The sequence below is a fragment of the Dermochelys coriacea genome, chromosome 5, assembly GCF_009764565.3.
Source record: "Dermochelys coriacea isolate rDerCor1 chromosome 5, rDerCor1.pri.v4, whole genome shotgun sequence".
NCBI lineage: Eukaryota > Metazoa > Chordata > Testudines > Dermochelyidae > Dermochelys > Dermochelys coriacea.
This window is the reverse complement of record NC_050072.1, coordinates 57,714,404-58,002,761: the sequence shown is the minus strand read 5'-3', so window position 1 is coordinate 58,002,761 and position 288,358 is coordinate 57,714,404. Positions and strand designations below refer to the sequence as shown.

Below are 288,358 nucleotides of genomic sequence, written 5' to 3'. Positions count from 1 at the left end.
ATGTTTCCGTTGATTTCAATGGGAGTCAGAAATATTCAGAATTTCACAGGATCAGGCCATAAGTTCAAGCAAGGCATACAATATACAGTTATAGCCAAGCCCTGGGATCTAGCCAAGGATTCTGGCTTATCAGCCAAAACATTGAACCAAGCTATTAGAACTTAAGTGAAAAGCTTCTTGTGATCATGAGGAAATTATGGCATTTTTGGAAACTGAGCCAGCAACTTATTCTGAGATCAGTTTTAACCTTCATCTTACATACTTTTAATTCTTTAAGATGGGTTAAAGGATTATAACAAATGTAATTAATATGTATGGGACAAATCCTGAGACTTTTACTTATTACCTATCATCAGTATATCATTGGTTCACAATGAAGCAAGTGACAAAGAAAAGAGTCTGTGCCCCTAGACCCTCCATGCCCTTTGCAATATTTTTTAAAAGGTAAGTCAACTTTTGGTCCTACAACCTTTCCATTTTACATTCAAAGAAATATAGAAAACTTTTTCTCCAGAGAAAGTGTTTAACTTTTGTGTTTAACCAAATTTTCAAAGAGGCCTCAAACTAGCCACTAAACAGATCTACTATCTTGCATTCACAGTCCACAAGATCTGTGAACAATAACAGCATCTATGCATGAATTCAATCACCTATGGTCAAATCCTGCTCTCAGTTACACTGCAAATCCTGTTGAAATCAATGAGAGCTGCAGGTGCTCTTTGCCTCTTAAAAATCATGCCCTTTACTTATTAGGTGCTTAATTGTAGGTAGTCAAATATCCTCTTATGAGTTATGTTAACAGTCAGTGTGAAAAAGAACAATATGATTGAAACTAATTCAGAGTCTTACCACTTTTAAGACCCTTCTTTTTGATTATCTAATGTACTGTAACCAGAATGATATGTTTAAAAATATTAATATCCCAAGTCGATCTTGCTTCACCAGGAAAACAGAAGACTCCATGGGGTCCACTACCAACCTTGCTGTGTTGCTCTAATTTGTATGGGAAGAATTACAGTGACAGGAACTACAGAAAACCCTGAGGTACGTAGATAGAACACTGCCTCTCAAAATTGTTTTGAGACTTAGCTTATTGATGTTGGCAAAGCACTTTGAGATCCTTGGATGGAAGACCTATAGGATGCAAGAATTATTATTTCAGATATGGATAACATCAACAACATTGAACAAGTGTGACACAAAAGGTTTGGTGGTTTTTTTCTTGCCCCCTCTCTAACAAAACATTAATTTGGGGCACATTTACTTTGTTCTGACTAAGGGTATGTCTACACTACGAAATTAGGTCGAATGTATAGAAGTCGAATTTTTAGAAAGTGATTTTATACAGTCGATTGTGTGTGTCCCCACTTAAGACCATTAAGACCATTAAGACCATTAAGTCGGCAGAGTGCATCCACAGTACTGAGGCTAGCGTCGACTTCCAGAGGGTTGCACTATGGGTAGCAATCCCAGAGTTCCCGCAGTCTCCGCCGCCCATTGGAATTCTGGGTTGAGATCCCAATGCCTGATGGGGCAAAAAATATTGTTGTGGGTGGTTCTGGGTACATATCGTCAGGCCCCCTTCCCTCTCTCCCTCCCTCCATGAAAGCAATGGCAGACAATCATTTGGCACCTTTTTTCATGCGTTACCTGTGCAGACGCCATACCACGGCAAGCATGGAGCCCGCTCAGCTCACCTTCACCGTATGTCTCCTGGGTGCTGGCAGACGTGGGACTGCATTGCTACACAGCAGCAGCTCATTGCCTTGTTTACGACTAGTAGCCATCCTTGTCGTCTCCTGGGTGCTCTTAGCCGGTCTTGGTCAGGTCGGTCAGGGTGCCTGGGCAGACATGGCTGCTCCTGGCAGATCTCGGTGAGGTCTGTCAGGGGCGCCTGGGAGGACATGAGTGCTCCTGGCAGATCTCGGTAAAGTCTGTCAGGAGTGCCTGCACATAAAAGGGAGTGACTCAGGTCATTCTCTTCTTTAAGTTTTGTCTAATGGAGATTCAGTCCTGCCTGAAATATTGGCAGAGGGATAGCTCAGTGGTTTGAGCATTGGCCTGCTAAACCCACGGTTGTGAGTTCAGTCCTTGAGGGGGCCAGGTTACTCTCCCAGCCAGCAGCACTGTCTGCTGCCAGCCTACCCCTCCATGAAAGCAACGGCTGACAATTATTTCGCGCCTTTTTCCATGCAGGCACCATATTGCTGTCAGCATCGTCATCCACCCGCCGCTTCCGCTGCCACTCTACTGTCCTGCTCATACCATACCATGGCAAGCATGGAGCCCACTCAGATGACCATGGCAGTTGTGACCACTCTAAACACCACTCGCATTATCATGCAGTTTATGCAGGACCAGAACCTGCAAAAGCAGGCTAGTAGGCGATGGCAGCGTGGTGAAGAGAGGACATGGACACAGACTTGTCTCAAAGTACAGGCCCTGCCAATTTGGCCATCCTGGTGGCAATGGGGCAGGCTCATGCTGTGGAACGCCGATTCTGGGCCTAGGAAACAAGCACAGAGTGGTGGGACTGCATAGTGGTGCAGGTCTGGGATGATTCCCAATGGCTGCGAAACTTTCGTATGCATAATGGCACTTTCATGGAACTTTGTGACTTGCTTTCCCCTGCCCTGAAGTGCCAGAATACCAAGATGAGAGCAACCCTCATAGTTCACAAACAAGTGGAGATAGCCCTCTGGAAGCTTGCAAAGCCATACAGCTACCGGTCAGTCAGGAATCAATTTGGAGTGGGCAAATCTACTGTGGGGGCTGCTGTGATGCAAGTAGCCAACGTGATCACTGAGCTACTGCTATCAAGGGTAGTGACTCTGGGAAATGTGCAGATCATAGTGGATGGCTCTGCTGCAATGGGATTCCCTAACTGTGGTGGAGCGACAGAAGAAACGCATATCCCTATCTTGGGACCGGACCACCAAGGCAGCCAGTTCATAAACCGAAAGGGGTACTTTTCAATGGTGCTGCAAGCACTGGTGGATCACATGAGACGTTTCACCAACATCAGCGTGGCATGGCTGGGAAAGGTACATGACACTCACATCTTTAGGAACTCTGGTCTGTGGGAATGGCTGCAGCAAGGGACTTAATTTCCAGACCAGAAAATAACCATTGGGGATGTTGAAATGCCTATAGTTATTCTTGGGGACCCAGCCTACCCCTTAATGCCATGGCTCATGAAGCCATACACAGGCACTCTGGACAGTAGTCAGGAGCTGTTCAACTATAAGCTGAGCAAGTGCAGAATGGTGGTAAAATGTGCATTTGGACATTTAAAAGTGCACTGGTGCAGTTTACTGACTCAGTTAGAACTCAGCGAAACCAATATACCCATCATTATGACTGCTTGTTGTGTGCTCCACAATATCTGTGAGAGTAAGAGGGAGACGTTTATGGCAGGCTGGGAGGTTGAGGCAAATCACCTGACCACTGATTAAAGTGCAGCCAGACACCAGGGTGGTTAGAAGAGCACAGCAAGGCATGCTGTGCATCAGAGAAGCTTTGAAAACCAGTTTCATGACTGGCCAGGCTATGGTGTAAAAGTTCTGTTTGTTTCTTGATGAAAACCTGCCCCCTTGGTTCACTCTACTTTCCTGTAAGCCAACCACCCTCCTCTCCCCCCTTTGATCACCGCTTGCAGAAGCAATAAAGTCATTGTTGTTTCAAATTCATGTATTCTTTATTACATTTGTCACACAAATGGGGGGATAACTGCCAAGATAGCCCAGGAGGGGTGGGAGAGGAGGGAAGCACAGAGAAGGGTGGGGGAGGAGGGGAGGATGGAAGGACAAGGCCACACTGCACTTCAAAACTTATTGAATGCCAGTTTTCTGTTGCTTGGGCAGTGCTCTGGGGTGAAGTGGTTGGGTGCTTGGAAGCCCCCACTCTGCATTCTTGGGCATCTGAGTGGGGAGACTATGGAACTAGGGGAGCAGGGCTGTTAGTTACACAGGGGCTGCAGAGGTGGTCTGTGCTCCTGCTGCTTTTCCTGCACCTCAACCATATGCTGTAGCATATCAGTTTGATCCTCCAGTAGCCTCAGCATTGCATCCTGCCTCCTCTCATCACGCTGATGCCACCTCTGCTCTCGCTTATCCCTCCTGTCCTCGTGTTCATTTTGTGCTTTCCTGGACTCTGACATTGTCTCCCTCAACGCATTGTGCTGGGCTCTTTCAGTGTCGGAGGCCTGCATGAGCTCAGAGAACATTTCATCGTGAGTGCATTTTTTTCGGCTTCTAATCTTTGATAGCCTCTGGGACAGAGATGATAGGGGAAGCATTGAAACATTTGCAGCTGTGGGAGGGAAAAAAGGGAGATTAGTCTTTAAAAAGATACATTTTAGAGAACAATGGGTAGAATCTTCCATGGTGAACCAAGCTGTTAACATTACATAGCACGTGTGCTTTCTTTACAAGGTTGCATTTTGCCTCTTATATCGAGGGCCTGCCAGTATGGTGTGAGAGATCACACATGCAGGGCTGGCGGCAATAGAATTCAGCTTGCAGGCAGCCATGGTAAGCCACAGTCTTTTGGCTTCTTTAACCTTCCTAAGATGTGGGAATGGTTTCAAACAGTAGCACCCTCATTTCACATACCAGGCACCCGTTGGGTTGGCCCTTTAAAATGGGTTGGCCATTTAAAAGGACGGGCTGCGGTTTTAGGGTTAATGTGCAGTGCAAACCCAACTAATCCCCCCCACCCCTCCTCCACACAATTCTCTGGGATGATCGCTTCACCCCTTCCCCCACCGCATGGCTAACAGTGGGTATGATTTCTGTTCAGCCACAGGCAAACAGCCCAACAGGAACGGCCACCTCTGAATGTCCCCTTAATAAAATTCCCCTATTTCAACCAGGTGACCATGAATGATCTTACTCTCCTGAGGATAACACAGAGAGATAAAAAACAGATGTTGCTTGAATGCCAGCAAACATTGGGACCATATGCTGCCATGCTTTGTTATGCAATGATTCCAGACTACGTGCTGCTGGCCTGCTGTGGTAAAGTGTCGTACCATGGAGGATGGAATAAGGCTGCTCTCCCCAGAAATCTTTCGCAAAGGCTTTGGGAGTACATCCAGGAAAGCTTCATTGAGATGTCCCTGGAGGATTTCCGCTTCATCCCCATACACGTTAATAGACTTTTCCAGTAGCTGTACTGGCCGTGAATGCATCCCAAGTCTTCAGGGCAAATTAATCATTAAACTCACTTGCTTTTAACCCGTGTATTATATTTACTAAGGTACACTCACCAGAGCTGCCTTCTCCACCTTCAAGGTCCAGGAGCCCAGGGTGGGAGGGTTGGGAGGGTGTTGGATCCAAGTGATAAACAGTTCCTGGTTGTCGGGGAGAATGGTTTCTCTGCTTGCCTGGTGTGCACTATCTTCAACCTCCCTCTCCTCATCATCTTCCTCATCCCCAAAATCCTCATCCCTGTTGCGTGAGACTACCCCCTTGCAGGAGTCCATGTACAGGGGTGGGGCAGTGGTAGGGGCACCCACTAGAATTGCATGCAGCTCATCATAGAAGCGGTATGTCTGGGGCATTTGCCTCTTGGATTTTTTGGTAGGCTTGCCTAAACTCCTTAAGTTTCATTCGGCACTGCTGCGAGTCCCTGTCATAGCCTCTGTCCTTCATGCCCATGGAGATTTTTTCAAATATTTTGGCATTTCGTCTTTTGGAATGGAGTTCTGATAGCACAGATTCGTCTCCCCATACAGCGATCAGATCCAGTACCTACCGTTAGGTCCACCCTGGAGCTCTTTTGTGATTCTGGGACTCCATGGTCACCTCTGCTGATGAGCTCTGAGTGGTCACCTGTGCTGAAGAGCTCATCACACTGGCCAAACAGGAAATGAAATTCAACAGTTCGTGGGGCTTTTCCTGTCTACCTGGCCAGTGCATCTGAGTTGAGAGTGCTGTCCAAAGTGGTCACAATGGAACACTCTGGGATAGCTCCCGGAGGCCAATACTGTCGAATTGCATCCGCACTACCCCAAATTCGACCCAGCGAGGTTGATTTCAGCTCTAATCCACTCATCGGGGAGGAGTATGGAAACCGGTAAGAGCCCTTAAAATCGGAAAAAATGGCTTCGTAGTGTGGATGGGTGCAGGGCTAAACGGATCTAATGCTGCTATATCTGACCTAAACTTGTAGTGTAGACCAGGGCTAAGAAGCACGCAGTGGCCTCTTTCAACATTGTTCAATGGAAATCTAAAAGATTCCACAGTCATTGGTTTCACCTAGCATGCATGTGTTGAGAGACAGCCTGAATCTACTTTATGCTAAATTTGTGTCTTTATTACCCCAGCTGTGGTGCATGAATCCTTTATCACAGGCTTTTTGAGAAGTACATACAGAATCTGAGATACATCTCAAAAAACTAGAGGTATACTATGGACAAATGCAGCTGCTTTTAGAGCCTCTTCTGAGCTGCATGTGAAGCCCATAAAGCAACCACCTCTTACTTCTTGAAAATTACAATGATAATTAAAAACTGCAATGATGTTTTGTTGTGCTAACAAACCATTCAGACATTCTTCCATTCAAACAGCCTCAGAACGATGGCATCTATAGAACAACCTGCACAACAGGGGCCAGATAGCAGACTCTGAAGTTAGTCTTTCTTTGCAATTCTTCTTTGTTGTTAGTTCCAAGATTTTCTTTACAGTTCAGGCAACTTCTGAATCTTCTCAGCAGTTTTTTAAAGATTGTCAGCCAGTCATGCTGTATCCTGTGTTAAAACTGATGATTGATAGATAGATGAGAAGTGACTCAGGTAGGACATCTGGCCAACATATCATATATTCAAAGGAAATAAGCACTCCAAATTTAGTAAAATGGTTTTGCTTTATGAAACCCTATACCCATGTTAGAAAACTAGCAACAAATTCTGTGTACCTATAGTTTTGTATCTGTATCATCGGAAATTTCCAAATATAGATTTTCCAAATAGAGAATTATTCCATCTAGCACTCACCAACTTTTGGCAAAAGAGCAAAATTCCTGTACCAGGCACCACATTCTTTGAGAATGGCATCTTGGCATGTTATGTCAACTCCCTCCCACATTCTTCTTCTCTCTAAGAGTATATCTATGGTGCAATCAGTGGTGTGACTGCAGCACATGTAGACATACCTGAGCTAGCTTAGATCTAGCTAACTTGAAAGACTATAACTGTCACGGTGAAGCCATGACAGCATGGACATTGTTGTGGGCTAGTGGACCATGTAAGTACTCTGGGTCCTAGGAGGACTTGTATAGCCCATGCTGAAGCCCATGCTGCCATGGCTTCACCGCTACTGGCACCTGTGCTACTAGATAAAGCTAGCTCAAGTACATCTACACATGTTGCTGTCACACTTTTCATTGCAGCATAGACATATCCTAAGTTACCACACACACCAGAGTTTGCTTGAGTCATTACTCTCTTGTAACGAGGCCCAAAATATATCCCACCAGGGGAAAACACATGCTTTTGGATGCAATCTGATGCACCGCAAAACATGTTTGCTCTTTACAACCAGGCCCAAGATTTTCTAAAGTGACTAGTCACCTCGATTGCCTCTGCCTTTGGATGTCCAACTAGAGGCACCTTAAAGGTAAGCCTTTAACGTGTCTCAAGTTGAACATCCAAAAAAGGACGCATCTGAAATCATAAGTCCCTTTTTTTTAAATTTTGTTCTAGGTTATACATGAGCAGGGAAGTATTAGTTGTCTTCTACAAGCGAGAAAAATCCTCCATCATCTTTTATCACCTATAACCTCCAGTTGGAAAACTGCTTTGCTCCCTTCTTCTCCCCATACTCTGCCTCCTTTTCTCTCTAGCCTGACTGGAGGTAGAAGCATTTTTGCCTGTATCCCCCTGAGACACTGAGAGGGTTTCTTCTCCCTAGTCCAGCTGCTGGAAGGAGGTGAATATGGAGCTCTTCCACCATCCCCAAAGGCTGCTAGGAGGAGGTCTTCTACTCCTGCTCCATTTCTTTCCCTCTACTGAGAAAATGTGGGGGTTCTTCCATACGAAGCCATACGAAGAAGCATCATAGGGGAAGGCAACATGTGGCTTATTTTATTGCATTTTTCAAAATGGAAAGTGACTATAGTAATTAGAATCAAATTGAAAGAGAAAGCTGCCTCTGGGCTGAGCCCTGGTACTCTACGGTTTTTTTCTAGGATATGAAGTAAATGATTGACTTTTTTTAAAAAAAATACCATCCCTGAAAAAGGGCATTAATGGTATAAAGGAATATATATGTCAACAGATCCTTAACTGCAGCAACACTAAACACATCACTACGCTAACACCAGAGGCACAGCTAAAATACTTGTTAAAAACTATTTTTGTTCTCACCAATACTATTTGAAATACTGTAAAAGTTGAAATAATTTAATAAATGAATTCAGGCTATTTCGCCCCCCCTCGCTGCAAAAAAACAACAACACCGGTTTTGATTCTCATATCCTTCTCATATCTGGTTTAATAGCTTCTCACTAACCAAGCAGCTGCAATTACTTCAGTGGTACAACTCATGATGTAAAGTACTGTTCAGTATCTGGTCCAGAGATATTTGCATTCCAAATAATTCTGGCACTTCGATGTTACTGGCAACAATTCTGGCTAGTATGGTGCCTAACAGTTTAGGGCTGCTGATACTGAGCACTGGAGTTTGATCTCAGTGCTATAGGCTGAGTGGAAAGAGCATATTTCATGAATGTGAAGTTTCTTGACCTCGATACATTTGGCCTGAAGGTTATTCTTTTCAATACTCAAGCCTGGAAAGGGAAAGAAAATCCAGAGAGAGGATATTGGAGCTACTTTGCTTTGTTAGTTGGCATGACTTTGTTTCTTGACTTTAGCAAAGCTTGTTTCTTGACTTTAGCAAAGCTTTTGACACGGTCTCCCACAGCATTCTTGTCAGCAAGTTAAGGAAGTATGGGCTGGATGAATGCACTATAAGGTGGGTAGAAAGCTGGCTAGATTGTCGGGCTCAACGGGTAGTGATCAATGGCTCCATGTCTAGTTGGCAGCCGGTGTCAAGTGGAGTGCCCCAGGGGTCGGTCCTGGGGCCCGTTTTGTTCAATATCTTCATAAATGATCTGGAGGATGGTGTGGATTGCACTCTCAGCAAATTTGCGGATGATACTAAACTGGGAGGAGTGGTAGATACGCTGGAGGGGAGGGATAGGATACAGAAGGACCTAGACAAATTGGAGGATTGGGCCAAAAGAAATCTAATGAGGTTCAATAAGGATAAGTGCAGGGTCCTGCACTTAGGATGGAAGAATCCAATGCACCGCTACAGACTAGGGACCGAATGGCTCGGCAGCAGTTCTGCGGAAAAGGACCTAGGGGTGACAGTGGACGAGAAGCTGGATATGAGTCAGCAGTGTGCCCTTGTTGCCAAGAAGGCCAATGGCATTTTGGGTTGTATAAGTAGGGGCATAGCGAGCAGATCGAGGGACGTGATCGTTCCCCTCTATTCGACACTGGTGAGGCCTCATCTGGAGTACTGTGTCCAGTTTTGGGCCCCACACTACAGGAAGGATGTGGATAAATTGGAAAGAGTACAACGAAGGGCAACAAAAATGATTAGGGGTCTAGAGCACATGACTTATGAGGAGAGGCTGAGGGAGCTGGGATTGTTTAGTCTGCAGAAGAGAAGAATGAGGGGGGATTTGATAGCTGCTTTCAACTACCTGAAAGGGGGTTTCAAAGAGGATGGCTCTAGACTGTTCTCAATGGTAGCAGATGACAGAACGAGGAGTAATGGTCTCAAGTTGCAATGGGGGAGGTTTAGATTGGATATTAGGAAAAACTTTTTCACTAAGAGGGTGGTGAAACACTGGAATGCGTTACCTAGGGAGGTGGTAGAATCTCCTTCCTTAGAGGTTTTTAAGGTCAGGCTTGACAAAGCCCTGGCTGGGATGATTTAACTGGGACTTGGTCCTGCTTTGAGCAGGGGGTTGGACTAGATGACCTTCTGGGGTCCCTTCCAACCCTGATATTCTATGATTCTATGATTCTATGAAAGTTGGCAAGGACTGAAAATATTCTAGTGTGAAGAGAAAATAAGGGAAGTTATAAATACATTTTTTTTAAAATAAGGAAGAAAATCTCAAGCATGGAAATGAAAGGTCTGAATTTTGAAGGCTGCACACTGAGTTCAAACAATTTTTTTTCCCCAGAGACATAGTTATTGTTCTTTGATACTCTAGGCAAGGACCAAAGAGTCTTTCTACAAAATAGAAAGGCTGAAGTTACTTTTGTACTGAAGATTTAATGAGTCAAGATCTTTCCATCACAAACAAGTGTCTATTTGCAGTACCTGCTGGAATGCAAAGGAATAATACAGGTGATGTCTTTGAAACTGAAATGTGCTTATTAACATGGCTGCAAAAAGCCACTGAATGTTGTTAGTATGAAATGACAGTAAATGGCTCAAGTGTACATATTCCATTGCTATCAAATTACCCAGGGTAAATATATCAGGTAAAATAGGCATTCTTCTTAGGAAATTCTTTGTGACATATTTTCATTGTTGTGATTATAGTCTTACAGCATGATCCAAAACACATTAAAGTAAATGAAAACACTCTCTTGATTTGGATCAAGCCCCATCAGCCAATGGAAATTAAAAGGACCCAGCATCTCCCAGGATTGGGCCCTCAGTATAGTATACTGTAATACCCTATTTGGATTTCACCATGCCATGCCTTTGAATTCTCCTACTTAATATGGTATTCTCGCTAAAAGAGGCAGACAATTTGATTGTTCATGTACTTATAAGGTGAATCTTCAATACAGCTGGTCAGGCATTTTTTGGACAAAATGTTTTTTGTCAGAAAATGCCAATATGTAAAAACCAAAACTTTTCATGGAAAATGTATTGGTTTCAATGAAAATTTCTTCAGGAAAGCTTCTCTGATACAGAATGGGATTCGTGTCCACAACTAGAAGAGCCAAAATAGCCTGTGTTTAGGACACTCACATGGGATGCAGAGGACCCAGATTCCAGTCCCTGATCCAAATTAGGCACAGCAGGGTTCTCCCACATCTCTGGTAAGTACCCTAACCACATGGTTATTCTTGTGGGGGACAGAAGTGGCAGTGGGGTGGGGGGTGTCTCTTTTATTCAAGTTTTTTTGAAAGCTCTAGGTTTTGTTCCAATGCAGAATGAAAGCAAATATTAAAACCTTAAATTTAGTGAAATCACAATCCCTAATTGCCATCACTGGACCCAGTCCTGCTCCCACTAATTAGTTTTGCCACTGACTAATGAGAGTAGGAATACAGCCATTTTTGGGAAGGGGCTACTGAATCATTTTATTGTCTGTAGGAACTTTCACTACTACTACAATGGCTACCATTCAGCAGAAGTAGAGAGCAGAAAAAGCTTGAAAGAACAATAAAAGAACAATTTGTAAGTATTGTTTTGAAACATATAAATAGTGCTGTCAGTCGGTGGTTTTTAGGGTTTTTTTTCCATTTTGTACATTTACATTTTCTGACTGCAGTTTAAGAACATTTCACTGCATGCTACTATCAATCATCCTTAACCTAGAAATGTACTGTACATTACTAATGCTTAATTGGCATATCTAAAGTAAATAGCTACTTAGTTTTGCTATAAATTCTTTGGGAACAAGTCTATGATACCACACAACATTGTTTGTTCCAAGAGCAAGTATTCAAGTCTGGAATACTATCTCTGATAGGAGGCAATTAGAGGTGTATTAAAATACCCGGCAACTGAAAAAATAAAGTGTCTGGTGTCCTAAACCTAAAAAAAATGATCTGGAAAATGACAACCTAAGGATCAAAAATTGTTTTGTCAGTCTTCAACATGACCACCACAGCATAAGAGCTAAAATCAGAAAGACAAGCAAAGTAGAAGAGACCAAAAGGAAGGGAGTGAGAATAACATACTAAAGGGAGGAGGAGAAACTTGCCATGAGGCCTGATTCTGCACTCAGTTCCAGCCATGCAGCCTCACAGACAGGGATTGCATAGGAATAACTGAGAGCAGGATTTGGCTCATGACCTGCTGCATGTTAATACCAGCTTTCTTCCTGGGATCTATTTTCGCATTAGGTGTCAGCATTGATCTATTCAGATATACTTTCAGTATTTCTGCATACCTTTTGTGCAGTCACTGGTGAGTGAGTTTATGATAAACAAGTAAGGCGGAAGGTATTTTCAGGGCACACAGTCAGCCCACCATTTTCTACTAGAGAGATATTGGCCTCCTTCTCCAAAAAGATGTTTTGGAACTGTGTTATGGACTTTCTGTCTCTAACAGATTTTCCCAAAACGCTCTTCCCCCATTCTAAAATAGGGAAGCAGACATAAAGCACATGCTACAGTGTGCACTGGCAGTCAGACCACTGTACAAGCAGTGCAATGTGGACTGGCACTTACTGTACTGTGTAAATGGTACATGGTGTTTCATTTATATTTGCCAGCTGGCTAATGGTAGCCAAAATGTTTGTTGCAAAGACAGAATGAGAAAGAAAAATGGCCATACCCTTTGGCACACATAATAATAATAATAATAATAACAATAATAATAATAATAATCCTCCTCCAGAACAGGCTGGTGATGCTCGAGCCAGAGCCACTGTTCCTTCCATCTTTTCGACTTTGAGGCATTATTAGCCACCCTTTTCCTCAAAATTCTGTAGCAGATTGTTTGGGCTAGAGATAGATGGAGACAAGAGGTCCCATCTGGTGCCAGTTCTTTATAGCTTTGTAGCTCTATAGTAGTTCTAGGTCTTTTTGCAGCTCATTCAGTAGAGGAGGCAAAGGCAGAAGTGAAAGTAAGCCTGGGGACAATGTCCCCTCATGCTGTTCAGCCCCATCATTTCTTTTTTTTCTTTTAGAGATTGACAGCCACTAACAGACAGCTGCTCTGCTTACATGCATGGTTCTTTAATGCTGATCTGTCAGTAGTTTCTAGGCTTGTTGAGATTAGTTTATTGCAAAGTCACTAAATGGCACTGGAGATAACTCACACGATAAATACATTCCATAGGTTGATGCAAACTTTTAAGTGATTTTTCCCCCCATGATGAAATGCAAACAATTCTTTTTCATAAGACCAAGCACAAACTTTACTATCCTTATACCATTTTTAAAGTCTCATTTTTCAACTGCTTTCTTCCTCAAAGGGCTAAACAACATTTTTCTAGCATCTCATTTTCAGACTCAGGCTCTTGGACATGTTATGTGGATTTGCACTGTGACAAAGGACTTCTGCCTTTCTTCTGCATGAAATACACTTCCCATTCTTTGGCAATAGTGATGCAGTAGATCCCACAGGATGCTGATTTAAATAAGATGAAAGTCAGTTTGGGTAAGTTTACTTATCCAGCATAAACAAGCCCTTTGGATCCTTGTCTGTTCTACCATTGAAAATTGGAGCATCTCTTGTTCTTGAGCTATGGAGTGTCAATAACATGGAAGTTCCAGACTGACAACTGCCCCACCCCCAACCAGGTGCCACTAAAGGAAGAGAATCTTCCCAAAAAAGTCCTACATAAATGGAATAAGGCTACAAGCTTTCAGCCTCTCCTTGAAGGAGATGCTTACCAAAGGTATGAGAGCCAGCACCTGTTGCAGAAGCAGTGACACAAAGAATTAAATGTGGACCTTGTTGTGGAAGACATGGGGTTGTCTTTGAAAGCTGGCAAGCTTCATTACATCTTGGACAAACTTTTGCCCTCTGGTAAACATTTTTCCAGTTTTTGCAATGTGTCAGCACTGCCCTGTAAACCATATGGGTCACAGCAATACAAATCATTCCCTCCCATGAGGGGCTGAGCACCTGACATTGCACGTTCCCAGCTAGGCCAGAGAGTGAGCAATTGAACTCAGCCTCATGATAGTATAGCACCTTAACTACAGGGCCACAAAGTCCAGATGAAAAGGGAAAATACTTGAGAAGGGTTTTTCCCCTTAAAAACAAAATAGAAAGAAGCCATGAGGATTCCTTCCTAGAGAATCCAAAATGGCAGTTCTCATATGACTGATCAAGTGGTAGCAGCAAAATGCTATAGTTGGTCATTTACATCCATTATACTTTTAAATGTACAGCACTATATACAATAGTAAATCAACAGCTCAGTGACAGAGAAGGAAGGGAAGGCAGAGGAGGCAGTACATAAGAACATAAGAATGGCCATACTGGATCAAACCAAAGGTCCATCAAGCTCAGTATCCTGTCCTCTGACAGTGGCCAATGTCAGGTGCCCCAAAGGGAATGAACAGACAGGTTATCATCAAGTGATCCATGCCCTGTCACCCAATCCAAGCTTCTGGCAAACAGAGGCTAGGGACACCATTCCTGCCCATCCTGGCTAATAGCCATTGATGGACCTATCTTCCATGAATCTATCTAGCTCCCTTTTGAACCCCGTTATAGTATTGGCCTTCACAACACCCTCTGACAAGGAGTTCCAGAGGTTGACAGTGTGTTGCTTGAAAAAATACTTTCTTGTGTTTGTTTTAAACCTGCTACCTATTAATTTCATTTGGTGGCCCCTTGTTCTTGTATTATGAGAAGGAGTAAATAACACTTCCTTATTTACTTTCTCTATACCACTCATGATTTTATAGACCTCTATCATATCCCTGCTTAGTCGCCTCTTTTCCAAGCTGAAAAGTCCCAGTCTTATTAATCTCTCTTCATATGGAAACTGTTCTATACCCCTAATCATTTTTGTTGCCCTTTTTTGAACCTTTTCCAATTCCAATATATCTTTTTTGAGATGGGGTGACCACATCTGCACACAGTTTTCAAGGTGTGGGCATACCATGGATTTATAAAGGGGCAATATGATATTTTCTGTCTATCTATCCCTTTCTTGATGATTCCCAACATTCTTTTCGCTTTTTTGACTGCCGGTGCACATTGAGTGGATGATTTCAGAGAACTATCCACAATGACTCCAAGATCTCTTTCTTGAGTGGTAACAGCTAATTTAGACCCAATTATTGTATATGTATACTTAGAATTATGTTTTCCAATTTGCATTACTTTGCATTTATCAACATTAAATTTCATCTGCCATTTTGTTGCCCAGTTAAGGAGTTTTGTGAGATCCACTCTTCACAGTCTGCCTGGGACTTAACTATTTTGAATAGTTTTGTATCATCAGCAAATATTGCCACCTCACTGTTTACCCCTTTTTTCAGATTGTTAATGAATATGTTAAATAGGATGGGACCCAGTACAGATCCTGGAGGACATCACTATGTACCTCTCTCCATTCTGAAAACTGACCATTTATTCCTACCCTTTGTTTCCTATCTTTTAACCAGTTACCAATCCATGAAAGAACCTTCCCTCTTATCCCATGACTGCTTATTTTTCTTAAGAGCCTTTGGTGAGGGACCTTGTCAAAGGCTTTCTGAATATCTAAATACACTATATTCACTGGATATCCTTTGTCGCATGCTTGTTGACCACCTCAAAGAATTCTAGTAGATTGGTGAGGCATGATTTCCCTTAACAAAAGCCATGTTGACTATTTCCCAAAAAATTATGTTCATCTATGTGTCTGACAATTTTGTTCTTTACGATAGTTTCAACCAGTTTGCCCGTTACTGAAATGAGGCTTACTGGCCTGTAGTTGCCAGGGTCGCCTCTGGAGCACTTTTTAAAAATTGGCATCACATTAGCTATCCTCCAGTCATTTGTTATAGAAGCTGATTTAAATGATAGGTTATAGATGACAGTTAGTAGTCCTGCAATTTCATATTTGAGTTCCTTCAGAACTCTTGGGTGAATACCATCAGGTCCTGGAGACTTATTACTGTTTTGTTTATCAATTTGTTCCAAAACCTCCTTTAATGACACCTCAATTTGGGACAGTTCCTCAGATCTGTCACCCAGAAAGAATGGCTCAGGTTTGGGAATCTCCCTCACATCCTCAACAGTGAAGACAGTGAAGACCGATGCAAAGTTTCTCCGCAATGGCCTTATCGTCTTTGAGTGCTGCTTTAGCATGTCGATCGTCCAGTGGCCCCCTGGTTGTTTAGCAGGCTTTCTGATTCTGATGTATTTTTAAAAAATAGCTTCCAGAGCTGCTGTTGGCACAGTTTAATGTCGTATTAACTATGTTTCTCTGACTATGTACCAGAACAGGCATTATGCAGTTTTTAATGGTCTCCTGATCAGGGACGGCCAAAGGACAAGATCAGGGCAGAGGTGGCATTGGAACCTCTCAATTTCAGGTTTAGTGTCTGAATCTGATAAACCTTTTATTTATACACCCCTAACTGTGCCAAACTTTCTCTTCTGTCATTTTGTCTTTTCCATGATTTCTGACAGCTTGGAAATATCCACCTATGGGCATGAGCAGGGAAATCAGACTCACTGAGATACAGAGCACACATGCACACCCCAGAAAATAGTTGAAAAATAGAAATGATATAAGCTAGCATCATCTCTCTGCGATCCATGCATGGAAAGGACCATCTGTGGGTGGGAGGAGTGTCTGTGCCACCAGCTTCCCCATTCCCCCCTTTTTCCCCTCATCCACCGCCACCTCCAGGAACGCACTACATGGATCCTAAGAGAGCAGGTAGATACTGAGCAGGCAGGAGGCAGTAGGCAAGGTTGAGAAAGGTGGGGGGAAGGGAAGGTATGAACAAGGCAGCTCAAAATCTGGTTTAACTGACCAACAGAGGATCCATTTCCCCCTGTGGAAAGAAATCACTGCATGGAGTAGAGTCACTGTAGCAGCTCTTATGCCACCCCAGTTCATGGCCCCTGGATCAGTGGGTGTGGATAGGTGAAAAGGACGAAGGGTTGCAGTACCCCTGTGCTCTGGCTCTCCCCAGCTGCTGGAGCAGAAAGAAATCCTGAACTTCAGCCATGCGAGTGTTTCTGATCAAACCTGTTTTGTCCAGTATAAAAGTCTTGTCAGAGCCCATTTAGTGGTACAGCCATTGTTGAAATTTTTTGGCACCATTTAATTACAGCAAAGTAAAGTTTCATCTGTAGTTCCTCTGTCAATTAACTACTGTGCACTAATTATTCATAAAAGGCCTAAGACATCATTTACACATAAAGATGAAAGCCTGGAGACATGCAACTTGAACATGACATCTAAAACTTCATTTTTTCTCTTGCAACTTTATCCTTTAGAACACAGCAGGTGCAATTCTTTACAGCATATATACCCAACTGTTTGAAAACTACAGCCATTGCTGCAGTCAGAAGGGAAGCAAAGCAAACTAAATATGATTATAAATCTCAGTTACAGCTGGGAGGTCTGTTCCTAAAAGGTGCTATGTGCATCCTGAACAATTCTGAGTTCCCTAAACATTCACTGGTTTCAGTGGGATGCAAGGTTGTTCAGCACATTGAAAGATTGTTACATTTTTGGGGCCCAAGCACTGAATTTTCCTGATCCTGACTTGGCAAAGGTTATTCATAAAACCCATAATAGCTTCCTTTAATCAAGTGTTTGACCACATTTATGATTTATATAAGATTACCTGGAAGGGAAATGGAGTGGGGATGGTCAAAATTCTAATACGTTCTCTATTTCCATGGAGTACTGTTTTCTTGGACATGAATGATGTGTGAGAAATGAGCCTTTTATTGTGCTGTTAAATTTCAACATGCAGGGGATTATGCCTTATCAAAACCTCAGTGGGAAAAATAATGAATCTATTGACAAATTTAGGACAATTTTTATGCCTTTTGATTCACAGCTAGACTCTTGACTTGTCAGTGGACTAAGTGTAAACATTTAATTCTGAATTTTAGCTTCAATTTAAATAACACTGCCAATCTTCTCGGGATATTTTGATCATTAAAGTGAAAAAACAAGATAAATACTGAAAAGTCAGACTGCATGTGAAATGTGTAAACCAAAAAGGAGAATAAACTTCAATTTGTCTTCTAGATACAATTTAAAATCCAAAACAATTCCTTCTGATATTTAGACACTTTTTCAATATGTCTAATATTCCATCAAATAACCCAATATATCACAGGAGATTTTAGATGTGAGAATGCTAGCTATTGATTATTATGCTGCTGTAACCCATTGAGACAAAACATTGATGGGAAGAAATAAGACCTGGAGGGCATCTAGTTTTGAAAGAAGAGGCAAGCAAGGTGAAGCAATATGATTTCATATGACCATTTAAAAGCCATATTTTGCCGGTGTTTTATTGGGAGGGAAGAGTAAAAGAGCTCCCAGGAAAGTCAGTAAGGCCCAGAAAGAGAAATGTGTCTTGCAGTATCCAGAGGGAGAAATAAAAGAATGAGATTAATCAAAAGTGTGTTCATATAAATGGTACTACAGAAAGATTCTTTGCCTAACAATCATCAATTGGAACACTGTTATTCAAATAGCTGAAAAATTTGGACACCTTTTTTTGGAAAAGAAATCCTTCATGTAATGGTATGTTCAATGGACTGTTCCACTGTCCTTGCTGGGAGGAGCTCTTTTTCTTTACACTTAAAAATGAAAATCTTACACATGCTTTATAATATCGATTCAGATTCCAGGGCTATGTCTTTCTGGTGCAATAGAGTGTTTCCACTCAGTGAGTCATGTGCTCCTCTATGTTGTGGGGGAAAACAAATCTTGCTATAGGGAACACTGAGAGGTATACTTAGTTTCCTCCAAATCCTTTAATCTAGGACTTCACTAACATGGGGTCAACACCGTAGACCACATGTGTCAAGTGGAAAATTCACCCCTGTGTTGAACTGACATGGATCTTGGACCACCCACTCTCAGAGAGCAGGAGACTTGGCAAAACTCTTCCAATTTCTCCCGTTCCAATAATAATAATTATTCCTCCCAGGAAGTAAGTGGTCCGAGCTCTATGTCTGCATTTGGGGTGAGATGTTGTAGCCACAGAAGGGAGTTACAGATAGTTCAACTAATATTAAATTGGATGCAAATTTCCAGTCAGAAATCTGTCCAGACTCAAGTAGAAGATGACTCAGACATTAGCTATTCCCTAATTTCTTCTCTGTCTGGCTTTATCAGTCCCTCAATACACGTGGAAAGGCTTCCAAAGTGCTTAGAGGCAGAAGGCAACAGAGCCTTTGTCCTACCACAATACGCCACTGGTTTCAGGCCTCTCAGCAGAGGTTATTATGTGATCCAGTATTTACAAGATACCAAGAAATGCTTAACTCTGGATTATCATGTAGAGTCCATACAATTCTCAAAATACCAGAAAGATACGTAAGAACAGCCATAGTGGGTCAGACCAAAGGTCCATCTAGCCCAGTATCCTGTCTTCTGACAGTGGTCAGTTCCAGGTGCTTCAGCAGGATTGAATAGAACAGGTAATCACCAAGTGATCATCCCCTGTCACCCATTCCAGCTTCTGACAAACAGAGGCTAAGGACACCATCCCTGCCCATCCAGGCTAATAGCCATTGATGGACCGATCCTCCATGAATTCATCTAGTCCTTTTTATAATCCTGTAATAGTTATAAACAAGTTAGGATGCTCCTCTAACTATGTAATGTAGCTCTTCTAAATATAAATATATATTTCTCCATAAAAAATTACTGTGGAACCAAATACTGCATAATTAAAACATATTTAGACAAGAATCATATATTCATTTTATATACAAAATCATGATAAAATAGATTCAACTGGGACTTTGGGCGTAAACTTAAGACATTCTGAAACCCCCCACACACACACACACACACACATCTCAAGAATATGAGGAAAAGATTAGAAAATATTTGATATTACTTGTTTTCTTTATGCAACACTTGTTCTATTCCACATTACACATCTTATATTCTGGACTCAAGTGTTCATTTTTTGTGTATATATACATAGACACACACGCACACACACACACACACACACACATAATCTAAAGATTAAAAACACTTCCACAATCTCTGAAATGAAACATTTTGAAGTGACTGTTTAAAGTTTTCTAGAACTATTAGCTTGGTACAAGTTGTGGGATGTTCAGCTGAAAAAGCAGTATATATAACATTGGTTCTAGCATCAGAGCCATGTTGTCATGAAGCAGCTGCTGTAAACAATATTGGAAACTGCAATCATTACTGCTTTATTTTTTTGCCTGCTCATACAAGTCCCAGAAATACAAGGCGCTGAGCAGGCTCAACTCCCACTGAAGTCACTGAGAAAACTCCCATTGACTAACTGTGCAGGATCAGGAAAAACAGAAGCAGAGAGCACTCACAGGAGGTACAGAACATCCCCATACATTTTTAAACTACACGTATTCTTAATTATTCAGAAGATAGGTAGAAACTATCTTTATACCTATGCAAAAAAAATTAGCTCTGAAGAATCTGATTTCTTCATGCCTCCAGCCTCTGTCAGGAAGGCTTGCTAACTATACCCCACGGGAAAAGTCGCATGGTTTGATAGCCTCCAGCATTGACAATTGGGAATCCCTGCAATCACAACTGCTGTACAGTCCAGCACTAGAGCACTGTGTTCTCCTCTGGAAAAATTCACATCTTGCAGGAGACATTTGAAATGTGCTGACTGATTAGGTCTGATTAAGAGCAACAATTAAGAGCCAGTAGCCATGGATCATAATTACCTTTTCTGAACATTATTCAATGCATTTATTTTTTTTGAAATATAAAATGTGTATATTGACAATTTCCTCTCAGGTGCAACTAAACTGGAATCTGTCAAGTTACATGAGGGTATATGTGATTTTTTGTCAGAAGGTGATGCACTGTTAAATGAAAACATAATACTATTTAGAGTGTTGTTATTTAGCTGTGACCTTCTGGTCCTTTTCCTGAAGAAGAACTGTGTGAAGCTTGAAAGCTTGTCTTTTCCATTAAAAGAGGCTGGTCCAATAAAAGATATTATCTCACCCACCTTGTCTCTAACATAATACTATGTGCTTTTGCCCAGATACACAAAGGTATTTAGGGGGCTGTGACCCTAGGCACCTCTGTATTCACACCCTAGACACTACTGCAATAATATTTGTAGAATATGCCTTGTGAAGTATAATATAAATGCTAACAACACTGGTTATTAATATCACTATTAAATGCATGTGTTAACATTATAAGTGAAGTTATGAATTCCCTCTGTAGGATGTTACTAGAAGATGTTTAAGACCAGACAGCCTAGCCCAGGTAAAGATCTGTCCTAATCAAAAGCATGTGTTTACCACAATTTACATTAAACGTAGCAGTAAACAAAGCCATTGAACTAAACCAGTGAGGGTTATCCTGCATCTGAACTTGAAAGACACAATTGGCGCCGCTCCCATGCCCCAGAGAGATACAGGAGACTGAATCCCAGGAAGCTTTGTTACCAGATTTGCCCATTACTTTGGGGTCTGCTCATTTATTAGGACTATTCCTCTGGGGGGGATGGGGGGGTGTTCTGTAATTCTGTCAATGTACTGCTTGTGTCACTTGTGTTCTCATATGGAGCTCTACTTCTCTCTTTTGCAGTGGAGCTATTCTGCAGGACCTAGGTTCTCCAGGGCTGGATTCTTCCAGCCCCAGAATCAGATGAATACACACACACACACACACACACACACATGCTCACAAACACTAACAAAGCACAGCTGAGTAGATTGGGTCAATCAGCAGTCCCAAGCTGACCCCTTAAATGTCCCTGTACTCAGCAGGCTGAGTCAAGCAGCACCTCCAAGCGGTCACCCTCATAGGCCCTTGGACTCAGCAGACTGGGTTGAGCAGCACTTCCAAGTTGCCACCCTCTTATGCCACAGGTTCAGCATGTCTCTATCCCCACTTTCACGTTACAATTGTTCTGGTAGTAACCCACTTGAGCAAACCCCACAAGATTTTTGAGCGTTACAGGAATCTTTAGCTGAGGTAAGAGGAGTGTTGTTGCAGAGCAAATGGAGAAGCCAAAAACACAAAAGGGGGAGGGGAAGCAACCAACTTAACCATAAACGTTATTTATTGCTAGGTAATAACCATAAAAAGAGAGCCAAGCAAACGAAACAGTTACAATATTAAATCTAGCTTAAATGTAATTACAAAAGTCAGGTTTAGAAAACTATAACTGATCATACAAGTCAGGGTCAGAAGGCTATACCTAGAGAGAGAGAGAACTGGGTTCTCACAACTCGTGAAGGTTGAACCAGTTGGGGTTCCCAGGAGATGGTGGCAGCTGAAGGTCTGGAGTGCTGGAGACAGGCAGAGCCCCCAGCACGATCAGTCAGGAGGAGATGAAGTCCCAATGGAACTGATGCAGATTTTTTCCAGGCATCAGAACACTTTAGCGTGGGTAGGGGTTTCTAAAGGGAAACAACAATGGTTCAAGGGAGAACACTATATTTGTTTATGGGTAAACTGATGGCTTGAGGGAGTATACCAAAGTTGTTTTCTTCAGGCTAGACAATAGGAACTGATCATTCCTGGCTATGGGCGGTATTCTTTCAAGGGAGCTCACAATGCAATTAGACAGCTTCAGTATTTTGGATACCAATAAAGGATTTATTACTAGAATTGGTCTGATAACTACTGAGCTGGGTGTGCAGTCATGGGTTCATTAACATCTGGAGCAGAGATCCCACATCATGCAGTGCTTCCCGGTTTTTCTGGTCCCAGAGTTCAGTGCAGTTCTTGCCTTGGAATCTCTGTTCTTCATTCTATATACTAATGGAGATGCCTCCTTGTCCTATCTTCGATGCAAATGAGGCTAGGGGAGTTGCCTTAATCCTGTCATCCTTGTCCGGAGCGGTTTAGGTATGTCTCCCACTGCCTTTTTATTGCTTTTTGTAAGTCTTTCTTCTGATTGGTTTTGGTTCAAGCAGAGGCTGGGGGTAGGGGTGCCCTTCTTGAGTCAGACAGGCTGGATACTGAGCCCTGGTTCCCCAAGAACACAGAGCTTGACAGGTAATAGCCTTTCTGATTAGTAAAACTAGTAAGGGGATATAAGGAACAGAGAAAGACTCCATCTTTAGCCTTTAAGTTAGGAGTCAAAGAAACCAAGGGATTTGATCCCTGTAATGGGTCCTGACCATCTCTACTTTCTATCTTTTACTTAGTATCAGTTAATCCATGTTCTTTTGTTAATAAGCTTGTTTTGCTTTCATTATAAATCATCAATTCTGTGTAAATTCAGGAAAGTGTGTGCTTATAGAAAGCTAACAAGTTGGAGTATTTTACTGTCTCTGTAAAGATAGCAAACCTAACACTTTCTCTTGGAGACTCCAGTGAGAGGGACTGCTCCCTGCAGTAGGATGATTTTGGGGTGAATTCAGGACTGGAAGGTACTAAGGTAAGCCTGCAAGGGGTAACTAGCATGGGCAAAGCAAGCCTGAGGCTTGTGGGCTGGTGGCAGTCTGTTGGGGTCAAAGCTCTGGACCTAAGCTGCATAGACACCAGGGATTACAAGGCAGACAGTGACTGAACCCCTTACTGGCTAGGGTGAACCCCAAAACATCACCATGCCTAAACCCCAGATTTAGGCACCACTATGCTTCACAATACCCCCATTTGGCTGCTGCCTAACCCTCCAGGTGCTTAAAATTTCAGAGTAAAAGTTCCTTAGATGCCTACGGTGCTGCCTCTGGCCACGCACACTGATGCCTCAGTCTAAGCATCCAGATGCCTACGTCCCACCTAAGACCCAGGGAAATCCACAAACCAAGAGAAGATGCATTCTTCCATCTAACCCATCTTTGGGGCCTCATCAGGAAGGTGTGCTTAGAGGCTACCTACTGAATCAGACCCCAGGGAAGGTAGTTTCCAGCAGGGTCAGTAGTTGTGGTTTCTTTTATGTCAAGTCTCTTCAACAAACAAGAATCAACCAACTTGCCCAGGTCTGTCCCTCAGCCACCATAAATTCCTCAACCCAAAGTTCCTAGCTCTTACCTAAGAGCCTGTTGATAGTCTCCTAAGTCTTCCTTCTGTCCATTTTTGTTTCTGGGAGCAATATCTCCGGTGATGTTGCACTCCATATGATTTCATAAAAATATGCTAATGAGTGTGAATATAATGTAACTGGAATATGCTTCATGCAAAAGATCTCTTTTAAGGTATCATTACAAAGCTTATAATCTATTGAGTGTGGTCATCCTATTTGTATAAATGTATCATTCTTGTATCTGAAACTAGAAATATGAAATATAACTCTGAGGTCCTATTGTAATTATGCAAAGTGTGGGCCATTAATGGTGGTTTGGAATCTTGATGGCTCCCATCAACTAGGACAATTGGTTGTAAATGGCTCTGATTACTTGCAAGCCTTCCTGTGAGTCAGGCCAGGAAGAAGGAAGGCTTGGGGTCTCACAGGACATGTGACCATGTCACCTGGTACTGGAATCCATCTTAAACTTGGTGCTTTTCCATTTACAAGGAGGGATGGGGACCCAGAGAGACAAAAGATTCCTGCCTTGTGCCAAAGCTATATAAGGGGGTGGAACAGAACAAAGGGGGTTCCAGTCATGAGAAATCCCCTAGTTATCATATGAGCTGGAGCTAGCAAGAACTGTACCAGGGAAAGGATTGGGCCCAGACTAGGAAGGAGTCCAGTCTGTGAAAGAAGCTTATTGGAAAATCTCTAAGGGTGAGATTTTATCTGTAATCGGTTTCTTAATGTATTAGGCTTAGATTTGCATGTTTTGTTTCATTTTGGTTAGTAACTTACTTTGTTCTGTCTGTTATTACTTGGAACCACTTAAATTATACTTAATAAAATCACTTGTGCTTATTAACTAACCCAGAGTAATTAATACCTGGGGGAGCAAACAACTGTGCATATCTCTCTATCAGTGTTATAGAGGGTAATCAATTTATGAGTTTACCCTGTATAAGCTTTATACAGAGTAAAATGGATTCATTTGGAGTTTGGATCCCATTGGGAGTCTGGGTGCTGGAGACAGGAGCACTTCTTAATCTGGTTTCAGTTAAGTCTATAGCATTGGGGCATGTGGTTCAGACCATGGGTCTGTGTTGGAGAAGACTGGCATGTCTGGCTCAACAAGGCAGGGTTCTGGAGGCCCAAACTGGCAGAGAAAATGGGCTCAGAGATAGTCTCAGCACATCAGGTGACCGTCTCAAGGGGGTCTCTGTGACTGAACTCATCACACCTCCCACTTGTAGCTGCAGTCTCTGGCAGATATTGCAGCTCCTCCTCTCCATTTTATGAGAATCAGCCAGTTAAGAGGCAAGTCTTTCCCCAGGTGCAACAATCAGGGCTAATCAGCCAGCCAGCTGCTAACCTCTGACCTCAGTCGAATGCAATCTCTTAGACCTTCACAGGGGGACACAGGTTAAATTCTCTCCTCTGCCTTAGGGGCAAAAGGATTTGAACAGGGCTCTCCTACAGCTCAGGGAAATGCTTTAACACTGGCCTATGGGATATTCTGATATGGGGCTCCCTGTTCCACTTTAAAGAAATACTTAAGGAGTCATTGGAGTAGAGAAAGAAAATGAGAATGACTCAATAGCCTGGCAGTTAGGCTACTGATGTGGGAGACCCAGAGTCCAGTTAGGTGCCTAATTTAGGCTTCATGGATCCCTGTATTGTTCCAGTGACTTTCTAGGCACCTAAAAGTTAGGCATTGTGACACTGAGTGCCGCAACAGCTGAGTCCCTTTGCGGATCTGTGCCTTTGTTCTTTTGGGGTGAAATTAACTTCACTTGTAGAAATCCAGAGGTTTGGGCTTTGGGTAGGTAGTGGAGAGGTGACATCCACCCTGGGATCAGAGAGCAGGACTGTAATCCAGCACTCATGGGGCCGCTATTGCAGCTCATGGGATAGTATAGCAGCCCTCCACAGCACTTGTACAGTCTCCTGGCCCCTTTGAAGGCCTCCTCCCATGATTGTCCTTTATGCTGGCCTACGTGGGGCTGGCACAGAGACCTGTGTGGCACAAATGGGGGTGCAGAAGCAGTCTATTGATGGCTTCCTTGGCAGCCTTGGCCTGGGGCTTAAGTAATACAGAAAACTTTGTTCTGACCTTCATAGGAGGGTGAATTTCATCCCCTGCATTTCATTCTTCCTCTCGGACTGCCATGAGTTGCCTTGTATGAAATTTCATATTTTCATTGCTTCTTCTTAAACATCTTGTAAAATAAATAGCACTTTTTCAGTTCCTTCAAATGCACCTTTCATTGTATATATTTTTTGTTTTTACTTAATTAAACTGAACCAGAGAGCTTCTGCAAGAGTATAATAGTTGATATTATACTTTCCTTGGCTACATCAGGACCCTTCCATTTCTACAGTGCTTCAGCTCCTGATCTTGTCTTATACATAGTCTTTTCAATCATTTGTGGCTGTGCAGCATCATTCCAAAAGTGACACCATTGTAGTGCGTCTGATGCAGCTGCTAGGATGATTGGGATTTCAAATATCCTGCCATATTAAGGTGCGTGCGGGGGGGGGGGGGGGGGGGGGGACACGAAGGAGGTTAGGAAAAGAAACCTGGCCTAATTAAGAAGAGTGAACTAGATTTAATGATGAACAATTTATTGGCAGTTAATAGAGCTCATACACGGTAGCCAGGAGCTAGAAAATTTATCATTAAAAAGAATCTCTATTACATGCAAAATCCCTTTTCTCTTGATATGGTTAGCAACTGCACTTCACAATTACCATTTTTATAAGCTTGATTTACTGGCAAAGGGAGCTGTATTTTATAGAGTCACAATGCAACTCATAGAGGCAGTAACTATTTAAATACGCAGAATTTAAGTTTTTTCTCAAAGTTTGTATACTCTTCTACATTTGATCTTACTGTGTAATCATGACCTTGATTTTACTTAGCTTCAAACTTGATTCAGCGTTAGCCTCCAGTAACTTTTTCAGCCACCTGAAAATCTCCTTAAAATGCTTTTGGTTAATATTGTCAATAAAGCTCACAGTAGGAAAGAACCAAGTGGCTACATAAGTGTACCAAAACTGTTTCAGTATGCGGTGTTTGCACAAGAGGCCAAATTCGGTCCCCACAAACACAGAAGAATTGTCTTTGAAGATAGTGGGAATTGAGAATATAATACCCAGGGCAGGCTTCTATGAATTATTTTTACTTTTGTAAGAAAGAATTGTAGGGACCTATTCCTAGAAAGTTAAGTGCTGTCAAAGCGTACAAACAACTCTGCCAATGCACCTAAATCCCATCCTGGAAGTAAGTCTGTAGCAACCTTGCATATCCAGATGTGAGATTTATTTTTGGCAACCAAGACTTGGGGTTGTGATTTCAGTCCACTGAAGAAAACAGAGGGTGCTGCATGAAGTTGTTTTGGTGATTCATCAGATGGCACTCTTCCCAATGAGTCAGTACTGACCTAATGCCCGAGCAAGGTGTTTTGGCCATAGTATATTTAAATTCTGCTTGCAGTTCATCCTTCACTTTGTTATCATGCAATGTTGTTTGCTGAATTTAACAGCTGCCCTGTTCCACCTCAGAGGTGGCTGCATTGCAATGGTTTTTGAAAGAATTCTTGTTTTTTGTGTTTAGTTTATGAAGAGTGTTGGGCTCTTCCAGCTCCTCTTCAGGTCTGGAAAAGGTAACCAGAGTGTCATAGCTAAATATAAGGTGGAACTGATTGTCTCACATAAGGAATTAACACATGTTGCAAGAAACCATTCAAAATGAAGTGGGCAATTAACACCTCATCAGTCATAGGACAAAGGAGAGTTAGTAGGCTACCAGTTGTTGTAATTAGACAAAACCAGTTATTTTATTCTTTAAAACTAACAGTTGTGTTGATTTGTGATAAGCTGTGTGGTAGTTTTGTGATTGTGGCCGTAGGACAGGGACTTATCTGTGATTACTAAACTCCTTTTTGCTTCTGACTTAAGAGGATTGAAGGCCTAGTTCAGAGTGGACATTAACTCAGTTGTCCCATTTATCACCCCCTGAATGGTAGCAAAACACATGAAGGGCAGTTTTCCTCTAAGGAAAACAGGATGAAAATAATTCCTGCTATTGAAGAAAGTAGCTCATTCTCCTCCTTGGACAACAGGAGCCTAAGTGAAGCTATTCATTGGGTCCCATTATATTGTCCCTGTCAAACAGTGACAATTTGAGGAATAAGGAATAATAGACATGTCATCCCTTATCCAGGAAACACCCTCGCAGGGAACAGGAACTGCCATGAGTTCCGATTTAGGGAGTTTCTGATACTTTGTTCTGTTGGGCAAAGGGCCAGGGTGAGTCCCTCCACAGAAATAACAAGGGACTTAACTCCCTAAACCTGAAAAACCTCTGAGATCAGATGAGGCCAGAGAAACCCACATGAAACCCCTATACCGCCACTCTGCTTCTCAACATGGCTTCTCCAGGTGCCCGTCCTCCATACCACAACCCCTGCCCTATGGAGGATGACAGTGGGGAGAGAACAGGGAGTTTGCATTGTGTGAGACAATGCTGAGGAAAGCAGCTGACTCCCATGACCCCGCGTCCTCCCTACCTGTGGAATTTTGCCCTACTTAGGGAAGGGCTTCTATGGGGTTGGGAGAAGGTAGGGAAGACGATGTGTTCCTTTTGGGCTGCCAAAACACAACATAATAAAAACTGCTCACAAAATAACTTCTGCTGGCCTTTCTTCAGAGATGTATTTCTATAATTTCTTGAGAGGTCCTTTCACCATGCTCTCTCAATGAAAGTTTGACCATAGATTTCATGCTCTAGTAGGCAGCAGCATGAAGGCCATTCTAGGGCAGTGAACTGCAAGACATGACACCTTGGGGTCTATCAACCATCTCTGCACTGACTTTCTATGTTACTTTGAGCAAGTCACTTTGTTACTCTGTGCCTCAATTTCCCCATTGTATGTCTTATAATGATATTTACACACTGATGTAAAGCTCTTTGAGGCCTTGGAATGAAAAAGCCCCATACCCCATTTGGCCCGATTACTCCATACGGTGAGGGATAGCAAAAGACCTTACATTATAAAATCTAGAATCATATCTTAGTAGCAGATTGTGTGACTAATTTGAAGAGAAGAAATAAAATGTTAAAGTAGCCAGAAAATCATTTAAAATCCCTCTGCTGCTAGAAGGCTTTCTGTTTGACCAGAGAGGACTGCATCCAGTAGTTCCAGCCAGGAAGGAGCTTCCTTTGACAAAGACAACATTTAGTAAAACAATGGCAACTTGCAAAGAATTACACCAAGAAGTCTGCCAGAGGACAGAAAAAAGTGTCCAGTACAGAGAGAAAGAGCTTGCTAAAGGTGACTTTAGCAAATCCCTTTCAGTCCCTGTGGAAGAAAGAGTGAAACACCCTCTCAGAGCAGCTTTCTGAGTCCAAATATAACTGGAGAGACAAAGGATCAGACATGTCCTCTTTTTGTAGTTCTCATGGTTAGGAATGTCTGCACTGCCCTCTCTTTCCAGAGAACAAGATACAAAAAGATTTAACATTCCCATGGATTTTCCTCACAAAATAAAATGGGCCACTTTAGCATACAGAGAAACTCACTAAGTGACATTCTCTTGACTTGTTTTCTAACCCAGGTTTGGTGTTTACAAAATGAACACTGTTACTGATAGAGGTCTCAGTGACCCACACTCTCAGATGGAATATCTCTGATCCATCCAATTAAAATCACACAATCATCTTCTGAATGTACTCTTTCCAGTTATGATATTTCTTTATGCTCATAGACATAATTTGTGCTATTTGCTACTTCAGCTATATCAGTATGTTGAACTTCTATACCAGTAGAAGCTTACCAATAATAATAATGATCAGCACTTATATAGGACTATTACTAGTACATCTTCAATCCACTTTAAGATCCACTAACTCCTCCTTCTCACGCCCCAGTGAATTATTATCATCCTTATTTCACAAAAGAAGTAATGAAGGCATATAGGCAAAAATGATTTGCTCCTGGATGCGAAGTTGTTAGAGCTTGGATGAGACCATAGGAGTTCCAGGCTCCCTGTCCTGTGCTCAGCCTTGTAAATCACACATTTCTGTCAACTCTGTAAATGATTAAAAGTATGTTTCTAATTGTGACAAATGCTGTATGGAGACAAATGCTATCATTCTTCAATTACAAACTTAGCTGTTCTTCATCATACAATGGTTACTTTTAAAAGTCAATATTTGACAACACTTCCCAAGGTTCATTCTTTAAATGGCAATCATTGTGCTCTCTACTTCTTATAATTCCCCTTTGTCATACTACAGTGGAGGAGAAATAGCAAGTTTTTACTATAAAGTGATGAGCAAAAATTAATCTTATCATGGAAATAATGAGACAGGTGGTTCTATTGATCCAATGTAGAGACAACTGATGCAATTGACTAGGTGATCATTGGTTCACCACAAAAAATGTTCATTGAGATCTTTTCAGTAGACCATTAAAATCCAGTTCAAATTACTGGAAACCTTAACTGAATCCAAACTTCCAAACCAACTGCATTTTCCATTTCCCCTGCATTTAAGGATCTTTGTCTTAATATATATCTTAATATATACACAAAGTTTTATGACAATAGAAAGCAATGCAATATGCAATCATTCATGTTTCTGACTGGAAACCTAGAAATAGCAATGATGTTCTACTACTCCCTGAGGAACTACAGCCACCATTGTGTTCGTCCTGCCATCCTGATAAACTTTTTGCCTCATTAGCAATGAAAATGAGCTTTTTTATCACAATATCTTTAATTGCAGGTTTCACCCATGATAGAAGGGCAAATATATTATCTGTAAATATTACATGTAAGTTATTTTTTCCCCTTCTGTGATCATGAGACATGGGCACTACCTGGTCACCATCAAGTAATGGGTTAACGCCAACTCAGCACTCCACTCCCCCAGCACCAGCAGCAGATAAGGGGGCAGGACTGAAGGCAACAAACCAATCAAATTCCATAGGAGGAAGGCCAGAAACTCTATTAAAGTATTTAGGCCAAAAGAAAGGATTGAAGAGAATCCTTCATTTGCAGGGAGAGATTCAACCATGGGAATGATGACCTTGGGAAATGTCAAGACCATGTTAATGGAGAAGGAAGGTGTCAACACTGAAAGCAGCCCATATTGTTTAACTGGTGATTGTATGGGATGACATGGACTAAAAGAACCAGGCAGAGGAAAAGACGAGCTAGTGAAGGAGAAATAGAGCTTAGGAATAGGTTTGCAGAGTTGGAAAATGAAGAAGGGGCTCAGCAGGTACTAGTTGAAGGTGGAAGGGTAAGGAAGAAGAGAAGAGAGGCTAGTCCTATAGGAAAAGCGGAAGAGTCAAGGGAGACTAGACCAAATATGAGCCCCAGGAGGATACAGGATGGGTTGAAGAGGATTATAAGGGAAAATAGGAATGGAAAGAACTTGCAGCCAGAGGGAACAGGGGAGAGACTGGAGAATAGCACTGTCACCAGGAAAAGGCAGGTCTATGTGATAGGGGACTCTTTATTGAGAAGAATAGACAGGCCTGTAACTAGAGCTGATCCAGAGAATAGAAGAGTGTGCTGTCTTCCGGGTGCTAAGATAAGGGATGTAGACCTGAGGTTGAAAAGGATCCTGAAGGGAGCAGGAAAGAATCCCCTAATTATCCTTCATGTGGGAACAAATGATACGGCTAGATTCTCGCTGGAAAGTATTAAGGGAGACTATGCTAGGCTGGGGAAGACGCTTAAGGAAATTGAGGCTCAGGTGATCTTTAGCGGGATCCTTCCTGTTCCTAGAGAAGGGCAACAAAGGTGTGACAAGATAATAACTGTCAACAGATGGCTTAGGCAGTGGTGCTATAAGGAGGGCTTTGGGATGTATGGCCACTGGGAGGCATTCACGGACAGAGGACAGTTCTCTCGGGATGGACTTCATCTGAGTAGGGAAGGAAATAGACTTCTAGGATCGAGGCTGGCACAACTGATAAAGAGAGCTTTAAACTAGGAATTAGAGGGAGATGGTTGGGAGATGTCCAGGAAATCTCCACGCCAGATTTTAGCATTGAAAGGGAAGAAGACGAAGTAAGAAAGGATACAGCCGTGGGTAGGAGAATGTATATAAGGAGCGAGGGCGGTGTGGATACTAGTCTAATAGGTTATACTGGCTGTAGAATGACTGTGCCCAATAGGGTACAAAATGTGAGCGAGGCCAAACAGCAAAAATTAAGATGTTCATACACCAATGCGAGGAGCCTAGGTAACAAAATGGAGGAACTAGAGCTACTGGTGCAGGAAGTGAAACCAGATATTATAGGGATAACAGAAACATGGTGGAATAGTAGTCATGACTGGACTACAGGTATTGAAGTGTATGTGCTGTTTAGGAAAGACAGAAACAAAGGTAAAGGTGGTGGAGTTGCATTGTATATCAATGATGAGTTAGAATGTAAAGAAATAAGAAGCGATGCAATGGATAAGACAGAGTCCGTCTGGGCAAAAATTACATTGGGGAAGAAAACTAGTAAAGCCTCTCCTACAATAGAGCTTGGGGTGTGTTATAGACCTCCGGGATCTAATTTGGATATGGATAGAGCCCTTTTTAATGTCTTGAATCAAGTAAATACTAATGGAAACTGCATGATCATGGGAGACTTTAACTTTCCAGATATAGACTGGAGGACCAGTGCTAGTAATAATAATAGGGCTCAGATTTTCCTAGATGTGATAGCTGATGGATTCCTTCATCAAGTAGTTGCTGAACCGACTAGAGGGGATGCCATTTTAGATTTAATTTTGGTGAGTAGCGAGGACCTCATAGAAGAAATGGTTGTAGGGGACAATCTTGGCTCAAGTGATCATGAGCTAATTCAGTTCAAACTAAATGGAAGGATTAACAAAAATAAATCTGCAACTAGAGTTTTTGATTTCAAAAGGGCTGACTTTCAAAAATTAAGGAAATTAGTTAGGGAAGTGGATTGGACTAAAGAATTTATGGATCTAAAGGTAGAGGAGGCCTGGGATTACTTTAAATCAAAGCTGCAGAAGCTATCGGAAGCCTGTATCCCAAGAAAGGGGAAAAAATTCATAGGAAGGAGTTGTAGACCAAGCTGGATGAGCAAGCAAGAGGGGATTAAGAAGAAGCAGAAAGCATACAGGGAGTGGAAGATGGGAGGGATCAGCAAGGAAAGCTACCTAATTGAGGTCAGAACATGTAGGGATAAAGTGAGACAGGCTAAAAGTCGAGTAGAGTTGGACCTTGCAAAGGGAATTAAAACCAATAGTAAAAGGTTCTATAGCCATATAAATAAGAAGAAAACTAAGAAAGAAGAAGTGGGGCCACTTAACACTGAGGATGGAGTGGAGGTTAAAGATAATCTAGGCATGGCCCAATATCTAAACAAATACTTTGCCTCAGTCTTTAATAAGGCTAAAGAGGATCTTAGGGATAATGGTAGCATGACAAATGGGAATGAGGATATGGAGGTAGATATTACCATATCTGAGGTAGAAGCGAAACTCAAACAGCTTAATGGGACTAAATCGGGGGGGCCCAGATAATCTTCATCCAAGAATATTAAAGGAATTGGCACCTGAAATTGCAAGCCCATTAGCAAGAATTTTTAATGAATCTGTAAACTCAGGAGTAGTACCGAATGATTGGAGAATTGCTAATATAGTTCCTATTTTTAAGAAAGGAAAAAAAGTGATCCGGGTAACTACAGGCCAGTTAGTTTGACATCTGTAGTATGCAAGGTCCTGGAAAAAATTTTGAAGGAGAAATTAGATAAGAACATTGAAGTCAATGGTAAATGGGACAAAATACAACATGGTTTTACAAAAGGTAGATCGTGCCAAACCAACGTAATCTCCTTTTTTGAAAAAGTAACAGATTTTTTAGATAAAGGAAATGCAGTGGATCTCATTTACCTAGATTTCAGTAAGGCATTTGATACCGTGCCACATGGGGAATTATTAGTTAAATTGGAGAAGATGGGGATCAATATGAACATCAAAAGGTGGATAAGGAATTGGTTAAAGGGGAGACTGCAACGGGTCCTACTGAAAGGCGAACTGTCAGGCTGGAGGGAGGTTACCAGTGGAGTTCCTCAGGGATCAGTTTTGGGACCAATCTTATTTAATCTTTTTATTACTGACCTTGGCACAAAAAGTGGGAGTGTGCTAATAAAGTTTGCAGATGATACAAAGCTGGGAGGTATTGCCAATTCGGAGAAGGATCGGGATATTATACAGGAGGATCTGGATGACCTTGTAAACTGGAGTAACAGTAATAGGATGAAATTTAATAGTGAGAAGTGTAAGGTTATGCATTTAGGGATTAATAACAAAATTTTAGTTATAAGTTGGGGACGCATCAATTAGAAGTAACGGAAGAGGAGAAGGACCTTGGAGTATTGGTTGATCATAGGATGACTATGAGCTGCCAATGTGATATGGCTGTGAAAAAAGCTAATGCGGTTTTGGGATGCATCAGGAGAGGCATTTCCAGTAGGGATAAGGAGGTTTTAGTACCATTATACAAGGCACTGGTGAGACCTCACCTAGAATACTGTGTGCAGTTTTGGTTCCCATGTTCAAAAAGGATGAATTCATACTGGAGCAGGTACAGAGAAGGGCTACTAGGATGATCCGAGGAATGGAAAACTTGTCTTATGAAAGGAGACTTAAGGAGCTTGGCTTGTTTAGCCTAACTAAAAGAAGGTTGAGGGGAGATATGATTGCTCTCTCTAAATATATCAGAGGGATAAATACAGGAGAGGGAGAGGAATTATTTCAGCTCAGCACCAATGTGGACACAAGAACAAATGGGTATAAACTGGCCACCAGGAAGTTTAGACTTGAAATCAGACAAAGGTTTTTAACCATCAGAGGAGTGAAGTTTTGGAATAGCCTTCCAAGGGAAGCAGTGGTGGCAAAAGATCTATCTGGTTTTAAGATTCTACTGGATAAGTTTATGGAGGAGATGGTATGATGGGATAATGGGATTTTGGTAAGTAATTGATCTTTAAATATTCAGGGTAAATAGGACTAATCCCCTGAGATGGGATATTAGATGGATGGGATCTGAGTTACCCAGGAAAGAATTTTCTGTAGTATCTGGCTGGTGAATCTTGCCCATATGCTCAGGGTTTAGCTGATTGCCATATTTGGGGTCGGGAAGGAATTTTCCTCCAGGGCAGATTGGAGAGGCCCTGGAGGTTTTTCGCCTTCCTCTGTAGCATGGGGCATGGTTGACTTGAGGGAGGCTTCTCTGCTCCTTGAAGTCTTTAAACCATGATTTAAGGACTTCAATAGCTCAGACATAGGTGAGGTTTTTCATAGGAGTGGGTGGGTGAGATTCTGTGGCCTGCGCTGTGCAGGAGGTCGGACTACATGATCAGAATGGTCCCTTCTGACCTTAGTATCTATGAATCTATGAATCTATAAGAGACACAGCTATCAAGTTCAGTTTTGCCTCTAAAACTGAGCAGATCAGATTCTGCCTGGCCCTTGCATTGGTGTACAGTGTAGAGGAGCACAAGAGCAGAGTCGCAGTCTGTGTGATTTGACAAATACAGGGGCTGTTGCCTCTTCACTCTCCTGCAGTTGCATGATATCTCAAAGGTGTCAGGGAGAGATGGAGAGGAGGCAGGACCATGGCTTTTCTCCTTATGCATTGCCTATGGAGCAGGATAAAGGAATGTAGGTGTATGATGTGCCCAGGAGCTGTGGGAGCAAAGTGGCTCTGTACTGTCTCTTATTATGTGCTGTGGGCCTGATCCAAAGCCCACTGAAGCCAGTGGAAAGACTTTAATGGGTATTGGATTAGGACCTGTGTGTAAAAGGCAAAATTAAGCCCTTAGTTGTTGTTACAAAGGAAAAAACAATCTGTCTAAATAGTGGTGCATTACCATTTTGAGAAATGCCTTAAATTATTTTCAAATTTACTTAGATTCAATCTAATCAATTTTACTTACGAAAACCTACATTCAGATAAATGGCAAGATTTTAAGAAAAGGTTTTTGTTTTGTATTACTTCATATTGCTATTGATCCTTTTTGTTCACAATTTTCAAATCTTTTTATCCCAAGTAAATTGCTTTGAACAGATTAAATTTTCTGATCTTTCTTTTATTCTAAGAGATTTGTCATATCAGTTCTTCATAAGAATGGTATCTTGCCCTAACTGATTTTTACCTCTCTACATTAAATTAGTGAATTCCTAAAAATAAACATTCACAAAGCCATATTCTGTTGATGGTCCTGGTTTGGAAGGTGAATGGGATGAAGTGGATGTAATGCAGACTCCAATCTGCCCAATATATCAAAGTAAGGAATCACATCAATGCTTTTTGTGAATGTTACAATGGTGATATAGACAGAAAACGTGATTACTTTGCCGCAGTCATTACATAGTTTCTTGCAGTGTTAGTGAATGGAGAAAAAAGGAAAATTAATATTGTATGAATGCAAATACAGTAAATATTAGTCCACAGTTACCTCACACTGGTATATGAGATACCAAGTATGAAAATTTTCCATCAAAACTTCTTTCTTTGGAAATTGGGTCTTCAACAACTTGAACATTTTAACAAAAAGTGTCTGCTTTCCTCTCCAATTTTCAAGTTTTCATCAGAAAAATGAAAACCTCCAAAATGAAAAATCTTGTCAAATACTACATTCTTTTCAATTTTTAGCAGTTTTTGTCCAAAAAGCTTTGGGTTTTATCAGTTTTTGGCTAATTCCTTTTTTTAGTTTTCAATTAAAATTTTGAGTTTTCAATTTTGTGACAAGTTAAAATTTTCCACAATAGCAATGCACTGGCTAATTATGTTGACTTTTTAACAGTGACTACCACCGTTCAGAAAAGAAAACCCAAATTTTATATAAAAAAGAGGAACATTTTTGTGATATTTTTTGGGGAAAAAAGAGTCCCTTTTATTTTGTCAAATAATTTCAGGATTCAACATTTTCAACCAACTTTATTCAGGTCCTTTGCTCATGTGCCAGAGGAGATGTGTTTATCCCCTGTTCTTAGCCGTGTGTTGCTCTTTAGCAGCCCCCTTAAACATACACATTAATTGGCTCTGGGGAAAGATGCATTTTGGGATGATCATCATGATGACTTTGAGAAGGTGATGGTGTAAAATGGCACAAGATAAAGAGTATATTCTGAGGATCTAAGTGAGGCTTGGAGGCCCTCTCCCCTCCTCCCCCCACTACATCCCATCCCAAGAGAGAACTGATCAGAATTGCAAAGACAGGAAGATTTGATGTGATAGCTTACTGCATGAGGATAGAGTCCACTTCCTTGAAGACTTTTGTGAAAGCAAGGAACTCCAACATGTTGCAGAGACAACGAAAACCACCTATTCTCTGAGCTAGTCCAAGGAAAGCTGAAATCTTTCAGCAAATGTAAGAATAATGAACAGAGCAAAGACTGAACTGCTGGATAAATGATTCAAATACTTGATGCACATCACACAAATGAAGTTTCATTATGTACATTTTCATTTTACTTCACTACTCCTGATCTTTGGTCTACTGCATAGCATGAGTTATAGGAAAAGCTTCTGATCTGAATCATTTATTCTTTATAGAAGTTTGTCTAAACCAGCCATTTGCTACCTAAAAAGGGATTTATCAAGATACTAGTGCCTTTACATGGGTAAAGTAAATTGACATTAATGATAAATTACAAAGCTATCAGATGCAACATCTATTGTTTTGTGTTTAAAACATATAGGATACTATGCAGGTGTACTGAAAGTCATATTGATTTTTTATTCAGCAACAGCTAGCTTTTTTTTTATAAAAGGAAAATGTTCTAATAAATTTACATACTGAGATCAATTTATTATGACAACCTTTATCAGATTGTTCATGTTCAGCACTTCATTTAAAGGGTTAAAATAAACGGGGAGGTGAAGTTAGTAAAAACTGCACACTTGAGGTGTGCAAAATCTGAGGTTTGATCCAGGTTGGGATGTGGGCATTTCCACTAGGAAACAAAGCTTTTCAGGGGGAAGATAAAAACCATTTTTCTAAATGAGAAAAAAACATAGATTTCCACAGGCAACAAAGTCACATTTAAATAAAAAAGCTGCAATTTTCAGAGCTGAGTGGTTTGTTGATGTGGGAAGTCACCAGTCTGAGGCAAACCCTGAAATGTTACACTTTTTTGAGACACCACAAAATCAAGGTTTCTTCCAATAGGGAGAATTTTTGGACAGTCTTAGAAAATATTTCTCATTTTCAGTCATTATGGAATCACATAACGAAGCTTGTTTTCAAAATGCACCAAGGGCAGATTTTTTAGAGAAGGAAAATGGTGATGGACTTGGTATTTCTACTAGCATGTTTCAAGGTGATTTGCTAGCACATTGTTATTGACTTGACAGTGAAGCATTGTGCATATATACACCTTTAAGTTTTGTACAAATCCACTGTCCAGGCAACACCAGGAAAAATAAATGACCCTGACCTTGCAAATGATCCAATTCCCTTGCAATCACATAGCAAACATTTTAAAAAAAACCCACCACCCAAACCAAAACCCTTCTAAAACAAAACACTATAGTGCACACAGTGCTTTCCTTGGGGAGATGAAGAAGAAAATGAACCACTTTAACAGACATTAGTCACGTAACTTAATGAACTGTTGGAAGGTGCTCAGATACTACAGTGATGGGGGAAATATAAGGACCTATACAGAAAAGAAAGGAGCCTTCAAAAGAAGTTAAGAACACTGAGGCTTTTTGAGATGACATTTTAGAGCTACTTTATATGTTGTTCTTCATTGTACTTTGTTACTAAGTACTGTAGACAAATGTACTAAATATGGAAAAACTGATGAGTTGATTAATCCATGCACTATGTTCTACCTAAGTCACAGAAAAAATGTACATTTACTGAATTTTGTACTTTATGGGTGAAGTTCTTTCAACAAGAAGTTTTCACAACTGCATATGTTCACACATATTTTAATTGCACATGTAAAGCAGTTGATTTTGAGCATAAATGTTTAGTGAATTGCCTAATTAACTATTTGTGTGAATAATTATAATGACTGTTCATTCAAATGCAAGTGCACACTTACATACAAAATCTTGTGTACGCAAGATGGCTTCCCTTTTTAAATAATTTGATTCTATATTTTCAAAATTTGTAGACATTAACAGATTACTTACAACACCCATGTGACATCTAGAAGCATAAATATCCTCATTGAAAAGATTTGATAGCTAAGGGAGAAAACACAAATTATTTGCCCAAGGCCTCAGACTGAGTCAGAGAGACAATTAGAATGGAGATATAGAACTGAGTGACTACAAGCATACAGAAAACTCAAGCATACAGAAAACTCTCTCAAGGGTATCATATACAGCCTGAACAGGAAGAATGACAGTAGGGACCCACGTGGAACTCCACACTGGAGCCCCCATGGCCAAATAAGCAACTGTCCCACACTACTTTCAGGAATGGTGCCATTCAACTCTAGATAATCCTGCAAGGGTCTGCAGATTTGTCAATGGTATCAAAGACAGATCTAAAAGAATCTTCATGAATGCTGTATCATTATCCATCACCAGAAGGAGGTGATCAACAAATAAAACCAGTACAATCCCTGTCCCACACCCAGGCCTATGCTAAAATAGCTGAGGTGGGACAAAGGGATGTCCTGAGGAACATGGCTATTACTGAAGCTGCCTTGCCACAAGCTTCTTAGTAATCTTTCTTAAATATGAGTAATTCAAAACAATAACTGGAGGATTTTTCAGTGTCAAGAGATAATTTCAAGAGCAAGGTACCAATAATTGCTTCCTTAAGGAAAGCCATCATCAAGCTCTCCCTAGGGAAGGCATTAACATTCAATTCCAATAATGGCCTCAGCAATCCCCTGTTGGATGTAACTCATTAGTGGTAAATCACAGCTCCACCATCATCTCTACAATCTCAGCAGGCAACACCAGGTAGCATTCAAGCTGAAAACTCTGTATTTGTCACAAGCAGACAGTTCCCAAGGGCATGGAGCTCAGTCTGAATTTTGACTCCTAGATCCAAATTTGAGAGAGCTTGTCCTCAAAGTATTTCAACAACTCACAGAGAACATTATTAACTTTTGTTTACCTGTTTGACAAGCTGGTTACTGTATAATATGTTTATAACAATTTTTTCTCAGAATTGTGGTCACTTTATTTTTAGAGTTAGAGGAGAGTGCTCTGGAGTAACACTCTCCCTTTATGAAGCAGTCCATTTTTATGGGCCATTTGTCAATCAAACCATTGGACTCCATTCCAACTTAATCTAGTCCTTTTAGTGTTTGACTCTCATATTGTTAGTTGTGGATCAACCCCATGATTGGAGAAGTCTATCTTTCAGTATTTATACAATACAAATTCAGCATTTCACCATCTCTTTATGTGAACACTATCAATTTCCTGCAGATCCCAAGAAAGTTTTCATACTTCTCATTCATTATAAGCACCAGATAACCAACACATAAAATGTGGTTTTGTCTTCCTTTCAATCTTGTAGAAACTACAGATCTTCAGAACAAGGCTGAAGCATCTAATAGTCTTTCAATAAAATTCAGTAAGCCCCTGTTCCCACAGAGACAAAAGCCATGTCACCTAGATATGACTCTTCTTTTCAGCCTGATAGCCATTTAACAGTATTCTGATTGTCCTTTTAATACACCTGCTGTATCAGAAGATTGTGGAGAGACAATGCAGACAATTCCTGAACTAGTCTGTCATTTGATTTGCAGTTTAGACCTCTAACTACTGTCTGTTTTACTGTATCTGAAATTATCCATCTAAGCATGCAAAACAACCCTAACTCTGACACGACATTTCACATCTGCTTCTGTTAGAATGAAACTCTCTCTAGGAATCAAAGAAGTGCATGTAGAAGGTCTAATTAAATCCCTAATCCATTTCCTTTAAAACAGCCAAACTGCAATTGTTATCTTGCATTCATTCACCCCCAATGGTGGTGTGGTAATTTCAGAAGTGGGTGTAGTTAAGCAAAAAGACAGGATAGCATACTTGGATTGTGCCACACCTGGGTTGTGAGGTTGGAAACTGAAGGCCAAGTAGTGCGATCACTCAAGAAGATGTTGTAAATGTTTGAGACACACTGAGGTATCTTGCTGAGATTTTAAAAAGCCCTGCAGCTTTTGAATAACTTGTAGGATAACATATTTTACATCGTAAAATAGTTGGAAATTAAAGTGATGTTGTCATAAATATAAAGGTAAGGGTAAACACCTTTAAATCCCTCCTGGTCAGAGGAAAAACCCTTTCACCTGTAAAGGGTTAAGAAGCTAGGATAATCTCACTGGCACCTGATCAAAATGACCAATGAGGAGACAAGATACTTTCAAAGCTGGAGTGGGGGGAGAAACAAAGATTCTCTCTGTCTGTGTGTTGCTTTTGCCAGGACCAGAGCAGGAATGCAGGTTAGAACTCCTGTAAAGGGCTAATAAGCAATCTAGCTAGTTATGCATTAGAGTCTGTTTTGTTTAAATGGCTGATAAAATAAGTTGTGCTAAATGGAATGTATATTCCTGTTTTTGTGTCTTTTTGTAACTTAAGGTTTTGCCTAGAGGGATTCTCTATGTTTTGAATCTGATTACCCTGTAAGGTATTTACCATCCTGATTTTACAGAGGTGATTCTTTTACTTTTTCTTCAATTAAAATTCTTCTTTTAAGAACTTGATTGCTTTTTCATTGTCCTTAAGATCCAAGGGTTTGGGCCTGTGTTCATCTATGCAAACTGGTGAGGATTTATATCAAGCCTTCCCCAAGAAAGGGGGTGTAGGGAGGATTTTGGGGGGAAAGATGTTTCCAAGAGGGCTCTTTCCCTGTTATATATTTGTTAGACGCTTGGTGGTGGCAGCAATAAAGTCCAAGGACAAAAGGTAAAATAGTTTGTACCTTGGGGAAGTTTTAACCTAACCTGGTAAAAATAAGCTTAGGGGATTTTTCATGCAGGTCCCCACATCTGTACCCTAGAGTTCAGAGTGGAGAAGGAACCTTGACAGATGTAAACAAACATGCAGTGAAATATTTTAGGTTTATTGACAGTAATTTTTTTAATTTGTTTTCTCTTCTTTTCCAAGTTCCCTGGTATATGACTTCTTCATACCCTTTCCATGCTTCTCCTTCTCCATCACCTACCAATTCCCGCTCCTTCACTGCCTTCTCTCAGTTGTTTTCCCCTCCTTCCTGGGAGACTTTTTGGTCTCAAATCCATTCTGCATCCCATGCATCTAACATATATGGTTCTAAACATTTCCTCTGAGCGTAAGAAAAAAGCAAATCCAAAATTGTAAGATAATTCAGAATATTTTAACTTAGAAAAGGAGCAGAGCATTTCATGTTCTTTACTCCAATTGAAGCACTACTGGGAGCTGTTCTGAGCAACTGAGAATCACTATGCTGAGTGTCATTCAGTGCATTTCCTGCCACAATAAAAAATCTTGTTCCACTACCATGTCATTTTTTTTATTTACAAGGCTACAGCTAATCTTTAGAGTTACAGAACATGTGGTAATATTTGGTTCCCCCCCCCCGCTGCTTTTCAGCAGATTAGCATCTTCACTAGCTAGCTGAAGGTCCAGAATAGTCTCTACTGTATTTTACAAGAGCATGCATTAGTACCAGAAGCAGAGAATATGGAGCTGACCAGTTTTTTGCAGCATTAGGAGCATCAGCCCATTGTGCTGAGACAGTTTTTCTCTCGTGAAACCAGGCAGTTCTTGCGCATTCCACACTAGTGGTAGCTGCCTTGTTGATGGTGGGGAAGGAGGGATACACTTCTGCAAAACAAATAATTACATAAAATTGTGAACGATTTCTTTATCAGTTCAAAATAAGGGGAATGCCAATGAACTGTATATACCAGTAAACCAAACCTCAGTTAAAGGCTAGTGTCCAATCTTGTATTTTGAATGCTCTTTGAGTAGCATATTATGCACCCAATAACCTATCCAATCATATATATAGTCTGTAAATAAAATAAAGTAGAAGAGGGAACTGTTCATTGTCAAAATAAAATGTAAACTTAACACATTCCAAATTAATCATGGAACACGGAGTCAGGAATCTTAGTTCTATTACTTGTTTGCTATGTGGCCTTGTGTTGGTCACTTAACTTTCAGTGCTTCAGTTTTCCCGTCCGTAAAATTCAGATAACCTTTTTTTACCCAACTGATAGGAATGTTGTGTGGATTCTTTTAATATATATACCTGCTTTGAAATGTGAAGTGCTATATACAACTAAACAAATATTTATTTGCTTTCATGCAATTTTGGTGGAAAATATCAATAGACATGAGTGCAAATGCTGTCATAACCCAGGAAAAACTCTCAGGAATTTTAATAGCAAGATGTCCCATTTATTATCTTGAAAAACATTTTACACATGCAGGGTGGGATTTTCAAACTGCTTCTATTCTGCTTCCATTGAAGTTAATGGCTGATTTCAATAATAGCTGGTAGGCCAACAGTACTTTTGAAAATTTTATCTAAAGAGGAATCTAATGGAAACCCACGCTCGTAGGAAATAATAACTGTACAGTTGTACAATAATCCTGCATAGGAATCCATTACTGTGGTTCACTGTGCCATGTGGACTCCCACTGAAGTTAATGGGACTCCAATACAGCTGCAGAGGATTTTATAAATAGATTCCAATGTAGGATTGGGCATAGGTGATTTAGTTTTTCTTACATATATTTTGATATTAGAGAAGATTCATTTATAAATGCAGCACCAGAAACACTGGTACACTTAGGCTGCTTTGAACCACTCCAGTGATAGCAAAGATCCAGATTGTATCAGCTTCTCTGGCCAACAATATTATTAACGTCTTAAGAACAAATGATCCAGCTACAGTGTAAGCAGATTAATTATGAAAAATAATTAGTAATGCAATTAATCTCTGTCCAGATGAGATGCATGAAGACTAAATGCAGGTCTAGGCCTTTTAAGATTAGGGAACACCTGATTTACCTAGAGAGAGAAAAATAATGCAAATGTGTTAAGAGCTCTGTTCTTTTAATTAGAGTCGTGTGCAGTACTGAGAGAGTTTGTTATTTTACTTCTGGTTGAAAAACACATGATTCTTACTGATTTCTTGGCCTTCTAAATTCCCAAATACTGGATTAGCAAATACTTGACATTAATATCATTGTGTGTGACTGAACCCAATTTCAGCAAAATATATAAAACAATTCAGTGATAGTTATTTTCAGATTTGGAATATTAACAAAGCAACAGCATTCCTGGGCATGTACTGTATGTATCAGAGCATATTTCTAGAAGCTGTGAGAGGGTCTATATTTATAGAAACCTGAAACCTACATCAAAAATATTCAGAACTGATGAAATGCCAGTTTCAACAAATAATTTTAGTAATTGTCAATTGAACTACTTGGCACAATTTCAGAAGGCCAATTATTATATGTGCACAGCTCCCTCTGATTCTAATGTGAGCTGTGAGACTCTGAAGGAAGATTTTGATCGAAAGGATAATGATAAGAATTCCAGATAGTCATCCAGTTAAACATACATAAAATAAATACTTTTTAAAAGAAAGATAAAATAAAATCCACCTACTATAAGTTTGATCAGCTTGTCCAATATAAACCTCACTCCTAACAAAATATCTCCCCATCCCTAAGTTTTGAGTAATTGTATTAAACAGTAAAAAGCCCTATTGTTATTTCAGACATTTTGCAAAGTACCATGTTCAAAAAAAGGTAAGGCCATGCTCGGTAGGAACCCTGAGTTTGGTTCCAAATCCAGGAAATGTCACCCTCTGCTCTTCCCAGCCCCATTCTGGTGTCAGACAGAGGAGCAGGGACTTCTCTGAAGGCAGGCTGCTCAAGACCTGGAAGTTAGGAAGTACTTCATAAAATTCAACAGCAACCTCTTGGGACAAATAAGCAATATTTTTTAAATGTCCCTTCATTGGAAGGACTGTCATAGTGAGGTAGGACCATGAAGACAGTTGGGTAAAAGTGAGGACAAATGTTGAGTGGGATCCTTTAGGATCAATCAGGAATATGAACAACCTGGGTTGGATAGGTGTGTGAAATAGTTTCTCAGATTACTACGGGGCCATATCGAGCCATCAAGTTTTTTAATACAAGACTTCACATTGAAATCAATGGTGAGCCAGGTTTAAAAACTGATGGCACAATATGGACATATTTGCTTACCGATTTCTGTAGGGAAATTTACTAATTCAGTATGGGTTAGCTTCTACAAGAAAAATCAACTCCCATTGATGACCATGGGAAATGAGGGTGTTCAGCACCTCAAAACAGTACCCAGAACCCTAAGCCTATCTTTTCATGGCAATTGTATGTTGGATCACTGTAAACTATTCAAGGCCTAAACCTCTGTGAGCTGTGACTCCTAATCATATATACGTAGGAAAGAATACTTTCCAAGATTTTAGTCAACAACAACACAGAGAACATGGGAGTGGCTCTGCTCTTTGTTACACTGATTTTACAATTGTGTAACTCTGCTGACTTTACCCTGGGTTAAATGACATCAGAGGCAATATATTCAATATGTGGCTGTGAGTATTCAAACTATCGATATCTTTTCCCTCATAGGACAACAACTATTTTTCCTAGTTATATTACACAAGAAACACATCTCTCTGTTATTTTATGAAATCAATATGAAATACTACCTTTCAAACCAAAGCAATTTCTAAGTCCTGTAGCTGTCATTAGTGAGTTACAATTCAAACCTCGTCTCCTAACATTCTACATACACACTCTCATTTTCACTTCAGCTCTAAAGAATTAGTACATGCTCTGTTCCTAAGACATAAGTACATATATGTCTTTCTAAGGTGGGATATTTATCTTAATTTTCAAACAGCTGAGTAACTGCTTCACTCACTCTGTCATTTGTCAATAATGCTATAATGCTATAATTTTGAGAAAGAAAGCATGCACATTCTTCAAAGCAATACATATATATATACATTAATAAGACTATAAATGAAGTGTAGGTCACCAGACTTGATGACCTGGACTCCATGACAAATGATTAACATCTAGCCCATGTCATGTAATCCAACTGTCCAAATGTAAAGTTTGACTTTTACTGCTTCACATACCTTTTCACCCTAACCCAGAAGATCTTTGTACACTTTCCTTTGCTTCAAAAACAGATTGAAAGAACAATGGTGCTGGATTTTAGATGTCTGGAGTAAATATTGCACGCATGGCATCGTTCCCTCTGGGAATTTAAAACAAACATTTGCATACTGTTAATGGTGTGTTCCTCCATGCCTTAGACGCTACACACTGAAAGCAAGAACATGTTCCAACTTTTAGGGAAAACATAAAACTTACATCTCCACAGAATGTTATCAGTTTAAGAGATTAACTTTAAGGGAGGAAAAAACAAATGGTAGAATTGTCAAGGAGGCAAACATAATGTAGTGAAAACAGATTTTGTTACATGCCCTCCATAAATAGAGCTTGCCTGTTCAAGAAGCAGAGAGCCACATCTGAAAGAAAATAAGACTTACGCCTTTGTAAAACAACATAAGAAAGAAAGAATGTTAAGAAACAACACTGCATTTTCCCCCCTAGAAATGTTCAAACTGTCACTCTGAAATTTTTGAGGTGTTTATCCATTGGAGAAAAAAAAAACATATCTCGAACAGCAGTTTGTTGTCAGATGTCCTCGGTTGGAGGGCTGGAGTTTTGTCACAAGCTGACACACAAAGTTCCATGCAGAACACAAAAGCCACTGCTGTGCACTGCAACAGCTGGGCTGCAACATCTGCCTTGCCTCACTGCAATAACTCTTCATTAAAAACCATAGAAAATGCTCACAATATTTCCATGCCTCACATTCTGTATCTGGTAAACTGATTAGAAAATTAAATGATCTGTTTTCTTCGGGTTTATACATCATAAAGTGTGCAAGAATCACTTGAGTGACATTCACATCTCTAATTCAGCACAGGAAGCAAAATTAAGTGTGATAGTTATAAGCAGTGATACTGCTGCATGTTAGAGTTTGCATGTGAACAGATAAGAAATAAAAAGAAAAATATGGCTTTTGTATTTCCTCTTTTAAAGATAAGTGACAACACACTACACAACAACAGAAGCTGTGTGATGATATTCAGCATCATATAGTCATCTTCCATGCTCACAAGATGATCATTCACTCCTCATGAAGTGTAAAAATCATCTCACCACCAGCTGGATAAAATGGACTACAGCAGTGGCTCTCAAACTTTTTTTTTTGTGGACAACTTGAAAATTGATGAGGGTCTTGGCGGACCCCTTAATGATCTTTCCAAATGTTGTTTGTACCATTAGCTAACTATTGTAAAGCACTTTGGATAAAAGCGCTATATAAAAAACCCTTAATAATAATTAATTTTTTTTATTCTACAAATAAAAGCACACAACTCATATTTTAATATCAGTTGTCTGACCTTTCTAATGTGATGGATGTACCCTCTCTCCCCCACCGCAGCAACACCCGGGCTGGGGTTGGGAAAAAGGCGGGGTCTCTCCGCCACCACTGCAGCCACAGAGCTGAGGCTGGAAGGAGGGCCATCTCTCTCCGGCAGCCACAGCCCTGGAGCTGGGGAAAGTCGCCTCTTTCTCTGGCTGCCGCAGCCCTGCACATCCCAAATCCCCCCCACTCCCTCTTCTCATCTCACTGCCCCCTCCCACCTACCCTCTATTGCCCCCCACAGTGCCACCACCTCATCTTACATGTGCGTCTTCTCCAGGGTACAGGCACCTAATCTGTGGAGCCATGCCTGTGTGCACCTTAGAGGGAACTATCCGCAGACCACCTGAATGGAGATTGCAGACCATAGTTTGAGAACCTCTGGACTACAGGGTTAAAGTCTAAAGATCAACTCGTACCAATATATTGGGTGAAATTCTGGCCCTGTTGAAGTCAATGGCAAAACTTCTATTGACTTCAGTGGGGCCAGGTTTTGACCCATTCTTTCTAATAAGCAACTTGCTTGGACTGGGCATTTGCTCCACTTTCCTCCATTGTAATGGTTCTTAGAATTGTTTATTTTAAGTTTTTCTTTACTGCAAAGGATTGGAGTGTATAAATGTATTCTTTCGGCTAATTTCCCCAAACCGTTTAAAATATCATTTCTACAATGGTGTTCTCAAAACTATTTAATTTATTTAGAATTTTATCTAAATAACATATAAAAACAACTGCATTTTTAACTTACTCTCATGGAGTGAACAAAATATTACGAGGGAGATGGGTCTCCTAAACGTGACTTCAACATGCAGTTCAGCTTGTCCAGTTCAGCTAGCTGATCTTTCTAATTTAAACCAGAAAGCCGTCTCTTGGTTTTTGCTGAGGTCTGTATATAAAAGACGTGCAGTTTTCTGAAGGAAAAGAGATGTGTGTACCTAAAGGTTGAAATAGTGACAGCCTTGCAAATCCTCTGTTTATCCAAAGGCTAGGTACAGTGCAGACAGCTACCGTATAAGCATAGAGTACCTCCCTTACTCTGCCAATGACAATATTTCAGGCTGACTAGTAATGCAGTTCCCATGTCAGCTCGACACACAAATATAGCCTGCTGACTGAGTCAAACTGGGTGAGACAGACAACCATCAGTGAGGAACCTTCTCTATCTAAAAAAAATGAGGAGTACTTGTGGCACCTTAGAGACTAACAAATTTATTTGGGCATAAGCTTTCATGGGCATAAGCCTTAATTGGATGCATGCAGTGGAAACTACAGTAGGAAGATATATATACACAGAGAACATGAAAAAATGGGTGTTGCCAAACACACTGTAACGAGACTAATCAATTAAGGTGGGCTATTATCAGCAGGAGAAAAAAAATTTTGCAGTGATAATCAGGATGGCCCATTTCAAACAGTTGACAAGAAGGTGTGAGTAACAGTAGGGGGAAAATTAGCATGGGGAAATAGTTTTTACTTTGTGTAATGACCCATGCTAATTTTCCCCCTTCAGTTACTCACACTTTCTTGTCAACTGTTTGAAATGGGTCATCCTGATTATCACTGCAAAATTTTTTTTTCTCCTGCTGATAATAGCCCACCTTAATTGATTAGTCTCGTTACAATATGTTTCGCAACACCCATTTTTTCATGTTCTCTGTGTATATATATCTTCCTACTATAATTTCCACTGCATGCATCCAAAGAAGTGGGTTTTAGCCCATGAAAGCTTATGCCCAAATAAATTTTAGTCTCTAAGGTGCCACAAGTATTCCCCGTTTTTGTTTTTGTTTGCTGATACAGACTAACACAGCTACCACTCTGAAACTTCTCTCTTTAAGAAATCAGTTCCCTAGAGGATTGCTAATTTTATACCTCCAATCCTCCTTTTTTTCCTAAAGAGAGCTGTGTAAACTATCCAAAATAAAATAAAGTTTCTGTCAGGAGTATGAGTTTGATTTCTTTTACTTAGATGAAAACAGAGGTTCTAATGCCGCTTTTCCCCTGTAAAATGTTGCTACTTTGATATAGAGTCTGGGGAAGAAGAGCATCTTCAAGGAATCTTGGAGCAGATTCTCTGCCCCTGTTTCAGTGGGAAGAAGCTGGAATCTGGCTGCAGCTGCCAGTCTGAGGGAAACTCTCCAATGGCATAAAGCCAGCAAAGCTGGCTCTTCTCCAACTGTACACCCTGACAAAGGGGTGTTCTGGGAGAGGGAAGAAGTGGACTGGTATATGGTCCATCTCAGCTGTTCTACCTTATGTTGGGGCCAAAGCAGCTTCAGAATCATGGAGTCAAAACTGGGTCCCAGACAGCCCTCTTCCCTGAGCCAAGAATCTGGCCCTGCATAGTCTGGGATAGCTGTACTACTCCTTTCCAGTTATCAGGGGATTTCACATGCCGGGCTGGAAGGTATTAATAGATATCTCCCTAATTTGAAGAGGTCCTAAAAAAGGATGGCTAGATTTCAGACAGTTGTATTTTTGAGCCTCACAAGTCTACAGAGACACAGCCCATAGCTTTAGATCATAACATTCTCTGAAAAAAACTCCTTCCAAAACAACTGTCTTATTTTAAGTATCATACTCAGCATATGACCAAAATACTCTGAGCCTGATTCTGATCTCACTTGAATAGCTTTTACACTGGTGTAAAATAACTTACTATAGTGGAGTTACACCTGATTGACACTGGCGTGAGTGCAGAATTAGATCCTCCATTATATCCGTGCTATTTATGCTATATCTGGATTACATGCAAATTGGCACATGTACAGGGAAATATGAATATCTCAGCATCCTTCAATGCCAACTACAAAAATGATGCAAGATAGTCATTTTCCCAATGCAACATATCATATAATATGACATTCCCCATTATACTATAGTAACTGAAATGTACTTTAGCCCAATGGAAAATATTCCTAAAAATAGCTCTGCCGTTTCTGGGCAAAAGGAGTAGTATTCCACATTTCCTTGAAAATGTTCCCACCTGGCCCTGCTGGAACAGCAGCACAAGGGTTCAGTGCCAGGAAGCTCCCTGGTAAGGAACTTTCTCTTCAATATTACCCTGCTTTCCCAAAACCACTGTGAACAGGGCTTGCAACGATTCTTTAAAATACTGGACATGAAAGTTATATTAAATTGTTTAAGTGCTCCATTGTGTAGCACTATATTAGGAGCTTTCTGCTGCTCAAGCAACTTTATATTGTGAAGTATTTTAATAGTATGCTATTCTAGTAGTGATCATTTTGGAAATACAACACAAAAGATTGTCACATGAGACCCACCTAAATCACATCACTGAAAATAAACACCACTTCTGATTTTGCTAAGACATTTTATAGCATATTAACATAGAAATACTACCACTGCCTTTCAGGTTCACCCATAGCACTGCTTTTGAGCTTAAGAGCACTGGATGTGTTACAGTTACAAATGACTTTGGCAGCATGCTAATTTGTAAATGCATATTTGCAAACTTCAAGTGCTCTTAGTCGGCCCTGACATACACCCTCAATAACTCATAGAATTTTGCATAATTGAAAGACAGAAGGATGGGGGGAGGCCTAGATAGCTCTTCCCTTGAATGTGTGTGGAAATTCCACTCAGCCACCTGTCACATAAGATAGGGGTGAATCCTGCCTGCACATCCACCCAGTGGCTTCAGAAGATCCTGAACTTAGAAGAACCAATGTGGCCCTGCTTGCAGGGGGCCCCTGGGAGGTACTATGTGGAAAAGATAATACTGCTGAGGTTGTTTGATATATTCTGACTGATTTCCACAGGCCTGGAAAGAATATAATATGCAGGTTCTACTCTCTCTTTCCCTACTGTGCCCATTATCTACACATGGTCCCCATTACCACATTATCCGAGCACCTCAAAATTTTCAATGCATCCATCCACACGACAGCTCTGTAAGGTACGGTCTCAGTCTGTTACTCCTTCATGGAAATGGAGCCCCTCAGCCCACCTACTTACCCCCAGGTCTATGCTGATCCCCAAGACACCCCAGTAACATAAACACACCCTATCCCAGAATCCCACTGAAGGTGTGAGACTTCTGGATTACTCTCTCAGGGGCTACACGGTAAGAGTGGTATATAGCTAGGTCCCTACCAAATTCACGGTCCATTTGGTAAATTTCATGGTCATAGGATTTTAAAAATCTTAAATTTCACGGTTTCAGATATTTAAATCTGAAATTTCACGCTGAGGAAATTGGGGGGATGGGGTCACAAGGATATTGAGTGATGGGGTCACAATATTGCTACCCTTACTTCTGCGCTGCTGCTGGTGGCAACACTGCCTTCAGAGCTGGTCTCCCAGCCAGCAGACCCAGAGCTTCCTACAGCTGGGAGAGGTTCACTGAGATGGGTCTGACCCAGCTCCAGGAGCAGCCCATGTTGGAAAGAGGAAGTCCTGTACCTGCCTGGCTGCTGGAGCCTGCTGCAAGATAGGAACCACCAGCCAGGGCAACCCCAGCCCTGTCCCTCCCTGACTGTGGGCCCAGCACTCAGGGTTAAAGGGGCCTTGGGATGGCTCTGTGGGGGGATGACCATGGCTCCCCCCCGGCCATGACGCTCTGGGTGGTCACCCACAGCACCCACCCATAAGGACAGCCCTGCTCCCCCCAAAAGTGACAACTTCCCGCCCATACCATGCCATTCTTACTTCTGCTTTACTGCTGGCGGTGGTTCTACCTTCAAAGCTGGGCACCTGCACAGCAGCTGCCACTCTCTGATCATTTATCTCTGAAGGCCACGCAGAAGTAAGAGTGGCAATAGCGGGACAATAGCCAGATTTCACTGGAGAGACTAGATTTCATGGTCTGTGGTGCATTTTTCATGGCTGTGAATTTTGTAGGGCCCTATATATAACACAAAAACACTTGGCACGGGATTTGCACTGTGATCTTTTACTTAACAGATAAAGAACAAGAAAGTACAGTGTCACGCTGTCTGGAGTGGCTCATGACCAGGAGTGCCTGCCTCAGGGCAGATTGTCAGAAAACAGGGCAGACACCCTAAGCTGGTGGTGTGATCTATAATTAGATTTCACCAAGCTAGTAACAAATGTGAACTCCTTGATCAGTGCACCAGTCTTATCATGGAGTCACAGACAGTCCCCTTAGACTCTCCAATCTATTTTACCACCCAGACAAACTGGACTTTGTGATAAAAAAAATCACTTAAACCAAAAATCACAACAACATCACATTGCTCCCAGTCCCAAGAGACCAGTCACTTACCGCAGATCAATTGACACTTTAGATCTTACAAAGACAACGCTGGCAGCCAATTCAATAGTAAACTAACTAAAGGTTTATTAGCTAAGAAAATGAAGCGAGAGTTATTGAGAGGTTAAAGCAGGTAAAATATATGTACAGGTGAATCACAGTTTGTAGTCCCAAATAACGTCAGTGATTTAATAAACTGCCAGTTTCCCAAAAGTATTTTCAGGGTTCCCAGATTGTCTGTCTCCACTTTGCATCTGGTACACTTCCATGTAAGAGTCCAAGGTGCTCCATTTGAATGGATGATCGTTCAAGTTTAACAACCGTCTACTGTCAGCCCTGTACCCACTGGAATTTCAGTCTAACCTGGAGGTAAAAAGACACCAGGAAGTTGGGTTACCGAAGGTCCAGATTTTATAAGGACAGTCCTGCAATTTGGGGCTTGTGCTGATTCCTTTTCCAGTTCTGATAGCTGGAATATAAGATATGAAATTATTTGCATGGGATTAATGCTACAAGTCTCAATTTTTATGATACACAATATTTTTAGATAATATTATATTTCCAGCTCACAATGCTGCAGACACAAGAAGAATTACAAAATGTTAATCTTAAAATATATTTCTTGTTGTATACAAATCCCTAGTATTGTACATTAACTTAGGGAGAACTGGAAACACAACAATATACATTTATACAGAATTTCACTTTATTCTTTAAAAACAAGTTTGTCTGCTTGGTTCTAGACAATAATGCATCAAAGAAACTTAATGACTATAGAATGCATAGTTAGGCCCAATGGAAAACTGCAGACCCATATAAATCAAAGATCTACTACACAGCTTAGCTGAAAACCAGTTACACAAAAGTGTGAGGTATTCCTCCACTTTATGCCTTTGCATATATACAATATGGAGGGACAATTCCCCTTTATAGAGCCTAACCCCTTATTTACCTGGAAAATTTGAAAATATTCATGGAAAATCTTTGTTTTAAACCGGTTTTCCACATTGTTTTCTTACAACCACATCTTTCCCAAGTTCCTATGTATTCAAAATCTTTTAATAAGAAATTGGATCAAGAACTAGAAATCACACTTTTTCTTATTGCAAAACCAGCCATTTCTGTTTAATAGACAGAAGCATAACTAGGCAGGAAGGGCTACATACAAAACATTTAGTGAAAGGAGAGAGAGACCAGGTACTCACTTCTTCACACTGCACTTAGAATTTTTGCGGAATTCTCTTTAAAACACTGATATGAAATCAAATAATTAGCTGAAACTGCTGTTAACACTTCATGACCATTCATGAATTTGAAAAACTAAAATACTGTACAGATTTGCTGAATCATAATAAAATAAGTTGGCTAAGGAATTCTGACATGTTATAGTACCATGTGTTGCCCACTGTTATGCATTTGTGGACCATGTTTCGTTAAATTATTATTTACAGTACATTAGTGGCCAATGGCCTCTGTCATGTTCAGACTCCCTTTGTGCTAGATGCTGTACAAAGAGAGTTAGACACATTCCCTGCCCTGAAGAGCTCTTCAAGGCAACAGTTCTGCACACTCTTAGGGGGCATAATTCTATAAGTCCCATTGACCTCAGTGGGGATCCATACAAATGCCAGGGTCCATCTGTATAGAAGACTTTGAGAATCTGAGCCTAAATCTCCTAAATCATACAATTGATGTCAAAGCTAAACATCACTTTGCACTAAATATATGATTGTTTTTACCCATCTTTTGTCCATAGTCTTACACTTAGATTGTGAGCTCTCTGAGCAGGGACTCTTTATGTTTGTACAGTACTTAGGGCCCATAATAGGTTCCTTGCCTCTAGGTGCTAGGTAATAATAATAATAATATAATAATATCCCTTCTGTATTTCACCCTCCAAGCATATGAAGGTTCTTCTACAAAACACCAATGAAATAAAGTCAAACAAAAATGTCTGGATTCCAAGAACAGAAATAATTCATGAAAAAAAATTACTTTAGCAGGCAAAATTCAAACAGTAATATGTTGGATGATTATAATTTCTATTAACTGGGCAAGGAACTGAACTAATGAAAGCCCATATGAGCTAATTCAATAAAATTTTTATGTGATTATTTTTTAAATTCCTTGCTTCAAAGATAAGGAAAATTCATGCTGATTTGGAAAGATCCACCAGCACAATTTTCACATTATTACTATTTACAAAATCAAGAACGTAGGTTGGTTTTACATTTTTTAATGAAGGGTTTATAATTAGGTTGAAGATGGGTGCATTTTCCCAAGCAGATTGACCCCCTTCTTTCTATCAAAAGGCATTTCCTGTTGAGGAAATTCTTTAAGCAGCACTATCTGGTTTCTTGGTGAACATGACAGAACAGCGTTAGCAACTTTGGAGTTACCTCTGGTTTGTTCTGTGGTTAAGATGTTGATGGACTGTCTGGGTTTAGGTTGGCCACCCATCTAGTTTTGGACCTGAATACCCAGTTTTGTGGGGGACTTTCTGTCCTAGTATTTTTGAAGCTAAGCTATTTTCACTGCCCTCCTGTCATGCTGATCTCTGAAGTTAAAAAGTCAGCTCCACCTCTCATGTGCAGTTTATGATGGTATAAAAGCAAATCAAGTATAGGGAAGAAAAGGGAAAGCTTTTAGATTTTTAGAGGACAGTGTAAACTGACTGTCAGGAAAAAAGAAAGTGTACAAATGCATTAGAAGCCTCACTAGGACACAAAATATAAAAATACCAAGACAGGCAGTCGACCCCCACTCATGATTTTTGGTTTTTAAGAAACACCATTTCAGTGTTCATTTTGAAATGAAACCCAAACACTGCTCCTACATACACGACAATATCAATTTGCACAACAGGATCAGTCTGTACAGTTGGTTAATTTTTTTTTTAATTCTACAAAATAAAATGACTTTAATCAATTTATTTTGTGGATACTCACAGATTGCATTCTTTATATAGGGATATTTGTCTGGGTATTAACTTTTTCTTATATAATTTCTTACATTACAAGTACCTATATTTCCTTAACTCAGATTTAGGAGAAATCTAACTACAGTAGAATCTCAGAGTTATGAACACCAGAGTTACAGACTGATCAGTCAATCACATACCTCCTTTGGAACTGGAAGTACGCAATCAAGCAGCAGCAGAGACAAAAAAAGCGGGGGGGGGGGGGAATACAGTACAGCACTGTGTTAAAAGTAAACTACTAAAAAATAAAGGAAAAACAGCATTTTTCTTCTTCATAGTAAAGTTTTAAAGCTGTATTCAGTCAATGTTCATTTGTAAACTTTTGAAAGAACAACTATAATATTTTGTTTAGAGTTACAAACATTTCAGAGTTACGAACAACTTCCATTCTTGGGGAGGTGTTTTAACTCTGAGGTTCTACTGTAAACACAATTTGGGAAAAACATTTAGGTATGTCTGATTTTTTCATTATTATTCCACTCCTAATTCCATCTCCTGGGTTTTTTTTAATGTAGAAGACAACAAGAAGAAAAACTTATTTTTTAAATTAAATAAGGGGCCAAAAACTTCAGCTAGTGTAAGTTTCTGATTGTAAAGTCTGCACACCCCCATTGTAAATACTTTGAATGTTCAAAGTGTTTACAATGGGGGTGTGCAGACTTTACAATGCCTGCCAATAGCAGTAAGGCCCGAAACCTGCAAATTTATGTACATGCTTTATTTTACGGTCTGAGTTTTTTTATGAGTATTTTTATGGTCTGAGTAATCCCCACTGAGGGTAATGGAATTATTCACACGGGCACTCTCCACTCTGTCTGGAAGCAGCTTTGATGAAGTGGAAAGAGGGGCTGCAGAGAGTCCATTACAGCTCCCTGATTCAAGGCTGCTGGCCTTGACACAAGCAGAGGATCAGGTATACCTGACCATGTCACGCCATGCCCGACGGACACCCTGTCACACTGCTTCTCTCCTTTACCCCAAGGGTGTGGAGGGCTGATGGGGACAGTAGTTGGTAGGAATGTCTCTGCCATCTTTACACCAGTGGAGGATTCTCCTGCACAGAGGGAAATATCCACTGGGCTTACCTGGATGATTTAAAGCCACTTTGTGATGTTTATGTGGCATAAAACAGCCTCAGTGGACCAGAGAATCCAGCCAACAGTGGTAAAATCAACTTAGCATGTGCCTAAATCCTTAAAAGACTGGTGCATTGGTTTGAACTGTTTCTTTAATCTGTTTAGGGCCAGAATCTGGTATACTCAGGTACAGGTAATAATATCTTACTCTAGTGGGTTGCTCCTAGGATAAGGTACCCTTCGACATGAGTAACAGTATCAGAATCTAATTATTATACAGACTAGTGAAACAGAGAGTCCAGCTGGTAGGCAGAAGCAGCCAACGCAGGGACTGCTGCACTGGGGAAGAGGGTAAAATGGGAACCAGCCAGGCCACCCCTCCCCACATTTGGGTCGGGGGGGCAGGCTAGGATCCCTTTCTCACCCTGCCACAGGTCATATAGCCTTGGGGGTAAACTTCAGAGAGGAATCAGCCAGAGACTCCAGCTGGTAGGAGCAGAAGCAGCCAAAGTAGGGGCCTTTGGACATTCAGAGAACTTTCTACAGTTTTGGCTGGACTTTCTCTGTCCTCTGACTGGCTGTTTACTCCAGCTCTCCCTTCTCTCCTCTGAAGAGTGAAGGTCTTTTCACCTCAGTTTCACTCCACATTTGCCCCTCTTTTCCCTTGCCCTGATCCCCCCTCATCCCACATTTGTTTTCCATGAAGCTTATCTCCTCCTAATTAAACTCACCCTCCTGCTCCCACAAAAACCTGTGGTGCTAACATGCCCTTTGCTGCCATCACATTGTTCCCTCGACTCATGTGCTCTACCCCTTCCCCGGACCCTGAGTCTGTGGTCTTGGCTATTCAGACTGTAAGGTCTTCAGGGCAGGGATCATCAACTACCGTGTTCGTACGGTGCCAACTACCATGTTTGTACAGTGCTTAGCACAATGGAACATGATTATTACGATTAATAATAAATTCATGGACTAATTTGGAGAGATTTCTTCATGAGAAGAAAAGCTGCTTCTGCTTGCTAGCCAGCTTTCTCTTACAGAACCGTCAGACTGTTCTCAAATCCAAACAATTGCCTGTGAACTTTTGGATTTTTATAAATAACCACGGTATGTGTGAAAGTACTGAATAATGGAATAAGTTGCTTTGCACTGGTAAGCATTACCCTAGAACCCGCTGACACCACCTCATGATTTATATAGCACCTACAGTCCTTAGCAAACAGGCGCTGATTTACAAAATTCGAACAAGAATAAAAACAACCCTGCACAGACAACCCACAAAGAGTGACCCATAAAATGACCACTCTGGCTGCCAAGGATATGTTAAATATCCTTATTAAGGGAATTGAGTTAACCAACCCAAAACAAGTCAAACAAAATTAACCACACATTAAACTAAATAGCTATATCTTGCATTCACCTTCCAGATCACTGAACTCTAACTTTAATTAATCCCCAAAACAGGGGCCTGTACCTGCCAATGGTTCCGCTGAGTTCTGTCCCAGGAATCAGTCCCAGCAACAGTATTCCAGTTATCTCTGTGTGGTTTTCATTTTGCTCCGGAAGGCAAATATTAGTAATAGAGTATAACAGATTTACATTAGCAGTACATGTGATCAGTAGGTAAATAGCAAAAAATGAAACAAAACATTTTTATCACTTAATTTTTGGTGCTGATATTTAGGGAGTTGACAATGCCCCTTTAAGAAATATAATATAGTTGATCAAACCAATTTTAATTTTGAATCTGACAAAATTCAATCTCTTCACTTTTAAACCAGCTCCATTCAGGCCTGATTGCACACACTTTGAGGTTAGTGTCAAAGCTCCCACTTTTCAGAGTAGCAGCCGTGTTAGTCTGTATTCGCAAAAAGAAAAGGAGTACTTGTGGCACCTTAGAGACTAACAAATTTATTAGAGCATAAGCTTTCGTGAGCTACAGCTCACTTCATCGGATGCTTCAAAAACCTTCGTTCACGAAAGCTTATGCTCTAATAAATTTGTTAGTCTCTAAGGTGCCACAAGTACTCCTTTTCTTTTTGCGAAAGCTCCCACTGACTTCAGTGATATAGGATCCGGGCTATCATACATAAATGGTTTGGATTACAAGTCCCAGTGGCCTGTCTCTCTTCTAGTATAGTTTGACTTGAATTCTGAAGTTTCTAGCTATGGTTTTCTGGGCTCATTTTCACTTTTGAACACTGTTTGCACTCCAGCCTTGTCGTGGCTGTATTGATTTTACTCACAGAGATTACCAGTGACATCCTGTGTAAGCATATGTCTACACTTAAACTGCTACAAAAGCTGCAGCACTGCACCTGCGCCGCTGTAGTGCTTCTGTGTAGACACTACCTATGCCAACAAGAGTTCTCCTGTCAGCATAGGTAATCCACCTCCCCAAGAGAAGGAAGAATTCTTCTGTTGACCTAGTGCTGTTTACACTGGGGGTTAGGTTGTTATAGCTACATTTCTATGGGGTTATAGCTACATTTCTAAGGGATCATAGCTATATTTCTAATCTCTCACAACCCTGAGAGATTTAGCTATGCTGACATAAATTCCCAGTGTAGACCAGCCCTCAGTCCTAGTCTGGCTTTCCCCTTTCCTCTGAAGTTGTGACCACATTTATCAGTGTCCTGAATGAGCTCCTGCTAGATCAATCAGCTGACCGTTTTGATCATGGTGGATCCCTCAGTGGCTACTCATATGATTGACTTTAGGAATGTCATTGGTGTGAAGGTGATATTCAGTGGTTCGTCATCCCTAGGAGATATGGTTCAGTCCATAATAATGGGCAATTGTGTGTCATCACTAAGGGAATTGAATCAAACCAATCCCTTCCCCCCCATCCCCCCATTTGTTTAAATGTCTGCATTCTTATTGTTTTATAGTATCCACTTGTTTTACGGTTTTTTACTCTGTTGTGGTGCATGCTGAGTGCCTTGGTAGGGGATGGAAGCTGTAGGGGGTGGGGGCATAGGTCATACTGAGCAAAGGTAGAGCCCAGATCTGACACCCTTACTCATGGTGATTTTAAAGGGACTTCTGATAGGGTAAAGTGCTTCTCAAAATAAGACTGGCAGAATAGGGCCCTAAATTGTCACTATTGTAGAATTTCAAACTGACAAATTGAAGTTCTCAGCGGTTTCCTAGATTTCAAAATTCCAGAATTAAGCTTATGCTAACCAGGAGAAAAACTGTCTACTCACACTATCCTGAGAGTTGCTTGTAGGATAGACTAATAATAAACAGGAAGAGACAAATAGGAGCACTACCACAAAAATACCATTCAAATTATATAGGAACATTGCAATGATAGATTCTATTATTTGTACCTAAGTATTGGCCTGGAATGCCTTTTTCCTTGAAAACTAAGAAGGAGGCAAACTTGGTACAGTACTGAATTGTTGTTTGGGAACCTTAACACATTCCCATGATCTCAGCAGTATCTTGATATATCCTTTGCATCTCACATAATGCTGTATCATCATCAGTCTTCCAGACTCGGTAACTGTGCTGGGAAGACACTGATTCTTGTGTGGTCTTGTCCCACCTATCAAATGGTATCTAGACATTATTCAAAGTGACAGCAGACTATGATTACAGATCTTTCTAATGTCATGGATCACATCACCTTGAAAGTAGGGGAGGTTCAGGATGACAGACTAAATGTAGCTTGCCACTATCAGCTCTAAGGAATCAAATATCAACTTTTTTACTAAAGAAAAACAAACAGCATCTGTTCTGAAAAACAAGAAAAGAAGGAGAAAAACCACAGGCTGAAAGATTGATTTAGAGAGATAAAAGACCTACCTATCACCTTTACTATCTACATTACTGTTGCTTTACTATAGTACTTTGCATGTGTATCACACTTCTTCCTAGGAGATCTCAAAGCACTTAACAAACTTTAATTAATTAAACCTTGCAACACCTTTGTGAAATATTATTGCACCCATTTTACAAAGGGGTAAACCTCAGTGGCAGAACTCAGAACAAAATCTGGGCATTCTGACTGCTTTAACTATTAGACACACACTACCACAGTTACATCAGCAAAATGAACTGAACTGCTCTCAGAAAGTGTCAAAAATCCGGAGCTAAAATAACTAAGCAAAAAGCTTTGCTAGGCCAGGTGTTACAAGTATTCTGAGTCATACAGAACTTGAAAGATGAATGTTTAATATTGGCAACAAAGTCTGGGATACCATGGCCTCACCGCTAGCCATATTAGGTGACTTTAATTGGAAAAAGTTGCAGATGAGAAGATGTAGAACTAGTTTTCAAATAACTGATACATTTTATTAAAATTGTGTTTGTGATAATCTAGACTGAAAATTGAAATAAATGCTTTTCTTTTGTCAATTCCAACATGCATAAATTACACACTACATCTGCTCTAACAATCTTTGTTTCTATATTACATGTGTGTGATCACTAGTGACTGCTATTGCTGACTCTTAATCAAGACCAGTGGATTTAGTTTTCACAATACAAACAGTTACTTGTTCTCAACTTCTTAAAGTTCATAATTCAGTTTTACTGTAATTTCTTTCCTCCTCGTCCCTGTATTTTCATGAAAGGTAAACCTGAATAGAAAGAAACAAAGTTATTAGCTATTGGAAACTTAAATATGCTACTAAACCAGAATTAAAAGTGATAATGAAATTTCCACTGCTGAAAGCACACTTTGCTAACTGATGTATGTAGTGAGAAAGGTGGTCACATAACCAATAAAAATAAAAAACATGCTCATTTTTAATGTGCCTCATTCATTTTTGTTTGACTTGGCAGCACACCAAATTAATGTTTACATTAAGATGTTCTTTTTAATTTTTGGTAATTAAAATTAATAGACATTTAACCATTTCTTTTAGAGTTTTCTAAAATCTGTATTTCTGATCAAGAGGTCTGTTGACAAATCATCTCAGTTGTTTTAAAACAACGCTTACCAAAATATATAAGTATTATTAAAACATCTTAGAAGAATAAAATTAATCATACATCGAAATCCAGGTTCCGATCCTACCAAAAAATAAAAAGAAATAAATTCACTGTGGTGCATAACCTTACTCCAGAGAATAGTACAGATCTTAATAGGTGAGATTTAGAAATGTTCCTCAGTGACCTAGGAGAACAACTCACACTGAAAGAAATTTTGAAAAGCCTGCCCAGTGGGCCTAATACTGCAGCTACTGAATCAACAGGAGTTTTGTAATGGACTTCAGTGGAAGCAGGATTTGACTCAATGGGACTTTCACACAAATGAATTTACATCAAGTATCTAAATAGTCTGATTAAGCAGTAGAGCTTGTCCAAATTTCCTGTCACGACTTTTTTCTGACAGAAAACACCTTTTGTACCAAAATGAAAATTTTCATTTTCATTGATGTTTTTCTCTTTCAACAATAATAAAAACAAAAATCAAAACAAAAATTGGTTTATTTCAGTGGGGAAAAGAGTGAGAGTGTGTGTTTTTCTTTCTATCACAACAAAATGAAAATTTTCATGCAATCCCCCCTACCCTAAATTAACTTAAAATTTCAAATGAAACATATATATATATATATATATATAAACAATATTTTTGGTTCATTTGAAATTTTAAGTTAATTGTGGAGGGAGGGTTGCATGAATATATATAAATATATAATATTTAGACCAAGTGGTACATGAAGCAGCAGCTTCCTTCTGAGCTTTGACTTTTTTGCAAGATTTTATCTGACAATATTGTGTTCTATTTTTGCTTATTTATTCTGTAAGAAGCTGTAAGCTATATATCTTTACTTAAAAAAAATCATAGGGTCAATTTCTCTTGGGGAAAAAATGTGGGCTGTCCATTGCAGTTAATGCATGTGATTAATGCAAAACAAATTAACAAGATTAAATGTTTATGCTCTCTTTATATTATTATTTTTCATTACAAATATTTGCACTGTACACTTTGTATTGTGTGTTGTAATTGAAATGAATATATTTGAAAATGCAGAAAAACATTCACAAATATTTACAATACATTGAAATTGGTATTGTATTATTGTTTAACAGTGTGATTAAAACTGTGATTATTTTTTTAATCCGGCAATTAATTGCAATTTTTAAAATCATTTGACAGCCCTAAAATAAATGTTTTATTTTAAAAAAGGTCTGAAGTATTTTTCACAATACATTTAGAGGTTCTAAAAGGCTTTGTGAAAATCATCAATTCTACAGGTTTTCCTAACTCTGATCAAGAGTGAAAGGACGAATCATTGTGGGAAAGATTCTGGTATGCTTAATAAATTTCAATAGTACTTTATTCCGGAACTATTGAATTCATTGGGGATAGTCAGATGGTAAGAAACTATTCAATATGAGTAGGGGAATCAGGATCTGGACCAGAGTGTATTGTGGTACTGATTAGATAAGATTGTTTTTTAATAATGATTTTCTAAATATCATAATGTTGACAAAGTTCTATAGTTGATGTTTTGACTATGCTCTTCTTTTCATCGCTGCCAGCTTCAACAAAATGTTGGACATTTCATTTTACCTCTATAATTAAAAAAAAACTCCTGTAATTTTCACAGTACCTCCACAAACACAGGCTGTATATGATCTAAGCTTTAAGTGTACAGTGAGGTTGGCTAGTTCAGCTGTCAGCTGTGTAGAATTTAGACTGAATGGTACATGAAGCAGCAGCTTCTTTCTGAGCTTTGACTTTTCTGCAAGATTTTATCTTGCAATATTTTCCCTCACCCGCTCCTTCCTCTATAGCCTAAAAGTAAAAAGAGGAAGCATAGGTATTACAACAAATACATTTCATATAATCTAAGCAAAATTTTGGCAGGTCACAGAATCTGTAAGTACTTTAAGATGAAACCTTGTTAAAGTTTTCAGAGCAATCAGCCTCTCTCTCTCATTTTTTAATGTTGACTAGGCTTTGGCCAAGCTGTTTGAAACTGCCACAGGTGTTTTCTTGTGTCTTTATTTTGGCTACTCAAAATTATGAATCTATTATCCCAGTTAACCCATATTTATCTCACAGAATAATTCCATTGGCATAGCAAAACCCTTAATTTGAGGTGGCTGTAAGATTTTCGACAGCAAGAGATACAATGCACATCTATTATTTTGCCTCTTATTTCAGTGGCAAGCCCACTTTCCTATTGCTACAAAGCATACAGGTGACTTTAACCATACAACTTTAACACAGTGCACAGAGTTAGCTTATTATGTCTAGATGAATGCTAAAATGCAATTCCCCTTCTTCCTTCTCCCCATTCCCCCCCACCCCCATGCTGGGACAGAAGCCCAAACAGAGCTGAACCACTATAGTTTCTCTGAACTCAGGATAGGAGGTCATGAAGAGCCTCTTCAGGGAAGCTCTGAACTCCTGCTTACTCTTCTTTCCACAGCAGAGGGGCTGGTCTTGGGGAAAGGTTGATATGACATGGTGTGGCTAGTGGTTCTGTGACTATGTGGGTCTTCAAACCTCACACCAACACTCCCAGAAAACTATGCGTGCAGTGTGTCCTAATAAATCCTTTTTGTAGAAAGCCTGTTTACTTGTGCATTGAATGTGGGGAGCAGCATTTGCTCCATAAATAAATACTAGCCTTTTAACGGTAGTTAAATTTCTGTACTATCCTAAAAGTAGAAAGTCCAACTGTACTCATGCAATACCAGCCAGCTGACAGACTGAGTGGGGTTTCCTAAGTCTCAAAAGCACTCAGATTAATGTCCTGATACTTTGGGGTTTTACCACTTCCTCTCCAAAAATCAGAATAGATACTTACCATCTTAAGAGTCACAATAGCATAATAAGTGAAGGGGAAAGCAGTTAAATGATATAAACATATCTCATAACTATTGGCAACCTCTCCCTATATGTAATATACATGTCTGAGCTAACATACACAAACAGGAAACACTTGTTCGGTTGTAAGAGGGAAGAGTTGGGGAACAATCTGTTCCCCATTCAGAGCCGTGTAACTTACTCCTAAGAGAGAAATGTAAATGAACATACATGTAAATTAATGCTATTTGGAACACTGATGGGGTGCCAGGGAATCAATGGCCAAGAAACATATGCTATCATTGCTTTAGAGAGAGAGGCTAGAAAGTGTGCATTGGGGGTACTTACTCAATTCAATTGGACAGATATCTGACAGATGTGAGGTATCTCTCCCCAGATCTCTGGCCTGGGCAGTGGTTAGAATCTTCCCTTCCTGCCTGTTCCAGACTCCTGTGAGTCCCACCCCAGAGGAAATCATGTTGCATGTATCATTAGCCCCACAGTCATAGATATATTCAGGCAAAATCTCCTCTTCCTCAAAATTTTACCTGCAGCATATAAAATATTAATCACACTAGGTGAAGGTGGAGAAAAGCTACAGTATTAGGAAATCTAGTCCATTCACATACCAGTACAGGATTGCTCCTTAATCTTTACCTAGAGAACAGGTATCCTCTTTTAACCCCAGTTGATAAATTGCATTAAACTACAGAACAGCAGGTAATTCTTCTCAAAATGGCAAATTAGAGACCCAGTAAGACTAGGGCACAGTATGATTTTACATAATCTGTGTTTTCTGTGGAACACGTAAGGGAAAAAGTTATATCCTCTCCTGAGATCTGCTAAGAGGGTGGGAGATATGTGGCAGATAACTCACCGTACCTTATTGCAATAAGGAATGTGGCTTTACCGAGCATTCCCATTAATAGATTTTGGCAGTCTTTGTGCAACATATCCTCTTTTCATCTAAAGAGGGGTTGTGATGAATATGTGGATGCTCAGTAATGAATATTGACCTGTACCCCAAAATTAGTTGTATGAATAATATTTATGAGGTGGTGTGTTAGAATGTCTGGGGATCAGTTTAATCACACTCCCCCACAGCAACAAGGCCTGTGATCGCAAGCCAGTGAGGCTGAATGGGTCTACCTGTCAAAGAATGGAGCAACCATCATGGGGCATTCTCTTAGATGGCCTGTCTGGCCAACTGGGGAAAAACCCACTGTGGCAAAAGGAAAACTTCACCCTTAGGCCTTGTAATGCTTAGGCCATAACTGCTGTGAGCAATATGATAATTGGGCTCAGGCATACAGAGGCAAGGTAAGCTTAGAGAAGAGGCAACTTCCCTGAGACAGGGGAAGCAGACTGGGGGACACACTCTTTGGAAGGAAAACTGAGAGCAAACTGGGTTCCAGGCGCCACATAGTTTCCTAAAAGAATGCTAGTTGGATCTGTTCTTCTCCTGTAACCCAAGCGGGAAGCCCATCTCATTTAGCTTGTAGTAAAGCCTAAGATTAGATGAGATTAAATATGTATGTGGGTTGTTTGTTGTTTTGAAATAATTTTCACTAATGCTGTTTCATATCCTAATAATGTTTAAAGAAGGCTGTTGACCACTCTTTAGCACTGGTCACGGGCACCCTGTAGGATCTGGACAGTAACAAGTGGTGGGTATAGAAGCCTGTTGAACTCAGGTTTTGGTCTAAGAGTGGGAGAATTGCAAAATTCCATCCCAGAAAGGTAAAGGCAAAAGGCCTAGCACCTGAGACGATGCATTAGGAGACACCAAAAAGGGGCCAGATGTGCAAGCAGTCCTGTAACCATGACGTGAGTTCTCTTCAGCTTGCTGCAAACAATGTGAGACCAGAGTGAAAAGTGAATCAGGTCCCTTGAAATATATGAAAACAAAGGTCATATATGAAATATATGAAAACAAAGGCTCCTCCTCAACCTAAAAAGCTTTAACTGCTGTTCAGCAGCCACTGCAGAGCCTCTATATAGAATCAAAAATCTCTACTAATACTAAAGTCACAAAAACCACCTTAGGAAACAAGAATTCCAAGTAGATTGTGGATACTTGCAGGAGATACATGCAAAATTGCTCTGAGGAAAGAGGAGTCCCTACATATCTGATTACAAAAGTCGTAGGGAAAATTGCCTATGCTCTTCATGACAGTACTCAGAAATGTCCAAAGATTCATTTCTTCCAGCATGATGAAACACAGGTGAAACACCAGTGAGAACTGACTATGCATCACCACTGAAATATTCACAGCTCATTGAGGAGCTAAATGGGGACAGTAGGCTGACTACTGTAACAATGTAGAACATAGTTTGTAAGGGAACCCTATCAAATACACTAACAATACAGGTCTTTTGCTTCAATTGGGGTATGTGACAAACTTCATCTATGTCCTCTCCCACATGCATGTATTCAGTCACGTACCTGAAAAGCTTTTTGTAGCTTGAAAGCTTTTCTCTTTTACCAACAGAAGTTGGTCCATTAAAAGATATTACCTCACCAACCTGGTCTCTATACAGTCAGAGACATTTTTCTTCTGCAGTGCTTGATGTTACTCTAAGTGGATACAAGGTTCCTTTATTTAGAAGAGGTGTGATATATTGTGCCCCATTTCTGTGTATCCCAATTTTGTTCTAATAAAGCTGACACATGCTACATGGTCATTACAGACTCACTGCATGACTCTGGGATATCTATTACTGTCACTGAACCATATTTAGTTTGCCCTTCTGCAAAATGCATATTAGAATAGTTCTTAACTACGTTACTAGGCTGCTGTGGGGAAATGCAGTTTAGTTGAGTGGAATAAAGGGAAGATTCTAAGCTAGGAACTCCTGAGTTCTCATATTGACTCTGATATTCAGTTGTGTGACCTGGGCTAGAATTCAGCTCTTGTATTTCATTTTTCCCATCTGCAAAGTAAACATAACATTTACTGTATGTAGATGAGTATTTTGAGGCTTCATTCATTAATAAAGTTTATAAAGTGCTTTGAGGTCCTCAGACAGAAGACATTATAGAAGTGCAAAGCATTATTTATAAGTGTAAAGTATCACTAATATTTTGTGTTATTTTGTTTCCTGTATTCGGTTTATACTGTTTGTGTTGATTATCCATACCACATGGATAATCCTATACTGTTGTTACATTCCATATTTTGGGATCTTATTAGGTTATGTCTTTTTCTTAACAACAATACCTTGCACTTATATAGATCAATACATCTGAGGATCTCAAAGTGCTGTACAAAAATTGGTATATATTTTCATCTCCCTACAGGACATCTCACAGAGTGTAAATGGCAGAGTTAGGAACAAATTTCAGGTCTCCTTCCTCTCAATGTCTTTGTCTAACCACCAGACTACATGTGCAGTAACATGGTTGTCAGGTGGTTGGCCTTTTCTTCTCTCTCTACAGTTTAGCCCTAGCTAATCTCATACGGGCTCATGGTTTCAACTCTACACTAATAACTCTCAAATTTGTCTCTTGACCCATGACCTCTCCTACTCTGTTCTATTTTATATCTGATATTATTTCTTACATAACACTTCCTGGATGTCCCTCCATTAGCAAATTCAACATAGCAAAACCAAACTCCCTATTTTCTTCTCTTATGCTCACCCCATTCTCTTTTTTTATCATGGTAAATAATTTCATTATTCTTCCTTTGGTCTGCAACATCAGCGTCATCTCTGACACTTTTTAGCCCTAAATCCTGCTGATTTTTCCTTTACAACAAATCCAGAATCCATACCTTCTTATTATTCATCCATACCTTCATTCTTACTGTTAAAATTCTTGTCCTTTCTTTCATAATCTCCTCCTGCCTGCTCTACTGGAATCTCCTTCTCTTTGGCTTTCTGACATTTACTTCAATTCCTAAGGATCTGTCCAAAAGACTGTCTCCAACTCATCTTCTTGGCACATATCCATCAGTTTCACTGGCTCTGCAGCCATTAGTTTCAAATGCCTCACAATCACTTCCAAGGCTCTGCACAGCCCTGCCTCTGTCTACATCTCGTCACTCGGCACCCACCATTTTCCTGATGAAACTCAATGGTCTGCCATTTCTACCTTCTTCACTCTCCCTTTATTCTCACCTCCCACAAGTGCATCCATGTTCCTTCTGTGCTGCCCCATATATCTGGAATGTTCTCCTTGATCTTATATGCCATACAAGCTGCCTCCCCTCCTTCCAAATCCCTTCTCAAAATTCACCTTTTCCTATAAGAATAACTGTAGGGACGGGGTCACGGATAGTCATGCCTAATTGTTTGAGTCAGAAGTCTGGAACCAGAGCCAGGGTCAGAGTCAGGAGTTAAGCCACAAGTCAGAGCCGGAGTCAGGTGCCAAGCCAAGGGTCAGAACTGAGTTCACATGTTAGGGGTAGGGTGTAAGAGCAAGATCCTGGAGTAAGGCAGGAATTGGGAACAGATGGGAGTGTCTGGAATCTGGAGAGCAGGAACCAGGAACAGGCTGGGAAGCAGGGCTCAGGAAGAAGGGACAGCAACAGCCAGACAGATATTCATCTAGTTGCTCAGACAACTTAGTCTGCCTCTTTCTGATGTAAGTAGTGCATCCCAGCCAATCGGTGGGGCTGAATATTTCCCCCAGTCTAAAGTTTTGTGAGTGGGGCCCTTTGTGGGTTAGAGCTTTGCTGGCCACTTTCTCCACCAGTTTGGGTGAGCTGCTGCGTGGTGGCCACAGTCTGAATAGTTCCTAGGGACCCTGGTTTTCTGCCGCTGATCACTCACAACAATGATCTAATCAATTTTCTTTAAACCATGCAAAAAGTGTGCTTTTAAAGAACAACAGACAATTAAGAACATGCATAATAGCACCCCAGCAACTCTATAATCATATCCTGTTTATGTCCTCCTCCATCCATTCCCTCTGCCTTAGATTCTTCTTGATAGGCATCATGTCCATATATGCAAATACTAATCAATTAATGTAATAATGAATAATAATAATAACAGGGCTTCATAATGATGCTGGATATCAGATGCTCCTTGACACTGCTATTTAACTACACAAATAGCTATCTATGTCACAAAGCTGGTTTGTGCTAGATAGGGTGGTAACTGGTGAACTAAGGTGAGGCAGGGTGTAATCTCAGATGAGAGCTCTTAGTTTGCTTTTTGAGTCCCACGATTTTGAATCAGCAATGAACACACAAATTTAGCTCTTCATAGCAGACTAGATTCTGGTTAACTCCTGACAAGAAGGAATGTGGCACTGGAAAGCCAGGCTAGTGTCATAGCCATAACCATCAGACCCTGCCTAACAGACAGATGATGTAGTAGGCTGCCATGAAGAAGTGGGGTTTTTTACCCATAAAAGCTTATGCCCAAATAAATCTGCTAGTCTTTAAGGTGCCACTGGACTCCTCGTTGTTTTTGTGGCTACAGGCTAACACGGCTACACCTCTGATACTTATTACCCTGTTGGTATACATTGATTATCTAAGTTCAGAGTCGCATGTGGATTTCCGTCACATAAGGATAAAGGGTTTGATTGTTCTTCCTTTGAAGTCAATGGCAATTTTCCCATTAACTACAGTGGGATTTGATTGAGCCCATAGTCCATAAGTCTCATGTCAGATGTATATATTGCATGTACCAGTTCTGATCTATGTGGCCTCTCAGAGTCAGAACCTTGGCCCTGACCCAGTCCAACACACCTCCACCCACAACTCCTTCAAGCCCTTTATTAATTAAAACACACTTCTTCTAGGAAAGTATAAATTCTAGTTCTCCTTTCAAATAAGAGTCAACAAAATTGGAAAAGGTCAAGCAAAGAAAAACCATGGAACTAATAAAATAAGTACTCAATCACTTACCTTTTCCGTTCTGCCCACCTACTATCATTTATATATATGTTGACTGTTTGGTTTGCATGCTCTTGGTGGCAGAGGCCTTGTTTTAGCACATTATATGTACTATATGTTTTTAAAATAGAGACCCTATACAAAAAAAATATGTAGTCTGGGGTATAGGAAATCATTGTTAAACACACGTGCAGCACTTTACTGTTCACAGGTCTAGTTAGTAATCCCTTTAGCATAAACATCAAGCTTATTCTCATGATAAGATGAAAAAGTACATCTGAAAATCATGAAAGATTATGAGTTAACATTTTATTTGCATAAAATATGTTTTCAGCACAAGCTCACTCAGGTGTAGCACTGTTCACTACCAGAAATGCAATTCAGTGTGAGCTGTTTCCTAAAGGAAAAGTACATGTGAGAATTTAGATTATTTTGTCTAGCACAGCTGCTGCCTGTACTGCAAAATGAGAACTGCAGCTGATGACAAGGTAGTATGGAACTTGACACCTCTTTTGGCATTCATCCAAGAACACAGAATGTTTTAGCCAGTCTGGGGCATGTGATACATTTCTTAATTGTTGATAACATATAATTAGGTCAATTTAAGCCTAGTTTAATGAATGCAATAAGTTAAACTGAAGCGCTTGACTATACTTGGATAGACTTTTGTTAGTCTTGGAGCATGAATCTGCAGAATCACATTTTATAAACAGTACAAAATGGAATCTTCCCTTTACAAACTATCAGCCTAGAATTATGGCTGACACCCTAAGCCACAGGATAAATTCTGTGCACAGTATAAACTGTCAGCTGACCTTCATGGCGAAGGTACCTAAAATAAACTTCTCTCCTTAAAGATTATAAATACAAATTTTATATGAAGATTTCTGGCACATAAAAGGGTGATTGTCTAATACTTCAGTTAAATGTGCTCTATTTATTTTCATAACCTCCAGTCATTTGTCCAGAAGGTAGATAATCCATTCTACTGTACCTCAGCAATGGGCAGTTGGATGGGGGAGAATGCAAATCACAGGGGGTTATAAAAATCATAAAATGATTAATAACATTTTATTAATATTTTCATTCCTGAGCTTTTCACATTCCATAACTGTCAATTTTGTAAACACTTAATGCATTCAGGAACTTAAATACCTGTATATCATCTCTACCTTTACCATGAATCTTTTCAACATGAGTTTTACAAAAGCTTTTGGAAGAAGAATAAAGAGCTGGTAGACAATCCAGCCTGGGAAGTAAAGTACTGGTATTTCAGTTAAATAAAAAATTACACAGGGAGTAAAGATCTCCCCATTTATTCATCACATGCTTTCTGAGGCTTTTTGCTCTTTACATTTGTTCTAATATTATCAGAATTGATTTTTAGTCTCTGTGATCCCAGAGGAAATGTCTTCAGCAACCCGCTCAATGGGTAACTGTAATGAAGAATCAGCGTGTAGAACTGTTACTATAGTGCTCTCAGTTCTAGAGCTCTGAAAATTTTTATTTAGCTGACAAAAAAGCTCTGAATTCCAAAGCTCTAAATTGAGAAGTATTTCCTTTCCCAATTTTTAGCATAAAATTAATTTAACTATGTATTTTTTATAATATTCTACCAATAATATATTTAAAATGAACTTTCATGGGCTTTTAAATAAATACTGAACCTAATTAAAAGCATGGATACAAAACTCATAATAACACTAGAAACAAAATCTATCCACATTTTCACTTTTTTGACATTGTGGGACAAAAATCTATTAGGCTTTACTAGAAAATATCTATGTATGAAGAGCTCTGCTTGAATGTTTACTTCTACTATGCATTTAAGAAAGGCATTTTAACAGGGGTACTACTTTCTGGCTCTCTTGGGCAAAGAGCCCAGCTCTATTTTTAGATGTCAACGTCCTAAATTGTATACTATATCACACAGGGCAATGAAAGCAAAAATGGCAATTCAGCTTCCTATTATTTTTGAGAGAGCGCCAACTCTGCCCCTTTCTGCTGAAAAGTTTGTCTTTAAGCTGTACATAATCTCCAATAAAATCACTATAAAGAATATAGGCTTCATACACACACACAATTTAATTTTACATATAAAGTACATATTAGGTGGAGAAGAGTGAAGCCATAGTAGCTGAAAATAACATCAACATATACATATTTTATTTTCTATATTGTTGTTATGACTAAGTTTACAACAACTTTCATTTGCATCATTTTTATTAAAAATGAAATCCTTCTTTACAGTATTCAGAACTGAATCGCCCACCAGTGCGCAATTAATTTCCTCAAAATCTGTTCAACTATACACTTAATTATGAAACCCTTACTTCTCTGAGTAGTCTTTACAGTAGTAGTCCCACTTTGTGGGAGTAAAACTTGAAGTACTGGGCCCTATAATAGTTCTCTTGTACCACTTATAAATAAGGCAAATGCTTGATAATGACACTTTTTTAGGTTTCAGAGTAGCAGCCGTGTTAGTCTGTATTCGCAAAAAGAAAAGGAGTACTTGTGGCACCTTAGAGACTAACAAATTTATTATGCATCCAATGAAGTGAGCTGTAGCTCACGAAAGCTTATGCTCTAATAAATTTGTTAGTCTCTAAGGTGCCACAAGTACTCCTTTACTTTTTTAGGTGTTGGCCACCTGCTCTTGTCTACAACCACTGGAAACTCTACCCACACCTCTGACAGTCAAATTCCATCCTACAGATGTTTCCTAGATAACCAACACACAGACACAGAAATGGACTGCATGCAGTGGGAGGACGTGAACAAAAACTTAAGCACTTCTGATAATTAGACAAAGATAACATTGAAAAATGCTGTAGCATAAGCACTAGGCAATGCAATGTGTGGCAGTAATTTTACCCTCTCTGATTCCAAAGCAAGAGGAAAGATTATAATGAGAGGACAATGAAATAATAATAACATTTTGCACTTACAAGAGCACTTTATGCTTTCAAAGATCTGTGGAAACAAAAACTAATTCAGACTTTTAGCACTCAAGTGAGGTAAGCAAGTATTAACTATGAGGCAGGAATGTATTGTATATAACTCCTAAGAGGTTCCTGAGGGATGTTTGTATCATAGTCCCTTCACCAATTTGTCAGTGGGTGGGGATGATAATATTGCACTATCATTTTAAACAGCATATTCTCTGAGGTGAAATTTCCCCTTTCCCCCAGAAAGCACCATTACTGAGGCTGAGGAATGGAATTCACCACACACATACCATTTGCAGGCAGGACTCAGGGCTGCAACACAGCACCTGTGTGTCCTCTGTTTCATCCTACTAGTTAGAATGGTACCCCCCTCCACTACTGGAAGCTCCTTGGTATGACCCCTATGCCCCAGCAAATATGGATACAGTGGTACTCCTGTGGTGTAGAGTATTGCATGGGGGCAGAGGGACTAGTGCAGTCCATCTATGGGTGAGCTTCCCACTCACTCTGCAGAGAAGCCTGTCAGCTCTAAAGGCTGTAGACTGCTTATACTGCTTTGTTCCACTCTCACATTGTAAACACATTCAGGATAATAAGCACTATGCCCAGTTATAAGAGTTTGCAGGATTAAGCCTTCTGAAAGCATGGTTTGTTTACTAGCCGACTGCTTTGTGTGTCCAAATTCTATTTGCTTTACTCGTGTGAGTAGTCCCATTGAAGTTAACAGAATTACTCACTTGAGTATGGGCAGCAGAATGCAGCCCCAGATGCAATTAGGTTTATGAAGAGCTTTTAAAAACAATGTTTCTTGTCTATTATATTTGTGGAATTTAATAATTTTACAACATACTGTTTGCATTTATTTGTAACACGAGAGTACGGAAAGGTGCGTGATCCAGGTCTCAATCTCATGAAGACTTATAACACATGTTTACCTTTACTCAGTGTGAGTAGTGCCACTGAATTCATTGGAATTACTCAAAATGCATAATGTTAAGCATGAGTGGATGTCTTTACATCCTTTAAAAAAAGGAGTACTTGTGGCACCTTAGAGACTAACAAATTTAGGTGCCACAAGTACTCCTTTTCTTTTTGCAAATACAGACTAACACAGCTGCTACTCTGAAACTTTTCATCCTTTAGAATCAGGGCCCTTGTGGTTAATGCACAGGACTGGGAATCAGAAACCCTGAAATCTGTTGTTGGCTCTGCCTCTTAATTGCTGTTTGACTTTGGATAAGTCATTTCACCTCTCTGTGTCTCTAGTTCCCCATCTGTAAAATAGGATAACAACACTAACTATCTCACAGGGATGTCTGAAAATTAAAGTTTTTAAGTACTTTGAGATCCCCAAATGAAAGGCAGCACATACTTTCAAAGTGTTTTTGTGGTTGTTATTATTATTACAATGTGTCAGACACTCAACAATTCAATCTGTTTAATTAAGAAACATTTTCCTCTTGCTATTTTTGCACAATGTTTAGTTATTGTAGGGTTGCTCATCATTGCTGAGCTGCAGGCATCAGAAGCTGCTCCTAAAATATGTGAAATAGTGCTTTAAAGGAAAAATCCAGAAGCAATGACATGTGTCTACAGAGTAAGTCTTCCAGGAAGTTTAGACATGTACACTGTAGATGCAGTCTTTTGTTTCCTGGGACATACTTCTTGCTGGGGCAGGAAAAATAAAGAAACAAGACAGGTAGTGGCAGACTGCAGCTACATCGAGGGGTAGAAAATTTTGTTAATTCATTGCTGTACATAGTCCTGTTCACAATAAAGAGTTTAGCTTGATACCAGTCTGCTTGTCAGTAACATATTACAACATGGTCTTTTCAAAGATACGGAGAAAATTTATGAGGTCAAATTTAGGTTCGATCAACTGTAACTTTTTTCCTTTAGAGGAAAGAACTCTTTGTGACAGGTATATCTATGTCCATATTGTTATTCATTCTTCTGATATCTATGGAGTAGAAGACAGTGGGTTGCTGGAAATAAATGTTCAGCATTTTCATGAAGAGATTTTCCATCCATTCACCGATCCAGCCAAATAAATCTTTCCACCATGACTAGGAAGGCTGACAATTCAGCTATGTGTAAAAAGCTCCAGTTGAGACGTGGAAGATGACTTCTTCCTTGGCTGGGTTAGAGGGATTCAGGCTTTTTTTTAAAAAAGACATTTTTAGACTAGGCCTAATTTCAATGGTTGAATAGGAGTCGGTTTCTGGTTTTGTTTTTCTCTCTCTCTCTTTGCCGTGTGCACCTGATTTGTGAGAGGCCTGGAGAGGGATGGAATATTCCATACAATTTGAAAGGATTGCCACTACCAATGGAGCATGGCAATTTAAAAAATGTTATTTAAAATGCATCCTACCTCAGAAATGTGCTGTTTTTGCATGAAGCTTGATGACAGTGCACGTTACCAAGCTGTTTGATCAACTACTATTGTATAAATACGTATGTATATGGTCTACTCAGTACAGTTGATTCTCTCATCAACAATGTGCAGAACTTGCATTTATGCTAATGCATGTTATGTATACTTAGAGAAAGGAGAATAGATTCCCATGTGTATAAATTCATTGTCTGCCTCCTCTTTGAAATATTACATTTTTAGAATCCTGGTTTTAAAAATGCACTATAAATCTGACAGAGAGTGTTACTGAAGTCTCAACTCTAAATAGTTTAAAATAAAAGTTGTATAAATATCCATCTGTGCCAACGATGCGATTTGAAAGGGAGTGCTGTAAACACAAAGTAAATTAAATGGGATCGACTTTTGTGGGGTAAATGGCTACTTAGACTAGTTATTATAGAGGAGATGTTGTTGTGTGGTGCGACAGCACGTACCCATGTGGTTAACCTACAACTGGTAGAAGAAACGAGCCCCACCCATACCTAGGAGCAGTGCCATAGCCAGACCACAATTCCTGTGAGGCAGAAACTTAATTTGCTGAAAATGAAGCCCAGGCACTGTCACAGCTCATTAGCTGGTTACAGACATATTGCAAGGGAAGAAAGTGGAATTTGGTGGCTGGTCCAACTTCCACATGTGCTGTGAATAAAACAGACTATTGTTTTTTGATAAAGAAGTATTGTTTTGAATATGCCGAGTAACTAAGTCAAGCCAGTAGAATTTTTTTGCCAAATATAGTCTCTTGCTCACTGCTAAAAATCCTAGCTTTTAAATTAGGAGCTGAAGTCATTGAAAAAAAAAAAGAGTTTACATTCCTGCAGCCTGCTGCAGCAAAGCCAAACAAATGTTTGGCTTAATAGTCATCTCTTTCATGAGTCTCACTTAAACATCTAAGTGAGAAAATGCTATTTCTATTATCAAGTAATTTAATGCTGAAAGCATTTTTTTCACATGTTCAGAAAGATGCAATGGAGACACTGCTGTGGTATTCGACTATGAAACATTTTTTAACTTAGAGAAACTATGGTTTCAGCTTCTGGCATTAACTATAAGTGTAGATCACCAACACTGGCAGTGTGGTTTTTTTTATATGCCCAAACCACTGAAATAGAGGAAAAGTGTCACAGTAGTCAACTTCAGTGATATGTGCCTGAAGAGCTGGTGATATATCTAGGATTCAGGGCCCAACTAGGAAAAACAATTTTTAAATTCCATTGCCTTAAGTCAATTCTGTGTGGACACCCTGTCACAATCTATAAAAGGAGATACTGTAGCTGCTGGCAGACTGAATTTTCTTCCATAGACTGAAGCATGTATTTTGTGCTTTCTGCATTTATGCTCTCCACTAGGAGAAGCAGTTTTTCCAGGACCATTCATGACTTAGTTTTGGACTCCTGTGACAGACGGCCAGATTCAATATCACATCTGCACAAGCTCCAATGCAGAGACAGAGGGGAAGTGGCCTGTGCCTACCTATTCAGGAGCTTCTGGGGCTTACTGGCTCCTGGAGCATATTGGGGCAGCCATGAGATTTTTAATCACACTGGAAACCAGCCACAAGTTGAGATGAATTAACAACTCAACCAGGTAGGTACTAAAAGCATTCCTACTTAACCCTCTGTGGCTTGACGATGGTGTGAGGAAGGCAGAAATCTCCCTGGTCCTCTGCCAATTTGTCCATGAGAAAAAAAAAATTCTTCCTGACCCCCAAACAGGCGATCAGCCAGACCTACAGTCTTGAGATCAGGACTGCCCCAGCCACTGTCTTTCTCACTATTTCCTCCCTTCTATCCCTATGTTGGGGATATTACCCAGTGGAAAGGGAGTTGCAGTGCATGTGTGAATTCTCTTTTTATACCCTAATAAACACTGCTGCTATCTGTAAATAAATATCAAATGATCAGTAGTAAAATGGCATTTTCATATGGAAGCATCCTTTGTTGTGGGGTGCATGCTCTACCCAGTTGGGTTCATACATGAAATAGTGAGGGGGAGGAACTCAAAATATTCAGAGGTCAGTTCAAACATTTGGATGTTTAAGGGAAACTCATACACATTAGCTAAACCTTTGCTCTAAAGTAGAGAAAGAAGCCTTGCTATATATCAATTCATTAGCAACACTCTTTTCTTTTTCAGAAGTGTACGAAGTGCTCTTGAGGCAATGCACAGACTGCCATATTGACCCCCAACAAAGACCATTATGTGGGTGGAAGCGTGTCTGTTGACTACATTTTTCTTTGTGCTTTCTCTGTTTTAATGCTGCTAACCAAGTTTTATTTTGCAGTTTCTCAGTCTCTTTCTCGCAGCACTACGGGCTGGTGGTTTGTCTGTGTTCTGGACTTATTTGACAGATGGCAGACTAGACACTGAAGGATAGATAGGAGCACAGTGGGATTGTGCTGGGACAAAAAATTGTACCACCGCAGCAGCAACATTTGTATTTCCTGTGCACAGCAAATAGGCAGAGTGAGCAGCTGTAGGTTGCAGGAGAGTGCTTAAGCCTTGCTCACACCAACTGCAGTCACAGGGTGGTGTTAACACCTGTGCATGGTAGTAAGCTATTTTGTGAGGACATGAGATATTTTACAGGCATGCTGAGGGGTTGCCATGGTGGCTGCAACATCAAAATACTCTACTGCAGCCAGGGCTCCGAACACACCATTTCACCTCACTTTCTTTGATTCCCCATCTGTAAAAGGGAGATAATGTCAAGATCACACGGTTATTATTAATTAGTGTTGGTATAGTGCTTTAAAATCCTTGAATGAAAGGTGCTATAGAAGTGCAAAGTGTTAATAAGTGGTAATAAGAATGCTATAATTCAAGAAGGATACTGACAAATTGGAGAGGGTTCAGAGGAGAGCCACAAGAATGATTAAAGGATTACAAAATACAGCGATAGAGTCAAGGCACTCAATCTATGTAGCTTAACACAAAGGAGGTTAAGAGGTGAATTGATCCCAGTCTATAAGTACTTACATGAGGAACAAATGTTTGACAATAGATTGTTCAATCTAGCAGAGAAAGGGCCACAAGATGAAGCTCAACAAATTAAGACTGGAAATTAGGCACACATTTTTAACAGTGAGGGTGATTAACCATTGGAACAATTTACCAAGGATTTTGGTAGCTTCTCCACCACTGGTAATTTTTAAAACAAGATTGGATGTGTTTTAAAAGATATGATATAGTTCAAAGGGAATTATCCGAGGGAAGTTCTATGGCCTATTATATGTGTCAGACTAGATGATCAGAATGGTCCCTTCTGGCCTATGAATCTATGAATAATAAATATTTTTGTAACGTATGTTTTTACATTCATGATTGCTGTGGGTTCGCTTAACCAGACAGCTTATTCCTATCACACAGGGAAATCCCTGTATGGTGTAAGGATGGGGTAGACAGTATTGGGGATCAGGCTTTACCTATACTTGCACTCAAGAAGTGTGCACTCAAGTGAATTTCATTCCCCCCACCTTATTTTCCCCTTTTAAAATTTGGAAGCTAAATACAAAATTATGATTTTATATATAAAAATCATAATAAATATATAATAATAATAATAATAAATCATAATAAATATATAATCATAATCATTGTGCATATATATGGGCTGTCAATTAATCACAGTTAACTCACGCAATTAACCCCAAAAAATTAATCACATTTAAAAAAATTAATCTTGATGAATTGCAGTTTTTACTGCACTGTTAAACAATAGAATACCAATTGAAATTTATTAAATATTTTGGATGTTTTTTTACATTGTCATATATATTGTATTCTGTATTGTAATTAAAACTCAAAGTGTATATTATTTTTATTACAAATATTTGCATTGTAAAAATGATAAACAAAAGAAATAGTATTTTTCAATTCACCTCCTACAAGTACTGTAGTACAATCTCTTGGTCGTGAAAGTCCAACTTACAAATGTAGATTATTTTTTGTTTCATAACTTCACTAAAACACAAAACAGTGTAAAACTTCAGAGCCTACAAGTCCACTCAGTCCTACTTCTTGTTCAGCCAATTCTAAGACAAACAAGTTTGTTTACATTTACAGTAGATAATGCTGCGCTCTTCTTATTTACAATGTCACCAGAAAGTGAGAACAGGCAGTTGCATGTTACGTTTGTAGCTGGCACTGCAAGATAGTTACTTGCCAGATATGCTAAACATTTGTGTGCTTCTTCATGCTTCGGCCACCATTTCAGAGGAATGCTTCCATGCTGATGATGCTTATAAAAAAATAATGCGTAATTAAATTTGTGACTGAACTCCTTGGGGGAGAACTGTATGTCCCCTGCTCTGTTTTACCCACATTCTGCCATATATTTCATGTTATAGCACTCTCAGATGATGACCCAGAAAATGCTGTTCATTTTAAGAACACTTTCACTGCAGATTTGACAAAACGCAAAGAAGGTACCACTGTGAGATTTCTAAAGATAGCTACAGCACTCAACCCAAGGTTTAAGAATCTGAAGTGTCTTCCAAAATCTGAGAGAGTCGAGGTGTAGACGATGCTTTCAGAAGTCTTAAAAGAGCAACACTTCGATGCAGAAACTACAGACCCTGAATCACCAATAAAGAAAATCAACCTTCTGCTGATGGCATCTGACTCAGATAATGAAAATGAACATGCGTCGGTCTGCACTTCTTTGGATTGTTATCAAGCAGAACCCGTCATCAGCGTGGACACATGTCTCCTCTGGTTGAAGCATGAAAGGACATATGAATCTTTGGAGCATCTGGCACGTAAATATCTTGCAACAGTGCCATGAGAACTCCTGTTCTCACTTTCAGGTGACATTGTAAACAAGAAGCGGGCAGCATTATCTCCTGCAAATGTTAACAAACTTGTTTGTCTGAGCGACTGTCTGAACAAGAAGTAGGACAGAGTGGACTTGTAGGCTCTACAATTTTACATTGTTTTATTTTTGAATGCAGTTTTTTTTGTACGTAATTCTACATTTGTAAGTTCAACGTTCATGGTAAAGAGATTGCATTACAGTACTTGTATTAGGTGAACTGAAAAATAGTATTTTTGTTTTTTTACAGTGCAAATACTTGTAATCAAAAATAAATATAAGGTGAAAACTGTACACTTTGTATTCTGTATTGTTAACTGAAATCAATATATTTGAAAATGTAGAAAACATCCAAAAATATTTAAATAAATTGTATTCAATTATTAACAGTGTGATTAATCGCTATTAATATTTTTCATATATATATGAAAGGGCTGTCAGGACCTCAAGTTAGACAGTAAAAAAAAAAAGCATGCATTACAATAATTACATATCTGCAATATGGCTGAGTAAAAGTCACCTTAGAAGAGTTCACTTTTAAAGTTTATGTGATATATATATATATATATATATGGACTATCAAGTGATTAAAAGTTGCCTTAGGGGGAGATATATATATATATGATATATAATATAAACTTTAAAAGTGAACTCTTCTAAGGCAACTTTTACTCAGCCATATTGCAGATATGTAATTATGTAATTTGTGCTTTTTTTAAACTGTCTAACTTGAGGTCCTGATGCTCCATTTTTTGCACACAGGCCTCAATATACTAATGTTTATGTGACTTCAATGGTACTACCCAGGGTGTGTAAAGTTAAGGCCTCAATATACTAATGTTTATGTGACTTCAATGGTACTACCCAGGGTGTGATAAAAAGACTTGCAAAAAAACAAACAAATTGAAAGTGACAGCTCACTCATGTTGAGTTAATAGCCTGTAGTTCTTCAGGGTGGGTTAATTTAACATGAGAACATAAGAATGGGCATACTGGGTCAGAGCAATGGTCCATCTAACCCAGTATTCTGTCTTCTGACAGTGGCTGGTGCCAGATGCTTCAGAGGGAATGAAGAGAAAAGGGTAATTTATTGAGTGATCCATCATCTGTTGTCCAGTCCCAGCTTCTGGCAGTCAGACACCTGACCATCTTGCCCAATAGCCATTGATGGACCTGTCCTCCCTGAACTTATCTAATTCTCTTTTGAACCCAGTTATACTTTTGACTTCACAACATCCCCTGGCAATGAGTTCCATAGGTTGACTGTGCATTGTGAAGAAGTACTTCTTGCTGCCTTTTAATTTCATTACATGACCCCTGATTCCTGTGTTATTTGAAGAGGTAAATAACACCTCTATATTCATTCCACACCATTCACGATTTTATAGACCGCTATTATATTTCCCATTAGTCTTTTCCAACCTGAACAGTCCCAGTCTTTTTAATCTGTCCTCATATAGAAGCTGTTCCATACCCCTAGTCACTTTTGTTGCCCTTCTCTTTACTTTTTCTAATTCTAATATATCTTTTTTGAGATGGGGTGACCAGAACTACATGTAGTATTCAAGATCTGGGAGCACAATGGATTTATATAGAGGCATTATGATATTTACTTTTATTATCTCTACCTTTCTGAATGATTCCTAATATTTGGTTAACTTTTTTGACTGCATTGAGCAGATGTTTTCAGAGAACTATCCACAATGACTCTAAGATCTCTTTCTTGAGTGATAACAGCTAATTTAGACCCCATCATTTTATACGTACAGTTGTGATTATGTTTTCCAATATGCATTATTTTGCATTTATCAACATTGAATTTCATCTGCCATTTTGTTGCCCAGTCGCCCAGTTTTGAGAGATCCTTTTGTAGCTCTTCGCAGTCTTCCTGGGACTGAACTATCTTGAGTAGTTTTGTATCATCTGCAAATCATCTGCCACCTCACTGTTTACCCCTTTTTCCAGATCATTCAGTATGTTAAATAGGACTGGGCCCAGTACAGACCCCTGGGGGACACCACTATTTACCTCTCTCCATTCTGAAAACTGACCATTTATTCCTATCCTTTGTTTTCTTTTAACCAGTTATTAATCCATGAGAGGACCTTCCCTCTTATCCCATGACTACCTACTTTGCTTAAGAGCCTTTGGTGAGGGATCTTGTCAAAAGTTTTCTGAAAGTCCAAATATTCTATATCCACTAGATCACGGTTGTCCACAAGTTCATTGACCCCCTCAAAGAATTCTAATAGATTTAGTGAGGCATGATTTCCCTTTACAAAAACCACATTGACTCTTCCCAAACATATCATGTTCATGTAGGTGTCTGATAATTCTGTTTCTATTATAGCTTCCATCAATTTGCCTGGTACTAAAGTTAGGCTTGTTGGCCTGTAATTGCCAGAATTGTCTTTGGAGACTTTTTAAAAATCGGTGTTACATTAGCTATCCACCTGAGTTCTGGTACAGAAGCTAATTTATGCAATAGGTTACATGCCACATTAGTAGTTCTGCACTTTCATAGTTGAGTTTCTTTACAACTCTTGAGTGAATAACATCTGATCCTGGTGACTTATTACTGTTTATCAATTTGTTCTCAATCTGGGAGAGCTCCTCAACTTTGTCACCTAAAAAGTATGGCTCATGGGTAGGAATCTCCCTCACATCCTCTGCACTGAAGACCGAAGCAAAGAATTCATTTAGCTTCTCTGCAACAGCCTGGCCTTCCTTGAGTACTCCCTAAGCACCTTGAGCGTCCAGGGGGCCCACTGATTGTTTGGCAGTATTCCTGCTTCTGATGTACTTAAAAAAAATATGGCCACTCTTTTGCCAGCTTAACTATTACTGATCATGCTGCCATGCCAGCACCAATGTTTTGAGCAAAGTAGTAGTTCAGAAGGAAGTGTGGTGGAAATTTCCAAAATATAAACAGTCTCTTTGTATAAAGACAGGCTTTTATATTTAATTGCTAGGCCTGGACCGCTTGGCTACTATGATTACTGGCTCTGTATGAGTATACTTTGGTGAATTTATGTCGGTGCAATCCCTCAGTGAATGAAGCATTCCCTTCCCCCACTGCCATTTACTTTTGGCATATCGCTATGGGGAGGGGTAATTAAACAGGAAGGAAATTGTCAACAACTTTGTAGTTAACATACTACACTGACTGGGAGTGTGCTTAGTTTAGGGTATAGAATGGTTGTATTGTCTTCTGCCATAGTTAGAGCAAGGGGAGAGGGTAGGGATAAAATTGTTCTTAAAATGATGCTACTGTTAGGAGAGCAGTTTTCTCTAACATAGTGGTTCTCAACCAGGGGTACATGTACCCCTGGGAGTACAATAGAGGTCTTCCAGGGAGTACAACAACTCATCTAGATATTTGCCTGATTTATAGCAGGCTACAGAAAAAGCATTAGCAAAGTCAGTACAAACTAAAATTTCATACAGACAAAATGAGAAAGTAAGCAATTTGTCAGTAATAGAGTGCTGTGACATTTTTATATTTCTATGTCTGATTTTGTAAGCAAGTAGTTTTTAAGTGAGGTGGAACTTGGGGGTATACAAGACAAATCAGACTCCTGAAAGGGATACAGTAGCCTGGAAAGGTTGAGAACCACTGCTCTAGCACACAGAACTCTGTGCCAAGCAACATCACATAGTAAAGTATGAAATTGAGGTTTGACACAAAGACCACTGAAGTCAATGGAAAGCCAATTTTAATGGATGCAGGACATGGTCCTCATATCAGACATCTACATCCTTTATGTATGTATGTAAAGTATGATACTGGAGTCAAAGGTATCCCAACTACCCACAAATACAGAGTACCTTGCGGATGTCTCATTGATTATTTAACATGAGGATGTTATATTTTAAAATTTAAATAACAAAGTTCTTTTAAATGTGTCCTGTTTGAAAACAGAAAAACAGATCCCATGTTTTAAAAAAGGTTAAGCTTAAAGGTTCTTCAGAGGGAGGGAAAGGAACCTTCACCCCTATCAATTCCGATGGAAGCCAACAGTCAGACTCTTAAAATCTATGGCATGTTCACATTTAAAGAAGGTTTTTAAAATGTTTCAAAATAAAACGTACAGCATACTTGTTTATGCTTTTTCCATGAATGCAAGTTTATCAGAGTGGGTAATGTGGCTTATAAATTCCCAACCTCTATAATTCCAGGAGATCCAACACTTAGAGCCAGATTCTGATTTCAGTTATACTGATGTAAGTCAGGAGTGACTCCACTAATTACAGTGTAGTTGCTCTGGATTTATATATGTGTCACAGATTAAAACTGGCCACCAGTTTATATTAAATAAAAATCTCTTAGTCTGTAAAAACGAAACCTCTAATAATACGTACGATTGGAAATGTCCACAATACAGACTAACACGGCTGCTACTCTGAAAACTATTTCACTGTAACTGTTACCTAATGAGAGTCCTAAGCTTCTCTGGTACAAAAAGCCTGTCAGTTTTTTTTACTACCAGTCTACTTTAATACCAGTCTGTGGATTGGGACAGCTGAAATAGCAGTCATTGAGAACATTTTCAAGCCATGATTTTGGAACTCACCTTACTTATCACCATGTCAGAATATTTTCCTCAGCACATTAGAAACTGACTTTTCCTTGACGTTCTTTTCAAAGATTCCAAAGGTTCATTCACAATGTCAAGGTACTATACAATTCAGCATAATGTGAACCACTTTCTGATACTGCCTTTCCCTACTGCCTTTCAGTTGCAGAGTTCTAAATGCAATAAAAAAATAAGTTATTTTGAATGGAAGTGATACAGAAATTAGTAGCACTCCCTGAGTTTAAAAGTCATATAATGTTGCTAATAGATAAGGAAAGTATTTCCCAAGTTGGATGTTGGCTACATATGTTTGGATATCTGCGCATGTATTTTTAAATAAGATGATTTCAAATGCTGAAAAGGGATACAATAATGGATAATATTACCTTGTTAGCACTCTTAATATAGCATATATTAATCCATCCCCCCTTTTGTCTAACACTCATGCTGAAATGAATATAGTTCTGAACGGCAAACCCAAGCAGCAATGTGGTCATGGGAAACTGGAACAAATGACCACTTGCTCGGGAAAGCAGCACATTGTGAGTTTGAAGTCGTTCTTGTTTACATAGTGGCTTGACTCTCAGCAACAGGTCATACCCACGGAAACAAGAGATGCCTGAAATATCATGTAGGGCCAGTAAACTCAGGAATGCTCTCTGAGCTGCCTGGAGTGCCCCCAAATGATCTCAAGAAGTCTGCCTTCTTGAAAGTTTGGTGAATTTCAGACTTTGCTGACTGGTCCAAGATGAGCTTTAACAGACGATAACAGAGCTGGTACACAATGTTGCCTGTTTTTTCTTCTTTCAGCTGCTAAGCATCATAATGGCTCTACAGCACAGATTTTGATTACTACTGGGGATTAATAGTATTGCCAATGTAAGAGTCCATTTAAAAATTTAGCTAATACAAATGTTACTTTGATGTCTTTTTCAAGAGGCAAAAGAATCCACTTGAAAAAAAAAACTAAGCTGGTCCTGTAAATAACTAAAGAAACAAATCTGTTTTTTTCTCCCTAAATGAAAGTAAATGTAAAAAGTCAAGATTTTGTTTAATGAGTTATTGTGTTCACATTTGAACTAAAGATAAAGGTTTCCATTACTAGCTCACACTTCAGGATAGATTCTCCATACTTTGCGTCAGGAGTTACACAGAGTTTTCCATCTAACAACTCCCTGTGCATCGGGCTTAAAATGAACCCCTTCATTCCTGCTCTGAGAAACAAAACAACAAAAAGCTACTGTATTCTGCAGCAGTAAAATTATCCCCTGTAATAAACTGCCACCTCTCCAGACTACTGCAAAGTTTTTTACCACTGTGATGAGTGCCTCAGCTCAGTCCACGCTGCTGCTCCCACATCTCCCCACCCCAAATCTTTCCACTGAAATCTTAACCAAGTCTGTGGGGCCTAATATGACTTGCAAAGCAGCATCCCTTTTAGCTTTATAAAATTCATTGTCACCTCACTTTGGGTAAATGTTCCCACCTCCGTATCTCAAACACCACATCTGTGCCTTGTTATGGTTTTCTGTCTAGTGGTATTTCCAAAAACACCCATTCCCATAATCAGTAGTCAAGGATGGAAGGAAACCTATTCTTTAAGGCAAACTAGTCAAACTGTTCTAATAGTGAGAAATACAGAGCTGGCACCGACTAATAGCAAAGAACTATTCAGAGGCACATTTCTAAGAACGTTTAGTCTCTACGTTCTCAGACTGGCTGCAAACTTTTTGAGTTGCAGAAGCTAAGTTGGGATGTAATTGAACAACAAGGCTGTTGTTTAAATTATAATGAACCTTTTGAGGATTTTGTTTAAAAGGATGGATGTGGTGGTTTTTAAACAACTTAACTGGCAATAGTTTGCATGGTTTCATTTTAAAACTCTGTTTTTACATGAGTAGAGATTGGAGGAACACTGTCACTATCACTGTCACTGTCAATTTTTCTGCTAGGTGAAGACCTTCCAATCTCATTTTTATTATAAAATCTTTAAAAGAGACAAACAAACTAAATTGATTTGCAGGGCCCAATACCAAAAATGCTTATACAGTTCAGTAAATTTAATCAATCAGGAAGTGCTCTTGAGCAAATGAAGAACATTTGCAGGATCGGGTTGTCACCACTAGGTTGTCATTTTCTGACCTTTCAAAAGTGTGCCTGATTTATACAGAGATTTAACAAAAGTACATTGACCTGGTTCTTCCTATAATCAGCCCTCTGTCGCAGATTTATCTAACTTAAATTAAATGTACCCTTATATGTAAAATGTACACAAGGTTTGTTGGTGTTGCTTTTTTTTAATCAGGTCTTTACCATTGCATATCTATATGAATATTTATCTTAACAATAGGCATTTTAATTTGCACTGTGATCAATAGAATATATTAGAATGTGCTAATAAAATACAATACACCATGCTTATAAAGCTTCTATTAAAGCTAAAGGATAGGTTACACTATGGAGCTGTAATATATCCTTTCTGCACAGGATTCTTATTAACCAAAACCCAGTGAAGTCAATGGAAGTCCTTCCATAGACTTCTGTGGGACGTGCATCAAGTATTAAGACAGTAAATATATTCATTCCTCTTAAAGGTTACAAAGAAAAGAAAACAATAGTTTTATGATGTATACAGATGGCCTGCAACGCGTTGTCTAAGTTAAAAAAAACAATAGTGAGGGGCAATGAGTTCTTCTGTTTATTTATTTATCTTACACATATTGGGAATGTCATGTCTGGTTTTCCCTAATTTTGCTAGAGGATCTATTGGAGGTTTCAGGCATGTGGGCTAAGAGCTCTTCCAGACCTTAACTGAAGGGCAAGTTGAAATCTCTAAAGAAGACACTTTTTTCACATGAGTTTGTAGGGTGCTAATGCTAGCAAAAAATAACCAACAGCCACGCATTTTAAACTGCCCAAACACAAATCCCATCCCATCTCAATCAGATTTTATTTCTTTGGTGTATGTGATTTAGTAATCCTACCAGTTCCTAGTAGTTCATAGAGTGTTCTAGGGCACACAAGACATTTTACTGAGTTCCACCAAGTATGGGGCAGGTTTTAACCTAACCTCAAAGTGAAGCTTTGGTCCAGCTCATCAGGATCAAAACAAAAACAACAATCATGGCAAAACAAAACAATCACATTTTGCAGAATGCTTATCCTACACAGCAAAACACATCCAAACCCATAAAAATATAGACAGGGCTGGACATATAAATAAGTGTTTACTACTACCTGCTGGCTCTAGAAATAAAAAGCAGTTAAACATGTATGCAATCTCTCAGAGATCACAGTCAGGTGGTTAAGCATAGCATGTTAAGTTCTACAATAATCCTTATAATACCTATTACCCACACCTCTATTAACTCATAAAAAGCACCCACATTATTATTAATATTTCAGGCATTTACAATGCAGTTAACCCTTTTGTGTTGAAGCTCACTTTGAATAGATTAAAAAAAAGGAGTACTTTTCTTTTTGCAAATACAGACGAATAAGGCTGCTACTCTGAAACCTTTAAATAGATTAAGAAAGTACCAAACAACTTTGCATGAGTGGGCAGAACATATGCTCCATGACTATGTGCAGCCGCTGACTCAACTTCCTTTAGAGGACCAGAGAGAGTTGATAGCATCCAGTAGACTTAATGTCAAGGGATTCAGTATCAGAGCATTCCAGAACCTGCTATTAGCTAGTAGCCTGAATGAGGAGTTGTGTCTTGCCTCCTGCCCTAAATATGGCTAGATTCAGGCATGGATATATTTCCAGCAGGCTGAGCTCCAGAGGTGAGAGACTGCCACTAAGAATGTCCTACCCTAGGCAACCATGAATCCTGTCCTGTGGCAGACTGATGAAACATTCCTTCCTAGACCAACAGATGTAGCAGGGCATAGACAGAGAGATGGTTTCTGAAATAAAACACATGGGGTTAGACCAGGGCTGGCCTGCGGAACATGCAAGAGGCATTCTGTCACCTTCAGGACCTACTCAGAAGCCAGCCACAACCTAGGTACCGGACTGCTCAAGGCTAGTATCACAGAGGGAGCCTGCAGAGAAGGATAGGACCAAAGCTGGGCTGGTGCTGGAGGAATACACAGTATACCTCCCAAACAATGGAGGACCTGCCTCCACAAGCTAGTGCATCCTTAAATCCCAAGAAGGTGGCAGTCAGAATTCCTACTTGGGCCCCCATTTCAGTGTAACCCTGCCTCTCACACATAAACATCATAGAACAGACAATAAGGCATGTCGTACAGTATTTTATAGTTATTGCCCACAGAAGCTACCTCATTTTACTCTTCAAAGGTATGAAGTACTCTGCTTATCACAAATACAGCTGCCTCTCACAGTCTGAAATGTAGCTGTCTTTTCACCCCTTCCAGGAGATATTTTGCCAGGTAAACACACAGTTAGCTTCAGCTCCAGCATTCTCTGTCATTCTTTAATTGGAGAAAAGCAGTGTCTTCTCTTTAATAATACCTGAGTGCAAACACGATATATGGACCTGGCACTAGCAAGTTCAAGCTTATCCGTTGTATTATACTATGCAATTGTTTTGGAATGGTTTTATAAATTTGGAGAGCAGAACAAGAAAAGAGGGATATTTGAGGGGGGGGGAATCTTGTAAAGACATTTTTGTGAGTAACCTCACTATTTCAAGCAGAATTAGGTCTTGAGGCAGCAAAGAGGCAACCACGAGCCAAAGAAATCATGCCTCTATTAAGTTAAAACAAACATGTTCACACACAATTTAATGAATTCAATTTGCTCTGGAATACTGAAAATTCCCAATTCCCTAATCCTGGCCTTGTTTTCAGATTATTCCATTCTTGCTTGAAGAACTTAATCCTTCACTGCAGCTGTAAACATCTCCATGTTGCCTGTAGATATACTTTCAAGACCTGCAACAGTGGTTTTACAGAGCATAAAATTTTCAGATATTAATCCCCATTATCTCTCTTAAGTAGTTAATAAAGTTTTAAGTAGGGACGGACGAACCAATACAGAAAGAGCAAGATAAACCCTAGAACTTGGCCCAAAGCTCAAACCCCAGACAAACCTCTTTTGAGCTTCTGAAAAATTTGGGAGAGTGACCCTTATCTCCACCTCCCACCCAAAGAAAACTGAGGGGATTTCAAACGGTCTCCACATCTCCTTACTTCAACCAGCAACAGACACACACACGCTATTTATTTGGAGACAGATATTGGGAGAAAATACTCTGCTACACCTTTGCAGCATCTGGTCTTCAGTCTGACAGGGAGTCCTTGGGCTGCTTCTTCTGGTCCTCTAAAGAACATCCTAAAAGCTTTCTGCCTTTTCCTTAATTTAAGACAAATGGATGATTAGTCAATTGCTCCTCAAATTCACATAATAGTGAGCCAGTGATCAGTTGTTCTTCATGGCAGTGATCTACCAGCCAGTCTTCAGGAGGGCATGTAAATGCTTTGTACAATGTTGATGCTTACCAGTGAACTAGTCCTTCAATATTTAAAGCATTCAGCCATGAAACACCTCAGCATGCTGTGGGTCAGTCTCAAATTTCCTTTCTTGTCTTGGAAAATCCTACTATTAAATAACCCTAAAACTCCCGTCTTCTAAATTTTCCAGTTTTAAAAATTATTTTCAACAACATGCATCAATATCCCACTCCCATTATGAAATGGCTTGAAAAACTTGTTTCAGCCCTCTTGCTCCTTTAAGAAGCCTGTATTATGCAAATATATATGTATATGTGGATCTACTCATGAGGAGGTGTTCGTTCTGGCTGCATTTTGTTTAAATATACTTTTTTTCCCCATGAATGGATGCTGTTGAATGGCAACATTTCAAGAACAAATTATACTGGGAATAGATTTACCAATATACCCAGAAGAACTTGTATGAGATATATAACAGATATTCTGTCTGATAGAATATCAGAGAGGCTGGTTGTCTTACATATTTGTAATAGTTAAAACACTGTTACTGCAGAAGAGGAGGCCTTCCTTAACCTCATCATTAGCAGCAGGCTGGAATGTCTGCAGCTCTTGGAAGAGTAGTTTATTTAAAATCTTGCTCACTGGGATAGAAACACACATTTTGCTTGTATGAGGGGAAAAATAATAAAATGTACCCCCAACAATCTGATCTGGCAGATTTTGGGTGCTTGCAAGTAGGTATGGCAATAAAGATGTGCACTGAAGGCAAAGTGCAACCCACTGTAGAAGGCACACACAAGGCCTTGTGTGACATGGTGCACTGCTGTAGTGGTGGCCTCCACACCAGCTCCAAATAGGCAAACAAAGAGAGAAGTACTGGGGACAGGCTGGGGAGAGATCACTATTTCAGTTGATAGAGTGAATCTGCAACCCCAGGGAACTATGTGGCAGCCCTAGTCTGGGGGTGGATTATCCTCTCCCCGCATCCTCCCGACCCTGCTTACTCCTCTGCATAACATTCCTTAGGGAGACGAGCCATTAAACAGAACCCAGATGAATTAATCACAGAATCAAATAAGTTAAGAGTAAATGACACCAACTAATCCACATTCCTGCCAATGCAGGATTATTCTGGTTTTAAATGTCCCAAACAAAGGACTTCCCTTTGGGTGACTATAATCAAGGTTTCCCTCTTACTGGCCCCTAAGCATTGTCTACACTAGATTCTGGAAAATTCTTCACTGTTCCTATTACAGGTCCAGGTCCACTGGTGATGGCAGTGTTTAGACAAGGTGAAACTGGTCATCAGCATATTTTCTGCTGCTTGTGGAAAGTTTAGAGAATATAGTGCTTAACATGGCAGCAGTTGTCTGGAGTCATTTCTACTCTAACAATCCCACTCTTGCTATCACCAATGGTCTTGTATCTGTGTTAGCAGTGGTGGAACTTTTCTCATAAAACAAGCCTCGGGCAGACAGATCCCAGGAATCTGCTTTTGACTGTTTTATGTTGCAGAGTAATGATCCTATCTAGGACTAAGAGCTATGTCCCGAGGATGAGACAAACCCAGACCAACCAACAGATAGTATGTATAAAATTAAAGAGGAGTTTGGGTCTTTTGGTTATCAATTATGGATGCGTATTCTTGAATGTTTTGTCTTCAGTACCATCACCCAAGTTAAGAAAATAAGATCATTTCCCTCCTTTTATCACAGTATTTCCCTGTAGGAAATGTTATCAATATTATGTCTGTTAGCTACAGCCTGTTAGTTATAGCCATGCCTGTTAGCCTTGAATATTTAGAAAGTTAAAACCAATGCCAATCTGTTATTACTACAAAGAGGCTCTGCAAGAGTAGAGATCTACCTGTGCAAAGCAGCTTGCAAGATCAGGGCCTTTTTTATATCTATAATTACTATATTTTGCTCTTCCATATTCACACTTCCTTATGCTTTCTAGGTACCATGTTGTGAATGAGGTACTTGATCAGAGAGCAAATCTAGGGTCTGATCCAAAGCCCATTGAAGACACTGGAAGGATGCCAATTCAGCTGTGTGGACTTGATGTCAAATGTTTTGAAACTAGTTTTCGCTCTTCAGGAAAATATTCTAGTTTGGCAAGAATTTTTGTATAGAACTTCAGTTCCTTAACATGCTTAATTGACAATAGAAAGGAGACACAGCATTTAAAGGTTATTGTAATTACATCTACTTACATTTTCTTTCCATTAGCAACATTTTGTTATCTTTCCAAATTATGCAGTGTTGCTTTGACTTTTTTTATTAGATGCCTGAGAGGATAATAAAGGATCTGAAAGGCAGTAATTTTGGACTTAAAGTTCGAACTTTGAATGCTTGTATTTTTGGTACATAATCTAAAACATGCTCATAGAAGGAAAAAAGTAGATCTAGGTCAGAAAAGTAAGAGAATTGTTTTGGGAAAGGCAATAGCCCTTTATGGTTTTGGGGATTTTGTTTTCCATTCATCTTTTATTTTTCCAAATACACTATTCCTTTTTTAATTAATAAGTATGCAATATCACTTACAGACCAAGAAAAGCTATTATTAGTATAAGCATCAGTAGGGTTTTATAGTCTCTTCAGATCTTGTGAATATTTCAAATGTAACTATGAACATACATGTACAGTAAAGGCACCAAACTAACATAAAATGATATAATGTCTTGTTCAGAGATGGATTCTAATTTGCTTCTTGGAGATTCCCAATCCTAAGACTATCTGGTTATATGTTAGTCTCTTAAGAAATATTTGGGATTCAGAAATCACAAGACATGCTAAAGTTCTTGGAAACTATGCGTCAGCCTTCGTGGCTGATGCCTTCTCTAAATGGAAGAAAGGGCCACAGAGATATTTGACCAACACGAAGCAACTGTTCTAAAGAATGTGGCTTAAGATTTTCAAAGTAATGCACACAGCTGTATTAAGAGAACAGAGAAAGCAGAGAATAGAACAGTGGAGTAACAAACACTCCCATTTCATCAATTCTGCATGAATGATTTGCTCTGATAACACATCCTGATTGAAAATGTTCTTGAGTTAATTGGCCTTAAAAATAATCACTGATATAAAGATTTACTAGCTGATAATCACAACTCTCAGGCTTATCCTTATGAGATTTAGAGTTTCAAAGAGGGAGAATGTGAGTTTCAAAGAATGTGAATGAGAGGACAATTCTCAGAATTCAAGAGCATCTTGAGTGAGTATGTTTGCTTCTTAGCTTGAAGAAGTTTATTTCACAAGGTGTTATGTAAATGAACATGTCTTCTCTTTTTAATTTATTTTGCATTATAGGGCCTGATTTACTCCATCAAAGCCCAATGGAAAACTAATATTGGCTTCTGTAGGGCCAGGAGAGGGTCCTACTTGTAATACATGACATAGCTTGTAACATGTAACATGGCTTATAGGTACCACCTATAGTTAAGGTTGTCTGATACTTCCCTGCATAATATCCTGTTTTCTGTTGCCTAAAACTTTGCCAAATTTTAACACTTTGATCTGAATTTTTCCATGCCAGGTGTCTATCTAAAGCTGATTTTTTTTGTGGGACGTAATGGGTAAGGGGTAAAATTACAGCAAAAGTTTCAGCCAGTTTCAAAACAAGATTAGTAAAAAATACATTGTTTTGCTCATGTTAAAAAAATTCTTACAACCATTTAGTTGAGATTCTCTACTGCCTCTGTCTTTTGGAGCAAAGGGGTGTCCAGAGGTCAAGGATGTAGTTTTTAGTATCCCCAGGAAAAAATGCCCAAATTTGGCCAAGTTCTGAGCCTTTGAAAAATTGCAGTTGACACATGCTCAATAGAGATTTGTTAGAGTTTATCAGCTAAATTCTCTGAAGAGTCCATCTGTGCTGAGCAGGTTTATCCTGTCATAGCTATCATTGCTATCCAAACTGTGAATGTGCCATCCCCACAGAACAACTGAACATACTCCATGCTGCGTCTTTAGGGGCTGAGCAGGACTTTCTCTGCTGTGGAGTTCTGTGGAGCCGGGCATGGGAACTGAAACAGAGAGATTGTCTTTCCTTGGCTCTCAATGCTTCCCCCGCTGGTGCCCAGGCAGTAAGGAGAAGGAAGCAGATGAATCAAATGCAATTGGGACATGAACCGGATCTGGGGGTATGGCAAAGGAGTGAATAAACTGGACTAGGAGTCAGAGAGGTGAGAGGAGGGAAAGCACTGTTGAGGAGCCTGGGAGTGGGCAGACTGGGACAAGGAGCCTAGAGGGAGACAGGGACTCAAATTGGAAGCCTGGGAGTGCAGAATGGCACTGGGTTGAGGATCCCTTAGGGTGGAAAATGGGACTGGCTGGGCAAGGAGACTGGAGATGAGAAACTAGGGGGGAGGGATAGAGCCAGGACTGGGACAGGGATAGATTGGAGGGGACAGGGCTAGAAGGGTATGTGACCACTTGAGCACACTCCCCTCCAGAACCTGGACTGGAACCCAAGATTCCTGAGCCTCAATATTTCTCTGCTGTCCACAGATATCTATGAAACACACTGGCAGAGTGTGTGTCTCATCCCTTTCCAGTCCCTAAGCTGCATATAAGATGACTGCTTCCATTTGCTATATTAATTCCACTTATGGAAGGCTGCACTTTGGATCTAAAGGCTCTGATCCGGCTGATGACCCATTACACGTGGGTGTCAATATGATTTCACACGATGAAATATCTGGTTTTTTATGACTGTGTTTTTAAAAAAAAACTAGGAAAATCCACCCAAAAACCCTACCATAATCTGCCTATCTCTCCCTATTTGTATGCATTCTGATGCACCTCTTAATTACATACAATTTTTTCCACAGGACCTCTGCCTCATTCAGTTCACAAGGGTGGCTCATGCTCCGGGGATGAATCAAGACTGGGTAGTGAAGGAGGCTGTCTGTAGGATCTGTCTCATTTGTTGCAGAAGTTGGAAGGTATGTAGTGAGTGTGGCAGGGGACTGCAGGAAGAGAAAGTGGGGGTCTCCTAGTTATGACAGCTGAATGCTGTCCTGGAGAACTGGATTCTATTCCTGCCTCTGCCACAGAGATCCTATGTGATGCTGGACAAGTCACTTCAACCAGACTTTTCAAAGGTGGTCACTAATGTGTGGACAACTTGAGATCAGGGGTCTGATTTGCAGAAGCTATGTATTCTCAGCTTCAATTGAAGAAAATGAGAGCTGTGTTTTGAAGATATAAAATGTTATATAATGCTAAGTACTTTGAAAAACCAGGCCCAGGGTATCTCAAGGCATTCAAAATGAGTGTAGACTTTTGTCCTTCATTTCTCTATGCTTCAGTTGCTTATCTGTAAAATGGAGATAATACCATCCCTTCATCTCAAAGGGGTATTATGAAAATAAATTAATAATTTTTGGAAGCACTTGGCTAATATAGTAATGAGTGCAATAGAAAAGCCTATGAGGAAATTAATAGTTCTTTATTCAGAGCAGGGTTTAATTGGTGTACAGTATATAGAGCCCACACATTGAACAATACAGATAAACCAAAATACAGACCAGCATGGACTGCTCATCCTGTGTACTGAATGAGACTAGGGTCCAGTGGCAAAAATAACATTCTTTTAAGGTAATGTTTGTGTGTAACATTTAATTACATAGATAGTTTATTAGTTGCTCAGATTAATTTCTAGAATCCAAGTAGGCAGTGTTAAAGTGCCCTATTAAAAGTGCACTCAAGCATATAATTCTCCTGACTCATCAAAATCCCAGTGGGCCAAATCATGCCCACCAGCACGCTAGTCCCTGTGCTCTGTGTGCAAAAAATACACAGATGGATTACAGCGAGTGATGGGAAACCATTGACTTTAATGGGAGCAGAGTTAGGATGGCATTGAACACTTCTGAAAGTCCAGCCTACAGTGAATTTCAATCGACCGTTCCTTCCAAGTCATGATGTCCCGAGACCTGCAGTACCATGCCCAGGATTCAGGACATTTGTGGTATGTCAATACAAATGCCTCATATCTCCATGTTACTTCCCAGACCTTGTCCCTCATTCATTCCCCGGAGGCTGAGACAACTCAAAAATCATCCTCACAGATCCAAAAGCCTTCCAGTGGAGTTTAAGAGACACAGAGTGGAAGTCTGTGTAAATTGGTACTGACAGAGGTTGTATTAACTTACATAAGAAAATCCCTGTGGGTTTGTTAGGAGATGATGCTGTGGAAATTGGCTTGCTCTCTCTCCTTTCACACCCAGTTGTGACAGCAAAACTGCTGAGCCCCATAGGCTCATTGACATCATGCACAGGGTCACAGGGATAGAGGCTGTTGCTGCATTAGCTCAGCCCCTTTTCCTCTGACAAAATTCTGGCTAAAGTAGCAGGTTTTTCACTCCTTTCATCTGCTCTGTGAGGGAAAAAATGGAAGGGATAATCAATGCCCTAAGTAGAAACAGATGCAGGAGTAATTTCCTTAGCTTTGTTTTTCAAGCATCGGCATGAAATATTCTCAGGTTAAAAGACTACATAAATTGTTTGTGGAAATTAAATTCAACATATGGTGGGCAGAAACTACAAGCATAGGCTGGGGCTGGAGGAATGGTTAGAATGTATATAAAAGTATATAGTATGTTTAGTCTCATCCAGATAAATCTCCTTTTACAAAGACACCTCACTATTCCCCTAGGAAATGTGTCATCAGTATTGACCAATACCAATGAGAACAACAAATATGAACTTTCTTATCCAGAACGTTAGGTCAGCAGCAGATGCCGGTAAATTCCTACAGAATGCATGTCCAGAGCAAAGGATATTTTTAAAAAATGGCAGAAATCTACTATCTATTCTTGCCCTATCTGCAACAGCTGAGCAATCTTTTGGTGCCACAAGGAGATTGAAAACTTGGCTCATATCTAGCATGGACAAGCTTGCCTTAATCACACTGCTCTTTTACATGTGCACAAGGACATCAACATTGACAGTACTACAGTGAAGCAACCATTTGCTGAAAACAACTGTTAACGTTGTCAAGTTTTTGGAACCTTTAATAACGTGATTTGTGTGACAAAGCTGGTATCGTTCTGTTTATCAGCTATAGTAACAAATTTCCATAAATGGGGAAATATGCAGAAATGTGCTGGAACTGCATTTTATGTTACCTGTTTCTGCCTGACATACAAAAGAAAAATGAATGAATTACAAAAAATACATAAATTAATGAATTACAGCAGTGTGGGTTTCAAACACTCAGCTGGAGTCATTTCAAGAGTTCTAACAGATTTGTTACAAAAAATAGAAGTCCAAAGATTTTCCCTTTCCCTGACCTTTTCCTTTTACATTAACCCTCCCATGGTACCTGTGAGGAAATGATTCAGAAAACCTTTCAGAATTCAACCTCCGTGTAGTCATAATTAGAAGGTTGGATTTCCAAATGCCAACACTAAGGGTTCAGTTCTGCTATCTGATATCCTAGCAAATCAGCTTCAGCACTTGTATAGTAAGCACATGTCTTCCAAATACATGGGGATGTGTATCAGAGGGTGGGACTGAATCCTTGCTATGGATTAGTAGCTCACGCCTAACCTACAGCTCCCCCTGCAAATCCTGAGCCCCACACAGTTCTGCCAATGCACCTCAAATCTGATCTCTTAGCTCCTCCTACTATTCAAATCATAGGATCTCTCACACAGGTCTGCGAATGCCCCCCAGTCCTGAAATACAATACTCCCAGCAATTCTCCTTCTCATCCTTTCCTAGATAGATTAAAAACAAATAAACAAACAAGCAAAAAACCCTTTTGTCATATTCCCACTGCTATTTTGGCTGTTTATTGATTCTATATACATGAAGTATAGATATTTTCTTCATAATAATATGATAGTATGTGAGGTTTTGTCTGTCTGTCTATCTATCCTACTTTCTTATACCATGCCTATCAACGCTGTATCTGGTCACATAATATCTCATCGCACCACCCCTCAACCTTGGCTTTCAAAAAAAATGTCTTCCTCTTCTTTATTCCTCCCTTCTTTTAATAGTGATCTGTAAAAGAATTTGTGAAGCTGAAGCAAAATGTTAAGCCACCTCTCTAAGGGTATCCCATCTCACACACTGGATGCAATAGCAAGAGAGCTTTGAATTTGCTTCAGCCATTCACTTCAATCTGTAAATTAATACTGCAGACCCTTCAGGAGTCACTGGGCACATAACTTGTGTACAGTTCCGGAGGAATACTAATAAGTTATGATCAGTGCACTAAATGAGGCATTTAAGAAGGAACTTTCTCTATATCATCTTAATCACAAATTCTAAAGATTGTTTCTACATATCAGCTGCAGCCCTGCTATCTCAGCTATTCCGATTGATTTTTCTAACACATACTTGCAATGTCTGTGAGATATCACAGTACATGATGTACAATTATTGGTATTCATCTTGAGCTAAAGAGAGAGAAAGAACTATGTGTTGCACACATCTGGTTCAGAGAGTTTCGTATCTCCCAAGAGAATCTTGCACTCACTGTCAAACTGAACGGTGTCTTTCAGTTAATTTGTTTAGTGGCCAGGGGCTACAAATAATTCTCTTGTCCATAGCCAAGGTTACTCAGCTGTATAATAAGGACTAAAGCTTTTGCTTCTACATAGAGTCAGATACATGGACATAATTTTGCTACAGATAATAGGAAAAGTACACTTTATAGAAGCTTGAATAGGTATTCACTCTCAGCTTACAATACATGAATTTCTAATTGTTTCTGAAGTTTAGGAAGAATAAAATGGTTAATCTTTGCAATGACAAAAGGAAGCAGAAAATAAAGTGACACACTTGAATGAACTGTGAGGAAATAAAGTGCACAACATGTGATAATGCCATGACTCTGTGTTATTGCGCATTTCTGGGCTGAAAAGATATGGCTTGATGGGTAATTTGTCATGCTGTGCAATAGAGAACAACAGTAAAGAGATTTCAGACAGAAGAAAATTACACAAATAGTAGGGTGGAAAGGTATAATTGAAGATGGCAAAAGATTGAAAGAAAGACATTTAAAATTACTGTACTGACCTACTAAATGCACTTGGGCGTGGAATCCTGGCCTCAGAAGAAGTGGCATTAAATGACTGCAGGCTGTGACACTACTACAGGATAATGCCAATCTTATGGAGCTTGTAGAGGAGAAAAATACATTACACATTGTAACTGAACAAAATCAGACCTCGTTTTTTGCATGCATACATATGTGTAGGAGCTGAAGCTCTTGATGAATTTTCAGTAAGTGAAAGTTTGAAGAGCCAGACTCTGATACTTTTACTCCCATTGTGCCCCATGAACTCCAGTAAAGTATAATCCAGCATGAGGGCATCAGAATCTGGTTTAGAAACTGTAAATCAATTGATTTCTTTTTAACTTTTCTCTACTGTCCCAAATATATTTATCTCTAAAACTCAGCAAACGAGGTAATGGTATTTAGATATATGGAACCAAAATCTTACTTCCTTTTTTGTCCACCTCCTCTTATTTGCATTTCACCTGCATTATAAGTGTGGGAAACTGTAGCTTCCTCTTCATTTTTTTGTTGGAGAAATGGAATGCACCCTCCTGCCAGGGAAGAGGCAGATATCCTAAACCCAATGATATCACAAAATCCACATTGATCTCCTGGGCCTATAGCAGCAAGGCTGCCAAACAGAAACCCCTTTCCCATGCACTTTTACTTTCTTAGACTATTGGCTCCCTCTGCATAGCTCCTTATCAGCTAACTGTGGCTGCCCTCAGAGTTTCCCTTAAGGATAGGGTGGGGTTTCATGACATAGAGGGTGAACTTGCACAAATTACATCAGACTCTGTCTGCAGTGAATTGCTTGAGTTTCTCCTTCAGGGTTGTGGGGACGGAAGAATCCAGTGAGGTGAAGCCACCTCTCAGCCCTGCCCCATTACATGGATCCAGATCCCCACAGACCACCTCCACTCCTGATGGACTTCCCAGTTCTTTCCCCTACTGTGCCTCCCATGGCCAGATCTCTCTTCTGGTCCCACTACCCATGCTGATGGAAGCAGAAGGGAGACCTTAAGACAGTCATTTAATTTTGCTATGCTTCAGTTTATCATCTTTGAGGATAATAACAATATCAATGAGGATAAGGATAACACCTACCCTATGTTACAAGGGTGCTGTGGGATAAATGCATTAATAACTGAGCCCCTCATAAATATTACGGTGATGACAGCCACTATATAAGTAGCTAAACAGATGTTCAACATGTACTGAAATGAATGTAAATGCTTTGTATCATTTGCTATTTTTTCAGCCTATTCATTGATATATTGCAGAATAACACATAAAAAAAATCCACTGTCTGCACATTGATGGGGGACATAGGTGTCCCTTTCAATTTAAAGAGATTTTAATTAGGCAGCTTTTCACTGTCACTGTCAACAGAGATTACTCTGCACTCCCCCCTCAGATCCATTTGGCCCATACTGGCGGTTGTTCCAAAAATGAGCTTTCACAGGTTTGTTGCTGTGGGGACAGTACATTGGAACAACCAAGAAACCACTTCTGGCTAGCAGAAGAGTGGTTTTAAAGTTTGCCAGTTTCCTAAAGCAACCCACCCTGCATGAAGCCTAAACTAAAGAAAGCCAAAGCAGCTGCAATATGAGGCACTGTTCTACTGCAGAGATATGCTAAACCATTTTGCTACTGTACAAACATTTAAACCATAAAAATAAATGATCTAAACTGTGAAGCTGTAGCTACCCTATTGTCAAGTTAAATAAATATTGAAGAAAAGCAGGCATCCAAACAGTAATTGCTGTATCATGATCTATGCTTTCCAAAAGGCCACTTCCAGTACATTTAAGCACTAACTAAAGAAAATATGTTAATAAAACAAGTTTTTGTGTTTATCAACCAATTTGGCAATGGCCAGGGGCCTGTGGCAACAGAATTTGCTAAAGAATCCACCCACCACTGCAGAATTGTGCTGCAGGATCTCAGCTTTCATTATTAAAAATAAAATGCTTTTTTAGCCTTATAGTTGCAAAGAAAACCTTCCAAATATGAACTGAATGTAAACTTATGAGGTGAAAAGAAAAGGAGTACTTGTGGCATCTTAGAGACTAACAAATTTATTAGAGCATAAGCTTTCGTGAGCTACAGCTCACTTTGAAGTGATACAGACTAACACGGCTGCTACTCTGAAACCTGTCATGAGGTGATGTGTGCCTGAGTTTGCAGGCAAACTGACGAAAATAGCTCTTGTAGGTGTGAACTGCCCCATTGATTTCACCTGCTGAATTATCTCTGGAACATAATAATGATAATTTAAATGGTCAATGCTGTCAACTACTTCACAGCTGCTTATTTTTGCAGAAACATCCAGTTTATCCTGCCTTAACTGCCTCTCATACCTTCCCAGGTATTAAAAGCCCCAGCTTTCCTTTACCTAGCTGCCAAAACCTCAATCTTTTCCTCCAAGTTTCAATACCAAAGTCTGCTGCACGATCAATAATGAAAATGTATGGGTAGTGTAAAATCAGTGGAATGCAATATTAAAATAAATAGCACAGGAATACTATGCTGCTCATGTTATTTGTTTTCCATACTTAATTTAGTAAAAACCTCCATTTTTTTTATTTGCCTGAAGCTACTGTAGAACTTCCAGCCTGCTGCAACAGAAAACTGGGAATGCTGCAGCATAATTTAGGTCAAGCTAGCCACAGAGTACACAGGGTCTTGAAGAGAGTGCATCATAGCAGACCAGCAACAGATAACATTTTTTATTCAAGTTCCTGGGCAAAATTACTGCACGTTATAGTGTGCGTATATGATCTTATCTATTTCAAAAACAGTGATCTTGATTGAAGTTTCAAAGACTATTGTATAGGTGTATGAAGGTAACAGAGTATAAGATCCAGTTCCTTTGCTGTAAATTGGTGTCACTCCGTTGTGGAGTAATGTCAATTTATAGTTGCTAAGGGTCGGAGTGTAGAGGAAAACTAGGAAAATTTACAGGGAATCATATAAAATGTTTCCTATAAGTAACCTCATACACAAATAGAGCTGAGGAAGTGATGGGTGTCTTCTGTATCCCTGAGAATTGATCCTCTTCCATCAACCACAGGAATCACTACTGCCTAATTGGCAGGCAGTCATAACCACAGCACTCCTAACTCCTGTAGCAAATTACTACCCCACTCCACCCACTGAGCAATCAGAGAAGGAATTGTGCCTCAGCAGGATTTCTCTCAGGTGCACACAGGTACACTCTAGCCCTAATTTATATAACCGTATCCTTAGAAATAAGCCAAAAATTGAAGTGATGCATTATTATCAAATGAGAGAATTTGACCTTCAATATTTTTTCCTCAATGTTTAAGTGTGAAAAATCTGCTACACATTAGAGAAGATTCTTTCATGTTTATTTTACAACTGGGAGTAAAATTTTTACCACGTTTAGAACTAGCAAAATAACAACACTTCATGAAACGCTTGGGCTCTCCTTCTCCCATCACCCCACCAAGATTTTTTTCTTTTTTCGTACAAGATAGCTTTTACTTGGGGAAAGAGTGTCATTTTCCTTCAAAAAGTTGTTTTAAAATGAAAATACTCTCTATGTATTTGGCAAAAATCCATTCAGGGCTAATTAAAAAAATAAATCAGGATTTTGGCCTGTATTACTGTTTTGACTATATTCACTGGCCAAATGGCGATGACATTTTGCCCTTAACAGAACTGTTGAATTTGCATGAATCTATCATTTTTCAATTGAAGAGAGACAAAAATGCCTCCATCTAGTTGGTAATAAACTGACCTCATGGCTTTATATTTTAAGTAGGGTGGTTTAAAGTGGCAGAATAACTCAATTGGAAAATTGTTGCAGTCTGCAAGGACTTTTTCTCAAGGGACAGAGTTTATAATGTAAAATAAGTAGAATGTAAACAGAAATTTCCCCAGCTTGAGGTTCAGCTCAGTCCTACCATACTGGATACAGAGCCCTATCTTCCCAACAGCATATCCCCACCCCTTTCTCGGGTAGCCACTCTTAAAGCTTTGGCTATAAGTGCAAGGGTGGGAGGAAGCTGAGCTGAAGTTAACTCTTTGGTCACTGAGTACCAGGTATCATGCCAATCACAGTTAGTACCCTATAATATGAATAGGGAGTTTACTCGGCCATGGTGAACACCTGTGACTGAAGACCTTTGGAGACTTAGTCTATTTGGACTAAATTTATTTGTCTGTATGTGCAAAGAAGGATCACTTATTCAGGGTTTGAAATTACATAGTTCTGGGCTTTCTGACAACTAGTTTAGGAAGGACAGTGAGCAGTAGAGAGCTGAGAGTGAAGGATATACTTTCCAGACCAAAATGTAGTGTCTGCGCCCACCTGCTGTTTTCAGGTGCTGGCTTGGCAGCAGTAGTGAAAAAACCTGTGTTAGTGACCGCAGAGGAACATCAAAACATCTGAGAAAAAATGTCTGTATTTTTATACCACAGTCATTACCATGGTATCTGATTGTGGACTTTGGCCCAGATCAACAAAGGGACTTAGGCACTTAAAGCCTAGATTCAGAATCCTACGGCCCAGATTTGCTCAGCATTGCAATGCCTAAAATTCCTTTGTGGATCTGGGCCTTTGTGCCTCTGAAGAATCCAGACACAAAGAATGTCTAAAGCCATCATGAAGAATAACTCTATAAGGCATATAAAGCTAGCTGGAAATGCAGTAATGCAAGCCACGGTGCTAGTTAGCCAGCCTAGCAGACACTGGATGAATAAAATCATAGAAGATGGCCTATTTATAGGGCATTCTTATGACTTTTATATGAAAAATTAGATCTCCCAACTTAATATATATTTAAAACATGTACCACAAGTGACAACTAAAGAGGGGTAGGGTACACAAAGAGGGTTACAAAATAATCTGAAGCCCTCCACCATGTCAGAACAAGCAAGAAAGACAGAGAGGTGCTTACAAGACCACACTAGTGAAAAATAAATGTAGCTTTATTTCTCATGTTATAAACTAGATTTTCCTATAATGAATAAAACAAACAATATTAATAATACTTTTCACAAGTATTTTATCCTTTACCTGAGGATTGCTATGCACTTAACTAACATTACTTAATCATAATATTATCCTGGTGAGTCAAGATATGAAAACTGTTCATTGGGACATTTGGCGGGAAGGGGCAGGATAGTTCTGCCACCTTTATAATCAGGCAGCCCATCACACTTCTCAGTAGAACAGCTTAGAGAAGTGGTTCTCAACCCGGGGTACACATACGCCTGGGAGTATGCAGAGATCTTCTGGGGGGGGGGGTACATCAACTCCTCTAGATACTTGCCTAGTTTTACAACAGATTACATAAAAAGCACTAGCTAAATCAGTACAAACTAAAATTTCACACCAACAATGACTTGTTTATACTGCTGTATATACCACTGAAATGTAAGTACAATATTTATATTCCAATTGAATGTTTAAAATAAATATATGGTAAAAATGAGAAAGTAAGCATTTTTCAGTAATAGTGTGCTATGACACTTTTGTATTTTTGCCTGATTTTGTAAGATATTAGTTTTTAAGGGAGGTGAAACTTCGGGTATGCAAGACAAATCAGCCTCCTGAAAGAGGTTCAGTAGTCTGGAAAGGTTGAGAACCACTGGCTTAGATAGCCCCAGCGTATTCTCAAGCATTTCGGTATGCAGTCAGCCCCCCCAATACATTATGAAAAGAAGGAATCTGCACTTTAGCATGTTTCTATTAATATAGAAGATTTTTTAGAATCAGATTCCTGTTTGAATTTTGCTCACACTTTTTCATGTAACAATATTAATACTACATTGCCAGACAATGACAACAATAAACATGGGCTATGTAAAAAGGAAGAAACAATACAGTCATCCAATGCTGTGTTGGCAAAAAAAGCAGCTCTCACTTTATTATATATTGTTCTTCCTACTGGGATGTCTGATGTACTCTGAAAGTACTGGGATGTCTGATGTACTAATCAGGGCAGATCAATGTATACTTACCTCTTTAGAAGGCTAAAAGGTGTGTAGTGCCTGGATATCATTAAAAATTTACTTGACCACAGGCATCAAATGGCCATGATTAGATGACCCTGGTAAGCACTCTATCTTTCCATTTTACACATGTCATATTTAATATATATAAACTGTTGTATATACTGTTACAATCACTCCAGCTTCATGGCAGCTGATGTCTTATACATGTTTGGGAGGGAGGTATCAATTAACTACGTTATCTATAAAACTATGCCTGCAATTACTAGTACTTCACAACTTATCATTAGTGCATCTGACAGGATTTTCCCAAAGTAACATTTATTTAGAGGTTAATCAAAATTCTTAAGGCTGTCATTTATTATAATCTGATTTTGGATAATTGTCCAAATCAGAGGCTCTTAAAGGAAACACTCTTGTTTCAATCTCAATGAATATGTGCATTAATGAAAAAACACCACACAATCCTCAGAGAAATGGAATTACATGCTATAAATAAATGGTCATTGAACGTCTCAATATTTCAAAATACAACAATTCAATCTGAGATTTTTCTGAGATGTGATTTAGGGGCACATTGTCCCTCGAGCCTGCAGGGGTGTAAGGAGGTATATGGGGGACAGTAAGATGAAATACACCTTCCTACCTGTAGGAAGATTCAGGGAAAATGCGCAGGGACTGCTTCCTTGTACCAGCCCGAGAGGTACATGTAGTGGGGGAAAATGGAGACAAAGACAGTGCAGCCTATGTATTCATTCCTTTGCACTGGGAATCTGGGACATGTAGAGTGGGAGTAGGCTGGCTGCTGAGGCACAACCCTTCTACCAGATCCCACTTGGAGCAGCCAGCTCAACCCCACTCCCAAAACCACTACAGTAAAGGAATGCTAAGGTTGCAAAGTAAAACACTCAAATGTTAGAAAATGCCAGAAAAGTAGCCACCTTAATTTGGCCCCCTTGTGCATATGCATTACAATACAGTCTTTATCACTTCCTCCTTCTCTTAGCTGCCTGGGTGTCAAACCAGTCTCTACTGAGTAGGTGCGATAGCTAGAGGTTTATTGATTGGCCAAATTTGGGTAAATTTTCACAGAGACAATAAAAGGCACAATCCTGACACCAGGATGACAGCCTCACTCCTGGCAAACATCAAGTCCCTGCTCCAAACCATGGAGGTGCTGGGCCTTCTCGGTGAAACAACTGTAAGAATTTTTTTTTTAACATGGGCAAAATATAGTATTTTTTCTCTAATATCGATCTTGGGAATGGCTGGACCATTTTAGCTAAAGCTTTAAAAAAAAAAACAGCCTGATGCAGACACCCAGCATGGAAAATTTCAGCTTGAACAGTTAAAGTTAGGCATATAGGATCTTATAATGGGAAGTGTCAAGCAACCTTAAGTACAGGCTGTGCTACCAGCTCCATCTATAATTATATTTTTCAACTCAGCTTTTCACATAGCATGAAAAATCATATATTAAGACAAGCAGGAGGTCCATTTACTAGTTCATTAGTAAGCACCATTAGTTCAAGTTACAGGGCAGACCCAAAACAAGTCCCTAGTACTCTGAACAGGGCATATTTATAAAACTGGACCTTGTAGCAACTTAGGAGAAAAAAAATAAATATGGGCGACTTTTAACAAGTATAGGAAGTAATTAACTTTGCCTGTAAATGGGAATTTTAGTGGAATCCTTTATTCACCACTTACATAAAAATGGGGCCTCTACAATGTTTGTTCTAAATATTCCTATTTCAAATTCTGAAGTAAACCTAAATAATGAATCTGTCAATACACCAAGTTAATAACTTGGTTAATAATAATCACAGTAAAATTCTTTAGTTTTTGAAGCACCTAAGTGTGTGTGTGTATAATTTCTTTTTAAAATATGTCCCAATTAGTAATCACTTACTTTCACATCTATGTTTTATCTCTTGGTCAGTTAGACAATTCATAAATGAAACAAACAATATAACACAGCAAAAGGACCTTGCAGTTCACAGTGTTTTGCAAGAGAGGGTTAATACTAAATTAATTATTGTAAAATGTCTTATATTCAACTTATTTTGAGGGGCTTGAATAAAATTAGGCCTCAGGCATTCCAAAAGAAGTTTCCTCTTTTCTCTCCAGCAACAGTATAGTGGAGATTTTCAAACTAGTCTATGGGATTTTGACACATTAATTTAAATTATTGGAAGATATGCATCCCATACACCATTTTGGAAAATTCTGTCTATAGCCCTAATGATGTTTTCATTTCTTCAGTACTGTGGTACACAGGTATTAGCCAATCCAGGACAATCTTTGTATTTTTACCCATAAAGAATCTAATCCTGCATGGGGGTTTGCAGAGCTACACCTTTTATTTCCTCTTGAGCAAACCACTTGTGCACCACTTACTGAGCCAGATCTTCAGTGTAAAATGGTGTAAAATGGTGTCCCTTTATCAGGCCCGCTATGTGGACCCACTGTAACTGAAGCTACTCTGACTGTTGCACTGGATTGTGCAGACCCTGCTGAGCCATAAAAGGATGCATATTGGGGCTTGCCATGTCACCTCTCCTCAAGGTCATATAGTTTGCATGCTGCACATTTACAATGACTGTCTAGTATTCCTGTATGTGTCTGAAGTTACTTCATCCCCCCGACCAGGAGTAACTGTTCTATGCATTTTCTTTTAATGATGGTCTAAAGTTGGGGAATGTAATGTACTTGTACAGATATATTACTGCTGCAGACCTGGAAACCTGTCCCAATTCCCTCTATAATATATGGTCAAATTCCACTCTCTGATATGTACATCCTCTTCTCCTATTTTTGGTGTCCTGCTGTTCCTCCCCTTTTCTTTCTATTCTAACTCTCTCCTAGATCTTACATCCTTCCATACCTTCAACTGCCACAGCTTTTATGCCAGTGGTTTGCAAGTCTATCTCTTTATCTTTGACCATTCCCTGTCCAGTATTGCATTGCTAGCCACATCTCCTCTTGGCTATGCAGCCACCATCTCAAACTGAAGCCCTTCAACTTAAATTTCTTTTCTTCCTAAGACTTTTCCTCTACCTCCCACCTTAGTCTGCATTGACAATTCCACTCTCCTTCCTGTCTCAGGTTTCGCAAAAAGAAAAGGAGTACTTGTGGCACCTTAGAGACTAACAAATTTGTTAGTCTCTAAGGTGCCACAAGTACTCCTTTTCTTTTTGCGAATACAGACTAACACGGCTGCTACTCTGAAACCTGTCTCAGGTTTGTAATATTTGTGTAGCTTTGACTGTTCTTTGCCCTTCCTCCTTCACATCCAGTCTCCTTTGAAGTCCTGTCTCTTCTTTCTTTCTGAATGTCTAAAATCCACCATTTCCTCTCTGTGCCATTGCTGAAATTCTTGTTGATTAACAGGCCATCTTACCTTAACTACTGTAACTTTCCCTTATCTGGCTATACTGATAGTCAACACTTTCTCCTCAAGACTGTTCAAAATGCTACTACTAATGTAATTTCCCTGTCTGACCACATCCCCTCCTGATACCTTTATATCTCTCTATTGATCTTATCTTGTTGCATAAAATTCAAGTTCCTCATCTGTACCTATGAGGCCCTACATAATCCTGTCTCCACCTACATATCTACTCTCATTTCCTCTTACTCTTCTCCTCTTTGCTTATACTCTTCCCAGACCTCTGCTTTAGGCCCCAATTTGGGAAAGCACTTCAGCCCGTGCATAACTTTAAGCATACTGATAGTCTCATTGACTTTATGGGACCCACTCACATGCTTAAAGTTAGTCACATGCTAAAGTGCTTTGCTAAGGGTTGCTTTTCCCAATATTTTGTCTTCTGTCTTTCTGCTTCCTATACCTGTGTAGCCCCCTTCTGGAAAACTCCTTATCTCCAAGAGTGGAAGAGCCAGCTTCTTTCTCCCACCTCTCTGGAGTGGCTCTCCTTAGGAGCCATGGGCTCTCTGTGCACCTTCCATTCAAAAGCAAGAGAAGGATTGTGTCTCCTCCTATTGATGGCAGTGGACTCCATGCAGTCAACACCCTCCCGCAAACACTATGTGTCTCTGGGCACAATTCACTCTGGGCTGTCCCAGCAATGTGCAAGCTACCCAGGACTTGCAGGTAATTGTCTAGCACGTCAGTCTGACTTCTTGTCTAGCCCTGGTAGCTGTTCCAAGTTTCAGGCACCTGAATAGGCAGACCTTTGGGATCCTTCTCCTTTCTGGAGCCTCCGCAATATCAGATTCAGGAGGCTCTGCTTCCAACACTCTCCCTGCTCTCATCCATCTGAACCCTCCTTATGTCTGTCCTCCTTAAAAACTACCTCTTCAAGCAGTCCCTCCTGCTTGCCTCTTCTCATGAATAATCCCCAGACTCTTCCCATCTCCTGAACAGCAGTCGTGTTTTCCCTTTCATGTTAGTGTAACCCTTCTGCCAGGTGGAGCCAGCAACAAGGGCTGGGTTCTGTATCTAGGGGTTCCTTTTCAACAATACAACACAAAATCAGCTCGAACCACCACCCAGTGACCTGGGACAATTACACACCTCTAAGGCCTGGTCCACACTGTGAGTTTATGTCGGATTTAGCAGCGTTAAATCTGAATTAACCCTGCACCCATCCACACAACAAAGCCATTTTTTCAACATAAAGTGCTCTTAAAACCGATTTCTGTACTCCTCCCCAACGAGGTGATTAGTGCTGAAATCAACATCACCGTTTCGAATTAGGGTTAGTATAGACGCAATTCGAAGGTTTGGCCTCTGGGAGCTATCCCACAGTGCACCATTGTGACCGCTCTGGACAGCACTCTGAACTCGGATGCACTGGCCAGGTGTACAGGAAAAGCCCCGGGAACTTTTGAATCTCATTTCCTGTTTGGCCCAGGCGAGCTCATCAACACAGGTGACCATGAAGAGCTCATCAGCAGAGGTAACCATGCAGTCCCAGAATCGAAAAAGAGCTCCAGCATGGACCTAACGGGAGATACTGGATCTGATCGCTGTATGGGGAGAGGAATCCATGCTATCAGAACTACGTTCCAAAAGATGAAATACCAAAACATTTCAAAAAATCTCTGAGACCATGAGGGACAGAGGCTACATCAGGGACGCAACAGAGTGCCGCATGAAACTTAAGGAGCTCAGACAAGCGTACCAGAAAACCAAAGAATCAAACGGACACTCCAGAACAGAGCCCCAGACATGCCGCTCCTATGCTGAGCTGCATGCAATTCTAAGGGGGGGCTGCCATTACCCCACCCCTGTCCGTGTACTCCGATGATGGGGTACTCTCCACCATGCCTGAGGATTTTGCAGACGGGGAGGATGAGCAGGAGGAGGACGAGTTTGAGGAGAGCACACAGCACACCGTTCTCCCCGACAGGCAGGATCTTTTTCTGACCCTGACTGAAATACCCTCCCAACCCAATGAAGCCAGAGAAGGGACCTCTGATGAGTGTACCTTTTTAAATATAATACACATTATAAAAGCAAGCGTTTTTTAATGATTAAGTAGCCCTGAGGACTTGGGATGCATTCATGGCCAGTATAGGTACTGAAAAAGTCTGTTAACGTGTCTGGGGATGGAGCGGAAATCCTCCAGGGACATCTCTATGAAGCTCTCTTGGAGGTACTCTAAAAGCTTTTGCAGAAGGCTTCTAGGGAGAGCAGCCTTATTCCGGCCTCCATGGTAGGACACTTTACCACGCCATGCTAGTAGCAAGTAATCTGGTATCATTGCATGACAAAGTCTGGCAGCGTATGGTCCCAGTGTTTGCTGGTATTCAAGTAACATCTGTTCTTTATCTCTCTGTGTTATCCTCAGGAGAGTGATATCGTTCATGGTAACCTGGTTGAAATAGGGGAATTTAATTAAGGGGACATTCAGAGGTGCCCATTCCTACTGGGCTGTTTGCCTGTGGCTGAAAAGAAATCCTCTCCGCAGTTAGCCACGCGGTGTTGGGGGGGGAGGGGGCATTGGCACTGAGCTGTTCGCATTTGGCTAGCAGGGATCTTCTCTGATACCAGCCAGGTGGTGGGGGGAGGGCAAAAGCGATCATCCCAGAGAACTGGATGGGGGGAGGAGGTTAGTTTGGTTTCTGCTGCTGCACGTTAATAGGAAAACCGCAGCACTAAATGGCCAACTCAATGGGCTTTGCTTGGTATGGGAAAGGAGGGGGCTGCTGTTATGAAGGTTGCAGAAGCCGAAAGACTATGGCTTACCATGGCCACCTGCAAGCCGAATTCTGTTGCCCGGCACTGTGAGTGTGATCTCTAACACCAAAGCCGCAGGCACTCAATATAAGATGCAAAGTGCGACCTTGTACCTAAATCACATGTGCTATGTAATGTGAATAGTTTTGTTCACCATGAAAGAGTATAGCCATTGTTCTGTAAAATGTATCTTTTTAAATACTTCACTCCCTTTTTTTCCTCCAGCAGCTGCAAATGTTTCAAGCCTCCCTCCTCCATCCCAAAGGCTATCTCAGATAAGGCGGTGAAAAAAACGCATGCACAATGAAATGTTCTCTGCGCTCATGCAGTCGTCCGGCACCGACAGAGCTGTGTGGAGGGACACAATAGCAGAGTACAGGACGGTGGCCGATGAACGTGAGGAGAGGTGGCAGCAGGAAGATCAGAGGAAGCATGAGGCAATGCTAGGGCTACTGCGGGATCAAACGGACATGCTCCGGCTTCTGGTGGAGGTTCATGAATGGCAGCAGGATCACAGACTGCCGCTGCAGCCCCTGCTTAACCACCTTCCCTCCTCCCCAAGTTCCACAGCCTCCTAGACGCCCAAGAACGTGGGGTGGGGCAGCTCCGGGCACCCAACCACTCCACCCCAGTGGACAACCCAAGCAAGAGAAGGCTGGCATTCAACAAGTTTTAAAGTGGCCTTTCCCTTCCCTCCTACCCTCCTCCCACACCTCACCCGGCTACCTTGTGAGTTATCTCCCTGTTTTTATAATCAATTAATAAAGAATACATGTTTTTTAAATGACAGTGATTTTATTTCCTTTGCAAGCAAGCTGTGATCGAAGGGGGGGGGGGGCAGGTGGCTTACAGGGAATTTAGAGGCAACCAAGGGGGCGGGTTTTCATCAAACAGAAACAAACAGAAGTGTCACACAGTACCCTGGCCAGTCATGAAACTGTTTTTCAAAGCTTCTCTGATGCGCAGTGCTTCCTGCTGTGCTCTTCTAATTGCCCTGGTGTCTGGCTGCGCATATTCAGCAGCCAGGCGATTTGCATCAACCTCCCACCCCGCCATAAACATCTCCCCCTTACTCTCACAGAGATTGTGGAGCACTCAGCAAGCAGCAATAACAATGGGAATATTGGTTTCGCTGAGGTCTGAGCGAGTCAGTAAACTGTGCCAGCAACCCTTTAAATGTCCAAATGCACACTCTACCACCATTCTGCACTTGCTCAGCCTATAGTTGAACAGCTCTTTACTACTGTCCAGAGTGCCTGTGTACTTCATGGGCCATGGTATTAAGGGGTAGGCTAGGTCCCCAAGGATAACTATAGACATTTCAACATCCCCAACAGTTATTTTCTGGTTTGGGAAGTAAATCCCTTCCTGCAGCCGTCTAAACAGACCAGAGTTCCTGAAGACGTGAGCGTCATGAACCTTTCCCAGTCATCCCATGTTGATGTTGGTGAAACGTCCCTTGTGATCCACCAGTGCTTGCAGCACCATTGAAAAGTATTCCTTGCGGTTTATGTACTGGCTGCCCTGGTGGTCCGGTCCCAAGATAGGGATATGCGTTCCGTCTATAGCCCCACCAGAGTTAGGGAATCCCATTGCAGCAAAGCCATCTAGTATGACCTGCACATTTCCCAGAGTCACTACCTTTGATAGAAGCATCTTAATGATTGCATTGGCTACTTGCATCACAGCAACCCCCACAGTAGATTTGCCCACTCCAAATTGATTACCGACTGACTGGTAGCTGGCGTTGCAAGCTTCCACAGAGCTACTGTCACTCGCTTGTGAAGTGTGAGGGTTGCTCTCATCTTGATATTCTTGCACTTCAGGGCAGGGGAAAGCAAGTCACAAAGTTCCATGAAAGTGCCCTTACGCATGCGAAAGTTTCAGAGCCTCTGGGAATCATCCCAGACCTGCAACACTATGAGGTCCCATCTCTCTGTGCTTGTTTCCCAGGCCCAGAATCGGCGTTCCACGGCATGAGCCTGCCCCATTAACACCATGATCTCCAAATTGTGAGGGAACGCAGTTTTAGAGAAAAGTGTGTTCATGTCCTCATCACCGTGCTTCCATCACCTCCTCGCCTGGCTTTTCAGGTGCTGGTTCTGCATAAACTGCACGATAATGTGCGAGGTGTTTACAATGGTCATAACTGCTGTGGTGAATTGAACGGGCTCCATGCTTGCTGTGCTATGGCGTCTGCTCCTGCTCAGGCAATCCAGGGAAAAGGGCTCAAAACGATTGTTTGCCGTTGATCTGACGGAGGGAGGGGCAACCGACAACATGGCTTAAAGGGTTGGTTTACAGGGAATTAAAATCAACAAAGGGGGTGGCTTTGTGAGAAACAGAATGTCCCCCTCAAGGACAGAACTCAAAATTGGGTTAGCAGGCCATTGATTTCGTGGAGGGAGGGAGGAGAAAATGAATACAAAACAAATCTGGTCTATTTCTTGTTTTGATCCACTTCATCTATCTTTATATATCTTGCTGGCAGCAGACTGTGCAGTACGACCGCTAGCCATCGTCATCTCCTGGATGCTCGGCAGAAGATGGTGCAGTATGACTGCTGACTATCGTCATCTCCTGGCTGCTCATTAAAAGACAGAGCAGTAGGACTGCTGGTAGGACTGAATCACCATGAGACGAAACTTAAAAGGGTAATGACCTGGCTGAGTCGCTCCCATGTTTGCCCAGGTGCCCCTGATCTCATTGAGGTCGGTTAAAAGAGCACCCAGGAATACATTGACGATGGCTGCCAGTCATACTGCACTGTCTGCTGCCGAAAGGCAATAAGCTGCTGCAGTGTACCAATGCAGTACCGCGTCTGCCACCACCCAGGAGACATACGGTGACGGTTAGCTAAGCGGGCTCCATGCTTGCCGTGGTATGGAGTCTGCACAGGTAACCCAGGATAAAAAGCGTGAAATGATTGTCTGCCGTTGCTTTCACGGAGAGAGGGAGGGAAGGGGAGGCCTGACGATATGTACCCAGAACCACCGGTGACAATGTTTTAGCCCCATCAGGCATTGGGATTTCTACCCAGAATTCAAAATGGTGGCGGAGACTGTGGGAACTGCGGGATAGCTACCCACAGTGCAATGCTAGGGAAGTCGACGGTTGCCTCAATACTGTGGATGCACTCCGCCGACTACATGCACTTAAAACATTTGTGCAGGGACACACACAATCGACTGTATAAAAACGCTTTCTACAAAACCGACTTCTATAAATTCGACCTAATTTCGTAGTGTAGACAAGCTCTAAGAGGCAATACTTCCCCTTTCACAAACACAGCGTCTTGAGTGTAGCAAAAACTTTTAATAAAAGGAGGGAATAACTCAGCATTCATTTGCGAAAACATCGCAGTTAGGGTTCATAAACATAAACCGTTGTGATGGGGCAAGGCCAGATGGCTATAGAAAAGTAGTGGGAGATAGATATATTAGCTCCAGGCTAAACAAATCCCTGGTACCAGGTTAAGTGAAATGGAAGCTGCTCCAGGTCAATTAAGACACCTGGGGCCAATTAAGAACTTTCCAGAAGGCAGGGAGAATGCTACATTGATTGGGACACCTGAAGCCAGTCAGGGGCTGGCTGAAACTAGTTAAAAGCCTCCCAGTCAGTCAGGTGGGTGTGCATGTCAGGAGCTGTGGGAAGAAGTTGCGCTGTTGGAGAGGCTGAGTAGTACACACCATATCAGGCACAAGGAAGGAGGCCCTGAGATAAGGGTGAGGAAGTGAGGGCTGCTGTGGGGGAAGTAGCCCAAGTAATTGTACATGTCATGTTTCTAAAAGGTCAGCTACCATAGCTGATACTATTAGGGTCCCTGGGCTGGAGCCCGGAGTAGAGGGTGGCCCGAGCTCCCCCCCACGCACCTTTGCCCCCTGATTAATCACTGAGACTGGGAGACAACAGACACTGTGCAAGGAAGGATAACTTTTCCTCACCTCCCTCGCTGGCTTATGATGAAAATGGGTCAGTAGACTGTGACCCTTGTCTCTAGAGAAAGAAGGGTTACGTGGAGGGTCACAGTGAGTCTCTGAGGCTAGCGAAATCTGCTAGGAAACGCGGGACCCATGGAGGCAAGGACAGAGCTTTGTCACACCATGAGCAAAAGACCCATCCCCAAGTAAGTTGGGCAATGTCTTTTTCCCCTCAGGTTCTTAAATCCAGCAACCCCAAAGTCCCTTTAATGTGCCCATCCCTTCTCTGCACCCCACTCACAGTTGCTGTCCTTGGCCAGTGCAACCCTAAAGTTCAGAGGTTCATCCACAGAATTCACCTTCCACCCTGTTGAAGGGGGGTGGGCAAGGAGGCACCTTTCATGCTCCGCAGCTTGGGCACTCACTTATCACCCCAACAGCTAATTGCCACAACTTCTGCAGGGCTCTGCTCTGGCCCTCTCCGCCAGCCACCCTGCTGTCCACCTGCCAAGATGTCTTCCATGTCCCCTACTTAACACTGCTCTCAGTGATTTCAGCTATTAGTGGGGTAGCCTTACTGCTGGTACACACTAGGCACACACTAGGCAATCTCTTGCAACAGAGACAGTGTCCTAAAGTAGGTCTAATATTTAGACCTAGGTATCAGTGATTTCAGCTCTGCAGCATGTAACAAGACTCAATTGAGTCTAAATTAGCTCTTTTATTATACTGTGGAGAGAAGAAGGATCAAATGGTGTCTAGGACTCTTAAACAGGGCCCACAACACCAGGTACAAGTACCTGTCCCCAAGCTCTTTCAATTCATTGGGCTTTGGAACCCATGTCCCCTGCCTAGCGAGTGCTTGTTCAGTTGAGGGTGAGTCTCTCCATCGGGGTATGCCCAGTACAGTTCTGCTGCCCTCAGTTCACATAACAAGGATAACAACCCTTTATTACTCCTTTCCAAATAACAAAGAGACTGGGGATCCAACACCAGCCACAAGTGATCATTTGGGCAAGCAATTCCATCATGCTGAGCACCTAGGAAGAGTGGGTGTGTCCATGCAAATGAAATCAGTTCCTGAAGTCTTTTTCCACAGCTCACCACTAGATGTCAGGGGAGATCTCATTCAGACTCTGTTTACATCCTCCTCCCAGCTGAGAATTTGTCGTCCCAACAAATCACACTCCATATTATACCAAATTCATTAGTTCTCCTCAAAAAGCCTCAGGAAACCCACTATGGCTTCCACAAGCCTGTGAACTAAGTGTATTAGTTCTTCACTAGCCACCCCAGGTGCATCATAAGTTAACTGGCTAACTGGTGTTATAACCCTGTCCCACTTATTGAGAGTGGGCATTGCAGGGGTGGGGGGACATCTTCTTGGGCAAGGGATGATGAGGGTTCCTTTAAGGATCCCTCGGCTACTGGCATAGGTCTCTGCATCTCTGATTCTAATAGTGGAAGACCCAAGGCATCCGGGACACCTTTCACATGTATGTCTCCACTATCCAATAACCTAGATGTGTCATCATAGGATGGTCTCATTGGTGGCATGGGTGTGCCAGCGATGGGCCTAAATACTTCCACCATGAGGTTTAGGGCAAGAAGTGGTGCTCTCTCTTGGTTCAGCTGATCGAAATCTCGTCTCCATTCTAGGATACACTATGGTAATGTCTTCCTCCTCAGACTCACTCTCAGATGTGCTGAGTAGGGGTAGGTTTGCCGCAGTGGGCCCACTGTCCATGTCGGATGGTAGCTTTGGTCTAGCACATTTGTTCTGCCCAGTTGCCATGTTGTGATCCATTTCGTAAGGGACGCCTACCAACTCCCCCACAAGGATTTGGCTTATGTGCACTGTAAAGTGTTCAGGGCTTTATCTGTGGTTATAAAGTGTCAGATAAACTGATGGTGCTATCAAAATGATGTATAAAAACAATAAAATTGTAATAATTGGACATATGCTGATGATCTAGCCTCCAGAGTTTTATACTGTATCCATTATCATGCTATCTGAGCACTTTTGCCATAGTTTCTGAGCATCTGAAGGCTGAAATTTGGGCCAAAGGTTTTATCTCTATTTTGCAGGATAGAGAAGAGCGGACTACAATATGCTTCAAGGTGCCTTTCTAGCATTTGGAAACAATTCTCTATCAAAAGCTAGATAAAAGGTATCCTGGAATTAATGACTAAAAATCAAAGATCTGAAAACTATACCATTTAGATAAAGCTTTACGTGCCTAAACAATCCCCTTACCCACCCAAGATCTGGGACTGAGGAGATGCATACTTTACTCTATTAAATAGGGATAAAAGAACTGATTTTGCTCCCATTCAGTCAATGGTAAAATTCCCATTGATTTCAAATTCACAGGATCAAGCCCAATATGTATCACATGCACATCTTGGTCTACCTGGAAAACCTTCCCACATCCAATGGCATTTTCATAGTTCAAAATGGGGAGTAAGGTTAAGGTTTCATGTATATGTAGGCTGAATTCACAAAGTGTTGGAGTGGCGCTACCACCTCATTCCACTTCCCAGTTGTGTACCCCAACAACCTGGACCTTTGGAGAGGGACAGGCACATGATGTAGAGGAAAGGTACAAAACTGTTGTATGTCCTGCATCCTTCCCAGAGGTGGAGAGTTTCACCTCTCTGATATGCCTAGCTGGCTCAAAGAGTGAGAGTTCCTGAGAGCAATCACAATCCTAAATGTCATGTGGCAGTCCACAGTATTATCTGTTAAGTGAATGGGCCAGCCCACACACAGATTTCCTACCAAAGCAATAATAGAAAGTCTAACAAGTTCATAAGTTAGAATCATACTATTTAAATAAAACTGTCACACTTCTATAAAGTGCATGTACATACATAGATGTACAGACTAATCCAGAGATCTTGTTTTAGGTATGTGATAAAGTAACAATTTTCATTACAGTGAGTGGAGTTTAACATGGAGTGTCTGCAAATGTCGTTCTGGCTTAATCAGTGGAGAGATCATTTGTGCCATCCGCACTCAGCACGGACTTGGTTCCTGAGACAAGGTAACAAATAAAATAAATAATGGGAGTAAATGAAAATAATTTGAAGAGCTATAAAACTAAGCAAACCAGGACTCTAAACCAGTTGGCTTTCAACGACAACTACTGGATCTTTCTAGAGAGAAATGTGTTTTCTGATAACTGTTGTAATTAACAGAACATTTTAGAACTACAGGCTGGCTCACGTGGGGGAAATACACTTTCTATTTACATTATTGAGTTAGCACTTTTAAAAATACTTATCAAATTTTGATTATACCCAATGGATGACAATCAAATTATACTTGAGTAAAATCAAAACTGTACTGAGAAATGTGTTTATCTTAAGTCAGATATACTGACTTGCTAAACAATTCTGAAATTGTGCTGAGGCAACTCTGAAGTAATCTGTTCCCTTTATTTTGGATCTAGGTCTTCTGCAGGATAATAGGTTTGGAAATAAATTTAGTTAATGTCTACAATATTTTCTCTGTATGGAAATATGAATATGCAAAATTACTTATTTATACTACACTAAGTCCTTTAGCTCTGTACTTTTAACTAAGTACTGCAGTAAGCAAGCATTAATAGAAAAATCATTCTTTTACTCAGAGATACTTCTAAACTTAATCATCTTTATTACTTTGTTGCTAAGATGCTAACTTTGGTGACCTAGCAAACAGCCATATAAATGGTTATAACTATTTACAAAAACAAAAAAGTATTTTTATTAATGATTTTCCCCTGTATTAAGTTAGAAAAACAATTAGGGTTACTGCAATTAGAGTAGTACTCTAACGTGAGAGGATCAAGAACTATGAACATTATTTTTCAGACACGAATGGGTCTTCAAAAAGTTCTGAATTCCCATTCATTACAACATTGAGAAGGTTGTTTTGTATTTAAGAACGAGATCCGATGGAGGGCTTGAAATGAAACACGTGATTTTATTAAATATAGTGAAAACATAAGAGCTTTATTATGACACACACAAAAAAACAAGAATCTGTTTCTCGTTAGCAAGCTTCTAAAAAGTACCTCCTGTATAATTATTAAATAAAACACTCACTTATTCAGTACTCAGCTTTTGAACCCTGAATAAGAGGAGTGCACACTGAGAGAAGTACTTACCAGGGTTTCCATGGATACTGGATGATGCCAATCAAGTCCATGTTTTTATCTGAAAGTGGTGCCCCTGCAGAGAAATACAGTTTGGTGAGTGGTTGTTTATACATAGCAAGTAAACAGGGACTTGTTTATTTTACAAAAAGCTCCTGACCCAGACTTTTGCTCATCACCCCTTTATTTTGCCCCCTTTTAAATGGCAATACTGTAAAACAGATATTTTGGCAATTTTCTTTTTATTTGTTTAAGTGCTTTACATAATTTTTCAATCAGAAGCTGCGTACCTAGGTATACGACTGCTAATGCCGCTATACCTATGTTGACAACTTTTAAAAACTCTACGATAGGCATGTTAATGTAAATTACCTCTTTCTATTTCATTCTCCAAAAGCTATCTCAGGTGGGGAGGGCAGGGGAGAAGAAGAGAAAAAAAAAAGTAAAGGATGCATATAAATGATGAATACCCTTACCATAATCCAATAAGAACAAGACTGCCAAATTCTCCAAAAGCCATCTCCAGGAGGAGGAGGAGGAAGAAGGAAGTAAAGGGTGCATATAAATGATGAATACCCTCAACATAATCCAATAAGAACAAGGCTGCCAAATTTAGAATGCTTCAAAATCTAATGGCCTTCTGTGTATACTAGTTACCATTTTAAAAGTGGTTGGTTTCTAGATTCTCAAAGCATAAGTGTTATGAACATGTAATTTTGACATCCAGTCTCTCAACACTACATGCTTTCTAATTTTGGGAGTGAGATTAATACCTCCTATTTGAGAAGTTTTAGCCATCTAGTATTTCTTTGGATAAAAAAGCACAATGAGTTAGTGAAAAGAAAGGCAATCAATTTTAATACTTAACACAGTTTAATAGCCTGAATTGAAATATATGTGTGCTGTATTTCCATTAAAAAAGTTTCCTTCCAGCCACAATTATTAGAACAAAAACTTGTCTTGTTCTGAGATTATTCTTGGAAATGTAATTTTAACGTCTATGTAAAAGAGGAAACTTCTTTGCCATATGAAAGCAATTTCATTTTTTCCTCAAAGGAGTGATTTTTGGATGAAATGACTGATTTTGATATTTTCCATTTGAACTTGCAGCATACTTTGTGGGGACAGTAATTTTGTGTTCTTTTGCCAGCGCTGACAAAGGTCTGGTTGTCAGTGATACCTTTTACAGCTAAATTTACTCTAGAGTGACAGGAGCAGGTGCACCTAGGCCTGCCAGACACTTGTGCACAGGGATCACACATCTTACAGGTCAACAACTAAAAGGGAAAAAGCTTCTGTCTTCATAGTAGAGGGTGAGTGAGGCAAACACAGCCCAAACTGGGGGGTTTCTCTTCAAAGCCAGCTGGTCTGGCTTTATTCTACAGGAATTTTTTTACCTGTCAGTTTGGTCAACGAAGCCCTCAGCAGGTGCTGACGGGTACAACTTCCTGGAGAAGCAGAAGAAGGGCACTGGTGAGTTTTAATAGACAAAACAATGAAAAAATAATTTAAGTCTTTAAAGCTGATCCGCTCTCTACAAAGAGCTAATACCTGTCTTCCAGAATCATAGCTCAGACGTCAAAATTTTTTTGACTGAAAATAGATAAGCTCTGTAGCATGCTTCACATTCTGTTTCATGTGGTACTTTACTGTAATTTCTTTGTCCGGGAAAGGTTTCTTGAAAGTGAAGGATTTAGTTGATTTCTTTTAAACTGTTTCTTCTAAATCTGAACGCAAAGGACCTTTAGGATTACATACAGAACAACTTAGGAACATTTGCAGCCAGCAAACATGGCTGATCATACTCTTTTCTCTAAATGCAAATTGTTTCTTAAAAAATCATTACCCTTTTCATTTCTAATGAGATAAGATGACTTTTGTTTGTAGAATTCTCTCTGTATTAGTAGCTTAATTTGACATTCAAATGCCTTAAAAACTCCATATGAACACCATGATGGGTTAACTATACAATAAAAAGAGAGTGAATTAAAAAAAAACTTGAAATAATTTTAAAAAATAGTTTACATTCAAAGGGTAACCATATGAAACAGTTGTTGATTTCATTGGAGTAAGAAGTCAGATCATGAAGCAAAGGCTTTGTGGAAGTATTTTCTTTGCACGGAGCTTTTTAAATGTACAGTTAGTTTGCACAATGTTTAGATTTATGAGTGTATGTGGGGGGCAATGGGGAAGGGAACTGGGAGGAAAGGGGATGGAATAGGGATATTTTTCCAAGACAATAAGATTTTAATTAAAGTGAAAACATGGGGGAAATTAGTCCACATGTTAAAACATATTTTTAAATGTTTTTATTATGAATTTCTATTTCAAGAACTCATCCTTTTAACTTTGCTTCACAGCAATTCTTACAAACTGTTGTATTAAATGGAAAACATTTATTTTAACAAGTAAGCAAACAGAAAACTTGAAGATGAAGATTATACATAGTGAACATATGAAACCATTTATCCAACCAAATTCCATATTCACAAGTCACATGCACATAAAAGGCACAAAAGTAAAACAAAAGCACCGGGGGCATGCTTAAATAAACAATTATATAACTTCTATATTGGAGATTACTTGAGTGTGAAAATATGAATGATTTACCAGGACAGGGGAGCTGAAGCTGGGATGGAACACTAAAATTTAAAGATTCCACATTAGTGAATTTTCTCAGACATAGGGTGACCAAATGCCCCATTTTTAAAGGGTCAGTCCCATTTTTTGGGACTTTTTCTTATATAGGCGCCTATTACTCCCCACTCTCATCCCGTTTTTTCACAGTTGCTATCTGGTCACCCTACTCAGACACAAAGCCTGATCCTGAACTGTTACATTCAATGAGAGTTTTGATCCGAATGGAGCTGGATCAGGCCCTTAATCTTTGTCTGTCTTATTCACTTTGGAACACAAGCCAACGCAACTTTATGGACCATGCTGTGTTAAAACCAATTAATTGTTCTTATGACAAGAATATTCTGTGGTTTGTTAGATGGACACAGAAGGGCTGTAGAATGTACAATACTTGATTAAAAATAAATAGTAACACCATAAATGTAAATAATATTTTTTTCAAATTAATATTGATAATGAAACAACTTATGAGATGCAAAAGAAACTTTTGCTGAATACCAAAGCTCTGGGGTTCCTCTGAAATAAGAATAAATCTGTAGAGCATTGCTTTTTCATATACCATATTTTTAAAATACAAAAATCTCACTATCAAATGCCTTATACGTCCATTAAATTCCAGCACTGTTAAATTATAAAAAGGTAAATATGTAATACATGTAATTCCTAGAGTAAATCTGAAATAAGTACATATTATATTAGCTAAGCACTGGGCACAACCTTTGGTTTAAAACTTATTTTGATAGGCTATCGTTTCCTCAGCACTACACTGTATTGATCCTAGAGCCCTGGTTACAGCAATTAATGTGACTAAGTCCGAGATAATTTCATTAAACTCGTAACAGAGTTTAATAGAGTTGGTCTGTAACTCAATTCATTTAAAAAAAAATCTTTTATTTAGTCCCTTTTGTTAAATACAACTTCACTAGAGAACAGTTCGCTTTTTGGAATGATGATTAGGCTGTACACGATGCAAAGTAGAGATTTCAGATTAGATACAATTCATACAATCAAATTCAGGATAATTAATTATCCTTATTTGGTCATTGTGCTTGTAATTTCTCCAATCAACAAATTTAAACACAGTAAGAATACTAAATGAAATTCTGAAATATTTCTATTAAATGTAATTTGGTGATTAAATGCTGAGTGATAAAAATCCTGTTCTCATTGAAGTCAATAAAAGTTTTTCTATTGTCTTCAAAGGAACAGAATCAGGCCCTACAATCTGGAATATTGAATACATTCATTTATTACTGCCCCACCTATTTCTTAAGAACTAAGTACCCAACACTCACCTTGACCTGAGTTATATGCTTTGTAAAATATTGTTGTTTATTCTGCAGCTATTTTTTAAAATCTTTCCACAAACTACAAACTACTTCAGCTTTCAACCACATGTTTGTCTTTTCCAATAAATCCAAAACTTTAGTGTCAGGAAGACAATTATATTTGTTATTCCATAGTGCATGTAAATATAAATGTGTTCTAAACATAAAGCTTTTGCAAAAAGTACAACAGAGTGAATATATGTTGTGTTCTTCAAAAGTTAATGTAAAGCTTTTCAAATCAGAGCTGAATGGTATTTTGTGCCTTGTTCTCCTCTCATTTGAACAGATGTAAATCAGAACTCCACTATAGTTAATGCAATTATACTGGTTTAAAACTGGTGCAATTGAAAAAAGAATTAAACCCAGTAGCTTTATATTTTGTCTAATTAGCTTTTTTATTAATGCACATTTAACTTATCCTCATGTAAAATTTCAATTATCTCTGAAATAATACATTTACATAGCATTTTTTTCTTTATATTGTGAAAAAGTACCTTCTTAGCCCCCTAAATGGATATTAAAATGTTTTCTATGTAAACCTATAGAGCCCAATCCTCCAGTTTTTTTCTTAGTAAAAATTCCCACTGAGTTCATAGGACACTGGACCAAATCCTGCTCCTCCACTTAAAGCCGCAGTAAAAGAGCTTTACTCATAGGACCATATGGATGTTAGAGGGTGGTAGAGTATGGAATCCTCCTGCCTGTAAGCCTATTGGCTGCACATGGAGCAGCTGCTTAGCTTGGGTGCTTTTACTCCAGGACTAGAGTAGTGGCTATGGACTACTGTGCAATTGAAGTCACACTGACCATGCCCCTACCTCCCCCTTGACCTACCCACAATTTCCTGATACAATCCCATCACAAAGCTGCCATAGTGCTTGGCTCCACTGTGCAAAATGGGACACTAGAGCCCCCTGGGTGGCCTCTCTGCTGACTGCCCCGTCCCCATACTGAGCAGAAATACAGCATTTCTGTTGTTCACTGGGTCTTCTTCTCCTGAATATATACTGCAAAATGCAATCCATGTATACTAATATTCATTCCAAGAGAAGCAGCTAGCACGACGAGGCCAATACCAAAAATTCCATTTATGATAAGACAAACAACAGAAACTTTTAGAAAAGAAAACAACTTCTAAAAAGTGCAATGTGCTCAATGTTTAAATCTAAAAGCAGCAGATTCTAAACTCAAGTTCAATATATACAGCTTGGGAAGGATAAGTGCATATATTCAAAGGTGAGTACACAGTTGCAGTTCACTGGAATCACCCTAAGTAACTTTACAGATTGAATAAAATAGTCAATGGCCATTTTGTTCAGGCATACGTAGATACAATCTTTCTCTATTTATACATATACAAGGTGTGCATATTGTGCAATTGATAAATGAAGCTGACCCCAGCATTGATATGGTTGATATACTGACAGCATCAGCCAACGAAAAATAAAATAAAATTCAACCAAGATGTCTAACCACTGATAAACAAACCTTTATGAATCTTTGCTCTCTTAAAAACTCAGTTTTTCCCTCATTAATTCTTCTCCTTGAGTCTTTAATGACTGAAGAAAAAAGGCATTAAAGAATATGACAATCATATAAATGTCTAGCTTTATTATGTCTGCACTATTTGTTCTTTCTGCTTGATTCTATCAAATGATGGCAGGACATTGTAATACCCAATAGCAACATCCATTGGCAGCTCTTGCTCTAATAACCATCAACCTGTCCCAATTTGAAATCATTAGAGAAAATATTACCAATAGACGTTATATCCTTGAAGTCTAGTACTAGCATCAGTATCATCCAATAATAATACTAAAAATCAAGAAAGAACCTACAAGTCACAGCAAAAGCCTTGAGTATTAAAATAATCAATCAACGAGCCTTCAGTCCTTCCAATGCTTCCAGTGTTCAGGAGGCACCTGAATCTTTTGAAAGTTATTAGTAGTATCTGGCCTGATTCTGCAGTCTCACTTAGACAAAACTTGTGTTCAGTTCAATGGGGAATTTTGCCTGAATAAGGACTGCAACATTATGTCCATACTAATTCCATTTTTATAATGTGTCCTTTTCATTCTATCTCAACCAGTTAATTATTTGGAACTCTACCACTAAACTTTTGATAACATTTTAGGGCCCAGTCCTGTGGTCCACATATATGCATAACTCTCACCAATGTAAGAGGTTGTTTTGTAATCTTTGCTGTGGAACACATGGAAGTTATAATAGGTGTGCATCCTGCTTAAGGCAAAGAGACTCTTCCTACCTCTAGTGTGGCAACCACAAAAGAGCTCCCAATCCGTCACCTCTGTGAAGAGAAAACCTGGTCCTTAACCAAAACCCCTTTAATCCAGCAATACTCCTCACAGATCCCTTCACCGAGCCAGGGTCCCTTCTCCCATCCATAGTCATTTGACTCCCTCCTCAATCTACCTTCAACCCAAACATGAATATCTAGTATCCAATAGGTCCTCCCCATAGAACCACAGCCAACAAATCATACAGCTTCCTTCCACTCCAGTCGCTGTTCTCCATTCCTCACTCTTCCATCCCACTCATGGCTAAAAAGGTCAGCCAAGTGTCCCCCATAGATATTGAAGGACAAGGAACTGGCAAGCCATTGCTCTCTCAGCCCTTTGAAGATATTTAAAGGTAAAGCTGGAGCTTGTTAGGGAGAGGGGAATCCCAGAGGGTGAGGCATAAAACTCATCCAGAGATCATACTGTTTGGAGTATCGTGATAAATTTGAAGTTCATAATGAAACCCAAACTTTTGGGGCCAGCTCTTTAGCTGATGTAACTCAGTATAGCTCCATCAAAGTCAATGGTGCTACACTGAGTTACACAAGCTAAGAATCTGACCTGTGGTTATTATTAATTCTTATTATTATTATTATTATTTTATAGCATCCAAAAGGCTTCTACGTGTTTCACACAAGAAACAGAAAAACATGGCCCCTGCCCCAAAGAGCATCTAATCTACATTTTAGAGGAGACACGAGTTTGGGTGATTAATAGAGAGAGAGGCAAAGAGGGAAAGTCTTACAGCAGTAATCATGTAGTTGTTACTCAGTTTGGGAATGTATACATCTTGGTTGTTTTGTAAAGATCTGTTTGTTTTTAATAACATAATAAAGATAAAGATAGAAGTTAGTGAATAGTAACTCACTTCTTGTGGTAATGGTGGAAAAAGTGAAGTTTTAGGAAGAGTTTAAATGTGATTAGGGTGATGTCTTGGTAGACCAGTTAATCTAACAACTTTCAATTTATATTTAAAAGATTCATTTGAGATAAAGAAAAAGAATCAAAGCCTTCTGTCACATGTTCCTCACTTAAGACACAATTTCAACAGTCTTCTTTATCAAAAACTGAATTTCCAATGATTTCTATCATACTAGAGAACCGGATTAGTTTTCTTTGATTGGCTTATACAGACATTCACAATGTTGTATCTCAAACATTTCTGAAGGTCATATGTCATCTGCCCAGCTTTGTGTTTCCTTATGAAAGATTTTCAGACCTATAGCAAGATGTGGACCAAAACTCCTATGTGGATCCTTGAATCTGAACCCCTTCAAATTTCAGATAAGTCAAACTAGAATATCCAGATCCAAATTCAATACAAGTTTTGGCTCGAAGCTGGATCCAAAATTTGAAGAGGCCTATTTTCAAGTTCCAGTTTTGATGCAACCAGATTCTCACAGGACAACTTGTTCCCATGAGATTTCCACTATTTGAGATGGAAAATATTTTCCATGACTATCTGATCTCATGATATTCCCATCACTATGGATCTCATGAGAACAAATTGTGAATTTTTGAACCAAAGAACTGAATCTATTCTTGCCATAGTTTATACAGCAGCACAGTCCAGCTTCAAGTGCAAAAAATTAACCTAAACCCATATCCAAACACAATCTCTTCTTCCTCTCTTTCCTTGTAATCTCAATAAGCACAATCTTTAAAAGGGCCTCCACAGAAGAGTTATAATGAATGACAGCACAGCAGAGGCTTCATGAATGTTTTAACATACGTTAGCATAAGTAGCATGAGCACAACATCTGAAAGATACCTTATAATGAAGTTGAATGTTGTGTTCATAGGGGTTACAGGCTCCTACGAACATATCTAACAGAGTTTTCAACTTTCAGAAACCCTCTATAAAAAGACTAAGGAAATGTCCATACCACCAAAAAAAATTATCATATTCATTATGATTAGTAGTAGTATTGTGGTAGTGCCTGGAGGCTAGATCCACAAAGAGGACTAAGACTCAGCACTGTGGCACATACATTTAGTTGCCACATCACCCAATGGAATCCTAAGCCATGAGTTAGATATCCAGCCTCCCTATACAAAGCATGGGGAGAGCTAAGAGCCTAAGAAAGGGATTCGAAAACCACGCACATTGAGTAGGGAGCCATACAATCTAGCCAATAAGAAATGCTGAGGAGAGGAGTGGGGCCTAAACCTTCAAAGGGAGTTAGATGCTTAAGCCAGGTCAGCCCTTTCTCAAGAGAAAGGGGGATGGCGGTAGTGCTCTTTTCCCCAGTAGTAAGAGTACTCTAACCCCTGGGCTACTGGGTAAAAGGGCAACACCACCACCTCTCCATTGTTTTGTGCAGGGCTTGATCCTATAGGTGTACTCTCAGGCAGCCTCTGAACACCTCTACCAGATTAGGCCCTGCCAACAAGATAGGTAAGGGAATACCTAGTTTGTGAATCCCATTGTGTCTTACGCATGAACTGGGCAATGGGTGTCAGGACTTAAGCGCCTTTGCACATGCACACTGGCAGAATGTCAGGCATCTAGGGGCCCTTTCACACCTGTCCAGTTCCTCTGTACTCTGTGTACACACTCAGTATATACACAAGACACCATACTCCACACCCTGTTTGTAACCTGGTGAGTGTTCACCCTTCTAAAATAGCATTTCATTTACTCCAAATTTGATTCAAGCAAGTGGTGAGCAAATTGCAACAGATGCAAAGGTCAGAGAAACATCCAAAAGTCTAGATGCTTATCTAAAGCGTATCCTAAAGTTTGGTCTGGAAAACTCATGAGAACTGGGTTTCTCACAAAACCTCTGGTATTTCCTTTCTAGCTAGAAATACAGCAGCAGCACCCTTTCTTGTGATATTTGGAATTTTCACTTGTAGCCAAAGCCAGGAAATATAATGGCCTTCAGAAATGGGGGAATAAGTTAACCAAGGTTTTTCTCACCTTAAAATGCGTTCCATTTCTGTTTGAAATTATGTTTGAGCTGTGGCTAAGGTCTATCCAAAACAATCCCCTACATTTCTTGGCCCTCAGAAGTTTCATGGACCTCATTGTCTCCACAGTTGTGGAAGCTCCTCCTATCTGCAGTAGCTGCAGAATGGTTCATTAGGCATTTTCTGGCCACCTCAGGCTACATACTTCCCTAGTGTTTCACCAGAAATGGCGATCAAGTGCTCGGAGTATCAAGGTATTAACAAGGAGACGCTAACAGTTGGTTTTTCACCAAAAAACTCTTGAGTGTGAAGACAGTCAAACCATGGCCAACAATTCCATGTCAGGAAAAGAGAAGAGATGTTTAGCCTGAAAAATAACCAAACCTTCCCAAAAAGAAATGGAGATCAAGGAGAAGGAAAAGAAGGGAGGAGGCTTCTGCCTCCCATATGTAAGGGGACTGCTGCCCTCTCACTAACATTCAGTGGGGATGCTTTGGTTGGCTAGTTCCCAGTACTAAAAGGTGAAGGGTCTATGGGAAACCAGGACCCTGAGACTGATAGTCCCCAGGAACAGCGGGGAGAGGCCAATGCTCCAGGTCAGCCTGAATGACAGGGCAAGCAGGCTAATCAGGGAGTCAGGAGGCCAGGGAGGTCCCATCCTCCATGTGAGCGGGATTTGGCTGGGTCAGACAGAATGGGGCCGAGCTAAGGAGAAAGCAGGGGCCCAAGCTAAGCTGGGGAGCAGAGCTGTGCCAGATCCAGAGGGACCAGAAAAGCAGCCCAGAGAGAGCAGACCCTGTCCTGGGAGCAGAGCTGCACCCCAAAGCCAGAGGCACAGCCCAGAGAGAGCAGACTTGCCCTGGGAGGAGAGCTGCAGCAACCAGAGCCAGAGGAGCCAGAAAAGCAGCCCAGGTCAGTGCTGGGAGCAGAGTCACAGAAGCAGCCTGCAGAGCAGACCTGTCCTGGAAGCAGAGCGGCAGCAACCAGAGCCAGAGGGGCCAAAGAAGCAGCCCAGGGAGCTGGAGGCAGAGCAGCAGCAGTGCAGAGACAGAGTGGTGCAGCTGGGGCTGGAGCAGTCTGGAGCTGGGTGCAGTGAGCAGCTGGGGAGACCGAGGGGGACCCTGCCCTGATATTCCAGAGACGCTGTTTGTGACATTCCCTGCCACAGAGCGGGTTGATGTGTTTCCTTTAACCTTTCCCATTTTTTCTTATTTTTTTTTAAATTAATTGTTGATTAAATAACTTGCATTTGCTTTAACTTGTGTGTAATGGTCAGTGGGTCAGAGAAGTGCCCAATGCAGAGAGAGTACCCTGGAGGGGACACCCTAGCCCCTGTCCTAGGTGACCACAGCAGGGTTGGAGGTCGAGCCCCACAGGAATCCTGGGCCCAGCCTTGTTGGGATTACGAGGACTCTGCCAGGAGAGTGGAAGGGGAGTCCTCAAGGGCAGGGAGGCCACTGAGTAAAGGAAGTGGGAGCGAGGACTCAGATCCTTTCTCTACCCCACTTCTGGGGTAGTGCAGAAGCCATGAAAGTTCCCCACAATAGCGGGACTATTCCCCCGCTTACACATACTGTAGCCAATTGCATGGGCTGCAGGAATCAAATGTGAGGAGTCATATGGATTTGTAGCAGGATGATGTAGAGGGCAAGTTATTTTATATGAGAGTTCCTCCCCCTGTCAGCTGTGCAGCTTACTTCACAGGAGGCTGTTCTGTTGTTTGGTTCTCTTTGAGCCTTCTGCAGCAAACTGAACCTTCTCCTGGAAAGGCCAACCTGCTGTGAAGAAGCCTTGTCCTTCTGAAATTGGCATGATCCAGAAAGCCAGTTATTTTCTGCTGGGTCAAGCCTACAGGTTATGAAAGACACTGAAAAATAAATATGAAAATCATTTATAAGACAGACATTTTGCAAAGAGGCTCTAAGCTATCTTCACACTCCCTGTATTCTGGGGAAGGCAGGAGTCTAGCTAGCCTAGAGCAGACAAACTGCTCTAGTTTTTGCTGTTTTGTATGGGCCATAAAAAGCAGAAATAGCCAGAGCACAGCACACACTGGTCACATGCCCTCTGACCTCTCACCAACTCCCTTGCCAGTATGTTCCTTCCAGTCCCCAACATGACCTTTGCACTGGTGACTCGGAGAAAAAGGCCAGTGCAGAAATGTTATGCCAGATATATGACACCTTCCAATAGAAGTATTTTACATGGACTGTCTCTGAGAGCTTTCCATCCCGTCCATGCCATTCAGGGGTCAGGTCTAGGATGACCAGACAGCAAATGTGAAAAATCGGGACAGGATGAGGGGCAATAGGAGCCTATATAAGAAAAAGACCCAAAAATCGGGACTGTCCCTATAAAATCGGGACAACTGGTCACCCTAGTCAGATCACAACAGAGAACAGGGCTGCCTCCTTTTGTTAGTTAAAAAAACAGAACACAATAGCATGAGTTAAGGGCAGAATGCCAGACTTAGGTCTGAATCTCCTGCCTCTTGTTAATTTATAAGATGAAACAAATTATTTACAGGGAGAACATAATGTATGTAGGTGGGTTGTTGCTGTTTTTTTAATCTATTTATAAAATGCACTACTTATTTGAGAGATTGAAATTGTTTATTACTACACTACATATATTTTGTTAAAACTCTTGTTATTTAATAATAAGCTCATTGTATTTCTGATGTTCACTTAACCAAGTAGATTTTAGCAGTCATGAAACTGACAGACAGATTACAGTGCATCATGGATTTATTCCCTGCCAAATTTTTTGCTTTAAAAAATTGAATTATTTTTGAATTATATGAACACAAAAATAATTAGACTGGTGAATAATTTTTTCACTAATTCAAATGAAAAAAAATCAGCTTTTAAAAAAATATTTTGAAATATATATACTTTGTCCTGAGACATTAGTGACGTGTAAACAAATTGATTTCAAGTTTCTATTCTAGGCCAAGTTTTAACCTGCTTCTTTATCTTTTGCTAAAGAAAATCTATGCAACCTGAAATTTCATGTATTTATACTTACAGAAGCTGTCTGAGTTATGTTTCTGAGACAAAACTAGCAGATGTTTGCTTAAAGATTGTTGTTTAAAGCCTAGGAACTTCAAAACTGTTCATACGTTTCTCCTCCATAGAAAATTAGCATAGAGGCACAGATGTACATTTTTGGAGTCCATAAATCTTAAGGAATTATTTTGTGATTTTAGGTTAAATTTTGCCCTCAGTTACACCCATGCAAACCCAGTGACTTCAATGGTTGCCCTCTTTTTAAAAACAGACATAATAAACATCATAATGGCTGTAAAGGATAATGTGGATATTTAAATATGGTAGGGAGAGAAAGGGTCTGGTACAGGAGATGGGGTCCTGGTGCTGGGAGAGCAGGGTTGGATGATCTTTGATGTAGGTACAGTATTATAAGAGTCTGAACTGCCATTTTAGGGCCTGATCTAAAACCCACTGAAGTCAATGTAAAGACTTCAACTGATTTGAATGGGCTTTCAATCAAGCCCATGAGCCCCACAGAAATCCATGAAGATTTTGTATGGATGGTATGTCAACTCTGCAGCTTTCAGAGATGATAATTCATACAATGGCCCCAATTCAGCAAGGTATTAAAACACATGCCCCCTTGAAGTCAATGGGACTATACACATGCTTAAAATAAGGAAATTAAGTGTCTTCCTGAATTGGGTCCATAGACAAAAATGTTTTCTAACATTACACCTATAAAAGATCAAGAATCAGGTGGAGTTCGCAAATTCTTCCAAGATCACAACAGGTTTAAAAGCTTTCCTGATCTCTGGTTTGTAAACTCCATTAGTGGAACCACCCCTGGGATAGGAAGCTTCAGTATTTGATTCTAATATTTTGTTCTGTTTCACTAAACAACAAATATTGCTTTTTACATTTTACGATGATTTTAGAAAAAAGTCTAGGCTCTTTATCAAAAGAAAACATCTATCTACAAATGTTTTCACATTTCACTGGTTTATTTACAAATACTCTTTGGGTGAAAAAAAGGTTAGAAAATATTAAAAGGGGGACAGCATCAACTTGGAGATCAATTTCAGAATGTTTTCTGCTATAACAATGTAACACCTAAGATTACTATAAATGAAAGACATTAGCAAAAAAAATCCCTTTTTTTTTTCAGTTTGTTCGGTGGCACTTTGTGTATAGACATTTTCATTGTTTTGCCTATAAAGTCAGTTAGTCTATATCTGTTGCAAAGACTCTTGAAAACATCAATATGGGAAAAGCAAGACCCATCTATGGGGGGAGGGGGGAACTTTTGAAAGTCTGGAAAATAAGAGATGCTATAAACAACCCTACCACTGCTCCCTCTCTCTATCTCATAGAGAAACACACTCAATATATCTTTACATATATTTATAAATATGAGCGACATACCCCTGCTACAACAACCCATACAAATTACATTCTTACAACACAGGAACCACACACCTATAGTCAAATTCCCCTTGGCAGAATAAGCCATCTCCCACATTATATCTCAGACACACTAGCTGCACCAAACAACTTTACCAAGCCTCTTCCCCATTAACAATATAGTTTTCTATTACAAATTCACATATTTCCCTCAACCACTCATGACTATCTCCCATTCCATTAAATGTGCTATATAGAGAACTATACCTATTCTTCCTCCCAATGTGGTCTAAGACATGAACACTCACATGCAAACAGATTTCCACTATAAACCTATTTATACTGTACAAATACTAGTTGTAGCCACCAAGGACGGAGAGGCAGACAAAAAAATGTAAAGGGCTTGACAGGTTTAGCACGGGAGCCACATCTCTGTCACGTGGGTTCATGCACAGCTCAGCTCACTAGGTAGTGGAGTCCAGAGCAGAGTTAAGATTGCTGATGGATTTTCAAGACTTTCACAGATGCAACCCTGAGTTAGAATTTCCTGTCATTCGCATCTCTCTCTCTTTCTGTTATTTTAAATCACAACAAAGTTGTAATAAAAGTTTTTTAGCCCAAATAATTGACGCAGCTCTACAATCACCACTGCTGGGGGGGGGGGGGAGGAGGAAGGTGTCTGAGAATATTTCAGTAGCCAGTGAATTTGCCCAGCTGAGTTATAATAAACTCCTGAAACAAGTGACATCTAATGTAAATGCTTGAGAAACTCCTGAAGCAAAAGAAGGGGCGTTATCCCATTTATTCTTCTGAGTTTGCACCTAGCAAACACTGCAAATATAATTCCACGAAGATTCAAGATGCTGCCAAAACAAACAAACAAACCCTCACATCCTTATCAGTCTGAATCCACTACCACAGCCAACCAGACCAAGTATTCTGTTTTTAAAGCATATGTGTGCTTTCAAAACCCCCCAAAGCCTGCTCGTTTGCATGAGCGCTGCAGCTGCTCTGCAAACAGAAAGAGGGATGGATCTCCGCGTCGGGCAGGACTCACCGACTGCAGCAAACCTCTTTGCGCGGTGAGATGTAAGTGGGTAGGTGGGATCCATGTTGGTATGTTTTAATAGCGCGTTTTAAAAATGCACAGCTTATTCCCCCTCCCCATCCACCTTTCCATATGATCCCCGTGGAGGAATAGCAGGGGATTTAGCAGCACTCCCTTGCCAGCAGCCCCTGCTGAGCCTGCTCCAGCCGAGGCGCGGATGGGACTGGGGGAAGCGGTAGCGGAGGATCTGGGAGCGCTGCTGGCTCCGCTATGAGGACAGCAAGGCAGGCAGCCCCCACGTGTTCCTGCTCCTTCCTTCCCGCCCAAGCCCTGTGGGCTGCTGAGTCCAGACGGGCAAACCAGGGGCGCTGGCGGGGGGAGCGGGAGGCGAGGAAGACTGGGCAGTGGTGCCGAGCCTGGCTGAGTGACTGATAACGCAGGGCATAACGCGCACTGTGTGACTCTTGGGCATCCAGACTGTGTCCCGCATGTAAGTGCATTTCTGCTTTATTTTGGGGTTTGGTCCTCCTTAGTGCGCCTCTCCTCTGCCTCCTCTGGGCTTTTCCAGTCGGAGCGGGGCAGGGAAAGAAGTCACGGTTACCGGGCTGCCCCAGAGCAAAGGGATTCGGCAACCCCTCCCCCCTCCCATTTCAGTGCGCACACGAAAAGCCCTTCCCTCCCTCTCACCCTACGCCACGCCACTCTCCCTCCAGTGCGCGCGCGCACCTACGCACTCGGCACCCGTCCCTGCCCCAGTGCGCGCACGCACGTGGCATTCTCACCTCCTTCCTAAAGCACACATGCCTGCAGCCGGGCTCGCCTCTGCGGCGCAGGCGCGCGGGGGCCTCCACATGGTGCACCCACCGCATCGCTCCCCTATTGCGCGCGCGCGCGCGCGCGCGCCCGCCCACGTCAGCGGCTCTCCACAACCTGTCCGTTACACAGCTGATGCTCTTCTGTCTCGCAGCTCAGAGACACACACCGCGTAGGACCTCGTCCCCCGCCCCCGCCCCCCACATCTTCCACCCCAGACGCGTAGGTCACACTCCTTGTACTCCTCCGGCTCCATCGTGCCTTCCACGGGTACGCCCAACACAACAGCAGTCTCTGCCAACGTCCAGGGCACATTAACCCCCCCCCGCACCCCACCCCGTGCTCGGGGCCCATGCACCAGGAATCTGCCTCTCGCCTCCTAATGTGTGTCCATGCACACATACACCCACACACCACCTTCCACGTTCACGGATGTCACTTGCTGCCCTGTCTTCAGTGCGCACGCACATTTGTCCCTCTCTTCCCAATTCATGTCCATGAATGACATCCCCTGTGCACACACAAGACGTATTGCCCGAGGGCACACAAACGGCATTTGCCCCTCTCCTCTCTTTCTCCGAAGCACACACTGTACGCGCACACCCGCTCGTTGCAACTGTGAGTTACAAATCCGAGAGAAGGGAGAGATCTTGGAGCTAAGCCCGATGCCGGGTGTAGTGTCAAAAGCCGCTCCGGACACATTTTGCTACCAGTACCAACACGTAACACGTGTTGGCTGTTCTTTCTCTGACACTACACCGGCTGCAGCCTGAAGCGGGAAGAGAGGAGGGGAAATCAAACGGGTACTGCGCGGCTGTTGCTTTACTGTACTTTTGATTGGTCTGTAATCTGTGCAGTGTCAGTGGATTGAGTGGCCATAAGAATCATCTGCTGGGGTTTGGGCTGTTTGGACTCAAAAGCAGCCCTTGGCTGTGGGCTTGTAGATGTTTGGAAAGGCTGGCCAGAGTCCAAACTTCCTGAGAGGCTCAGAAGTATCCCCCCTTTCTCCCCCCACCCCTTATTGACCCTCTTTGGAATCTAGCCCACCCCAAGTATAAAGAGTTTAAAGAAAGGGACCCACTGTAGGTGGGAGGTGAAACCAGGTGTACTGTGCCTGTGAGGGAGATTTTGCAGGACCAATCCTGTGTAAATCTGAGTGTTTTGTGAATGACCTCAAGAGATACACTAACTTCCTGGTTATGAACAATAATAAGCTTCTCCTAAAACTCAAACACTGTCTTGTGCAGTAATTCTCAAGCCATTTCAAATATGCAAATAAAAATGAAACTTTTTTTTAAAGTAGGCAAGATATTATCAGGAAACTATCAGATAAGAAATGGTCCAAATGATATTCAAATAGTCTACAGCTATAAACCTGGCCATTTACTTGATTACTTTGCTGGGTGGCACATTATAGTTTGGGTGAAGACACCATTTTCACAAGCAGCTAGTGTACAGAAGGCCGGACAGACAATACAAGAAGAAAAGTGTTCTGATTACAGGCAGTTTTGCAATCTAAAAGGTAGGCCTTTATGGAACCTTCCTCAGATAGTTGTTGTGTAAAAAACAATAGTTCTTAAAAGAAGAAAATAAATTGATGAATACAAAATTTGCCATAAAATTCCAGTATCTGACACAATAATTTTAATTGTTACATCTGTACAGTATTCATTAAGCAGTGAGTGAACTGTTTAAAAAAAACCAGTTAATGCAACCATAAATGTATTATTTTATATAATACCTACTTGGAAAATTATTACAATCTGAGATCAATAGTTTTATTACAATTCACAATTGTATTGATATTTCAGTATCCCCAAAGTAGGATTCAGATGGATTTTACTGCAGTTGTTTAATACATAAAGGTATTTGATCATATATAGTTAAAAGTGATATGATCGTGAGATGTAAGTTCAGAACAATAAAGCCTCAGTTTTTTTCAGAAGCTGTTTCTTTCATACATTTCTTTAAATGTATTTGCATCACTACCACAGACCTACATTTACTAATATGCTACTTTTGTGCTTTTAAATATCTAAGGTGCCGAATAAGAATTGTAAACTGTGAAGTAACTACTATGGAACAGATTAAGTAAAGCATTGGAGGCGGATGATTTTGACAATAAAGAGGGTGTATGTGGTGAGTGTTTAATATTTATAGTATTTAATATTATTAAGTAGTATTTATAATTTCAAATTTTAGGCTCAGAGCAAAGCCTTAACAGCAAACTCTGCTGTATTGTGTACTTACAGGTATACCATTGACAAAGGCTTTCTGTAATCATTGCTTGCTATGCATTATCCCATTTTAGTAATGGCATATCATTTTATTTAAAGTTCATGTCTCAGCTATGCCTTGTGAATGTCTTTTATAATTAATTCATTTGACAAGAAATTATATACATTCCAGTTCTTTTCTATGGTTTATAAAATATTTAAATTCTGCTCCTGGAATTCATATCCTATTATCTTTGAGATTTTCCGAATGTATACATTATGTTCAATTATAAAGGCATATGGATTGAAGGAATATTCTGAATGACTGTAGAACAAATACAGTACTGTTGAATAATCTTGTGGGGTAGATTAATCTATAGCCTTGATTCCTCTCAGGGTGGGTTGCTGTGGCAACCGCCCCAGCTCACTTTAAAATAATTTTTTAAAGCTCACTTCAAAAGCTACACCCAGCATGGGCCAAGTTAAAAAGCAGACAGACATAGGAAGAAGTGCTTTAGTACACTGCTGTTATGAGATAGAGAGGTGGTTATAAGAACAAGGGGTGGAGTGGGGTGTGGCAGAACTCTGCACAGAAAATAGAAACTATACCACCCCAGGGTTAGGATGCAAAGTCTGTGGATCATTTTGCCCTAATCTCAGTCTTCTTCTGTTAAAATGTCACTTAATGATGTAAATTGGTAGCCTCATTTCTTTTAAGAAAATTAAAAATGGACTTTACTAAGATCCTTTATAGGGGTGCTCACTAAGATAACCATGAGATAATCACACTCTAAGAAAAAGAGACACTTGGCTATATCTCATTCTGATAAGGCTTTGAGGATCTGAACTTCTAATGATCCCACCTCATGTTATGCTTTAGTGTTTAATTCAGATATGGCAGGTGGTGCGTTGGAAAAAGGTGCAACATTGTTCATAGTAAAGGTTGTCAACAGGCCTATGAATGACCAATTTACAACAGGAACCATAACTTAGATTAGACCATTTTGGAAGAAATCCAGTGGGGATTCTCCCCAAAAATATTTGCTATTTATGATGCATGTTTTTAAAACTTGGTGCAGATAACAAAGCAAAGTATTTTTGTTGTTTAAAATTATTCCAGATTCTAAAATTAACCCAGGTAGAAAGCTTCTGCACATATTTAAAAAGATATTGCATATTTGTGCACTAATACATGCTTTATTGAATCCTGGGATTGATGAGGAAGCATGCCCTCTACTGTAGATCTGTCCATCTATCTATTTTTCCACTTAATGTTTGAACTCTGTTTTAAGATGGAGGTGTCCTCTACATTGTTTTGATGAATTGTGCTCTGACAAAAACTTGGCACAGTTTACAGATACTCTAATATATGAAGGTCACAACTATTTAAAGATTAGGCCCTCAGAGCCTAAAAATGTGGAAGGCATAGTAGACATATTAAGCAGCTGTACATATTACTTTGTTGTGGTAATTGCTATCTGATTTCTTGATGTTGAATTGAAGTACCATCCAAGTTTTACCCTGCCAACTGAATGGTCTGCTCGAGCAACTAGACAAAAGCCTGAAAGATGCATTTAGCTTGCACAAAATGCAGCAGAGTACAGCCATTTTCATCTACAGCACAAAGATGTGAGCCTGGAAATTAGATGTCCCAAAGCATTTTTTTAAACTAAGAAAATATTAATGTTATTGCTGTTGGAAAGACTGGTGCTATACTGACGCCTGGGAGAATGAAACTCTAGCTACAGAATAGGCACAGCAGGGATAGGATCAGCGTGCCTCACACCAAACCTGGTGAGACCACTAAGGCTGAAAGAGTAGTTCAGACTTCATGTTCTCCCAGGTTTTGGCCCCTCTGCTGAAACTGCTAACGTGTGCCAACTACTGTCATTTATTATGTGTCTGTACGGTGCCTACCTGGCTGAGGCCTCGAGATGCTACTGCAATATAAATATTTATGTTTATTATTAATTATGAGTATTGTTGTTGTTGTGTTTTATGGGATGTGGATATCTGTCCAGTAAGAATTGGCCACCCACTATTATCAAATCTGATCATGATGGAGAAGAGGGTTATGGGACTTGTAGTGAGTTAAGGCACCACCTAAGTATCAAAACTGAGAACAGTCATGGGCAATATTTTATAACTCCATCAGTTTCATTCAGATCTGGTCATGCTTTGAGCATTCCTGCTTTAGAATATACAGTAAAGTAAGTAGACATTTATTAATTCCCTAAACTGAAATTTTGGAAGTCAGTCAGTGGCGCAATGGGATATTTACATGCAAAAAATGTGTAGGATTAGGCCCTTGAAATAAAAATAAAGTAAACCAAAATAAATCTCACTGTTGTTTTATTCACTGCTTTGATTTTATATATATTCTTCAGGTTTCATTTACTCCTGTCTGTTATGGCTTATACCTTTATAAAGTCTCCTGTTGCTCTCAATGCATTATAAAAGCTGGCTATCTACATAAAAGTTAAAACAAGAATCAGCAAAATAGCTTTACTCACAAATTTTTAAATATGCTTAATTTTGTCTTTAATTTGTATACAGAAGAGTCCTTTCAGTACGGGTTGTAAAGGTAAATGAGCATATGAAGAAGGTTCTGTCCTATTATATAGTGTGTTGGAAATACTACATTTCTGTGGAAAAGTCTGCAGAAAGACCATCTCATGCAGTAGGGTCTGATTTGGACATGTGCAATGAGGCAAACAGTACTTTATCTAACCAGCAACCCTGTTTACTGAGGGAGTATGTTTATTTGCATTCCCCCAAACGTTAGCATCACGATCGTTTCTCTCCTAGCCCCGTGTCTGCTTCCTGTACAGCTGAAGCAGCCCAGGGTAAGTGAAGTCACCAGCAATTGGATACGGAAGTCTAATGCTTTTGGGAAGTTGGGTTGGTTTACAGACCGAAGGCTCCGAAGAAAGAGGCCAATAAAGGTGCAGGGAGACTGGGTAGGAAATGTCATGCGGGCTAAAAATACACACGCCTGCTGCACAGATATGTTTGGATATGTTTCGAAACTGATTAAAAAGTTGCTGGCCTGACAGCCCTCAGTTGCTGGGCTGATGATGATAGTGGATCTTCTCTGCCGCTTGCACAGACTTTGCATTTCAGCGCCCCTTTCAGTTTACTCTCCTTTAATAATTGCCGGCATACTCTGTTTCAGCTGGGTACCTATCTCCGCTTTCTTGTACATAGACAGTGGAATGTATCGATGCCCAGATCTTTTCCTCTCGAACACATATGGGGATGATCACGGGCATATTAGGGTAGCAGCATTTAAAATATATTTGTAAACCCCTTTCCCCTGTAACTCCTCGCATTCAGGCAGCGATTGTTTTGTGTAAGTGCTGCCACTGAAGGACATTGGGCGCCCTTTATTAGCCGCAATTCCAGCGTGCGCAGCATTTGCCGTGGCTGTTTCTGAGCTGGCCCAGAGTGTCTCTCTCCCAGAGCCTGCAGTGGTCTTGTGTCCTATTGCTGCTGTACCTCACCAGAAAGGGGGGAAAGATGCACCAGCTCGCCGTGTTTTCTTAATTTTGTATTATAAAGGATTGTCATTAGGTTTGCCTGTGGCATATGCCATTACCCCCACCGCAAAACTAAAATTAGCAAAATGTCAGGAATGGAGAGATTGATTCACCCAAGATGCAATTATCATTTAAAAAGTGCTTGATTGAGGTGCTGATGTTCGGTGATTTATTCTGCATACCATATACATAATTAAAGTAGTGTAGTGGAGTAATTTATCAATCTAGTTTAGACTAGAGGGGCAAGGAAAGGAGCTGCTGCTGCTCTATGTTTGTTTTATTAAAACGCTTTCGGGATCTGATCCCGCCCTCTTTTTGCAAGAGTGAAACTGATTATTTCTCCAGCTTGGGAGGAGAGAGTCATTCGTTTGGGATTGTGGGAGAGAGAGCGAGAGAGAGAGACAGAGAGAAGGGAGGAAGGGGGAGAAACGCAGAAAAGGACACCTCATCAAGCGTGTAGTTTTGAATCCCTTCCTTGCCTCTTCCTTCCCCCCTCCGCGATGTTACAAAGGCTGTGAGCTGCTCTCTTTTTCCCATTCGCCTTCTGTCACTTCCTTCCTGGACGCCTTCAGGACGAGTCCGGTTACTTTTAATCCAGCCAGCAGCGCAGCTACTTTCTCCTCCTCCACGCTGTGCACTCACACACACACACATACACACACACACATCCCAGACATCTTCTGGCTGCTATTGGATTGACTTTAAGGCTTGTGTGTGGTTCAAGGAGGCTGCATGTTGAACCAGGTGGTGAACACTTAAAAGGCTGGAAGAAGTAAAGGGGTTTTTTTTTTGTTTTTTTTTATTTTTTTTCCTAAGAAAGGGAAATATCTCAAGGACTAGTCTGCTCATCTAAATGTTTGCAATGTAAGTACATATGAAATTCAGAATGGAAATAAAATAGAGTGGGGATTGTATATGAGCCCCATATACATATCCTCTTGCATTTTTAAGAATGTATGTGTACTGGGATTGAGGTTAGCTGTATACTTTTAAATAGATGATTCCACTATCGATTGCCTTAAAGTAACTTTTTAGTCAAGCAACTTAGTTAAATCACCAGCTATTCAAATTACTCATCCCCATCAGTCTCTTGAGTGTTTAAAGTTTCATGAAGTTAGTTCGCGTTAGTGTGCTTGATATCATGAAGTGTGTGCAGTTTGGTTTTAATATTTCATCAAATGCTATGACCTTGTAGTACTTGCCCCCTGATTTATCAAACAGTTCCCTGAAGAAAGTCTGGCATGGGAGCAAAACACTCTTAAACGTCATATGCCACTGCTCTTTTCAATTCTTGCGTTCAGTTTTAGATAAAGCATTCCTGTAAGTGCATACCTTTTTTGCATCTCCTTTTTTCACTCTTAAGTTTGAGATGCAGAGGCAGCTTGCATTATGGCATTTGGTATTTACTTCTGTTAGAATGCAAGTTCTGGTATTCGCATAATACTTGAATTAATCTTTATATTAACAATGAGTAAGGTTAGATCTCCTTTACAAAACTAGCTATTTTTTACTTCTGATTAAAGTTACGTAAGGTCTAAGATAAAGTTTGGTGTAAAGGGGGAATTTAGAGAGACTGTTGGTGCATTATGGAACTGGAATACTTATATTTTCTAGATAATTTAGTATGGTGTTCTGTCATCTTGGAAAACCGAACAAGAATAAAACTATATTACTAATTCTTTTACTCCAAAAGTACATGAAAAGGGTAAATAGCACAGGGCAAAACTTTATATCTGAATAATTTCTGTCACTTCAGGGCCCTGTGGTTATATGTTTTTAAATAAAGTTTTTATTCTCATTGGTTGTATGTGGTGGTTATGATTAGTAAATACCTGTCTTTTAAAATAAAATATCTTAATATGTACCTTAATATTAAGATGTAAGAATTAAGCAGAGAAAGGCACTTTGCCAATATTTTACTGGAGGTCTGTAGAGAATTGCCTAGTCACAAAATGCATTTTCCTACTACATATCCAATGATAAATTTAATGGCAATTGACTTAAATTATATTCTGATTTCATAGATTTATTTTAAAAGGGGTAAAGGTGGCCAGCAGGCCAATTATGTTAGACAAAAAAATGTGACTAGCTTTCTTTTTATTGACACTTTGCAGGGGTATTGTGGTTGCAGAGGAAAGATGTTTATATGGAGTATAATAACTCTAATCCCTAGAGGCTTGGCAGGGCATGGAAATATAACCACCTGTGAACCAGTTTGAACCTCTGTATTACCGGCTGATTTCAGTTTCAAACACTCATGCAATTGGCCACTTTGGAAATATGTCATTTTCTAAATTATTATTGTTAGACGATGCTTAGAACATTGTGCTGAGGCAAAAATCAACCAACCAACCAGAAATCCCACAGTGTTTCTTATTTTAACCATTTTATTTAAATAAATATAGAACTATGATATAATATATGTATTTTCCTCTGTGTTTTGGTGATACGTAATGCATATTGGGTCAAATACTAACTCTTGTTGAAGACACTGGAAGACTTGACTAAGTAAGAACTTCAGGTTTGGGCCCTAAATCCAGAGTGTCTGTATTCCTGCAGTGCAGGTCATTTGGTTTTAAAAATCTGACATGCATTTTTTACCGTTTATCTTATTGACAATATCTGAAGGATAAATCTAGGGCCTGATCATGCAAACCTACATTCATGCAAGTAGTCCTTAAACAAGTCCTATTGATGATGGTAGGACTACCTGTATAAAGATAGACAATTCATGTGAGTAGCAGTTTTCAGGAACAGGCCCACAGAGAGAAGATACTAAATCAGATATCTGTCTGGTAGTTGTCATAAGATGAGTAGAGTCCCATGTTAAATTTCCTTATGAAAGAGTACAGTCGTAACCTACTATCCCATGTTCTCAGAGTTTTTCTCTTAAGCCTGTCTGACGAAGAAAAAGTCAGTTTAAGTTTAAACATGCCTTTCAGTGTTGATGCTACAATAAATGATGAACAGTATGTGAGATTAAAATCTTTCCAAATGATGTGTCTGGATTGCCAATTTAGGAGTACCTTACAGTGATCAGACAAGCACTTTTAACTTTTTAAGCTTCGTCCAATTTCATGGTAGTCTGAAGATTCTTCTTAAAACTTTTTTTTAGTGCATATATAATTTTTCTTGATAAAGTCCTTTTATTTGTGTGTATGTAAATTATGCACAGAAAAGAGCGAGGGAGAGAGAGAGATGATCACGTAAACAGTTTTATCTTGTGAATTTCAAACATTTTAGTGCCTTGTGGACAAACAGAAATTAACCTTTCCAGACTTTTTCCAGAAGTTCATCTTTAGAAGTGTTTGATTGTGAATGTTTTTAACTTCTTTGTATACCTCTGTAATAGGAAGGAATAATTGAATAACTATGTAGAAACTTAACAGTTGCGTAGAAGTTTCAAAAATTTTTTTTGCCATTTTAAGGTTTTCTTTCTTTTACTCTTTTTTGTAACAGGTTAATTTTTCAGCTGATCAGTAAAGTAGTACAGTGCATCCATAAGAGTATTTCTGTATCTTGTTGAGCAAAAAGTCATTCCCTGATCTTGAATGCATAAAATAATGTTTTATGATTCTCAACTACCTTTTCACCTGTTGGACCAAGCTTCTAAATTACACATTAATTTACCAAAAATTCAAAAAAGATGGTTTGGTGTTGTTTTAAGTACACTGATTGTGGAAATAACATAAATAAGATACTCTATAATAAAATAAAAGTTTTATTGTATTCATTGATGCAACATTTTGGAGTATAATTTGTGTAATGCACTTCGGGCTTCTTAAATCCCACAGTATAATATAAACACATTTTTCTACATCTACATTTTAGTCTATTTGGTGATTTAGAGACAAACCTCTAAAATTAAAACCAGGTTTATTTGTAATTTGAGGTAGAAAACATTAGCACTAAGATTAACGATATCGGTTAGTCTATGAAAGGGTTAACAATATACCTTTGCACCTTATTTAAAAAATAAAACATATATAGAAGAACTCTGGTCAGCATCCATGATTTAACTTGTAAGTGAAAAATTGAAATATTTTAAATACTCTTTTTTTTCATTTTATAAATATAGTAATTGCCTGGCTGCTCTGAAAGGATTTAAGCTAATCTTCTGAGAGCTGATGGTCAATATGTTGCATGTGGACAGGTGATTAAAAGCTAGTGTCTTCAGTACTGTACCTTAATCTCACAGTCGCATTGACTGCAGTGCAGTAGAGCTTGGTTGTTCACTGGGATCTGTCATCTTTAGGAAATCAGACCAGCATATAGAGGCGATTCACAAAACCAACAGTGACAACAAAGTCTTATGTGCCTTACAAAAGAAGGATTAGGCAGTTCTCATGTCATTTTGATCGGACAGAGATAAAAGCTGATTGCTGCAGCATGGCAAGGCACACGTCAATTTCAATTGATTACTATATAAGGATACTATAACCCTGTTGCTTAGTCATTGTTAAATACAATTGAAAGCAGGGAAAATTCAATTTTGAAATGATTGGTTTTATATGATGTGATAAAAAATTATCCACATGGAGCATTGTTGCACGTTTTTCAAAAAATCACTGTTTATTCAACACTTGTTGAAAATAGACTTAACATTTAGAGTATGTGAGTTTTTGGAGGCTTTTTTTTTTTTTAATGGTTAGGTGACACATCCTTCAACCGTAATTAGTTCATCCTTGAAACTGCCTGACTATACTAAATTCATAGCACTTATCCTACTAGGAACATATGCAGATAGCATCTGCATTTTACAATTTAGCAAAAGTGTGGCACTAAGCATCAAGTAAATTATCTTAGTTCCAGGTCTATTCCATTATATTTTAAAATATAATATTCAGCTGTACTTTGTGTTACATCTGTAGACATCACGGTATGTTTTTTAAAAAAAATTAGCAAATCAAATGTGGGCCTTTTTTCTTTCACTACAATCTAATGTGGCAATATAATATAAAGTGTTGGCTGTTTTTGCAGGGAATAAGGTTATGACATATATACTATACCAACATTTGGAAGTATCAGACTTTCATAGATGAGTTCTGGTAATGTCTTACCTTTTTTGAAACTGAACTTCTTTTTTTACCCAACTGATGCCTCCTAGTGTTTCACATAATAAAACACTAATGAGTCACCCATAAATGTAAACATTGCTTTTTCATTGCCTACATCTGATGTGATACATAAAATTAACATTTATGTGTTCACTTTTGTGTGATATTAAAATCAGACAGGAAATTCCTGTAAATGAAATGTTTCATCTCAATGGATACTATGCACACATTTACAGTTTTTCTTTAACATTGTTTAACTGTATTTTGAAAAGTTTGTATCCCAGATAGAGAGCATTTTCTGTCTCTTTTACTTCCCATGTACATTATATGAACTTTTGAAAGTATTATAGGGCTCAAATGGGGTTTAAAAAAGATGCTGATAGTTTAGCATTTCCATTTTTAAGGCCTTGAAAATATCGCTGCAGAAGAGTTTGAAATATCCTGGAGTGCCTCACAGCCAAATAAAATTAAAAAAGAGAAAGAATGTTGCGAGACATGCCGTCTTACTTCAAACCCTAAAGCAGCATAAAATAATTAAGTTTTGTCACATTCTGTAATTATTCCTGTGTATTTTATACCTGAATAAGTAAGAGAACAGTATTAATCTAATTTTTAAAGGTTTGGAGCATCCACAGCACTCTGACTTCAATGAAAGCTGCAGGTGACCAGCACCTTTGAAAATCAAGTCTTTTATATAGAGATGAATAGAGTACGTAGTGATGAAAACTGAAATACAGATTTAGATTTCCACAAGTTTGGCTATAACATGACTCATCAATACTTGAACAAAAATATGATTTTATTAGGTTAATACCATCTGACAGTGGAGGATTTTTTTTGGAGGGGAGAGGGGTCTTATGTTCGAAAAAGTTGTATAGCACCAAGGTTTTTGTGGCTCCAACAAACTACTGTGATGAAGTATAACTTACTGGACTCCATTTGAACTGTCAGGTGCAATTTTATAAGGATGAAGAAGAAAATAGGATTTGTAGCAGGTCTGCAAATTTGTCACAAGATTTTCAGTAAGGTATGAGAATAGCATAACTGTGACATCAGAAATATAACCTGTTGTTCTAACACTTTGAGGAAAAACACTGGATTTCATAAATATTTGGCTTACCATGTAAGTTACAAATAGATATAAAGAGAGTGAGACTCCTTACACTTTCACAAATCTGAACTTTCCCAATTAAAAAACCTCATAAAAGTTAATGTCTTTTTCACGATGCATATATAACATGTGTGGGTGTATATTTACATATAAATATATATTTTCAAATATTAAATAGTTATGGTCATATCCATGTATGCAACTCCCACTGAAATAAATAGGAGTTTGGCTTTAGGTCAAGTGCAACATTTGGTCTTGATTTAGTTGGGGACTGGTCCTGGTCTGAGCAGGGGGTTGGACTAGATGACCTCCTGAGGTTCTTTCCAACCCTGATATTCTAGGATTCTATGATTCTTTAGGTTGTATTCTGCCTCATTCACATATCTGTCGGATTTATGAATAATTTAAACTAGGGCTCAACAGTATTGGGATCTGCCATTTATTTAAGCTACTTGTAATCGGACAGTATCCTGGATCTTTAAACTTGTTTGAATCTTGGAAACACTTTAAAGTATGAAAGAGGGTTCATCCTTCAACCAGGAAAACAAATTGCAAGAAGGGATGTAAGTCTCCCACAAGAACTACTGTAGTTACATTGCTTCTTCCCTTGAAAAGAGAAAGTAAATTTGAAAGATTGAAGTGGAGAGGAGCACGGAGAGGAATTTTTTAGGGCAGCTCAAGTGTGGGGAGGGTATGTCTAGGAGTATTAGGCTGAAATTAAGCTAAACTGAGTGTCAGTAAACATTTCCTTACAGTGACACATATTTAGGTTGTGGAATAATGTCCTCAGGGAAATGGTAGAAGCCCTATCATCTGAGTTATTTAAAACTGGATTGGATGTAGTACTTGAGAATTTTTGAGACTCTGCTGTAGTGAACAGTCCTGAATGGCAATGGGGTAGACTAGATGACCCAATGGGCTAGATCCTTGACACTTTGTGCCGTTGCAGTATCATACAGGGGACTTAAAGCTGTGCTAGGGCTCAGCATGTTGGCTATGGGGGCATAGCAGGGTTGGGGCTAGAGAAGGAAGAGATTCAGAGATCTTGACCAGTGAGCTCCTTGGGAGCTCAGGTTGAGGCAGCACTGAGGAAGCCCCCAGGATCAGGGGTGTTATTGTCTTGGTGACATAAAGTCCCCCAATCCCCCGTGCTCCTTGTTTCCTCATGCATCTCGAGTTGCTTGAGTGAAACTGGAGCCCTAGCCTATCAGGTCTTTTCTGATTCTAATTTCTTTGATTGTATGATTTAGAAGGCAAAGTTAACTATAGGCATGATTATTAAAATATATGCTGTTCCTGGAACCCAGCCATATTTATCATGTATCTCTAATGTCTTGTTCCAGAGATGTACAGTTAGAGATCAAATTAGAGATAACACTATTTGTGTTGTTTCCATAAATATAGGAAAGATATCTGTTATTTGTGGAACCAATACATAGTATTTGCAGTATTTGCTTTTAAACAGTCAACCAATACCAGTTAACAAAATCTGTATAAAGGACATGGCAGAGGACTGTGAAAATTGCTTGGAAAACAAATCTACAAAGTAAACTTAATGCAGCATGTTGTCCATTGGAAACATTACTTTATAATGACAGAAAAATGCAAATACTAAGGAAGCTTTATTGATTTTAATTCATAATAAATGATATTATTCTTAATAACAAATGAATAGCTATTGGCTATATGTAAAATAATAGTGCATTAGTCTAACCTAAATAACATTAAAACATTTCAAAGATCAGCACAAAAATTAAAATGGTCCAGATTGTCTATAGCGTAAAAAACCACAGAAGGGCACTTTTTACTGGGGAGTCTGTAAAAAAGTGAATAAAGCTTGGGTATGTTCCAAAAGGGTAGAGGGGAACAATGTGTCTGGTTCACACCTTCACAGGCCTGCCACAGCTCCATCCCCATCTCTTGCATGTCACATCCATGTAAGGGTGAAATATGTGGAGTGGGGTGGATTCCCATGAAGATCTTAAGGGTGTGACATGATCTGGATCAATGTGTGGGACAGTATTCAAATGCACCATAGTGGGCACAGTTGCCAACTTTAACACGGTAAATAAGCACCCTGACTTTCACAATAAGCCAAAAATCAAGCTAATCCCATTTCAAAACAAGGCCAAAACAAGCCAATCCCTAAGAACCCCAACACTCTATGTGACTAGATCCCCCTGGGACTGGATCTGGGAATGTACTGGGTCTGCTGTGCACCCTGACTCTCTCCCCCCTTGCCCGTGCTTGCCCCTTCCCGTATTTGCAAGGAGCCAATAAAAAAAAAGAAGCAACAACCTACAAGCCAAAAACTAGCCAACAAGCAACTCACAAGCCAATTAAGCCAATAACAAACCCAATTTCTGCATTTTTTTGCGGGTTTGGCATGTCTGATAGTGGATCACAGCCTTTAGTCCTTATATAAAGTCTTATCCTTCAGTCCTTACCAGAACAAAATTTCCATTGATGTCCACAGGATTTGGCCTGCTATGAACAGTCAATAATCATGTAGAATAAATTGGGCAACAGTTTCAACAGTATCTTTAACCACAATAATTTAAAAGTGTTTTCATCAATATGAGGAACTGATCTTTGAAGCCGATTTTGTTGAGATCCTGCATTACCTACAGACTGTTCTGGGAGAGTGGTCTGATTTTCTTTTTTTATCTTGTTCTTATGTATAAGATGCAGATGAAGAATTGATATAAATTATGCACGTGGGTTTGACTAAAAAATAGGATTATTGCCCCTCCACAACACATGAAACAAGTGTTAAATTGCACATGTACCCAAACTTCTATACAACATATTTGATATGTTGGAATACTGGGCTGGAGAATACATCCTTGCAACAGCATACAAGATATATAGCCTCATCTAAAATATACATGCATAAATGCCAGAGATCAGAAATATAACTCTTACTGTTAATGAGGTACTACAGAGTGGTAGATTCATTTAAAGCTAAATAGAGTGAATCAATATATTATTAAATTACTTAAGAGTAAACATTTTAAACTTTCTATAACCTGGGGCTGTTGGATCACGGTAGTATTATTAAATGCACTGCAGCTGCAGTACTAGCTATTGGAACTAATTTAAAATTATATTTTTAAAGAAAATTCATTAATTAGAAAGTAGGGATTCAGGGATTTTTCAAAAAAAAAGTATGATTGGCTGGCTCCTTAATTTCAACAGAGCTGCTTCGTGTTATATATATTGAAAATGTAGGGCTAGATCCTCAGGTGGTGAAAATCTGCATAGCCCCGCTGAGATAACAGTGCAGCTGATGATCTGGGCCTGAATTTTTTATCCTGATTTTAGCAATAATGATGTGCAGTATAGAATCAGAATGAATAGTATGATGTGCAGTATAGAATCAGAAGAATAAACCTTTTTAATTTCTGATAACATCCTTTGTGTCTTTGGTGAATATCGTGGTGTATTTTTGTGCTTTTGAATACTAGAGTTTGGTGCAGCAAAATGAGAGCTTTGTCCCATCTGCACATCCAGATATAGTACTGGATATCCCATCATAGATGTCATTTTCTATTTCCAACAGTTCTTTCAGCACTGAGCTCAGATATTACACAGTTTGGTGATCAGTAGCACAGTTCATTTTCCACTCTAGCATACTCACTGATATCGTTCTGGAAGTTTACTTTTTAAAAAAAAAAAATTTAGCGGAAGGATATGGGTGTGGCAACGGGTGTGATAGATATTCCTAAGATAGGGAAGAATAGAGATAAAAGTAAATTTATTATTTTATCATGGCGTTTTTAATGCCTGTGATTTTATGCTCTGCTTCTGTACCTATGGGAAAGAACATCACTGATATCATCTCACTGGACACTCAGAGTGCATTCCTTACTTAGCATCATTCTGCGTTACTTAATAACAATGTAAAGTGATACGTGATACGGCAGTTAGGTGTGACACAAATGAAATATTCTGTGGTCTGTTTCAGAAGAGCAGCACTTTTCATTATTCTGGCCTCTTCTTGACAGATCCTATCCACCATATTTGAGACAAGTGGTGATTTTATGATTCTGACTATTGCTACAAGTCACTGTATTCCATTCTGTAAAGCATTAGCACTCTGTTCTACCACATTTTTTAACACATACTGTTCACCAAGGACTAAGGTTACGTCAATAGTGAGACCATTCTAGTCTATGACTATCACAGATAGGAACTGAAATAATGTCATTCCAGATTGCTGAGGAAACGTAATTGTGTGGGCATTGGGGGAGAGAATGTTTTCCTTCTCCTTTCCTGGTGACTGTAAGCAATATAGGCCTTTGATCATCACCTTTCCTTTGCTGGATCAGAAGACTGGCTTGTAATTTAAATGTTATCCTAAAAAATGGCACTTCCATATTTGATTGGTATCACTTGAAAACGAAATGTAAATATTTCAAATAGGACACTTTAAACTCAACCATGCTTCTCCTAGGTAAGTACAAGTTTGTGAAGATCTCCCTACTGCCACATTTACAAAGCAAGGAAATGTGGCATTCTATTTTAATACATAGGTCCAAATCTTAATCTTCGGTGTATGAAACAGTTAAATGAGTAGCCGATATTGTGTATATACCCATAGTCGCAGATATTTTGAGCTATGCATCATTTCAAGCTAGATATCTCAGAAACTGGCTCTTCCACTGAAAATGTGAACCAACATATATTAATTTGAATTCTGAAACACAATGCATATTTAATACTTGTTTCTTTTATTTGGCAAAATCATCCATATCTAGAAAAGAGAGTCTCCGAGAGTCACATGTAACCCATTCTCATTTATTTCAATAGCAGTTGATAACAGGTCCTGAAACTATCATTCCTAATCAGAATTTCTGACACTTCATGCTTTGGGGGACAATACTACTTTCTAATACAGACATCTTCTAAACTTTCTTTTACATATTAATTCAATAAACATGATTCCTAAAAAAGTGCATATATAATTGATTTCTTTTGAGGTAATAAAAGGTATTATTTAGAAGATATACTGCCTGTAGGTTAAGAAAGATGGTCTAGTGGATAGGCTGTTGGACTAGAACTCAAAAGACCAACATTTAATTTCAACTCAGCTACAGACCCACTTTGGCCAATTCTCCTAATCTGCTCTGTGTCTCAATTCCGCATCTGTAAAATGGGTATAAAAATTCTGTACCTCAGAAGGAACGTGGGGAAGCTAATCCATTAATGATGGTGCGAAGTTCAGATACTATGGTGATGATGGCCATATATGTTCTGATCTAGATTAGACATGTAGAGCTGCTAGATTCAACGTAGTCTAAAAATTTAATTTCCCAAACACAATTTCCCTTCTACTTATATTATCTGAAAAGTATGTTTCTTGTTCCATTTGTCTGTCAAGTGCAATGGACAAGAAAGAAAATGCCTTTGGTTTTGGTTTTGAGACTTCACTTAGGGACCCTCTCATGTATATGCAACTGCTTATTTTACCAGTAGTCAATGGGAGTTGATGGTGCCCAGCACCTTGTGGGATCAGGCCCTACAGAAGTACTGTTGTCTCATTCTAATTTTTTTTCTTGACTTGAGACGTGTCATGCCATAGCTAGCAGAACTCGATATAGGAATTACAAATTCACATAGGTGATTAGATACCATGACAATGAGTGTGCTATAAATGACAAATAGATAGATAGATTATATATTCTTTGAGACAGGAAGTGCCACTTCAGGTGAGGAAAAAATTGCTTAAAGAAAACTTCCTTGAGTAAGAATGTTAAATAAACCTTCTGATGAACAAAATGTGAGAACAAATAACTCAAAACTAGTCATTACATGCCTGATTTCAATCCTCTTCAATGGAGGCCTGGGTGGTCCGTTAGGAAAGATCTTGTGGCCTAGCAAGTATGCCTCCTCAGCCAGTTTCTGAGACAGTTATCATTACTGTGCTGCATACATAGGTGTAAATCCAAACCTGACTTCCTGAATGGATTATTATGCTTGAATAAATGAAGAAGAATAACAAATCTAGTTAAAAAATTGTGCAGATATTCATTCTTAACCAGTATTTATCTAAGAACTGTTTAAAATTGAAACAGATTATGAGGTAGGAATATTGTGTTGCCATGGTGAGATTTTTTCACTTTTTTCTACAGTTGAGAAATTCTGTCCCATTTCACAAATATGGAAAGGACCAGCATTCACAGATATTGATATCTGTATTTGAAAGAGTATATAGAATGTAATTGAATGTAAATTGGTATAGCTCCATTGACTTGAGCTCCAGCTGAGGATCTGTCCCATCATATCCTGCTAAGAAACTCTTTTGTATACAGAATAGTCATTTAATTCTTTTAATTAACATCCTCCTGCTTTCCCCACCTCCACCCTGACTCTACCTCCAAATTTGGTAGAAACAGCAGTACCACTGGAATGCAACATTTCAGAACAGGATGACCCTTGCTTTCTCTGCCAGATCCTGCTTCTGGTATGAAACACTGTGGGAGCATGTGTTGGTATCCGTTGTGACTGCCAATCAGTGGTCAGACATTCCAAACAGACTTTTAGACAGTTAGCAGAGTCCCTATCCTGTGACTACACTTGCTGTGTGTGTGTCATTCATATCCCTTGAGGTGGGATGGATCCTTATGGTGCCCAGTCAGTGTGAGCTATAGTAGAGCATCTTGCTAGCTGAGGCAGTAGAAGTATGTATATGTTTATCTAAGCTGAATGTTAATGGTCCTATGTTATGATACACATACATTTTATAAACATCAAACCAAGATTTACTGTGATATTTCATAATTCCATTTTGCTAAATGAGGTAAAATTATGTTGTTGTGATTGTGAAATACAAATAAAGTCTCTAAGGTGCCACAAGTCCTCCTTTTCTTTTTACAAATAAAGATGTAAGGCATGTGGTATGCACACACCCCAGCAGTGGAGACTGAAATTGGGTCCCCTTTAGTCCTCATCACTTTTCCAGATGCTCTAAAGAGAAGACTTTCGCTGTCGAGGCCAGTACATACTGTACAATCTTTAATCAGCTGGAAGTTGCTCCTTTTTGTGCCTGCAGAATTAAGCAAGACTGGATGTTAGTGTGAGAGTCAGAAGAGTTTCCGTGTTCTCTCATTAGGGGTACTGCTTTCCTCTTTTTTTTTTTTAAATGTCATATTAATTTCCATGTATATCTTGTCTATCTGTGACCTCATCTTTGTATCATACTTCAGAGAATGACAGTTGCATGAATTAATTTTGTTACTTGCACCCAGAATGAGAGACTTTCATTTTAGAAGACCCAGCAAGATTCCTAAATCCACTCCTGAACATGGAGTACAACAACCCTGTTGCCACGATGGGCCATTCTCTGGGATTGCTATTTAAACAGCATTGGAGGCCAGATAATACCTTTGTATGTGTACACGCTGTCATAAACATTAGTGCAAGCCCTGGCTGCATCCACTCCAGTGCAGAATTTGATTCTTGGAAGAAATATTGTATCATAGTGTGCAGTAGGGCAACAAGTATCCCAGTGGCACATGACCTACAAAACTGGACACTATTAAAATTGCTGTCTAGGTGGATTGCTTGCCATTTCTTGATAGGCAAATACATAAAATATCCCATTAAAAACTACATGAAGAGAACATTACGATTGCATTGTTAAACACTTAATCCCCACAGTTAGGGTTGCAAACCAATGAGCCCTCCAGAGCAATCCTGACAGTAATGCTGGAATCTTTGCAGGCTTGGATACACATCCTCAGCTCTAGAATGTCAGAGGTAATGAGGTTGTAACAAAATCAACTTACCAGTTTTGAATGTAAAGATATGTCCGTTCAAACTGTCAGTCTAAACCTTCATTAGTTTACTATTGTTAGATTGATAGCAGGGTATTTGCTTAATGTCAGTTTAATAATACAAGAAAGTTTTTGACAGAGAGCATACCAAAGCAGAGGAGGGATGGTGCGGTGTTTAGCGTGTTAGCCTGGGACTTGGATGAAGTGGGGTTAATTTTCTGTTCCCCCACAGAATTTCTTTGTCACTTTGGCAAGTCACTTGGCTTTTGTCCATTAGTTCCCCATCTGGAAAATTGTAATACTAGTAATTCCCTACCCTTAAAGGGTGTTTTGAGCTTTTCAGAACTAGGGTAAAAGAAATCATGTACATACAATAGAGAGCAGACATGACAATATTTAGCATACAGTTTCTGTTAGGAAATTATTTTATGAAGTAAAGCATACAGTCTGCAATTATATATCTCTGCCCGAAAAACTCTAGTCTTTTAATTAAAGTTGAGAACTTTCTGTTTCTTCAAGTCTATTTTTTTCTATTTCTTCTTTAGTTGTTGTGCCAAGGTATCCATGTGTGTTTCTTCCACTGTCATCTGGCTCATTCCCAGCAGATGCACACAATCTGTTTTGCTGTCACTAACAGGGTTCAGTTTATGGAGAGAATGTGTCAGAACATGCCGCCATAGTCATTTATACAAGATTCTTTTTTCTAAAGAGTAACTGAGAGTATTACCTAGCTTATTCTTATTGTACTGTCATAGGGCTTTATCATGCATCTTGAATACTAGCCAATGCTGGGAGCAATGCAGAGCCACATTATCCCAGTGGGAGATGAAGGAGGCAGACTCAATCCCTGAGATCCCTAAGTGTACATGCTCATTGCCTCACCTCTTCATGGAGTTCACCATACTCACACTGCTGTTGCATGGGTTGGTACAGAGGGAGTGGGGCCATGATCCTCACTCCTTTGGAGTTACCTGCACTCTCAAGGCTGCACAGAGGGGGTCATCACTGCATTCCTTGGAATACAGCACTGCAATCCTGACAGGCCCTCAGAGGGCAAAGGGGGGTCGGGGGACACAACTCCTTGAACACCTCTCCATCCTGTACACCCTCATGAGGCATCAAAATCGGGCCCATATACAGATTTCTCAGAAAGTTCAGTAGACCAGAAATATGCCCCATTTGTTAGTTTATTTTACTGTTTTGTCTGTTAATTTCCTTCTTAAATGGAAGTATTGGGAATCCTTAGAAATTCTAATCCTTAGAAATATGTTAAAATTGATGTAAGAGAACCTAAACCTACATATCTGGATAAATTGTAAACACATCTTCTTTCTTATAGTTCCTAATATTTCTGTCAAAAATAATCATTTACAGTATATGTGCTTTACCAGGTAGACGGTCACAACTCCTTTGTTATGACATTCTCAGGCACTGTTTTAAAGGACGGATTTTTTTAGAAAATGTTAGACACTATACACTTACCTTGTGCAAATCATTCTTAGTTTGTGGATTATGGACCTGATAATAACTAGTAAAGAAATTCATCATCATTTTATACAAAGAGAACATTTAAAGAAACCTCTTGGATTTTAGTCATGCTGGCTACCATAGGCTATTCTTGAATAAATGTCACAGTATTCCCTGGATAAGGAAATATTTATTCACAGGTCATTGTACTATCTTTTTTTTTTTCTATTTACCAATTTAGAAATGTCATCCATAACCTAAAAACCTGGGTTCCTTACATTAAATAAAATATAAACGTAAAATTTATGAAATATGGGTCTAAAAGGATGCTGTGTATATTTTCCCCCTAAAATAGACCATAGGCCCAATAAAAGACTGACCAGTTATACCTAAAAGCCTGAACTTTGGCAGACTCAGAAAAATCTTTTTTTTCAATTATTATTATTATTATTGTATTTGTTTTATGATAGTGCTAGAAGTCCCAACTTAGATAAAGGCCCTATTGTGCATGGCACTGTACAGACACATAGTAACATATAGTCCCTACTCCAAAGAGTTGACAGCTAAAGAGTGAGAGGAAAGAGAAGCATAGGTAGGTTCTAAAAGTGAAGGCACTTCATTAAGAATGCCTTGCCACTGGTCCCACTGTTCAACTCCAACAACAGAGCATCATTATGTCAACAAGTCATAAAGAGAGACAGCAATCTTTGAGGCCCTGATTCAGCAGGGTACTTAAGCTCGTGTGTAACTTTAAGCACAAGTTGTTCCATACTGGTACAGCTTTATAGACTGTCACTAACGAACACCTTGTAACTAGGTAGCCAGAGCAGAACAGGAAGCACTAACATAATGCCTTGCCCGATTTGGAATTAATCAACAGCTAAAACTTACAGATGTTTTGCAGGCATAACTGCGTTGAGCACAATGGTGTCATCTAGCTTTGCTATTATAAAGGAGCCAGTTACAGTGGTGTAGTCCACATTGGACAGGAAGGGTCACAGCCTCCAGCTGTTAAAAAAAGTTAACATTAAAAAATGTATAGACACAATAGATGTTTATTAAAGAATCAGATTTGTTTTACAAGTTAATGTTCCCCAGAATCCTATTATTCTCATTCTTAATGATCCAACTTCAATCTTTGAATTGCCCTTTGTTCTGAGGAGTTGATTTCTCTGGGCTTTTTTGATAGCTAAAAAATTAATTCTTCAACAGTGGAAATCTCCATTAATTCCCAAAATCAAAGACTTACTTAATGAGCTTAGTGACTTGGCTGCATTTGAAGTAGCTTGCATATATATATATATATATATATATATATATATATATATATATATATATATATATATATATATTTACATAAATTAAAGAATTGTAAAGAAATTTGATCTCTATTTTACAGGGATTTTAAAAATATTATTTTACTTTGAGTAGGGGGTCTTTATAAATTTAAAACTCAAAATTACTCATGCTATAAAGATAAACATTACTGTGTAGTTCCTAATACAAGTTCAGATTTTATATTCATGACAGGGTGTATATGTTAAAAAAAGCTACTAGATAATATTGGAATGCTACATTAGTAAGGCTTGCTCTGGCCTCTCTCTAAAATCAGAGCTCATGCATCCATTCATAGGAATGATTTTATGAGATATGCGGAGATAAATGCTTGCATGCCTCAATTCATGGTAGAGTGTTTGTAAATATAACTTTCTACATGTTGACTCTCCACAATTAAACAGTGTAAAATATAATTAATCCATAAACACTGTGATGCTGTTTATACATGTGTATTGAGATGCTATATGAGAGTGCTGTGCTTGTGATCTGGACCTGTCATCCTAATGTATCGTGCAGTAGAAATATAATTAATGATTTGTAGATTCTTTTTATTTTCAATGTATGTACTTGTCTGTTTGTATGCATGGACACCATAAAAATAAGCATCCCAATGTATAATTTTGCTTTATTCTAGATCTTCAGGTTGGGTAACTTGCTCTGTTGTCTCCTGCTATGGGCTTTTTAGATAAGTTGGACTAGAGAAACAGTAGAAACTAGTTCCAGTATGATTTTTTTGACAATAGTTTTTATTGTTTTTGTCTACAGGCCAGAATACTGCATGAAGTTTTAGTCATTCCTGAACTTTCATGCAAATGATTTTGACCTTATTGAATTAGTCCAGAAATTCATTTTTTTTTGGAGTTATGAACATGATTTCCCCTTATAAAGGTTAAATAGTTGCAGCATGCTCACTTGTTAGTACACATATAGTAAAAGGAGAGTTGTTAGGAAATTGCTGGTTCAGAGGATTTGTGATGGTACTGTTCTCCCTTTATTGCTAGGTAGTCAGTTCAAATCCTACAAGGTTGGTAGTGACCAAAAACTATTTTATCTGTTCTTTATACATGCATTTATAAGATCCTCATGTAAGAGTAGGAGCTCTCATACTCCAGCCTGTTAGCAGTTTGACCTATGTGAAATAAGTCAGAGATCTTAATTCAGTTCCCAATGGACAGTGATTACATCATAAAAAAAATGCCACCATGTCTGGGTACTAATTGGCACTCTTTTTGACAGTCTAAAGAGGCAAAAGTCTGAAACTGCTTTCCTCATCTGACCATATTTTTATTTTGATTTCTTTCAGCCTCTCTCCTTGGTTCTAGGCACATAAATTAAACTATACCATGCAAAATTAAAACCTACAAATTGACCTGCTGTAGAACAAAGCAATATCACATTTCAATCACAATAACGAAAAGCACAGGAACCTTACATCTGCCTCTGTCTCTCAGCCCACTCCTTTCCCAAATGTCTGAGAACAAAAATAACCTTTACAACATGTGCAGAAGCTTAGTAGATTCAAATGGACCAAAGCGGGTAACCGAGTCCAAGCTGAAGATACCTCATGGAAAATGCCCTGCTAGCAGCTTCCTAACCCAGAGAGCCTCTACCTCAAGTACATCAAAGACATAGTGACATGACAATGTGGAGAGAATTGTGCTCAGGCTTCCCATGGTATATTTGTTTTGTAGATAAACTGAGGACCTTAGTTTCAATTGCTATCTGTAGAGGAAGGATGGGCCATGGTTAGGACATTTGCATAGGCCTCCAGGTCAATTCCTAACTCTGCCACGGTCTCCTTGTGCGATCTTGAGCCAACTCCCTTAGTACCTTGCCTGCAATATTAGCACTATCTTACCTGATAGGAATACTGTGGGGATAAGTATATTAAAAATTGTGAGGTGATGAGTGGGGTTCTATAAGTACCTGAAGCAGATATACAGAACTTGCATCTTTATAAGTGACAATATCTAATGATTACTTAGGTCAGTGCAAAGCTTTTGTAACACTTTTTTTTAAAAATGAGACAAAATAGAACTATTTTCTTTCATGCTTTCTGTGCAGTTAACTGTAACGTCATAAAATCTGAAGAGATTTGTGAAAGAGATTAGCTTTTTCTATTATTAGGCTTTGGAAACTTAAGGGAAAGGCAAAACTGAAAAATACAGTTTTCTTGGTGTCCACAGGATATGAACAGTGTGGACATTTTCATTTAAAAATACTTTTCAATGGCTTGCCAGTAGCCTCAATTTCCGATGTGGAGGGACCACCCTCGTTAGTGGTAAGAGGCAATTCTTTCACTGTGCTAGTTAGTCATGGGCCTTTCTTGGGCAGAGACAGCTTATTTTTGTGAAGCTGTCCCAAAATATGTATTATCCATGGACTAGAACCCATCAAAGAGACTTGTTACACTTGTAATAATAGGTTGGACTTTTACAGCCAGTACAGGATCTACTAAGGGCTCTATTTGGGTTTCTTTTTTAAAAATTAAATATGCACTTATCGTTTTTTCTCTCTCTGCATCGACATGTGTTAGCGGCACAGTATTTGCCAAGAAGAACCTATGAAACACACACCCATGTTCTTTCCGCGGGTAGTGGTGGCAGTTGGAGATATGCTTACAGGGATTTCTGCTGTTATATACTACCCTGGGTCCTTCTCTGGCATCAGTGGAAGTCATTTGCATTAGTATAATGTAATACTTGGCCGTGAAGGAGTTGATTTTGGTCCTGATCTAATGCTATACACAGTATTCAGTAAAGTCAGAGTGGTACCCTCCCTTGTTAGTACTGTTGGAATTTCTTTTCTGTGACTTTTTTTTCCAAGTAAAAATACAGATGGCATTTTAATGATTATGTTTGAGGGGGATGGCCTTTTGAAAAAAAAATGAATTTTATTTTTGGAAAATATTTGCAATGTTAGTGGTAGAAATATAGTTGCTCAGAAAAGGTAATTCCTTAGTAGTAGCAGTTCTAGGCTTCTTAAAAACTGAGCTGACCTGATATGGTAGATTTCTTAAGATACTGAATGTCATTTTAACATTTTTAGAAATTAAAATATTTTTAAGCTTTGAAATACACTGACTAGCTGTTCCCATTCCCAACTTCTGCTGTCTAAAAAAATTTGTAACATGGTAACAGGTAGGTATGGTTGGTGTCTCCAAAGTCATAGCAATCCAGTTTTGATTGTGAAAAAAGTTAACTGTTAAAATAGATCATGAAATATAAGCAGTAAAAAACATTATACAATGCATTCAATAAATACAGCTCCCTCTATGCATGGAAGACTTCTATTGAATAGAAAAGGCTCCTTTGACAGAGTAACATAATTTTTTTAGCATTTTGTTCACAGAATTGTTAACAAAATGCTAAATAGAATTGTAGGTCCCATGACAATCTGCTTTCTTTATGTTTCCACACACCACTGGGTAACAAATCAGGTACTCAATCCCACAATAGTTGTACAGATAAGTAACTTTCCTCAAATGAGTCATTCACTTGAAGTATTGGCTCCCAAAAGTGTATCCCAACTAAAACCACGCTTAGACAAGACTTGATGGGCATCTCAAGTCTTAGAGGACCATGACATCATGATAAATAAAGAGCTTGGTCATTCCTGTCCAAATAATGGGATTGATAATAGATACAGTTCACCACAAAGTATTCATCTCCCAGGAGAAAAAAACAGATGCTAAAGAAACCTCATTACTTGTGTCTTATCACTTGGCAGTAAAAAGGAAAAGGTCTTCATATCTTCCATATCTGCTTGGATCACTTGGCATATATCCAAGGCACACAAGGCAAAGAACTTGTTTCCTTCTTCTGAAGCAGGAAGCAGCCTCACGGGCAGAGAGATTATAATGGTCTTTATAGATATTTGCAAGGCAGCAAGCTGATCCTTAATGTTTTCCATCACAAAAGACATGCAAGCTTCATCCAATGCTGCGTTCAGCCAAAGGTGTTGCACATAGTAATCCCTTAGTAAATCAGGAAACAGCATACATGCATCATTATTTCAGTTTCAGTTGTATATTAGACTAATATTTTCCTTCCTCAGCTATCCACTATAATATAATGCCATTGAAGGATCTCTGGCACTACTGAGCTAAAGAATAAGGTAACTATATATCCATGCTTACCCCAAAATTCCCTCTCTTAAAGCAATAAAGTCCACTAGCTGTGGAATTTATCTCAACTGCCAGCCTCTTCAGCAGGAGAGATTTCTCTCTGAACCAATGACCAATAGGTTTGAGTTTTGCCCCCAAACTGAAGACTCACTGTGAGATCTTTTGATCTCTCCTACTTGACATAAAGACAAATTTGAATAAGCATATATACATTTTCCTGTTCCAGTATGTTCTGGTCTGAGAAGGCCATGTCCTCTGCTCAACTGGATTATTTACAAAGGCTTCTGAAGAACTATCACTGTTGTAGTTTAAGAATTACAGCTTTCAATCTACTGAGACCTGGAGGGTTTGGGGCACACTTTCAATATGTTAAGTTACTCGTGCAGTTTCTGCCATAGTTAACAGAAGTTCATTATCTAATTCTCTCTACTCCATTCTGAACTTTTCCCCCAGTCAATATTACCACTCCACTCTGGCCACAGAAATACAAGGAGTTGTTTTTAGTATTTATGACACTCAATAATGCCAAAGAATTTGTTTGTCACATACAGTTGCATTTTTAAGAAAGTAGTTTATTTTTCATTATGGAGACAATAAATGTTAAAATTCAAATACTGTAAATCACTGATAAAGTGAATAATTAAAATGTTTTCGGGATCAGACTCTGACCTTATATGATGTAGTATAAACTTCAAATAATATGTTTTATTTACTATAATTCAATTTGGTGAATTGTAAACCCATTTTTAGTCATCAAGAGAAACGCAAGGCCTTAATGTAATGCATGACCACAATTAGTTTTTGTGTATGTCATGTAAATACTACTTGCAGTACATTTTGCAGTTTATAGTCCAGCTAAATACACACACATGCATGGAAATCTCTGTTTGCACATACGTGGGGAAATCAAGTGGTTTATATTACCAAATGCTAAGCTTTATGCCTGAATTAGCCAACGATTTTATTGTGCTGAATATCAAATTAATAATAACAGGACTTTATTGAGCTTCAGAGTGGTGCTGAAATTCAAGGTTTGCTTGGCAGACAGAAGAGTCACGTCACATAGTTTATGTGCTTACAGTGGATAATGTAAAAGTGCTAAGTAGCAAAGCCATTGGCAGAACACTAATGATATGCAACTGTATATCTCTTGCCCATGGATTCTGCAAGTACAATCTCCATGCTGGAGGTATGCTTGGATGATATTGTCAGCTGACTCTTCCTCAATCCAGAGAAGACAAAAGTTTTGCCAATGGCTACAGATCATCTTTATGAGGATGTTTTTCTTCATGTATGTCCCTGCTTATTTAAGGGATTTCAACACAAGTAGGTTAAGAATCTTGGTATTCCATTCATCTACATCTTCTTTGTGGAAATCTGTGTGCTGAACGAGATAGAAAAGTTTCTTTTTTAGTGTATAGTTCCTGTAGATTGCACCCTTATTTATCCTTTGATTACCTTATAACAGCAACATATGCCCTCGTGATGGGAGAGGATTATTGTAATTCCCTCCTAGAAAGGCTTTCAGCAGTGCAGCTCTGTCATTTGCAACCTCTTCAGACTGCAGCAGCACATTCACTCCTTGTTTTGAGCAAATGTGATAGTCTTTCCTCCCCATTGACGCATTTACATTGTCTGCTATGAAGAAGCAGTTTGATTTTAAGTTGGTCCTGATGGTTTTTAAAGAACTTAATGGTGAAGATACTGACTGTTTTCAAGATTTCTTTCTTGTGCATCATCTTGACAGATATCACCACTCAGATACCACACAACTTTTAGGAATCTTATCATCCCATCTTGATTGGCAAGTTACGTTTTTTGATGTGGTGGGCTTTAGGCTGTCAAGCTCCCTCACAAAATCTGTTTTACATTTATTCCCACAAAGATGTTTTTCAGAATGATTCGTATAATCTCCATAGTTATTACCTTCATCCTCAATAGTTTCTTTTGGGTTGTAAGAAGAAGGATTTGATTACTTTTTATTATGGTATCTCAGAATTGTTTTTATGATGCTGTGCCACACTCTGAGGATCTTGGGGGCAGAAAGTGGGAGGATTTTAAAAGTAACGTGATTATTATAGACAACTGTAATGGCATATTAATTAATTAATTGATACCTAATTAATTGTATAGTAGTTTTAGAAGCCAGATGCTGTTTACCTTTTATTATGTGAGCATACCCAGTAAATGGGACTACTAACTGAAGCAGGGACATGCAGGATTTAGGCCTCCCTGTGTAAATTTAGTATAATAATACCTAGGAAAGACAACTTGTAAAATCACTCTTATTGAGGCTTTATTCCTTTCTTTATAAGGATAAATCTTGTTCCCAGTGCACAGCCCAAGTCACTGAGATTTGTTTTGTGCAGTAGTAGGGGTATTTACTCCAATCTTCTGGCTAAATTTCTGATCAACTATTTACATTTTGCCTACCTACATCCCCCCTGAACTTTCAGCTGGAACATTCTTCACCGTTTCCTGTCCTAAACAATTACACAGTGTGCATTGATAAACAGCAGTCATTTTTTATCCCAGAGGGGCCTACATTTCAAATGTGTATAACTTGATGCCTACCAGTAGTTTGTAAAACATGTTAAATGTCTGGTCCTGCATTTCTTATGCAACCATTGATTTCAAATTTTCAGTGCACAAAGAGTGCAGGAAAAAGCTCTGTGATCCCTGTCCTACAAACCCTTATGCATGTGCTTAACTTTAAGCACAAGAGTAGTCCCACTGTCTTCAGTGAACACTTAAGTACTTACAGTTAAGCATATGCATAAATGTTTTTTATGTTTGGAGCCTATCCTGCAAAGACTTACCCGTGTGCTTAACTTTACACACTGTGAGAAGTTCCTTGACTTGAATAGAATGAATTACAGTGCGGAAAACTAAGGACATGCATACGTTTTTGCAGGTTTGAGGCCTATGTTTATAAAGTATTTTGGAATCCTTTGAGATGAAAGGTACTACATAAATGTGACTTGTCTTAATAACACGATGATAGCATTCAAACATCTGATCACATTTTCTAACCTGTCTATATTATTACATGGTGCACTCTGCTCTGTAGAGAGAAAACACCCTGGTTTTTAATCAAGTTTTTCAAATGAGCTATTTAAAGCAAAAAGAAGAAATTGGAGAAAGCTGACATTGATACCTGAAGCTGTATTCCACTGTATTTAGCTCTTTCCAGGGGTGAAAGTAAGTTGAGTGACTTACCGGTACTCTGGGGCCAGCTCTGGCCCCCAGAAGGGGCGGGGCCTAGGGCGGAAGGGGCAGGGTTGAGGGGGTCACAGCCAGCCCCAGCCCACCCTGTAAGGTCAGTGCCCCCCCCCCACCAGGGTGGCAGCAGCAGCCTGGGGCTCTGGGGGCTATTTAAAGGGCCTGGGGCTCCCCACTTCTACTTCCCTGGCCCTTTAAATAGCCGCAGGAGCCCTGGCGAAGCGGTGGGGCTCCAGTGGCTATTTAAAGGGCCCAGGCGGTAGAAGCAGGGGAGCCCAAGGCCCTTTAAATAGCTGCCGGAGCTCTGCAGCCGCTACCCTAGGGCTCCAGCATCGGGGCTCTGGAGGCAATTTAAAGGGCCTGGGGCTCCAGCCACTGCTGGGAGCCCCAGGTCCTTTAAATTGCCCCTTGGGGAAGCTGGGCTGCCCCAGTATGGTGCACCGGCTCTTGCCGGTACACCGTACCAGGGCGTACCGGCTTACTTTCACCTCTGGCTCTTTCTAAATGTAGGTTTAATATATTCTTCTTGTCTGGCCAGCTGAGATGGTGGAGATTATAGTTACTTTTTCACATGTCTTTAATTATATTATTTTCAGTAATGTTTTGATGGATTAAAATAAATTTTAAAAAAACAGAATATCATACTCCACTGAAGCAATGGTGTTATAGCAGGGATGGATTTGACCCATTGTTTTAATGTTAAATAGGGAATTTGTAAAGTCTTATTCCCTGGAGAGTCTTCAGTATGCTATATTCTTAATGTTTAGATGGTAAACCTGCATCCAGATAGAATATGGTACATTTTTAATAGCAATGACTCCTATGAGTAAGTTTTATTGTAGCATCCTGGAACATCATTTATTCTTTTGCTTTATGATTTATTCGTTCTAGATACAAACTGTAAAGGAGGTATGTTAATCTGTTTTTATTCAAAAGTACAAACAATAGCTCTGCTACAGTTTAGGGACTGAATAACCAATATGGACATGCTACTCATTATTACTTATGATATATCTTATGTTAACAATGAAGGATATTGATAAAGTAACAGATCTTCTGCAGAACTTAAAACATTGATGAGCAGTAAATTATTCCATCCCATATGATATGTTCCAAAGGATTGCTATAAATAAAAAGCATGAGTCCTGTTTTTTATTTAAAAAGATGATGTGCTTTAATGCAATATATGCTAATATACTTGAAAAATGTTCACAATGAACTGTCTCAGAATTATCCATAAGAATTACAATACTGTATATGATTTTTTCCCCTTGATTGAATACTTAGGACACAGTTCTGCGGGGATTTCTGCCCTACATATGTCTGAATTTATACAATTAAAATAGAAGTGTGTCAGAATGCAACTCTCCTATCTAAATTGTGGGAAATTGTTATTCGCCCACCTGGATTTCTCAGCATGCAATTAGGAATGGGCCATTATGAAGTGGGGGAAGGGAATCGAAGGCAGCTTTAACTTGGGTGTCTGGCACTTTCGGTACATGGCTGATAACTCAGGCAGACCCTGACCTTGGCAACATTACATGAGCAATCTTTGTATACGAATGAACTGTTCTTGAACAATTTCTCTAATATATTTGACACAAAAAGGTTTTCCTTTTAACAGGCATGCATGTTTTCTTGTTCCCCTTTCTTTTTAATCTTGAACAAATGTATTCAAAGAAGCCACTGCAAGGAACCTCCTGTTTTCTATTTCTCTTTTCAGTCTCCCTAGATCCCTTTCATAGTACACTGGTGTTTGGTAGAGGGACTGGGTAGAGATTGTTTCCACAGTTGTTGTTGTTGTTTTTTGGTCACATTCATGTGGTATCATTAATCTGGAATACTTAAACTTGTATGAAGTAGAAGGAATTGATGGTTATTTTCCATGTTCTAGTATATGCAAAGCTAAAGTGTGAACTTTGCCTCATCACCAGAGGCTGCACTGTACTACAAACAGAGAAGGTGGAGGTAAACGTAGTGACATTGTGACCATTGTCATGAGTTCAAATACCAAGATGGTAGACACCTTACAAATTCATAAGTAAGCTGACTGAGTCAAGGCTCATCCTGTATTATCAGAACAACTAATTCCTATGTTTTAGATTCTAATAGAGGCTGTACCTGTTGTATGATACTGTGTATAACATTTGTGTCTATATCAGGATTTGCTCTGATCCTCCATATGCACAAATTGGTAGCACGTTTTCCATGTGATATGGTGTTTTATGGAGGGAGGTGTTGTTTTTCTTTTTCTTACTTTCCTTTTGTTGTTGTTGTTTGGTATTGTGGGGTTTTTGGTTTTGGTTTTTTACTGCTGAGTATAGTGTAGCTAATGCATTTATGTGCCTGCATACAACTGCAAGGGGGAAACAAGATACACATGTCTGGATGCAAAAAGTCAGAACACAGCCCTACGGCTATAATCTAATCAAGGGAATCTGCTGCTATCATAATCTCAGGCTGAGTGGTTGATAATCAGTATTTGAGCCTGAGAATGCACTGCAGTTCTAGCATATTTACTGAAGGGTTATACTGAAGAAGATATTTAAAATGTATGTTAGATTTAGTGACGAGGACAGTGGCAGGATGTATGCTGTTTTGGTACTATATTACTTATTCAACATGTTGCAAGTAACCCTGAAAAAACTCCTGTACTGTCAAACAAAGGTGGTACTCACTCACCCTTGAGTAAAGTAGATTATTTTTTACTATTCCAGGGTTGGGGGAGTTAATTTGGAACTATATTTCTTGTTGTTATTCCCAGAACAGGTGGGAGTTCTAAGGAATCATATCACAACACAGCAAGTATATGGCATTGTTGAGGGGAGCTTGTGTTAAAGCCACCATTTCTATATGGTATGCACATGTCTCCTGCCCACCTCTTGATTTCACAGTGTGATTGAGGTGTAAGCCTGTTGTAGAAGACCCAGCGCAGTAACAGTGGGCTCATTTTCTGTAACAAACAACACAAGGTACATAATTAATAGACAGCTGTTTGATTGTTTAAAGTTAATATTCATTCAGTAGAATGTAAAGGATGAACATTCATAGTGCTTTTAGAAAAACAGAACAAAGTTCAGGATACAAAGTGTGAGAAAAGTAAAGTACTCCTAATTAAGTGACTACTAATCTTAATGTACAGAATTCAGAATATTACATTTAACTAAATCTGTCTCTCTACCCAAGATAAAATTACACCATGGCAGAGGGCCCCACAGTAAGATGTTTACTGTGCACTGAAGTGATTTTCTCACTAAGAGCTTAGTGATCTTCAGTGAGAAGAAGATTGGGAAACCTGATTGGGTTCTGTTAAAAAAAAAACCCTAAAATCATTGCAACATAGCAAATATTTCTAATACATTGTCATATTCATCTGGATTTAACACCATTGCAAACTTTAGAATTCAAAGTAGCCTTCCACAAGGTCATGCTAGCATATTTCTTATCAGTGAAGATTGCAGTCTGTTATTGTAGTATATCTTGGAATTCTTAAGATGAAGTTGTTTAATTAAAAGTTTATGGTGTCAGTTAAAAAAAAGTTATCATTGGCAGTAAACTTTAAATGATCGAGTTCAAGTCAAGTTGGCAATTGACAACAGTTGTTTGAAATTCAGCCTTAAAAAAGTGGATTTGCTCTTGAAATTGTAGAGTACAAAGAAGTACAAGCTTGTGATCAAGTCCCATCTTTATTTTGTTTAAACACTTTTCTGTCGTTTGTAGTTAGAGGCCAACTAAGAGTCTGACCAATATTCAGAAGATAAAGTGAAAAACATGCTACCAAAATACAGTCTGATTCAAACTTTGAAGTTCATTTTGTGCAGTTATCAGGAAACTAAACTGACTGAGTATGCTTTAAAGTGCAAATGTTACCCTTCAGATTATTTTAACTTCTTTTTGTATGATTCTTTTACACAACAGTTAATATTTCTGACTTTTCTGACGGTCCCAGAATCAGGAAGCTACGATTGCGGCATAAAGACAGTTTTGCACTTCTTCCACTCCTTGGTTCTTGTGCCAAACAAACACAACTCAAGAGTCAAACTCCATAGATGGTACTGTTATGTGTCAGATTGTGATATTTAAATTTCAGTGAAGCTTTTTGACATTTTGTAAAATGTGATCAGAGTACTTCAGTAAATTCAAGATGCACATTGCTACGTTATGGAATGGTCCTTTGACTTGGCTTGCAGATAAAGGATTGTCTAGACAGATGTTTGGGGAAGTGTTGGGCATTGTGAACAGCTATAGTTCTCAAAAAGAAAAGGAATACTTGTGGCACCTTAGAGACTAACAAATTTATTTGAGTATAAGCTTTTGTGAGCTACAGCTCACTAAGTTGTAGCTCACGAAAGCTTATGCTCAAATAAATTTGTTAGTCTCTAAGGTGCCACAAGTACTCCTTTTCTTTTTGCGAATACAGACTAACACGGCTGCTACTCTGAAAGCTATAGTTCTGATTTATTTCCTCTCAATTTCTGCTCTTTTTATCTCATATCTGTAGCACTCCTACTTACCTTTTCAGCATCCCAGGTGTGGGATTCTACATTGCGAACTGTAATAAGAATGAGCAATAATCCTTCCATTGCTGTATCTTAATCCATGATGCCCTAATTCTGCAAAACTAGAAAGTATCATCTTCGACACTACTTGTATTGAACCTCTCCAGGAAAGTTTTCATCTAGTGTATTGTGTTGATTTTGAACCTTATATTTACTTTTATTTACTTTTGCTCATAACTCTTGTGTGCTCTAGAGCTTACTCCATTAACTCTGAAGAAGCAGTTGATTCTGATGAAATGGAAAAATCCACGGGTGGAAGCAAAGAAGGAAAAAAATTCCATCGACTCTCCTCCCTATAACTCCTTCCTATGGAATAGCCTGGACCCTACCAGCAAACCACACAGATCTCTAGCAAACTGCTGTCTTTATCTACAGTCAGACTTTGAGGGCCACCTCCCTCCTCAGTGGCAATAGATTAACATCGCTGTGGCAACTATAGCTGTGTAGCATACATGACAAATTAATATTAGGGAATATTACTAATTAATAATAACTAATTATGCATTTTAGCTCTCGTTCAGTGCAGTGCAGTAGATGGAAACAAGGAAGAACATAAAATCTGAATAGCCAGCTCTTTACTGACCACTAAAATAGCTCTATGGATCATTAATCGTTCAAAGACTACAGTTTGAGAACCTCTGTTCTAAGACGTTGTTGCAAACAGTGGCCGGTAAGAGTAATTTCTCACCTGTGTATGTGGTTTCTCTATGTCCTAAAGAAATTGGATTTCATGTACCAGACATATAGCTGGGTTGTATTACCAAGAAATTACGGCTTCTAGCATTCCTCTTTCTCAGAATGCCTATGCAAGATATGGGGAGATGCCCAAGGAAAAGGGAGGCTTCCCCTTCTCGGCTGCATATCTGAATGGAGAAGTTTCTTCTCTGCCCTGTGTATGGGTGTCAAAACCAACTAGATAGAGTGAATTTTCACTTCCACTTCTTTAGCAGGGTCTGTGTATGTCTCTTGTTGATGCATTCCTGTGCCAATGAGAATTTGTTCTCCTGGAGACTGTCTTCTCTTGCTTGTGACTTCTTAACAGAACAAATAATTGATCTGACCTTCTAGTCAAAAATGTTCTTTTCTGATAAATCCCAGTAGTCCTGCTTAACAGTCACACAATAGAGTCTCCCTTCCTGTTGTTAGAAAGTGGGCAATGATGCCTTCTGGTTCAAATGAAATTGAAATCCTAATTTGGGTTAAAAGTAAGTAACATGTTTTAAGTGAAACATGTTTGGATGGAAAACTAGATAAGGAAACCCTGCTGCACAAAAAAAGGGCTTTCAACTTTTCTATCTGTCTGGCTGAAAACACTGAACCAGTAACACATTGTTAAGGAACCTTTTTGAGATACCCATAAAAGGCTTTGAAGGAGATTTCTGAAAATGCCGAGTATTAGAATAAATTCACAAGGAGGAAATGGTGACCTGACATGAAAAATACCATTTGCTAAAAGTTATCAGGCATCTGACTACTTCAGGGACCAACGTCACAGTTACTTCTCAGGTTATTGAAGGTTTTAGCCTCTGCTGTCAAAGTAACAACATTGAGACCCTATCTAGCACATTCTGAATAATAAAACAACTGATATTTCTGAATGTTGAGACTTTCCACAAGGTCCAGTTTGTGGATATGTTTTATTGAAAGAAACAATATGAACACAAAGGAGAATATAAAAGGGCAGTAATAACATCGGGCATTTCAGATGTGCATTTTCAATAGCCATGTTATGAGACACAGATAATTGGGATTGCTATGCAACATTTGTCCATGATAATAGTAAACCATCTCACAGGAGCAATCAGCAGGGAAGAAGTATGGAACTCACAGTGAGCTTGGGCTACCATGACCTCCTGGGCCAGTCATGAACTATCAGACTCTATTTGCTGGACAGCTTCCCTATACTGCCTAAACTAAGAAAGAAAGGATGTATATATGAAGGGCTGACTGTTCAAGCGGTAAAGACAGAATCTTCTCTTAGGCACTTAGGCTGTTTACACTTTCTAGTCTAGTTCATACTCATGTCATGAAGTGCCCCTGCTGTGATCCTCTCTCCCCTGACTTAATAACAGAAATTATATAGGACATAACTCCCCTTGCCTCAGATTTGTGCAGCTGAGTTTGTTGGTATGGCAACTCAACACTTCAGTTGCTGGAATGGATTGCCATAATCCCTAGGAGATTGATCTTTGCCTGGATCAGGAACCTCTGCACCTCCTTTGCTATTCTTTTTTCCCTCTCTGATTGGTGGAGGCTTTGTCCATCTATCTCAGGACTACTCGCCTGACCAGGAATGTACTGAAATGGGAAAGGGCATTTTGCCTTCCCTTGGTCTGCAAGCAGTGGATTTATAACCTCTTTTGAGTGGACAATGATAATTTTACTCATGTGTTAGCCCACTTGAGACACCCACAGAACTCTGAGAATATACAAATGATTGTTGCCTGGGCACCAATGTGAATGCTAAGAAAAATTCTGAGAGAATGTCCAGGATCCATAGGTCTGTGATAGTATGTGTGAAGGCCAAAAGCTCAGATAGAAGTATATGCCATGACACCTTCATACAGGAACGTTCCTTGGTCTGGAATTGGTCTCTGTTTTGACCAAAACCACTGGACTGAATGAAATGAGATTGTATCTTTTCTGGACTATAGGTCTTGTCTTTTCAGAATATAACACTATTGTATCACTTGATATTAGAATTATGAGTTAACTTAGACTTCTCCTGAGGAATTGCAATTGACAGGTTAACTGTGAGGGATAAGCCAGGGTACTTTCATTATGCTTTTACCAAAACTTATCCAAAGAGGGAGTTCTAGGACATCATAAGTGGTGTCACAATGAAAAATAAGCTCTCATTTTTGAAAGAGAATCTGAAGTAGGCATGACCCCTTGTCTTTTTGTGGAATCTTGGTTCTGTATTGTAACTGAAGCAGCGCTGAAATGGAGTAGAACATTGTACACATACAGTCCTGAGTTAGCTACCTGCATTCTCAAAGGCTTTTTTTCATAGTGTTTGATGGCATCATGGGGTCTATGGCTCCCTCCCCAATATGATGGTACTACAAAAAACTCCCAAAGTTACAGCCAGTAAGTTGGAGGAGGAAGAGGAGGAAATGTGAATGTTTTTCTCTGAGTTAAGCATTCATTTCTGAAATACACTTGAAAAGGAGTCCTGTCTGTATTTGCTCTTTCTATGTTCTTTTCCTGAAAAGAATGATGAAAGAGAAAGACCTTGCTGACCTTAGAAATTGCTATTCTGCTATTAGTAAAAATGCTTTCTAATTGTATAGTATGTACTGAGCTCAAAACACTTTATTAATATTAATTAATTAAGCCTCCAAGCTATCTGTGAGATAAGCAATGGGTATATAATGATCAGTGCACCTGGCTCTAAAAATGCAACCACCTTTAGGGTGGAACATTGCAGTTGCTTAATAGCACACAGCGACACAACATTTGTCAAGGTCAGGAAGCAAAGAGTGTCTTATACAATTGCATGAGAATTTAGGTGAGCAGAATATAGTAACTCAAGTTGGAATTCAGCCAGGACACCAGAGTTAACATCCATAACCTTTTGGTTTTAGATTTCATTTGAAGCACTGTCTTCTATATCAGTATAGTGTCCTCTAACACCATTGATTCATAGATTCATAGATACTAAGGTCAGAAGGGACCATTCTGATCATCTAGTCCGACCTCCTGCACAGCGCAGGCCACAGAATCTCACCCACCCACTCCTATGAAAAACCTCACCCATGTCTGAGCTATTGAAGTCCTTAAATCGTGGTTCAAAGACTTCAAGGAGCAGAGAAACCTCCCTCAAGTCAACCATGCCCCATGCTACAGAGGAAGGCGAAAAACCTCCAGGGCCTCTCCAATCTGCCCTGGAGGAAAATTCCTTCCCGACCCCAAATATGGCGATCAGCTAAACCCTGAGCATATGGGCAAGATTCACCAGCCAGATACCCAGGAAACAATTTTCTATAGTAACTCAGATCCCATCCATCTAATATCCCATCTCAGGGGATTTGGCCTATTTACCCTGAATATTTAAAGATCAATTACTTACCAAAATCCCATTATCCCATCATACCATCTCCTCCATAAACTTATCGAGTAGAATCTTAAAACCAGATAGATCTTTTGCCCCCACTGCTTCCCTTGGAAGGTTATTCCAAAACTTCACTCCTCTGATGGTTAAAAACCTTCGTCTGATTTCAAGTCTAAACTTCCTGATGGCCAGTTTATACCCATTTGTTCTTGTGTCCACATTGGTGCTGAGCTTAAATAATTCCTCTCCCTCTCCTATATTTATCCCTCTGATATATTTATAGAGGGCAATCATATCTCCCCTCAACCTTCTTTTAGTTAGGCTAAACAAGCCAAGCTCCTTAAGTCTCCTTTCATAAGACAAGTTTTCCATTCCTCGGATCATCCTAGTAGCCCTTCTCTGTACCTGCTCCAGTATGAATTCATCCTTTTTAAACATGGGAGACCAGAACTGCACACAGTATTCTAGGTGAGGTCTCACCAGTGCCTTGTATAACGGTACTAAAACCTCCTTATCCCTACTGGAAATGCCTCTCCTGATGCATCCCAAAACCGCATTAGCTTTTTTCACAGCCATATCACATTGGCAGCTCATAGTCATCCTATGATCAACCAATACTCCAAGGTCCTTCTCCTCTTCCGTTACTTCTAATTGATGCGTCCCCAACTTATAACTAAAATTCTTGTTATTAATCCCTAAATGCATAACCTTACACTTCTCACTATTAAATTTCATCCTATTACTATTACTCCAGTTTACAAGGTCATCCAGATCCTCCTGTATAATATCCTGATCTTTCTCCGAATTGGCAATACCTCCCAGCTTTGTATCATCTGCAAACTTTATTAGCACACTCCCACTTTTTGTGCCAAGGTCAGTAATAAAAAGATTAAATAAGATTGGTCCCAAAACCGATCCCTGAGGAACTCCACTGGTAACCTCCCTCCAACCTGACAGTTCGCCTTTCAGTAGGACCCGTTGCAGTCTCCCCTTTAACCAATTCCTTATCCACCTTTTGATGTTCATATTGATCCCCATCTTCTCCAATTTAACTAATAATTTAACTAATAATTCCCCATGTGGCACGGTATCAAATGCCTTACTGAAATCTAGGTAAATTAGATCCACTGCATTTCCTTTATCTAAAAAATCTGTTACTTTTTCAAAAAAGGAGATTAGGTTGGTTTGGCACGATCTACCTTTTGTAAAACCATGTTGTATTTTGTCCCATTTACCATTGACTTCAATGTCCTTAACTAATTTCTCCTTCAAAATTTTTTCCAGGACCTTGCATACTACAGATGTCAAACTAACTGGCCTGTAGTTACCCGGATCACTTTTTTTCCTTTCTTAAAAATAGGAACTATATTAGCAATTCTCCAATCATTCGGTACTATTCCTGAGTTTACAGATTCATTAAAAATTCTTGCTAATGGGCTTGCAATTTCAGGTGCCAATTCCTTTAATATTCTTGGATGAAGATTATCTGGGCCCCCCGATTTAGTCCCATTAAGCTGTTTCAGTTTCGCTTCTACCTCTGATATGGTAATATCTACCTCTATATCCTCCTTCCCATTTGTCATGCTACCATTATCCCCAAGATCCTCTTTAGCCTTATTAAAGACTGAGGCAAAGTATTTGTTTAGATATTGGGCCATGCCTAGATTATCTTTAACCTCCACTCCATCCTCAGTGTTAAGCGGCCCCACTTCTTCTTTCTTAGTTTTCTTCTGACTTATATGGCTATAGAACCTTTTACTATTGGTTTTAATTCCCTTTGCAAGGTCCAACTCTACTCGACTTTTAGCCTGTCTCACTTTATCCCTACATGTTCTGACCTCAATTAGGTAGCTTTCCTTGCTGATCCCTCCCATCTTCCACTCCCTGTATGCTTTCTGCTTCTTCTTAATCACCTCTCTAAGATGCTTGCTCATCCAGCTTGGTCTACAACTCCTTCCTATGAATTTTTTCCCCTTCAATCTTGATTCAAGATTGTATCAGATGGGAATGCAACTCACCACTTCCTATATTACCTACTTGTTTTTTTTTGGAGGTCTCTCATTCAAATACAATTAATTAATTAAATTGAGTAATGGCCAGAGGCCATGGGGGCCCACTGCGCTAGGTGCTATATAAACACATAGAAAGAAACAGTCCCACCTCTGAAGAACTTACATTCTTCAAATTTGACCCAGCCTGACCCTGATTGGCTTGTGAGAGCTTGTGACAAGATCATAACATATGGTATAACTGCAGGGAGTCAGGAAAGTGTCTCTTGCATTAGCCAGGGCTGGCCATATATCACTCAGATTAAGAATAATTGACACCTGTTTAATTGAGGCTGACAGGTCATGAAAAAGATAAGCACCTAATCTTGCGGTTTTACCTGGGAGAGGAGTTCCTTACTGAAATAGGGCTGAAGAAATAGAGGCAAATATACTATTCTTCTATATCTAATTCTCTCTTGACATGGAGCATGATTTGTTTCTGGTAAGTTAAAAGTCTGTTTCCTTTTGACAGAACCCAGCCCTTTTTCCAGACACAGTTGGAGCAACAATATTGGAACTCCTGGGGCATTGGCTAAACACCCTTATTCAGATCCTTTGCTCCTGCTCTGGAATGACAAAGCCGGGAGGTGGGTTTGGACTGCACCTTCCAAACTAAAAGAGCCTCAGAATCTGCTTTTCTTTTCTTTTCTTTTCTTTTCTTTTCTTTTCTTTTCTTTTCTTTTCTTTTCTTTTCTTTTCTTTTCTTTTCTTTTCTTTCTGTTTTGTGGGATCAGTCAGCTTCTACACATCTGAAGCACAAAGAGATCTCTGGCACATTAGTTTGCAGAAATATTTCTGCATATTCCATGACATTGAAACTGAAATTCCATCTTGTCTAACTTGTCTGCTATGGATGGGATGCTGCATTTCCTCTCCGTCATTTTTTCAGTCAGGCAGCTGAAATACCACATTGGCTAGGACCATCAAATGACAGGTCCCTGCTCTTCTACCCCCAGTGCTTCTTACCTGCAGAACAGAATGTCATAAGGCTGCAAGAATCAATTTATGTGGGCTTGCATCCAGACCACCAATCTTTAGTTCCCTTTCTTCTTATTGAGAGTTATCTCTGTAGGATAAGACTGCAATGAGGCTCCCAAAGACAAACTATTGTGGCATGCAACCAGGCCATCCACCCTCTTAACTTTTTGTGCTAAATGTGAGAAGTTTCAGCAGGAGTCACTGACTTACTGGTTAGTGTCTCTCTTCTGAAGAAGCTGCTACATGAACTGGAACAAATTATTTAGGAATCTAACATCAAAGTCAAAACAGACAATAAATATAATAATAAAGATTCTGGCCTATAAACAGCCCCAAAACCACACTAAATGGGAAAAAACAACAAGAGAATTGCTTCCATCTACTGGAGCCAAAAACCAACTGACGAGTGAGCTCCTAATAAAAGGAGAGTGATATCATTTTTGATCAGATTATGCTTCTCTCCAGCAGCTGGTATGGAAAACTAAATCTCTGGGCTGGTATAGAATGATGCTGGATAATTCAAAATGACTTAAAAGTATCCTTTTAGGCTTTCAAGGGCTTGGGATTTCTACCTGAGAAAGTGCAAAGTAGCTCTAGTTAGTTACTATAGAACATTTGCAGCCAATTCTGTAGCTGTTCCATGGAAAGTCTATAGAATTGAGCCCTTAATTCCTAACTATCCATCCTGAGTAGATACAATATATTTTGTTTTTACTGGTGTTAACATTTGTATGTTAGGCTGTTAGAGAAGCAGTATTTTTTTAATCATAAAAGGACAATAGTAGACCACTCCTTTCATCTTTGTAATTCCTTGTTACCATACAGGCTTTATCCAGTTGTGATGATCTGTGGCTTTCCATGACATGGTTAATCAGGTTCTTGGCTCAGAGCTGCCCAACCTATTTTTCAGAAAGGCTGGCCAGCAACAGAAGCTATTTCCTTTGCTGAAGCAGGATGATGCTGCAAAGATCTGCAGAGGGAATTATAAGCTATCCATCCTCTTGTCTGCTTTTCTCCTGCAAAACTCCCAAACCACCTCCTCCATAAAAAAAAAAATCAACCTTATAAACCCTCAGTACTCTGGAGAAACTACAAGAATCTACATAAGGGTGCTTTTGGACATTCAAATTGGACCTTCAGCACCCAAATGTCTATTTAGTTTCAGAATCTAAGACCTTGAGCCTACTCCCATTGAAGTCACTGGTAAAATTGTCATTGACTTGCATAAGTACAACATTAGGCAAATGGCACAGCATTGGACACCTTAACTTAGGGACCCTGTTTTCAAACTTGAGAAACTGGTTATTAAAATAATTGGAAAAAGAGCTATAAACTCCTTCCTGAATTAGGTTACAATGTGCCATAAGTGGCACTCATTAGCAGAGATCATCGCTGAATGATCTGAATTGTCACTGAATTAGGCCCTAAGATAAGGCCTAAAACAAGAATAGATAGGAAAATGAACATGTTTAAAGTACTTGCTTTTATAGAATTTATTAAATCTGAAGTAAAAAAGACCATAGTGTAGATTTCTCAACATGCAATATTACAATAACTAAACAACACATAAGATCTGATTATCTGCATGCTTGGAAAACATGTTCCTTAAAGGCAATGGATTGAAATTTACTTTTACTTTTTCTTCGTCTAATTGTAAATTTCTCTGACTATAGCTACACAGAAAGAAAAGTTAACTTTACAGAATAGGAAATCACTCTGTGAGACAGTATTTCCTTGGTATGGGTAACACTTGCTTTTTGATACTGTGTTCTTAGGGTTGGCAGCAATTTTATTAAGCAATTTTATTTTCAAGAATAAAGAGCCAATTTAAAGCTGGGTTCTCTAAACCTTGTAGTGTGGTTGCACAAGAAATTGTCGGAGGAAATATAAGGGAAAAACCAAACCTGTAGTATTTGTCTGTCTTTTGTTTATTTTACCGTTTATAAAGCACTACTTGAACTGCACCTTGAATTTTATTATTTCTGTTTAAAAAAACTCTAGGGGCAGAATTGTGTTTTCGTTATTAGCTGTAACAATGCTGTTAGTATTAACGTGTTCTGTCCGGTCTTTTTGTCTATTCATTCCAGAATGAAAATTAATCTATTTAGCTAGAGGCTACATAGTTTACTGTCATTAGTTGGGGACAGTCAAAGATATGTGACTGTTTCAACTGCAGAGGAGCTTTGGGATTTTCATCTATTGCTGAGATCTTAATCAAATATGTTACTGAGAGTCTGTGAACACACCCTTGAGGGGGGAAAAACAGCATAACCCAAGATTATTCAAGCTATTCTAATAAAAAATATATGTGTAATATTTCATTTCTGCCTAAGTTTAATGTAATAAAGCACTGTAGAGGATGTTAGTAAATTTTACACTTATAAATGGGATTAGAACTTGGCTAGTGCAAGAAAAGGCAGAAATGTTGAGCAATTTTAGTCCTTCTCTCAAAAAAATGTACACACGTGCTTTGCTTTAAACACTGACTTCTCAGAAGCCTAAGGGACCTAAGAAGCCATGGCTTAGTTGTAACAGATGGTTGAGCCCAACCGCAGTAAGCAATGTTTTAAGAATCTGATCTTCCCATGATGAGTGAAGAACACATGCACACACACTACACGCTCTAGCATTAATGGATGCTACATTGATGAATCTTCAGTGTTTCAGTGGGAAAATAGACCACTTTCAAGCCTATTCTATTTTTGTGGACAGCACTGGATTTCCATTCTATCAATTTTACTGTTTTAATCAACGTGAGATTTTTTGTTTGTTTTATTGAATATTAATTAAAACCACATTTTAAAATGAATTAACTAAAAACTTTGTCGTTACTGGTTTCAGAGTAGCAGCCGTGTTAATCTGTATTCGCAAAAAAGAAAAGGAGTACTTGTGGCACCTTAGAGACTAACAAATTTATTTGAGCATAAGCTTTCATGAGCTACAGCTCGCGTCATTGATGCATCTTCATCCGATGAAGTGAGCTGTAGCTCACGAAAGCTTATGCTCTAATAAATTTGTTAGTCTCTAAGGTGCCACAAGTACTCCTCTTCTTTTTGTCTTTACTGGGTTTCTTTCAGAAAGAAAGCGAGGAAACATTTCCTTTTACAATACTATATCTTCACACACACATGGTAAAATAGATTATTTTAAAATTACTGAGGCTACTGATTGGTACATAATGATCTAAACATTATAAAAGAAAAAATATCTTAAAAAAACAAACAAACCCATCCTAATCACTCAGTGTAAGCACAAAATTCAGCCTGACACCTGCAGAGGTCTGGCAAGGTTCCCCACCCCATCTCCCTAGTGTCTTCTGGTGGGTTTTTTGGGTTTTTTTTCACATCTGCTTCCTCTGAAGCATCAGGGATGGCCATAGCTGGCGGTGGGACATTGGATAGAGAGAGCCAGGGCTCTGAGGTGGCACCAAGCATTCTCACTTTGAGGTGCTTGGCTGGCTAGTCCTTGCTCACATGCTCAGGGTCTGACTGATCACCATATATGGGGTCAGGAAGGAGTACTCCCCCAGATCAGATTGGCAGTGACCTGTGGGGAGGGGTTGCCTTCCTCCACAGCATTGGGTGTATATCACTTGCCAGGATTATCTGGGTATCTCTTATTTAATCATATCCCTGTCATTGCAGGGACCTCAGGCACTTGTCCACCTCAGTCCCTCCTATTCTGTGCCCGCGGCCTATAATAGTCTAATCTACAGTGGGCTGTAATATTTTGGCCTAATTTGGGTTGTTGGGTTTAGTTTGTGGGTGCTGGGTGTTGTTGGTGCCTGTGATATGCAAGAGGTCAGACTGGATGATCTGGTGGTCCCGTCTGTCCATAAAAGTTTATCCATGCAAAGGACCTTATCTAAAGGTTTATCCATGCAAAGGACCTAGAATGGAGATTTATCAAGAAGCGGTTTAGAAAACATAGGGGTCAGTTACATCACAGTCAGCGTAAAAAGTGTTAGCAAAGCACTAAGCTCCATTTCCCACACATATACACACATTCAAAACACACATTTTGTTTTATGTTGTGCATATCTTTATTTTAACGATAACTGAGGACCAGATTCTTATCTCATTTTCATCAGTGTAACTACAGAATAACTTAATCTGTTGAGTAGAGTTACTCTGGAGTTACTGCAGTGTAACTGAGATCACCATCCTGGCCCTGAGGCAGCAATGCAGTTTCACAGAACTGTATTTTTGTAAAGATAAAGAACAGGCTGTGTTTTCAGAGGAATGTCTTGACAACAAAGTGCATCACTGAAGGCCACCTCACTCACAATGAAGGTCTGTATTTTAAAATAGCACTAAAACAAAATAACTGCTGTGTTTTGGCAAAGGTCTTAACTATTTACAGCACTACGTAAGAATAGTAAATAGTGCTTCAGTACCCAGATTGCCCTAGCTGTAACCCCAAACCTGGAAGAAATACTATAATTATGTTTTTACATATTTGTAAAACATAGTAGCCATTATCAGTTTAATATTCTGAAGCCCAGCCTGATACTGCTTTTTAAAAATGCAGAATTTTGATTTCTGACAGCTGCATTGGGTCTTAAATCATATATTATCTTTATGGAGCTTTTTGCTAACATATGTTAATTGGCTGTTTTCTGTTACAAATTATGAACTCTTACTTTGATGAGGTTCAATTGCAATCATGTTGAAGTCGAATACGTAGAGTTTCCAGCCCCCGCTGGCTCCTCAAACCACTACAAACATCTGCACGTCACTGCCGTGCTGAGTAATGGCAGGATTTGGGTTGGTCTGATTTCTCTACAGATTTTTTTCCACAGGATATTTTCAGCTCTTTGCACTAAATCTGTTTCTGGGTTTGCCCTTTTTAGCAGAAGTATGTTCTAAAATTAACATCATGTCTTATATAAGATCATCAAAATACAATGAGAAATAATTTACAGCACAATACATTCAGAATCTGTTTGATTGTACTGAAACTTGAGTGCAGTTGGTTGAAATGAAGGATCAATCATTATTCATGCTCCATGTTACAGTTAACGTTTGTTGGGGTCATGTAGAATTTGTGGGAGCATAAGTGGTAACTATGTTTAAAAGTCAGTATGTTTTATTTTCTGATCAATTGCATTAGTAGATCAAGTTTTTGAGATTAGTTTTATTTTTAGAAAACTGGGAAGTACTGTATCTATTTTGTGATTTTTTTTTTCACTAAGAAAATTGTGTTTCCCTTCTGGAGAGGAAACATATGTCTGATTATGTTTTGCATAACCTTTGCACATCTTCCTACCAGTAAACGAAAGATTGTATTGCAATTTCAATGTCTTTGTATCTCCTTCATGTCTAAGTACTATTGTGATTACATTTGTTAAGCATGTAATGAAAAGAATAACAAATAGAAAACACATTTTCCAGTATGGTTAATGAGTTAAAAGATATGGAACCAGTCTTTCTCTGAGCGTTTTTTAGTTTTTACATACTACTGTGATGGCACAATGTGACAATACTATTAGTTTTTTATAACTCATTCATTACAAGCATTGCAACATACATCATTTGTTGCATGTTGATAAGTTATCATCCACAGTATGTTACATGTAGAGAAATACAAGAATACATGTATTTAAATAGAGGGAAAGAAATCTAGTCATTAAGTGATTTGAACATCATCCTTTTAAAAACTGTGTCAAACAATGTCAATTGCATTGCAATTAATTTAGCGGAACATCACATGGTTCAGCCTTGACCTAAAGCAAATGGCTATAGATAAATCTGTCCTATTTCTTCTTCAAAGCAAAAGATGGAGGTTAAATTTCGAGGCAGGTGTTAGAGTTTAGAATAAGGAGAGCCAGATGTGAATAGAAGCTACTTCAGTCTCATGAGGCTGGTTATAATTCAGCCCTTTCCCTGCGGTGGCACACAATCAATGAGTTCCAAATCCTGGGGCTACCTGCATTTATGTGAAGGCATGGGAACATTGCTTTACAACTTACTACTGAACATATGTGAAAAAATTAGAGCAGAAATTAAGGGTAAAAAAGGTTAATTTCAGCAGTTACTCATGAGCACCATGTTCCTTTGAAGCTGTGGAATTAAGATGATTTTTGAGAGGAAAATATTGAAATGAGGAAAGTGTTTTTGTAAGACCATTGTAAACAATCTAAAAATTATGCTATGGCTATTAAATAGTTTCCTCTAATCACTGTTGTTTAAACATATACTGTGTTTTAAAGGAAGCACAAAGTAGGTCATATGCAGCACAAGAGACAACATTTAAGGATTTCTCTTTGCTAGAATCTAAGTGAATTGAAACAGGGAAGACTTAGAAGGGGATGACTTCAGAATTGTTGTCAATACTTTAGTGTGTCTGCACTGTAAATTGATCATTGTGTCTTGAGTTAGTCTACACAATAGTATTCAGTTCCACTTGATAAGACTAGCTTAATTGGCTTTAAGAAAATAAAGTAAGGTAAAGAAAGATGTACACATGAAAGAGAGGACTTGGCATTTTATTTGATTTTGAGGCCTGTGAGCCATGTGTCTTAATTGGGGCCAGTTGGGATCAGTTAATAATTGCTGTCAGAAGATCAAATTTAATTCTCTTTATAAAAAGACCACAGTGGGATAGAGTTAAACAAATTGTCGTCTGAGGTTTCAAATGAACAAAGCTTTAATTAGGTTGATAAGGATGCTGTAAGAGAGAGGAAAAAAAAACAGGAAATTGATGAATGTGCTATGTACCATATTGGGCCATGTATGACAGTACTATCAAATATCTTTATTTTGAGAGGATACATATAGGGTTATTTTGCTAGTATATGTATCTAAATGCTTTTGACAAATAATATAATTCAAAACTTTTTGATCTTAAACAATTGGGACTCGAGATTGTGACTGTTAAACTTTTGCTATCTGCTTTAGCTTAGGGAGCAGCTTCATATATTTGTGTACTTTCTCATTATCTGTGCCAGATGAAAATTGCAGAACCTATTTATTAATTATATTCAGCATATCTGTAGCTTATGACAAATATTCAAATGAACTAATTAGTCCTCAGAACACTTGTATAAGGTAGGTAGGTATTATCCCCATTTTATGGATGGGGAAACTGAAAGCAAATTCCCAGATGACTTAATTTATTAGTGGCAGATGCGAGATTAGAAGTCTGGGGTCGCTGTCTTTCAGCCTTGGGCATGCTCTTCTATACTGTGCTGCCTTTCAGCTTTACTGCAGTTTTCTGTTTCTAAGACTATCTTATCAAATATTACTTTGTATATCAATACATTTATAAAAGTGCTTTTTCTGATTAAACATAATGTACATTCAAGGCCACAAAAAAGATTAGCTAATGTATCTTTTTATTGATTTTGTTTTGTTGTTGTTCAGCTTACTCCTATGATGATAATAAAATGAGCAATGTTAACAATGATCCATTAAGAAAAAAAATACTCTTTCCAGATGGAATGGAGATTAGTAACCAAGTGTAGTTTGTTTGCCAAGGATGAAATCCACAAAGGTACTTAGGTGTCTATATCCCATTTTTAGGCACCTCTGTGATCCACAAAACTCCTGCTTGGATGCAACCTAACCTCATAGGCCCCTAACCTTGCTTGGCACCCAAGTTTTTGCCTCCCATCATGCATGCTGCCGCTTCATTCTAGGCTCCTGGGTACCTATTTCCCTCCTGAGCCTGTGCACTGCTGCCTCGCGCTAGATATTCACCTAAGCCCCAGAGCAATTCTCAAACCAGGAATAGGTGTTCAGCTGCCTTAATTTCATATGGGGACCTGATCCATTAGGTGAGCTCAAAGGCTGCCTATTGGGTCAGGTCCCTCCGGTGAGTTTACACAAAGCGGGGGGGGGTGATGATTTCCCATATAATCTTTAGCACAATGGTTACTGTACTCACCTAGGATCTGGTTCAAGTCCCCGGCCCCTCTCTCTCTCCGTGCTGGAGGGGTAGAATGAATTTAAACAGGGATTAGGTGATTCTCTGATGTGTGCTTTACACACTGGGCTATGGGCTATTCTCATGTTGGGTTTCCCTCAGTCTTTCCACTATAATTAAATAATTGAATATTAATTGGGCAAGTGAAGGAATTAGAATGGCTCTGAGAGGCAGCGGATCTCTCTTCAAATCCATTTTTCCCCTTGGGAGGAAGGGGGACTTGAACTGAATTTCTCACACATCCTAGGTAAGTACTAAGCTACAGGTTATAAGGGAGGTTCTCCCTCCCTCTCTCGCCTTTTGTTTTTTGGGTGGGAGGGCCCTAAACATGACTTAGGTGTCTGAACACTCTCTTCCCCCCAATTCATGGATTATGAGCAGAGATAAGTGCCTAAATCCAGGGTACAGGGAGGCACCTGTCTCCGAGAAAGGGATAGGGCTTAGCACAGATATCCTTCATTGGTGGGTCCCATTGGCTAGCTTAGGTGTCTTCCTGTCTAGTGGGCTGGCTTTGTGAATTGCGGTCTAAGGTGCCTCTCTCTCCCCTTTTGTTATATATAAGCCTAGGTGCCTAACTCAGGCTTTGTGGATCACAGTGTTGTTCCTGTGATTTTCTAGGTGTTGCAACGCCTAAGTCCCTTTGTAGGTCTGGGCCTAAAACCAGTAACAACAAAGCAGCAAGATTTCCTTGTACAAATGAAGTGTATTTTGTATATCAATCTTCAGGTGATATTTGTCAGGGATGTTGACTTTTTGCATTAGATGTTGCCAAACATGCTTTGGGGATGGGGGGGATGAGGGGGTGGAGGTTAAAAAAAGTAACCAGCTGCCTGTGCAATGGAGTGGTTACAGCTGGGGATCTGTAGACAGGCTGTGATGCTAGATAGTGGCTTTTATACTTGCAGACAATGTTGGCTTTACCTTTGTGGTAAACACCTTCTGAACCAGTAAAAATTTGCTTCTTCAACCCTTGAGGTGAAAACTGCTAGACATAAGTTCTGTGAAGAATTAGAAGAACAAATCATCATATGGAAAGTATGAATTAGTTACCTAATGTAATTCTCAAAGACTAAATAAGAACTATGATGTGCTTGAGCAGTATGCTAAATTAGGTGTTTGTTTGATGCCTTTTTAACTGATTCAAGATGGATCTTAGGTATCTAGAGTGTCTTTCTTTCAACCCTTTAGAATACTGAAGTGTAATAATCAATGTTCTGGATTGAGTTACTGAAGACAAATACAAATGTCTTAAGCTTTTCCACCTCTGCCTCTCACCCACAGAGCTGCTGCTTGCTCCCTTCCTCCCCTCCAAAATACCCATAGCCCACACTTCCAATGCAAAGCACCAAAAGATGTCCCCACCCCAAAGCAGGCCAACATTCTCAGGCTCCTTGCCGACTCCTTCTTAGTTTCTTAGATCCATGTCTCTGCTTTCCCCCACTGCCAACACCACACTATTTTTCCCCCTCTTCTGGCATGATCTTTTCATGCATCTCTTCTTTGCTGGTACCCACACAGAGGGAGATATCAGGAGCTGCTGAAGGGGGAGGTAAGTCATGTCAGGAGGTCAGTCATGTGGAGGAGCTAGGTAGCTTTGGAAGGTAAGGGATGGTGCAGGACTCACTCCACCAAGTATATCTATTTATCCTTCCTCTCAGTAGCCAAAACCCTTCTTCCTTCTGGAACAGTACCCTGTTGGAACCTAAAAACCCAGGAGTAGAGGCAGAGCCTGAATAACATACACATGGAGAATAGCTCATGTCCTGAGGCTTAAATGGGATATCAAAAAATCCTCTATTATTACATGGTTATATTGGTGTCACTGCATGAATTTGGCTTTTTGTTTTTTAAAGGAACAGACACATTCTGACTTCAGATGTTATTAAAATTGTGTATATTTCACCTGTTGAAAAGAAGTGTTCTATCCTAAATTCTGAGCTGCATAGTAAAAAGAACCTGTTTCACAGACAAAAGCAGATTTCTCACCCCTATTTAACTAAGAGCTGGTGTTTTCAGAGCAGTATTTTGTATTAGCTTTATTAAATACCTGACATACTTTTCATCTCCTTTTGTCCTTGGAAAAAAAATGTTAAAATGGGAATGGAAGTCTTAATGTAGAATTTTCAGCTATTGTGGTTATTGGGAAGAGGGAGATAGTTGCCCTGTCATTTCTGCATTTTAATCCTCAGCTGTCTCCAGGCAGATAGTTGAGTTTGGAAAGCTTCATAGTTTTTATACCCCTGCTACGTTTGTCAAATTAACGCTTCTGTAGAATAAACTATCAGGGCTGCATACCATCTGCAATTTATGATTTGCCTTGTTAATGACAATGATGATAGAATAAATGAACAGTTAGCATCTCAGCACACTATCCACCGTATTATGCAGACTACCTTATATGTCAGGAAGACCACAGTTTAATACCTGACATTAATAGTGGGATCAGGTACTATGGTCACCTCACCTTTGTCACCTTTGTCTGTCTTGTCCTCGTATGTTTCTTCATGAACACAAGTCAACAGCACCCCAAGGTACTATGGTAAAAGACAAGTTTCTGGAGTTGAATACAAAGAAAAAATGGGACAGTCTTCTGTTTGATTGTTCTCTGCTAAGAAAGGAAGTGCCACATATAAGATATGCCAGCTATCTTAGGTTGTAGGAACAAAATAACAAAAATATCTGGATGAAAGTTATGTCTTTTAGGTCTGTGCTGTAGGAAAACATTCCTTTTTTCTATGAACAATCGTAGTTCTGGGTCTGATTCTTCTCTCACTTACACTAGTATAAATGAGAAGTAACTCCACTAATTTCTGTGGAGTTATGTTGGTGTAAAACTAAAGTTGGTGAAGAATCAGGCCCTGGAAGATTACTCAAAGATATAGAAGATTCTATGTCTCTATGTGGGAGTGGGGGGTGGAGGAGCCATCTAAAAAAGATTTGTATTTGGTGCAAAAAATGATCTAATATGGCACCAAAATATGTTCATTAAGAGTCAGGCTTCTCTGGAATGAGATAACTACAAGTTATTATACAATATATATAATATACAGGAACCATATTGTGCCCTTCTGGAGAAATACCAATGGAGGGGCAAGGAAACTGTGCAGTGACTCTTGAGGACCCTATTGTGGGTGCAGGATTTGCCCTTCCATGGAAGAAAGCAGTGGTTCTTGCTCTTGAACCCCCTGGATCTCCCAAGGTTTGCTCAGATTTTGAGGATCCTCTCAGGTACCAGGTCTCTGCCATCTCCCCATTTCTCTAGCAGCACAGTTTCAGTGCAGCCACTGTGATAGAAACTCCCCAGACAGTGCCGAGCCTGAGAGACCTCCTTAGGGGGTTCATCAGTACAGTGCATGTGCATCAGTAATGTTAATACAGTCCTAGACTGTCTCGCCTCTACCCTACCATTCCAGCACATGTCCTGTTCATCCCATCTCTCTCCAGTTGCAGATTATTGGATTCACACAGAGCCCCTGCACAGGATCTAGGGGAAAGGAACATAATTGCTACAGAGATTACTTCAGCTGAACCCCCTGATCTCTTTCTGCACAGAGAAGAGAGAGCCACAATTTGAGGGTCACATGCTCATGCCAATCCTTAGAACACAATCTGTGCCTAAATTTAGAAAGTTGCTGCGCTACCTATAGGCTGGGCTCGTTAGGCGGTGTATCAACATGGATTAAGTTTAGGCCAGATTCAAGATTTAATATTACCTGCAACCTGTTTTCAGCCCCAAATGGCAGCAGTTTCACAGTACCTGTACTAGTTCCTCTCATGCTGTTTCCATCATTTTGGACTCAAATCCTATCAGAGTGGGATGAAAATAACATCTAATCTCATATGATTTCAGCAACACCCACACTGGAACCTGAAAATAGACCCCTTCCAGTTTGGCATCTGACTTGGAACGAAATCATGGGGAGCAGTTTAGATCCCGGGATCAAAAAGTACCCCAAACATTTGAAAGGGTCAGAGTCAAGGTTCTGGCTTTGCCCTTCTCTAGTTTCCAGGTAGCTTGGTGGTGATGTGTTCCATCATTTTTAGAACTTGGGAAGTGAGATTGTGTTATAAACTCTTGACTAGGCAAGCTCTAAAACAGTATTGATTAGGAAGAAAGCAGCTCAGCTTCCATTTCAGCTAGAGGAATAATGCAACAAAAATATAAGGGATAAGGAATCCAAAGTGAAATGGAGGGATTTTCCAGGCAACATGGCTATATTCAGGAACACATCAGACATGCAGTCAGACATCAATAAGAATAATAACTAGGCTATTTCTTTTGAATTGGAGACTATTGAAAATAAAGTAGACATGTTCTGCTCCCCCTTAAAATAAATAAATAAATAGAGAAAATATTAATTAGGTAAGAAATCTTATAAATTCAGCAGGTACCTTCAAAGTCAGTAAAATTAGTAAAATCAGCATATCTAGATAAATGATTAAAGTTTTCTCTTAAAATGATAATGAATCATCTAAATATGAGAGAGAATTGATTTTGCAGCTGGTGACCCTGTAGCTATTTTGCCATTTACTGAATGCACAGCTAGCATTCTGTAGTTTAGTTTTTGTTAAAAATTATGCCAGCTTTTAGAAAAACAATGTGTAAAGGATATGTTAAAACTGGTTAAGTTTTACTTTACAAAAGATATTTTACCTCAGATAAGATAAACAAATGAAAGGATCAATAAAATTGTTGCACTCTTGAGTCCATGCATCATGTTTAATGTTTTTTCAGTATTACATATGCTAGCTTCAGTAGTCTATATTTGTATGTTATGACTCTTTTACGATTTAAATGTTTGTCTTATGCTACCTGTAGAAAAAAGGCACGCTCTCCTGAGATAAATTTAGCAGATTAGAATGAATTCCCTCCCACAACTTTTAATGTGGTATTCTGACCATAAGATCAAAACACATAAATGTAGGTTATGTTCAATTTCAAAATCAGAGTGTTGTGGACAGCTGTTTGAAATCTTAAAATGACTCATTCATTTGTTGCATGGCTTCTTGCCCAAATGAACCATACAGTAGAGTGCACTATTTCTGTATCACAGTTATATTGCAATGATGATGACATGAAATATGTAAATCTGTTATAAAAAGTTGCTGTTAATCAGCCAAATTCTGCCCTCAGTTACACTCACACAATCACATATAATCTTAAGGGCCAGATTTACCACTGGTGATATCTCTGTTGACCTCGGTAGAATTATATCAGAGACAAATTTGACCGAATGAAATTTCTCAGTGCATAATTTGGCCCAGTGACTTTTGCCCTTGTTCTATATTTATTGCAATACTAAACAGTACAGGGTGGGGGGTTCAAAACCATCTTTATTTGATCCAATGTATCTCTTTTTAAAATGGTATAGCTCTTTTTATCTGTACATTGTGCCTGATCATCCAGTCCCTGTTCAGGTAAAATTTCAGTGGGAGTTTTGTTTGAATAAGGACTGGGGATTAACTGTTGGGTGTTTTTTTGTTGTTTTGTTGTTTTTTGGGGGGCTCATTATTTTAATTAAAGAAGACAGAATTTTCTCTGACACATCATTTTCAGCATTATCAGTATATTTAGCTCTTCCTTTAGGGCCTGTGGAAAGCTTATAAATTATGTCAATGTAAAGACTCCGATTGATTGTAGTGGACTTTGGATCAGGCCTTTATCTGTTAAGATAAAGGATTTTTTTACAGCATTTCTCATTTCTTTACATTTTTTGATAATATACAGGCTGTTCTGGGGGTTTTTTTAATTTTAAATCTACTAAAGAAGCCTGCTGCCTAGCAAAAGAGAAAAATCTTTGTCAAGTCTGTTTCTTTTGTAATGAAACCATGAAAATTTAATCGGTGACACATTTTAGCTAAGTTTTTCTGGGGTCACCTTCTTGTTTATAAATTAACTATTTTGATTCTCTTATTTAGATACTCCTTACTATCCTTTCTGTGACTTGTTCAAAGAATTCTGTCTGGGATGTTGCAGCAGTTCAGATTCAGACAGTACTGTTCGGAGAAGGAAGTGGAGAGTTTTGGTTCCCATTTTGCACTTCTGGAACAGTTTAGGGAAGGAAGCACCTTTACACCTTTTATTGTTCGTGGTTGCTGACATCATATCCTTCCCTGACCACTCTGTGCGTGTTTCCTGCCATTCTATCAAGATTCTTCTGTGTTGCAGGGAGAGAAGGGGAGTGTGTGTGTGTGTGTGTGTGTGTGTGTGAGAGAGAGAGAGAGAGAGAGACAGACAGACAGACAGACAGACAGACAGAATGAGAGGGGGGAGTGGTTGAATGATCTGCAGCATTTGTCCTTTACAACTTATTCCTTTTTTTGAGGCTCAAATCACTCTTCCATGAGCTATCGCTGCCTGTGCTAAATCATAAAGTGAACAGAAGCCCGCCAAAATGAAGTTCCTCTTTTTAGTAAGCAGTCTGATTTTTTTATGTTTGGGTTTGCAAAAAAGAGAGAAAAAATGCTGAAGACTGTAACTTCACAGGATTTAACTATGACATTTTTTTAAAAATGCAGATTGTTTACATGTAACTATGTCATTACGTTGGAAGTTTTCTTTAAGGTGGAAAGTTATTTCAGCGAGGTTTCTGGAATTATTTTAAGTCCCTTTGGGTAATGAAAGCCTTCAGGACTAGCTTGAGTTTTGTACTACTTGCAAGTTTTCTACTTAGTGTGCTTTATTTGCATTTGGAAAATATAATTTGATCAGTTAACAGGAACTTTAAAAATTTAATACCATAAACTGTATTCCTGCAGGAATATCCAAAAAGTATCATGAGCATTACTGAAATTCCTAGAGCAGGTGAAGGGATAATATCCATAATTCTTTGCATTCTGGTTGACACAAAAGTTGTCAGTACTTTGAAAGTTATGACCCATGAATCAGATGTACTGATTTACTCATCTCAAGATATATTATATTTCATCCATATAGTTGCTTTTATATATGGTTGGTGTGTGGGGGGGAGGGGGGTGTACAGACACTCATATGTGAAATATACAGTTTAGAACTATATATGTGTATGTGGCTATATATTTATATGTATGTATATAAATATAGAGACAGATGCACAAAATACCATATATCACAATTTATTTGTATTTATAATAAAAATAACAAATTATAGAAAGGCAAGAAATTCACTAAACAAGATCAATAATTTTTATTTGTCATTCGGTGAGTAAACAAAAAGCAATCAGGAGAGTAAACAAAAAGCACCTTCAGATGAATTCAGTAAAAGGTAACCTGTTGCCTTCTTGCATTTCTGTGTAATTTTGAGATAGATATCTATATATGGGATACCATTAATTTCTTCTCCCTCCGACCTCCTGTAAATAATGCGCTACCTTCCGCATTTGTTTTTTCTTGCTAATATATTGTTTCTTCAAACAATGAGTTTGCTCTGAGTTACACTAATGTAAATTTGGTGTAGTCAGTGAATTTGACATCCATGTAACTGAGGGCAGAATTTGGCCCCAAAAGCATTGTGTGACTATTTTAAGAATAGTTTGTTGTGCCATTGAGTATTAAGAGTTCCTTAGTCTGAGCTATCTATAAAAGTTTTTGTTATTTGAAAGATTGGTGTGAAATGTGGAACTGATAACTGTGTGGGAGAGGGGCTCACCATATTGTTATTTCACCAGGAGCTGGCTGTGCTCTTCCTAGTAGATTTTCAACATTCACTGATTTTTCTGCACTCATTCAGCTTCAGAATCTTGATCTGTAAAGCAGCTCTCATCCTTGCTAACCCTGTCACCACTTTTCTAATCTGTCCACCCTGACCTTCCACCTTGAAGTGACTAAGAGCTTAGGCAGGCGTAGTGCTGTAAGCCGATAGTGCCACCAGCTTCAGTTGAATGAAAGGAAAGGAAATTGTTCCATATGCATTTGCTATGGATTAGTGTATTGGCTTACTGTTACAGAGAAAGCCTGTTAGACTCCTTTGGGCCCTGCATGTGCATGGGAAACACCACTTTAACCTGCTCTTTGTATTGGAGGTAAGACTATAGGAAAAACAGGAAAGAAACCCAGTCCAAGGAAATTTAAGACCGTTTCTAAAAATAGCCTGAGTTTGTTTGTCAACAGTCAATATCAGATGGAACTATGGCTCCTAGATTTGTTTAGAAAAAAGTTTGTATAAATACATTTTAAATAACTTGTTTTAATTCACTGTTTGGCACATCTAGTTTTTTTTTGGTTAATATGGTCTGGTGACTGTCATTTTAAGTAGTAAAAAGATTGCTGAACTGTTTCCAATGGGCAAAAAGCTGCAGAAATACTTGTGCACTTTACTTTGATGGCATCACAAATTACTCCATCTTGTATGCCATATACTGTAAAATAATATCGATTAGCGATATACAAAGGCATTCAGGTATAGACAATATTAGGATCTAAACCTTGTTTAATCCAGCAGAATTGATTATATCATAATAGCTAGTTAAAAAATTATAATCAGCTGATTATCTTTTACCTATAATCTCAACTCTTCTTAAGGTGATAAAATACTGAACAGCTTCAAATTAAATAAATACAAAGAAAATCAAGAGAGAACTGAAGATCAGACAGAGTGATGTCCGGCTTTTCTACCTCAGTAGCTTTGAATCAGAGCCAAATAATGGATTTAATGGCCAGGACATCGGCTTAGTATTACATAACATATTGTGGGAATTTATCAAGTTGGCTGTTAGAGCACCAGCTTAAAAGAAACAAGAAAACTCCAATTTGTTGTAAAATTGGTAAATTTGGACGAATGAAGGAATACTTTTAGTATAACGGAACTGAGGTAAAAGTGGTGATGCACTGATCATTTTTTATTGAATCCTTCTTAGATTGCAGGATTTTTTTTGGAGTGTTTACAAATACTCTGTGCTGTCAAGTCAGCTGATAATTATGGTAAATCTTAAGGGTGATAAGAGACAAAAGGAATATTTATATTATATGAATTTTATTGCCAGATTTAACATAATTTGTGTATGAACTTTTCCAAAAGTTTTTCTTGTCTTTTGTTTTGTTCGGTTAAATAATGTTTTGCAAGCTTTTAGAATTACTCCTGAAGTTTATAGCATTTTGTGGCATTTTATGGAATATTTTCTGTTATGTTGTCATGTATTTATATATTTACTCTAACAGTTTTTAATTGTATAATGCAACTAGTTTTTGTAAAGTGCAGAGGACTAATATGTGGGCTTGTTGTCAGAGATGTGAAAATACTAATTCAAAACATTCTTTACTTAGCAACTCTTCCTATTATTCCGTTCTGCACAGATGAAATATCTTATGCAAATATTCTCAAATGGAAAAATTCACGTTAGCTAGTTACATACCTGTGGTATAGATAATTTAGAACATACTTTGAAATGTAGTGGGATAAAGAAGTACTACTTTTCTCTTAAAGTCTTTTAAGTAGTACTTGAATTAACTGCATGTTTTTTTAAAGAATGAGATTAAAGGATTTAGATTTAAACTAGTGACATTCTCATATATCAAATAGCACTTTAATAATGGTCCATCCTATTTGCATAATGAGGGGCGTTATCACCTCTGCTGTCAAAACACAAGATTCGCAAAAAGAAAAGGAGTACTTGTGGCACCTTAGAGACTAACAAATTTATTAGAGCATAAGCTTTCGTGAGCTACAGCTCACTTCATCGGATGCATAGAGCTGTAGCTCATGGAAGCTTATGCTCTAATAAATGTGTTAGTCTCTAAGGTGCCACAAGTACTCCTTTTCTTTTTGCGAATACAGACTAACACGGCTGCTACTCTAAAACACAAGATTGTTTTCCCTTCAGGAATGAATTAGCTGGCCTACTTAGCATATACAGATACAGAAAGGTTCGTTAACTCTCTTATTTAGGTAATTTTTCATATTGGCACAATGAATGATATTTTTAAAATAGAGATACCTAAATCCATGAAAATTATGGAGACATGCATTTCAGTCATCTTAATCATTTCTTGAAAGATTTGTGGGGTCATGTATAACTATGAAAATAAACTTTCAGGTTACTACTATTAAAATTGTCTTATTTACTTTATAATTGCAAAATAATTTGCTTGTACACTAGATTATAATTAAGGCACTTGGTAAACTCCCTGTGGTAACTTTTATCTATTTAGCTGGCAGTTTTTATCAGTTTTATAGTAAGAGTTTGTTTCTTTTGTGTGCTTAGCAGGAACGGATGCAGGGGTCTGTGAACTGAGTAGTGCAAGTGCTGAAGAGGGAGATTTGTTTTGAGGAAACGGGAAAGAGGAAGAAAAGAGAAGGAAAAAATACATAATTTCAGGGACGAGAGAGAGAAGAAAAACGGGGACTATGGGGAGAAAAAAGATTCAGATCACAAGGATTATGGATGAACGTAACAGACAGGTGAGTAGCAAAAATTACTGCTTGTATTGGAGCTTCATGTTATAGTATATTGCTGGTGTGGCTTTATTATTATTATGTGGCACCACATAATAAGGCTTTATTACACATAATAAAGAACATAAAGATTTTTAGAAATATTTTTATCTTGTGTTACACAATATATGAATAAATGAATATCTAAGGTGCTTTTGGAAACATCAAGATGTCTGACTTGTATATTTTTAAAGTTTATTAATATGTTACAGTTTGGGGTTTGGAGACATAGGCTCTGATCCTGCAAAGACTTATGTGCATGCTTAACTGTACACACACTAGGAGCAATCCCATTGACTTATGCACAAGGCAGAAAGTTAAGCATGACTGCAAATCTTTGAAGGATCCGGGCCATAGCACCTAATCCTGCAAACCCTTATACACATGAACAACTTTAATTGCATGAGGAGTCACACTGAACTTAGTGAAACACCTCACATGTGTAAAATGATTCATGTATGTGCATTTTGGCACAGCTGAGTTCTTATCTATGGTACAGGAAAGTACTTGTTCATATATGTTGAAGTCTTTCCTGCTTGTGTGTTGGACATGGATTTTGAAAGGGATCTGTACATCATAACGTGGCTTAATAATCAAGACCTAATAATGCTTGTATGTTGTGTGCACCATGAAACAAAGAATATATACTGATATTGGCTGGAAATAAGTCTGCCAGGGTCAGTCACCTCTTTTTTTTTTTTAAAATGTGCTGGACACTCTGATACCAAATATTAACAGCAGTACATCCACTGGTTAAATGTGATCATAAGCCAAAATTAATGTTTCTCTGTTTTAAGAAAAATAAAAGTCTCACTATTCAGTGTCCTGAATTAAAATATTTCAATGTATACTTAATTTGTACCTGAGATATTGTACTAAGATTTGAGGCACACAAATAGAGAAATAAGATACATAACATTATTGAACAGTATGACTAGTTGCCTATTAAGAGTGTGGCTACAATTTAGGATTACCCTACTGTAATAATTTTCTATACCTCAAAAAGCATTTAGTACTCAGTTAATGTTAATACACTAATTACATGTACTTGATGTATTATTTTCTTTGTATATGCAAATTTGTATTATAGGAAATTATTATGTTGTCTTTAGGGTTTAAAGTCTCATAATACCATCCAGAAGCAACCCAGTAGAGGAATGATCTAAACTTTTTGTTTTCAAGCGTGTCTTCCATTGAATTTGTAAGCGCCGTAGTATGAGCATGCCTTGTACTCTCCGTGGCAGAAAATCGAGTTTAAAAAGCAAACAATGCTAGGATTTATGATGGATACAGTCTGTGTTTTCCCTACAGGTTGCTTATTGCTGTGGGCCAAGCCAGAAAGCAATAATTCTGTCAATATAAAACCACCATATTTGTTTTAATTGGTCTGTAGCGTGAAATTGAAATTAAAGTTGAAATATTGAACTGGATATGTCATTAACCATTTAGACACTGGCTGTTCTGGGCAGTACCATATTACCACAATTTCTTCCAAAGCATGTCTGAATTAATATGTTGTAAATAAAGCTACATAATTTTGCCATTAGTAACATTAATTTATACTGTAGCTTTAGTATCCACTTTCATGTGTTAATAGAAGAAGCCAATAGAGGACTTCATTCTCCAGTGCTGTCAATCTTGCACCTTTCATGAGGAGTAAATTTACTTAAAAAAATAAATAATACAGAACTTTAAATCATTTACTGTAGTACTCCAAGATTTTTAACACCAGTTCTCAAAATTAGTAATATCTAAAAGCCTTTCTTTGATTCATATACTGTATATTTCATCAGCAATCTTGCAACCACTCTTAGTCATAACATTGGAAAACTAATAGCTATAGCATTACTACGTTACTATAGAAAGGGTTTATTTTTCAAGTGTTGGGTAATTTTTGTAATTTTGGTAAACCAGACTTAATAACAAATCTGGAAGGATAATTGTACCATCCTTTAGCTGCCACACACTATAAGTGGCTTCATGCTGTTGCCTCATTTCTAATAACATTTTGAAAACTCCATTAGTAAACTGTTTCTATTGGTTTTTCTCCTTTGTACATGTAGGGCCTGATCCAGAGCCCAGGTAAGTCAGTGAAAAGATTTCAGTTGACTTCAGTGGGCTTTGGATCAAGCAGCTGAAGTGCAGCTGTACTCCTAGCAATTCAATATGACTGGATTTTCATTGGCTTTGCTGATTGTTCTTTTAAAAATTTGAACAGGAAGTAGTACTTCACAAACATGGGTATTTGTTAAAATATTTCACATCCTGTCAGCTGTTGCTCCTTCTGAGCACAGTTTCATCACTGAATTTGTTTTCTAATGTATACATTTGTGCATTGTTTTTTTAAAAGTCTTCTATATATTGATTTCTACTATTACATTATATTTGTGAAAACAGAGGAACCAAATTAATTTGGATGCACAGAACAGGGAATTCATAAATTGTAAGAAGTTTTTTAATATTCACTTTTTTAAAGTCCCAGTTAGAGCCCATTTTTATAAACCTCACTCCTGCAAGTAGTCCCATATTCTAATCTAATGAGACTACTGCATGAGTGAGGACGGTTCACCTATGGGTTTGGGCTCTTAGCCTGTTCCCAACATAAGAAAAGGTTTTCACAAGGGACACAGAACAAAACCAAATCTGTTTATCTGAACCTGTCATATAGTCATTCGTATTGCAATTTTCAGTGTAGATCTTCTGAGCAAGGAGGGTTGGATGCAGAGGGTGGGTGAGTGTGCTGCAGGTGGAGTGTTCATCCCATGTGCCGATCATGATGTGCCTGAATTCTCTGCAGGGCAGCACATAATGCATGGAAAGGTATGAGGCATGTATCAGGGTCAGAAGACCCAGTGATATACAGATCTTCCAATCCTCTCCCCACAGCGGGGATGCTCCACAAGGGCTCACTGAGTCTTCTTCAGCCATTTGGTTGGAATATCTTCAACAGAAGGACACTGCAGTTGGTCCATGGCCTGGAGAAAGTAATTCCTCTCCATTGTCCCCCACACATTTACCCTGCCTGATTAATCAGGTGGAACACTGAGCAGTGGATTTACGCAACTGGGATAGAGATGGCAATTGTTTGTTTAACAGATTACTATTCGCTGTAATAGAAGTCTCTTGTGCTGTGAAGAACGCTTGTATGAGCAGCGTGCAAGAGGCAAAAATAGTGGTGTCTTCTAGCAGTAAAGACATATCTCTTTCTAAACAGGGTTATCTCAATGGATATATTTGGGTACTTGGTTGCTAATCTGACATTAAATGGAGAAATAAACCTTCAAATTAAAATGGGTGCAAAAGAATCATGTTATAAGCAGCCAGTGTGATCAGCACCTTTCTTCATTAAATGTTTGATAACAAATTCTAGATAAATATTGAGGGAACGAGAAATGCTCAGGAGTGCTGTTAACAGACATATGTTTCCAGCTGCAAATGCGGAGAGAGGTGTAACATGGGTATATGATCTGTGCTTTTCTTGAAACAATGAAATCTTTGAATAGTTAAAGAAAAATGAATACAAATTACTCAGAGGCCTGAACTTGAACTATTGCAGTCAATGGGAGTTTTGCCATTGACTTCAATGAAGGCCAGCTCAAGTCCTGTAATCATGGGGAAGAATTCATGGAATTTTGTTTGATGGATGCTGGCAGGGGGCCAGGTTCTGCTTGGTCCTCACATTGGTGCACGGTGAGAGAAGGAGAGTACAACAAGTCTTCTCCTTTCCTGGGTGGCCCCAGATCCATCCATCCCAGTTAGAGAACCCATTGCATTTGGCCCAAGCCATTTCTCATAAGGTTTTCACTGCACTTTAGACCAGAGAGAGGAAGAATAAAAATACCTTGCAGCCTCATGTTAATGGCAGATGGTTGAAACTCTGCCATGGACTTGCTGCTATAGCAATCCTAGTAACTGGGAGGCCAATTAAGAGTTATCTGCATGCTCAGATTCTGTAGCACCATCAATTGAGGTGGTAGCCAGCAATATCAGCCTTGTCCTCTGACCTTGGACCATAAGTTCCAACAGAGACTAGCCAGCAAATCAGCTTGTTGAGGGTTGTCAAGGTGAGGGCTAGAAAAGTGGGGGGAGGGGTAATTTGCAAAAACATAGACTTTTTTTCAGTTTTAATGTTTGTTTATTTCAAAGTTAAAAAAAATTAATCAGCTCTACAGTTGATTGTAAAATGGGAGGCAAGAGGTATTTTCCCAAAATTTTGTTTAAATTTCCCCCCATTTATTTTTCAAATTTTGAAATTTGAAACATTTCAACCAGTCCTAGTGAGGGCCATTTCCAATTGCACTGGCGTCCCATAGAGAAAGGTGAAATTTTGGGGATGGGGCGGAGGAAGAGCTCCAGAAATTCCCTTTACACTACCCAGACAAGGCAGGCCAGGCTTAAAGGGATGGCTTTAGTACCATAATTGTTATACTACTGTTATAATAGGACATTTTGCGATACCTAATCTGAGTGTACATTGATTCAAAAATACTCTGGTGTCAGATTTTGAACAGCTTCCAAGACCTTGCTGTCTATCTCCATCATTTATTCTTATTATTAAGAGTCTAACTATGCTGGACTTCACTGTGACAACTTGTGTGACTGGGACAAAAAGGATTTGGCCTTAAATGTGGTGTGATGATTTTCATGCCTGCATTCTTTTTTCTGATGTTTTACATTTCTTTGTTTTCCTATTTGTGAAGCATGCTCTTATCCACATTCCTAATTTAAATTGTGCTCTGCTTAGCTAATAACTCTGCACGTTTTGCTTGAAACATCTTCAGTTTTGTTATGAGCTGGGGGGGGTAGGTAGACGACCGTCAAATACTGTAGGAAATACGTACTCAGATATTAGATACTCTAAGTAGCATGGCTCTGTAGCTGGTTTGAAAACGATATTAGAGGCACTTGGAAAACACATTCAGAGCAACTTTTGCATGTGTACGATTTGATAATTCTTTGCTCCCAGCACATGTGTGAAATTAGGTAAAATAAGACTTGCTACAGTTATCAACCGAACAGAGAACAAATTAAATCAGATAAGCAAAGTGAGGTTACAGGGCAGGGAAGAGTATCCTGGAGGGAAATGTCCGTTTGCAGGAAGACCTAGATTTGTTCTACTGACAATATCTATGAGACAATATCTCATGCGGCTAGTTTCAAAACTAGTTTCAGATTTAGGGGCATCTATTTTTATCTGCATTAGGTCTGTTGAAAAGAACAGACTACAAGATCGTCATCTCAATCAGAACGTCATCTGTAGAAGCAGAAAAGGGAGCCTGATGATTTAGTGCACAGATCAGCTCAATTTTAGGAAGACATTTTGTGAGATTTCCCCCCACCACCACCACCTCTACCAAAAAAAAAATTCAGTCTGCTCTCACAAGTTAGCTTGGTTTTAGTCTAGTTTTGAGATTTTAGGAGGTTGGTGGGTTGCCCCCCAATTACAGTGCTTTATGAAGGGAATATCTCAATAACATCTAATTGTGCAGCTCTACACCACTCTTTTCAGTGAGATGCACCTTAAAACCATAATGTAACCCTAAATTTCTACAAGCCTGATTTGCCATCCTTACTCATATTAAGTAGTAATTTACATCATGAGTAATGGCACTGGAATAGATTGTCCCTGTTAGGCACAACACCTAGTTTTATCAGAGAGGCTACCTCAATATTTCTCTCTCTTTAACTAACAGAAGATGTACACTACATTTTAGTGACCAGGTTCCCAAATTTTAATGGCCTAATTGGCCCTGATTCCATTTTAATCTAAAATCATTTCATATTGTACTAATCTAATTGAGATTCCATACATGGTAGAGAAAATGTTTTAAAGGAGATGCTAACCTAATAATGAATTTCATGGCTGTATTATATTTAAGATTAGGTATGTTTGTATTTCCAATATATGCCAGAGTATAATTTAAAATTAATTAGCTTTAGGTAAATATTTAGGCCGAATTACTTTTAATTTGAAGTATGAATGAGCAGCCTAAGTAAGGATAGTCCAATAGGATTATGGTATCATTAAACATAGCTGTGTAGAAAATTAGAGCAGATACGGCCACTGCCTTTCTGTCTTGTAAGGATTGATTTGGAAGGCCCTGAGGGAGAAAGAGCTGGAGGTGGGAAGCAGAACTGAAGCCATTGTGGAGAGGAAGAAGTTACACTCTTCCTGTTATGACAGGAAATGCAGACAAATGTGCTTCCTGACCATTTGCTCAGCAGGGAATGAAATATTCTTTGACCTTTACCTTACGAACATTTTAGTTTTGTTCAGCTAGTAAACATGTTTTTTATCCAAAACATTTATTTGTACCTGCCAGACCTAGTGAATGTGGTATAGATAAAAAGTTAGTTTTATTGTACTTTATATTATCTAGAGTATGTGTATGGATGGAAAGGATATATTTTCTCACAAATAAGATGCCCATGTCTATACATCTAGATATAAGTGAGTTAATTCAATCTGTCCTAATGAGTGAAGAGGAACAGTATAACTGAGATTAACCATCATTATGCATATCATTCAAAAGAGAAAAAAAATAATATCCAATCATTCTTCAAGTCTGAATATGATACAGGTTATGTTTTGGAGAATTAGAATTGTTTAGAATATATGGGAATAAAATACTGTGAATATTGCCTACCCTAATAATTTGTGAGTTGCTATACCATCCATTAACTAACAAAACTCTGAGTTATCCCTCTCCTCTTTATTCATGAAGACAAATGTCATAACAGAGATCAGTGATTATGTACTAAAAAATTTAGGACTTGTGAAAGAGTGAATAATCTCACAGTTTTGTTTAATTTTCTGCTCCATTATTTGTGTGCTGATACACTAACAATACAATGAAAAAGTACAGCACCTTCGTTTTTGTGAAGCTTAATCATGAGATGCTGAAAGAACCCTGTTTTATAAGATAGGGCCATTTAATATATTACAGTCATAATTTTAGGTCATTCTGCTTAGAGCTCCTCTTTAGTAATGCTGTTCAGCAAGTCATGGTTCAGTATGCTTGAGGCTGTCAAGCACAATAGTTCTTTTTGCAGCATAACTCACTGCTGTGTCATCCCTGTAAGTTATGCTGGAGGGTTACAAGAACATAGAGCAGACTGCTAAGAGTCCCTTACTGCTCTTTAAAAGGCCTTTCATTTAATATAGCATTCCTAGTCGTTGTTGCATAAAGGAGGGTTTGTCTAGAGGGAATCCTGCAGTGGAGCTGCTTCCCACTACCACCACCACTGAACGTAGTCATAAAGTTTGTTGCAGGAGAGCCTTTTAAAATGACAAACTGAGCTAAGCAGAATAAAATAGACGGGAGAGTCGGGGGTGAGAATAGAAAGGGGGTTGCAGCTTTTGAAGAGCTGTCGGGGTTTGGCTATAAGATAAGTAGAGATAAGTGTCTGCCCCTGGAACTTTAGTCAAAAGTCACATGGCTCATACCTGGCCATCTTGATTTTATGATGATGAGGGTACTTCATTTGATGCTTCCTGTTTGCCAGATACCCCATATCAGCTGACCCCACTCTGAATGAGGAGGGACAACCAGCACAACACTCCCCAATAGCCAGGTAGAAGATATTCATCAAATATTGGATGCATGAGCCACCTCCAGTTTCCCCAGGCCCTCACATTAACATATACATAATGTCAGGAAATGTATGGGGGGGGGAGTGTTTCAGACTCCCGGCTCTTCTCCTCCTTTCAGTGTCAGCAACTGCACAGCCTTATGTCAGGACAGGAAGAGGTGAGGGAAGACCTGACATACTGTCCAAGGACTGGATTGCTGCTGGAGGGCAGGGCAGAGCACTGGCTGCTGTTTGGAAAACAGAAAAAGCAAGCCACAGACTCTGGTCCCCAATGACAGATACTGAGTACCAGTGATGGCACCGCTATTATGGGACAGTCACTCAAAATCAGTCTCTCAGATTATCTCAGATTTAAAAGTCAAGCGTGGAAGAGTCCAAAGGAAAAAAACTGTAGCATCCGCGCAGCAGAGACAGGTCATAGACTAAATCAGCTGAATAAAAGCTTCAACCTCTCAGCAGTGATTCCTGCTCTTACATTGTTCCATTCACATCACAAGCAGCACAAGAATTTTGGTATAATTTTAGATAAATAAAAACAATTTCCAGTAGATTGCTGTTTCTTTCTGTTATCACAGTCTGTTAGTATAGGGTCTTGAGTGGGAAAAGCATACATACACATTGTACTATTCATTCCAGTATGTGAAAGGACCTATATAGAAAACCAACTCACCTATCTCCTAATGTATTTAATTTAAACAAACATTACTCACTACAAATAAAATGCCAAATTCTGGCACTGTGCCAAATTACCTTCCTAGTGAGAGCATATTGCAGCTATGGAGCACTGTGAATGTATACCTGCATTCTGGATGGCTACAGCCCCATTCACAGATATCACAGTCTCTGATCCCAAAACCATGTCTCAGAAAGCCCCTTCACAGCTTTGACCATAGAAAGCCTGGAGAATTGTCTTTCTGTAGTTTGGAGGAGAGCCAGAATTGGAGATGGAAAATGTCCTCCCAAATAGCCTTAGGTCCATGCTTTCCTTCTTGTGCATATAGTAAGTTTAACCTCTAGCCAGAATCTGGTCCAAAATGCACAAAGTCCTAGCCTTGATTTATGAGAGGGAAGCTAAGAACTGGCTTTTTCACTCTTTCTTTTGTTTTTGTAATATTTAAAACAAGCATGTGGTTTGCTCAAAGCCTGGACAGTCATCTTTGCATTTAAACTTCCTTGCTTTACGTACCCAAGTATTGCACAGTACTTTCAGGACCTGGTCATCTGAGGTGCTGGGCATCGCTATTGTGTTCAGTGAACATTCATGGGCTCATCAGCTCTGAAAAGCAGGCTCTAAATGAATAAAGCAAGCTGTATTCAGAGCTTATGTAGAACACATGCAACTTGATTAATTTTCAGCATGCTGCACAAGTACATATTCCATTCCCTGCACACTCCACTGGAAATGTTGTCTGTGAAACACTGCTTGGCCACATTAGTTACCCAGTACTTATATTGTACTTCTGAAAACTTAAAAATACTGACAATTGCTTTTCTATTGTATGGCTTATGTATTTTGTGTGTGTGAGGCTTCAGGGTTTTCAACACAGGTAAATGCCAATCTCCTCATTCTAGGCAACCATTTTATATTTCTCAACACTTAATTCCCCAATTATCTCACTATCATCATAGATTAGTCCAAGAGGCTAGGACTTCACAAATTGCCTAGTCACTAAAACCTCCTGAATACAAAGAAAAATATGGAAACTTGAGGACGGTACTAGACATCCACTGATCCAGAAAGCAGAAGGAATAAAGCATGTCCAAATCTGATTTGGACATCAGGCTCATTGGGAATTAATTAATTACCTAGTCCTTGGTACAGTCAGCAGGGGTAAGAATATGAAATTATTCAATCTGTGCTACTGAAAAGTACATTTAATATTAATCAGATGTCATCAACATTCATGTAATATTTTGTGTGTATGCAAATAGATCAGATTTATTTTTAAATATGTCATTAAATTGGCAACACATAGTTATATTTTTCTGGCTATGAAATAGAATATAGATTTTACATTATAACAGTCTTCCTTCCTGAGAAATTGTTCCTGTAGTCTGACAGACTATCTAGCTGCTTATATGGCTTTCAGTGTCTGTAGTATCTGAGTTCCTGATCAGTTATCAGAAATATTCCTTTTTGAGATTTTTTTAGCCCTAGTAAAGTGATCATATTTGGATTGTGAAATGTTACAGTAAATCCCTTCTCCTCAATACGACCAGCTACAATTTTTGAATACAATCATTAAGCTACTCTGTAGTTTGTGTGTATGCAACTGTGTTTAAGAAATGTCAGTATTTACTTCATGTTGTTCTTAACTTCGCATAAATAAAAATTATTTCTTAAGTACAGAATTATAGACTTCCAACTATATGTTTCACTTGGCTTGCACCTAGACATAAAGAGACAACATATTTTAATACATTATTGTAATCTTTAATACTCAGTAAAATCACTGCAGTGCTAAAATATGGAATCTATCATCTTAGTCAATATTTATTAGCTAATTTTGATTTAGGTGAATATAGCTAACAACATACTGGACAGAAAATACAAAGTTAAATATATTTGTTGTTTGTTCATATTACTCACCTAAATACTTCAGAGGATAAATGAGTATATTCCTCTTCTTGATGTGGCTATATAAAGGAAATTATATGAAAGGAGAATGTATTTTTAAATACCTTTAAAAGTATTCTTAATCTCTCCTGGAAGTCTTGACCTTACTGCACGTTTATTAAATAAATAGGCCCATCCCTATTACAAACTATTGTAAAAGTATGAGAAATTACATTATTACAATATTTTATTAGGTATAAATGCAAAAGCTCTGAATTGCAATCAGTCAATGACTGGCATATTTTAAAAAGAAGAGTAATATTCTAGATCACTTTGGAAACAGTAATAGATACAATTGTTTTTATGTCTATGAACAATGGCAAAAAAGCATTATATAATACATTTGAAGACTGTTAAAAAGAACATGGAGATAATAGTGAATTAAATTCAGAGCAATTAAGATTACATTTTAAAGAAAAGTTAATAAAACCTCTAGCTTATCTGTTGTCCTTTTTATTTTCAGTGTTCGTGAAAAGGCACTATAAGTAGTATCTTTTTTGTGATAAGTGTTATGAAATAAGTATGTGCTATGCAGCACATCTGTGTGGTTACCCAAAATGTTCAGGAGCACCTAACAGTAAACACAAACAGTAGCTTTAAAGATATTTCTGTGCTGAAGTATACTTTGATGGTGAGGAGCTGTAACATGCTAAATTCTGAGGTTTCTGTGCAACAGAAACCATATTGTATAGATGCACTCCACCTACAGTACTGTGGTCAACTAGTCTGATTGAAAATAGTTTTAGATGCAGAAAAATGTGTCGGGTTAGTACATTCTCCCCTCTGCATGTGATCCATAGCTTGTTTAGCCTTTTCTAAAAAATTATATAGATGTTCATATTACTGTGTGTAACATTGCATCACAATTTTCTGCAAGCAGATAAAGTGTTTAAAAGACATTTGAAAGACTGGTCAGTTTTTCAATGATAAGATGAGTTTTTGACTGTTGATTTGATCAATCATGCCAAACAGCAAAAGCCAGCTGGACCTTACCAATTTAGATATGTCTTAATATCAGCCGTGACAAAAATATAGACTCAAATCTAATGCTGTGCAAACTGTTTTTTTAAATGCTTGAAAAATCAGATTTAATACTAATTTGTCTGTTGTTAATAGATTTTATAAAGGTGTTACAATGATCGAGATGGCGAGAAAAGTGACATCATTCATGATACATTGTGGAGAATAAATGTACAGAGCATTGGCATGCAGCCACATCTCTTTGAGATAGACTAGCTGGTAGGGATTAGAAATACTTAAATGTCACGTTTTCCATGGCATGACCAGCTGGGATTCCAAGGTAGAGTGGGGCTGTAGTTAGCATTAGCTTGCATTAGGAGTGTAACAAGATAAAACAACAGCCTTCTAAACCATGCAGAATTGAATCTTTTTTGCCTAAGTGATGAACCATGTGCATAGGTACTTTTACTGATGGTATTAAAGAATTGGTAGCACTGAGTGTCAGATTAAGCAAGTCTACACTACCTGATTAGTGCTTCCCTCAAGTTGTGTCAAATACCCTCACTGCATATTTGATTTTACTGATAATTGTTTTAGTACCATACATTTATTCACTTTCAGAATCCATCACAGAAAATTACTGTAGAGGAAAACAGATATTAAAAATAAAATATCTATTTATGTGTTTAGTGCAAATGGAATACAGGAAAAAACAGAAACAAGTCAATTCTTACTATCAGATTAGATTTCTCATGGTAAGAAACTCATATACTAAGATGTGTATGTTTTATTGGAACTTTGCAAATCAATCATGAAAGAAATTCAGTTTTTTATTGCAGGTCTTCATACTGCTTAGATTTTGCATTAAGTTTTATAGCAGTTGCTGACTTGCCCTCACACAAACCATATATGTGTATCCCTAATTTACCAAGATAATGTGACTGAAATCCTTTCATTGTACTAAAAATGCCTTTTCATATTTCTATGTATCTCCTTTGAGATTAAATAAAATGTGTCAACAGGTATGTATGGATAAGAACTCACCTCAGTAATGCATGTATATTGCTGACTAGTCAGTACTTATATAACTTGTTCTTCACTCCCGATTTTTATTCTTCATTGTACTGACACTTGAGAATTTGAAAGTTAAACAAAAAGGATTTTTAATATATATAGTAATTTTTCAAAACTGTTATAGATCTGTGCATCTCTATATCAAATCATCTTTTTTAACTAATTAAATGTGATATAACTTTTTTCTTACTGATAGATAAATTGCGGGGTGGAATTCAACTGGAACTAAGACCTGTTAAATAAGAATAGGCTAAATCTTTTGTTAAAAGTTTTCTAGAACTGAGGTGTAATGTTTAAAATGTTGTGGGGGTGAGTGGCAAAGACATCTACTATGCAGAATAAACTTACTGGCTTACGTGTGGGCAAAAGATTAAGTGTACTGAATTAAAATATTTTGGGAAGAATCCAGTACCAATGTTTTAAACTGGTTAATCAGACAGGAAAAATTCACAGCTCAACTAATGGAAATGCCCCATATTTTTTTACTTTTTGTAGCTTGAATTGTGCATTGAGGATTGTATGCATTTCCCTTAGTTACTTAGCACTCCGATATTTATATTCTCTGTTGGAACTGTGTTTTGATTTATTTGCTTTCCAGCTGACCTTATTAAAGCTCAAAGACTATAGAATTGCAAGTTATAATTTCATAAAAGAAAAAGGACTCTAGAAAAGAGACTTGGGGATTTTTGACAGACTTATTTTCCTTTTTCCAGGTGACATTTACAAAGAGGAAATTTGGGTTAATGAAGAAGGCTTATGAGTTGAGTGTTCTATGTGATTGTGAGATTGCTCTAATCATCTTCAACAGCACCAACAAACTGTTCCAGTATGCCAGCACTGATATGGACAAAGTGTTGCTGAAATATACAGAGTACAATGAGCCACATGAGAGTCGAACGAATTCAGATATTGTTGAGGTAAGAATTTATGTCCTGTGAGGAATAATTTTTGTCAATGCTCATCTAAGACATCTGATCGTGATGAATGATTTCTGAAGCTGTGTAGTTTATTTTTAAGAACACTGTAATTTAAAAGAATTCAAGGAAAATTGACTTAAAAATTATATGACAAATGTTTGCATTTTCTCTGCCACACAAAAATGGTTGAACATTGGAAAAAATCCAACTTTGCTTAGAATGCTTTTACCAAATATGTAAAATTAGATCATGGAAACAACATTTATCAGAACGTTATTGATACTTTATAACATTATCATAGTAATGTTATTTAATGTAGACTGTTAAATGTAGCAATCTGTATTTTAACTGCTCAAGAATATTAATTCAAACTTAAAACATTCATTTTCAGCATCCATTAATTCCATTACTCTCATAGCAAGTTCAACGTAGTTTAAGATTCAAACCAAAGTAAATGTGACTTTTATGGATTTTGTTAATATAATAAAATATTAAGTAAAATTTCCAAAAGTGCCAAAGTGACTAAGGAGCCTACAGGAAACATTTTCTAAAGCTCTTCAGTGACTAGGCACCTAAGTCACTGAGGTGCTTTAGAAAATGTTACTCTTAAACTCTTAAATCACTTAGGTGCTTTTGCAAATGAGATTTAGAGGTTTCTGAAAATGTTACCTTTGATGTACACCAGTCGAGAATTTTGAGCACTGCAATAGAAGAGATTAAATTTAATTTCTACATTTTAGATACTTTCGCTGAAGAAATAGTTCATGAGTGTATAGATTGTATTGAATTTACTGCTAGAGGTGCACAATACAGTCACATGAAACTATATTAACAAATATTGTAACTAAGAATATAACCCTTTTTGCAATATAGTTTCATGTTGATGTACAGGGCTCTACTGTTTAGCTACCTCCCTGCACATCTCCTTGCTCCCATTAGGAAAGGCAGAGAGTTCTCTCCAAGGGTGCACCATGGGTGCTGGAATCCATGTGAGGTGGGACCATGAAGGGTGTGGGATGTACATCATTCCCCCCACCTCTCCAAGCCCCACTTGGAGCCTCCACATAGATGGCCAGATTCTCCCACTGATCTCTAGGGATTCAGCCCTGGGACTGTTGGCCAGTCCCATGTGCCGTTCTGCAAGGGACAAACCCTGACTCCCAAATTATCCTCCTTCCTCTCCTGATAGAACAAAAAGAGCACATTCTGAGGGAGAAAAACCTTGTTGTGATTATTTTTCCTCTAAGCTCCCTCTTTCAGGTTTTCCTATGGAAACAGGTGATCAGGCCAATAGGTCGGAATTTATCTGAGTAATTTGCTGTGCTTCACAATGAGTGTGTAGGTCCTTTGGTCATCAAGTCCTCTGGTTTCCAAGAAACTTGAATGTAAATGTGAAATTTAAGGTATGTTTATGTTGCCGTATCTTTAAGGAGTAGATTTTCAAAGGGAATGATATGCACACCTGCAAAACCCTTTTTATTTTATTTTATTTTATTTTATTTTTTGCACAAAAAATTGTCTGATTTACTCATATGATATCCAGTTTGCATTCGAATGTGTAATTTTGTGGGGGACACAAACTTCTGTGGATAACCATATTGTTTTCAACCCTTAGAAAATTTAGCCAAAAATGGGTAAATATAATTATCATTTAAAACAACAAGGAGTCCGGTAGCTACCCCCTGATAATTATCATTATTTAAATGGAAAGATGTTAGCAATAAAGAGAAGCCAGATAAAGTGCCTTTCATTATGTTTCTTCCCATATGGATTAGCTGTGATAGTAGTTTAATCAGTGGGCAGTTTGTGATGTGGTTTCTAGCATTGAGAAGTGCTTAGGCCTCTCCAGTGACAGTATTGTTACCAGGTCGGAAGAAATAGTTAAGCATTATGTTAATGTTGAAAAAGATTCATTATATTTCCAAAAAAATCTGTGCAAGTATGTCTTTACTTGATCATTAACTTTACTATTACCAGTACAACGGGGCAAAAAACCCACAAAAGAGCAGACAGATGGCTTTGCACTCAGTGTAGTTTCTATATACTGTATGGTAAGGTGCAGAATACAAAACTGCCACATTTTAAATATTTAAATTGATCACTTAAAATTTTACTGCATTATGAGTATTTCTTTGTGGGGAGTCCACTGCATTTGGCTGTGTGACATCTAGACTTCATATAGCTTTTAATTTTGTTCTTCCTAGGCAATCAAAAGCAGCCTAAGGATTGGATGGTATTATTAAGTATATTCATTTACATCTTAATGATTGTTCAATAACTATACTTCAGCAAAAGTACAAAGCATAGCTGCTTGCAGCTTTCTACTAGAGAAGAAAACTAGAGAACAAAATCTTTTAAAGTAACATTGTTTTTTAAATACATGCAAGGTATGCCCATGTAACATTCTCCGAAATTAATTTAGAATCCCCAATTTCTCTTCACATGATGCATAGTAACGTCTGTTTCGTTACTTGTTTCGATTCCGCTATTGGTCATTAGCACATAGTACAACTTCTTCAAATGGTATACATTCCTGTAATTCAAAAAAAGTATAGATAAGAACATTAGTACGGCCGTACTTTGTCAGACCAATGATCTGTCTAGCCCAGCATCATGCCCTCCAACAGTTGCCAGTGCCAGGTGCTTCAGAGGGAACGAACAAAACAGGGCAATTATCGAATGATCAATTCGCTGTTGTCCAGACTCAGCTTCTGGAAATCAGAGGTTTAGGGACTCCCGGAGCAGGGGGCTGCATCCCTGACTATCTTGGCTAATAGCCATTGGTGGACATATCCTCCTGGAATTTATCTAATTCTTTTTTGAACCCAGTTATAATTTTAATCCTTGATATACTTTCAGTACTTTCAAATGAAATTATTGCTATTCAGATTTAAGCCTAAATTATTTTTATATAGCTCTGATTAAAGTTGTTAGTTTTATTATCAGCCATTTTAAATGCATTTTAATGGAATTAATTATGTCTAGTATTTATGAAGATACCACTCTTCAGATAATTTATTATTTGAAGTAACAGAAGGGAAAGGACTTTGCATTTCTAATAAGTGTTATGCTGTTTTTCAAGGAAGAAATAACTTGGAATGAAGTTAATGGGTGTTTTAATAGTTGGCAATGTTATTGCAAATCACACCAAGCTATCTCAGTGCTGCCCAACTTGTACATATAGAATTTAGAGTACAGCCATGACATGAAGTAGCTAATATTAGCTAATATTAAGAGAATTTATAAACCTTTTAAACCCAGTCAGGTTTGTCTTCTTTTCAGACTTTCAAATTTATCATATTAAAAACAATTAATCCGATAATGTTCTTTTTACATAACAATCGCAGTCACATATGATACCTATCTCTGAAATTGCCTGTATAACTTCATTTCACTCAGTATGCAACAGATCCAATGTTACCTTCCTTATAAAAATGTATTCTGAAACACAGGAGTGGGACTTTTGAGTTCCTTGAGTTTGTAAAAGTTATCTGTTAATTGGGTTTGTTTCAGGCATTACAGTGTAAATTTCCTCTTACCACCTACTGGTGACCTAAACTCTAACATGGAGGTATATCACTTTTGAGAGAGAAAAGTGTATTCACCCTCCATGTTTTCTCATGTTTGGATCTCTTCTAAGCAGTGAAACAACTATTCCAAATCCCGTTGAATTATGTGTGGCAGTTTTGTGATGTGTATTGGTTCCGCAAACAAAGGTTCACTTTGAGGCCTCAGTCTGGAGTTGAACTGTGTTCCTAAAACACTGAAGCCTCAGTGTCTTTAACCACTAAACCACCCATCCCACAGTCTTTCATTAAACCTTATTTCTGTTAATACAGCACATCAGTTATTGGGATTTGACAATTTATTTTAAGGAATAGTATGAGCTATGTAAGATTTGGTTCTCTCTAAACCTTTTGGTTTTGATGGCAAAGATCAACTTCTGCATTATGTAAACTTCCCAATGCTGGATGATAGGTACCAAAAACAATACACTTAGTACAGTTGTCATTCTAAAAATAGAATTCTCTTGTGCAATAGAAAATTTTAGATTACTAGAAGTCTTGTTATTCTTTACTTTAAAGTGGGATAGGTCTTTCTCAGAATAAAAACTCCTTCTGCATTTACTACATTTTTTGTTTAATCTATAAAATAGCATTGTTACAACTGTGGGTTTCGTTCCATCTTCAGTTCTATACAAAATACATTAGATTCTCCCTTTCTTTAATTGAATGAGATCTATAATAAGTATCTCTTTCTTAACATGCACAAAATCACAATCCTCCAGTTTTGATTACTGAGGTCATAAATGGCTGTATGAATATTTCTGCTTGGGGATGAGGAAAAAATGGGATTAAGATGGGAAAAAGGGATGGGTTGTTTTACTTAAGTGAGCAAATTCCACTTTCTGCAGTAGAACAGAGATCTCAATGTTTGTTCAAAATCATGCAGTCTGATTCTCCTCATCTGTATAAGTTTTACACAGTTGTAACACCATTGACTTCAGTGGAGTTTCTCTTGCTGTACCCCAGTCTGAGTGAGAGGAGAATCAGGCCCATGGCTTGTGAATTTGCTGCCCATGTCCCTAAAAAGTAAGTGGAACATATGTCATAGATAAAGGATGCATGCATCTCATAAAGATACCTCTAATGAACTAATCTTTACATACCTTGAAACCATGGCCTTAGTTAAAATAGTTTAGTCTGTTAGTATATGTCTGGTTAAAATGCATGGAAAACACCAGTTATTATTATTTTGACACACAAAGTCAATGGGTCTTAATTTATTAGACATAATACACATATTACAATTATAATAAGGAAAATCTTGTCTGTAACTGCCAATTGTACCAAACCTTAAGGTCTATGAAAGCTACAGAGCCATGCCTAAACAGCCTATAAGTTCCCTTTGTTTGCGGGAAGAACTGGTCTTTTTTGCCCCGATCATGTTTTTCCCTATGGTTTACTCAGTTCCCCATATCAGAGACCACTTTCCAACATTACCTCTAGGTTTTGGGTTAATGGACCTGCCTTTATTCCCCAGCCATATGAGCATCACATAGTTTTCCCTCCCACCTCACCCCTTTTTACTTTTACCACAACTGCAATACTTGCCTACTGCCATCTGAACAAGGGAGAAGGTGGGCAGCACCTCACCATTGATGAGGAAGCATCTATGAAGGACTGCTGCATGACACACAGCTGTTTATCATCCTGTGTTTGCTCTAATTTATCCAGTCTAGTGCATTTGTTCTCCGTTCTTCATTTGGGCAGAACTCCATTGACCTGAAGTGGAAATCTTGCCTGAATAAGGGATACAAGACCTAGCACATTCAGTTCTGCCAATAGTGCCAAAGCACAGTGTCATTCCTCCAGGAGACTGGAAAGGCCATTGTCCTTTGTTTGCATGGGGACTATTTTTAGACTTATCTTGACTGCAAACATAATTACAATCATAAGTGTATTACAGAAATCCAGTGTGTTTGTTTAGCTAAGCCATTAGGCTTTTTGCAGATTTAAAGTTAAGTCTCCTGCCTGCCTTCCCCCATGCCATTACAGCCTCAGCTACTGTCTCATCTTCAGCAAGTCTCTCGTGAATCTTTACTAAGCCCTGTTCTTTTTCAGTCTCTCAACCTCCAAGTCCTCTCTCTCTGATTCCCACTCTGTCCTCATGCACATAAATCACTCCCTCCCCCTGCCCGCCAATTCATCACTCAGCTCTTTTGTGATCTCCAGCCCATCAATCTCTCTGATTCTTTTCTCCCATCCTCCCCCCTTTCTCAAGCTGACCTCCGTCTCTCTGTTGATTCCATGGTCACTACCTTTAGCTCAAATTCTCCTGCTTAGTTCCTCTTTCAGACTCATCCCACTGACCCTCTGTTCTGGCTCTTCTCTTCTTCATACCACTGAGCACTTGTGGAGAAAAAACAGGAACCATACAGAATTCCTCCACTATAATTTGTTTTCTGCTCATTCAACTTTGCCATATTTTTTATACAAACAGATCTGCTTCTCCACCCTGATCACCCAGCTGTTTGTCTCTAAACTTCTGCCACGCGCACGCACACACACACACACACACACGCCTGTCCATGATCTTCGCAGTTTTTAAAACAGTTTTGATGTTATCTAGCAAGAACTTCTTTTCCTTACTCCCAGCATCATTTTCTTTCCTCACAGTCTCATAACTTTGAGCTGTCTCTCCTGCTATCGACCCCCGACACTTTGACCCTCTCTTCCTAACTCCTCCCCTTCTCTCTTTTTTCTAAATCTTTGTTACACACACTGACCCCTGCTTCTTTTGTTCAACCTTCAAATACAAGTTAGTAGCCCCCATCTCCCAATAAAACCCTCCTTTAACCTTACTAGCCTGCCTCATTACCACACTGGCTCCCTCCTCCCCTTCACCTCAAAGTTCCTCAAGCATGCTATATCCTCCCACACACATTTCCTCTTTCCCTGTTCTCTTAATGGATTATGGTCACTATTTCTATAGCAGACAAAAGCATGATAGACACTTTACTGGATAAGTAAAAGACAAGTACCTGTCCCAGAGAACTTACACGAGTGAGGGCAACAAAGAAAAACATTGGGCTAAAAGATTTAAAAAAAAAAGGATTACAATGATAGAGTCACATGGTTACCCAAGTAAGACACATCTGAATCCTCTGCAAACTCATTTCCATTTCACGACACTTAAACCACCCTTACTAAGTGCCATCTTCTGACCAGTTCTAAAGGTCTCTTCAGCTTGACCTCCTTCATGATCCCTCATGTCCAATCTTATCTTTCTTAATCTGTCTGCCACTTTCAAAACAATTGATAGCTTCCTCCTTTTCTGCTGTCTTCCTTCCTCAGGGGTTTTCCTCATCCTGTTCTCTCCTTCTCCTACATTTCCAGCTGCTCCCTTAGTGTCACTCTCAGTGACCTTCTCCTTCCATCACTGCTGATGCCCCTTTGTCCTTACTCCCCTCCTCTTTATTTCTGGATGACCTTACTCTCGTGGCAATATCAGTGACCTCATCAAGAGGTAGCTTCATTCAGAGCTCAGTCTAGCAGGAAGATTGCAATATTACTGGGCTTTTGAGGGTAAAAGGGTATTGTTGCAGGATGGCCAGTGGAAGAGATGATCATTCTATTTTGAAAGCATAAATCACAGTTTCAAAAAGCTACACACACTTTACTTACAAGGTCTTTTTAAAAAGTGAATCAAAACTCTGCATAGTTTTTAAAATGTGTTTTGCCGAGGGCCCTGTGGGCTTGTGGCATTGGACAGGGACAATGAAGTGAGCACAGCCAGAGAGATGTGTGCCAACTGTAGCAGCATTTTCCACTCAATCAGAGAGAGCTGGGATTGTGAACACATGGAGCTCTTCTTGCAGCCTTCATGTCCAGTATATTTTACAACACACAGAGCCTAGGTATATGATATGATGTTAAAATTGTAGGGATGAAAGATAATTTCTGAAAGGGAAGAAATTCATAGTAATGCAAGGCTTTATAAATGGCAGGCTTGGTGCAAAAAAAAAGGGACTTTGTTCAGGTAAAGCTAATGAGCCCACATTTTGTATAAGAAAAATATGCAACAAGTGATAGTCCATAATGTACAATATTTACTTAAGTATAAAAGGACTAGCTACAGTTAAAAATCTCATTGGCTTTTAATATAACCAGCAACATAGTGTAGTGAAATGCTACTAAATCTGCTGTGGAATAATGCAGGGACTTGAGAATTAAGACTTAGTGTGGCTTCAATGCATCATAAAGCTGGAGATGATTAGGCTAGCATTCAGGTGACAAAACCTGTATGCGTGTGACAAGCTACATGGGCAGTATATTGTGTCGAAGAGAAATGCCACAATTCCATTTTCCTAATTGACTTGTTACATATTATCGCATCAAATCTTACAGATGTGCAGTGGGTCCTTTAGCACACCTAAGATTAGTCACCTGGAAAATGAGATGAAGGGGAAAAAATCGCTTCTGTCAATTATTTCTAAAGGTCACAGAGCTAATGACCAGCTGGGAGGTTAATTAGATTTTGAAAGCCTCTTGATATCAATTAAGACTCTGATCTGTATATTTGTGGTAAATAAGCCCCATAACTATTTAAATCTTCTGAATTTCAGAAAAGAAACAAGACAACTGTTGTAGTGTATGTAATAAGAGTATTTTCTTCTCTTGATATCGTAACAGAATACTGTATACAAACAAACTGTGAAATCTAGATTGGGCCAGATTCAGAGCTGGTGTAAATCATCATAGCACCATTGGAATCAGTGAAGCTACACACAGCTGAGGAGCTGGCCCATTAAATATAGAGTAAGCTTGTTAGGCAACAAAAAGAGTTAAAGTGGTCTAAGAAAGCAGTACTTTAATAGAAAGAGCATCGGCTTGGGACTTATGAGACTTGAGTTCTGTTCCCAGCTTTGTAGACAGAGTTCTGGGTGACCTTGGACAAGTTACTTAACTTTTCTGTGCCTCAGTTTCTTCATCTGTAAAATGGAGACAGTGAGACTGACATCCTTTGTGAAATGGTTTGAGATCTAGACATGAAAAGTGTTATTTATATATGTAGTAGTATGAGTGATCCATATTTAGTAGCTTCTGCAGGAAAACGCTGGCCTTAGATGCACATGTGACTCCCACTGACTTCAACAGCTACACTGTGTGCATATCTGAGGACAGAATTTGGCCAAGGGACTTTGTTATTAAGATGACTTTAGGAACTTTTTGAATGTTTGGTTCTTGGTTTACGATTATTAACTGTGGGCCAAATGCTGGGAACTAGTATTGCCAGCCCTAAGTGTTAAAAAATCATAAGTCAGTCACCCCACCTCACATACACATTTTAATTCCACACGTTTTTGACCAAATAAGTTTGAAACATACTTTTTAAAATGAAAGACGATATTCTTTTGTAATCATGGGACTCCAGGAGCTCAGGCTTTAAGAAAAATATTAGCTGTCACAAGACTTATAAGATCATGAGAGTTAGCAACACTAGTGATGGATTGAGAAGGCTTTCGAAAAGTCTGCCATGTCACCAGTATCCAGACATTAATAAATGGACTTCACTTACTTGGCAACACGGATTTCTGCTCTATGCAAAATGGTTGCTGAACTGAAGGATCAAATCCACCTGATAATGGCCTTCTGTTCTACCTTCCCCTTTCACAGGCACTTACGGGATTTTGGCCAGTTAATATGTGCCCTGCATCGACACATTAATCAAGTCCGAACCTCACCCATAATCCTCCCCTCCACATTAAGCTATTTAGACTCACTGTGAAGATCTCTGCAGCAGGCAAGGGGTGTACCTTGCAAGCCAATCTGCGCCAGGATCTCCACTGATACTCTGCAGCCAAATGAAGGCTTTTTAAGATACTTTGAGGCCTGCCACAAGGAACAAAAGTAGCCCAGAATTTGGCTTTACACTTTTTACTTTGAATATATTTCAGATTAATCCAATATGAGGAATAATACAGATAAGGGAAAGTTGCATAATGAGTTGCTTTTTGTAGAAGTGACCAGTTCATTATTATGATTTCTCCACAAGTGTTTGGTTTTCATGCAGTATATTTCATAATCTTCAAGGGTCCCAAATGATAATGAAATACTTCACCTGGTAGATTATTTTTTATATTACAGAGAAAGAAAGAGTGAGCGAGAAATGCAAGTGCTATGGCTTTGTTAGTGATTCTAAACAGCTTTTTGGTGCAGGCTTAAAAGTGCAACATCTGGAAAGTTGTCTTTAGCCTTTCTTGGAAGCAGATAGTAATTTGCAGATGAATCCAAATCTGTTGACAGAGATCATCATGTGACAAACAGTGCAAGGCTGACATTGGAAAACACTGTTTAAAACATTTTTAAAGAGTCCCCTTTTCCTGAAGGTGTTTTTGGTAGGTCTGAATCAATGACAGTTGCAAGACATGGGCCTGATCCAAAGTTGGTGTAAATTGGAGGTGTTTTCTTGACGTCAATTGAGCTGTGCTGATTTACACAGGCTAAGGATTTGGCCCTATAATTTTGGCAGATCCCCCTTTTATTTTATTTTTATTTTTCCACACTCACTAATTGCTTTCAAAATGTTTGAGTTCAGTGTCTCTGTAAATGTTTGGATGTTATTGTTGTAAAAATGCTACGAGCATAAATGTGAAAAATATGTTTGCAATATAAATGTGCTTCAGACTTGATTCATGATTCTCTTCTTATGTAAAACTGGGCCCTAAAATCTGTATTGCAGAGTATTAGTTCTACTTCACAGATGCCTGTTTCTTTCTCCAAAACATGATATATCTGGCTGAGAAGCTGGAAAAATCTTACATGTCTGTGTAACATTCTTATAGCCTAATAGCTTGACAGTTTTTCTCCCAATCTAGTCACTGGAGAATGTTCTTTGTTTTTGTAGTCACTGTTTCACATAGTAACAGCTTGTTGCATTTTGGTCTGTTTGCCAGAGGGTAGGTTTATTTTTAAATCCCTGAACTCTGAATTTTCTTTATTTTTCCAAGATTGGAAACAGCTGAAATGCCTGGAGAAACAGGTTGAAGGGCCTTCTTTACAATATGAGAAAGGGAAGTTCCATCTTCTCCAACTTTTGTGTCTTTCTTTCTTTCTTTCTTTCTTTCTTTCTTTCTTTCTTTCTTTCTTTCTTTCTTTCCCTAACCAGTGTCTCTTAACTGGTAGTTGTCTAAAAATAGAAAACTGCCTAACTAAAAATAGCTTGGCTCTCAGCCTTGCCAAGGAAAATGGAGAGGAATAGGCGTGGAATAGAAGGCTGAGTAATCCAGCTCTATTCATTCAGAGATCCCTTTGAGAATGCAGGGAATGATAAAGTGCCCTCAAAAAACCACAGGCCTGACTTGCTCTCTTCAGACTCCTAGGTGCCAATAAACATTTTAGCCCAAGGATATATTTTTTCTCATAGATCGTAAACACTTTCTGAAAGACAGGACTTTGTTTCACAGGAGCTGACTTGCTGTCGAAAATAGCTGCCTTTCCTAGAGTCCTTTTTTCCCCTTTCCACAGTGTTTTTAAATATATTTTCTGATGAGCAGTGAGTGTGGTGTCCTGTTAAGAAATACCATGAAACTTTACATGTCTAGTAGCTATCCATGAAAAAAACTTGGACAAATATCACCAATTGCAGACTTGTGATTGTACCCTCAAAACTTTGCAGATGTCCCTGCGGATAGAAAATTTCTCCTCTGTACAGTAAAAGTAAATGAGTTAGGTAGCTGCTTTATTTAAATAAACAATTAGATTAATTTAACTGCTATATGTATGTATTATTTAGGTCCTTATCTTGTAGATCTTCATTCATCCAATGCTCACAAATTTGTTTGTTTTTTAATTAACTGAAAAATGTATTGAGAGCTTTGGCAAGGGTTTAGAGAAATTCTATTCTATTTTGTTCTGTTGAGGTTCTTATAGCATCACTGCAGGATTAGAGTGTGTGAGGCAGCAGTGAACAAACTAGTTATACTGGGAGAGAGGGTTTAAGGGAGGGATTGGGATAGGTAACTTAAAGCAGTTGGGAATTTTGTTTTTGTTGTGTGAGGTTGTTGGGGGTTTTTTTGTTTTTGTTTTTTAAGGAATCTGAATACCCTGCACAAACACAGCAACAGGGTGTGGAAATGTCAGCACAGTTCACAGGGTTATTTGGGCCTGAGTATTGTTCTGCTCAGTTCCTGTAATGATGGTGATAAGGCTCTGGAGACAAAGGACGATAATTGATGGAAGGGGACTTAAATCACTGCAAGAAGAATCAAGGTCCTTGTATCTGTGTACATTGACTCTTCTGGTCTCCTTCCTTCTTATAAAGCATTTTGTCTTCTTGCATGTTGGCCCCCAACTGCTCTTTGTAATGGAGGCAGACCACAAGTGATTCCTTTATGCAGTATACAGGGTATAATTGTGTCTGTGTGGTGTATTAGTAATTACCAAGGCTGAATTCCCATATTGTATCTTTACTGCAAGCATGGAAAAATAGGACACGCGACACAGCACAGCCATTTTCAACCTAGATAGTGAGCTACTTATAGCTACATTCCAGAGACAAAGGTTTTTGTGAGCATACCCATTTTTCATTTTCATCATTAAGACATCCCTGTTTTGTAAAATGTAGTTATTTACCTGAACTCTTACTCAGTACTATTAATCAGAAGCCTGGAAATACCATACCTTCTGCTAAGTCACAATCGTTTTTAATTCAAACTGCTAAACATCCCTCTCCCTCCCAAGACATTTTGTTGTATTTAGATCCTGCACAATGCTTTGTGCTCTCAGTCAATGTGGAGGTGAATAGTTTGACACTGAGCTCCTTGCATAAGCAGCCTCTTCAGACACTTACACATGAGAGTAAAGTTAATGAGTGTGTAAGTCTTTGCAAACTCAGGCCCTTCACCACTACCTTATAGTTTTATTAGGTAACCTAACAGATTATTAAATGCTAAATAGTTCTGATATGTGAAATCCACCACTCAGAATTAATTAAGGCCCACTGAAGTCAACAGGGGTCTTTCCATTCAAAAGATTGTGGCTCAAGCTTAAGTGCAACCATGTCTGTTTTTAAAGAGCCACTTCTGCCACCTTTTCACACAGTGAGTAGCACCCTTAGCCCTCAATCCTGCTAATACTTACAAATTGTGCTTAGCTTTAGGTAGGTCAATAGCCCTATGTGGGACTACTCACATGCATAAAATTAAATGTTCGTCTAGTGTTTGTTTATAGGAGTAGAGCCCTACTCCTCAAGTGTGTGTGATGGTGGCAGAACACGCTCTAAATAGTTTAGAACATGACTCACCCTCACGTGTCTGCACAGGGAAGTAAGGATTTCCACCTCCCTTGCATGGCCATGTAGGGTTGACCACAGTTGCAGTCCCAACTCTTCGGGCAGATGGGTGCTGCATACAAGAGTCTTCCCCTGGCAACGATGGGGCAGAGAGTGTGTGTGAAGAGGACTAGAGAGTAAGTGGAGCCATGGCTTTGCTGCCTACTTATCCTCCACATGGGAGCTACCCCTTCAGGACACATCTATATTGCAATAAGAGACCCATGGCACACCAGCGGCTGGCCTCAGTCAGCTGACTCAGGCTTGTGGGGCTTGGACTGTGGGGCTGAAATCGCAGTGTAGATGTTCAGGTTTGGGCTCAGGCTGAGCCAAGGCTCTGGAACCCTGTGAAGGGATTGAATTTCAGAGCCCAAGCCCTAATGTCTACACTGCAATTTTTAGCCCCTCAGCCGGAATCCAGCCACTAGCCTGAATCAGTTGATCTGGGCTCTGGGCCAGGTGCTGCAGGGCAATGTTCAAGTTTTTATTTCGGTGTGGATATACCCTTAAATGCTCAGTCCGGAACACAGTGCCTCCCATGCTCCCCTGCACCAATGCACCTCTACACCTTTCCTTGCTCTGAGCTGCATGCAGATAACAGTCTCCCACTGAGGCTCCTTCCCACAGTTTTTATGATTGTGGCAAAAGTTCTGCTAAACTTCAAAGTATGCTGACATTTCTTCTTTGTTACAGTTAATAGATTTCAATTAATTATTTATTTCTATGCTATAAAATGTGCATCCATCCTTTATGTATTATGTAGCTGATATTGATTGGACTCCATTTGCCTCGCATTTAGAGATGCCTCTAGATGCTTGTGATACGGCACACATAAAACAAAAATGAAACTAATGTAAGTTTATCAAATTTACAGCCATGTAAAACCTCAAACATGTTTGCTTTGTTATGCCACATTTTTAATAATCATAAGCTCAGTGACCAATTGTGAATTAATGTTTGTGGTAAACAGTTAACTATAACTGATGTTTACATATAAAATATTCATTTTTCTTTGAATAAAAACCACCTTTTGTTAAAAAAAAAAAAAAAAGGGGCAGAGGGCAGTTGAATCAACATTTGCTAGATGTTCTATTTTAGAACCCTACCCTGATGAGGTCATTTTGTTTTCCATTGTTAGTTTCCATATGATGGTTTTTATATATAGTCAGTAATTAATGAAGAAGTAAATATACTAGTAAAAGAGGTTGTACCATCTTTATTCTGAATGGTTTGTTAATGTCTTTGCACTATAGGGACTGGCGATAAGGGGGAAAATCTTTGATGTATTGGATATGCTTGCATTAAAAAAAATCTCAAACCCATTTATTTATATCATCCTGTGTGATCTATAGACAACTATAATTACATTTTATAGTGCACTGTTATAAAAATGTGCATGCACTTTACTTTGGGTTGTTAAAGTATACGTTTATTTCTTTGATCCAACATTATAGCACACAGACTGTTCAAAGGAAGCAAATTATAGAAGAATCAATATGAGTATTTTAAACAACACACAGCTGCTATAGATTGACTCAAAAGAGATCAAAATCTTGACAGACAAGCAATTACTAATGGAGTGTGCTGAGTTTAAAATATGTATAGTTTACTACAATAGGATCATGGATATAACATGATAAAATGTAAAAACGCTCAGTTTATACTTTAACTGTTGTAATCTAAGATTTGATTATTACATAGTTCTTGCATGTTCAAACTGATGTAATAAAGTGGCATCTTTATGATTTTGTCTCCAATGGCTATAATAAATATATACTTTAGCATTTGAATTGTATTTTTGCAGCATATATGAAAAGAGATTTGCTCTCTAAATTTCCTCTTATCCCACATATATTAATATTACCTTTTGAATAATAATTCTCTCAATTACATAGTGAGACTTAGTGTTTTTTATTGATAGAATTGAAAGCATTTTACAAACGTAGGTAAACGTTATTTTGTAGACGAAGCAAATGAGGTGATTTAACCAAAGGCAAGCACAGAACCCAGGTCTTACGAACCTAAAAGCCAAGACTTAATCCCCTGGACCACGCTGCTCCATTTTAGGGTCCAGTCCTTCGTTCCTGGCATAAGTCTCTTCCTTTCAGCAAGGGACTTGGGGGGAGGAGGAGGGGGGTGTACAGCTCTTTATAGCTGTTAGTTGTTAGCTTAAGCTCTTGGGTGTGTGTCAGACAGACTAAATGCCAATTTAGGAAAGACAGTCCTTGTCTTTTCAGCAAAGCACTGATCCTTTTCCCATGCTATCCTTCTAAAAATCTCTCCTATTCCAGTGTAGTTCAAAAGAGTTAAAAGGTGTGTTCCTATTTTTCTCTCTCCATATGTCTCCATTAATAGCTTTCAAATATTGGCAGGTATAGGGGGTTCCACCTAATTGGCTTCATTAGCAGAACCCTTGAACTGTCAGGCCCCCTGCAGATAACAAGATGTGACAACTCTGATTTGAAGTGCATCAGTGGTAAAGAGTTTGCTTTCTGGAAGTAAAATCAGGCTGACAGCAGTACCTATAAAGGATTAGCTACTGGACCTATGATAACTTTTTGCACTGTAACTCAGATGAGAGTAAGATGCACCTGGCTTTGGACTTTAATGAAACGCTACCAACCTCTCTGCCCCTCCCACAAATTTCATTTCCATCCAAAAAGTCTAGGATCTGCCCCTCCCCCTCTATTTACAGTCTTCACTTCCCCTTCTCCTGCAGTGGAGATGAAGCAAGTTCTAATGAAAAGTTCCATAGGGAAATGGGCTGCCTAACTTTCAGTGTGGGGAGGGGCAGCGTTAAATAGTTCTCTAACCGGCTCCCTGTGAGTAGATCCTGAGTCTGCCGCTGCTGCTGCTCTCTTTTCCCAAGTAGGAGTAATAGCATGAAGTTGACCAGGTTCTTGACAGTTTATTTGCTGCCTACAGTCTTCTGCATAACCATAGTGAACACAACCAATGTCTTGTTAAATGTATCCAGCATCTGCTTAACAAAGCCATGAGCATCAGCAGCATTGGAGTTGTCTTGCTGCAGATTTAGCAAGGCACTATTGCATTGGCCTATGCCCAGCTTGTGTTGAGAATCTGTCCATCTGAGAAACTTATATGGCCCACATTGCCATAGTATCTTCCTATCTCACAATCTTTTAAATGTATTCATCCTCACAACACACTTGTGCAGTAGGGAAGTGCTATTATCTACATTTTTAAGAGATGGGGGCTGGGAAAGGGGGAGGGACCCAGAGGCTAAGTCCTGGGTTCACTAAAGAATATAGGCATGATAATACTGAGCATCGCCATGCCTAACTTTTAGACATGTAGAACATCACTGGGATTCACAAAACCTGATTTAGGCATCTAGGCTCCTTATACGACAAGTGGGGAGAGATAGGCACTTTAGAATGGGATTCACAAAAGCCAGCTCCTAGGCGGCTCCTTGCCTAAAATAGCCAATGGGAGATCCAGGCTCTGGATTCTCAGCTGCAAACCCTCTTGAGTCAGGCATCTACCGTGTTTTTTTAAGAAGCTGGAGGGGAGAGGTGGTAATACCCTCCTAACTTTTAGCCCAGTGATTCAGGTATTCACCTGGGATGTGAAAGAGGAGGGGGAAAGGGATTGAACAGGGCTCTGCCCCCTCTTACCTGAGAAACCTAACCACTGGGCTATGGACTATACTGAAATAGGGGCTCCTATTTCAACAGTTGCTTCTGTTGACACTTTTGCGCTGTGGGTTAAATAAAAGTCATTGGGCCAGAGTGAGAGAGCAAAAATAAGCGGGAGAATGACTCTGTAGACTGGTGAGTAGGGCATCTACCTGGGAGACCCAGGATTCAGTCCCACCTCTCCAATGACTTTTTAAATTATTTATTTATAATTTATAATTTATTTATAATTATTTAGCCAAAGCGGAACAGGTTCAACAAGAGAGACTTATGGTCTATCCCGCCCTCAGTCAGAATGTTCCATAGCCCAGTGGGTACTGTACTCCCCTGAGAGATGGTAGATCCTGTTCAAATCTCTTATTGCCCACAGGCAGAGGACTTGAACTAGGATCTCCCACATCCTGCGTGAGAGCCTGAAACACTGGGATGACAGTTAGGAGGGGAGCGAGCTTTGCCTCCTTCTCTCCCTCCCCCTCTGTTTTGCATGAGTTCACATATGGGGCCAGAGCCAATAAATGGCCTCTAAGCATAAGTACCAGCTCGGGTGCCACAGGAGAGGCAGGCAGAGGAATGCCTATCTTCCACCAGTTTATGCATCACACTGGGGCTGAGAGAAGCAGCAGTGTGTATGCAGAGGCAGAAACGTAGGCAACAACTTAGCACCAAGTGAGCTTAGGCACTGACAGGATTCAGCAGCAGTTAAATGGGGATTTTGTGAACCCCTATGGGGCCTGATTCTGGGATTGAAGCACCTAAGTCCTTTTGTGAATCTAGCTCTAAGTGACTTGGCCAAGTTCACAAACAAAATCCATTGCATATAGAACCCAGGATTTTTGAAGGCTAGATTAGCCCCTAACCACTAGACCACCCGTCCTTCCAGCTTAGAAGCTTATCATTGTATACATAAGACCTAGAAACAGACAGATTCTGCAGCAGGAGATGGCTCTTGTATGTGAAAGCTTCCGGCCAAGAGGATTTTTCAAAATCTAGCCATGGATTCTTTCTTTTTGCTGACACATCCCCTTGGAGAGTGGTTATGACCTAGGTGAGAGCAGAGTGGCAGTATCATGTCTTCTGAAGGAGTCGTGCTGCAGGAGGGGAGTAGTGTGAAGGGGACTGGATCTCTAGGATAACCGTGTAGTCGGAGAGTTGTACCCCGTCTCCCTACAGAGGCCAACAACCCCTACTCCCTCCCCACTTTAATGAACGTTTAGTTAAGAATCTTTCAAGATTCAGCTTGCAGAATTTCCACCTGTATTGCATGTCTCCTGTGGGATTTTCCATGAGAGTTTATGATCTGGCTCATTGGTTGTAACGGAAGCAGTGCTAGTGAGCAGATGAATGTATGTCATGGTCTAGAGATTTTAATAGCTGTTTAAAAATAAGTTCTATTATGTACTAGAAACATTTGTGTGAAGTGTATTTAATGTACATTATTAAATTAACTGAAAAATCTTAATAGATAATAGATCTTAAAACAGCTATGAAAGTCTCTCTCTTTTCTCAGCCATCTGCTAAATGCTTCCACAGTCAAAAACTGTGGACCAAATTCTCCCCGCAGGTATGTATATGCACACACTGAAATGAATGGGATATGCTTGTGTGTATCCTGAGGTCAGAACTTGACTCTATCAGCAAACTGGCAAGTTGGTGGTGTCGTATTTCTTTGGTAACTAAGGCCTGGATTCTGCAAAGAGACCTCCCATATGGATTCTTTTTAAGGGATCAAGCTTTTCATTTGTAACAAATCATTGTTTTAAAAAAATATTGATTTGTACATTTTACAACTGGTGAAGCAATTATACAATTATAAAAATAAATGGCAGTTTTCCTTTGCATTTGAAAGACAGAGCTATTCAGAGGTGTTTGCTGCTTGTCATATCAATAACCTCGTTATTTAATACTCTGTAATTTGATCCACTGTAACATAAATTCACAAATTCTTCAAAAGAGAAATCTGTTCTAACATTGATACATTCATTATTTTCATGCAAGACCTCCAAGGAAAACCCAGGTGCTGCAGGAAGTGGTGTTGGTGTCTCAGTGGGTGGCATTTTCACCGCTGAGTCAGTACTGCACCAGTTCCCCAGCACACTGCTACTGGAGGTACTGTCTTTCAGATAAAATGCATAACCAAAATGTTGTAATCATCAAAAATTCCATGGCACTTTTGTTTGCCCAACAGTCTAAAGAAAATTTAATCTCCAGTGATTATAATCTATCCTACAATTTCAGTTATACATCATTTCCTTTGTCCTGAAAATAGTCGGCTGGTTCTTTCTTACACAGGATTACCATGATATTTCCACCCCAGAGGTGGTTGCATTTTAATGGATGGTGATGCAATCCCTATACATACAATTCTTAGAAGCACTGTAGGATCCTTTAGAATGATAGGTAATACATACATGCAAAATGCAATTCATAGCATTGTGACAAAGTTCCTGCTGTACCTTGGTGGGTCTTGTGCTTATTGGCGGATTTGCTCGCCTTGGAGCTTCACGGCAGCCCTCAGTTTGGCCGTTTTTCTGAATTCACAGTCCAGGTTCCTCCTGTGTCTAACCAGGAGTTGGGAGGATTTGGGGGGAACCCGGGCCTGCCCTCTACTCCGGGTTCCAGCCCAGGGCCCTGTGGAATGCAGCTGTCTAGAATCCCTCCTGGAACAGCTGTGCAACAGCTACAACTTCCTGGGCTACTTCCCCAGGGCCTCCTCCCAACACCTTCTTTATCCTCACCATAGGACCTTCCTCCTGGTGTCTGATAATGCTTGTACACCTCAGTCCTCCAACAGTCCACGTTCTCACTCTCATCTCCTAGTGCCTCTTGCTCCCAGCTCCTCACACGCACACCACAAACTGAAGTGAGCTCCTTTTTAAAACCCAGGTGCCCTGATTAGCCTTCCTTAATTGATTCTAGCAGCTTCTTGATTGGCTACAGGTGTTCTAATCAGTCTATCTTAATTATCTCCAGAAGGTTCCTTATTGTTCTGGAACCTTCCCTGTTACCTTACCCAGGGAAAAGGGACCTACTTAGCCTGGGTCTAATCTATCTGCCTTCTATTATTCTCCTATAGGCATCTGGCCCGACCCTGTCACAGCATCTATAATTCTTGATGCAAATAAGTTCTCATTCACAAATGTTCTTTTTTTAAATATGTGGTTTGGTTTTTCAGATTTTCCCAGTATCTTTCATGTGGAATTGTGTATTAAATGTTGCAGTTTATGTCTTGAAAAACCAGCAGCTGTCTTTGAATGAAATAGTTAACTTTTCTATGATCATTTATATTTAGGCCTACAAATTTAAGGTATTATACATGTGAAGAGTTAGTAATACAGATGTAATAGACTTTCTGTTGTACTTATGTAAATTTGGAGTAACTTCACTGATCTCAATACAGTTGCTCCAGATATACCACCATGTAAATGAGATCAGAATCCAGCCTCACATTTCTCTCTCCTCCTAATTTAGACACATGTGAAAATGTTGTGAGGGCTGCTCCAGCTTGAGGTTGAAGAAGGATTATAGACAGAGAGACAGAAAAAGGGGGAGAGGGAGTGTAACAATCAGTGTTTATTTTGTATGGCCTCATAGTCCATAACAAAGCTGAGCTGATTCTGCTGAACAACTGTAATGTTTTGCTTTCCATTCATATATTCTTGCTGTCATCGCAGTAAAACTTAACAAAAATCACAATATCGTCTCTATTTCAAATAGGGCTAACCATGGAGAACTCTGCTCCTCATTATAACCACAAACTAGATTAAGTTTACACAAAATTAGGCATTTTTAATGAATTTTTACTTTAAGACCTTTGACAGGTGCTGTATAACATCTGGTATTATTTAGAATAGGGGTGAAAAGAATAGAAGGCTGTGATGCACAAGGGCAGTGAGGGGCCAAACATAGCTTAAAGCCACCTTCGTGCCTCCCAGTATTCAGAACCTGACTAGGGGTTTCCCTGGTCCCTGGTGTAAAGGGCTATGAGCAATCAAGAATAGCCAGAGAGCATAGCTATTTTCCTGGCACATCCACTATGTCTGGGGCTCTGTGGGAGGCCACAAAGAGCTGTTTGCAAGCTCTGTGCCAACTGGAGAGCCAGCTTATGTTGGGAGTATTCCCCAGGGGAATGGAATGCTGCCTTTTAAGCCCACTTTAGGGCAGTAGTGAATTGGAGACTAAGTATTTATTACTACTTTGTTGTGTTAATTTTTGTCACTGAACTGAAGCACATGTAACATAGATCTATGGGCCAAATTCTGGCTGGCCATTGTACATAAGGACATGCCAAAAAAATTGCAGGGGGGAGAGGTGGGACAGATTTGGAATGTGAGTGTGGAGGTTTTTCTCCCTTATTCTGTCTTCCCCCAAAACTTGCAGAGATGCTTTTCTACAAACCCTGTCACAGTAGCTGTGAAGAGCTGTCTAAAGTGAAGCTTAGCATTTGGCTGTGTGGGTCTCCAGGTGGACATATTGCTTGCAGTGGTCACTATTCAGTCCTTAACACACAAATGCCCCCTGATTACTCCTTCTCTACACACTATTCTTGGCACTATATTTTCATAATGGAGCTGGCTTTGAAAGTGCACTTCATTTTTAGGGAGTGTTTTCAAAATTATGATTATTTCACTGAAAAAAATTGGTTACTAACATCTAAAAATTAATTGTGTTTGAGATTAAATTGTCAAAGAATACAAATATAAAAAAGCTGAAATATCATTTATTTTGGCTGTTGTCAGATTGGTAGCAGTTCAGTGAAATGCTGTGATCCCAGTTAAAACAATAGCATAATGATAGCAATAAATCTTTACAGCATAGATTTAATTGCTCCATAGCCTGAATATATACATTCCTTATTTAAAGAATATCTATGTTGTCTGAAAATACATATAGTAGTTTTTATCGCCCCTATATAGCATACTTTGGAAATAGTAAGTTTGGATCTAGTGCTGTATTATAGTAAGTGGAACCTGGTTTTTGTTTGTTTGTTTTGAGAATGGAGACTTAAAAAAAAAAGTCTTGTCCTATGTGGATCTAGATTTGGACAAAAAATTTAAATGTATTGAGAGCTAGTATACTCGGGGAGCATATACACAAAGTGTAACAGTTATATTTTTATCCTCTTTACCCAGATAAGAGCTGAAAATCGTGACAATATTACAAGTACAAAAAGCAGACCACTGAAATACACAGAGATTAGCAGCCCCAATCAGCAGAGACACGACAGAAAAAGCCATCTATGGCCATGCTGCAGCACAGGCAGTTACGATTGGCTGTTGTCATTTGGCCTTTGCCAAATTAGACAACAGGTGCAGAGTCGCTGACAGGTGTGGATATCTAGGATGAGTAAAATTGCTGATGGCTAGTGATGTAGCCTCGTGTCAGATTGTAAACTGCTGAGCTCTGACAGAATGAGAAGCCAACTTGCATGTTTTCAGATCACTTGATGTGCTCTCACTCTCCCTCCCTCCCTCTCACATTCTCTCTCTCCAGTTTCAGTGGCCCCAGATGAATTCCTGGGTGACTAAACTCAGACCCTAGCAGAACCCAAGGATGTTGTTATCTGTGTGTTCTGTCAAAGCCTGGGAAATGTGATCTTGTCAATTGAGAGTTAGTGTAAGAATTCTGAGCCAATTTCCTGGTAAATTTTTTTTACAACCTTTTATTGTATGGCAAGAGCTCAGCGTGAAATCTCAAATTAAACTTGAAGGATAAGGAAATATGTTCCTTAAAATCTCAGGAATAATTCAGATTTAAAATTGATATAAAAATAATTTACAAATATAATAATTGAGAATAGAAACATTTTGGATGCACTATGAAATAAACATGAACTTTGTTTGTCTATGCATAGTGTATATGGACATGATTTAGCAGAAATAATATAAAGGTTTATGACAATCTCCTCATGTGGTCTGTTTCTGTTTGCTTCTTGGATAATCCAGAAAGATACATGGTTGAGGTTTGTTAAGATGAGATCCATGAATCTGATATATCTGTTTTCTATTTTTTTCATAAGCCCAAAATTGCTCTGCTTAATTTAAACCAATACCAAATTTAAAAAGTGTTTTACAAGTGGATGAAATTGAACAATGAGGAGTGGATTGTGTCTGGCCCCTCCTCAAGTGTACAGGGCACAAGGAGCCTTCCCTATCATGCATCCCCCATAGAAAGGCCACACACAATAGCAGTCCCTGCATGCAGGATGCAGAGCAAAGACTGTTCCCTCCGAGGGCTCCCAGAGGCACAAATTTCTCCTAGAGAGGAAGGAGGAGGCAGCCTTCTATGACAGACAGACAGACCTTTCTGACTCAAAGTGGGGCAGACACACTGGAAGCAGTGGTGGAGCTAATAAGGGCAGCAGGGTGGGTAACTGCCCCCACCCCCTTCCAGCAGCCTTTGGATGTGTGGCATCATTACAAGCATATTATGCAATTGGCAAGAGGAGATGTATGACATGAATTTTCACACAGGGCTGGAGAGCGAGTCAATCCCTTAAACGATCCATGCTCCATGTCACAACACCACTCACTTAAGCTTGATCCAGTTTCCCTGATTCATAACAGAAGGATGGCCAGGCCAAATCTGGTTGGCTCTTCAACCCATGTACCAGGTCACAATGCCCAAAGTGGGGAGCCAGGCCCAGGCCTGCGGGACAGGAACCATCACTGCTGGGGAAATGCAGGGCAAGCTTGCTCTCCAGTCCACCACCCCCTGTTACAAGATGTAGCTCTACCACCAACTGGAATGAATAAGCTGCACTGTCCTAAGGGTGTAGATTCCCCTGCACTCCATGGATCTGGATGAGGATTTGTCTCCTAGAAACAGACCCTTCCGGAGCTTCCCTGGGGCTTTGTGACTCTTCATCACCCACAACATGGGCCAGTGCCTAAATGATATAGCCTGGCCCAGGAAAACAATAATTAATAATAAATTAATTCTGCCATGCCTGTGATGTGTCAAAACACCATGCTTCATTTTGATTGGATAGCCTTTGTTTATTTGATTGGCACATTACAAGAACCTGAATAGACTAGAACAGGGTCCACAGTACATTACAAACATGTAGAAACCCCCTGCCCTGAGGAGCTAACAATCCAATGTGCATGTAGACCTGACGGCATTGGTAGTTCAAAAGCCAAGAGGAACAGATACTATTGGCAAGGTTCACCATATTATTTGGTTCCACAAAAAGTGTGATTAAAATAGGTATGCGGAGGAGGAGGGGGTAATCACTTGGCACATGAAAGTGGGAGGCAGTTCCAAGTGTAGGTGGTTGGTGTATTGCTATGAAAAGAATGCTCGTATGCATTAGTTTAAAAGAAGAGGACAGGGGATGTACGTAAAAGACTAGACAATGGTTTGTCTTTGGCACGTAGGTGAAAATAACATAGTAAAAGTTTAATGTGTGGTTATTGAAATACAGCTATATTTGCATAGCTCTGTAGCTTGTTTCAAAGAGACCTTAAACCACAGAAGCATTTTATAATTTATACCACAAAGGTGAGAAATTTTCCATTTTGGGGCTTTGTATAAAGTTGTTTGTCTGGAGCAGATTAGGTGACAGTAAGAGTAACTATGTGCTATTTGATTCTCCGAAACATACAATTAAAATATATTAGTGCCAGCATACTCGTTTCTGTTCATTATTGAATGCAAAAAACCCCAAACCCTACATAAATGGAACATAAAATTTGAGATTTTAGTTGCACAGAGGTTGGGGAATTGGGATGGACAGTTCCCATAGCAACCTTAATCCTTTCTCTTCATGCTTATCGTTTCACTAATGTCTTTCATTACATGGTTGCACCAAAAATTGTATGGTATCAAAAATTTCATCAACATGTATATGAGCAAAGGGAGTGAGTGAAGGCTGACTTCACTTTACATTTCCTGACTTCAATGCTTCTGTTGCAATAGATGTTCCAATGAATCTAGCACATGTTTTAAATATGTGTGTCTTGTTCTTTCCAAGGCCTCCATAAATGTAATTGGCGTTTTTGAAATGGCTGTTTCAATAGGACTGTTCAAAATATGAAAGCATTACAACTGATTACGGTTTACCTCTGCAGATAGAGTACATAGCCATTAGGAGCAGAAGGGGGTTCAAACCACTTGTTGCTGATAGCTTGAAGGTTTCCCATAGCCTGGAAAGGGAGGGAAAATGGAGAGCACTCAGGTTGTTGTTTTTTCTGACAGCTCAATGTAATTTACCAGAATTATAACTGGATGGGTAGTCCTGGATGGTAATGGGAGGGAGTATCAGATAAGGAACACTGTGGGGAGCTCCTTCCAGAATCTATCACAGGATTGGGAATGAGTGGGTTCTAAGTTTGACCATTCAGGGAGTCTTGCTTGTATGAGGGTTTTAAGTCCTTACACAGGAAGAGTCCATCATGGAAGCACTGCAAGCCATCAGAAGCAGCTTTCTTGTGGCTATGGACCTCTGGTGGCCCTGTCAGCCAGAGCTCCAGCCAAGCAGGCTAGGTTGCAATCCTGTCTAGTTCTTTCACATCACATCACTAGAGGCCAGAAGAGTTTGATGATCTTTGTCCAACCCATTATACAAAAACGTGTGCTTCAAGTGAGCATTGGTGAGAATTTGTGGCCACCACTTTTCAGTCAGTTGTGATGGATACTGTAACCTTCATGCACTGTGCCTCCTTTCAAATGTTAATGTTTTTTCTAAATGTTTTTTATTTTATATTATGAAAAAATTGAAATTACGATATTAGGCTGGTTTCAGAGTAGCAGCCGTGTTAGTCTGTATTCGCAAAAAGAAAAGGAGTACTTGTGGCACCTTAGAGACTAACAAATTTATTAGAGCATAAGCTTTCGTGAGCTACAGCTCACTTCATCGGATGCATTCGAATCCACTCCCTTGGCAAAGACTGGTGAAAGACCCTCTATGCCAGTGTCCCCACTCTTCCCTTACCCGCTGTATTTTTGCATTTGGAGTAGGCGATGGGAAGGAAGCAGAGTATTTCTATTCACCACAAACATGAGCACCATGCCAGCTTTGAGTAAGCCAGCATGAAGAGGGCATTGAGGGTGAGTTGGCGAGAGAACACTAGTCTGAGCACACATTCGATCACATGAAACCCCACAACAGGGGCACAGAGAGGTAGTGAACATTTTTCTAGCTGGGGAGGACTGGATTATAGTCCCAAAGCCTGCTTGTGTGTTAAGGGTGGAATCTTGTCCCACCCATTGCCACTTGCACAAAAAACCTGATCCCAAGTCCCTTGAAGTCAATGGGAATCTTTTCATGATTTATGTGGGCTTTGAATCAGGCCCGAAATCTGTTCACTTAGGCTTTGTGAAATGTGCATAGAGAGCTGAATTTCACATTTGGTGCAAAAAATTCTATCCTAAGATCCTTATAGTGGATCTTATCACCAGTACGTTGCACATGTATAGAGAATTCCTGTTTTAAATGATGAACAGAGTCAAGACTCACTATTCCACTCAGAAAGGAGAATTTCACTCTTAATGTCTCTAGTTATTTATATTTAACACAGCAAACAACATTTCAGTTTTTAGTCCATCCTTTGCCTTCCCATTGGCATGGCTCAGCTTCTTGTCAGTGATAAGTTGCTGGTTTGATGGAGCTGGAAATGGCTATAGGTCTCTGCTAAAAATGCAACAAGACCTTCTAAGACTGGGATATAATTATTATGAGAACCAAAATATAAAATGATCAATTCTAGTAGCTGAGGGAAATACAAAAGGCAATAATGCACCAGGTCACTGCCATAGTCAAAAAGACCTAGGGGATTCTGACTATTCCAGCTGGAGCAGAGAGATCAAGTAAGATGAAGGCACTCTGAGAAACCAAAGAAAACAGTTGTTTCTCTAGTGAGCATTCTCTCCTGATCACATGGGTCAAGCTCAGCCAATTAGCGACATGAGAATGCCAGGTGCCTCTCCCTCTCCCCCAAGGAACAGGCTTAAACGCAAAGGGGCACCACAAGTAGCTGCCTGATAATGTTTGTGGATATCCAAATGGAAGACTTTTGAAAACCTTTTGCTCTAGGGACTGTTGAAGCAAAATCTGAGCAAACCTATGAAGGTTGGTTTTGTGTATTCTTGCTTTTGCAGTTCACATGGGTCTGGTTCTGAAATATTTTCAATTTAATCTGACAAGAGACTCTTCCCTTATGATCCATCTAGGTCGACCAATTAACAAAAAATATTTGAGGCAAGGCGTTCATGCTAAATTGTTAGTTGCTGACTCGGTTGTGTAATTTTTGATGGTTTTTGTCACCATTACTTAGCTCGTTGATGATGTTCAGAGTTATGAAGGTTGCTGGAGCTGCTGAACCTTAAACTCATATGTTTTGACTCTTCAGTCAGCATCTGTTTTAACAGTGTATTTCCCTGTATATTAAATTTCAACACTTCATATCAGTAGCACTGTAATTAGAGTCAACAAAAAGCAAACACGATGCCTAGAAGCTCTTAATCAGAGCAGCATAAGCAACGTCCTCTTCCCCTTTGTCCTATCAAGAGTAAGGAGTGGCAGGGCACCATTAGTGTCATCCTTTATGTCAAATTCAAATCAAGGATTTAATTTAAATGCTCTTCCTTCTTCTGTCAAGAGCATAGATTTTTAAATCTATGTGCAAAGTTTGTATTTCTTCCTTCTGTTCCTTTTTGGGGTTGGGGGGTGGAGAGGGAAACATTGCAGTACTCCAATTTAAATGTACTCTTGTTTTGATGTCTCTAGTTATACATTTGAAATGCATAAATATGTTATGTGTTGAAACTAATTGCACATTGAACATCTTAAACATGATCAGTGACAGTGGGAAGTATGTATTGTAGCACAAGACACTTTATCAGATTGCTTACTCCCATAGTTTGACTGAGTCTGATTTCCGAAGGAAGAGGTCAGAATGGTCGCCCGTTTGCCACTGGCAAGGGGGGCCCTATAGCGTTGACCTGCCAGATCTGTATTCACTTTCTTTGCCTAATGTCAAATGTAGCAGTCTACAACCACAGGGCAGTTTGCAGCACTATAACACCCCTGAATCTCTCTTGCAGCCTGTGTCAAGGTTTGAACTTTCCAAATTATGTATTTCAGACATTGAGAAAGAAAGGACTTAATGGCTGTGACAGTCCAGACCCCGATGCAGACGATTCAGTAGGTCACAGCCCTGAGTCTGAGGACAAGTACAGGAAACTTAATGAAGATATTGATCTAATGATCAGCAGGCAAAGATTGTGTGTAAGTACTCTGAGCTCCTTTCATTTTTTTTTTACTTTTTGATATTTCTCTGAACCTGGCAGGCATTGAACAAGAAAGAAAACAAAGGCTGTGAAAGCCCCGATCCTGACTCCTCTTACGCTCTCACCCCACGCACTGAAGAAAAATACAAAAAAATTAATGAAGAATTTGATAATATGATCAAGAGCCATAAAATACCTGTAAGTACCAAAGGTTAGATGGCTGTCTGCTGATAACTGCTGCAGTAACATACCTTAACCCTTTCAGTTCTGAATTCTTATTGAGAGCATTTAAGTTAGAAACAGGCTTTAATGGCCCTCCCATAGAATCAAATAGAAAAAAATCACAAACATATTTTTTCTCTTGAATTCTCTTCATTTGACACATAGTCAAAAACTCCTATAGGTGAAACATACGGAAGGAAGTGAAATATACATATATACATTATATTCACTTGATTTACAGAACTGTTTACCACACCACTTGCCCAAATTATATCTAGAAAATAATGATGGAAATCTTTCTTTGTGGATAGGCTAACAAACCGACAGAATACTTTCTGTGGTGATATAGAAAAAATAATGTAGAACTGAAATTCTTTATATATAGTAGCTAATGCATTTTGTACATGTCACTTCAGTTCTTAAGCCTCAATGCTAAATTCAGTTACAGCGCTGAAGGGTTACAGCTAATTGCTCGCTGCAGAGAAACAGCCTGCATGAGAGCCTAATGGTAGGATTCAGACATGTTTGTGTGCTGGGGTGATTTTACAGCTTTATCAGAGGATTTGCTTTGACCTCATCAGCATTTCTTTTAATGCTTTAACATGAGCTAAATTTTGTTTTAACCAAGTCAAAATTTCTAACAATCAGTCAGATGCCTTGCCAGATACATAAGAGAAATAACTCTGCATGTGCTATTTTGTTTGTACACACATACAGAAAAAAGTAAGTATTGTAACTGTTTAATAACATTACATTTGTGATACAAACTGACAAAAGCTCAGAAATTCTTGATTAAATCCAACACACCTTGTATTGGAAAGAGAAGCAAGCTATATAAACAGAATAAAAGAGTATTTATCTTCATGTACAGCCACATTTTTAGCCAGTTTCAAGCAAGCATCTGAATTTGCACGTTAGTGTTTGCACATTCTGTTGATTGAACCTCCAGAAGTGAGCATGCAGCCATCTTGCATGTGCAAAACCTAAATGTGTACATGCAAATTGGAAGGCTGGATACAAAGAGCTTTTTATGTCCCTCAAAGCATAGACCTCTTTTGCAGTCAGAATCCATTGCACATGCAAAAGCTGATGTCCAAACTGGAGAGACATTTGTCCTTAAGAATTTTCTATTCTTTTTTCACAACTTAAATATTGTTTCAGTTGGAAACAATTCTTGGATAAAGAATGTTTCATATGAGTTAAGGAAAACTTGAATGAGCTGTTCTGGTGTCACTGGTAAAATCATGTTTTGGCAAATCTTTGGAATAGCTTTAAATTGGACAAATATTCATTTAGAACACATTGTTAAAAATGCTTAACATTTCTTTGCAACATTTAATTGAATACATATACACTTATATTTCCTTCCCTCCTCCCCCATCTTCCTACTTCTCTCCTCTGTCTAATTCTATTTTATCAGCAAGAGAGCTTTGAAATTGCCACCATGATTTTGCTAAAAGACTTGACACAGATCTTTTTGGTAAAGTGATGGCTGCAACTTTATTGAGTAAGTTATTAACTCAGATCTCTAGTCCTTTACCTGGTAAAAATCCTGCCCACTGCAGTTCCTTTCCACTTTCAGATGATGGATACTGGTTGATCAAATCCTCAGGTGACAGAAGCCTTGATCAAATGGGATTTCATTCCAGAAACCAAAATCCCTCAAGTAATTCATTCCTCATCTACACAACTGAGTTTCACATGCTCCTCGAGAGGCTGTGAGCTCATGTGCCACTTGTTTTTTTTTTATTCCAAAGCACCATATCTCTGTAACTGTTTAAAGTTTTGCAATCCTAAAAAATTCACTCTTGACTGGGCATCGATCCTGGCAGCTTTTTAACTCTCCACAAGTGTAGGTAACAGTGACCAAGTGAAATCCTCACTAGCGCAGGTAAAAACACAGGATGAAATTTTCTCACAAAAGTGTCACAAAAACGTTGTCTGTTTTTTTCATCAAATTTCAAAACGTTGAAAAAAAATTTTACCACCAGCTCTCCTCCTGCATAGTCCCAACTCTGCCATTGACTATTTCTTTGGCTTAACTTCTTTCTACTGTAGTTTCCTAAACTGCATGTTGGATATAATATTACTTACATACCTCCCAAAGATGTTGTGAGGTGCAGTTATTAATTTTTGTGAAATGGCTTTGAGATGCTCTGAGGAAAGGCACTATAGAATTGCAGGTGTTACCATGATTATGTATATGGCAGGATTCTGACAGGACCTGATGTGGATGCTCAGGAGGAAGACCCTCAAGGAGTCTCACTCCTCCAGTGCACACACTACACAAAGATTTGACGCAGTTGCAGTCCAACAAGCCCAAGGATGGCTCCCTCTATGCACACGAGGGACACCCCCTCTCCACAAATGGCTCAATTCTCACCCTCCACACTGGTCTGCAGAGCAGGACCAGCATGCAGGAGATATATCCTCTGAAACAAAATAGCAGCAGACAGTCTCCCTTTGTGCAATGAGAAGCGCCATCCCTTCCAGTGAAAGCCAATGTCTAATAGGCCTGATGGAGTTCATAGCTAATCCATAACAGAGATTTGTAAATATAAGGCCTGATCTTCAGGTGGTGTAAATCAGCATAGTTCCAGTAAATTCAGTGGAGCTTCAGAAATTTCTATCAACTGAGGAAGTGGCCTACAAAAGGCAGACAGGAAGGTGAGAAAAGGAGCAAAACTGGGGGAGGAGGGGTGGAAGGGGAGTGAAAACAAGTCAAACCATTTAATCATGGCTTAGAAAAATGTAAGGCAAAGGTTAGGCCTGCTCCTGGACTTGTAATTAAACTAAAATACTGCAGATGAAAAGAAACTTGGCTTTTCCTCTTAATGAAAAAGGATAATAATATTTCCACAGAATATTTCAGGGATGCGTATTTATATGATTCTAAAACATCTGATGATAATTATATATTTATTTGTAGTTATTAGAAAAGTGCTGAAAGCATATGGGACAGAAATAGTCCCCTAGAAAGCATCTATGAATCTCTCTCTCTGAATGTATGTAGTGGTAAGTCCTGGATGAAACTGGCAAAAAACATTAGCGAAATTTAGCACAAGAAATTGTGACCATTATATTTAGCTCAATGTTGTGTGATTTCACCCATTTGAAATTTCACATCAACTTAACACGCAATTTGAGTATGGAAAGAAGACCAGGCAAAGTTGAGCAATATGCAAAAGTCACCCACATGTTTGAAGTATATCAGATGCATAGATGCACATCAGTTAAGGCTGAAATAATGATACCATGGAATGCTCTAACCCTTGTTTCACCTCCAGAAGTGGTTTGGGGATCTGTACCAAGTCCTGCACACCCCAGCCGAGAAAATTTGTGACTGTAAATAGAAGTTCTAGGCAGCCAGAACCAGAGAAGCAAATTTGCAGCTGGTTGTTATTGGTTCTGCAGTGTAGTATTATACAGCCAGCCTTGATGCCCAGGAGAACCCCATAGTTTACCCAACTCATTACTGATTTTTATTTCCCATATATTTTGACTGCAGAAGGAATAAAACAAAATTCCAGCATTAACATAGCCAAACTGCATATAAAAGCACCGAGTAAACAACCTAACCTAGCCAAACTGCATGCAAAGTGTGCTCTAAACTAGCCCTACAGTATCCAAACTACATGAAAGCATGCTAAGCCAGCTGCAATATGTACATCCAGTAATGAGGGATATGAATTTTGCAGCTCATCTTAGAATGCCTTTAGAGAATGACAAAAGAGGACCTAATAATTGCTTTGGCAATGCTCATATGTTTCAGTGATAATTAGTCTGTACTGTAGTATAGTAGCAGTAGTAATAGCAGCAGTCAGGATTGGGGACCCATTCTGCAGAACAGAGACAATCCCTGGCTTGAGGTGCTTGCAGTCTAAAGACCCAAATGGACAAAGAGCAGGAGATGAGGATACAAGCAAATTAATCTGGTGAAGAATTGGCACAGTGTTGTTAGTCATATTTTTAGTTGGGTGCTTATTTTAATTGAGAGCAGAGGTAGAGATTAAGGAGGTAGGAAAGGAAAAAAGGGGAAAGGGAATGAACACTGCTCATTAGCTGTGTAGCCATGATCAGCAGCTTGGGCTTTGTCTGCATCATAGCAAAGGTGAAGCAGACAGGATCATTCTGCATACTCAGTGGGCAAAATTCTGAATTGGGGGAGGGCACATGTAAGCCCCTAATTGTTGCTTGGACCCTACAGGGCTAGAAAAGTGGGCAGATAGAGCCTGAAGGGGAATTGCCACACCTCCTAAACATGCTGCCAAGATGGGGGGGGCTCCTAGTCAACTCATTAGAAGTAGACTGGAAGTGTAGCTAATGGATCCACCTTGACATGGATTTGTGGGCCAAAACATTTTGGAAAGACAGCAGCCATCAATGCAACACATAGGCTGAAATAGCTGTCGAAGAGAGGCTAATCTTGCAGCCTAATGGCCTGCCTCTGTGCTGTGGAGGGTAGATTCCATCCTAGGGAGTTCCCCTCCCAAACCGCTGTTATTTGGACTTTGTGCCAGGAGGAGTGAATTTCACCCATTGTGTTTCTAAACATATCTACCTACTCATATACTGTTTTGAATTACCTACTATTTATGTCAGGTTTCAGAGTAGCAGCCGTGTCTTTCTACTATTTATGTGTTTCCAAGAAATCGGGCCTACAGTCATAACACAGTCTGAGATGCTAATCTGTGTTGTGTGAGTTGTAAACTTTCTTTTGCAGGAAAAATTATACATGTAGGCAAAGTTTTTGTTATTAACATAACAATTCAGGTTAGGGTGCTGCACACAGAAAGAACCTTATCTCTAAATGTGATGCAGAGCACTCTAACGGTATTTATCCATTATAGTTTTCAGTATGTATTTATTTGTTTTATCTTTTTTATTTATGAAATACAAGCTATCTAGTACAATTCAGGGGCCAGATACAGAATGTAAACATACAGTTTTGCTTCTTGTCCACTAAAAAAAGGAGAAGGATATTCCTCAAAATAGTTCTCTCTTCCACACAGACTTAAACCACCTCATTGAACAAACTCTTCAGCAAACTGACTGTTAGGGACAACATACTTCAGCTCTGTTGTAGCAAAGGGCAAGTTAGTTCCAGAGTCAAGGGCTCTCCACTAAGAATGCCCTGCCAGCTGGCCCTAGACACTTAATCTGGGGTCAGTTAGCTCGAGTACCCCAGCTATCCTCAGCTGTCATGGCAGCATGAGGAGACAGAGGCAGTCTTTTTAAAGCCAGGACCCTAGCCACAGACCGTGTTAGAGAACAAAATTAACACCTTGAATTATACCTAGAGTCTGGAGGTACTCATGTAACATGTTCTTTGCATCCTGCCCTGAACTGAAATCTTGCTTTGCACTATTATTCACTTGATGCATTTCAGTGGTAAGTATAGATTCCTGTATATTTAGGGCTGAATTATACTTCCCCTGAGAGGTGAGACAAGGGAAAGGGAGCGTAAGGCAGCCATAGTTTGACTGCTGCTCTAGTACACAAAGCAGGGCATTGAGCTAGCACTGCCTGCAGAACTGAATAGCCAGCCCCAGAGGATGTATTTATGGGTGGGACATGGGCAAAACTATGTATCCCCTGTCCAGTACAACTGGATTGTTGCACTATGGACATCTCTCATCACAGTGACCTCAAGTCCCAGGTGTGTATTACCAGCCCCAAGCATTCCAAGATTTTGAGTCAGAACCCCACCCCAACTCATGACATTGGCTTGTAACCCATGAGATTTTAAAAAACAATACATTTGGGGTTCCTTTTAGTTGCTTCTAGTTTTTGAACCTTTAGGATGCACTCAGGTCACACTTTCAAGTTTTTCTCTGCAACCAAGAGGACTGAAAACTTGTTATTTTTTTAAGAAACAAAAACAGGAATTATCACGTGTTCACATAATTCCAGAACCTTAGGCTTTAAGAAAACAAGCAAGACTCATGAGAAAATCATGAGAATTGGCAACACTAGATTGTGCTTTTTAAATGTCTAATAAATGCTTCTTGGCACAGCCACTCAGGCACCTTCTCTCCTTCCACGCTGTTTAGAGTCATAAGAGGCATAATTTGGCCCAATTTGCTTTATTTAAAGGGGTCCTTCAGGATGAAAGTTACTGTGTATATATATATAAAGAGGATGTTACTTTTAAATGAAGATAAAAGCATAATGAAAAGGCACTACAAAAAAAGAACTGTCAGTTAAGGATCCTGGATATGTATATTTTACACTATGGTTTGATATGTCCTTGGGGAGCACTTTGTCTCTTTAAAGCCCATGCCAGACTAAACGAAAAACTTTTTTAAAAAAGTAATTCAGTTGTTTGTGCCTTTAACATGATTCTGGTTGCTAAAGCAACGCATGCTGAAACTAAAGCTTTCTCCCTTGCATTCCATCCCTTCTCATTTTTCTCCATGAAATGAAGTCATCATAATCATGTACCTTTGATCTTACAGTCATCTGTGACACCAGATTAAGATATCACAAATGAACAATTATGACTTCTCTGAATGGAAGAGAAGGAAAATGAAGCCTAATGAAGTGGGGTTTTGTTTTAAACAAAGTGGAGAAAAAAACCTTCCAATACTCACAAAGGAGATGTACAAGCTGCAGGAAAGGAATATGGAATCATGATTTGTAAAGCCATTTGTAAAAGCCTTTCTTAGTGCCTTAAATTCTTCTCTTGATTGTTAGGGTGTGTTTTTTTTTAATGTTTTAACCACCAGTTACAAAATATTTGAACTAAATATAGAGTAACTGTACTTGAAGACTGTTGTGCTTCTGTACTATTCTTGTCTTTGTTTCCCTTTTTCGCTTGTACAGGCTGTTCCGCCACCCAACTTTGAGATGCCAGTTTCTATCCCAGTGTCCAACCACAACAGTTTGGTATACAATAACCCAGTCAGCTCGCTGGGTAACCCCAACCTTTTGCCACTGGCCCACCCTTCTTTGCAGAGAAATAGCATGTCTCCTGGTGTGACACATCGGCCTCCGAGTGCAGGAAACACAGGTAGGCTCTATTAAATCCCATTTCTTTCAATGTTCGTTATTATCAGAATATCAGTGCATCTTCTATCACTTTAAGCTGTACTCAGAGAAGCAGGATTCTCTTTTACCAGTCATAACAATGTGCCCAAAATTGCTGTGTTAAAAAATCAAAGAAAAAAGCCTAAGAGGTTTCTAACCCAGATATATAAAATAAAATAAAGCCCCGAAAATAATGTTCCGGAAACATCTGAGTATTGGCTAAGAATGAAGAAATCAATAAAGGATGAAAGGCAGACAATTTGCTGTTACATAAAAAGACAACTCATCTACTTGTGTCATGCAAAAAGCTACTGCACTGTTTTTCATAAACTTGAAAAATTAAGTGTGATCAGGGCAACCTTATCTTCGAAAGTAAAATAGGCCTCTAATTACTTAAACAGCAGTTAAGAGGCTAAATACCACATTTGTGATTCTGTATGTATTCACAAGCTCATTGATTGGTAAATGGTAGGCCACCTCCAAGCTGAAGTGTATAAACAAAAGGTTGTTTTCCATGCTGGTGATGATTCGGGGTCACCTCTGAGCAGGATAAATGGGGATTAGGATCATTCACTCAGTCTGTCCGGAGCAATGTCAGCCTTAAGCATTTAGAGTTCAAAGAAGCATACAAGGTCTCCAGCCCAAGGAAAAAAGTAAATAAATAAATCTACAGAACGAATGTCTGCAAAAGGGTAAAGAATATTATAATCAACAATTACACAAATATGTTACAATCATTCTTTACCATTAATTTGTTCGTAGAGCTACTTGCAATATGTCATTGCCTGGCTCCAACCCGATGCAGAATTATCGCCTTTGGCTTTTCTAATGCAATTAACAATGAAATAATTATTTTTTTCAAATAATCCAGTATAATCAGACCTAGTCCGATTTTTTTAAAATGTAAGGATGCTTCTTAGACTATGTCATCTTGAAAAAAATTCTGGAAATGTCAGTTTCTATAAAGTGTCAGCTATTCCACATATTTTTATGTTTGCATGACTTCATGATACAAATATTGTTAGCTCTAAAACATTCCAAATGGCATTTTGCAGTTTTAAGATTATGGGCTTGATCCGATGCCCGCTGAAGTCAATTAAAAGATGTCCAGGAACTTCAGTGGGCATTGGAACAGGTCATCTGAGAGAAAACATGTTAACATTGTTTAAAATATTTGACCTTTAGCCATTATCCTTTTGACTATTTTATTTGAACTCCTAGGTGGCCTGATGGGTGGGGACCTCACAACCGGTGCAGGCACCAGTGCAGGTAACAAGAAGAGCATTTTATGTTGCATAATATTATTTTGTGTTATGCACCACAACAGATCATTACCATAGGCTTGGTCTTAAAATACCTATATGCTCAGAATAAGATTTTCAAAAGAGCTCACCTCTGCCAATTCAATGGGAGTTCTACCATCAACTTCAATGGGAGCAAAACCACACCGTTAACAGATTTCCATGTACATAGTGTCCTCAGGTTTTTCCTTTTAACCTAAAGTCTTTCTGTAAAAATCTTTAGGCCCAATCATACAGCCCTTATTCTGTCAAATCTCCCTTTGAAGTCAATGGGTGAAATCCCAATCCTATTGAAATCAATGGGAGTTTTGCCATTCACTTCAATGGGTCAGGATTTTGCATAGTGAGTACAAGCTTGACTAACAACTTTAGGATTGGGTCTCTTATCAGGACCTTGATTCAGCCAAGCACATAAGCACATGTTTCATTATAATCATATGCTTAACTCCACCCCTATTCAGCAAAGCAATTCAGCATGTACTAAGTTAAGCACTTGCCATTTGTATTGATTTTGAACTACAAAAATTGCAATGGAACACCAGTAGTATTTAACTTTGAACATTTACTTAATTGCTTTATGGAATCAAAGGTTAACAGACAAGGAATTTTCAAAAGACTTTAGGAGATCCATGCATAGAAAAATATTGAATCCAGTTGATTTAAATTGGAGCTATTGCTGGTCAGGACTGCAATATCAGAGTGATATTGCTTTTATGTTGTAGGAACTGCTCCCAGGCTTAGTAAATGCTGGAGTATACTACCAGGACAATAATGCTGCTTTATCACAAATGCAGATGACAAAATACTAGAATGTTCCAGGAAAATGCTGAGCAGTAGAACATGCAGTGGAACTGTGTTAACTGCTGGCTGATAGGAGCTATATGGAGGAGTAGTGTGGAGATTCACTGTGTGCACCATACACCAGAGGTAGCAATAATTGGTGACACATATTGTAAAGGTCTACTCTCTTACACTATATCATAAGAGTACTTAACCAGGGTACTATATATAATATTCCTTTTTTTTCCCCTGACTCCTTCCAACTTGCCTCAGACCACTCCTTTATCTTCTTTTTTTGTTTTTCATTTTTTATTTTGTTACATGCAAATAAATCACAGATCTTGCGTGCTGGATATGTTGGGAAATTGGAACAGCACAACAGTGGACCCAGTAGGCATTTTCAACTGGCATTGCAGCTTGGAGAGGTCATTTTGTTTTACTGTATGACTACAGCATGCAAAACACATGAACATATGGCTCTTAGCTATTAGTCTCTCCTATTCTCATAAAAACCATGCTAGAAAATTACAATTTCCTTATTATCTGTTGGTATTTTGCATAAATGCAGCTAAAAAGATTCATTTTGGCGATGTTTGATGGTTTCATTTCATACCCTTTTTTGACCATGTACATGATTGAAGCTTCAGGCACCACAACCATGAAACTAGGAGAGGAAGTTTGATTGCCCTATTAGTGAGCTCCCTCTACTGTTAAGACATGTCATAGTAGCACCATCATTGGTTTGTCTGTTCTTTTCATTCTTACAAAGGTGCTGGGAAGCTGGCAGTGTTTCATTCTAAAAAATGTTTGTGTCTACTAAAATGATTGCTGTTCTAAATGTCTAGTTGACTTTGTCATTCTTGGTTCTCATTAAAATCTATACACATTTTACTGTCTAAAGAAGACACACTCAACACACTAAGTATAGGGACTAGGCTTTTTTAATGTATATTTTTCTTTTAAGTTAGGTATACTAAAGAGGACAGAATGACCCTTTGAGAATATAGATTGCTTATTCTATTATTACACACTTGGCTTTCAAGCAATGTATCTTTGGGCTGGTCAGTTGATTTAATGCTGTGTAAGAGGGATATTACCAGGAACGTCTCATAAATATTTAATTGTATGAATAGTTTTTGTTCTTTATCTGGCAATAAGAGCCAAAAACACCAGTACAGATATGTGTTCTTCATGTCTTAAATGCAAAGCAGTAGGAGGGATTTGATATAGGGCCAAAGGACAATAAGGGGTCATATATGGTTGAATCGTCTGTTCAGTAGCTTCATTCAACAATGCCACTATTTTGGAGAGCCTTCTCTCTCATAAGGCTACAGAAGAATAAACATCAAAAGTTCTCTTTGTTCACCATTTTTCAGAAAAAAACAGAGACCCCAGTGTTTTTTCCATTTGGCATCTTAGAAGCTGATGGCATGATCATGTGGTTTAATTTGTTAGGGTTCCTATTTCTTGCCAAATTATAACTTTATGAATTTGCATTTTTTCTGCACCATCCAAAAATAGCATATATTCAAAATAATGCACTGCAAGAAGAAGAGCTAAGTTGTTCAAAAGTTTAATTTCAATTACTACAAAATGAAACTATTTTTGATTGCCAACAAAAGGGCACAACTTTCTGGCATGACTCTAACAAATCACATGATAACTAGAAGACGGGAAACGGAAAAAGCTACTAAAGTTAGTTACATCCATGTTTTGAAAACTATGTTAGTTTGTTGGTTTGGATTGTTATGTTTGGATTGTTATATTACACAATTAAATACCAACAGTGGTATTTTTAAACTAAAATCAAGATTACCTTAGGTTTGTTAGAATAAATTTGTTCATAGTCAAACTCTAGTGGGACAGTTTATGTCGTGTCCTGGGAGGTGGTGGAATCTCCATCCTTAGAGGTTTTTAAAACCAGGCTTGACAAATCCCTGGCTGGGATGATTTAGTTGGGGTTGGTCCTGCTTTGAGCAGGGGGTTGGACAAGATGACCTCCTGAGGTCTCTTCCAATGCTAATCTTCTATGATTCGTCTATGATTCTATGTGAGAGTAACAACTGCCAGCAAAATTAGAGTGAACTTCCCATTTAGTGTAGCTGCTAAACTATAAATATATCATGTCATTGGTGCCATTCTCTTAAACCAGAGATTTTTGAGTGAAAGAAAAGAACAAGAACTCTTGGGACCTAAACCAGTATGTTGTAAAACGTCTTTAGAATTAAACCCCTTTCATCATAACCATTTAATCAAGTGACATGCTACCTGTTTACATAGTAAAGTATGCAGTGTTGTTTTAATTTTTAGGGAGCACATTTACCCTTAAACATAAACCATTTAAGTTGTGGGGAACTTGACAAGAAACTATTAATGAGACATAAGCGTTTTTATTGCTGTACATTATATGAGCTATAATTTCATGTAGTGGAACATTGTTGAAAACCTGACAGAGGATGAAGCTTTCAAATAATTGTTGACTGCTCTTTAAAAACTTAGTGCTACAATTGATTTTGGAGGCCTTTCTTTGCCCATATGTTTTGATCTCCTGGTTTTCACTACCTCTAAAGTTGGATTATATTTTGCATTTCACACTAGTATTGGGACTTCACATAAGGAGCACATAGTTTTGTGTTATTTTAATTTTTCTATTGAACATAACTAGAAAAATATTGTGGGACAAGTTCTGCTCTGTTACACAGCTGTGAATATGGAACAAGTCCACAGATGCCAACAGAGTTATTTCAGGTTTATTATTTACCACTGTAAATAATAATGAAATAAGAGCAGAATTTGACCCTGAACCTTTAAATCCAACCTGAGATTCTCCAAAGGGCTAAGGTTAGCAGTATTTTCAACAAAAAATGCCATTTTAACTGTTTCTTTTCTTCTCTTCCTTTTTTTGTAATTTGTTTTTCTCATTCCTGTTTCCTCACTTTCTCCTTCTTAAAGCCTATATCAAAAGAAAAGGGATATGCAATTCAAAAGTAACTAGCAATTTTGGGTGTCAAAAACACCTTAATGGGGACTGATTTTCAGATAGTACTGAGCTCTCCTCCATAAATCCAGCCTCTTTATGGTCACTCAAGTTGGGCACCTAGAAATCACTAGTCATTTCTGAAAACCTTTTCCGGGTACTTTTTAAAATCCCAATCCCATATTAATCGGTGAATTGGCAGGTAGGCAAGCAGGGAGTACTTAAGGAGGGATGTGGTAAAATCCCCTCTTCTGAAACTTAAGTACAGCGTACCACATACCAGAGGCCATCTCAGTTTTTGCCAGACTGGGTCTTGGATCGCTCTCTCTCAGCTAGTATCATAACTCACTAGTGCTACACTATTGATTTTACTTCAACTAGTCATGTATTGACTGTGTACAAATGGATTAGATATTCTATTACTATTTCATGCCAAATAGACAAGTGTGTAATAGTTCTTTTTAATTTCTGAGCCCTCCGGCTGGAAGATTTTTGGGCAACACCTTTTCAAAAAATGTAACAAAAATAAAGATTTATTTAAAAAAAAAAAGCAATGTTCCCAAATAAGCCTGTGTGCAGGAGAAAAAAACAATCAGGTTGAAATTTCTGAAGGTGCCTAACTCCCTGAGGCTCCAGTGAAAATCCAAATTGAAACAACCAACCTAATGCTAAAGGAAACAGATTAAAAGGATTACACATGAATTCTTATCCTTGCCCTACAGATGTGCTTTGATGAATGTCAATGGGAAAATATTTCCCAGGCCATAAATGTGGAATATGTTAAATAAAGAAATTCATTTAAAACTATTATTATTAACATAACCATTTATAGTGCAGTCTATCTAGAAGCTCCCATCTTATAGGAATCCCTCTGTGGTACATGCTGTACAAATGTATTGTAAACAACAGTACTTGCCCCATAGAGTTTACAGTCTAAAAGAAAGAACATAAAAACTGCTATATTGGTTCATATCAATGGTCCATCTACTCCAGGATCCTATCTCCAACAATGGCCAGTACCAGAGTTTCAGGGAGACAATGTAGAGCAGGGCAGTTTTGGAGAGAACCATCTCTGTCTTCCTCTGGCAGAGGTTTAGGGTTGTCCCAAGCATGGGGTTCCATCCCTGACCATTTTGGCTAATAGCCATTAGTGGACCTGTCCTCCATGAACTCACTCATCTGGTTCTTTTTTGAACCCAGCTATACTTTTGGCCAACACAACATCCGATGGCAATGAGTTCCACAGGTTGCTTGTGTGTTATGAGAAAAAAGTATTTCCTCTTGTTTGTATTAAACCCGTTAACTATTAATGGTGACCCTTGGGGTTTTTTTGTGTTGTGGGAAAAGGCAAATAACATTTCTCTATTCACTTTTTCCATACCATTCACTATTTTATAGACCTTTCCCATGTCCCTCCCCATTAATAGTCTCTTTTCTAAACTGAACAGCTCTAGCTTTTTTAATCTCTCCTTTCTGGAAGTCATTTCATACCTTTTGATCATCTTTGTTGCCCTTCTCTGAACCATTTCCAGTTCCTTTTTTAGATAGGGCGACCAGAACTGGACATAGTATTTCAGGTGCGGGTGCACCATGGATTTAGGTAATGGCATTATGGTATTTTTCTGTCTTGTTTTCTAACCCTTTCCTTATAGTTCCTAGCATTATGTTAGCCTTTTTGACTGCCCCTTTGCATTGAGCTGAAGTTTTCAGAGAACTATCCACAATGACTCTAAGATCTCTTTCTTGCGTGGTAACAGCTAATTTAGAATCTATCTATCTATAGTTGGGATTTTTTTTCAAAAGTGCATTGCTTTGCATTTATCAGTGTTGAATTTCATCTGCTATTTTGTTGCTCAGTCACTGAGTTTTGTAAGACCGCTTTGTAACTCTTAGTTTAGTCCAAAGCTGACTGCAATCTTGAAAAAGTTCGTATCATCTGGAAACTTGCCACCTCACTGTTCACTCCCTTTTCAAATCATTAAGGAATATGTTGAGCAGTACAGGTCCCAATACAGATCCATGGGGACCTCACTGTTTACCTCTCTCCATTGTGAAAACTGGCCATTTATTGTTTCTTATCTTTTAACCAGTTACTGATCCATGAGAGGCCTTCTCTCTTATCCCATGACTACTACTTAGTTTGCTTAAGAGCCTTTTGTGAGGGACCTTGTCAAAGGCTTTTTGAAAATCCAGCTACACTCTATCAACTGAATCACCTTTATCCACATGCTTGTTGACAGCCTCAAAGAATTCTAATAGACTGCATATACCTGTGCAAATATTTTTAATGACAGCTGACATTTTCTCATTATCACCTGACTCTAGGAGCTGGGGCTTTAAGAAAAACACCAAATAGTGAGAGACTTCTGATAAAATCCTGACAGTTGGCAGCACTGGATCTTGCCTAACAAATATAATATATAGTATACTGAAAAATTTGTTTCTCTCAATGGCTGAAATTCACACCTTGGCAGAGGGCCTGTGTACCATTTAAGTCCCACTTGTGCTCTGGGTGACTGAAGTATGTAGACCTGGTGCTGAGATGAACTGAACCCAGTCAAACCTTTGGAGAACAGATTTTTAAGAGTGGAAGCTGCAGTCCATGCACGAAAAACAGATTCACATGCTAATCGGTAATTGCACACAAAAGTATTAACCGACATACACTCACGTAAAGAGGTGCTTGAAAGCAACTCCATTTTTCTGTGTAGACCTCAGCCTGTACTTTGCGAAAATGTGGCGCTTTACTGAGCTTCCAACAGTTGTGGAAGTGTTAACAGAATGATTTGAGTTATTCTCTGTCTTACCTTGTCTCTAATTTATAGTGTCTCAATATTTGTATTTATGAAAAGATAGATTGAAAGGATAAATGACTGAGTCAATAATGAGAACACCCTCACATCTATTCTAAGGAGAAAGCCCTAAGATCCCAAGTAGTGAACAATTAAATGAGTCATACAAGCTGCAGTTCTCTATAAGTCGATTTTAAAGACAACCATGATCAATTTCATTTTTATTTTTATCACAAGCAATTAAAAATATTCCTTTAGAAAATCCATGCTCAAACAGTAACGTGGAGTTATTGAGTAAAATCCTGGTCCCACTGAAGTCAATGGGAGTTTTGCAATTCACTTAGTGAGGCTAGGATTTTACCTATTATATTTTGGTTACATATCTTCTTAGGAGGTATCATGTTGTCTTTTTCTGCTGTACAGTCTGTATCTTTGTTCAGAGAAAGAGAGAATATAAGGAAGTGTTGCAAATCAGCAAACATCTGGATTTCATGCTTACCCTTGAGTACTGAAAGAGATAGTTGATGCCTCCTAGATCTTGGAATGCAGCTCTGGGCTTGCTCCAGGAAGAAAAGCAAGAAATTCATTTAACCCTTGGAGCTGGAAATACAGATCTTGCAGCAAAGCAGCACTAAGAAGCTCCTGGCAATACTGAGTTAATGTGCCTCTTGCCTATTAACTTTCAGCATGATTCCCCAATTAAAGTATTCAAGCCACAGACTCCATGTGTCGTCCACATCTTTTGCAAACTGATTTGTCCCCTGATAATAGCTGGAACTGTTGCTCAAAGTATAAGAGCAAAACAAGAGGAGACATGGCAGAGTCAGTAACTCTGATTTTCTCTTGTGTTTACAAGTGCTTGCACAGAACTGATCTTAAAAGTTTAACTTTATCTTTATATAATATATGCAAATTTACCTCTCATGCTGCCCTTTTCTGAGAAGATCTAGTTTAATAACATAGAAAGGATGGAAATTTAGGAATGTGTGATTTTTTTTTTGAATATCCAGTCACCAGTTTTTCCGAACATGAATTTGAAACCATGTGTTCTTCATTTCTGCAGTATTTCTTATGTGTGTAAGAAGAAATATGTAATTTAACAAATATACCACTTATCACTGTTTATGAAAAAGAAACAGTAATCAATATTTCTAAAATTTCCATGGGGGAAGGTAAAAATTAAGTTTTTTTAGTCTATAGTCATTTATATTTGAAGTTAATTCTTATCTTGAAATATTTTCCCTAAATTATATAGGATATTTTCCCCAAAAGATCATTGATTTAGAACAGCTGAAGAAGTAAATGAATTGCCCTGTGTTTTAAAAAGGTTTTCAAAGAGTAAAGTGGGGATAAATACCAAAATATTGTCTCTAGATTCAAAACATTTTTCCCTTAATACCTTCAAAAAAGGGTTATATTTTCCAATAATGTGTTTTCCCCTATTATATAAGCTTCTTTACTCTTTCTCATGATTTAACACTCAAGGGCAGTTCAAACGAAAAGAAAATGTAGTTTATTTGCATACAAAGGGCTAGATTGGGGCTGTGAATGCCAAGGTGGAAAGATGAAATAATCACATGCTTAAAGTATGCATGTGCTTAATTCCTTCCCTGGGACTAGGCAGTAATTTCTAATGGGCATTGGGCAATCCAAATCCGAGTCCTAAAACCAGATTTCGAAAGAGCCCCGGGGCAGATTTTCAAGTGCTCAAAAACCACAATTGGGGCCAGATTTTCAAAAGGGCTCATCTCCCTTTTAAGCCTTTTAGATAAGGGACAGATTTTAAGAAGAGCTAAGCACCCTGTAGCTCCCTGTGGATACATGTATACTGCAAAGAAAAAACCACAGCAGCGAGTTTCAGAGACTGGGTCAACTGACTTGGGTTTGGGGGGCTTGGACTGTGGGGATAAAATTAGCAGTGTAGAAGTTCTCACTCAGGCTGGAGCCTGCTCTCTGAGACCCACCCCAATCCTTGGTTTCAGAGCTCAGGCTCCAGCCTGAGCAGGAACGTCTACATTGCTATGTTTAGCCCCAGCAGCCTGAGCCCAAGTTAAATTGACCTGGGCTGTGAGATTTGCTGCCTCAGGTCCTTTTTTGCAGTATAGACATACCCAATGTGATACTGAAGGCCCAATTTTCAGAAGAGCTGGCATGCTGGCCAAATGAGAGCTGAACTTGTCCAGCCCTGATTTTGGATGCTGAACTCCTTTGAAGTTCTGGCCTCTAGTGTACATGAATTACATGTGTCTAGCGCTGACTGTGGCACTAAACTCCACAAAGGGGAGAATGACCAATGAAGAGGGAGCAACACATGCTGCACTATGTCTAATTCTCACTTTGTCTCCCACAATCCCAAAGGCATGCTGGCTATCTCATCCAGGGCCAGGCACCCCACCATGACCATCTGACCCCGTTACCCAACAAGGGCTCTGGCTTTAAACACTTGAAGAGCACATAGTATAAAGCTACAGATCTCTTATTCCCTGAACTGTCCCAGGCTTTTTAAGCTACAAAGTACTATAAATTAGTGCAAATATGAAGATCAGAATGTAATAGTCTTAAGTGGTTTTGCTTGTTAATTAAAATGTAGTTGCTGAGTTGATCAGGTGAAACTACAGGCCAAATAAGATAATGTGATATATAAACCAAAGAGCAAAACAGTTTTGCTGAAGTGGAAATATGTAAGTCAATACAATTAGAGGTAACAAAATAGCAAGCGTAATGTTTTCCCGCGTTAGAGGAATATATTCCTAAATTCCCTAAGTCAGATGGTAAGGAATTACCAAACAATGCAAATTCTATGGACTGACGAACAGTCATTATGAGAACTGATAATAATATTCACAATAGCAGCAACGTTGGGGGGGGTGGGGGAAATCTGCACTAGGATTCTGATTGTGTGTTGCTCCATTTCTGCATTTAGCTGGGTGGAGAGGGCAAAACTGGATTGAAATAACTAGTGTGCTCCAGTATTCTTATTATGTATTAGTTGTATTGCTTTATCATAGTCTCAGACCATATTATGCTAGGTGCTGTACAAACAGAACAAAAAGATGGCCCCTGCCTCATGCGGCTTACAAACTATGTATAAAACAAGAGACAACAGATGGATACAGGCAGACAGGGGAGTGCAAGTACAAGGCCATTCAGACCCTGGTGTAACCTTGGCTGCAAAGTTCCCCAAAGGTCTGCCCACCCACCTAGAATAGCCAAAGCATGTTTCTCTCTCTTCCCTTGGTTCACCCCTATTCCGGGGCCTGGAAAAGGGCTGACATATGATTTTCTCCTCATTGAAATCATCACGTTCCCTGTGGAGCAGATCCTCCCCACCCACTTCCCTATTCCCTTGCCATCATCTGTCTTACCAATATTGTGTGTTACTGAGTTGGTTTATCAAATGCATTCATAATTCCTTGTTAGTTATGTTTTTAAATTACACTTATTTTCATTGGAACATCATAGGTAGGTTCTTTGTCTATCCAAACATTTGATCATAGGCCTGCAGCAGCAGCAGTGGGAAACTGCACAGCCCTAGGGGAGAGCCACTAGGCATTTGCCCTTTAGAGTGTAGGAAGGGCTAATTGCACCCTCCCATTTTCACGCTCTGTTTGCCACAGCCTTTGCTAAATTGTTTCCATCCCTCTCATCATCATTGTATCTGCACAGCCCCTAAATCCTTCCCTCTCCCTTATACAGCAGAACTGCACTGCAGCTAGGACCCTATATACCTATAAGAAAGGGCAACAATTTCTCATTAATGATCTTTAAGCTGCTTCACAGGGATATAATATCACATCACACCACACAGGCTTTTTTATCTCTAAATTTACACAGTCGCTTTTTAAGGAATGATTATTTTTAAAAAATCTTTAAAGAACAGAATTGTTGAGCTATTTTTCTCTACTTTCCTAAAAATATTTATTTATCCCCCATATCCTTCTCCACGTCAGCACAAAAGCAGCTGATACTTCATGATATGCCATGGAACACTTTTCATTCAAAGTCAGTAGATTTTATACACCACATCTATCTTGGTCTGCTCCCTGTAATTCAGTAGAGAAGGTCCATTAGCATAATAGTGTGGGAATGGGCAGGTACTTTAATGTAAAGATTTTCTTCTTCTCAGATGACATATTTCCATTTCAGTTTTCTTCTATTGCTTGCAGTTAGCCCAGGTAATGTACTGTGAAATGATTAGCAGATGCAACATGTGAGTAAAAACCTTCAGTCATTAGCTCCTTCAAAAATTATGTTGTAGGTGAGCACTAGCATCATTTCCTGGCTTTTTTGCATTAGCGGTAGTATCCATTTTGTTTCGGTGGTGAACTATAAGATCTCTTCTGCCATCAGTGCACATGAATTAAAGGAAATAAGAACTATATACATGGACTAAAAGGAAAAGAGACACCTAAATCCTTAGGGGCCTATATCTCAGCATTTAATTACTCCTTATTCAGGCAAAATTCCTTTTGTAGTCAATGGGAGATTAGACTGAGTAAAGAATATAGAATTGGGTGTAAAATTAGCAAGAGTTCTGTTACTCTCTACATTCTCTTCTCACTTATTCCTTGTGTATTATAAATTTCAAGGTAAAATACAGCATAGGTGGCTCTCTCTTTTATATAGAGTCGTTCTGAATTTCACATATATTTTCAGAGATTTGCTGGTCACACGAAGCAAGGTTACGCAAATGACTACAAATGTCCATGAAGGAGCAGGGACCACTTATAAAACAGAATCTATATACTTTTCTCAGAAGAATTATGGAAAAGTAACCCTGTAGGAGAATAGTAATGCTGGCAACTTGAAATTATCACTGAGATTTTCAAACTTGCCTCAAGAATTTGGACACTCCATTACAATTAAAATTAATGGGAACTGGGCATCAAAAGCTCCTAGACAGCTTTGAAAATCTCAACCTACATGACAAGTATTTTTCCTTTTTTATCTTCTTTTGTTGTTCATTTATTATTTTTATTTCCTTGCATTTGTAATGATGAAATGAAACTAATCAAAACTTTCAGAAAACTTGACAGTGCCATTTAAGAATAAAAAAAGATGCACCAAATCCTGCTGTCCTGACCGATATGACTTTAATCTGAGTGAGGGATACAGCATCCGGTCTTAAATGCTGTTTACTGGCTACTGAAGGTGAAATTTTCAAAAGTACTCAGCATTGCCCTAACTTTGCATTTTTGAAAATCCATCTTAAAGTTCTTACAGCATAGAAGTGAACAATTAAACATAATTAATTTGAAATAACTGAGAAAATGTATCTCATATAGGTCAAGTAATATTTTTCCTTTCATGGACTAACATTTTGTATTAATTATTACTGATTAACTAGCTCCTGCTGCATAGAAATTTCTTTCTTTGAGCTGACAGAGTTTAAAAGGTGTTATATAAGGCTCAATCCTGCAATCTTTACTTAAGCAATATTCTCTCAGAAGTCAGTGGGAGTTTTCCCTGGTTGATGGGCACAGGAACATGCCAAAGAAAAGGAGTCTATACTCAGAAAGAATTTTTCTTTATATTGTGCAGTTAATCCAAATACAAAGTCTGGCACTACATTTAGTAGTGTTGCACTGCTCCTCTATTTTACTTCGCTATAAGCAACTTCTTTTTATGTGCAAAATCTTTGCTCTCTTTAAAGTCAACAAAGCAAAAACAAACAAAAAACAGGAAAAAACAATTTGTGCTTAAAGTTTCTTGAATAGAAAGTGCTGTAAATTTGCATGCTCTGATATATGCCCTTTAAAATGTGTACATCTACTGTTTTTATTTTCACTTTGCATTATAAATTATATCCATAATGTTTAAAAATGTTCTATTCCAGTGAAAATATGGCTTTTAACCAAATAAAAATGTACAGCAAACTTGCTCTAAAATCCATCTGTTCTTCATTTTCTTGTAATCTATAATCAGGAAATCCATTCATATATGATATATAATTTTTGTGCTTTCTAGTGGGTAGTGGAATGTGATGTTCTGCATACAGTCACATCTAAATTGATAATTCTCCAGGCGGAGTGTAATTTTAAAGTATAGGATGAAGAAAGGTTTAATCTGTATATTAGAAGGCTTATACAATTTTTTTTTGCCTCTGAATGTAAATTAGACCATTCTCTTTGGTGGATTTATCTGAAGGTAGGACAGCTGCCTCAGAGCAGGCCACAGCTTTGTGAGTAAGAAGGAGGATGCGGTTTAGAGAGCTGGTTTAAATGCAGGCTCTTCTTCGCTGTAAACCGCATGCACGTATTCATCATTGATTTTCAAATGATGGGTTCCAATATCATTGGTTTAGAGTCCACAGTCTTAAATTCCTGATTCCACATTATGCCAAAAGAAAAACAATTTGGTGGCTGGAAAGAGAAATGGTCATTATATGGCTCCAAAATGCTAGCTGGTATAATATGCCAAGAACAGCAGAAATCGACTGGTAAAGAGAAGATTGCAGTAGTTCTTAAAAATAATTTGATGTTCTAAAAATATAAACCTAAGAAATGTCATCACTGTTCAAAATATTCTATATCAGTAGGTAAATATATATAAAAAACCTGATGTTTTTGAATAGCATAATTTCTAAATGATGGAAAGATATTCCTGATGTTAAATTCTTTTCATTAAATAAATTAAATTCTCTCATTGATAAAAAATACAAATCTTTTGTGGAATATTGTACTGTTTTTGTTTTAAACATTTCTTTTCTCCAAAAATCAGAAGCAGAAAAAAATCCACTATGGTACATGGCCTTTGCTGGATTATCTCAGAAAGTTTATTATAGAATATTTTTTTAAAAAAAAACAAGCATACAGTTTTTATGAAATAGCTTCATTTTCACACATGGAACAAATGCTTGTCATATCATATTACAACACATTTCACAAGGCGGTTTTACTTCCTTTTAATAAAATAGCTCCTATATGAAAACCAGTATCAGAGAAAACCTTGCCTATGCTTCAGCTTCTTCTGTAGATCACTTCACCACACTTCTTAACAGTTTTTTTAATGCTGCTGCTGCTTTTTTTTGCAATTACCAAGATAATTTTCCGTTTGATTGTTTGTTTAAACCAGATCTCACATGAGTAAAGCATATGTTGTGTTTGTCAAACTGAACTTCATCTTAAGAAAAAAGCACTGCATAGCTTCTAGAAAAATACCATCCTTAAAATGTCCTTCTTTCAATCACCATCACTCTAATAACCCATAGCATTAATTAAGGCTAAAAATATAGCTAATACACATTCAAAATAATTGTTCTTTAAAAAAACCTGTATGATACTAAATGAAAAATTCTTGCAAGTGCTCTGTTACTTCAGTTTTGATCAGTGTAAAATCCATTTTTTAATTAATACATATTTTATCTTGCTACCTGTAGGATGCTGTTGAGAAAAGAAACAGCCAACTTAACTATGAACAAGACTTTTTAAAATTTTAAATATATCCAAAGTCATTTTGATGCTTTAAAGTCTTTATCTTAATTTTTTCCACCAAGTTTCCAGAAGAGCATTGTACTTGATCTAATGAATACATTTAGCCTTATGTGTTGGAGATTAAAATTACGATTTAATATTCTTAGTACTCAGACACACTTTAATTACACAAATCAACAAGCTACATTACACCAAGAGGATGCATTCTTTTATTTATTGGTATTCCTGTGATGCACCCTACAAATTTAGCCTCAAACACACCCGTGCGAGGTACGGCAATCATCCCTATTTTAAAGATGGAGAAACTGAGGCCCATAGCAGTTAGATTACTTGTCCATGATCACACAGGAAGTTGGTGTCAGTACTAAGAACAGAACCCCAGTTTTCCAATTTCTAGGGCAGTGCCTTGTTTACAAGCCCATATTCCCTTGTTATTTTTTGAATGCATATCTCAGTCTGCTAATTCTGAACTAAACATGAGCCCAGAATGGAATATTTTGATTAATATTTGTTTGCTTGATATTCATATGTGAGAGTTCCCTCTCTATCTGTATTAAAGATTTAATATTATTTACTTCAGTCGGGTTGTACATTGTCTCTACCTCCCTTGGTCCCACAGAGCCAGAATATGGAGAGCATATTACAAAGCCATTTCTTTTCCCAGGCTTTCTCTGCGGGTATGGGAAGGGCGAGGGGGTTTCATGGGTGAGAGGGGAAAGGTCTTGTTTTTGGTGGGCTGAGAAGACATTAATTTCATTGCTATTCAAGCACTAGTATTATTTCAATTATAGAGGAGAACCTGCTTCCAAATTCGCACAATTTGAAGCATTTGCCTCTCAGGATTGTTTCAAGGATTTGCGGAAGGCAGGAGGAAAGATATCAGGGGCATTTTCCAAATAAGGACATGCTCCTTCTCCCATTGAATTTATTGTTGACAAGATCAGGTCCTAAAAGTCAGGGGAAGAGAGTAGAAAAGCATTTAAGAGTCTTCCTATTCCTCCCCCGGCTTTTTCTGGAAATTATAGCCTTGCTATACTTGTTCTTTGTCTAAAAACAAAACAAAACCATGAACTGGAAAGGAGTGAGTCAGCCAAGTCAAAATCCTCTTGTATTTGTCCATGAAAGCACAGTACAGTTTTCTCCATTTTTTTCAACCCTAAGATTGTCTGACTTTTCCTGACTCTTCTTTGTAACAAAAGTTAGGTTTTGGTCTGAGTGCACAATACTCTACAGTGTATCAATAGTGTCAGATAATCACATTTTACTTCACTGCATCATTGAAAGGTCAACTGCCATGAGGGAAAGTGTCTCAAAACCAATTATTCCAAATACCAGATGGGTTATATTTTCACACTTGGGCACTTACACTGCACCCACAGTAAGCTTTGTCAGTTTATATGCTGGTTTTGCTAATATCAAGCTTTAATTTTCATGTATAACCTTAGGAAACGTGTTTGTATCACTGCTCCTCTTCTTAACATTTTGTTCTGTTTTTCCAAAAAAACAGGGAATGGGTATGGCAACCCACGAAATTCACCAGGTCTGCTGGTCTCACCTGGCAACTTGAACAAGAATATGCAAGCAAAATCTCCGCCCCCAATGAATTTGGGAATGAACAACCGTAAACCAGATCTCCGAGTGCTTATTCCACCAGGCAGCAAAAATACAATGCCATCAGTGGTAATGCATTCCTTAGGCATTTCTTCTTTCCCTTCAAACTATGGCTGTTTCTCTGTGTAGACTCCCATTCACTTCCATGGACTTTGGATCAGGCCCTATATTCTGACATTGTCCAGTCCACTCTGGCTGTAGACTGGTTCCGTGTCTATTTATATTTTTATGAAGTCATTTTTACTTCCTCCTCTTTTCTATTCAGTTAGAAAATGGTAACTGTTTTCTGCACACTCTCAACTTCCTGGCACTCCTTCCTAGTGACTGGAGAATCCTTTCCTAGATTTGTTACAAGATTGAACTTAGTCCTATACATGATCTGCAATTAACAACTTTGATTTAGCTTCCGCACAACCAGAGCCTAAGCAAATAACAGAATAACCAGAAACAAATGAGTTGGAAATCTGTCATGCTGGGAACAAGGGTCACATTTTATAATGATGAGAAGCAGTAATTATTCCTTAGATGTAGTAAGAAAAAGTGAAAGCATCTAACCTGGGAGCTATGCATCTCCTGTCTGTGTTAACAAAGCTGAAGCAGAGAACTATGATATAAGGTTGAGTCATCAAGTGTTTCATGTTAGTGTCTTTCTGTTCCCTACAAAAGAGTAAATCTTTCATGAGCGATGTAACATTAAAAGTGAGGATGATTAAAAAAAGGATCCTGATAGTGCTGTAAACATATTTTTCCATTATGTAACAGACAAGCTATTAAAACAACTTGAAAGTTGGCTACTTTAGTCTGATGCATTATATATTAACTTTGAATATCAAACTAAAACCCTGAAATCTGACGCTCTCTATTTAAAAGATGAGGAGTCATAAATACAGTCTCCTATGAAGATACACTCAAGTAGACCAAGGCTGTGACAAGCTGTCTCCATCAAATGATTTATTCCAAGGACCTTAAAACTGATACTTTCCAAGGGATTCTTTGACTGGTCAGGTCTCTGGCACAAGGTGCTACTATACAATCTTTGCAGCCACTGGGGCTGGAGAGAAATAATGAATAGTGAGACAAAGACCTGTGCTGAAAACTGGATAGATTGTCTTCACAATGGAGACAAATATCTCGTTAGGAGGACAAAAAATGGCTTTATGAAATGTTATTTTTGTAGACCGTATTCAAAAATTATTTAACCTGTTATGCCTATCAGATGAAGCTATTCATTGTGCTTGAAAGCTGTCTGCTGATAAATATTTATGTTTACTAATTATTAACACTCCTTTTCTGTGCTCTCAGTCTGAGGATGTTGATCTGCTTTTGGTAAGTGGTAGTGATGCTCAGCCTAATAATACAAAAACAATTGTTTTGTCTGCTTTTTATATGGAGTTAGTGGTTGAAATAAAATTAAGCATTCCCAGTATTATTGATTTCGTATATAACATAGGTGAATGAAATTGTTACCTATATTCTTCAACCACTTCATGTTAAAAAAAAAAAAAGCCTTTGAGAAGGAAGCTTAGCCACTATTAGTATTTTGCTAGCATGCTAAAAAGTAGACTACTTTTTTTGCAAGTGGCATACCTTATTAGGATTTTTTTAAGTGGTTCTCTGGACATTTTATCCTTTTGCTCCTAGAATTTGAATTCCTTGGTGCAATTTATGCATTGAAATATCCAGTGCCAAAGAATTAAAGACAAATGTATAACTGCTTTGCTAGGTAGTATTTTTGAAGTTTGTTTTCTGTGAGAAAGAATGAAGTAGCCAGAGCACCATCTGCTGGAGAGAGTTTATTATGCAGCATTGCCGCAATATTGCTTACTGAATTAAACATAAAATCCATTATTGCTGATTTTAATAAAATGTTTGCATTTGAATGAAAAGCAAAACAATGGAAGTTGAGTTTACATATTTCATCAGTTTTTCACGTGGTCTCTTTTCTACCCACAATAAAGCAATCTTACTTGTCACAAGTTTGGTTTCCTAGGAGATACTGATGTAATGGGTTACTATGGTGACAACTAATCTCTTGAAGGATTGTAAATGATAGGGTTGGCAGAGTTCATAAAAGCCACATGTTAAATGATTAATTTCATGAAATCTGTATTAAGTTGTATCTCATGCACAAAACGTACCATGAAATCCAATACATTTAATTGATTTAAACCTGTCAATAATTTGTTTATTTTACTTACTTTAAAAGAATCAGAGGATAAATAACTCCCAGTCTGCTCAGTCATTGGCTACCCCAGTGGTTTCCGTAGCAACTCCTACTTTGCCAGGGCAAGGAATGGGAGGATACCCATCAGCCATTTCAACAACATATGGTACCGGTAAGTATCAATGTAAGATGTGAATAGTAGGGGAGAGCAAGATACTGACCTATGCAGTGGCTCAATAGTAATGAAATTCCTTTATGTATGTTGGACCAAAGAGAGGAATTTGTATTCTGTATTACTTTAAATGATTGAAAGCCTCATTAGCTTACTCTGAGTCTATAAATGACTTGAGACATACAGGGATTCAAGAAGCAACTGCGTTGTTACAATGGAAAACTGCTCTATAAAGCCTTCTCCCAAAGATTTTTGCTCAACAGTGTAGCTTAAAAGGGGCACTTCTTTGGTTCACACAGCTAACATTACAGAAAATCACATCACACCAGTACTGCATCAATTAGATGGATATATAGAATGGATGCCTTTCTGTAGTCAAACACAAGCTCTTGAGCTCAATACAGAGGAAGAAATTCTGAAAAGAAGAAAATGGAGAAATTCTGTGACTTGCACTGTACAGACTAGATGATCTAATGCTCTCTTCTGGCTTTAAAGACTATGAATCTATGACTATTTATACGTGGCAATGATGACTGTTTGGTTCAAGAACATATCTGGATCTTTATGTCCAGAAATGCCTCCATAAATTAGAGGATGTTCTTAGTGCATTATTTGTTCCCAAACTGATTAGTTGACTTAAGAAAAGGCTCCAGTTTTGTTAGTGCAATTTAATACCACTGGCATATTGAAGATAAAAAAGCTTAGTACTTTATGTATGAACATTTAAATTATGGTTCTTCTTATTGTTTAATTATTTTCCGCTTAATTTAGCTATTGACTGTTCTGTTTTCATATCTAGAATACTCACTGAGTAGTGCAGACTTATCATCTCTCTCTGGGTTTAATACAGCCAGTGCTCTTCATCTTGGTTCAGTAACTGGCTGGCAACAGCAGCACCTACATAACATGCCGCCATCTGCCCTCAGTCAATTGGGGTAAGTAATATTCCTTAGATTATCCTATTGTACGTTACTTATCACTGGTTTGCATGAGAAACAATGGTTTCTGTACCCAATTAATCCCAAATCATAAATGAGATAACATATCAACAAAAGTCTATTATGTGTAACAGCTCCACTTTCAAAATCCAAAACTGGAAAACTGGTATCACATCAGAAGCTTGGCAGGTAGCTAAACTACAGTCTTCTGTTTCCTAGCTCTTTCTCAGTGTTGTAGGAAAGCGTATTGTTGTTTATCTAATCCTTCATTTGTCTAAGTGATATTTTATTTCCAACACAGAAGAACAAAACTCATAATTGTTCTTTTTTTGCTTTTTGTTTCCCTTAAGCTTTTTGATTCCATGTAGTTCAGTGCACACTTTTAAAGTAAAATTTGCAAATTTTTTATTTTTAAATCACTGATAAATAAGAATGGCATAATGATTTAAGCTGAGATGAATCCATAACCTTGTCTGATAATCACATACTTCCATCTGCTCAGCTGTGATTTGCAAGTTTCATTTATTTGAAACTGCTTTATAGAAGTATAACATAATTCTGACTAAGAATCTGACAGCAGATAAACCTAATTTTGGTTTGCCTGTATCTAAGAGAATATGTATTCATGCCCTCTAGTGGCATTTTCAAGATATTTCTCCAGTAGATGTGAAGCATACAATAAAACAGTCCTATATGGTTTAAATATTTTAAAAATGTGAAATTCACAAGAGAAAAACAACCTAATTCATTTAACAAACAAACAAACAAAACTATTGGCTAATTGAAATAAACTTTAAGGGCCTGATTTTCAGAGATACTGAACTTCTACAAATTCTAGTGAGCCAGGTCCTAGGTGTATGCTGGCACTGCAAACATTATAGCTAAAGATATGGCCAGACATGCTTGAATTGAAAGTTGTTCATTGAGAAAAGTACAAATTAAAAATGACTGAATATATCAACTAGTAAAGTTTTAGTTCACTAGCGTTTGAAAGTATTAAATCAACCTTTTTCAAAAAAGACAAATGTTACACATAAGCTTTAATTTTTTTTTTTGCAAGACTGCTGCCATAATCTGAAAGTATTTAATGTTGTAAATGTGGTTTAAACTTCAAAATTCTCTTTGTAATTTATCTGACCTCTTGTGCACTATTGGCCTGAGTTTTAGAGGAATAAGTAAACAAAGGTTTAGAAGAAACATATACTTTTTGAATACCACTTCTATAAAAAAAGAGTTACATAGTTACAAATATTAACTGCATAAACACATACAACCAAAAATGTGCTGATTTAGAAAAAATAGTCTTAATACGTCTTCATTATTCCTTCATTACTGCTTTTATTTTTGAGGCATGTACTGTTTTGGGGCAAACATGTTAACTGTACGTCTAGGGATATAAAATCCCAAAGAAATTGAAAACTCACATGTTAGCTATCAATGTATAATTTACTGTAAAGTTGATTGTTTTCATTGGTTTACCATAATAAGACTATTTGGTTAACCAAAGAAAATATAAATTAAATCCTAAACTAAGAGCATGCCTTTTTAAATATGTCATACATCATCATATGTTTCTAATTCATATCACAAAAAAGTTAAAAATTAATGGCTGTGCCTAGTGGAACAATTTTGGGCTGCTGGTTTTAAAATTATTTTTTCAATAATTTTCAAGTGAAGTTAGTACTATGGAAACTCTTTCATTGACAGCCCCAGAGGAGTCTTCCACTTATGCAGAAACTAGCATGATTTCGTTTTATTTTGTGCATTGAGATTTATATACAAAAGCACCTATCCTATCTGGATGATTTAACAATTCCTTTAAAATGCATAGTTCAAACACAAATCTATAAGAACAAACCCAGACCGCATGAGCAGAAGAATCAGCTAACTAGAACTTCAAAAATATGAAGAAATGCCCCACTCTCTGTAAGAACTATAGGTACCCAAACCCCTCGGCCATTCTCAGAAATTTGAGCAAACGGACTGAAAATGGGGTTGACCTGTCTCCAAATTCCTATACTATACTAGCTGAAGGAGGTGAGTTCCAGGGGATGCAAAGGTAGGGAAAATAGGTTAATATGTTCAGAACTAATACATTTATTTGGAGAGACTTAAGAGAACAATGAATGTGTGTTTTCTGTTAAACAAGCTTTGGGAAAGACCTATGATGTGCCTCAGACAGGGCAGTTAATAGGGGAGGCATGCAGATTCTCCAGGGGTTCTATCACCAGTGCCTATAGCAATACAAACCAGCGCATGTTCCACTCCACATGGCACAGGAGCATAGGCAGTATTACAACTTGTCCCAGGTGGCCTGAGCACCCATGAATCTGTGCTCCCCAACAGCGGCTGTTTCGGCAGCAGTGTCTGAAAAGGCTCTAAGATGAGTGCAGAAGAACCACTGCTCTTCATCTTGGTCCAGTCACTGACTGGCAACAATACTAGTGCCCATGTTCCTGAGCAGTGTTGGAGGGATAATTTCTAAGGACATCACAGTAGTACAGACCCAATGTCTGTTCAATTTTTGTCCTTTTTTCTTTTTGCCAGCTCTATAGCTGGTCAAAAAAATTACATTTGAAATTTTTATTACTAAAAAGGGTCAATTTTTCATGAAAAGGTGTTCCTGTTTTTGACACCTCTCCTCTAAGAACTACCTATTTTAGGTTGATCAACAAAAGCCACGAGTTGTTGGTCACTACTGACCTGAAGTGAGTTTGAGCTTTAACCTACAAATGAAAGGTTCTGTGTCCAGTTGCCAATTTCTTGAGCCACATGACTCCCCTACATGGCATACATTCTTCCTTGTCCATAATTATCAATCTAAGACAGCACATTTTCTGCTTTGAGTGTTAGCTACAGGCAAAAGAACGGGTTTCATAAATAAAAATGCAGACTTAAATACTCAACCACAATATTTATTCAAAAGAATTTTTTATATAGACGGTTGTTTATATAACGATGGAAGCATCTCCAAACCTTTCTCAACTCTATGGAATAAAGGATTGGCTCAGATTCATAAGCTTGCTCCAGGATTCTTGACTAACAGACCAATAAGTTAGTAGTTATAACTGTAAATTCTCAAGGTCTTGGTTAATATCCAGTGCTGAGCCCTAGGTACCCTCACTCACACACATGTACAAATAAATGTATTATGTGGCAAGGAGGAAAGCAAAACTAGAGAAAAAGTCCTGGGGGGTGGGGCATGAGAGAAAAGAAAAGGATATATGGGATGCTCTCCTCTCCCTATATATTGTCATCTTTCCCTCTCCTGAAAATCTGTGTTGTCAAGGGCCTTGTGGTCATAGATTCACCAGTAATACCCCAGGCCTCTTCCCAAACTCACCCTGACTCAAATTCCTGCTGGAGGTTAGAACAGATGGAGACCCATACAGAATATACCTCACTGGCATACAAGGTCAAAGCTCCCTTTGCAGATTCCTTGCATCCTGACATTTCCTAGCCCCTGCACAGAGGAGCCATGCTAACTAATTCCTAATGAACCTGCCATTAGCAAAGGGGGAATCATATTTGCCCTAGTTGATGTACACCAAATAATCTCTGTGTGCCACTCATATTGATTTGAATGTGAATTGAGTTTAATATTTGATATTTCCTTTATTATTAAATGTTTTCTGTGCAATGTATCAAAAAAAATGACCACATTAATGTCAGTGTGAGTGGATTATAAGAACATAAGAACAGCCATACTGAGTCAAACCAATGGTCCATCCTAACCCTGTATCCTGTCCTCTGACAGCAGCCAGTGCCAGATGCTCCAGAGGGAATGAACAGGACAATTATCAAGTGATCCATCCCCTCTCATCTAGTCCCAGCTTCTGGAAGTCAGAGGTTTAAGGACATCCAGTGCATGGGGCTGCATCCTTGACCATCTTGGCCAATAACCTGTGATGGATCTATCCTCAATAAACTTAGCTAATTCTTTTTGAACCCAGTTAGACTTTAGGCTTCACAGCATTCCCTGTCAATGAGTTCCATGGGTTGACTGCATGTTGTGTGAAGAAGTACTTCTTTGTGTTTGTTTTAAACCTGCTGCCTATTAATTTTATTGGGCAACCCCTGGATCTTGTGTTATGTGGGGGGGTGAACAACACCTTCCTATTTCACTTTCTCCATGGCAGTCACAATTTTATAGACTCTGTCATCTGCTCCCTTTGTCTCTTTTCCAAACTGAACCATCCCCATCTTTTTAATCTCTCCTCATATGGAAGCTGTTCCACTCATTTTTGTTACCCTTCTCTGTACTTTTGACAATTTTCTTATGTCTTTTTTAGATGGGTCGACCAGAACTGCATGCAGTATTCAAGGTACTATGAATTTATACAGTGGCATTATATTTTCTGCCTTATTATCTGCCCCTTTCATAATGGTTTCTAACATTCTGTTAGCTTTTTTAGACTGCCACTAGACATTGAGCAGCTGTTTTCAGAGAACTATCCATAATGTCTCCAAGATCTTTGTCTTGAGTGATAACAGCTAACTAAAACTCTATCATTTTGTGTGTATAGTTGGAATTCTGTTTTTCAATGTGCATTACTTTGCATTTATCAACACAAAAATTCACCTGCAATTGTTTTGACCAGTCACCCAGTTTTGTGAGATCCCTTTGTAATGCTTTGCAGTCAGCTTTGGACTTAACTATCATGAATACAAAACATTGTATTGTTTGCAAACTTTGCCACCTCACTGTTTACTCCTTTTCCTAGACCGTTTATGAATATGTTGACGAGCACAGGTTCCAATACAGATCCTTGGGGGACCTCGCTATTTATCTCTCTCCACTTTGAAAACTGACCACTTATTCCTACACTTTATTTCATATATTTTAACCAGTTACTAATCCATGAGAGGACCTTCCCTCTTATCCCATGATTGCTTACGAGCCATTGGTGAGAGACCTTGCCAAAGGTTTTCTGAAAGTCCAAGTACACTATATTGACTGACTCACCCTTGTCCACATGTTTGTTGACACCCTCAAAGAATTCTAATAGATTGGTGAGGCATGATTTCCCTTTACAAAAGCCTTATTGACTCTTCGGCAACATACTATGTTTATCTGTGTGCCTGATAATTCGGCTCTTCACTATAGTTTTAACCAATTTGCTGGTGTTATCTGATGAATAATTGATGTTTAGTAATTGTATAGAATTCTTTAAAATTAAATCATTTTATTTTGCCCTTTGGATTTTCTACATTAAACCCCATTTATGTTTCAGGGAGGTTGCTGTGTTGTTCAAAAGGCAAAGATAATATTAGTCTGGGTCTATGTAATGCATTTTATATGAAGGTAAACTAAACATTTGTGTAAAATAGACATTGATATTTGCTTCATTAACATGTAAAGGCAAAACCAGATATTTACCCCATGTAGAATTTGGATTTAGTAGTGAAAAGCACCTGTGTCCTACCCTTTTCTAATGAAGAAATCAGATCAGTCTTTCATATAATTGCAGTCTCCCACCTTGCATTCTAAGTCTTACTCACATTTGCTATGTATACCCATGCTTAGTGGGCTATCATCACTTATAATGAACCACATCCGCTTATGACTCACAACATTTTGGCTAATGAAGACTAAAGAGGCACGTTTTCACACTGGTTCCTGAACCTCTGTACCAAGACTAACACACATTAGATGGCACTACTGCCAGCTGTATTTCTCAAGAGTTGCCCTCATCCTACCTGTCTTTCCGAAACTTGCTGCCTATGGAGAGTGTAATATATAATATAGTGCAATGTACGTAAAGAGATACAGATCAGTGTGTTTCATCAAATCATGTGAGAAAATTTCACTGATACACTGGCCTTTACCATGGATTGAAGAATTATGTTCCTGTGTTTTAAAAGTGTCCCAGTCTCTAGAGAGCTATATATTAAGGGTCTCTATCACAGGCAGTCCCAAACCAAATCTCCAGGTCCCAACACCCCATATGTTGAGGAATTTCAGACTCAGAGCCAAGTTTTGTAACCACAGCCACCCTTAGTCTAAAATATTTATTAAAATGCCAGCCTACTATCCCAGGCACAGCCCAAACCTCTCCTAAGGGGATACAAGATTAAATCCATAGGAAAATGAAAAAAATCAGAAGTATATTTTTATTTCTTGATGAATTTTTTTCATCAAGGTCTTGGTAAAAGTAGAATATTTCACTGAGGAAGTAGAAATGACCACATCTGAAATTAACAAACAGTTTTCTCCACACATTTAAAACATACATCCAAAATGCAACAGAGAGTACCCCATTTGCCTTCAGAATGTATTTGGGAGTGCATGAGGGAAGGAATTGTACACCTCACTGCACTTTTAAAAACATTTGCAGCCTTGCAATATGCTTGGGGGAGAGTACAGTGGCAATTTTTGACAAACTGTTCTAAATGAATGCAGGATAGATTAAAGTAATCATTGTTGGAGCACTTTGTTCTGTCTTTGTTGTCTAACAATAGCCATCCATTATTAAACATTGTGACAGTTAGTGATAAAAGCGTTTGATATAATTTCAGTAGAGAAGTCAAATCGTTTCAAGTATAAATCTGCCAAAATAAAACAGAATACTGTTTTTCCTTTCACTGGAGTTACAGTAGATGTTGCATAAGTAAAATCCCTCCAAATATTCCCTCACTCTTAAAACCCATGAAAGTATGTGTTTGAGGACTCTAACTTCAGCCTGATTCGTGGTTCTAAACTGGAACCATGCCTCAGAATATAATAAGAATAAGAAAGATACGTTTAAAGAAAAGGAGTACTTGTGGCACCTTAGAGACTAACAAATTTATTAGAGCATAAGCTTTCGTGAGCTACAGCTCACTTCATCGGATGCATTCGTTTGAGATACGTTTGAGATATGTATAATAGAAAAAGGAAATTCAGTTTTGGCCAGTAGGTGGTGCTTTTGTACAAAACATTCTTCAAAGGCAAGTGGTATCATTCCTCCCTTATTTTAAAATAATGAACATTTTTCCTATTTCTCTCCCTCCCACATATTACAGCTGCCTCTAACCTGTGCACACAAATATGCAAACAAAAAATCAAATTAGAATAAGCATTTAGCATATTTTCTTTCTTTCCTCTTTTAACAATAACAATAACATAGTGAGAACTATAGCTTTTGTTGGTATTTATAACACTCTTTGTTTGAGTTGGGTGTGCCCACATGCAAAGCAATATATTCCCCTGTCATCCTCAATTACATTTGGTAGCTCTGGTAGCTTATTGATTAAAAGACACAAATAATATTTTGAATTTAGGATTTTAAATCTGTAGCATAGATTAATATATCAAATCCTAACCTGTCTAGGATATTTTTTTAATATTAATCCCTTTCAAGGTTCAGCTAATTTGAAGTCTTTTTATTTTTGAAGTTAAAAAACTTACACAGTCTGCATTATCTTGTACATTGCTACTCATCAGTATGACTGATGGTAACAATGCTTCTAAAAGAAAAGGAGTACTTGTGCATCTTAGAGACTAACACATTTATTTGAGCATAAGCTTTCGTGAGCTACAGCCCACTTCATCAGATGCATGCAGTGGAAAATACAGTGGGGAGATTCTATATACACAGAGAACATGGGTGTTACCATACACACTGTAACGAGAGTGATCAGGTAGGTGAACTATTACCAGTAGGAGAGAAAAAAACCTTTTGTAGTGATAATCAAGGTGGGCCATTTCCAGCAGTTGACAAGAACCTGTGAGGAATAGTGGGGGTGGGGGGCGGGAAATAAACATGGGGAAATAGTTTTATTTTGTATAATGACACATCCACTCCCAGTCTTTATTCAAGCCTAATGTAATGGTGTCCGGTTTGCAAATTAATTCCAATTCAGCGGTCTCTCATTGGAGTCTGTTTTTCAAGGTTTTTTGTTGAAGAATTGCAACTTTTAGGTCTGTAATCGAGAGACCAGAGAGATTGAAGTATTCTCCAACTGGTTTTTGAATGTTATAATTCTTGATGTCTGATTTGTGTCCATTTATTCTTTTACGTAGAGACTATCCGGTTTGACCAATGTACATGGCAGAGGGGCATTGCTGGCACATGATGGCATATATCACATTGGTAGATGTGCAGGTGAACAAGCCTCTGATAGTGTGGCTGATGTGATTAGGCCCTATGATGGTGTCCCCTGAATAGATATGTGGACACAGTTGGCAACGGGCTTTGTTGCAAGGATAGGTTCCTGGGTTAGTGTTTTTGTTATGTGGTGTGTGGTTGCTGGTGAGTATTTGCTTCAGGTTGGGGGGCTGTCCGTAAGCAAGGACTGGCCTGTCTCCCAAGATCTGTGAGAGTGATGGGTCGTCCTTCAAGATAGGTTATAGATCCTTGATGATGCGCTGGACAGGTTTTAGCTGGGAGCTGAAGGTGATGGCTAGTGGCGTTCTGTTATTTTCTTTGCTGGGCCTGTCCTGTAGTAGGTAACTTCTGGGTACTCTTCTGGCTCTGTCAATCTGTTTCTTCACTTTAGCAGGTGGGTATTGTAGTTGTAAGAACGTTTGATAGAGATCTTGTAGGTGTTTGTCTCTGTCTCAGGGGTTGGAGCAAATGCGGTTGTATCTTAGAGCTTGGCTGTAGACAATGGATTGTGTGGTGTGGTCTGGATGAAAGCTGGAGGCATGTAGGTAAGTAGCAGTCAGTAGGTTTCCGGTATAGGGTGGTGTTTATGTGACCATCACTTATTAGCACTGTAGTGTCCAGGAAGTGGATCTCTTGTGTGGACTGATCCAGGCTGAGGTTGATGGTGGGATGGAAATTGTTGAAATCATGGTGGAATTCCTCAAGGGCTTCTTTTCCATGGATCCAGATGATGAAAATGTCATCAGTGTAGCGCAAGTAGAGTAGGAGCATTAGGGGACGAGAGGTGAGGAAGTGTTGTTCTAAGTCAGCCATAAAAATGTTGGCATACTGTGGGGTCATGTGGGTACTCATAGCAGTGCTGCTGATTTGAAGGTATACATTGTCCCCAAATGTGAAATAGTCATGGGTGAGGACAAAGTCACAACGTTCAGCCACCAGGTTTGCCGTGACATTATCGGGGGATACGTTCCTGATGGCTTGTAGTCCATCTTTGTGTGGAATGTTAGTGTAGAGGGCTTCTACATCCAGAACAGTACCCAGAAGTTACCTACTACAGGACAGGCCCAACAAAGAAAATAACAGAACGCCACTAGCCATCACCTTCAGCCCCCACCTAAAACCTGTCCAGTGCATCATCAAGGATCTACAACCTATCCTGAAGGATGACCCATCACTCTCACAGATCTTGGGAGACAGGCCAGTCCTTGCTTACAGACAGCCCCCCAAACTGAAGCAATACTCACCAGCAACCACACACCACACAACAAAAACACTAACCCAGGAACCTATCTTTGCAACGAAGCCCGTTGCCAACTGTGTCCACATATCTATTCAGGGGACACCATCATAGGGCCTAATCACATCAGCCACACTATCAGAGGCCCGTTCACCTGCACATCTACCAATGTGATATATGCCATCATGTGCCAGCAATGCCCCTCTGCCATGTACATTGGTCAAACCGGATAGTCTCTGCATAAAAGAATAAATGGACACAAATCAGACATCAAGAATTATAACATTCAAAAACCAGTTGGAGAATACTTCAATCTCTATGGTCACTCAATTACAGACCTAAAAGTTGCAATTCTTCAACAAAAAACCTTCAAAAACAGACTCCAATGAGAGACCACTGAATTGGAATTAATTTGCAAACTGGACACCATTACATTAGGCTTGAATAAAGACTGGGAGTGGATGTGTCATTACACAAAGTAAAACTATTTCCCCATGTTTATTTCCCGCCCCCCACTGTTCCTCACAGGTTCTTGTCAACGGCTGGAAATGGCCCACCTTGATTGTCACTACAAAAGGTTTTGTTTCTCTCCTGCTGGTAATAGCTCACCTTACCTGATCACTCTCGTTACAGTGTGTATGGTAACACCCATTGTTTCATGTTCTCTGTGTATATATATATAGAATCTCCCCACTGTATTTTCCACTGCATGCATCCGATGAAGTGGGCTGTAGCTCACGAAAGTTTATGCTCAAATAAATTTGTTAGTCTCTAAGGTGCCATAAGTACTTCTGTTCTTTTTGCGGATACAGACTAACACGGCTGATACTCTGAAACAATGCTTCTGTGCATCTGATCTAATCTGATTGATCTCAACAGAAACTCCTTGCTTCCCCTGTCACCACCTGTGCATGCATACACAGATGCATATGGATCAGTAACTGGTTAAGACAGGAAACAAATGGTAGGAATAACTGGTCAGTTTTCACAGCGGAGAGAGATAAATAGTGGGGTCCCCCCAGGATCCGTACTGAGTCCAGTGCTGTTCAACATATTCATTAATAGAAAAATCGGTGTACAGTGAGGTGGCAACATTTGCAGACAATACAAAACTACTCAAGATAGTTAAGTCCAAAGCTGACTGCGAAGAGTTACAAAGAGATCACACAAAACAGTGACTGGGTAACAAAATGGCAGATGAAATTCAGTGTTGATCAATGCAAAAGAAATGCACATTGGAAAACATAATCCTAACTATACATGCAAAATGATGGCGTTTAAATTAGCTGTTAGCACTCAGAAAGAGATCTTGGAGTCATCATGGAGAGCTCTCTGAAAGCATCTGCTCCATGTGCATCAGCAGTCATAAAAGCGAACCAAATAGGAACCATTAAGACAGGGATAGATAATAAGACAGAAAATATTGTAATGCCTCTATATAAATCCATTTCATTCCCACACCTTCAATACTGCATGCAGGTCTGGTTGACTGATCTCAAAACAGATGTATTATCACTGGGAAAAGTACAGAGACAAGCACCAAAAATTAGCTTCCACCTGAGAAGAGATTAAAAAAACTGGGACTATGCATCTTAGAAGAGAGACGACTAAGGGGGGATATGATGGACACCTATAAAACCCTGACTGGTGTGGAGAAAGTGAATGGGAAAGTGCTATTTACCCCTTCATATAACAAGAACTAGGGAACATCCAATGAAATTAATAGGCAACAGGTTTAAACCAAACATAAAGAAGTACTTCTTCACACAGTGCACAGGGAATCTGCGGAACTTGTTAACAGGGGATGTTGTGAAGGCCAGAAGTATAATTGGGTTCAAAAGAGAATTAGCTAAATCCATGGAGGATAGGTCTATCAATGGTGATTAGCCAAGATGGGCAGAGATGCAACCCCATGCTCTGGGTATCCCCAAACCTTTGACTACCAGACACTGGGACTGGATGACGAGACAGATCACTCAATAATTGCCCTGTTCTGTTAATTCCCTCTGAAGCATCTGGCACTGGCCACTGCCATAAGACAGGACACTTGGCTAGTGGACTATTGGTCTGACCCAGTAATGCCATTCTTATGTTCTAATATTCATCAGTTATAAAGAAACTCTAGTGGTTTCAACAGTGCAAAGGCTCAGCATCCAAAATGTATCATAGCACTTACAAAAAAAATAAAATTTCTTTATAGGATATACCATAGAGCCATTCAAGAGGGTCATGTCTGTTGTGATGCCTCCCTTGCCTTTCACTGGGTCTCAGTATTTCCTAGAGAATATTCCTCGCATTCCTGACATGCACTGTTATCCATAGGAGTCTTTAAACTGATGTTTTGGACAAGTGTTTGTACGTTTCTGGGGGCTCCATGCCTCCTCAGTCTGTAACTGGGTTTCCTTTCCTCCTACAGAGCTTGCACTAGCACTCATTTATCTCAGAGTACAAATCTCTCCCTGCCTTCTACTCAAAGCCTCAACATCAAGTCAGAACCTGTTTCTCCTCCTAGAGACCGTACCACCACACCCTCGAGATACCCACAGCACACGCGCCACGAGGCGGGGAGATCTCCTGTTGACAGCTTGAGCAGCTGTAGCAGCTCATATGATGGAAGCGACCGAGAGGATCATCGGAATGAATTCCACTCCCCCATTGGACTCACCAGACCTTCGCCGGACGAAAGGGAAAGCCCCTCTGTCAAGCGCATGCGGCTCTCTGAAGGATGGGCAACATGATAACATTATTACCTATTAGGTTTTTTCTTGCAGTGTGTGTGTGCTATACCTTAATGGGGGTGGGGGGGGGGTCGATATGCATTATATGTGCCGTGTGTGGAAAAAAAAAAAGTCAGGTACTCTGTTTTGTAAAAGTACTTTTAAATTGCCTCAGTGATACAGTATAAGGATAAACAGAAATGCTGAGATAAGCTTAGCACTTGAGTTGTACAACAGAACACTTGTACAAAATAGATTTTAAGGCTAACTTCTTTTCACTGTTGTGCTCCCTTGCAAAATGTATGTTACAATAGATAGTGTCATGTTGCAGGTTCAACGTTATTTACATGTAAATAGAAAAAAGGAAACATTTGCCAGAAAGTGGCAGACTTTACTGAGAGAGAAAGCAGGTGTTATGCAACATATAGAAAATGTACAGATGTTTTGACAGACCCAGCAATGGGTGGCCATGAATAAATGTTAGAAAGAGTCTGGGTCACCTACCATACCTAAAATGCTCACAAACATGCAGGCATATCATTGGAGTATGGCACTCAGTTAAAAGGATCAAAGATATGTAAAAAAAGGACCATACTTGTAAAAATGTTGTGTTTGAGGGCTAACATATTTAATTTTTAAAATTCTGGGTCTGCATTACGTATTAAATAAAAAATAGAAAAATATGTACATTACATTTTGCTTATTTTCATATTAAAAAGTAAGACAGAGTTTGCAAAGCATTTGTGGCTTTTTGTAGTTTCCTTAAGCCAAAATGTGTGTTTTTTTTCCTTGATAGCTTCGCTAATATTTTAAACAGTCCTGAAGAAAACAGAGGACTTTTTGTATAGAAAGCACTACCCTAAGCCATGAAGAACTCCATGCTTTGCTAACCAAGATAACTGTTTTCTCTTTGCAGAAGTTTTGTTTTTGAAATGTGTATTTCTAATTATATAAAATATTAAGAATCTTTTAAAAAAATCTGTGAAATTAACATGCTTGTGTATAGCTTTCTAATATATAATAATTATGATAATAGCAAAAGTTTTTGTTATCTTAATAGTGGGGGGATTATATTTGTGCAGTTGCACATTTAAGTAACTATTTTCTTTTGGTTTTCTTTTACTCTGCATACATTTTACAGATTCAAAGTCAGCTGTCAAAAAACTAATCTGTAAAAGGTTAGAATTTACCCAAGATGTAACACCCCTAAATCGTTTATACAACATTTACAAACCATTGGGTGAACTGAGATCCATTGTATATACTGATTAGTTCTTTCATGCTCTTTTGTGCATTGTAACAAGTTCAAGGCCCTGATATTACTTATGTCCTGCGTATCTTGTAGTTTTCCACAATTAAGTGACAAAGTGGCATAACTTGGCCCTTTCTCATAAATTAAATGAAGCTGATATTCTGTCTGCTAGAATTGGATGTGCATCTCTTTAGGCTGCCAGGTAATTGAGTGCAGGTGAAGAGCTCCACAAATAGTGGAAAGTGAGGAGTTAGCACAGAAACACAAGTTATAGAGTTTTAGAAATCTTAGAGAGATTTGGGTGGTCAATAAAAGAAGCATTCAAAAGCAGACTTATCTTGTACAGCCAATATTTAGCCCACACGTCATCATAAGTCTCACACATTATCGCACAGAGGGAATGTTGTTGAACAATGTCTCCTGTGTATTCCATCCAAACAGGTTTTGCATAGGGCATTCACCATTTTCTCCTATCATATATTTTTCTTTAATTAAAATCACTTAGACAGAAAGAATATCCCATTTATTTTAGTTCCTCTTTGTCCCTCATGTACTATTACAGGAAAATGGTGGAATACAGGATTTTTAGTTCAGCATTTATGTTGGGTGGGATTTGTTGGGATTTTTTTTTTGCGCAATTCCCCTTTAAGATTTTAGTGCCATCATACAATTGATAATGTTTCTTCTTTTCAAGAGTAGTTCTGTCTCCCACTTAGATGCATTGACACAGTAAGGAATGGAGCTACAATAGCTGTCTAAGTATCAACATGGAGAGGTTATGTTACGGGAAACATACCCTCTATTTCCCATCTGTACATGCAGTTGCTGTGCACCGCTCATTGATAAAGTCTACCTCTCTGTGGTAGCAAATGGTATACATTGTGCATTATGACTTGGGCTCTTCCTTTATATGCAACCTGACTACAAGTGCACGCTTGGTCATGCAGAGGCTAGTGCATTGCTACATATTATGGATGCTCTCTAAGCAGAACAACATGTTGCTGTTGCATCCATCCTATCTCATGGAGCAATCTGTGGGATCAGAATAAAGATATGTGTGCATAACAAAAAGTGAGACTTGTGCCCATAATCAGTTTTTTAAAACACAAAACTCTTTTTCAAAATACATTTCCTCACCTTAAAATGAATCTATTCTCATATTCTCAGTCTGAGATTTTTAAAGTTTAATGTGTCTAAAATATGCAAATATATCACAAATGTACCTTGCCATTTAAAAATACTTAGGTTTATCAGTATTGTTAGTAGTAACTTGTCAATGGGGGCAGGGGAGTCAGTCTATTGAAATATGAAGAATAGCCATATTAATAGTTTATCTTACAATTTGCCTCAGCAGCACAAGAAAAAGGAAATTTGAGATTCTAAGACAGTAGTGGTGTAACATACATTACCTTAAGCCACTAGCAGAAAGTAGCATGAAAGGTATTGCCGTGGCAATTTTTAGTAATTCTAACCATGGTTTTATACAAACAAACAAGCAAATCGAATCACATGGATACGGATGCCAGTTGTCCCTTTTGTTCCTGCTACTGAGCTCAATGAAAGTGTAGTGGCAAGATAGTGGGGGATAATACATATTTGTAAACTGATCTAATTAAAAGAAGCACAACTTTGATTGTGAAGTAACTTTCTGTAATCTATAACTGTCTACTTTTACCTGTTCCTTTATCTGTAACTTACCATGTATTGTGTTTGCAAAGGTAATTTGGGTTTATCGTGTGATTCCTTTGTATTTAAGGAGTTTGGGGCAGAGCCCTAAAAGAGTATTAACATTTACTTTACATTAATCCATGGTATATAATGTTTTAGGCAACATTCTTAATTGCAAGTTCAAATACCTTAAGTGGCATTTTGTACATCTCCAAATATTGTTGTATCTAAACTAATCCTTCTTTAAAAAGGTGTTTTCAGTTAGCCCAATTGCTGGCAACAATGGTATGATATACACAGTTGCACAATCTGTATATTGTATGCATTGTTGCCTTTCACAATGGAGCTTTTATCATTTCACTGTTTTTCACAAGTTGTGTTTTATAACAAAATGGCTTATATTTTTCTCAAAAGTGGAATTTAATGTTTTTTAATGAATAATATAAAAATATTTGTTGTTCTCAGATCATTTTCAGGTAAGGCTAAAGTAAGAATAAAACAACTCAATATACTGTTTTCAAGAATGTCAATCCTTTTGTATTGTATGTATTATCCTATATACCCATCTTTTAACTATAGACGTACCAATGCTGTTTTGTTTTCTTTTTCCTCTTCTTCTCTTAGAAAGTAAATGCTTTGTAATTTTTTAAAAGCCACTTGAAACCTCAATAAAGGCTGTTGCCTAAACATGGCATACTTCATCTGTTCCTGTTTATGCCATCTGCTGTGATGTCGTCACTTATATGGCATTAATTTCCTGCCACTACAGAGCTCTTGAAGGACTGATGGAACATTGGTGTCTGTTAGAATGCTTCAGACTGTAGATGTAATTAAAGGCTTTTGTTAATATATTTTAACCAAAGATGTGGAGCAATCCAAGCTTTGAGCCACACCTTCTGCTCAAAATTCTCCATTTGATTATTTTCGTAATCAGGTGTTGCATTTTCCCCTCCCTGCTCATACCTCAGACTGATCCATACCTCAGTTTGATTCAAAGAGGTCAGTTCAACGACAAATAAACAATGCAGTACCTGTGTCCTTTGTGGAATAAATAATGTAAAACCTGAGTTACTTTAGGCATTATACTTGGATTGCTTCAGATGGTTTGTTGCATCCTTTTTGTTTCTTGCTTCTTCTTCTTTTTCTGGGGAGTTGTTTCCATTAAACAATGGTAATTAAAAAGTAAGCTTGTAAATGGGGGGCATATACAAGCATTTGCAACAAGTATTAAAATAGAGGCTCACAGCGGCATAAGCTGGACTTTGTCGCCACTAGATGACAAGATATTATAACTAAGTTAAACCACATCTGTGTATCTCAAGGGACTTAATTCAGCTGTCTGTAGTGAACAAAAATGGGAAAATTTCACAAGTTTCTCCTGCTGGAAATAAGGTATAATTTGTATTTTGCAGACAAATCAGTAAAGTTACTGGCTTTCTTAGTGATACAGTGTCTGTGGTGCATTTTTTATTGATTACATCTTTTGTTGTTTAATTATATGCCATTGTAGTACTTTTAAAAATAACACTGCAACAAACAATTTCAACTGTTGTCAGTGTTTTCTATATTTGATTCCTAAATGGGGTAAAATGTTAATTACAAATGTATACGCTTATAGGGGCTTCGTCACCACAGTATCTCGGGGCCTCACGAATGTTAATGAATTTATCTTCACAACATCCCTGTGAGACAGGGAAATTATTATCCCCGCCTTTACAGACAGGAATCTGAAGCAGAGAGAGATTACAAACCAGACTCTGATACCTGTACTCATTTGGGGTGAAATCCTGTGCCATTGAAGTCAGCATGACCTGGATTTCACTCACTGGGTATAGTTCCTTACTCTGCATTGGTCCTTTTGATTTCAATGGAACCACTCATGGAGTTGGTGCTATTTAGTGTGTATAAGCTTATCTGAATTTGGCCCCCTAAATGACTTGCCCAAGATCAAATCACTCAGGTCTCTTGAGTGCTAGCCCAGTGTTTTAACTACAAGACTATCCTCGCCATGAAGTGCACTTTTTTTTTTCTTAACATATTGCTTGGGTGACATTCTTTTAACAGTTGTGGCAGGCGGGGAAGGAAAAGTAACTTATTTATTGCTGCGGGCCCCTTTTCTCAGTACACTTATGATTTTTGGAGCCTGTGAATAGAAACCTCAGTTTCTTTCAGCAAGACGTACTTTAGTGTTAGAGACAGACAAATTATTAATAGTTTAAAGTGCTTGGTGAATGTGACAATTTCAAAAATAACATTAGAAGATCTAGATTCTAAATATATTGGTGAAAGAAAACAGCCATGCCGTTAATTACTGTTACATTTAATCCTCCTATGCACAGTGTGTAGGACTTGCTCAGTGACTGCCTCCAGGAGCTGCACCAGGGACCCAGCCACGCTAGGAGCAGCAGCAAACCCTGGGGTATACGGTGTGAAAAATTTTGGGGCTCCCCATGCATTAAGTGACACAGTTGCTTTTTTAACAGAAATGTTTCTAGTGTTGGTGAGTTTGGCCTCAACATAAACCATTGGATGCTAAAGTTCAAGAGCATTATTTGTGTTGTATCATGTGCATGTGTGTTGCTCATGCTCAACTAAAGCACTACTTTACCTGAAGGGCTAACAGGATTTCTGCACAGTTCTTCTGGGCATGTAACAGTATGTGTAATATTTTTGTGATCTTTGGACAGAGAGGTCAGATTTATGACCTCTTTCTTCTGTTGTCAGCTTCCTATACATTTGGTTGGTAGTGAAATATTATCAATGGATAGAGAAGAAAGAAGGCTGTTATTTAAAAAACAGATTTCTTTTTTTTTCACCCCAAGAGTACAACAACTGTGATTCACTTGCTTTAACTTTCAGGGATTAAAAAAATAAGATTATAAAATCTGCATCTTGAGAAGGAATTAGAAAAATCGTTTTAATCCTCTTACTAAGCCCACTCATCTTAAATTCATAGTGGAACCGTGCCTTTGCATTACAACTCCGAAGTAAAGTGTACAGAATAACGAAACCAAGCATTCATCACTCAGGTTTTTTCATTAGCACCCATCATCATAGCATCTAAGTGCAGTTCTGGCTAGCACTATTTGCCTCACAATACATACCTAGAAAAGTTAAATCATATCAAGTTCATATAAACTGCAGAAAATAATCTCTGTACCATTCCTGGCAATATTTTGCATTTGCATCTTGTTTTTCATCCTTAAGAATTCTAAAGCAATGCTACAAAAAAAATTAGCCTAGTCCTAAAGTTCTATTGGCTCTCCAAGAAGCACAGTGAAAATCACAAAAATTTACCTCTAGGGATGAACATGGCAGCTGTTTAACAGTGCATAGAACTGTACATAATATTGTAAGACAGGAAATGGCGAAGATGACTCTAGCTAATCAATGTTGCAAGGTGAATAAGGTAGTTACAATGTAATTACTCACACTGGAGTTAGACCAGGACTAATGAACTTTTTCTTGCATGGGTTATTGAATCGCTAATGACCACAAGTTATTTAAGTTCCCAGGAGCTTGGTTTTACATCTGACACAAAACTCTCCCTGCTCAACTCTCACCAGACCACAGTGTTTGGGTCCAATCATGCTAGACCTGTGTGCTTTTAGGGTATGTCTACACTGCAGTTAGATGCCCTCAGTTGGCCTGTTCCAGTTGACTTGGTCTCTCATGGCTTGGCTCCCGGCCTGTTTAATTGCAATGTAGACCGGACTTGGGCTGGAGCGTCGGCTCTAGGACCCTGCCAGTGGGAGGGTTCCAGAGCTGGGCTGCAGCCCAAGCGTGGATGTCTACACTGCAATTAAACAGCCCCAAGGCCTGAGCCCAATGAGCATGGGTACCATAGGCTGGGGGAGGCTGTGCTTCCACAAACAGCCAGGCATGGCCCCACCCATGCTCTACCCTCCAGCCCCCCTCTTCCTGCTCTGTGTGTGGCAGCTCCAGTCCTCCTGTGTGGTGGCCCCAGCTTGGGGGTCTGCAGCCATGTGCTGCCTGCCCTCCCAGTGCGCTGGGGCTGGGGCTGGGGCCATGGCACTGGCCCTCCCAGCACTCCAGAGCTGGGGAAGTTGCAGCCATGTGCCACTGGCCCTCCCAGTGCTCTGGGAACTAGCCTGGGGTGGAGGCCAGTGGTCGGGGTGGGGAAAGGCTCTGGGCTCCAGCAGGGGGCGCAGAAGGGGTGGGGCCTCAGACAGAAGGGGTGTGGTGGGGCAAGGCTGGGGACTAGCCTCCCCCAGCCAGTGGTTCACTTGCCACCCATGCCAATGAGTTCAAGTCAGGTGACACGGGCCAGCCACAGGCTTTTAACTGCAATGTAGACATATCCTTAGATATCCAGGATTCCCCTCTGGGACATGTAGGGTTGCCAACTGTCTAATCCCATAAACCCAAACACCCTTGCCCTGACCCTTACCTGAGGCTACGCCCCTGTCCCGCTCCTTCTCCAAAGCCCTGCCCCCATTCCCTCCATCCCCTCTCCCTCCCTTGCTCACTCTCTCACACCCTCACTCACTTTCACCGGGCTGGGGCAGGGGATGGAGACGAGGTTCTGAATGTGGGAGCAGACTCTGGGCTGAGCCTGGGGCAGGGTTGGGGTGTCCAGCTGGGCGGCACTTACCTTGGTCAACTCCCAGAAGCAACTGGCACATCCCTCTGGCTCCTAGGCGCAGGGGGAGCCAGGCGGTTCTGTGTGTTGTCCCTGCCTGCAGGCACCACCCCCCACATAGGCACCGAGTTTCTAATATGCCTGGGGGTGCTCCCTGCCCCCACTCCACCCCTTCCCCCAATGCCTCACTCCTACCCTGCAAAACTCCCCACCAACTCGTTTTTGTGTCAGGACCCCTACAATTACACCAGCATGAAATTTCAGATTTAAATAACTGAAATCATGAAATTTACTATTTTTAAAATCATTTTATGACCATAAAATTGACAAAAATGTACTGTGTATTTGGTAGGGCCCTAGACACAAGAATACAAACAGTTCATAAAATCAAACTGGAATGCATAAGTTGTACTTAGAGTCCCCCAGATCATCACAACGTCTCCTCCAGAACATGGCATTTCTAATTGTAACGTTGACAGACCCCAGTCGTTGATGGGCGGGATTGAACCTGGGACCTCTGCAGATTAAAGCATGAGCCTCTACCACATGAGCTAAAAGCCAACAGCCTATAGAGCAGATTCATTTCACTCTCTCTAAGTGGTCTTGGTGTTACTAGAGGAGCCAGAACACCACAACCAGAAGGTGTGTGAGTTACATACTTCCCCTAGCTGAGGAAGCATGTCCCAAGCTTCAGAGATGTCTCACTTGAAATCCTGGATGAGCCCCCACTTGTAACACCAACAGACCCAGGTTGTCACTGGGCAGGATTGAACCAGGGGTCTCTGGAACTTAGTTAACAGCAAGTTGGCTTTCAGCTCATGCTTTAGAGACTCATGTACTAAGGCTGTAGAGCAGACTCATTTTATCTCTCTCTCTTTAAATGGTCTCGGTGCCACTAGATGGGACAGAACACCACACCCAGGAGGTGTGTGGGTTACATAAGCAGAACAGCACTTTCCAACACTATGCTGGGATATTGGCTCAGCACTGACTCATAAGGAAGAGTGCAAACCAGTGATTTGTCATCATCTTTCCTTGCAGGCCCCATGTTTTCTTTGAGTTCCTCCGATCCACACCCAATGCTGCTTAGTGTATGAAATCTGATCAAGATCGTTGCCTGACATTCAGCAGGTATTATAGGGGTGGCGGCAAGGTGGGTCAATTCTTTTTAGTAACTATTTTAAAATAGTAGGCCACATTCTGCCCTGAAATGAATGGGGTTACATGAGGTATAAGAAAGGGCAGAATTTGGTCCAGACTATAAAATGGAAAATGGATTGAGTAAACCATTCAGCATCAAGACAGGTATAAGGCAGGGGTCTCCTTTTTTGTTTATGTTAGTCATCGACCATGGATTAAAACAATGTGATAGTAATACATATGGCCTAAAATGGAACAATTCAAGGCTATATTTGATCTAGACTTTGCTGATGACATCAATGAAGATGTCAATGGACTACAAAAATGCACAACCCAAGTAAAAGAAATAATGGAGAAGATAGGTTTGAGATACAATGCAAAGAAACATAAAGTCATGTTAATGGGGACTACAGGGACAGAAATCAAAATTGAAGAGGTGAAACTGGAGAAGGTGGACAATTTTATGTACCTTGAAAGTACCATCAGCCAAGATAGTACTAGTTCTGAGGAAATAAAAAGAAGAATTGGGAAGGCAAACGCTGCATTTGGAAGACTCAAAAAAATCTGGCAACTCAAAAACTCCCTCAAGACAAAACTGAATGTGTACAAAGCAATTGTTATCGCCATCACATCACATAGCAGTGAGACTTGGCAACTTACCAAGAAAGAGATGCAAAAGCTGAATGCATTTCACCACAAATGTTTGAGAAGAATATTGGGAATAACATATAGAGATAGGAAGACGAATTAAGAAGTCAGAAAAATGACTGAACAAGGCACCATCTCATAAATAATCTACAAAAGAAGACATCAGTGGCTGGGATGTGCTGAGAATGAAAAAAGAACGCTTATCAAGTATCGCTCTTGAATGGAAGCCAGAAAACACAAGAAGAAAGAGAGGAAGACCACAAATAACATGAAAATGAACAGTTTTGAACGACATCAAGCATCTCAACATGAAATGGGAAGATTTGGAGAGAAGGGTAGTTGACCGACAAAGATGGCAAATATTGGTAGCTCAATGTGCAGCAAAGCATGGGATGGACTAAGGTCTAAGTCTAAGGGTCTAAGGTAATTTGTAATATCCTAATGAAGTCAATGGGAATTCTGCCTTTGCAGACCCAAAGATCTACCTATTCCTGACCCATTTGTGACAAAGGGAAATAGTCATATAAGAGGGACTGCATTCCCCACCAGTCCTAGTCTAAGACTCGGGAAGGCCAGACTGGAAGGTGGAGGGCCTTACTCATTGCTCAGCCAAGACAAACCCAGGAACAATGCAGTTTACAATGATTGGTGTACTTAACCCGTTTGCGCTGATGTATTCAAAGTTTCTGCCATACGATGTAGTGCCTTGGTTCAAAAAGTCTTGATTCCAAAAAGTAAGTGAGGCTTAGCAGTTATAGTTCTCTCATTTACATATGCTTATGTTTCTGCCTGTGGCTCTTCAATGCCTCTGCCTGGAACTTTCAATTTAGTTTTCATTAAAGTCTTGTTATTCCTTGTCTGGCCGATGATCTATCCATTGCAGGGAGGAGGGGGGTGTAAATTGGCTAATTTTTTTTGTTTCTCTGCATCTCCACTAGATGAAGTGATCCGCTCCTTGAAACATAGAACTTAAAAGCAGCATGTTTACATGACAAGCCCATTTGGTCAAAAGAAGCACAATCCTGCTGTCAGATATATTGTACTTGAAATAGCCGATCATTTTCTGTATCTGGAGGAGCTACTCAGCTGGGTTCCATAGGCCAGTCATCACTGGTCTCACAGTGGATGTTTATTCCTCGAATTTACAGCTTCCTCTGATTCCTGTGTGTGGAGATGTGTCATCTACTCAGGATTCACAGGAGAAGGAAATGAAAGGAAAACACAGTAGAAGTACACCATAGTTGCCAGCTGGAAGGGAGGATGCAGCTACCAGGTGAAAAATGTCCATGTTATAGATGCAATTGTTTGTCTTTCCTAAACTACAATCCAGAGGTTCTGAGCAGGGGTACATGTAAGCTTGTTGGAAGTGGGATGCCAAAAACTTTTAAAAAAAAAACTTCCCTTATTAAACGAACAGGTGTCACATACATTGCCGTGTGCCAGAAGACACCCAAGAAACAAAATGTCCTCTCCTGGCCACTTTCCGCCATAAGTGTGAATAACACTCACCAGCCAGGCCAGCATAATAGTTTTATGTTGCAATGCATTGGGAACTGTGCTGATGTATGTTCTTTCATCAGGCACTCAGCTGGCTGGCTGCTCAACCGAGCCCTCAGTTCATGCTATATCACACAGCTCGAGCTACTGATATGAACTGATGAAGTTCCATGTGACATGGCCAAAGTTCCTCTCATTCAAAAACACTCACACATACAGGGCTGATTCAGAGGGGCTGCAAAGCCTGCAGCTGCACGGCGCTCCAAGATCAAAGAGCATACACACACACACACACACACACACATACAGGAAGCCACCCCAGAGCAAAAGGTCCCTCTGCTACTTCCCAGCTGAGTAGCTCCTCCAGATACAGAAAATGATCGGCTATATCAAGTCTAAAGCTCCCACTTTGAGTCAAGACTCCCCACCTCTGTACCCCATCTCTGAGCCCCCTGCACCACCAGAGCCCCCTGGACTCCAGCCAGAACCTCTACCCTCAATCTAACCTCATATCCTCTTACCCTCCCACCCAGACTCCCTGAGCCAAGCTGTGGTCTCTTTTAGTTTTCCCCAGGCAGATGTCCTCAGCCAGACACCTTTAAATGGGCCTGCACATTCCAGGGAGGTTGCCTGAGCCTTTGTTCAACAAAAGCAGTTTGTAAATATTCAGAAATCCTCATCGCCTTTGACTTGCTCGTCTGAGTGCTTTGGTGTCACTTCTGTTCATTTGCCTGAGGTTGTGGAAGTTGTCTTGTATTTATAAGTGTGGACCTCAACTATATAGAAGTAGCTAACTAGCAGTAGCTGCAAAAGGAAACATACGGAAATACTGGAAAGGCCTGTTGATGAGACAGGCAATAGAGTGAGTCAACGCCAGAGAGACAAAACTGGAGAGATTTCAGGCACTGCTGGTAAACTTCCTGACACAAATAATAAACAGTACAAGATTGTTAGAAGGTATGATCCCACCCAGCTACTTATCATTTGGATTTACATTAAGTGGTGAAGAATTATAGAATCATAGAATATCAGGGTTGGAAGGGACCTCAGGAGGTCATTTAGTCCAACCCCCTGCTCAAAGCAGGACTAATCCCCAACTAAATCAAAAAGTGAACCAGTGGATCCTTTGCTATGAACAGTTATTCAGTTATTCAATTAAACCTTCCCTACTTCAATGTCACTTTGATATAAAGCACAGCAGCTTAAAAGACAAACCTCTCGAATTTTTCAAGAGAAAGCTAAGTGTTTTAAAAGCAGCTAAAAAAATCTTTCAGTGGCATTAATGTGAAGGCCCTAGAAACATCACACCATGTAAGCTTGAGCATTGCTTAAACTGGGAAACTTCATACAATTGGTGAGACTCTCATATTACCTGTTGTCGATTCTTGCGGATAAAGTTGCAAAACAGTTTGATGTCATTTCCTTAATGGTGTATCAAGAAGAATTCAAGCCATGTAAAACAACGTAAATTATTTTCATTACAATTAGACAAAAGTACTAATATTACTAATTTTGCTCAGTTTCTTACATATGTAAGGTTTGAATCAGAAATGACAATTAAAGGAAAGTTTTCTTTTTGTGAAGCTCTATCAAGACATCCAATGGCAGAAGAAATCTTTAACAAACTGAATGCATTAATCAGCAAAAATGGTGTAGAGTGGAAAAACTGCATCAGTACATGCTCTGATGGCACACTGGCAATGACTGGGAAATTTGGTGGTGTTTGACAAAAATTAAATAAATGGTGCCTAATATTAAGTATACTCACTGCAGTATTCACTGAGAGGCACTAGTTCTGCTCCCCTCCCTCTCTTTCCCACCTCAAAAAAGGCACATCAATCTGTAAATAATTCTGGATCAGGCCATATTGGTGGTCAATTTTATGAAAGCATGGTTGTTTTCAGTTTTATGCAATGAAATGGGAAGTGATCATTAAAATCTTCTCTGTACAGAAGTGAGATAGCTATCACATCGGAAGGTGTTGACTCCTCTCTGAACTCCATTCTGAGGAAGAAATTTTCTTTAGTGATTTTAGTTTTGAATATACTGATTGCTTTGCAGCTGAGGTATGGCTGTCAAGATTAGCCTACTGAGCTGACTTGTTCACATGTCTTAATGAACTGAATGCCAGGTTTACAGGGACTAAACACTATGCTTTCTCATGACAAAACAAGGGCAATGATAAAGAAACTGCAGTTCATAGCA

The 288,358-nt window shown here is 39.2% G+C and overlaps 1 protein-coding gene and 2 long non-coding RNA genes across 42 annotated transcripts; 2 read left to right on the top strand and 1 right to left on the bottom strand.

The window, feature by feature from the left end:
- Positions 1-6,051: 6,051 nt before the first annotated feature.
- LOC122460188 lies at positions 6,052-26,177 on the bottom strand. Its single transcript, XR_006281311.1, has 3 exons — positions 25,971-26,177; positions 22,125-22,298; positions 6,052-6,762 (listed from the first exon to the last, which is right to left on the bottom strand). It is a non-coding gene; the product is annotated as an uncharacterized LOC122460188 (long non-coding RNA).
- Positions 24,619-47,306, top strand: LOC122460187. The gene is made up of 3 exons (XR_006281310.1): positions 24,619-24,631; positions 34,748-34,751; positions 47,132-47,306. It is a non-coding gene; the product is annotated as an uncharacterized LOC122460187 (long non-coding RNA).
- Positions 47,307-121,043: 73,737 nt separating this feature from the next.
- On the top strand, positions 121,044-279,710 carry MEF2C (myocyte enhancer factor 2C). 40 transcript variants are annotated; one of them, XM_038401635.2, is made up of 13 exons: positions 134,319-134,399; positions 137,212-137,310; positions 194,770-194,966; positions 207,957-208,160; positions 235,737-235,880; positions 242,930-243,116; positions 244,355-244,402; positions 259,924-260,096; positions 261,330-261,353; positions 262,234-262,363; positions 263,163-263,298; positions 267,594-267,626; positions 275,045-279,710. In XM_038401635.2, the coding sequence occupies exons 3-13, from the start codon at positions 194,913-194,915 to the stop codon at positions 275,364-275,366; spliced, it is 1,455 nt and encodes a 484-aa protein (XP_038257563.1). In that variant the 5' UTR covers positions 134,319-134,399; positions 137,212-137,310; positions 194,770-194,912; the 3' UTR covers positions 275,367-279,710. The 40 variants fall into 40 exon arrangements, with proteins under 40 accessions (XP_043370403.1, XP_038257563.1, XP_043370383.1 ...); XM_043514448.1 differs by having other exon boundaries at positions 134,349-134,392; positions 194,773-194,966; XM_038401637.2 differs by having other exon boundaries at positions 134,375-134,392.
- The last annotated feature ends 8,648 nt before the right edge of the window (positions 279,711-288,358 follow it).

Bases quoted from the DNA above. Each gene is read 5' to 3' on its own strand.
- MEF2C (XM_038401635.2), top strand. From the start codon at position 194,913: ATGGGGAGAAAAAAGATTCAGATCACAAGGATTATGGATGAACGTAAC. The intron at 235,881-242,929 runs GTAAGTACTCTG...TCGCTTGTACAG, and splicing joins TCAGCAGGCAAAGATTGTGT to GCTGTTCCGCCACCCAACTT. The intron at 260,097-261,329 runs GTAATGCATTCC...CTGTGCTCTCAG, and splicing joins AAAATACAATGCCATCAGTG to TCTGAGGATGTTGATCTGCT.